The following is a 242,125-nucleotide window of genomic DNA, read 5'->3' on the forward strand; positions in this document are numbered from 1 at the left end:
GGGACCAGGAGCCAGCTCTGACAGTATGCATTAGAATCAATGTTAAATATTTGAACTAGCTGTAATAATAAATGCAAATTTCACATTTGTTTGTAATTGTGATTTAAGGATGTATTGAAGGTGGAAAAAAGCAGGGGGGAGTTTTGTGGTAGTCCTTTTTGGAAAAATCAGCATAGAAAGAGCTAAAGAAGCCTAAAAATGAATTTTTGTTCTGTCAACATAAAAATGCTTGTTTGCTGATTAGACTTTGGACCAAACATTTTCTGCAGGATTTTTGATCAAGGCCTTGGAAGTCAGGCGTTTTGGAAGTCAAACGGACTTCCGGAATGGATTCCGTTTGACTTCCAAGGTATATCTGTATGAGTAATAACTTTATTAGTGTTTATCTAACATGGGGGCAAAATGCAATAAAACAATTATTGAAAGTACTCAGATTATATGGTACAGAATGTGCATAGCATAGCAAAGTTTCTGTTTTGTTTCTGTCTTACCAATGGGTTTTATTATTTATTACCGTATTTATTTGGAAGGCCCCATGTGTGGCTGCTACTCAAAATCCATCTCTATATGGGACATCTGTGTGATAAGCAGCAATGTTTAATGTTTCTCCAGTGGTCTTTTGAAGTGCCATGCAGGCCTTGGGAGAGTTGAAAGTGGCATGTGAACATTGCACATGGTAAGACCTTGGCATGTGGAAGAGACATGCAAGAGTTGTTTCCCCATCGGGAGGAGTGGAGAGAGAGGAAGACGAGAATCACATGCCACCACTATCCTATTGGCATACCTAGTGCAACCTTCCTGAACCTGGTACTCTCTAGGTGTTTCAGATGACAGATGTCAGCTATCTAGGCTGTACTAGGTGGGACTGGTGGACATTACATTTCAAAACATTTGAGGAAGGCTCATCTAGTGAAAAATTGAAACGATGCAGCTCTGCTAACTCCCAGTGCAGCATTTTAATAGGGTTTTCACCACAGAGTCCCATAAGAGAATTTTTCTGGGTGACAATGGCTCTCAGTGTTTACCAGAAAGCCAGGCTGTTTCACTCTTCTTTTTCTGTTGCTTTTCTTGTAAATCTATTCTTGACCTGTGTATTTCCACAATGTCAAATTGGTAAATGAAAATTTGAACTGCTCTAGTTTTTTAGAGCAGTCGCATTAACATGGTGATTGTTGTTGTTGTTATCCATCTGCCTTGAGAGACAATGGAGTGACCTCCCTGGGGCACAAGCCTGGGCAGTATGTAAATGGAAGTCCTGGGCTGCCCAGACAACAAGACATCCCCCTCGGCCGTGCTAGTGTGGTCCAAAGTGAGGCAGAGCAATATGTTTGGCTGCAGGAGTTGTTGGAAAGAGGCGCCATCCAACTGTTTTAAGGACTCCACTCTGGATTTGTGTAGAGTTTATTCCTTAGCCTTTTCTTTTCCTGAAGAAATCCCACAAGGCAGTGGCGGGTTAGGATCAGAGTTTTCCTACTCCTAGGTGGGCTATCTTCCCATGTTGACAAGCCCCACCTGCTCCTCATTTCCCTCTATAGCGTATGTAGAAGCCACCTTCTTAACCAATGAACCCACTATTGGTCTCGTCCACTCAATCCGCCGGAGCCTGTCATTGCATGCAGGGGAAGTCCCTAACTCACTGAGGGTTTGAGACCCATTGGTTACCTTCACCTGGTTTAGCTGGTCAGTCAAATCCATTTCCTGGAATGCTGATAGCTTCTAGGAGCCACAGGTGCAGCGTGAGAACTAAAGGTGGACAGACTGTACTACCGCTCCCCTAATACTCCATGGATTCTCTTCAAATGTATGAGGGTCAAACAGTTTAAAATACGGTTTTGAAACCTAAGAATAACTTGATTGTATTGACACAACCTTTCTGCAGTTTTCCATGGCATAGTGACACAATGTGAGAGGCTGCTATAACAAAATAATATGAAGTGGTGGCAGGCTTACTCTTTGTAGACAGGGAAATACTGAGAACTCATACAAAAGCATGAGACAGCCATAAGACATGTCCCCCCCCCCCCGAAAATGACTCAGTCATTTTCATGAGTCTGAGGCTCCTCTTACGAATATATTATCAAGCTTTCCAATCTTTTGGAACATTTCCCACAAGAATTTACCTGCAAAGGAATCTTTGTGCAGTTGCCATTGCAGGGGATTGTGGCATGCACATGATTCATAAGTATCAACGTACTCCATAGAACAGGCATGTGCAAGATCCGTTTTGGGGCCTAATCTGGCCTGCCAGTCGGTTTAATCCAGCCCCTGTGGTAATTTATTTCCTAGGGTAAAATCCTAAAAAAACCTCAACAACTTCAATCCTAAAGAGAGCTCAACAACTTTGGTTGGCCCTTTAGTCAGCCCTCACGGCCCTTCACTTCATCAAATCTGGCCCTCTTTGAAAAAAGTTTGGACACCACTGCCATAGAACATCTTCAGCATTTCTCTGCTGATGCACTTTGCAAGGGAGGTTGCAGGCAATCTGTCTTTCTGAGAAGCTTCTCCTTTACAGATCCATTATAGAGTTAGTTATTGAGGAACACTTGGAAAACTTTTCAAGAACTCAATACCCCCCCAAAGCAGAGTTAGAAAGGCGCTTATTTTAGAGTATTGACTGGTTCAAGTGGCATTTTTATATATGAGATTTAAAATAATTTGTTTTCTACCTTAGAAACGTATGGTTCTGCTAGTGAACTTATTGAATTACTGGTTGCATTCACTCAGTCAGAACTAAAAATCTGAAAACATTCAGTTAAACACCAACTCTGCAATTCTGTGATTCTGTGACTTTTAGAAGTAGGTTAAAAGTAGGAAAATCACACTTAGTCTGCTCACTGCTAGTCATTTCATGTCTCTTGCTACACTCCAGTTTTGTCTGATCTGTCCAGAAAGAGAGGCTGTTTTTTGAATGGGCAGAAAAATATTCCCAGTTCACAGAAGACAGCATAAACTTTATAGACAGCTGTAGGTTTTTGCTTTTCTTTTATAGCCCTGTTACTGACCCAAATTCCAAACAATGGTCCAAAAATTTTGGATGGGCTGGCTCTCTTCCAAGAACTTTGTGATCCTTTTAAGATTTGGAGAGCGCACAAGCACCACTGTTCTGTAACTGGTTAAGCTTTCAGCAAAGGACAAGTGTACCAGTTTGGACTTTGTCACAGATTATGTGAGAGAGAGAAAATATGCAGCAGGTCCACTGAGTAGCGGTTTATTCATAAGCTGCATCAAGTTTTGGAAAAGAGTAGAAAGCAATCCAGTCTTGAGCAAGTGTCTTTTCATTGCAGAAAATTACTAAACCCATCAGGAATTCTTATATAGTATGTGAAGTAAATTTGTTTGCTTTGCTCATAGAAATGAACACCACTGACTTCATGCAAAGTTGTGTGTGAGAGAGTGTCAGAAGTCTTGATGAGCTGAGCCATACACAACATGTTGTTAGTGATAACTGGAATTCAGACTCATTAAAGTCAGTTTCCAAGGTTCTTTCACACTAATATCATTTCCAAAGTTTAATTACCTTTAACATGATATGTTGTTGTTGTTGTTGTTTAGTCGTTCAGTCGTGTCCGACTCTTCGTGACCCCCTGGACCAGAGCACGCCAGGCACTCCTGTCTTCCACTGCCACCCGCAGTTTGGTCAGATTCATGTTTGTAGCTTTGAGAACACTGTCTAACCATCTCGTCCTCTGTCGTCCCCTTCTCCTTGTGCCCTCCATCTTTCCCAACATCAGGGTCTTTTCCAGTGAGTCTTCTCTTCTCATGAGGTGGCCAAAGTATTGGGGCCTCAGCTTCACGATCTGTCCTTCCAGTGAGCACTCAGGGCTGATTTCCTTAAGAATGGATGCGTTTGATCTTCTTGCAGTCCATGGGACTCTCAAGAGTCTCCTCCAGCACCATAATTCAAAAGCGTCAATTCTTCGGCGATCAGCCTTCTTTATGGTCCAGCTCTCACTTCCATACATCACTACTGGGAAAACCATAGCTTTTACTATACGGACCTTTGTTGGCAAGGTGATGTCTCTACTTTTTAAAATGCTATCTAGGTTTGCCATTGCTTTCCTCCCAAGAAGCAGGCGTCTCTTAATTTCGTGGCTGCTGTCACCATCTGCAGTGATCATGGAGCCCAAGAAAGTAAAATCTCTCACTTCCTCCATTTCCTCCCCTTCTATTTGCCAGGAGGTGATGGGACCAGTGGCCATGATCTTCGTTTTTTTGATGTTGAGCTTCAGACCATATTTTGCGCTCTCCTCTTTCACCCTCAATAAAAGGTTTTTTAATTCCTCCTCACTTTCTGCCATCAAGGTTGTGTCATCTGCATATCTGAGGTTGTTGATATTTCTTCCAGCAATCTTAATTCCGGCTAGGGATTCATCCAGCCGAGCCTTTCCCATGATGAATTCTGCATATAAGTTAAATAAGCAGGGAGACAAAATACAGCCTTGTCGTACTCCTTTCCGAATTTTGAACCAATCAGTTGTTCCATATCCAGTTCTAACTGTAGCTTCTTGTCCCACATAGAGATTTCTCAGGAGACAGATGAGGTGATCAGGCACACCCATTTCTTTAAGAACTTGCCATAGTTTGCTGTGATCGACACAGTCAAAGGCTTTTGCATAGTCAATGAAGCAGAAGTAGATGTCTTTCTGGAACTCTCTAGCTTTCTCCATAATCCAGCGCATGTTTGCAATTTGGTCTCTGGTTCCCCTGCCTCTTCTAAATCCAGCTTGCACTTCTGGGAGTTCTCGGTCCACATACTGCTTGAGCCTTCCTTGAAGAATTTTAAGCATAACCTTGCTAGCGTGTGAAATGAGTGCAATTGTGTGGTAGTTGGAGCATTCTTTAGCACTGCCCTTCTTTGGGATTGGGATGTAGACTGACCTTCTCCAATCTTCTGGCCACTGCTGAGTTTTCCAAACTTGCTGGCATATTGAGTGTAGCACCTTAACAGCATCATCTTTTAAAATTTTAAATAGTTCAGCTGGAATACCATCACTTCCACTGGCCTTGTTATTTGCAATGCTTTCTAAGGCCCATTTGACTTCACTCTCCAGGATGTCTGGCTCAAGGTCAGCAACCACACTACCTGGGGTGTACGAGACATTCATATCTTTCTGGTATAATTCCTCTGTGTATTCTTGCCACCTCTTCTTGATGTCTTCTGCTTCTGTTAGGTCCTTACCACTTTTGTCCTTTATTATGGTAATCTTTGAACGAAATCTTCCTTTCATATCTCCAATTTTCTTGAACAGATCTCTGGTTCTTCCCATTCTGTTGTTTTTCTCTATTTCTTTGCATTGCTCATTTAAGAAGGCCTTCTTGTCTCTCCTTGCTATTTTTTGGAATTCTGCATTCAATTTCCTGTATCTTTCTCTATCTCCCTCGCATTTTGCTTGCCTTCTCTCGTCTGCTATTTGTAAGGCCTCATTGGACAGCCACTTTGCTTTCTTGCATTTCCTTTTCATTGGGATGGTTTTCGTTGCTGCCTCCTGTATAATGTTACGAGCCTCCATCCATAGTTCTTCAGGCACTCTGTCCAGCAATTCTAAATCCTTAAACCTGTTCCTCACTTCCACTGTGTATTCATAAGGGATTTGGTTTAGATTGTATCTTACCGGCCCAGTGGTTTTTCCTACTTTCTTCAGTTTAAGCTTGAATTTTGCTATAAGAAGCTGATGATCTGAGCCACAGTCAGCTCCAGGTCTTGTTTTTGCTGACTGTATAGAGCTTCTCCATCTTTGGCTGCAGAGAATATAATCAATCTGATTTCGATGCTGCCCATCTGGTGATGTCCATGTGTAGAGTCGTCCCTTGTGTTGTTGGAAAAGAGTGTTTGTGATGAACTGAGTCATCACATTTAACATGATATAGAACATGTTAACTATATATGAAAATGAAAAATGAGTCATTGGTTGTAATTTTAACAGAATTACTCTGCAGTAATTAGAATCACTGGTAAGGATGTTGCAGTCATAGGAATCAACATTGGCTCACAAGTTTGCATTCCCCCCCCCTCCGCCCCACCAGTGATCATGATTGCTGACGCTGCCTTATTTGATATTTACAGACTGTTATTCAAAAAGCGTGCAGAGAGGCTTCAACAGTTTTACCCCAACGTAAATTGAGGGCTTACTGTATGTCAAATATATTTGCATGATGGAGTGGTCAGATCGTAAGGGCCCCCTTCCCCCCCCCCTGTCCTGCTTTGCTCCCAGTTAAGTGACATAGTCCAGCTTTTCCCATTGGCCATGTGCTGAAATGGCTGGTGTCTCTGAAGAAGAACCCTCACAGGGAAACACAAATATCCAATAATCGAGACTGCCATTGGGTCCTGTGGTGGAAGGAGAGTCTTTCATGTGGATTTTGGAGTGCCTGTATTCAGTGCAACATGTGAAACCACTTTTCTTTTACTCTTCCTAAACTGACACTGAATGGAAGTCAGCTATGTTTTACAGAGTAGACCCATTGAAGTTAATCAGCATGGCTAAGTTAGGTCTATTAATTTTATTAAGTTTTAGTAGGTCTACTCTCAGTTAAATGAATGCCACTCAATGAATTTTTTAGGTTGCTCTGCAGAACTTTTCAAAGCCAGAAGTGTTTCTGCAGCATCCAAAGCCCAGTGCGCCATGTGCATTCCTCTTCTTCCAGTTGTGGATGGTAAGCTGTGGTTTCTTACATTGTGCTTCTGTGGTGTGGTTTCAAAGTGCAGTATGATAGGAGAGGGCCCCACCTCCCTCAAGTTCTGAGGCATGTGCAGAGGGCTTGGGAAGGGGGATGAGTGATTATTATGCTAAGCCATAATTTGTGAATCTCTGGTTAAATACCAATCCTGTGTGAAATACAGTACTTTCAAAGCAGTGAAATCTCAAATACCAGTAGTACTAATGTTCCCTCTTCCTCATCTTTTACTTTAGACGCAGATTCCTAGAGAGTGAAAGTTGATCCTCTGGTATTTCTGTTGATAACGTTTTATCTTTCATGACTTCTGCTATCCCCAGGTTCAGCACCTTTGCACTCTGCCTTGAAGTTTTCTCATCTACTTTTTCCTGGTTTCCTGGTTTCCTCCTGCTTAGGTCTACTCTGTTAATGAATAACACTTGCCATGTTAGATAAGGGGCAAAGTTTCAGAGAGCCAAATAATTGCACTAGGGCAGATCTCAAAATGCAGTCCAAGCCTTGTTAGGGCTGCTTTTGAGAGTAATGTACAATCTTAAAATGACTGTAGTTGAATGTGCATCTTGGTAGTGATATATATATACATACATATATACATATATACATATATATATATATATATATATATATATAAGCAATTGTTAAATTACATTTTTAGAAATATTTAGAACTGGAAGAAGAGGTTAGGAATCTGTAAGCAATAAAACTGGAGTAAAGTTTAAAGTCACACTGGTTTGCAGACTACACTACTGTATTAGCAATCTGAATAGTTTGTAAGATCCTGTCCTGAGTTGGAGGTGGTTAGGCTTGTCTATAAAAGGTGCTCACAGGTGGCTTTCTCCATGGTGATCTCAAGATTGAGGGCCCCTCACTTATTTTTGTTTGTACAATGAGTAGACTTTCAGTTTCTTTGTTCACATTGCTGAACTATTTAAAGGGCAGATCCTGTAACTATTTGTATACACAGCTCACTGAAGTCAAACTGAATAAAAGCAATATCTGGAAATCCACATAGAATTTCTAACTGCGATGATCAGACAACCGATGTTTTATGAGCTTGTTTTCATCTTGGTTGCTCTTTGTTGTTGGACACTGGCATGGGGAAGGGGCTGGAACTCTCCATACTTCCACCCCATTAAATTTGAGCCAATTTGCCATTTTTGTTGTTGTTTAGTCGCTTATTCGTGTCCGACTCTTTGTGACCCCATGGACCAGAGCACGCCAGGCAATTAAAAATTTGCCTTTTTAATTGACTTTAATCAGGGCCTGAAATAGGCAAAAAAGGAAGTAGGGTGGTCCCAAAACTGGAGAAAAGTGAAAGTGGGATGGTTAGGCCAGAGTCGGTTTTGGCTTCCTCTATGTTGAATTGCTTAGACAAATCTTATTTGGAGGTTATATTATATCTAGTCTTGATGAGCATTTGTCCTGATTTATTCATGGGGTGGTTAATATGACAATGAATATTTGCCTTGCATTTATCCTAATTTGCTTATGGGGTGTTTATACATCTTCCTGCTAATCATTTATTCATCCTACTTTTCAAAGCATTTCCCTGTTACTTTCCAAGCCACAAAAGTCCATTTTTTATAAAGTGGCTTTGTTGTGCTAGGATGATAAGAGCACTTTAATTCCTCCTGCAAAATAGTGACAGCGTGGAGGCACCCTTTGACTACTTGAAAAGAAGCAGTAAAAGATATCTGCAAGTGGAAAAACATCCCACCCCACTTCAAGCACTCACTTTAATTCATTTCTATTACTGCGTTTTTACTTTATATCTGTTTTGATAAAAAAATTAACTTTTATGCTTTGTTATAATCTATAGATTTAAACAAATACTATCTTCCTACCTGTCAGGTTAGAAACGCTTGCCTTTTATAATCCACATACAGCTTTATTGAGGTCCGTAGACCCAAAATGCACAGTAAAGGTAAAGGACTCCTGACAGTTAAGTCCAGTCATGAATGACTCTGGAGTTGCGGCCGTCATCTCGCTTTACTGGCCAAAGGAGCCAACATTTGTCTGCAGACAGTTTTTCCAGGTCATGTGGCCAGCATGACTAAGCCGTTTCTGGCGAAATCAGAGCAGCACACGGAAATGCCGTTTACCCTCCTGCTGGAGCAGTACCTATTTATCTACTTGTACTGGTGTGCTTTTGAACTGCTAGGTTAGCAGGAGCAGGGACCGAGCAATGAGAGCTCACCCTGTCATGGGGATTCGAATTGCCGACCTTCCGATTGGCAAGCCCAAGGCTCAGTGGTTTACAGCACAGTACAACAATAGTAAATATCATCAGTTATTAAGGTGTAAGATCAGCCTTACTAGCCAACAGAGGAGCTTTAGCCTGTAAATATTGATTTCTGATTCTCACTGCCTCCGAGAGGAATTTTGCTGCAGCCAATGTAATAGTATTAAACTTATCCTCAAGGAGAACCGTGACATAAAATAAGTCATCAGTTTTAGGTTGTTTCATTAGTATTGGATTGATTAGATGCTTTCTAACCTGTTTATACAGATTACAATGCAATAAAACATCTTGGGCGAATGGGCACAGCCTGTCTTGGTATGTGACACCAGCGAATCTTCTCAGCACTTCAGAATGGAAAACATTTAATCTGGCTTTAGGAAACAGACAACAGTAGTTAGATACGGTCAAATTCTTAAGGTAGGGAGATAACAAAAAACCTTGTAGCTATTAGATTCCTGACACAGATGGGCCACATTTCACATGTGAGCGGTATCGTAAATCACTACAGGCAATACCCCATAACCTCTGTTTCACAGTTTTGAGGGCAGAATCATACCCCAGGTGGGTAAGAAAAGATGGTGAAAGGCCTGTCGAAGAGGCCTTAAGTACCATGCTTTTTGACCAGGAGCTGATGTACTCCATTTATCAAATGAAGGAGTAAACATACAGATAAACCCATGAAAACATCAAATTTGTGCTCTGTTTCTCTGTGTTGCACTTTGCCTGTAGCGAGTCTGTACGTCCTGTTCTCTTTCACCCTGTAAGAATGAACAGAATCTCTTTCTGACGGTTTACGGAAGTTGGGACTCCCCCCTCCCTCCTCCTCCTCCTCCAAATCCCGTACTTTGTTTGCAGTTACAGCTGGACTAACAATGCAACATTTGAATTAAGAGATCTGTCAAGTACTGGCACCATAGACAGTTCCTGTATTTTGGCTCCTGAATGTCAATGTAATCCTGTGTGTCACTGTATCAGTGGACTCCAAGGACTAGGCTCTCAGCCGACTGTGGAAAAGGAAATAATGTCAAAAGAAGGGAAGTTTGCCAAGGCCTAGATAAAGATGTGCTATTTTTAACAACCCTCAAATTTGTGGGCTAGATATAAAATATTAAAATTTAAATAGACCAGTACATTTATATTGGAAGAAAGTTTTTTGCTCTACCAGGAAAGTGTTCAGAACCATAAATCAGCATGGGAAATACTGGCACATGTAGAAGCAGCAACCTAACTATTAAGATTAGGAAAAAGGCACTCTTGCTATAAACGCCAACCTGCCTTTTAAGAAGCAGTTCTGGATCTTGGAGGTACTCTTAAGCTCCGAACGGTACTACAGCCACTCCTTAACAGCATTACCATCCTGTTTAATTTCAGTTTTATCCATTTTAAAATATGACTCCCACTGCTGCATTTTGAAGCACATATCCCAACCATCTAGATTCCACAAGTTTTATGTATGTATGTATGTATGTATGTATAGAACAGCTCTTAAGATTTTTAAAATAAATGGCAGGGGAGTGTCATAAAATAATAGTAATTTGTATATTGCAAATTCAGTAAAAATATATTAGGGTGTAATTGTGGAAGCTGCATCATGGGAATATTATTTCGAAAGTAAACAAGTAATCAATTTGTGGGGTATAAATAGTAAAACTATCATTATGGAATGGGACATCCCTATTTTCATCTGAGAAATGTTGGAGAGGGTATGGATTTGTTTGTGTTTATTGTTTGTGTTTTGTGTATTTTGTGTTTAAAATGAATATAACTGTTAAAAAAAAATCTCACTAGAATTGCCAAACTGTGTTACCTATAACTATGAAAGTTACATCCAGGTGTGGCTCACGTAGAGCTTGTAGTGATCATTGCCAGACATTGGCATACAGACGAAGAAATAGAGCAACTCAGTGGTTATAAATGTAAAGAGTTTTGTTGAGGTAAATTTAGGTAAATGCACAAATACACAATGTGCAACACTTTGCTTGACAACAGCAGTATATGTTGAAAAGGGTTTTAGTAGACAACCAATGCAGCCCATTTCAGCAGTGTAATGTGGCAGCTAAACAAACTTCTCAGTTGTGTCAACAGAAGTATCCAGATCATGAGAAGTAATGATAATCATAATAATATAATTGATTTATTAATCACCTTCAAAACAACAGTCTCAAGTCAATGCATTCTGAAGATAGTTAAATGCACAAAACAGCAATTGCTGTTATAGTTTTGTTTTGCTTTTGTTTTTATTACATTAATTTTACATTAATAATATTTTCTGCTGTCACAAGGCCCCTGGTGACTAAATCGATTTTCTCAAGAATGTTTACTCTCCTCCGTTGGGAGGCCTCTATAAGAGGGAAAGATTGAGAAGACACGTTTATGATTGTTGAAGGTTAAGTTCCATTGAGTCTGTGCTGTTTTGTCGTGAGCCTTTTTAGTTAGGTTAGAATGAACAAGATTTCCTTGAGACGTCTTGATAAGGGTTGGTTGCTTGGGAACCGAGATTTCCTTTCGTTTTCCCGCAACCCCGCTGGAGGGCGACGTATGTTCTGCTGTGGCTTGGGGCTTGTCCTCGGGATGCTTTATTGAAGAACCTGAGTTTGTGGTTTTCTTTTGTGGTGTAGAAACCGAGTTCTTTATCGTGGGATTCTCTTGGAAATTCATTTTTTTAGTCCGACAGAGCGGCTTTCCCTTTCGGCTTCCCAGTTTGATATTTTTAGGCTTTTTCTTTTTTTGCATTGAGTTTTTTCTCAGTGCAAAATGAGGGGACCCTCCCTCCTCCTGGGCTGGTTGGATTCTGTTTGGGTTTTTTGTAATCAAGGCCCAGTTGGGTTTCATTTCCATTGGTCATATTGTTAGTTGTTATGTGAAGGAAGGAGGCTTCTTGTCTCTTAATTAATTCAGTTAGGGTGGTAAGCAGGCACAAACTTTCCGAAAGGAAATTTTTAATTGGCTCCAGTTCTTTACTTAACTGTATAGAATAGTTTTTGAGCAGCTCATCCCTGACAGGTAAAAAATGTCGTTGTCCGGGTTCTGTAACCTTGGACTGTTTAGTTGTTTGTCTGTCTCAGCCAACAACTGAGGGGGAGCACCTTAATTTCTCTCCTGATAGTGAGGGTTTATCCTGGTTTCTGTGTTTTTCAGGAATAGTTCCTGTTCCAGATATATTTCAGGACCCTCTTTGGCTTTTGTGGCTTGTTTTAATTCAGTTGCTAGATCTATCCCTTCCCTTCTGTTGTTAGTTTTTGCCTCCCTCCCAGTCCAGGTGTGGTCAATAGACCACTCATGAGAATGGAGGTTTCCTGGATTGTTTGCTTCGTTTTCCTTAGGCTGAAAGTAGGATGAAATTTTGACCTGCTTTTTCTTTGGGGGAGTTATAGTGGATTGTGTGGGGGAAATTCCCAGTTCTTTGTAGCACTGTCTTGTGAGTACCATGCTCGGACTCAGAAATAATTGAAGCTGCTTTTTCTGGCCCACGATTTTGAGGGCTTTGCTTGGGAGGAGTTCTTGTTGTTTTAAATAGCTTCAAAAGGAGGGGGAGATTAGATTATCAGCCCAGCAGCTCCCGAAGTCCTTTTCTAACAGGAGCTGGCGCTTATTTTCAAGGGTTGAGCCTTTTTTATTGGAGTAATTTGATAAATAGAGCTCCTACTCACTCAGCAGAGATTCAGTGGAGACTTGACCCGGTGCCATCTTCTGGCAAAGACCCATTTATCCCTCTCCCTCTGTGAAAGCCTGTTGGAACAAAATTGTTAATTGTTTCCAAAAAGTGCAGATAGTGGCCACCTGCCATGCTTTGACAGGAATGCTGTTCCACAACCCATTGCATGTCCCACCAACCCCAGCCACCATGACCAATGATCAGGGATGATGGGGTAGATTCTTAAATATATCTCGAAGACTGCTGCAGTAGATAGGACCCAAGTCCAAATTATGAGAAAGGGGATTTTGACTGAACATTAGGAAGAACACCACACATAGGAATATTGGAAGATGCCTTAAACCAAGTGAGACCATTGGCCCATCAAGCCCAGGATTGTCTACACCATGTGTAGGCAAACTAAGGCCCAGGGGCAACATCTGGCCAATCGCCTTCTAAATCTGGCCTGCGGACAGTCCGGGAATCAGCGTGTTTTTACATGAGTAGAATGTGTACATTTATTTAAAATGCATCTGGGTTATTTGTGGGGCATAGGAATTCATTCATTATTTGTTTTCAAAATATAGTCCGGCCCCCCACAAGGTCTGAGGGACAGTGGACCGGCCCCCTGCTGAAATAGTTTGCTGACCCCTGGTCTACACTGACCGGCAGCAGCTCTCCAGTATTCAGGCAGGAGCCTCTGCTGGCCCTGCCTGGACATGCCGGTATGCTTTCAAACTGCTGTGTTAGCAGGAGCTGGGACTAAACAACGGGAGCTCACCCTGTCATGCGGATTCGAACCACCGACCATCTGCTTGCAAGGCCACCTATCAGGAATGTTGTAATGGTAGGGTTTTTCATGCATTGATGGGTTGGATTAAATGATATTTTGAGATCTATTATTCTTATTCCAGATCTATTATTCTTATTCATCATGGCATGACCATCCACATGTAGCTTTTTAAACTGGCAGAAAAAGTGAGGGTTGAGTCTGTCACTATAGTCTGTGTCTTGGCTCTGTGACTTCGATATGTGGATGATGGCTGTGACTGACGCAATAATTGAAGCGGAAACACCCCGTACATGTTCTGAAGCCCCAAGCGTTAGTGGCTAAGTACTGAGTCTTGGCCCAGAAAATGAGATAATATGTGTGTTCTGTTGTTGTACCTTGTTGGAACAAATGTTCCTTTGGCCCTTTCATGCAGCACATAATTAAACTATGGGACTCTCCCACAGGAGGCGGTGATGGCCACCAACGTAGGTGGCTTCAAAAGAGAGTTAGACAAATTCTTGGAGGAAATTCATGGAGCCATGGTGGCTATGCTCTGTCTCCACAGTTGGGGCAGTAAGGCTTCTGAAAGCCAAGTGCTGGGAGTCACAGGAGGGAAAAGGGCTCTTGTGCTTGAACCCGGATTGCAGGTTTCCCACAATCATCTGGTTGGCCATTGTGAGATTAGGGTGCTGGAATAGATGGGCTATTGGCCCAATCTATTATTTATCATCATTATTATTATTTATTAAATATATATATATTGCCCTTCATCTGAAGATCACAGGGCGTTTTACAACATAATCCCCACTCAGCCATGAAGCTCCCTGGGCGACCTTGGCCCAGTCACCATCTCTTAGCCTAACCTAATTCACAGGGTTGTTGTGAGTACAAAATGGGGAGGAGGAGAACCATGTGCACCACTTTGAGATCCAGGGAAGATAAAGGTGGTATATAAATGTAACTCCTCAAATAACTTTGTGTCCCCATCATGCAGCAGTCTCTCTTAATGTTAGATCTGTAATCTTATAATCTTATACGGTAAAGGTAAAGGACCCCTGGACGGTTAAGTCCAGTCAAATTGGACTATGGGGTATGACGCTAATCTCGCTTCAGGCTGAGGGAGCTGACGTTTGTCATGTGGCCAGCATAGCTAAACCGCTTCTGGCACAACGGAACACTGTGACAGAAGCCAGAGCACAGAGCACAGAGAAATGCTGTTTAGCTTCCTGCTGCAGCAGTACCTATTTATCTACTCGTGCTGGTATGCTTTCAAACTGCTAGGTTGGCAGGAGCTGGGACAAAACAACGGGAGCTCACCCTATCATGCGGATTTGAACCACTGACCTTCTGATTGGCAAGTCCAAGAGGCTTGGTGGTTTAGACCACAGCACCACCTGTGGCCCCTAATCTTCTATGGAGGATTAGGGGGGGGGCTACTATTTGCTCAATGTGCACTTTTGACTGAGGTCAAGCAAACAAAGCCATTTATGCCATTGCAGTTAAAATAATAATCATAATAAGTTGGTTAAAATCACCATAAGCAACTTGTGGGATGTATGAAGAGGGGGAAATGCCAGCAGCACTGTCTTTAAAGTGCAGTCTACAGGAAATAATAGACCAAAAGGATAATATTAAAGGCTCTGGTAGGAAATAAATGGCACTGTGTTGTTGACGGGAAAAGATCTTGGCAAAACTGTTGTGACTGTTCCTGTGGCTTAGAAAGGAATTTCCTACTGACTGGACTAACCATTAAATATGTCTCTGTTTCTAGGAGGAGTTCGGTGAAGCTTTCCCAGAGAAAATGTCAACTTTGGCCATGGAAGCGCAGGGTCTTGACGAGAGAGGAAGTTTTTTTAAGGTAACTGAAAAGTTGTTACTTTGTTTTGAGTAGGGAGACATTTTTTTCTTTGACATGTAAGGTACTTATCTGTTAACTGCTAATTGCTTTCCAAACTCAGTATTTAGACAAAGCTACAGTAAGAAAACCTGGCTTTTGAACCATTTAAATTTGTATTTCTGCAGTTCTAGACTTTTGTAATCTTAACAGAATAGAATAAACAATGCTATGTGCTGTATTTGAATCTGACGCTGTGGCCATTTGATAAGAGATCCAGCTATGTGCTCATTTGTAAACATGCTGCTATTTTCAATTTAGCTAGAATCTAGATATTCCAGTGTCTGTTAAACAATTCTGTGATTTTTATATAGGCAAATGCACACTGGTCTCAGCAACTATTAGTTTAGAATGCAGGCATGTACACATGAAAGCTGAAGTTTAAAGCTCAAGGATGATTAATAGATTGCTGGAAAGCTTTCAGTTTCTGCTGAAAACTTCCTTGATTTCGGGCATTTGTCATTTTACTTTGAGACTGTATATGAACAGCCAGCAGTGGCATGATTTATCCTGAGGAAGATGACTTCAGCAGTTTACCACTTAAAATAATGAAACTGAAAACTTTTGCTTATGGTCCGGTCCTTCAAATGCACTTCAGCTATGGAATCGTTCTGTAGAAATTGAAGCCAGTTTCTGTGCTTGGCAAGTGGCGCTGAGCTGTCCAGACATTCAGGGGTGGGAGTGGGTGGAAGCAGACTGTAAAACAATGATGTTTCCAGGCTATATCTGGGCCTGCTTCCTGTCATTGTCCCACTCTCAACAGGGGCATAAAATGGGCAAGCTGTACTGTAGGGGTGCTCTGTTTCAGTAGAGATGTCATGGAGCAGAATATCAGGCCCATTAAAAATTTTAAGAGTATGTGGTAGCAGCCCCACCCCCACCCCACCCACCCAAGGGGAAAAAGTTATGTATATTGCAACAAATGCTCATTTGCAACAAATGCATTTAGTTGTAATGTTCATGAAATGAAGTACTAACAAGAATTCTTTCAAAGCGTCATTTCTGTCATGCAACAGCATGCTATCACTCTGCTTTGGAACACATTTTTTAAAGAAAAGCCTGACTAGCTTTTCAGATACCGTTTAACTGAATAACTTTCTAAAGAAATGCCTGCAGCAAATGATATTATAGTTAGCAGTCTTTTTTATTCTGTTATATTTTACTCCAAGAAGACCCATTTATCCTAAATAGAACCCAGTAAGGAAGACATGTCTGTACAATATAAATAATGTGATCCCATTGAAATCCCAAAATGAAATTTTGCAGGTAGCTCTTAGAAATATTAAATAACCACTACCATTTTTTTGAAAATTTTAATCATATTAATTCTTCTAATCACTTTTTTAAAAAATTCAGTTTTGTAACTTAAAATTTAAAGTAAGTCCATAAGACATACCATATTAAAACCCATGAAGTTCTGAAGAGATTGGTGTTTTTAGTTTTGATGTATCTCAATCCTGGGCTGAGCTTTTAAGGTTTTTGTATAGTCTGGTAAGGCCAAATTTGTAATATTTTAAACAAAATTCAAACCTTCATAACTCACAAATGGGGATGAGATAAAAAATTAAAAATTTAGATTTAAACTTACCATAGTTTTGCTCATTTAACAAGCATTCAAAATATTAAGAAAATTGAATGACACAACGTAAAAAATTTGGATCACTTGATATGGAATGATTTTGCTGATCTCATTCTGTAACATCAGCCTAATTTTTGAACTTTGTTTGTTCTCACCCCCTTCTTTGTGTAACACCTTGCCCCATGCTTCTGTGACTTTTGGGTTGGTCCCAATAAAGGTATCACCCAGTTGTGGAGTCTGGCACTCTTTTTGCTGTCATTGCCTTATCAATTTACTCTGTTTCCCACAGAGGATTTGAAGCTTGAATCAGTTCTGGTGTTTTCAGCTTGGCTGCTCACCGTGAAAAGAAAAAGGGGGAAGCCATTATTATTTGGATAAATGGAAATACAGTCATACCTCGGGTTGAATGCACTTCAGGTTGAGCGCATTCAAGTTGCCCTCCGCGGCAACCCAGAAGTAATGGAGTGCATTACTTCTGGGTTTCGCCGCATGTGCAGACGCTCAAAATGACGTCACGCGCATGGGCAGAAGTGGCGAAAAGCAACACGTGCGTGCGCAGACGTGCCAACGCTAGTTACGTTTGCTTCTAGATGCGAACAGGGCCCCGGAACAAATCCCGTTCGCATCCAGAGGTACCACTGTACAGTATGCTTTGTAACCTCGTAGGAGAACAATATGTGGTTCCACTCTTAATGACTGTATTTGCAGTGGAATGTTTTGTATGAGCTACCACAGAGCAAACCTTTTCAGCAAACTTTTTGTCAGCAAACTTTTTCAGCAGGGGGCCGGTCCAATGTCCCTCAGACCTTGTGAGGGGCTGGACTATATTTTTGGGGGGGCAGGGGGGAATGAATGAATTCCTATGCCCCACAAATAACCCAGAGATGCATTTTAAATAAAAGCACACATTCTACTCATGTAAAAACACACTGATTCCTGGACTGTCCACAGGGCGGATTGAGAAGGAGATAGGGCCAGATCTGGCCCCTGGGCCTTAGTTTGCCTACCCATGGCTAGGACTTGCTGATCGGAAGGTCGGCGGTTCAAATCCCTGTGACGGGGTGAGCTCCCATTTCTCAGTCCCAGCTGCTGCCAACCTAGCAGTTCGAAAGCATGAAGTGCAAGTAGATAAATAGGTTCTGCTGCAGTGGGAAGGTAAACGGCGTTTCCGTGTGCTGCTCTGGTTTCGCCAGAAGTGGCTTAGTCATGTTGGCCACATGACCCGGAAAAAGTGTCTGTGGACAAACGCCTGCTCCCTCGGCCTTTAAAGCGAGATGAGCACCGCAACCCCAGAGTTGTTTGCAACTGAACTTAACTGTTAGGGGGTCCTTTACCTTTTTATTGAAAAGAGGTGTGTCAGATGCCTGCATAATGGACTTCTGGTTGGTGGTGAATGCACAAGCAGAGGAGATATAAGTAAAATACTAGAGTTATGTTTTATATAGCGTTCATTTCTGCACTGCTCAGAATGAAATACTGCTTGTATCATCCATGCTTAGAGCTTGTGGTGTGGATCCCTCTGGTGGACAGAACTGTGAAAGATACGCTCTTTAAAGAGCCCACGATTCCATCACACCCAAACAAAAGCCAGATTGTATGTGGCTGGCTGCTCAATTCTCAGTTGCTCCCATTGAAAGATACAGGCTTTGCCTCACACTCGGCAACCTGCAATGTGGAGTATAGTGGCAGCAACACTGTCCATCACCCCCAGACACTTGCAGGGGGCAAGTTATTCTATTCCAGCAGTATAAGTACACCCTGAGTACTTTTAGCTGAGTGATTACCATTCACTGCTGTGGTAAAAATAAAATAAATTACTGCACTGGGGGCAACTTCACAGTGGGAGTAAATTATCTTTGTATGGTGGGCTGCCTGGCTCCATTTACTGTGAATCTATGGGAACCGCTGTGCACCCCAGGGGTTTCTGTAACATAATATCTTTCACTTCCCACATGAACCTGTGTTCTGACTATGATAACAACAGACATTTTGAGGCCTGTATAGCTAAAGTGTTGCCTTTATCAATTGGTGATGCTAAATTGCAGCACAGTGTGCTTTTGTGTCCAGCAGGGGTCACATGAGCACTAGAAGCTCCAGCAAAACAACACTAGCCCAGGCCACAACTTCGCAGATGTGGTGAACAGGCATTGTCTTCAGGGTTGTGTAAGTTGTTCCTTGCTAGGTTAGACTGAAATCCACTTTCTAAGAGTCTCAGAAGACATTAGAAATTGACCCGGGGTTTGTGTCCTACCTTCCATAACACCCCAACCATCCTCATTCCTTCTATAATGGTTTGAAGTTTTAGACAGAAATCCCTCAGAAGTGAAATTGTGCCCTTGATCCCAGAAAGTGAGCACCATCCCATATTCACCAAATGTGCCATTGTGAACAAACCTGTTCAGCTTTCAAAGGAACCAGAGTTGCAGAAGTGGTGTAATAGATCAGAAGGATTGTTGTATTGTGAAAGTACTAATGGAGAGGATATTAAGGGTTTTCTCAACAAAATAACATATAATCCAGGCTTTATTACTGATACAATGTTAGTGTTCTGTGTAAATTACTACTATATTATTACTACTATATTTTGTCAAAATCTGCTGCTTCTGCTTCAGAATATCATTTAATTCCTGCATGTGCTTAAGACGTATCAACAGTTAAATGAATTGCCAGGATTTTTAGTGAAAGAGAATTATGTTTTTGTTTAATACATGGATCTCTTGTATTTTAACCAATGTAGCGCTGAGAATACAGTCATTGGAACATCATAGTGAGGAATTACGGTATTTTTTTCTAGGGGTGGACCAGCAGATTTCAAGTCTGTTAAATGTTGCAAATTACTTTGTATTTTTTATATAAAAAACCAGAGGATGCCACCCCTGCTGGTGTTACTTGCCAACCATTCACAGCTTGTCTATATATTTCCATCTTTGTTTTATTCAACCTTCTGCTATTGTTTGAAACCACAATTTTAAAACCTGCCTTCTCTTTTGTTCTCCTGCCCTGACCATGCAGACTCAGGATGGTCTCATGCAGCACTGCAAATTCTCCAATGAGGGCTACGTGATGACAGCCTGACATTTTTGTGTATATAGGGAGAAATACTAGAATAGACCTTTGTTTACAGTAGAGGTAGGGAACCTGTGGCCTTCTAGGTGTTGGTGGACTATAGTATTTGACCCTGCTAAGAGAAAGAGTGGAAGATAGGAATGCCTGGCATGCTCTGGTCCATGGGGTCACGAAGAGTCGGACACAACTAAACAACAACAAAGAGAAAGACAAACATGGATAGAAAAGTACCCTTTGGTTACCATCAACCAAGACCTCAAACTTTTAAAATAAAGGCTAATTCATTCCTTACTCGTTCTTAGGGCCTTGCTGCGTTGACAGGGGAGCAGGCCTGTGCTTTTAGCCTTGTCCCTGATATTGTTGTGCCTTTCTGCAACAGCTGTGTGTTGGGCACGGTTGTCCGCAGTGAAATTCCAATGTGCGCACGCCTGCTTGTGTTGTTGAGGCTCCTGCAGCTGGAACACCTGCACAATTCTGCAGTTGTGTCCTGATAGTTCATAGCTCCCACTTACACAGCAGCTCATGCATTGCAATTTCACTTCACACAGTTGCACACAGCATGTGGTTGTTACAGAAAAGGAGCACCAGTGTTGGTGGCACAGCTTAAAAGCTCTCCATCAACACAGTGAGGCCTACACGAAAGCAATTTATAAATGAGGCTTAGCTGGTCGTCCCCCCTTTGATTTTTTTTAAAATAATATTTATTAAATGTTTAATAGTTACAAAAAGAAAAAGGATGAAAAGAAAAGAAAAAAACAATAAAAAATTAACAAACAATACATCAAAAATAGAAAGAAAAAACAATACAGCAAAACAACAAGAAAAAAAAACTAAGACATTTAAAAACACATCCAAATTTCATTTCTTTATCTTTCATATGCTTGTTTCCTCGACTTCCTCACGCCTCCCTTTTTTGTACTCTAGTTCAAATTAGCTGGTTCAGCAAATCCTTTCCCTCTTTCTCAATTTTTGTTCTATAATTTATCTTAACACAGTTTAACTTTAAATTTTCCATTTTAGCCCATTAGCAATTAATTTTTATATAATTCTTAATAACACTTCTGCTAAAACCATATAACTTCATTCCAGTATTTCTCTAACATTCATTAATTTTGCAATATTTCTGTAAATATACTTTAAATTTTTTCCAATCTTCTTCCATCGACTCTTCTCCCTGGTCTCGGATTCTGCCAGTCATTTCCGCCATTTCCATGTAGTCCATCAGCTTCATCTGCCATTCTTCCCGGGTGGGTAGATCTTGTGTCTTCCAATGCTTTGCGATGAGTATTCTTGCTGCTGTTGTGGCGTACATAAACCCCCTTTGATTTTTGGTAATAGTTTTCCAAAAATGTTAACAATAAAACCTAGCCAGAAGTAAAAGAGCTACAGGCAGGCTTCATGGAATCGAACTTGAAAGACGATAAATTACAGATATCAGTGTAACAATTACTTGATATTTATAGGGTGGAGCAGCACTTCAGATACTTTCCATCTGTTCTTTCTGTACTTTCCATATATTTTCTAAAAACAGATAACAAGTGGCAAAGGAAGGGTCTGGCCTGGTTTGGTTCTTAGAAACTCTGTTCTATTTATTGATGCAACTCATTTCGCTAGATGTTCCTAGCAGGGACTGAACGGTGGAATCAGTTTGGCCTTTCCATTGTGAGGCAACCTCTGTTCTGGCAGGAAATCAGATACTGTTTTTTCCGGCAAAACAAATAACTTTGCTTCAGTAGTATTTCACATTAATTTGGTAGAATGTTGAAAGAGCTGTCTTTTCCCTTCATATGGAGGGTGTAGCAAACTCCCTTCCCATCTCACATAAGTGAATAATTAAGGGAGCCATCCTATACTCAGGAAGTTGGCACAAAGCAAGTGGCTTTAAGTGAAGCCACTGCAAAGTTACACAAGATCCAAACTCTATTCAGCAGTTGGGCTACTGGTAGCTAAGCCAGACAAAGCCTGGCAGAGGGAAAACAAGCCTTTAAAATAGTGTTTGATTTACATCACCCTTTTTTGCTAGCTTAACTTCATATGCTCAAGCTGAGCAGGCTAGGATCCAGCCTAAGCACGCCTACCCCCCCCCCCTCCTGCTGGTCCTCCCCCAGAATGCCCCCCTTTAAGGACTTAAACCAGCTTGGGCTCAGCTCAGCCAACTGGAGATGCATTGGTGTACCTCAAGCCGAGCTGAGGATTGCTACTTACACTGGCGTAAGCTGGCTGTGCTGGAAGCCTCCCAACTCAGCCGGAGATTCTCTGGATCCTGCCTTCTCATCCCAGCAGATCTTGCTGTAGGATTGCTCCCTATGTGCCCAGCTTAACATTTCTTATAAGGATGATTGAGGAAATGCTTTTTCGTAGCTTTTATGATATTTTGTTGGGGTTTTGTGTAAGTCTCTTAATGGATTATTTTTTGCTGGAGAGGCCTCATATAAATCTTTTAAATAAATGTTATCACCTGTTGTTAATGTATTTAGTTTTGTATTCCTGGGTTGTAATCTGAACCATTCTATAAGCCTCCACGAGTTAAATGATGTTTCCCCCTTATCCTGCTCTCTTTTCCTTCAGGAAAGGGAAGTCAAAATGGAAAGGAGCAAAACGGGTTGTAATCTTGAGTGACCCATTTTGCCTACTATTTTATTGCCACACCTCTTCCACTTGTTTGACGTCATACTGTTTTTGCCCTTTCTCTAGCTGATTGACACAATCGCTTCAGAAATCGGAGAACTGAAACAAGAAATGGTGCAAACAGATCTGGTGCTAGAAGATGGACCCACCAGTTTACAAAGGTTAGTAGCATTATATGGCAAGCATTTTGGTGTGGTTGTGCTGCTACAGAGGTCAAGAAGGTGATGTCTCCCACCATGCTCACTAGTTTTTAGTACTACAACTATGAAATACTACTTGGTACTTTGGCTAAGATTTAAAGCAGTTTTCCATTGACAGTGACTGGTGATCAAAACTTGTGTGTTCATTCTTTTTATATTCTCTTGTAGTAATTTAGTGGTTACTGGGACATAGTTGTCCAACTTAAAACTAATAGCATGTAGAGTCTTTAAGAACTGAATGTAGAAATGAATCTAGCTTTCAGGTTTAGTTACTGAGAGATTTCAGCCAAAATTACAAAAGAGCATGCACTTTTTATTTCATGAATATATTGAGGGCAGTGAAGGGGGCAGCTAATTAGGTTTAGACAGGAAATAATTGTTCTGTATGTAGAATTTATGCTTCTGTTTAAACCAGATCTGAGATATTATTTGTGTTTAAACTACTGTTACTTTCAGTAAGAACTGAGATTCTCATAATTTACAAACTACCGTATTTTTCGCCCCATAGGATGCACTTTTTCCCCTCCAAAAATGAAGGGGAAATGTGTGTGCGTCCTATGGGGCGAATGCAGGCTTTCGCTGAAGCCTGGAGAGCGAGAGGCATCGGTGTTCCCAAGGCTCACAAGGCTTGCGGGCAGCAGCCTGCCGCCCGAAGCACGGGGAGCCCTCCGGAGGACTCCCCGTGCTTCGGGCGAGTGTCGGCAAGCCTTGCGCGCCTGACGGGAGGTCCCACCGAGCGCGCGAGGCTTGGGGCGGCACCCTGCTGCCCAAAGCACGGGGAGCCCTCTGGAGGACTCCCCGTGCTTCGGGCGAGTGTCCGCAAGCCTTGCGCGCCCGACGGGAGGTCCCGCCGAGCGCACGAGGCTTGGGGCGGCACCCTGCCGCCCAAAGCACGGGGAGCCCTCTGGAGGACTCCCCGTGCTTCGGGCGAGTGTCCGCAAGCCTTGCGCGCCCGACGGGAGGTCCCACCGAGCGCGCGAGGCTTGGGGCGGCAGCTTGCCGCCCGAAGCACGGGGAGCCCTCTGGAGGACTCCCCGTGCTTCGGGCGAGTGTCCGCAAGCCTTGCGCGCCCGACGGGAGGTCCCGCCGAGCGCACGAGGCTTGGGGCGGCACCCTGCCGCCCAAAGCACGGGGAGCCCTCTGGAGGACTCCCCGTGCTTCGGGCGAGTGTCCGCAAGCCTTGCGCGCCCGACGGGAGGTCCCACCGAGCGCGCGAGGCTTGGGGCGGCAGCTTGCCGCCCGAAGCACGGGGAGCCCTCTGGAGGACTCCCCGTGCTTCCGGCAAGTGTCCGCAAGCCTTGCGCGCCTGACGGGAGGTCCCACCGAGCGCGCGAGGCTTGGGGCGGCAGCTTGCCGCCCGAAGCACGGGGAGCCCTCTGGAGGACTCCCCGTGCTTCGGGCGAGTGTCCGCAAGCCTTGCGCGCCCGACGGGAGGTCCCACCGAGCGCGCGAGGCTTGGGGCGGCAGCTTGCCGCCCGAAGCACGGGGAGCCCTCTGGAGGACTCCCCGTGCTTCCGGCAAGTGTCCGCAAGCCTTGCGCGCCTGACGGGAGGTCCCACCGAGCGCGCGAGGCTTGGGGCGGCAGCTTGCCGCCCGAAGCACGGGGAGCCCTCTGGAGGACTCCCCGTGCTTCGGGCGAGTGTCCGCAAGCCTTGCGCGCCCGACGGGAGGTCCCGCCGAGCGCACGAGGCTTGGGGCGGCACCCTGCCGCCCAAAGCACGGGGAGCCCTCTGGAGGACTCCCCGTGCTTCGGGCGAGTGTCCGCAAGCCTTGCGCGCCCGACGGGAGGTCCCACCGAGCGCGCGAGGCTTGGGGCGGCAGCTTGCCGCCCAAAGCACGGGGAGCCCTCTGGAGGACTCCCCGTGCTTCCGGCAAGTGTCCGCAAGCCTTGCGCGCCTGACGGGAGGTCCCACCGAGCGCGCGAGGCTTGGGGCGGCAGCTTGCCGCCCGAAGCACGGGGAGCCCTCTGGAGGACTCCCCGTGCTTCGGGCGAGTGTCTGCAAGCCTTGCGCGCCCGACGGGAGGTCCCGCCGAGCGCGCGAGGCTTGGGGCGGCACCCTGCCGCCCAAAGCACGGGGAGCCCTCTGGAGGACTCCCCGTGCTTCGGGCGAGTGTCCGCAAGCCTTGCGCGCCCGACGGGAGGACCCGCCGAGTGCGCGAGGCTTGGGGCGGCAGCCGCAGCTGGGGGGGGGAGGAATAATTTTTTTTTATTCATTTCCCCCCCAAAAAACGAGGTGCGTCCTATGGGCCGGTGCGCTCTATAGGACGAAAAATACGGTAGTTTGAAAAATTTCAGATGGGAATAGTGCCCTTTCTGTTTTTCTGCATAACTGCTGATGCTCTGATATATCTTTGAATGAAGTCCTGCTGCTGACCAGTAAACTGAAAGATCGTGGGTCAAGCTGAAGTTCATTTTGGATGAGAATGCCAGCCTGGCAGGTGCAATGGAAGCCTGGTTAGATGAGGGGTGGGAAATTAATCGCTTTCCAGCTTTGCCCGGCAGACTTCCCAACAGAGTAGCCAATTAGCCCTGGGGAAACAGCAGCAGAAGTTCAATCACCCATTCATAGAACTAAATACTGGCCAGGCCTGGTCCCTCCATGAGGCAGGTGGAGGCAGGCGCGCTAGCTTGGCCCTGTGACCATGGGTGCTGGGGCCATGCATGCTGCGGGGGCTGTGCGCGCGGCGTCAGCACATCGCGAGGTGTGTGCGTCAGCACACTCAGTAGCGTGCACGAGTGACATCAACATGCCCCGTGGCGTCACTCGTGCACGCCACCAGGCAGGCTGATTTCGCATGCACGCGCCCAGCTGCCCGCCACCGCAATTTGCCCGGCCCCTTCATGGAGAATGTTGTGGGCCCCAGGGAGCCGGTGCTAATGGGTGGAGGAATGCAAGGAGCACTTCCGCGAGAGCTCATGCGCCACCGCCAGAGAAGTGAGAGCTGCACAACTCCTGTGAGAGGGGCTTCAGCGGGGGTGGCACACAGCATGAGCACAGGGTGACACCTTCCCATTTCACCTCAGGCAGCAAAAGAGGATGGGCTGCCCTGTCTTTGGCAGCTGCTGAGTTTTGAGTGTGACACTCCAAGATGCTGGTGTGCCATCTACCTTGCTGCTCCATCATCTTCCTTCCAGGCTTGTTGAGGTGGTCTTAGGGCGATGTTAAACTTATTATCCTAGGCCAGTATTTTTCAACCCTTGACCAACTACATTCTTTCTCTGGCTCCCCTGTGGAAACCACTTACACTAGGGTTCTGTTGCAGTAAGTGAGGATTTCCCCATTCTGCTTCTGCCCCACCCCTTTTCGGTGCCATTTTTGGCACATGTGTAAGTGGGAGCACATTTGTCAACAGGAACCCAAGCAATGCACCTGCTCTTCAGGGCTGAGCCCCAGGGCTGAGCTGACACAGGGCTGCTCCTCAGGGCTGCCCTTCCCAGACTTAGTGTGCACATGATGAGAGGCATGGAGAGGGCAAAGCAAGGTTAAGATCAGAAGCAGAAATATTTTGTTATTGTGGAGAAGGAAAGCGTGAAACACACAGCACAGGAAACACATGCAGACATGGTCCTTTCCTGCAACACAGAAGACGCTCCTCACTTTGAGGGTGAATTTTTAAATCCCCTAGTTTTGGGGCTGAAACTGCCTTGGTCATCTTGTTTTCTGACATACACTGGGAATAGACAGCAGGATTGTGTCATTTTTGTTCTGTTGGACCTCTCAGTGGCTTTTAATACCATCAGCCATGATATCCTTCTGAACCACCCAGATGGGTTGGACCTAAGTAATCTTACCTGGAGAGCAGGTTTCTGCAGGTGGTGCTGGGGAGTTCCACTTTGCTGTTGTTCATACTTTCAGCATCCATATAAAACCACTAGGAGATGCTGTCTGTAATGCATTAATGTACAAAGAAAACCCAGCATTTTCCATTCTACTCCATGCAGGCAGTAGAAACCTGTGATCAGTGTATGGCGGCAGCGAAGGGCTGGCAGGTGGCCAATGAACTGAGACTTAATTCAAGGCAAGATAGAGGAGGTAGAGTTGAGCACTTGGAAAGCTGTTGTGAGCTGGGACATTGTTTCTTCTGAATGGTGTGGTGTGTACTTTGTACCTTGCCTTTGCATGTCAAGGTAGTGTCCATGGCCAACATTTGTGCTTTTTGACTGGTGCGCCAACTATGACTCATCTTAGAGAAAGCAGATCTGGTCATAGTATGTTTGCACCGCATACAGGTTGACCATTACCATGTGCTGTACTTGGGGCTGCCTGGGAAGGCAGTTTGGAAACCACAGCTGGTGAAAAATGCTACTGCCAGGGTAATGTCGGCTACTTGGAATAAATAAATCCTTTTCTTTTGGAGGTGGACTAGCTCCTTGTTTGTTTCCAGGCTCCGTTCAGACTGCTGGTTCTGACCTTTAACGTCCTGAACAGTGTTGATCCATGGTATCTAAATCATCACTTACCCCTGTATAAAACTAACAAATAGAAGGGGAAGAAATGGAGGCAGTGAGAGATTTTACTTTCTTGGGCTCCATGATCACTGCAGATGGTGACAGCAGCCACGAAATTAAAAGATGCCTGTTTCTTGGGAGAAAAGTGATGGCGAACCTAGACAGCATCTTAAAAAGCAGAGACATTGCCTTGCCAACAAAGGTCCATATAGTTAAAGCTATGGTTTTCCCAGTAGTGATGTATGAAAGTGAGAGCTGGACCATAAAGAAGGCTGATCGCCAAAGAATTGATGCTTTTGAGTTAAGGTGCTGGAGGAGACTCTTGAGAGTCCCATGGACTGTAAGAAGATCAAACCTCTCCATTCTTAAGGAAATCAGCCCTGAGTGCTCACTGGAAGGACAGATCGTGAAGCTGAGGCTCCAGTACTTTGGCCACCTTATGAGAAGAGAAGACTCCCTGGAAAAGACCCTGATGTTGGGAAAGATGGAGGGCACAAGGAGAAGGGGACGACAGAGGTCGAGATGGTTGGATAGTGTCTTTGAAGCTACAAACATGAGTCTGACCAAACTGCGGGAGGCAGTGGAAGACAGAAGTGCCTGGCATGCTCTGGTCCATGGGGTCACGAAGAGTCGGACATGACTAAACGACTAAACAACAACAATATAAAACTTTGTTTTCCAGTTGAGAACTTCATGGAGGCTGTATTTCTCATATCATCATTGTCAGAAGTTAGGTTGGGAAGGGCTTTGTGCAGCAGAGGTGGGACAACAGATGCCTGTGCCTATATCTGCCTTTGACTGGGCTTAACCATCCAGGGGTCCTTTACCTTCACCTTCACCTTCACCTTCACCTTCACCTTTACCTTACAGCCCTTTGGTACAGTTGGGAGCTCTTCCACTGTGCTGACCTGGTGTGCATTACTGAGACATGGATGGCAAAGATGGGTGGGTCACATCTTACCCAGGTCTGTCATACAGGGTGCTTGGTGCAGCACCAATCCAGGCTAGAGGACCAGGGAGGTGGGGCTGTCGTAGTTCACTGTGGTTTCTTCTTACTCAATGGGAAATGTGCTTTAGAGTGGGACTAGAGAACCTGTATCTGAAGTTAGGTCTTAGAGACAGATTAGGGCTGCTGTTGGTGTGCTGTCCACCCAGTGGCCCAACAGCCTCCCTCACTGAGCTGGTCACAGTGGTCCTGGAGGAATCCCAGACAAGAATTATGGGTGACCAACTTGGGATTTCATGGCCTCCATGGCACCCATGGGTCTGTCTCAGTTTGTCATAGGCCTGACATACAGAGCTGGCCTACCCTTGACTTTGTCTTTGCTCCAGGTAGGGAGAGGGGTGTTTTGAAAACAGGAAACTGTGATTGAATGTTAATTGACATGATTTAATTGATGGTATTGTGCTACAGCTAGTTCTGCTATAATTGTGACCTCATCTTTTACTAGAATGTCATTGTGACAAGTGCCTGCAAAGGTTGTTAAGTGCTGAGTAAATGTCCCTACTCAACGTTTTCCATCATATGGTGCACATTTGACAGCTAGTTTGCAAAGTACAGATACAAGTGTCCGCATTCCCCAATTTCATAATCATCCACCTCATTGTGTAAGTCGCTTCCACATGTCTGGGTCCTGCTGGTGACATATGTATTGAGCATGAGATTTGGCCACAGGTGGAAATATGGTAGCTTCTCATAGCAGCAGAAGGAACCATACCATGTCATTGTTCCTCCTGTGTTCTAGTGTGGCAGTGGACCCAACTGCACAGATGCAGCTCCCACACTGCAGTGGTAATGAGTAAATCAGTTTGGAGAGGAAGTACAGCTTTGCTGTCTCTTCTCTTGAAACCAAACAGGAAGAACAGGAATGGAAGAGAAGAGCCTTGGTACTGCCTCCTCTTCCCACTGACAAGTCTGTACGAGGAGTTATGAATCATCATTCTGCTCAGAAGGGTGGCGCTGTGTGAGTGGTGGATGAACTGATGATGCTCGGACACCGGCTTCTGCCCCTATAATATTTTTTTTATTACAAAATGCTCTTACTTTCGCTGGAATGTAAATGCCCTCCTTCAGCGAAGCATAGATCAGCTGTGTAATTGAGGTGTTTGTGTACCTGCTCCATGGTAAGTCACCTGCAATGAGTCTTACGGTTCCAAGTGCTCTGTTCTTGTGCTGGTGCAGTGCTATACAATTCTTCATTGTGAAGTCATTTAATGAGTCCATTGTGACTGGCAGAACTGGAAGATACATTAGAGAGAGAAATATCTTTAGCCTGGGATCTTGAGGAAGCTTGTCAACATGTCTCTTAAGTTCCCAGGCTTCTTGTCCCAGAGTCTAGTTTCTGCGTCGCTAGATCACTTCTATAATAGTCACTTCTGATGTGAGTTGCAGGATGCTTTTCCGACTCAGTAAAAGACAACTGCAATCATACATTCTAAAATAGGCGAGTGACGGAGGGAAGAAAGTTGGACCTTCATTGTAGTGCAGGTGTTAAAGTATGGAATGGATGCACAAGGTCTTGTGTTCCTCAAAAAAAAAGGTAAAATCCTGAAAGTTGTACTGGAAGCTGCATAGAGCATATAAATTTGCTGGACATTGTTTCATTTATATATATTATATATAATCAATGTCCAGCAAAATAACAGCTTATAATACAAATGTGTGGCTAACTTTTTGAAAATGAGGTAAATAGTTTATCATTTTATGGTGGAACAATAATTATATAATGTTTCAGAGTGCTCATAGTGCTTCATGTATATTAACTCAGAAATCTTTACAACAACCCTGTAAGGTAAACAAGTATAATTATCTCCATACCACAGAAGTGGGGGCTTGGGTAGAATAAGAGCAGGCTGAAGGCCACACGGAGGTGAGATATGAATTAGGGACCTCCTGTTCACAGATTGCGTTACATACCACTTGCTTGGTTGCCACTCATCTTATAGCATTAACTAGGGTTGCCATATTTCAAACCAGAACACCCCAAAAGTTTTTTTTAGGGAACCACCAAAATTCCCCCTGGATGTCAATTCTGCCTTTGATATCCCGGTAATGTCCATATGTATGGCAGCCCTATATTAACATAATTTATGGCATTTCCTAACCTCTACACCCTGTGTTCAAGAACAGGCAACAACACTCCCTAGTAAAGCTCACAAACAGCTAACTGCAATAAGAATTGTCTCTTCCCATATGAACTGACCCAGACCCTTCCATTATCATCTGAGGCCCTTCGTGTGCCTCCTCCATGAGAGATCCAGAGGATGGCAACTTTAGAATGGGTGGCTCCCCATTTGTGGAATGCTCTACCCAGGAAGACTTGTCTGGTGCCATTATTATACAGGTGAAACTCAAAAAATTAGAATATCGTGGAAAAGTTCATTTATTTCAGTAAATCAACTTAAAGGGTGAAACAAATATATGAAATACTCATGACATGCAAAGCGAGATGTCAAGCCTTTATTTGTTATAATTGTGATGATTATGGCGTACAGTTGATGAAAACCCCAAATCTCAGAAAATTTAGAATATTAAATGAAATCAGCAAAACAAGGATTGCAAATAGAGCAATACTGGACCTCTGAGAAGTAGAAGCATGCATATATACTCAGTATTTGGTTTGGGCCCCTTTTGCATCAACTACTGCCTCAATGCAGCGTGGCATGGATGCTATCAGCCTGTGGCACTGCTGAGGTGTTATGGAAGACCAGGATGCTTCAATAGCAGCCTTCAGCTCTTCTGCATTGCTCAGTCTCATGTCTCTCATCTTTCTCTTGGCAATGCCCCATAGATTTGCTATGGGGTTCAGGTCAGGCGAGTTTGGTGGCCAATCAAGCACAGTAATCCAAAGGGCATTGAACCAGGTTTTGGTACTTTTGGCAGTGTGGGCAGGTGCCAAGTCCTGCTGGAAAATGAAGTCAGCATCCCCATAAAGCTTGTCTGCGGAAGGAAGCATGAAGTGCTCCAAAATCTCCTGGTAGACGGCTGTGTTGGCCCTGGACTTAATGAAGCACAGTGGACCAACACCAGCTGATGACTTGGCTCCCCAAATCAACACAAACTGTGGAAACTTCACACTGCACTTCAAGCATCTGGCATTGTGTGCCTCCCCATTCTTCCTCCAGACTCTGGGTCCTTGGTTTCCAAATGAGATGCAAAAATTGATCTCATCAGAAAAGAGGACTTGGGACCACTGAGCAACAGTCCAGTTCTTTTTTTCTTTAGCCCAGGTAAGACGCTTCTGACGTTGTTTCTTGTTCAGGAGCTGCTTGACAAGAGGAATACAACATTTGAAGCCCATCTCCAGGATCCGTCTGTGTGTGGTGGCTCTTGATGCACTAACTCCAGCCTCAGTCCAGTCCTTGTGAAAGTCCCCAAGATGTTTGAATGGTCTTTTCCTGACAATCCTCTCCAGGCTGCGGTCATCCTTGCTGCTTGTGCACCTTTTTCTTCCACATTTTCCCTTCCGCAGAACTTTCCATTAATGTGCTTTGATACAGCACTTTGGGAACATCCAACTTCTTCTGCAATTACCTTTTGAGGCTTTCCCTCCTTATGGAGGGTCTCAGTGATGGCTTTCTGCACAACTGTCAGGACAGCAGCCTTCTCCATGATTGTGCTTCCTACTGAACCAGACAGAGAGACCATTTAAAGGCTCAGGAACCCATTGCAGGTGTTATGGATTGAATAGCTACTGCACCTTTTCACAATATTGTAATTTTCTGAGATTGTTAATTTGGGGTTTCATCAGCTATACGCCATAATCATCACAATTATAACAAATAAAGGCTTGACATATCTCGCTTTGCATGTCATGAGTCTATCTCATATATTAGTTTCACCTTTTAAGTTGAATTACTGAAATAAATGAACTTTTCCATGATATTCTAATTTTTCAAGTTTCACCTGTGTATCTTTAGGCACTGGGGGAAAACATTACTCTTCTCCCAGGCCTTTGGCTAATTAAACATTCTGTGCCATTTTATAATGTGGGGGGGGGGGCAGTTACTGTTTTGGTTTGTTACTATAGTATGTATTGTGTGTTTCTATATTGTAAACTGCTGTGTGATCCCTGGATGAAGGGCCTAAATGCATTATTTGCTTTTTAGCATAATATTTGCTGAAGGTATTGATGTCTTCTTGAGGGATCTAAACTTAGGCTTTAATTTCCCCCACCCCTTATGTTGTTTACAGTCTAGAGAAAGACATGGATGACATGTGTCCGGATCAGAAAGATTCAAAAAACATCATACGAGATTCTGGATATGACAGCCTCCCCAATAAGCTCAGCATACTGGATAAACTTCTTCATACACACCCTATCTGGTTACAGCTTGGCTTGAACGATGCTGAGGCAGTGGAGGTTCTGCAGTCCCAGCCTCCTGGAGTAAGAAATGGCTTTCATTTGACCTAAATACAAAATAAATGCTTATTTGCTGCACCCTTTCTTCACAGTTGTCCAGAATGGGCAACTCATGTGGTTGTAGTATTCAGACACATTGTGAGTCTGCCTTATACCATGGCATACTGTTGGTTGAACTAGCCCAAATTATTTCGCCTACCACCCCCTTTTCAGAAAAATAATAACTCAGCACCCCCTCACCCCAAAATCCACCTTCTTTAAGCGAATAAGTGATGCCTGGGAAAGGGTTCCCCCCAGCCTTGGAAAACCCCTCGCTTCCAGCATGACTGCTGGATCCAGGGGAGGCGTCACTGTCCCGCAACAGACCTAGCAGTAAGCATCCTTACAGAACAGATGAAACATGTATGAATGGTTTTTCAACACTTTCTTGTCTTTTCTTCTTTATGCTTCCACCACCCCCTTATTTTTATTCAACTCCCACCCAATTGCACATGAGGTTGCTACCACCCCCCTGGATTGTTCAAGCGCACCCCAGGCAGCAGTATCGCCCACCTTGGCAAACACTGATCTAGGCCACTACTGGCAACTCTGACTGGCAACAGCTCTTGCCAGCAGGGTTTCTTCCCTGTCCTTTGCCAAAGACCATTTTTGTTGGGGATCAAGTCTGATCCTTCAGTCAGGAGTGTTCAAGCTCTTCAATTGAGCTGAGGACCTTACCTGAAAGAGGTAAAAGAGGTCATTTCTGGTTCTCAGCATGGGGTAGGTTGTGTTTGAACTTTCAACCCCAGCTGAGGGTAATTATTATAGCCATTCTGCTGTGCCATGGCTGCATGAGTTACCTCACTGTCCATTTTGGGGGGGGGGTGAGCATCATTCACAGAGTGGACAATCAGACACTGAATAGGTTACCTTATGAAATGTTAGACTCTATTCTGTGCCTAGGTATTGTAAGTTATTGGCCCCTCTGCTGGAACTGCTAAAGGAGGCCAGCCCAAATAGAAGTCTAGAATGATATTTCTTCAAAATGTATTTTATTTTTATAGACCTTCCTTGTAAGGAAATCCACAAGAATGCAGAAGAAAGTCTTATCTCTACGTGTACCAAATGATTTTGGATTGTGTCTCAAAGAGTTTGCAATAAAAGAGAGCACATATAGTAAGTATTTAAAAACTTGTCTCTTCTTCCCTTGGCTGTGCTGTGATGAGTAGAAAAATTCCTGAGGTTAATTGACTGTGATTTCCCATGAACATTAGCTGAGTCAGTGACAAAGTGACAAAGATAATGAGGCTTCATCGCCTTAAATTAAGGTGCTTGTTTATAGTCCAGGTTGTCAGATACCTGTCTTGGGTTCACCTGTTTAAATTTTAGCATCTGCATGTTTGCTATACCCTTTTGCTATGCACGCTTGCGCTCATATAATTAGAATCTTTTAAAGCATTTTAGAAGTTGTTTGGTGTGAGGGGGGAGAGAATAGTTCCCTTTCTATAAGGATTCATGCCTGCCCCTTACGAACTTTAAAATAATTAATCAAAGTGTTCAGAAAGGGTGGTGTCACCGTTATCTTGGAGCACTGCTCAGTTTTGAAATTGTTCCTTTGGGAGAACTGTGATGTTCTAGAACAGGTCGAAAACCACTATCCTGTCCTGTTGTATGTGAACAGTCTTGCCACAATGAATGGCAAAACCTAAAGGACTAATTGTCTGAACATTTGTCTGTTGTAAGCTGAACAAGATCTTCGGCAACTAGATGCACACCTCTCTTACACAAGCTGGCCAGAGCAATGGCAGTAGGAAAGCGCACATTTGGGTGCATTTCTCTTTGAAAATAATGGGTGGCATTTGGACGCACATTCAGATGTGCTCCCAGATTACACCTATAGATGGCGAAAGCATGAGTTTCCAAGGCACTGCAAAGTTTCTGTAGATGTGCAAAGTTTTGTGGGTATCTGCTAAAACCACAGGGGCAGGCAGTGCAGAAATGGAAAGTCAGCATATATAAAGGGACTGGTTTTATGCCTAATTATAATGGTTGCAGTGGTGGATGTACAGCTAATGGGAGTCATTGGCTATGAGCTGTGCTTGTGCATTTAAGATTTGTTAAGAGGAACATTTTCAATTTATATATAAATATATTGCCTTTCATTTATCTTTTCAATATGTTAAAAATTATTTGACATCTAAAAAACTATTAGACAATAATAGCCTGATTTATATGAAAAAAATCTTGATGCATGGTTGTGATGCTGAATGGTTTGTGGAATTTGTGAATTAAAGGGCAAGTTATTTCAGCAAAGTAAATAGTCTTTACTAAGATATGACGCAGCTGCAAAATGTGGCAGCGGCTGTTGGCGTGTTGTGCAATGCAGGTTTTGTGACTCATTTAACTGTTTAGACAAATGCTGAGAACTTTAAAAACAAAACAGCAACTAGTCCTTTTGCTACAGAATTTTGACTGAGGTATTTCAGATGGTCAGCTGCATGTGTAGCTTTTGTTACAAATGTAGTCTGTGTGCTGTAGATTCAGTACTATGCAGAAAGTAAGTTCAACAACATTTCCCAGAACATGTATTGAGTTTGTTTTCTTCTGCTTTGCAGCCTTTTCATTGGAAGGCTCTGGAATAAGTTTTGCTGATTTGTTCAGGCTGATAGCTTTCTACTGTATTAGCAGGTAAGGATGAATTTTCTTAGACTAGCCTTACAATGAGATTGTTGTTGCCCTTTAATACTTTTCTCAAAAATAAATAAATACAAGTTTGAAGAATCCTTGGAGAGCCTACCCAGCAGCTGTGAGAAAGGGAGGGGAAAACATCTGGCTCTTGTTGGCTGGTGTCCAACTGCCATTCTGCTTTCTCTCTTCCCCAAACAGACCCCATCGTTGGTGATTCCACCTCGTCATTTTTGAAGTGAATGTATTGAATGGTGAATTTACCTCTGTGCTTCCGTCCACTATCCCTTTTGCAGGGGTGGCCAATCCTGTTTTGCCCCCTCTGCGCCCCACACACCTCACTTTTGTCGCACGCCAGAATGCTCCCCACTCTCAGCATGCCTGCTCACCCAGGGGTGAGGAAGAAGAGCGGCAATGCTGCGTGCCAGAACACCGCCCCCCCCCCGCGCGCCTTGCTGAACTCAGTGAGAGAGGGCAGCGTTCTGCAAGGCAGGGGTAGTGGTGAGACTGATAAGACACCAGCTCTTGCACTTCCACCGCCTGAGGCGGGTGCTTCACTCTGCCTCATTGGTGGGCTGCCCCTCACTTTCATGTCATTTCTATTAGATTTTAAACAATCTAATAAATAGAAAGGTCCTATTTATTTTATTCTTTGGCACTTTATATATAATTATTGACTTTACAAGGACTTTATTGTGCACACACCCAAACCCCACTTAATTTTTTCAGTGTCTTCTTGAGTAGACAGTTGAGAAAATTCTGAAGATAAGGAGCATCTAAACCGTCCTCCTCCCCAGTGATGGGGTGTAAATGAATTGGTTTCACATTCTTGCCTCCCCTTATCACTAGTGACAAAATCCTACTGCAAAAAATCTCATTGAAGATCACCGTCTTCATCGTGAAGCAGTGTGGACTGCCCTAGCACAATTATTATAGGGCCTCAGATTTGGGCAGGGGCTCACCTTGGATCGACAGAAGCTGTTCAGTCAAAGTTCCTAAGGCAATTTTTTTTCTGTCCCATCCTGTGTTCCAAATGATTCTTTGCTCCTGGAGGCTAATCTTCCCTCTGTTGAATTACAGATTTGGCATAGGACATTTAATTATTGGCTTTGGCTTAATTTAACCCCCACCAGTCTTCCATCCCTAGTATTGCAAGACCGTCATGAGAGCACTTGGACTAAAATCATCATCCAAAAGCTTTATTCCTCTGATTTATCACCACAACAGTTATTAACATTGGGCTTCTGCAAGGCAAAGGATTTAATAAGCCAATGCCTATATGACACTGAAGGACAGAATAATCTGCCACCATAAGGAAATTTTGTCCGTGGTGTGATTATTTCCCACCTAGTCTTCTGGACACATTGGCACCCTACTTGCAAAATTCAACAGTTCCAAAGTACAGACGTGCTTTCACTTGTTCAAGATTGAACATGCTTTATTCAGCTGTTCTTGAGGATCGATTTCAAAAAAATTGTTGAGCTTTTTGGGGGGAGAATTCTCTTCTTTACCCACTCACCCCAATGCCGCAGCAAAAAAATAAACGGCCGCCTTACGCTCTCAATCTCTGCCGTGCAGCACTGAGCTTCATGCCAAAGAACGACACCACAACGCTGCAAAAGTGTCGAAATGCACAAAGGAGGTGCCAGAACTCATTTCCGGTGAGTTCCGGCGGAAAAAAAAAAGGCTTGAGTGTCAGACGTTTTAACCAAAAAAAGAGGTGCTGATACTCACCATGAAGTTGTTACAGTAAGTGCCAAACTTCTTAACAACAACAACAACAACAGCGGTGCCGGTACTGAGTATCCTTGAGTACCCCCTGGGGGAAAGCACTGGATGGCAGTCTACTAAAGGAAATCTACTTATCTGGGATCACTGCATGTATAATAAAGAGAGACCCCAAAGTATAAAGCTAGCTAACACTACAATTTTTTATCTCCAAATCAGGGATGTCTTGCCATTCACCTTGAAGTTGCCTCATGCTATTGCAACAGCAGCAACAGAGGCAGATCTTGAACAGGTGGCTCAGCTAGGACTGAGTAAGTATGTCTGTTGATTTAAGTGAATTTTGCTCCACCAAGCAGAGAGTGTTCAAAAGCAAAAGTAGATTCTTTTCAGCAGTCTTCTGTAGCATTTCATCAACATGAAGACAACCAGTTACTGCATAGGTTTGCAAGCTGGGACAGCTTTAAAGGGACATTGGCAGTGCTCTTGGTTGGAAGTCTGGTGACTATTCCTCAAGAGGTTGGATTTTGTCCAAGATCCTCCAGATGCTAACCTATATCCTTTGACCACTATGCTGCTCTTTCCTAGCAATAAGTGGACCTCAAGCCAGCATGCAGTGAGTAATAAATTTCTCTTCCCCTGGCTGATATTCTGAGCTCTAGCATGCCACTATTTGGTTTGTTTTGTTTCTCATGTGGTGCCTGTCCTTCCTCCAGGGGAGGCTGTCCCTGTCTGTCTCACCTTCCGTCTCCCCATGACTCAAAATTATCATGGAAGGCTCCCTCAAGAAATAGCTCTAGTCTGCACAGGAGCCAGCTCCACAGACTTATTTTTATGTTTCATTCCTGTTGAGTTACTAAACAAACACTGCAAATGGGGAAGGAAATCCCCTTTGGAAAGCAGACTTTTAAAAAGAGGGTGATATGAGAGAGAGAAAAGTAAGGCAAGAGGAATTGGGGAAATTAGGGAGGATATGATTATGAATGATTTATTTAATTTTATTAAGCGATTTCTATGCTGCACTATACCAGAAATGGTCACAGGATGGTTAACAAAAAATAGTTAATATATAAAAAAATACATAATAAATAAACAAAATGTTAAAATAGTTCTAATATGTAGCACAATTAAAAACATAATAAAAATGAAAGGCCGGGGGAAGCATTGGGTTTTTACCCAACAATGAAAAGTTGGGGTGAGACACACCTCAGTGTGGAGGTCATTCTACAGAAACAAAGTGATTATGTTTAAATTTATATGATGTGGAAAATATTTAAGCGTAAAGAAATACATTCCATTGATGATTTATAGAGGAGACTTAGTCATGATCATTGGCTGATTAAGGGAACATTACTTCTCTCTGTTTTTAGGTGAAAAGTGGAATTTGTTGTTTGCTGGAAAGCTGAGATTAAATCCCTGCCTTCCACTAACAAGAATTTGGCTATAAAAACATGTAGACCAGATCACCCATAAATGGGAGTAAACACAATTCCAAATGTACAGACAGGGTGCCGTCTAGGTAATTACATGATATGCCATAGTATTAGTGACACACACAAGTTATAGACGTACTTACTCATGTAGAATGAGGGATGACAAGAGTTTTATAAAATAATCCATGGTTTGGATAAAAAATGAGAGAATTTTTCGCCATCCCTCATAATATTAAAGTTGGTGGCACTGATGTTCCGAAGTCTGACAGAAATGGAGTTCTCTGTGCAATATATACAGTATGATCGAATTTTTGTGGTGATGGCTAAGGAGTTTAGATAAATTCATGGAAAGTAGAACTGTCACCTGCTATTAGCCACTGGATCTAAATAGAATAATTCTGTGTTTCTGGATGGCATTTGCAGGAGAGCAAGTTACTGCTTTCATGCCTTGCTTGTGGGTTTCCCCAAAGGCATATAGTTGACCACTATGAGGAAAGGGATAAACGGAACTAGATGTGATATTTATCCTATTCCACAGGATTATGCTTAATGTGTTTAGCCCTCTGAAAATTGGAGCCATTTTTGAATGCCATAAACTGAAATATGGGATTCCTTTTGAAACTGCCAGCTCAGCATCCCTTCTGACTGGCAGCCTGGATCATTATATTTCCCAGCTACCTGATGCTGGAGCCTTAACTTGGCCCTTCTGCCACAGAGCGATTGCCCCTTCCCAAAGAGAGATTATAATTTTCCAAAGAGGTTCATAACTCTGATGCAAATATTGTATAGCTCCCAGGATTTTAGTTGGACCAGTACTTGAGTAAGATACAACACCTAGGAATGTGTTCTGTTTATGTAACTAAGACATGTGGTTTCATTCAGCATATGTACACTTTTAGTGCCTTTTTCATATATCTTGGCTCACTCACATGTGTACCTTCGCAATGCAATTTGAGGATGTGATTGGTCCAGGCTGAGGAACTGATAAGAAAAGAGCCTTCATTCCGTTTCTTTCCAGTTATGTGTGGAGCCTTTTCAAGAGAGTCTTCCATATAAAGGGTCAAAATCCCTCTGGGGCAACTTTGATGGAAAAGTTGTATGACTTGACTTGTAACAATAAATTTCTTCTGAGATTAGTGGCCAGATTGAGGTGGGACTGCAGAATTTATGGTTTGGCTCTCTTGCGGGTTCCCCTCCCCCCACAAAAATGGGTAAAATCAGCCCTGTAGCAAGATCTGTATAGAACTGCAACATGGCGGGGGGGGGGGTTAACCCTTCCCTTGCTGTGCTATTTTTGCAATTTGAATGTGCACCAAAGCACACCCCAAGATGTTGTTCGCCCTGTGAGATACTAACATATCACAGGTGCCAAGCAAGTTTCTGTATGTTCTCCCCCCTGAGGCAGACATATTTAGGAAGAAAGAAATAATTCAGATTATAAAATGGCATTGAGCTTCCTTCACCAAGGCCAGACCTCTTGTCTGATGGGGGGTGGGCTGTTGTGGCTGCTTTTACTTTTGATGGGGGAAATCTGTGGGAGAGCTAATTGCAGATCCTTTAACATCCCACCTTATTTGCTCTTTATGGACAGACAGATCAAAGGAAAGTTTGGGAATTTAACCCACAGCATAATTTAAAGCCACAATCTCAATTCATATTAAGGAAGCAAATCAGTTGGTGTAAACTGACAAACCATAGGCACAGCTGTTTTTTGCTTCTTGAGGCCCCTGCATCTAGAAATGAAAGCAGACATGCAGCTCTAAGCCAGGGGCTGCCTGCTCATTTGGAGTGCTTTGGAGTGATGTCTGAATTAATTCACCAACAGAGGAGAAGGTCTGTGTAGAAGGCTGCTTCTTAGTAGTGCTGCCATCATTGCTATAAGCGAAGATAACCTGCCATGTTATATTCAAGCACTTAGGGGTGTTTCTTCAGAAGCCCCCCTCCCCCATATACTTTAAGAAACTTAGTTTTTGGAAACATAGGCAGGTCTGTCATGAGGCGAAGTCAGGTAGTGAACTTTGGCAGCAGCTTTGGGCCAAAGAGGCAAACTGACCAAGGAACTCGCAGAAAGTTATTTTGCAGAGACTCTGCTCAAGTGAACTGAGGCTGGTACAGGAGAGCTGCCAGGCCATCTGTGCTGCGTGTGCACATGTGTGTTGCAGAGGGGAAGAAGGAGGAGGTGCCATTTGGATTTCCCACCTCAGGGCCCAAAATGTCTTGGGTCTGCCCTTTACAGAAAGTCAAAGAACTATTTGCCTGAGCACAAATGTTGTTGAGCAGAGTGTTCTGATCACTTGCTATATAATATTGGCATTCTTACACTAACCAAATAATTACTTTCAGATTTTTGGAGTTCTCCAGCCAACAACAGACTGCAAAATCCTTCCCTCGCCCAGAAGCCTCTGCCTTCAGACAGCATATATAAAGGCTCCCAGCAGCTCTGCCTCATAAATGGAGTTCATTCTATAAGAACCAGAACGCCTTCGGAGCTGGAATGCAGCCAGACCAACGGAGCCTTGTGTTTTATTAATCCTCTCTTCTTGAAAGTGCATAGCCAGGATGTCAGTGGAAATTTGAAAAGACAGTGCCCCAGACCTCAAGATGTGCACTGCCCAGAGAGGTCTCGCTCCCCTCCACCTCGGCCACCCCCACCTTCTATTCATAGCCTTGTTGCAAGCCCTCAGCTGTCCAGGAATATAAACCAGGCAAGTCTGCCGGAAACTGCCGACCACAACAAAAACTGGAACTTGGATTTGCTGCAGAAGACGCCTGCTCCCGTCCCACCTCCTCGCCTGAAGAAGAAGGCGCTCTCTTTAGAAGCAGAGAGCAGTGCAAAAAGCTCGGCTGCAATTAGACCGAGCCATAACTCAGTGCATGGCTCAGAAGCTGCTCACATTCCAGGTGGAGCCCCGCCTCAGCAGAACTTTGCAGAGAGCAAAAAGAGCTTAGCTGCACACTCTGAGTCACAAGTACAGTGGAATGGAGGCAGCAGGCAGAGACTAAGCGACATGAGCCTCTCCACATCCTCCTCTGACTCGCTGGACTTTGATCGGAGCATGCCGCTCTTTCCTTACGATGGGGATACTAACAGCAGCCTGGAAGAGTACGAGGGGGAAAGCGACCAGGAGAGCATGGCACCACCCTTGAAGCCTAAAAAAAAGAGGACTAGCTCCTTTGTGCTTCCCAAAATTGTTAAATCCCAGCTGCGGAAAGTGAGCGGAGTTTTCAGCTCCTTCATGACCCCAGAGAAGAGGATGATCAAGAAAATAGCAGAGATGTCTCGAGATAAGCGCACCTATTTTGGGTGCCTGGTTCAGGATTACGTAAGCTTCCTGCAGGAGAACAAGGAGTGCCATGTTTCCAGCACAGACATGCTTCAGACTATTCGGCAGTTTATGACCCAAGTCAAGAGCTACTTGTCTCAGAGCTCTGAACTGGATCCTCCAATTGAGTCCCTGATTCCAGAAGACCAAATAGGTAAGCAAGTGTCTGGTCTGTTTGCCTCTCCTCAACTGTCAAAAGTGAAAACATGCTGTCCTTGTAGCTGCAGTTTCCATACTTATTGAAAAGGTCCAGGTCTTCTGTTAATGGTCAGAGTTCCAGTTGCTTCTCCTAGTTAAAATCCCGTATACTTCAAAACAAAACAAAGCCTACAGGAGGAAAGTTTGCATGAAACCAGTGCTTTTTTTCTGGGGGTACTCAAGTGAACCAGTTAGAGGGCCTTCTCAGTAGTGGTGCCCTCTCTGTGGAATGCCTTGCCTTCAGGTGTCAAGGATATAAAGAACTACACAACTTTTAGAAGACATCTGAAGGCAGCTCTTTATCGGGAAGTTTTTAATGTTTGGTGTTTAATTATGTTTTTCTATAAGCTGTAAGTCACCCAGAGTGGCTGAGGAAACACAGCCAGATGGGTGGGGTATAAATAATAAAATTATTGTTGTTATTATTATTATGCAGTACCGGCACCCCCCCCCAAAGAAAAGCACTGGTTAAAAATGTGACACTTACTGTCACAACTTCATGGCAAGTCCCAGCACCTTTTCTTCTAGTTCTACTTCTACTTCATGAAATACGTGATTTATTCCATACAACACCATCAAGAGGTAGCCTAAGTAAAAGTCAGGACTCTGCCCCAAGAGACTTGCAATCTAGACTTGGCGAGGGGACAGAGGGGAAAATAGAGCATTGCATTTGCATATGCTTTTTTCCAGAAATACAATATACTCGAAGCTGACGTTTGATCTTAAAGGATTAAGACCGCAGTCCTGTGCACACTTACCTGGAAGCAAGCCCCACTGAACACAGTAGGATTTATCTCCAAGTGAACACAGAATTGTGTTGCACAGTTGCAACCCTATGGGTGTGTAAACATGTGTGAGATGAGGTTGCATGGCTTACTAGCAGTCACTTAAAATCAAGCATCTTCTAAACACAGATATTTAATATCTTTCCGCTTTCCATGTAGCATCTTATGTTCTTGCTTTTGTGTTGCAGGACAGCAACACATTATTATTATTATTTATTTATTACACATTATTATTATTTATTTATTTAAAACATTTCTTCACCACCACCATTTACTTATACACTGCCCATCCAACTGCTTTTCTATTTAATTTTTTTCAGCAGTGCACAGAAATCAACAAGTCAGTAAAAGCAGCAGAACAATAAATAATTAAGATCTTCTAGAAAGACTTAAAGCAGAGGGAAATTTAAGCAATACCATAAAATTTCAAAGCGTAAGCTATTTATTCACCAAAGTATTTAATGGTTTTAATTTTGTCTACTGAATGGTAAAAGGGTTTGGGCCTCTTTTACTTGGGGGGGAATGGCATTCTACAGATTGGGTGCCATCACTGGAAAAAAGGCTCTCCCCTCACTTTCTTCTTGTCAAGGGCACCTGGAGCTCTGTTCCAGAACTTAAACGGGACAATTTCTTATGCAAGTCTAAGATTCATACGGAAGAGAGAAGGTTTCCTCAGATCCTGTTTGCTCTGTGTTGCATATATAAGCATTTTAGAAAGACAGAGGGGATGTATTATGAAAATGCAGCCCATCTTTATGTGCCTTCGGTGTTATAGGTATTTAAACAACCAAAGCAAGAACACTGAAAGCTATTTTCCTGATGTACCTCCCTCAGGCAAAATACTTTCCATGTGAGCTCATTTCATCGAATTGCTTTCCTCCCCATTGACTTGGTGTTCTCATATGCTGTTGGGTATCCAGCGTAGGAATTTGTATTCAGTGCTAGCTGATAACCATTCCCAAAGAAAGTAGTTAAGTGTTTTTGTACTGAAACTTTGGCATGCCCTGAATCGAGTAGCTATTTCCATAAGTATGACTCATTGTAGATCCAGTGTAAAGGGGATATGTTGCCAATGAAACAACATCCTGTGATTATTTTTTCTCCCGAAACTCAAGATAGTCTAGTGGCTTTATATGATACTATGCTGTATATCAAATATTTTGAAGTGCTCTAAAACTTTTAACCTTGCTTTTTAGCAGCATGCTCTTTTTACAATTCACAAAGAAATATCAGTTTTTTCTTGTGTTTGTTTGGACTTTTGCTGCTTCCCGCAAGGGTGTGGTTAGTTTAAATGTTGGTTTTGGTGGATTGTTAAAAATGACAACTTTTTCATATGCTAATGACTATGTATGTGGAGGATCATTGTGCTTTAGCTTGGGTGAGTTTAGTTGAGCAATCTCTCATTATGCAGAGCGGCAAGTTTTGGAGCAGTTTTGCTGCCTTCACCAGTCTTCAGATTTGCAAGTAACCACAACAGAGCAGATGCATCAGATCTTGCTGATTTAAGCACAGAGCTTATGTGGCGGATGGATTGAGTCATTCCAAACAGACAATAGAACAAACACCAGGCTAATACATTTTAGGCCTCAATTTATTTCACCATTTCAATCTTACCTTGGGCAAAAGTCAAAGCTAGAAAAACAGTTGCATTCGTTTATTTACAGGTTAAACTGTGGTATTTCATTTTCTTAGTTGTTCCAACTTTGCTTCTGGTGTTGTGATGCCTTCAGTACTAAGCTTGCTTCAAATAACCTCAAGATACCTGTTCCCTAGTAATGTAGGAAAAGATTTTAGGGTGAGACAAAATCGAAAGGTTTTAACTAGATGTCTGTTGTTTAATGTTTGGACAAAGAATGAAGAGCCTAATAGTAATAATACTTTAATACTTAACATAGCTTGTTTTTTTTAGTGTACCATCTACTTCACATAAACTTTAGTTTCGCATCCAGTCCCAGTAATGGCCAACCAGGTGACCCTGTGAAGCCCACAAACTGGACTCGAAAGCAGCCAGCCACTCTTGCCATTTACTATCTAAAGCAGTTGGGAACTTGGGAACCTCATGCAACATCATAGCCCTTGATAGGCCCATCACTTTGTCTGATGTCAAGCCACATTAACCAGATGCCATTATGGAGCAGCAAATTCCTTTAAAATTACTTATGAAGAATGCAAACAAGTCTTTACCGAGCAATAAATTTCTTTGGGACCCCTCTTCCCAAATTCCTATGTTATATTGTAGGAAGGGCACTCTTGAACAGGGGTGGCGAACCTATGGTCCTTGGGATGTTGCTGAACTCCAACTCAGGCTAGTGAGTGTGGCTAATAGTCGGGTCCTCCATGCTTGAAAAGGTCTTGTTGAACATGTTGCTCTTACCCTCATATCTTCAGATCTAGAATTGCAGGGTTCATAGCCAACTTGAGATGTCTAAGCCCCTATACTGCACCAGTCATTATTTTTCAGACAATATCTGGAGAGCCAGAAGTTTTTGCATAATTCCACTGTGCACATCCATCCAGGTGTGGTTATGGATCGAATGTCAATTTCATTTTATTCCTGCAACTTTTAATTATCATTACTTTCCTGTTTTTAACAATGTTTTATGGTTTTTTGTTCTAGTTTTGTACACCGCTCAGGTATTTTTTGAATGTAGAGCAGTTTATACATTTGGAAATAATTAAATAAAACAAAACAGGATAATAATTCCTGGCTTCTTCAAATGCTAACAAACTAGTGTATTTGAAATTTGGTGCCCAGCAGAGTACCAGCTAAAATGGCAGAGTAGAAAAGTAGGTCAGCTTAAATTAAATGAATGTTTCAAGCAGAAATGGAGTTTCATATTGAATTATTTTACTGCAAATTGTTTTAGTAATACAGCTGTTTAAGATATAACCATTACTTTTTTAAAATGATGTTTTAACTGTCTAAAAACACTTCAGTCAGTTGCCAGCCCTTTCTTCACGTATATACAGTCATCAAGAATCACTCCAGGAGACACAAATATTACCTCAGAGCTGGCTTTGAGATGAGCCAGATGGTTTGATTTCCAAACAAAGACCCAAAAAAAATGTGTTTCAGCCTTTTATATTATTTTCAACAGCGCCATGTCTAGAGATGTAGCTTTTGCCTCTTTCTAATGGTACAAATCCGTCAGGGAAATGAATAGACACCTTGGGTTGTCTGCAGCACCGCTACAGATTTCTAAGCCTGCAACAGAGCTTCACCTTCATCTCCCCTGCAGGCTCTGCCTGCACCCTCAAATTCTGCTCCAGAGATTTGGGGGACCCTCGGGGCAGATAGCGGGGTGGGGAGGTGAGGAAGGAGAAACCTTGCTTTGCAAGTGGGATGCTGCCCATGCAGTTATGGATACAACCCCTTTTTTATTAAACAAAGGTTGTATATCGCTTAATCAGGAAAATTTATAAGCTGATTAAATAGAACAGTATAAAATATTCGTAAGGAAATACCAGTGAAATCAAACTTTAAAAGCAAATAGAGATGTGAAATATGTATGGAATATAGCTAAACTGAACTATTTTGAAATTAATATACATAACTACATACCTGAGTATTATTATTCTTATTATTTGAGTTTATATACCGCCCTATACACGGAGGTCTTACTTAAACATAAAAAGTTTTCCTATTTCTCCCCATCACCACACCATAGTCTTTTATGAAATGTTCACCTCGGTTGCTTCAAAAATAAGTAACTCAACAGTGGATTGCGGTTAACTGACCTTCAGGGCAAGATGTTACTGCCTGGCATAGAGAGCTGCTAGCAGAGTACATTGATGTAGAGCCCGTCTGATAAAATCTTTACTCTGCTTTCAGGCTGTTTGCACATTATTTATTTTTCTTCATTTACCATGAGGGACTTGGGAAGGACCATAGTTCAGAGAGAAAGCACATATCATGCATAGAAATGGCTCTGGGCTCATTTTCCAAGGTAGGGCTGAGAGGGACCTCTGCCTGAAACCCTGTAGAGCCCCTGCAGTTGGGCTGGGCGATATCTGGCTTTCAACATTGTGATATATCACCAGCTGAATATCATGATATACAGTACTGATAAATCACGATGTCTGAAATAAGGAGGAAGTAAGGGACGCGGGTGGCGCTGTGGGTAAAAGCCTCAGTGCCTAGGGCTTGCCGATCGAAAGGTCGGCGGTTCGAATCCCCGCGGCGGGGTGCGCTCCCGTTGTTCGGTCCCAGCGCCTGCCAACCTAGCAGTTCGAAAGCACTCCCGGGTGCAAGTAGATAATCATAGAATCATAGAATCATAGAATCATAGAGTTGGAAGAGACCACAAGGGTCATCGAGTCCAACCCCCTGCCAAGCAGGAAACACCATCAGAGCACTCCTGACATATGGTTGTCAAGCCTCTGCTTAAAGACCTCCAAAGAAGGAGACTCCACCACACTCCTTGGCAGCAAATTCCACTGTCGAACAGCTCTTACTGTCAGGAAGTTCTTCCTAATGTTTAGGTGGAATCTTCTTTCTTGTAGTTTGTATCCATTGCTCCGTGTCCGCTTCTCTGGAGCAGCAGAAAACAACCTTTCTCCCTCCTCTATGTGACATCCTTTTATATATTTGAACATGGCTATCATATCACCCCTTAACCTCCTCTTCTCCAGGCTAAACATGCCCAGCTCCCTTAGCCGATCCTCATAAGGCATTGTTTCCAGGCCTTTGACCATTTTGGTTGCCCTCCTCTGTACACGTTCTAGTTTGTCAGTGTCCTTCTTGAACTGTGGTGCCCAGAACTGGACACAGTACTCCAGGTGAGGTCTGACCAGAGCAGAATACAGTGGCACTATAACTTCCCTTGATCTAGATGCTATACTCCTATTGATGCAGCCCAGAATTGCATTGGCTTTTTTAGCTGCCGCGTCACACTGTTGGCTCATGTTAAGTTTGTGGTCAACCAAGACTCCTAGATCCTTTTCACATGTAAATAGGAACCGCTTACTAGTGGGAAGGTAAACGGCGTTTCCGTGTGCAGCTCTGGCTCGCCAGAGCAGCGATGTCACGCTGGCCACGTGACCCGGAAGTGTCTTCGGACAGCGCTGGCCCCCGGCCTCTTTGAGTGAGATGGGCGCACAACCCTAGAGTCTGTCAAGACTGGCCCGTACGGGCAGGGGTACCTTTACCTTTACCTTTAAGGTGAGGAGGAAGAAGCAACCAAGATACAGCTCCCAGTCCTACAGCTGAGCAAGCCTCCATGCCGGAGTGGTGGGGTGTGTGCTTCCTTAAACTTCAGCATCAGTTAGCTTCACAAAACCCTGCTTTCTTTGACTACTTCCAGGCACACGCATGCACACGAGAGAGAGAAGGGAGGAAAGAGCGCCTGCTCATTCAACCCAGGAAGACGCAGAAACTCCAGCTGACTTCCTGGTGTTTTCCAGTATCATTATTTTTGCATAGTGCGCGCGCACGCACAAACACACGACTCACAAGATATTGCCAGCTCATTTATTTTGAGAGGGTTATCACGATGTGGTCTTGAAACCAGTTTTGGACAATATATCAATATATCACCCAGACATGCCTTGCAGCTGTTCTCCCAGTTCCTTCATCTAAATTAGGCTAACATTATTGCTGAAATGTTTAGAAACTGCAGAAGCACAAAATCCTCCAGCTTCTGAACCATTCACATGTTATCAGATCTCAATGTCTTCCCAAAGTGCACAATACACAGAGCCTCCAAGATTTCCTTGGGGCATTTTAAGGCTGCCTGACCTCATTTCCGTCTCAGTGGACCACAAGCCTCAGTCAGCTTAAATGAAGGCTACGCTTTTCCCTGACTTAATAGTTTGTTTTATGTGCAGGGATTTTAGTTTTTATTATTATTACTACTTTTCACAAGAAGGAGCAGTCAGATCATATCAGCTCCATCCACTGTCTGAAGCAATGCAACCAAGTACACATTTATCATCTCGGTGTGAATTAGCTGATGTGCGCACATACATATGTACACAACTAAAGCCTTGCATGCTTGAAGTTGAGGAGAGGGAGATGTCTTGTAGAATAAGTTGCTTTCCCAACTATTTTCACCCACTTCAGAGTTTGCGTGTGCTACTCTGCAGACCCCTTCAGATACCTGAAACTGTGTACTGGGATTTCTTGCAAGCGATCTTCATCCTGCTCACCTACTCCCTCCATTCTGCCCAAACTCTTGCCTCCATGCTGCCTGTGGCAGGCATACACTGCTGCTTCCCATCATACTTGCTCAATGAACCAATAGGTGCACTATGCATGTACCCAAGCAGTCGTGGGGATGCAATGCTTTCACTTCCTTTTGGTAACAGCACACCCTGCTCTATGGGGCCTGGTGACTTGGCAGCAATGCTAGTGGGTCCTCAGTGCTGCACAGAGCATGCATCACATTGCATGACAGATAAAAGAGCATGCCCCCTTTTGAAGAAAACAAAACTATCTGGTTGGCTTTCTAGCAAATAGCAGCTTTGTATGACGCGGATGGCGCTGTGGGTTAAACCACAGAGCCTAGGACTTGCCAATCAGAAGGTTGGCGGTTCGAATCCCCGCGACGGGGTGAGCTCCCGTTGCTCAGTCCCTGCTCCTGCCAACCTAGCAGTTCGAAAGCACCTCAAAGTGCAAGTAGATAAATAGGTACCTCTCCAGCGGGAAGGTAAACGGTGTTTCCATGTGCTGCTCTGGTTCGCCAGAAGCGGCTTAGTCATGCTGGTCACATGACCCGGAAGCTGTCTGTGGACAAACGCCAGCTCCCTTGGCCAATAAAGCGAGATGAGCGCTGCAACCCCAGAGTCGGCCACGACTGAACCTAATGGTCAGGGGTCCCTTTACCTTTATGTTGCAGCAGCGGTGTCCTTTTGAATTTTTGCACACCAGACAGTCCCTCATGTGGTATTATTGTCAGGTGAGTCTGGCCATAATAGCTTTTAGGAACCAACCTTCAATGGCTGTTGTTTACAGACTCTTGGATAGCTGCTTACCAGAGTGAGTAACAGCGTTCCCCAGTTAGGAAATTAATGGTGATTTCCACCATTGCTGGCATCTTCTTCTCCCACCCCAACAGGCGTCCTATGGCTGTTTCCATGCTGGGAGCTGACAGTATAACCAAGTGTGGAGTTGAAATAAAAGATAAAAGGCTAGGAGTAGCTTCGTCAGGTTTTCGGGGCAGGTGGGGGCAGAACCTGTTTTCTGCATCTTTCTGGATATGTCTGCTTTAGGTATTGTGAAGATCAACTGCCCAAAGTTACTTTTCATCTATTTTCATTGCTGAGGTGAACTCAGCCTGGTCTATTTATATATTTTATAAATGTAGTGATATATTTCTGGCATGGCAGTCTATGAGAATTTGGAAGAGCTAAAAGCACTCTGTTCTCATTGTATATTTGTAGAAGAAAACTTGACCTTCCCTCTTAAATCAATTGCTCTTTGTCAGTGACAATCTATACATGCTCCCTTTTGTTAAAGTGTGGCTTATCCTAAGTTTCTTTATTAAAAAGGGTGTAACCTATCTTCATTTAGAGGCCTTCACGACACTAGCTGCTCCAGCCCCAACCCCGGCTTTGATTCCCACCCCTCAGTCTATAATATCCAGTGTTGTTAGGGGTCTGTTGCCTCCCCATCCTGAAACTGTTCCCTACAAAGGAGTTATGGCTTCTTCCTCACAGCCTACAGCATGCCCAATGAGGGCATGTAATTTGGCAGTTGACAATAATGTGTAAAAATGGCCAAAAATGAATGAAAACACCCATACTTTAGGCTTCCTTGGTCTTCTAAAATCATGGCTGCTGTTCCTAAAGAAGAACCATTAAGTAGAACTTAACTGGTTGGTTAAGAAGCACTTAGATAAGGTAATGGACTCTTGTCCAGTTAAGTCCAGGCCAAGGCGATTATGAGGTGCGGAGCTGATCTTGCTTTTCAGGTTGAGGGAGCTGGCGTTTGTCCACAGACAGCTTTCCGGGTCATGTGGCCAGCAGGACTAAACCACTTTAGGCGTAACGGGACACAGTGGCAAGTGCCAGAGCACACAGAAACACCATTTACTTTCCCACCACAGCAGTACCTATTTATCTGTTTGTATTGGTATGCTTTCAAACTGCTAGGTCAGCAGAAACTGGGACAGAGCAACAGGAGCTTACCCCGTTGTGTGGATTTGAACTGCCAACCTTCTGATTGGCAAACCCAAGAAGCTCAGTGATTTAGACCAATGGTTCCCAATTAGCTAATTACTGAGGACCTCTTGTTTTTCAAAGCCAAACCATGAACCCTCTAGTTTTGGAAATTTTGATAACTCTATGATAGTTATCTGTGCAAAGCAAGTTTTTGAAGAAAATGTGGGGTGGCCCCTTAAAAGCAAAGGATTTTGGATATACTAAAAATAGAGCATAAAATTTGTGATATTGCCACATATTGCCTATCCCCAGGCAGTAGGAAAAACTTGTCTCCATTGCTCCACTAAAACTGAAATGTTTTTTGTTCATTTTTTTTTATTGATTAAATTTGTAAGTTGCAATCCAAAGTGACTTATAACCAAACAAACAAAAAGATCCCACTTACACACATTAAAACCAAGGCAGTGTAGAAGGGGAGAAATACATTAAAACATCCTATCCAATAGGGGGGAAAACCAAGCAAGGTATAGTGCATTTGAATAAGGTTCCAGGTGGGAAAATCCACTGTGGCAGATGTTGACAATTGAGTGTCAAGAGTGTGTGTAGAATGCTTTAGTATTTTGTTTTTGATTTTGTAAAGCACTGTGATTACGAAGACCCTGCATGGGCCATGCCGGACGAATCTCATTTCTTTTTTTGATAGAGTTACAAACTTGGTGGATCAGTGGACGTAGTGTATTTTTAAAAATAGTTTTTTTGATTTCCAATATGTAACGAAAAGAGAGAGAAAAAATAATAAAAACAAAATCCCAAAATAAAATATGAATCCTACAACAAATAATTAAATGGTTGTTCTGTGAGCACCAGATGAATCTCTTTTCATTTTTCTTTTTGATAGAGTTGCAAGCTTGATGAATCAGATAAATGCTATGGATGAAGTGCATCCAGATTTCAGTAAGGTTTTTGACATAGTCCCCTATGATATTCTTGTGGAGAAGTTGGTAGAATGGACAAGGTAACCGTTAGGTGGATTTGTAGCCATTTGCCTGATAGAATCCAAAGTGTGCTCACTAATAGATCCTCATCTTCTTGGACAAAAGTGACAAGTTAGGTGCCACAGGGTTCTGTCCTGGGCCTGTTATTGTTCAATGTCTATAAATGGTTTGGATGAAGGAATCAAGGGGTGCTCAGCAAATTTGCAAATGATACAAAACTGGGAGGGGTAGCCAAGGCCACTTGGCATTGACCTTAACATATTCGAGAACTGGGGCCAATCTAACAACATGAATTTGACTTAGGCAGGAAGAACCAGATGCACAAATATAAGATGGGGGACACCTGGCTTGCCAGTAGAACATGTGTAAATGATCTAGGGGTCCTAGTAGACCACAAACTTCGTAAGAGTCAAGAATGTGATGCAGCTGCAAAAGAAGCTAATGCTCTTCTAGGCTGCATCAACATCTGGTCTCTTGTCCTGCTCTATTGTGCATTGGCCACATCACACCTGGAGTCCTGTGTCCAGTTCTGGGTGACATAGTTTAAGAAGGATAATGACAAGCTAGAATGTGTGCAGATGAGGGTGGCCAAGATGATCCAGGGTCTGGAAACCAAGCCTTATAAGGAATGGTTGAGGTATCTGGGTATGTTTAGCCTGGTTAAGAGCAGACTGAGAGGAGATGGGATAGCCATCTTCAAATATCTAAAGGGCTGTCACATGGAAGATGAAGCAAACTTGTTTTCTGCTGCTGTGGACCTGAATCAATGGATTCTGACTAAACACCAGGAAGAACTTTCTGACCGTAAGAGCTTAGGAAACGGTGGGTTCTCCTTCCTTGGAGGTTTTTAAGCAGAGGTTGGATGGTCATCTGTCAGGGATGTTTTAGCTGATATTCCTGCATTGCAGAAGGTTGGACTAGATGACCCTCAGAATCCCTCCCAGCTCTGTGAGTCTATAATGCAGGAGCCCCTTCAATGGTAGCAGATCATCCAAGTATTTTTTGTTTTAATAAAATAATGTCTTGCTTGAAAAGATTGCAAAAGACTGTTTCAGTACAGGATGCAGATGGACATTCCTGAAGTCACAAGGAAACTGCTCACCCCATCAAAGCACTTCCTCTTTCCACTTTCAAATGGCTAAGACAGCTTTAATTAAGTCAGTCAACATAATTACGAATTATCTATGACAACTATTCTCATCTGCCTCGTTAGTTTCTATCATAACACTTAAGAGAGGTATGTGATGATTAAAAATACTTTGAGATTGTAAACCTAAACATACTACTTGAGACTTCCCAGTAAACATAATGTTAGGAGTTTGTGGGTGCTGGAAACTTCTAAATTCCTGGAACCAGTAAATGTTAGAATTTACTAGAATTAAGTATTGGGCTGTTAAGTATTGGACTAGTTCTAAACTAGTCCTGGGATATACAGTGGTACCTCGGGTTAAGTACTTAATTCGTTCTGGAGGTCCGTTCTTAACCTGAAACTGTTCTTAACCTGAAGCACCACTTTAGCTAATGGGGCCTCCTGCTGCTGCCACTGTGCTGCCGCAGCACGATTTCTGTTCTCATCCTGAAGCAAAGTTCTTAACCCGAGGTACTATTTCTGGGTTAGCGGAGTCTGTAACTTGAAGTGCATGTAACCTGAAGCGTCTGTAACCCAAGGTACCACTGTAAGTCTTAAGAGCTAATTAAGCGAGGCTAGCTTCCTCTTGAGGTGTTAGGCCCTGGGTGGTGGGCCATTAAAAAACCCCCAAAGGATTAAAGGGGCTTCGTTGTGAGACAACAAGTGGCTAGGGGCACCTCCCATAGTAGATAAAGCCTGAGTGGAGAGTTTGAGAGTGATGTCATGGAGAAGAAAGGCAGCAAGCTGAAAAGGCCTCTAGTCACATGCAGAGGAAGTTTGTCACAGCTCAGAAGGAAACAGGAAGTTTTCTCCTGGGTGATACAAAGCATTCCCTAGCATGTCCACTCTAGGAATGTTGTACTTGACTGCTATGTGTTTCACATCCCACTCAAAAGGGGGGGGGGGGCTCGTGCTGCATTGCTGGCGGCCTTTCCCCTTCCTCGCTCTCTCCCTTCCTGGCCTTGGGGGAGAGGATGGGGGACTATGCACAGGGCGGGCGCCGCTTTGCCATGCTCCTGGCTGCATACCTTAAGGTCGTGAATATAAGCCACACTTTTAACTTTTCATGGTTGGAAATTGGGGGAAAGGTGAGGCTTATATTCAGGCCAATACGGTAGATTTGCCAACAAAATCAGGTCTGTGGACAGATGTTTCTGTGTACTATTAGTTTTGGGGCGATTTTTCTCATACATGTGTTGAATTTTATGGCAAAGTAGCCACTATTTCTTACTTGTCTGACATTAACATCTTGCTGCTCAGAAGTAATCAAGCATGATAAAAGAAGAGAAAAGAAGGAAGGAGTAAGGTCTAATAAGCCCACAGCTTTGCCAAAGATTATAATGGGACTGTTAAAAAAAATAAATCTCTTTCCAGTTCCCAGAACCATCAGTCCATACATTTACTTATTGCTTGTCCACACTTCCGCATGTCCCGAAGTGCCCCATGCTTAGAAAGCACGGCTCTGAGCAGTTTCCTGCTTGTCCTGTCTTTCTAGGCACAGGTCCAAGTGGTTTTGCATTTCCCCTGGAAAACGTTCTCTTTACCTCTAAGTCTGCCAGTTGTTCCAATTCAGCAGTAAACCACAGGTTTCCCCGGGGGAAGGTGGCAGGGCAAATGGACTTGTGGATGAGCACTTAGTTAAAAATATTTATATGCTACCCAGTAACAAATGGGCATTGAGCTAAATAAAAAGGGTGGCACAATGGGACTTCCCTCACCACACCCTGTGTGTGCCCCCATCACCCCCAAATCTGCTCCAGAGGGCTGGGGGAGACTCTCAGAACAGATTTAGGAACTTCATGGGGGAAAGAAAGGGGGGGGGGGGGACATTCAGTTGTGCAATGATGAAACCTGCTAAGCATCACCCGCTGAGTGCTGTGTTGTATACAGCCTGGGATAAGCAGTTGTCCCATCCATTTTGCTGCTGTTTGCATTGCACGGATTGCACCAGGAGGCAGTTTCCCCCTTGTTGACAAAGAGACAGGAAAGTTGAGCCCTGGTTTGGGAGAAGGTGTCAGGAATTTTGAAAGAATGTGGCCTAGAAGAAGCCAAGCTATGCACAGCTGATAAAGGGCTGCCTTTGGTTATCTCTTAGGTGTGCAAACATTACTTCAAGGTTACAAATATTGACCCTGTATTGTGTATCGTGGGCTCATAAGCTGGGAAACAGTGTTGCATTTAGTTCCCAGATTTTAGCTGCAAAGCAGCTTGTATGTGGGGGTGGAAGGAGGATGAATTTTTAGAGCTAAAAGCTGGCTACAACAATTCCTTCTGCAATTTTTTAAAGTGCAACTCTGTCACCCCTAATGCTTTTTACAGTGGTTGTTAGTGACTTCATAAGCCCATGTGTCATGTGTAAGTGCTTCCTGCTGCAGAATCACTTCCTCCATCCACACCAATGTGCTTCTTTAATCCCAAAGAGGTGTGTGTCATTTTATTAAGGAACTGATTCATAACAAATCCCTTCAGGCCTATGAGAGCTGTGCATCACTGCTCATGTGCCATCCTTCAATTTTCAGATGGGGTAGTTTGTTTGAATTCTCAAGGAAAGTATGTATATCTTCATACTGATCCATACAGTGGTACCTCGGGTTAAGTACTTAATACGTTCCGGAGGTCCATTCTTAACCTGAAACTGTTCTTAACCTGAAGCACTACTTTAGCTAATGGGGCCTCCCGCTGCTGCGCAATTTCTGTTCTCATCCTGAAGCAAAGTTCTTAACCCGAGGTACTATTTCTGGGTTAGCGGAGTCTGTAACCTGAAGCGTCTGTAACCTGAAGCGTATGTAACCCGAGGTACCACTGTATTTTACAAAAGTGCATTTACCTCCTGTTTATTCCTCCATGTTTTGTTTTTATTTGTATGGTTAGAAGTTGCACTTTGGGTTTTTGAAAATGGATGTTATTCTGCCTCTGCAGTGGTTTGCATGGTCATTCCATTATATTGTCAGTTAATTAATGTTTATGACCATCTTTTCGTGGATACATACACAGCCTATTACTGGGGATGGAGAGGGGACTAGGCACCTGCCATCAAATATATCTGTACTCAGCCCTGCACTTACTTTCCTTGATGTGATGATAGAGGACTGCTCACGAGTCAGCTGGCTCAATGGAGATGTCAGTCTCCAACTTGGTGCCCAGAAATCTCCATGTAGTCACAACTGGATTTGCACCAGTAGCAAAATGCACCTGGCACCCGCAGAATTTCTAACACTGGTGAGGAGATGGGCTGTTCACTGTTTTCTGTAGAGTTAAGGGATTGCTGTTGAGTGTGGCATTGAGGCTGAATGTTCTTGGCTTTGGCCAAATCATTGGTCTCCTTCTGCTTCTGTGCCTGAGCTGCACAACAAATGACAGTAAGAACATGATCTCATAATGTTTCTATTTTACTGTATACATGGCCATTTAGTAAAATGATAGCAATAGCAGTGGAAAGAAATGGTACGTACGGGTGTTTAAGCATGACATCATACAACTTTTTTAAAAAGAAAAAGATGATGAAAGCACAGGCCGGCAAACCCTGACAAAGGTGCTGAGAACAAACACTTGACAAGGGGGCAGCTGTACTTGCAAGACTTGTTGGCATCCATCTGTTCGAGAGACAGTGGAGTGTGCCTCCAGCCATGAAGTCAAACGGCTGCATTAGTAGCACCGAAGTGACCTCTCTGGGGCGCAAGCCTGGGCAGTGTGAACGGAAGTCCTGGGCTGCCCAGATGACGCAAAGATCGAGAAGGCTGTGTGGAGCCCCAACCCACGACGACTTCGGCTCCACCAGGACTGGGATCGACCCGTCTGGTGACTAGTGCCAGGAAAGCAGGCTGGGGCCTGTCAGGGAGCCGCACAAAAGGTATCGCCCGGGAGAAGATGGGTCCTCCCCTGCCGGCAGAGGGGTGCCGCTGGTCCAAAAAGTTATTTTCTAAATTTAAAAAAATATTTTAATACATTTATTTTATTTTATTTTTTAAACGCTCAAGAATTAAAATGGCAGCACCCATAAAGGAGCCCTGAACCAACAAAGGCCACTTCCTGGGACTGCAGCTTCCATCCTAACTTCCTCCTCTTTTTATATTTTTTATTTCTCATTTTTTAAATTAAATAGAGGGGAAATGACGGGGGTTTTTTCTCCCTCCTGCCCTCGCATTATTGTCGTCACATTTCCCCCCTCTCAAAACACTTTTTATATATACTTTTTATTTTTATACACACGCACACACACACACAACTTTCAGATACCACCACCTCAACCTTTCTTTCTTTCTTTCTTTCTTTCTTTCTTTCTTTCTTTCTTTCTTTCTCATGAAATCCCTACTCTTTTTATCCCCCATCCCCTTCCTTTTCTCTTCTCTCTCCTTCCTGCCCAAATAATAATAATAATAATAATAATAATAATAATCACACAGCTTCATACATATATCTCACCATCCACTTTCAATAGTAACTCCCACTTTTGTGCTCTGTGGTCTAAACCACAGAGGCTAGGGCTTGCCAATCAGAAGGTGGCGGTTCAAATCCCCGCAACGGGGTGAGCTCCCGTTGCTCAGTCCCTGCTTCTGCTAACCTAGCAGTTCGAAAGCACTTCAAAATGCAAGTAGATAAATACCTTCCGGCAGGAAGGTAAATGGCGTTTCCGTGCGCTGCTCTGGTTCGCCAGAAGCGGCTTAGTCCTGCTGGCCACATGACCTGGAAGCTGTACACCGGCTCCCTCGGCCAATAAAGCGAGATGAGCGCCGCAACCCCAGAGTTGGTCACGACTGGACCTAGTGATCAGGGGTCCCTTTACCTTACCTCATACTATAACTATTACTATATCATTACTATTACTATTTTTTCCTTTATTTTCCCTTTTTATTTTACTCTACTGTTCCTTTTCTTTTTTTCTTTTCCCCTTTTTCTATTTGTTTTTTCAATACTACCCTGCCAGCCTTTAATTTTTAACTTTTTACTATGAAATCCTAACCCCACTTCCCACCCTTAACTGGACCCCACTCCCTCATTTGTGTGTAGGGGTGTGTCCACAAACAACCCCCCCAACACACACCCTCCCTCTGGCCCCACTCCATTGGTCTCTTGCATCTCTGCTTGTTAATCCCTTTATGTCAACTGTTTGTCTGTTCTGCTTGTCTTTCTGCCTGTCTGCTTGTCTGCTTTCCGGCTTCGCCAACATCACTGAGGTGAGTACGGTGACCCTAGAGAAGTCCTTAAAATATAGCCCTGACATGACAAAAATAGCCGCCTAATCCAGACATTCTATAAAAGCCACCAGTCAACAATGCTGGTTCAACTCAGCAACTCAATACCCAGGAACCACCACCTCCAAAACTCCTAACCACAACACACCACTCCAAAAAGATACCACCACATCTCAAAACAAGGTCACCAGGGAGATTGAGATGGCACCAACCAGGGAGATGATGAACAGCACTGAGACCACAACATAGCCCCAGGATGACAACAACCCAACAACAAAATGAGGCCTGAGGGAAATGGAACTGAGACTAGCAGAACTATTGAAGAACACAGTGACTCCCCTGAAGAAAATAATCAGCAACCTGAGCTCCAGAGTGGAAACCCTCACTAACACCATCTCCAGTCTAGAAAGTAAGAACCAAATGCACAGAATGCCACAGAAACTAGTGCTCATATGCCCAGGAAATGCTGGAGAGGACGCACCTCCACAGGCACATACCTCCACATGTGGTGAGAATGTCCCAAAATCCAACTCTTCTGGTCATACAAGAAATATTCAAAATAACTAAGCAAGTATTAGAAGTCACCCCAGAACTGGCCCTACTGAACATTTTCCAAGATAATAATGCCCACTCACATTATAAAGAGCTCATAACCAACCTACTCTCAGCAGCCAGAAGCAGACACTGGAGAGACCTGTCAGGGGTAAGCTTGGACCAATGGTACCAAATAGTATGGGAAACAGCCTTAGTAGAAAAACTAACCAATAAACTGAAACTGATATGGGGACAAATAGAAGAAGATGCCTTCACCATGGTATGTTTCCCTTTATCACATACATAGCCCAACAAGACAACAACAAAAATCTGCCAACAGCATACAAATCAATCTGGCTAACCAAAAACCCACCCTCTCACACACTCACATGCATAAACAAATCTCACTAAAGCCAACCAAATACAGCCAACCACACCCTAGGCCACCCCCAACCTCTCTCACCACCAAGGAAATACAACAAGCGAATAGAAAGAGGACCCACACAAGTGACGCTGACACAACACCCCACACATACAGTAGAAGAATAGAAGCATTGCCACCTGCACCCTCCCCACCCACCATTCCCCCTCCCCTTCCGTTCTTCTCTTTTCTTCCCATCCTAATACTGCATGCAGCACTAATGTCTCACAACAAATGAAACAATGTCTGTATTTTTGTAAACAAAGAAATCTTTAGTAATAATATATATTTTTTAAAAAGAAAGTGGAGAAGGTGGATAGAAAGAAGTTACTCTCTGGCTCTCACAGTAGTCGAACCTGGGACCATTCAGTGGAGCTGAACATGGGATTCATGACTGACAAAACTAAGCCCTGAACTGCATCATGCAGCACATAGTTACACTATGGAATTTGCTCCCATGAGATGTAGGGATAGCTGGAAATGTGGATGGCCTTAAAAGAGGATTGGACAAGTTCACGGAGAGTAAGGCTATCAGTGGCTAATAGCTGCAATGGCTGAGCCCTGTCTCCGTTGCTGGAAGCAGTGTGTCTCTGAAGGCTGGTTGCTGGGGAGCGGGCACTTTCACTTAGCTCCTGTTGTGCGGTTTCCAGACGCAACTGGATAGCTATTATGGGAAAAGGATGCTAGACTTGATGGACCTTTGGGCTGATCCAGCAGGGCACTTTGTACATTCATACAAATAGGGACTGTATTTTGCACTGTTGACTTTATTTTATAGTTTTTCTTTTTAAAAAAATTGCATGAATAAAGATGATGTCTGAATTGTGGACTGTCTTTCTTCCTGTCAAGAATGCATCTAGAACTAGTTTTGACATTAAAAATGAACCTGGCAATTTAACGAAATGATTATTCTGGCCCCAGTAAATGGTTTCCATTCTTTCTCTCCCTCAAGAGAGCAAAAATCATGGCCAGTTCTTGGCCAGCTAATGAACCAAGTTTGCCTGTCTCTTTGCAGATGTGGTGTTGGAGAAGGCCATGCATAAGTGCATCCTGAAGCCCCTCAAGGGTCATGTGGAGGCGATGCTAAAAGAGTTCCATACAGCGGACGGCTCCTGGAAACAGCTGAAAGAGAACCTTCAACTGGTCCGACAACGGAATCCTCAGGAGCTTGGGGTGTTTGTCCCAACACCAGACTTTGTAGATGTTGAAAAGATTAAAGTCAAGTTCATGACCATGCAGAAGATGTATTCTCCTGAAAAGAAAGTCATGCTGCTGCTACGAGTCTGCAAACTAATTTACACTGTGATGGAAAACAATTCAGGTAAATGCTGGCTCTTGAGCAAAGATTTCTTTGCTGTTCAGGAAGCTTCTGGAGGAAGAGCCAATGTTTTATCTCACAACAGTTTCAAATCTCCCTTTTTCTTTATCTCACAGGTTTTGTAATTTGTAATCTGATAGTCTGCAGTTTGGTTCTATTTGTTTTCATACCTGCTCTATTTCTAGCATGTTGCAGTGACTCTTTGGTGTAACAGGTATCTGGAATGAAGGCAGTGTCTGTTAAGAAGAGACTAAACTAAAAGGGGATTGATGGCCCAGATATTGGAGCATGCTGGGAAAAACAACAGGGAATCTAGCTCACCATAGATGGGCATTTCTGAATACAGTAATTTGTGAAAGCAGTAAAACAATTTAGCATTGGTTCTGCATTTAAATTGTGTATTCAAACACTATGGATGCATTGCTGTAGTGTGAGAAATGGCCTGTGACACTGGTGCCAGCTCATGCCTTTTTCTTAAAGTCTGATACAAAAAGGGCACAATTTAAATGGGCAAATACATGTGTGGTCCTGTCAATTATCAATGGTGCGCGCACACATGCAAATATCGCTTGCTAGAATTCCTGCACGCTCCGCATGCTTCCTGAAATTGGCCTGGAGGTTTCAGGAGAACAGCGCATGAGGTGGGTGGGATCTGGCAAGCTGGAGTGATGGTCCAGATAGAGGTGCTAGAAAAGTGTGAAATTGAATTCCACCCATTTTTGCATTGTGAAAAACATGGTGTTACATCACACTTGTTTTAGAAGCTTAGTCTGAATAATTTGAAAATGGTCTGAGCCTTGAAAAAATCTATGCCCAAAGACTAGTGCAGGCTTTTCCCATTCTAGGGTGCTGCAAGGTATACAAGGTGTGGCTAATCCTTTTAGGTGGAACAGAAGTGTTGGTGCAAGTAGGAGCACAGTCCCAGCCACCCAGGGGTAGGTAGCATAGAATTGTACTCACCTGGAGCAAGCTAGCTCCTCACATAAGTTTTCAGTAAACCATGAAGCTGGTCAAGAGCCCCACAAGAACATCTCACTGCTGAGCTAACATGGACATTGCTTAAACCAGACACTGCTTAATCCAGACATTGCTTAAACCAGAAGGCAGTTGCTTAGCACAAATCCCAAGCTTTAACTGAGTTGTACGCGGGTGGCGCTGTGGGTTAAACCACAGAGCCTAGGACTTGCTGATTCAGAAGGTCGGCAGTTCGAATCCCCGCGACGGGGTGAGCTCCCGTTGTTTGGTCCCAGCTCCTGCCCACCTAGCAGTTTGAAAGCACGTCAAAGTGCAAGCAGATAAATACATACTGCTCCGGCGGGAAGGTTAACGGCGTTTCCATGCGCTGCTCTGGTTCGCCAGAAGTGGCTTAGTCATGCTGGCCACATGACCCGGAAGCTGTACGCCGGCTCCCTCGGCCAGTAAAGCGAGATGAGCGGGCAACCCCAGAGTCGTTCGCGACTGGACCTTATGGTCAGGGGTATCTTTACCTTTACCTTACAGTACCTTACAGTACCTCAGCGTTACAAGTATTTAACTTTGCTGCAGCCGGTTACCATCCTTTAATCTGCTTATCCAGTCCAGTGATGGCATATAAAGTATATGAATATGTGTGCCTGTCCTAGAATCACGTTCTCTTTAATTTTACACCAATGGTAAAAGGTTAAGGTAAAGGATCCCTGGACAGTTAAGTCCAGTCAAAGGCGACTATGGGCTTTGGCACTCATCTCACTTTCAGGCCGAGGGAGCTGCCGTTTGTCCACGGACAGCTTTCCAGGGCAACAGAACACCATGATGGAAGCCAGAGCACACGGAAACGCCATTTACCAGTGGATCCTGTGATAATAGCATATATGTTTGAGTAAAATTCGCTTGTCATGAATCTAAAATGTTTCAGCTGAATGGAACCAGCAGTGCAGAAGACTGCCTTTAAACATGGAAAGAGGCAGACAAAACTGGCAGAGGGTTGTGATTAATGCCTATATTTTCTTTCCCCACTCTTCCTCACCCTTCGTCAAGGGAGGATGTATGGAGCTGATGACTTTTTGCCAGTGCTGACCTACGTTGTGGCTCAGTGTGACATGCTGGAGTTAGATGCTGAAATTGAGTACATGATGGAGCTGCTGGACCCCTCCTTGCTACACGGAGAAGGTAAATGCCCTTGAAGCTCTGAGATGACTCTTTTTCCAGGAATTTGTTTATTTGCAGCCTGCCTGAAGAAGCAGCCTTTAAAAGAATCCTGAAAGCCTCTAACTTGTTGCCACAGCTTATCAAGTAATGCCTACAAACAAAACATAAAGATAACCCCAACCAATGAAGATAAAAAGCCTTGTGTTCCTACCCGCATAGAGAGAGGGTATTTTTAATTAAAAATAGTAAGATGCTTTTCTTTGTGATTCTGGAAGGAGGAAACTGTCGTTTGGCCTAGCAACTTGGGCGGTAGTGATTTACAGTAAACTCTTAACCGTGTCTTCGCAGAATTCAATGGGAGATACTCCCAGGTCAGTGAGGTTAGGGTTGCAGCCTTAGTTCAGTTTGGAATGATAGATCAGACCATACATCTGGTGGCAGGGTCTGAAATGATATGTGACAATTTCTCTCTTCAATTCTCTCTTTCTCCAGTATGGAAAACTTTCTTTTAACTTACTGAGAATTTTGAATTATGGTAGCTTATAAAGTAGCTTTCCTAAACCTCAGGAATAACTTGTATTTCAGAGCAGGCTTCCTTCAGAGGCCAGGATATTACCACAAGTCTTCTTTCAGATCCATATTAGCATTTAGTAGCATTATCATGGTCACCCCGCCTCCTGCATGACAGTTCATTGAAAAAGAAAAACATTTCCTTGTTCAGTTGGTAGAGCATGAGATTCAGCAATCTTTACCAAAGCCCTGTATAGCAAGCAGATAGGTAAAGGACCCCTGGACAGTTAAGTCCAGTCAAAGGTGACTTTGAGGTATGGCACTCATCTTGCTTCAGGCTGAGGGAGCCAGCGTTTTTCCACAGACAGCTTTCTGGGTCATGTGGCCAGCATGACTAAACTGCTTCTGGTGCAGTGGGACACCGTGACAGAAACCAGAGCGCATGGAAATGCCATTTACCTTCCTGCCACAGCGGTACCTATTTATCTACTTGTGCTGGTGTGCTTTCAAACTGCTAGGTTGGCAGGAGCTGGGACAGAGCAACAGGAGCTCACCCCGTTACAGGGATTCAAACCACCGACCTTCTGATCGGCAAGCCCAAGAGGCCCAGAGGTTTAGACCACAGCACCAAAGCCTTGTATAGCAAGCAGATATTCATCTTACCAAAAGGGGAAAGCACTGAGGATGTGAGAGAGTTGATAGCAGAGGCAGGATTTTAATTGAGGATTGTTTCATAGTGAAATCACTTTATTTGTTATTTGTGCAGGGGTTGCGTTCCTGGCCCACTCATGTGTTGGTGGAGTGCGTGTAAGCCCCCCCCCATTCCACCCCCTTTTCTGGCCACTTCTGGGTTGCAGCAATGCATGCGTCACAATCGTGTGTGCATTGAACAAATGTAAAATGGTCTTTGCCTGTACTCGAAACCCTTTGAGGAACACTTCATTATTATTTTTTAACACACAGGTTAGTCATTTTTGTCAAAAAGGCATGGAGTGGAGAAGCCACACGGAGGTAGCAGCAGCTCTCCAGTTCATACTCAGGCAACCAAAAATATACTTTTTCTGCCATGCAGAAAGAATGGGAGAAGAATATGTGAATCAGTTTTATTACTAGAAATTCCTCTTGACTTTTATTTAGGTTGCTTGAGAAGAAGGGGCTTGTTATTAAGGTGACATTTGCAAAAAACAAACCAATAATGACTTAGCTCTTAAAATATGGCCTGGAATACGTCTCCTGCTTGTGGCTCTGAATCTTTTCCTGCCTCTGCAGTTGTTTGGCTCCTTCTAAGCCTGGAGTAGTGAGGGATTCCAGAGGCCCCTCCCCTCCTGGGCAGCTGAGAGCAAAAGAATGCTGAAGCCGTTGAATCTGGCAAGGAACTTCTGTTTCCAACAGCAAAACAAAAACAAGCAGGCCCAGCTTCTGGCCAAGCAGCTGGATGTTGATACTTCCTTGGCCTCCAAACTGCATCGGATTTCTCTGTGTTACTATTTGCAACAAATTGCATTTGTCTTTTCCAGAAATCCAGTGGTGGGCGGGGGCATGAACAGAATTCCATCTAATGGGGAGGAGCATTTGAGTACAGCCGGAATCAGAACTGCACAAACACCAGAGTCTGCTTTAAGTAATCTTCCTGATGTTTGTGCTGTGCTTGCCACAGTGTGTGGTGTCAAGAAACCAGGAGAACAAAGCAACTCAGAGGGTTGGATCCAGACTCTAGTGCTTTGGAACAAAGTTGGAAACCCACCGGCATGGCTGTGGTTTCAAAGGCACACCTCAGAAGGATGGCAGACCCCCAATTTGTAGTAGTAGCAGTAGTACAATATTTATTAAATTTGGATACCACTCTTCAAGAGGAGACTGAGAAGAGATAGGATAGCCATCTTCAAATATCTCAAGGGCTGCCACATGGAAGATGGAGCAAGCTTGTTTACTCCTGCTCCACAGGGTAGGACCCAAACCAATGGCTTCAGGTTACAAGAAAGGAGATTCCAACTAAACATCAGAAAAAACTTTCTGACGGTAAGAGCTGTTCTGACAGTGGAACAGACTCCCTTGGGAGGTGATGGACTCTCCTTCATTGGAGGTGTTTAAGCAGAGGTTGGATGTCCATCTGTCAGGGATGCTTTAGCTGAGATTCCTGCATTCTGCATTGCGGGGGGGGGGGGGTGTCCGTTCCAACTCTACTATTCTATGATCTGTAGATTTCAGGGTGGTTCACAGTATAAAAATACAAAATAAAAGCACAAAATACATAATAAAAACAAGAACATAGCTAACCTGTTGCTATCCAGATGCACACTTCCCCTCATTCTTGAGCATTGGCCCTGCGGGCAGGGGCTGATGGAAACTGGAGTCCAACATCTGGAGGTTGCACTTTCATTTAATGCAAGACAGCAGATCACTCTTGTCTGTCTTGGAAAATTACAGACATACTGAGTTTTACACTGATTATATATATATAAGTAATCAAGCTGTTGGTAATTATCTCTGGAACACTCTTCTCCTGATTCCTTCACAGGTGGCTACTACTTGACAAGTGCATATGGAGCACTTTCTTTGATAAAGAACTTTCAAGAAGAACAAGCGGCTCGGCTGCTGTGCTCGGAAGCCCGGAATACCCTCCGACAGTGGCATAAGCGTAGGACAACAAATAGAACGATTCCATCTGTGGATGATTTTCAGGTACAGTTAATGACTTTCCCATATGATGACTTTTCTACTGTGGGCAGAGTATAAGTGTGATGTGACAGACAGTGTGGTAGATGTAGATTGTCCTTGGTGATGTTAGTTCTGGTTCCCCCTCATTTGTGAAGCTCAGGGCAAAACTAGTTCTGACAGGGCTGCCATTCATGTCCCCATGCCATTCACTGGTAAAGCCAGGGATGGGGTGAAGTTAGAAGAAAATGTGCACGGAAGACTGGTGTCCTGTCCTGCCACACCAGTCCTGCCTTTGTTCACCTCCATCTTTTGTTCTCCTTTTTTTAAGCTTCAGTGTTGGAATTGAGCCAAGGAAGAAATAGACAACTGTGGGCAGTAAGATGTGCAGTAAGATATACGTTGCCACTCACCTGCATGATCCTCAGTCTTTGTTTATATGTCCAAGGGGCAGATATATAAAGAGAAACAGGTGTCTGTCACCATCTCATCTAATGTGGCCCTGACGTTGGGGGGAGGGATTCTTCTCCATGTTGCAGTGCCTGGAAGCGCTTTAATAACACTGAAGGTGAAGTGACTGCAGTTTCATATTCTTCTTGGGGAGATCCTGGAGTGATTATGGGCAGCTGCTTCTTCCTTAAGACCTCCTTACAGGATTCCTGTTTGGTCAGAGCACCTAAACAAGATGGAAGTACAAATACTGTTAAAATTGTACTTTGATCTTGCATGGTCTGAGAAAATTACTTTTCATATCTAACTTGCAATTTTGGTGTAGGCTTGTTAACTTGGTAGTGATAATGGAATTGCAAATCAAGCTTAACTTCAGTTTATGTATCATCGGTGCTTTTTTTCTAGAAAAATAGGTGCTGGTACTCAGCATGAAGTTGTTAAAGTAAGGCTGGATCTAGACACATCCAAGAAGCGATTCAGTTAAACGCACCGTAAACTTCATACAGGGAAATTCCATTGGTGAAAGACGGGGCTCCACTGGGCCATCTGGTGTCACAGTGTTATAACGCATTCTTTCTTTACGAATGTCGCGGAGTCCTAGGTGCCAGTACTGCATACCCTTGAGTACCCCCCGAAGAGGAAGAAAGCACTGTGTATCATGATAGTTCAGCACTGATACTTTTTGGAAAGCTAAAGCATGTTTCACTGTTTGAATTTTATGGTTAGCAAAAAACCTCCAAGATTTGGGTTGCCATACTTGCAACCATGTTATAGAATAAATGTGGAGGATGTTTCTTCCCCTTAGAAACAAAAGTATTTGTTGGTGCATCCTGAATGTACATTTTGCCCTATATTTGACCGACTCCCTCCAATGACTCATTTCATTTCATGTCAGAACAAGCTGTGCTCCAACATGCCCACTCTGCTCTTCTTTCTTCCCTTCCTTCCTCATTTCTATTTTCTCCCCTTCTCTCTCCCCTCCCTCCTTTTTTTCCTTCCTCAAATCTCCCCCTTTCATGTCTTCCCTTACATTCTAGACGATGTCTGTTTCCGCTTATGGCCAGCATGTGTGCGTATGCTTTTTGTGTCTTTTTTAAAAAAGCATTCCTAATTATTTTACTGGAAGAAAGAAATGTTAACAATGAAAAGCAATTATTCCCACCTCTGCCTTCTCTGTTGACTGTGCTTTACTTGTTTTATTCTGCTCTGGGTTTTGTTACATTTAAACTGGTTTTATTATCTCTTGCATTGTTTTATTTTGAGTTGATTGGAGGCCTTTCTTGGGCCAAAAAGTGGCATAGAAATGAATTTATGAAGAAGCAAATATACTGCTTCTGCAGTGGGCAAAATAAATAAAAAAGACCGGCATTCCCACTAAATGAAAATGCAAAAAAGGTGGGAATAACTAATAACAACTCACATGTTCACCAAAAGCTCCCACAGACCTTGCCTAGAATTAATGAAGCTTGAATTATTATTATTATCAAATTGGACTCAGGAAAAGAGACATGAATCATATTCCCAAATGAGCTTCCTGAAACCAGTTCCTTGCTTCAATATTAAAAAGCAAGTCCCAGACACATGTGCTCTGTAGAATTGCAAAGTATGCTTTCCATCTGCATTGCTGGCTGATGAAGTCTGATTTGTGTGAATGAAGCTCGGCCCACTTTCTCCGCTGAGCTCTGCTGCATCTTGGGTTAGCCTCTTAGTTTCTTAGCATGACCACCGTTCCCCAGAGAAGGCTCAGTGACGCTTTGCCACCCTCTGGCACATGCCCAGGTAGCAGCTGAGGGAACTCAGTCTGGCCACAGATGATAGCTTTGCAGTTCACTTAGCTTGCTGTCAGGACACAATAAAGTGAGCTCAAAAGTACAACCCTCATGGCATGCTAATAATGAATAAGCAGAGGAAGTGTTGGGGCTAGTAAGTAAGTCCTTTACTCACATGGGCAGGTTGAATAAAATCTCAGTCAAGGTCCTGTGAATGGACCCTGACACTACTTACTTTCAGCAGGGGTTGTCAGTTTCTGCCTTCAGGGAACATTTACTGCATCAGTTTGTCTGCCATGGCACCTTTGTTACAGAATATGCATTCCATTTGAACAGAGTACTGGTCAGGCCTATGAGGCCTCAATGTCTTATATGTGAATTGAGGGTGCTTGAGAACATTTTGCTTTGAGTAGACCTGTTGCAATTAATGGCTCTAATGTCAGGTTCATTAATTTCTGAGGATCTGCTCTGAGTAAAATTTAGTTGTATACCACCCTTAAAGTTTCCTGAAACACAGAGGACCTCTGATTAATAACAAGAGGAACAACTACGTATATTTCACATTGATTAGCCCAACAAACCAGGTGAAATCGTGTGGGGGTTTTTTTATTAGGTCTTGAATTTGAATATTTATTCTTCTCATGTATTTCCCCCGCTTCACAGAACTATTTGCGAGTTGCATTCCAGGAAGTAAACAGTGGCTGCACAGGGAAAACCTTGCTCGTGAGACCATATATTACCACAGAAGATGTGTGTCGGCTTTGTGCTGAGAAGTTTAAAGTGGACATTCCTGATGAGTATAGCCTGTTTCTTTTTATTGATGACACCTGGCAACAGCTGACAGAAGATACCTATCCCCAAAAAATCAAAGCTGAACTGCACAGCCGGCCACAGCCCCAGGTCTTTCATTTTGTTTATAAGCGCATCAACAGTGACAATTATGGCGCCATTTTTCAAAACGACAACAGCGACCACACATCATAAAGCTCATGTGTTTTATGGTTGGGTTTTAAGTTGCTGAAAGCACCCTTTGCTTGCTGACTTGAGCTCATTAGACACTGTCTGCAGGGCTCTAAACCAAATGTCTGATAAGAACATGAACAACAATCCCGGTCACTGACTAAATGTAATATATATACAGGGCCATTGTACAGCTGTAGAACAGAAGGGGGGCTGAACTTCATGGATCACTGATCTTCTCAAATATACTGCACATCACATCAGCACATCTGTATTGCATTTTACTCTCATCCTTAGTTCAAGCCCTAGTTTGCATTAACTTTACTGATGGCCAGATTATCTATAAGCTAGCTGGTGGGCTGTCCATTTCACCAGTGTACATATATATGCAAAACTGTCCGATGCAGGGCATCAATAAACTCTCTTATATGGATGGTAGCAGCCTTCTCTAAAATAGTTATTTTATTATTATTATTTTACTGAAGGCAGCTTGTTTATATATATATATATATCACAGAAATTTTAAAACAGTTGCAGGTAAACTGTCATGGTTGATCCTTAAAGTATTTTTTAAAACTATAAAATGTTCTATAATTCTGCATGTGATTTTTAACATTTAATATACAAAATAAATCTCTTGCTGGTTTTAGAGTATTACATTGAACACTCCTGTGAGATTTAGATGGTTTATTGCCTTTTCTTCCCTGATTTAAGTGTTTTTAAATCTATCAAACTCATTTTAAGGTTAATAAAATTCTGTAGGTAATTTGTATTTTTGACATTGGCTACCCAAAGCCTTTTACAAACCTGATGTATCACTTACTGAATTATTATTTATATACTGCAATCTTGAATGGACAGATAAAGTGGACAGAAGTATTTGAAAGAAGTGAATATAGAGACCAGGAAAGTGAGAAAACAGTGTGGCTGCTTTAGAAACGAGATGTTTTAGGGCATGTGTTTCAAATAACACAGTTTAGTTACTCCATTGTTGTACAGAAAGTTAGCCAAAGAAAGATAGCTGAGAGCTCCATCACTCCTCTTTGTGGAAGAGTGACTGGACATTGTTGAAGGTAGATGTGAGGGACAGTGACTCAAAATGGGGGGGGGGGGAGAGAGAGAGATTGTGAACCCTAGTCTGCTGGTTCAGGCTTCTTGCAGAACGTAAGTGAAGGAAGTTGGGGGGGGGGGGAGTTTCAAAGTTTGAAATATTGTACATATACAAATATTGATTTGTCATCTGTTATGTTAGAAACAGCAAGGAACTGAATTTACAGGTTAAACAGATTTATGCAGACTGAAACGAGCAACATCACATGCATTTTACTGTGGCTGAAAAAGTAAATGTTTTCCATAGGCATACAAATTGTAAGCTTCTTTCCATATTAGATAACTAAAACTGGGTTGTAATTTTGAATAAAAGTAATCGCTCCCTCCTAATCTTCTGTGCGACCCCAGAGGAAGCGGGAGATGAGAGATATTTCATGGGGTGGATTTTGCTGTCCCCTATACATCACGGCTGAACAATTAAATTATCCAATAGATACAAAAATAAATCTGGACAATGTTGTAATAGTTTAATGTTGTAACAGAAATATTAAGACCTGCACTGAGCACCAACCAATCCAAGTCATTGTGTAAGATGTGGTTGAAAATCTTGGATCAGAAGTCCCTTACTGATCTTATCAAAAGCCAAGAATCTTGTCCATCTAGGATGGCTTCCAAACCATGTGAATGCACTCCAGTGCTGAGTTATTAATTGCTGTACCTTAATGCCTTAATGCTCTGGAGTTACCAAAAGAGTATTGGTGTCTGGCTCTGCAAATGCATTTTGTATGTAAATGTATGCATGTTGATTTGCCACTTACCTGCCACCTTGACATGTGTCTATGTTGTATTTCATTTTGTAAATGATAAAACAGTAGTTTTGCACATAATACATTGTAATACTTTACTATAATGAACATGTTTGTGTATATGTGAATAGCCTGTATTTAAGTACTCATCCATTTCTTGCACTTGTAAGACACAGCCATTTTCTAGTCTCCTGAAACTATTCTTTAGTCCAGCTTATGTGAATCATAGAATCATAGAGTTGGAAGAGACCACAAGGGCCATCGAGTCCAACCCCCTGCCTGGTTTGCTGTACATTGGAGTCTTAGAGCTGGTTCACACACTCATATCTATCCCTTCATTTTTATCATTTACTAACTGCCAGTTGAATGTGTAAACTGACTGTACTGGAAAACATTGTATTTTTGAGGTGATATATGGCACTTTCTCCTGTTACAGATCTGGGATAACTTCTGCTGCAATAATGGCCATAGATCTGTGAACTAGCCCTGGGGATCAATTCACACATTATACTTTAAAAACATCTTGGGTGTATACCTATTTTAATGTGAACAGGTTGGGTGGAAATTGTTGCTATCATGTTTTGAGCTCTGGCTCTTGTTCCCCTGCGCCAATTGCTACTAGTAACCTTGTGCCAGCAACAGTCACTGTAGGGATCAGCAGAGCTCACACTGGCCAAAAGCACTCCGATATCTGGAGGATGAGGACATCTGGAACATCCTAAGGACATAGTGACAGCTCTGCCTTAGATTGAAAATGATTTGTGTCGTTTGATCTTCTTTCATTTTATGCATATATCAGTGGTGTGCGGTCAGTGGACCAGGGGGACTAGGATAGTCCCCTAAATTTCCCCCTGGCATCTCTTTCCTAAAGCCTGGGAAGCTTCTGCTCAGCTTAGGGAGGCAGGTGCGATGCTCCGATGGGTCCAAAAGCCCTCCCACCTCCTTCCCAAAGCCTGGGAAGCTTCTGCTGGCTTAAGGAGGAAGGCACAATGCTCACGCACGCAACATCAGGACATCACAATGTTGTGCCCGTTCCCAAGTACCCTTGCAAGCTGGCGCCTCTGGCCCTAACTGTTCCCCCTGTGAAAAAAAATCACCATACATCACTGGAATAAATGCTTAATTTTCCTGAAATTGGCACCATGGGAAGACTGAAACAAGTGCAGGAGACGACTCACAACTGGATATGAGAAAAAAGTTCATGTTTCTGAAATAGTGAGTTGTATCTGAGGAGTTGGATGGAGGAAACCACACACTCAGGATTCTTTTATGGTGGGTGCTTTTTTTCCTTCCAGAAACATTTTGGCATTGAATCATTTATTCCAGTATCTATAACAATCTCATGTGCTTTGCTATGCTCCTATACACACTTACAATTTGCTTCTTCTGTACTAAACAAAACTGAAATTTTCGCCACAATTCAGAACCAACACCTAATTATTTTCCATGTCATTTTACTTAAAAATAAATAAATCAGAAGATTAGGCATACCCTGCTGGTGGTTGCTGTGCTTAAAATATGAGAGCCAGTGTGGTGTAGTGGTTAAGAGCGGTAGTCTCGTAATCTGGGGAACCGGGTTCGATTCCCCGCTCCTCCACATGCAGCTGCTGGGTGACCTTGGGCCAGTCACACTTCTTTGAAGTCTCTCAGCCCCACTCACCTCACAGAGTGTTTGTTGTGGGGGAGGAAGGGAAAGGAGAATGTTAGCTGCTTTGAGACTCCTGAAGGGGAGTGAAAGGCGGGATATCAAATCCAAACTCTTCTTCTCTTCTTCTTCTTCATTGCCTCCAAATCAACTCCTATATTTTCTCTTCTTAATGGACAACACTGATGCAGTGGAGAAAAGTTATTTAAACATAAGCTTATAATCCTTGCAATTCCTTTGAATTAGTAAGACATAAGGGTGTTGTTCACAGGCACTGGGTGCCAGGGGCCCTGGGGGCTCCAGTCCCCACAACTCCCCATGAAAGGGCTGGGCACCCACACATTTTTGCACCGGGGCTGCTCACGCCGCAGGGGGTGCCAATGTCACGCGCCTGCAGCGTGCGTGGCCTCGGGCACCCGCAGTCCTGGGGCCAAACGGCTGGGCCTGGTGGTGGTGTTTTCGTGTTAGTATTATTTAAATTTCTTACCTGCCCTTCACGCTAAAGTCTGAGGGCAAGTTGCAACAATTTAAAATACAGTTAAAAAACGAGAATTAAAAATACAGTCACTAAAACCAGGGTGGGTCCTGAAAATAAATATCTTCATCGTCAAAGGCCAGGGTAAAGAGTAAGGCCTTATTGGTTAGGCTCTTAGAGGTTAGGGACGCAGGTGGTGCTGTGGGTTAAACCACAGAGCCTAGGGCTTGCCAATCAGAAGGTTGGAGGTTCGAATCCCCGCAACGGGGTGAGCTCCCGTTGCTCGGTCCCTGCTCCTGCCAACCTAGCAGTTTGAAAGCACGCCAAAGTGCAAGTAGATAAATAGGTACCGCTACGGCGGGAAGGTAAACGGTGTTTCCGTTTTAGCGGCTTAGTCATGCTGGCCACATGACCCGGATGCTGTACGCTGGCTCCCTTTGCCAGTAAAGCGAAATGAGCGCTGCAACCCCAGAGTCGGCCACGACTGGACCTAATGGTCAGGGGTCCCTTTACCTTTACCTTTTATGCTCTTAGAGAAGCTATTCAGTGCCCTGATAGGTACCTGTAACCAAGAAAACTGCACACACTTTGGAATTAGTTCCACTGATAACGGCGGGACTTCTTCTAAGGAAGCTTCCATACATGGCTCAGTCGGTAAAACATGAGACTCTTAATCCCAGGGTTGTAGGTTCAAGCTCCACACTGGGCAAAGATTCCTGCATTGCAGGGGGTTGGTCTAGATGATCCTCGTGGCCCCTTCCAACTCTACAATTCTGTGATTCTGTAGGAGGGCTGACATACGTCATTTTTGGAAAGAAAATGCAGAATTTTGGGGGTATCCTGGTTTTTCCTTTTTGAAATATGGCAACCCATCTTGATTTCTAGCCTCGGACTGGGACCGGAGATGCGAGCTGAGCCCGAGAGAAGCTCTGGAGGCAGCAGTCTTGGAGGGAGACTAAGGTTAAAGGCGGATCTACACAGATCCTCATGGATCCTCCACTTTTTAAAAAATAACTCCAACAAATCCAGTGTCAAATCACATCTGGAAAGCACGCCTACAGACTAGACTATTAAAAACGTGGATCCAACACTTAGCCGCACTGCAGCACCACAAAAACATGGATCCTCATGAATTCATATGATTTTTATATTGAAACAAAATAAAAACACCATAATACTCTACACTACGTATTTGTCTGTAGGCAGAACCCAAAAAATCATGCACCCAGTTTTGTGGTACCTCAATGGTGCATCACATTCAGATCAAATATCATGGCCATGGGCACAGCCTGCACCACAAAAATCACGGATCCACCGCTTCATGGCAACTCCATGGCCCAAAAACGTGGTTCTGAAGCACAGATCCTCGTGGATCCTCACGCTTTTTGCATTGGGCCACCCCAAACTCACCATCAAATCACACATCATAGCCAGGCTCACACCCTGCACCACAAAAATCATGAGTTGCACTACAAAAATGACAAAAATGCCCTTAGCATTAATCATATATGGTATTTCTCCAATAGCAAACTACCTAGAATTGAAAATAATATTTAGTACACTAACCTTTGTTTAACTCTTGATAAATGTCAGCTTGCTGAGTTATTTTGTACCATTGTGATTGTGATGTTATATTTGCCAGCAGGCAGACCCAGCAATACAGAGTTTTGCTGATTAGCAAGAGATTTGGGGAAGTTGATCTGATGGTGACTTTGGGCTGATCTAGTGCAAAAATCATGAGGATCCGTGTTTTTTAACCATGTTTTTGCGCCATTGAGGCCCCACGAAACAGTGGATGCGTGATTTTTTTGATGCTGCCTACAGACCAAGACATGGTCTACAGTATCATGGCAGTTTTATTTAATTTGAATGAAAAAAATCATATGAATTCATGAGGATCCGTTTAAAATCGGCTGGATCCGCCTTTTACCCGTTTCCGGAGAGGAAACCCAACCAGCTGTGGGGGTGTATTTTAATGTTGCTCATCCTGAAAGGAGGAGGGCCACAAATATGTTTTAATATATGCAGGGCAGCAAAAATCCAAAATGCCGCCCCCAATTTTCCCCCGACAGAGACTCTTGGTGGCCCACGGAAAAAAGAACATCGAAAAACATAAGAACGAAACAAGCATTTCAGAGCACGCCCGGCTGTCTTCGGGCGCCGCGCATCTGCGGGGGGCGGGCGGGAGGACGACGCTTCTGCCCTTTTTTTATCTCTCTGGACCATTCTGACGCAAGGGGGCGTGGCTTCCGCCACTGTTGGGCCTTCGCTTCTTTCTCGAATGGTCGCCTTGGCAACCGGTGGAACGGAAGTGGCGTCTTCGTTGCCCGGCGCCGGCGAGAAGTGGTTCCGGGTCTTCGGCTGCTGTCCGCCTTCCCCGCCTCGCCGGGCGAGAAGATGACTTCGCTGCGCGCCTTCACCTGCAACGACCTCTTCCGATTCAACAACATGTGAGGCGGAGGCCTCGGGTCCCGGGGCGGGAGGGCGGGCGGGGAGGGGGCGGCGCGCGTCTCCGCCCGGGAAGCGGCTCCGTCGGAGCGGAGCCCCTCGGTCTCTGGCCTGGAGGCACCTCCGTTGCCTCTCCTGGACCGTGAAGGCGCTCCTCTTCGGACCCGCCTGGCTCCCCCGGTCCTGCTAGCGATGGAGGGTCGGAAATTGCCGTCCAGCCAACACCTGAGCCGGCCCGGTTCGGAGCCTCTTTGGGCTGCCACCTCAGAAAAGGGAAAATTGAATTTTGCCTCGGATTGCCAAGTGCCCAGCAGCGAGTCTTGATCAGTTACCTGTACCTTTAAACATCAAATTGATGAGCAGAAATCAGATGAAGCTTGTTGCAGATAAAGAGAAGGATTATCACCTGCTCATTTCTGTAACCCAAACTGTTGTTAAAGGCACAGCTACAGGTGTTATTTTAAAATTTGGCAATTTAGTTGGCACAAGGAAATAGCTCTCCTCTATTGAATATTTCAGGATCTCTTGGAATTAAAGGGATGTTAGAACTTGCCTCTTGCTCTTCCTTGGTTATACTTTATTCCCTGACCAACCAAGTTGTATCCCCAGGGTAGATCAAAAATTAATAATTGTTCAAGAGGCAAATTGAGGTTTCAGAATTGGTGTGTGGGATGGAAGAGATTGAAAGGTTTGCCCCATACCCAGTTGTAACTGGCTCAAAGTTTCTCCCTAGTAATATTTTGGGTGTTTAATCAGTTCTTGTTTCCCACAGCAACTTGGATCCCCTCACAGAAACTGTATCCTTTTAAGCCTCAAGACCTCTGAATGCTAATGGCAGTACCTGTGAGCCTCTTCATACATTATACTACAGAAAACATACAGTTGTACCCCGCAAGACGAATGCCTTGCAAGACGAAAAACTCGCAAGACGAAAGAGTTTTTTGAGTTGCTTCGCAAGACGAATTTCCCTATGGGCTTGCTTCGCAAGACGAAAACGTCTTGCGCCTTTTTCTTAAAACCGTCAATGCATTCCTATGGGAAAACGTCAATGCACAGTGGTACTTTGCAAGACGAAAAATTCACAAGACGAAAAAACTCGCAGAATGAATTAATTTCGTCTTGCGAGGCACCACTGTATGTTTGTCCCTGAATATTTTTATCAGGGAGCTGCAGCTATTCCTGGCGTCTTGCAAGTGTACCTACATGGCAGAAATGTTTGTTATAGCTTTCATTCTTTATTCTTCTATGGGCAGTCCATAAAAATCCAATATATGGGGCAGCCTTGAGAAGCTTGTAATATGGAAGTTACTATGGATGCCAAACAGCAGTGTGTTGTATTTATTATGTAATTATTAAATTTCCATCTCACCCTCCCTAAGGGGCCCAGGGCAGCGAACACCAAAATAATAGAACAATCATATTTTTTAAAATAAACAAAACTTATTTAAAACACTTAAAAACACTTAAAACAGTCATATAACCCCACAGCAAATAATATCTGGATCAAGTATTTTTTGACCATCAAATGCCTGATTAAACAGGAATGCTCTTCAGTTTCTTCTGAAAGTTAATAATATCAACTTCCTACCCTCCGAAGTAATATTTTGAATGTATCACTTTGACTGTTCAAATTGTTTATACAATGTTTGAAATCCATACAATAATATGGTAAATGTATGTGATGTTATCCCTATAATACAAATGAGCTTATGGCAAAATTGAACGAGACTCTTTCTGATTCATAGCCCAGTGTTCTCCTCCAATATGATGTCCAAGCTAAAATCACTTCGTGTAAGAGGTTCTGTATTTCCTTTTTTCTATATAGTGTCTTAGATTTTAAAAATGTCATAGTAATCAATACTTATTTAGAACTGGTACATTTCAAGTGGTCAAACAATATGTATCTTAGTAACCCATCCAATAGCCTGCAAGGAAGATCAGTATAATTAGCCGCTTCTTTGCTGTGTGGATGCAGCGGGGCTGATAGATAGTGGTCTAGTCGAAGCTGAGGAGAGAGACAAACCAGAGAATTATCAGTTCTTACTCTTAATTGCTATTTTAGAAGTAAAATGGGTCATTCCATATCAAGCGATATCATGTATTTTGTTGCAATGTTCACAATATGTACTAACAAGAATTCTTTCAAAGCGTTAATTCTATCATGCAATAGCCAGCTATCACTTGGCTTTGGAACATATTTTTTAAAAGAAATGCCTGACCAGCTTTTCAGATACCTCTTAGTTGAATAACTAAATAAATAAATGCCTGAAGGAACTGATACTATAACTTGACGTCTTGTTTATTCTCTTATATCTTACTCCAAGAAACCCCACAGAACCCAATAAGGCAGACATGTATGTACAAAATTTTTAATGTGATCCCAATATGAAATTTTGCAGGTGGCTCTTAGAAATATTAAATAATCAATACAAATGTTTTGGAATTTTTTAAATCATTTTTTTTTAAATTTTACACTTTTTACATTTTATTTTATTGCTATGGCTGGTGGCTGATGCAAATAAACATTCTTCTGATTCTGATTTTACATTCTTTGTTTACCTGTGATATATTGTCAGAAATTGTATTGTTATTATTTATTTTGTACTCAGAAACAGACAGTAGTCTTAACAATTATTTGTTACTGTGCAAAACCAGAACTGTTTGGAAAACAGTTACTTCGGGGGTGAGCAACTTAGGGTCCCCCAGATATTACAGAACTACAACTTCCATAGTCCTTTACCCTTGACCATGCTGACTGTGACTGATGGGAGTTGGAGTTCAGCAATAGATGGAGTGCTACAAATTGTCACCCCCACCCCCCACTTGCTTACTGAGGTGATATTTTCTTAACATGCAATACTCCATAGTATGGAATTCCATTTTACTTGCAGTACTTGGCTCACTGGCCTGAGTATTTTATTGTTGCAGAAGCTCCTGGTGGAGAACTGATGGGCTACAGTAAGTAGGTTAATTTTCCTTGTTTCTGTGTGACCACTCTTTGACTAACCCTTTAATTATTTGGCAGTAGCACTGCAACATTTACTCAGTTTTTAAGGGCTTTTTATCAACCATGAATATGTCCTTGATAAATTGGGCAGAACATTTTGTTAATATTAGTTTTAGTATGAGCATATAAAAACCACATATGGAAAGTAACATCTTAGGGTAGGGGTTGCCAGCCCATCACCTGCAGGCATCCAGGTGCCTGTAAGGATGAACCATAGCCCCCAGATTCACAGTCTTCATTTTTTTTAAAGTAACTTTCTAGTATTTATCATCCCCAGTATGAGGCAAAAGGTGCACACGTTCTTTTTTTGTCCGTACCACCCTTACTGACATGTCTCCCACCTTGCACCTTCTCTCCCCCCAAAAAACTTGCAAAAGCCCCTCCCTATGTGAGAGAAATGGTGCTACACACTTGGGAGCAGAGGAAAAGATGTATGTGTGTGAGAGAGAAGAAGATTGTATGCATATGTGATCTGTGAGGGAGAGAGAGGTATGTATAAATCTGTTTATATGTGGTCAGAGAAAAAAATGGTCTTGGGCAGAGAGAGAGAGATGTGTGTGTGTGAAGTGTGTGTATGAGTGTGTGAGCAATGCATGTGTGTCTGATCAGTGAGTGTGTGCGTGAATGTGTGTGTGAGAGTGTGGTGGGGCCACCTTGGATATTTTCCCTGGTCCAAGGGGATGTGCTCTGTTATTAGCTAGCAACAGCATCATTGTGTGTATGGGGCAAAAGCCAATATTTTGTGATCTTCACAGGCAGGACCAGCAGGGTGTAGTGACTGAAGTTGTCCGTGTGTTGGAAGAAGCAGTGATGGTTCTCTCTCTAACTGATATGTCAGGCCTCCCATAGCAGCCATTTTGTGACTAGTACTGCCTCAAAGGGACGCGGGTGGCGCTGTGGGTAAAACCTCAGCGCCTAGAACTTGCCGATCGCATGGTCGGCGGATCGAATCCCTGTGGCGGGGTCCCAGCGCCTGCCAACCTAGCAGTTCGAAAGCACCTCTGGGTGCAAGTAGATAAACAGGGACCGCTTACCAGTGGGAAGGTAAACGGCGTTCCGTGTGCTGCGCTGGCTCGCCAGATGCAGCTTGTCAGGCTGGCCACGTGACCCGGAAGTGTCTTCGGACAGCGCTGGCTCCCGGTCTATAGAGTGAGATGGGCGCACAACCCTAGAGTCGGACACGACTGGTCCGTACAGGCAGGGGTACCTTTACCTTTACCTTTTACTGCCTCAAAATTTGAAATGTGCCCCCTGGTCCAAAAAGGTTGGCAGCTCCTGTCTTAAGGTATTTTCCCTTCTCTTACACATCCAAAATGAATGCTTCATCTGATGTGCATTCGGCTACAGCACATCCATATATGTATCTTCTAAACACAAAATGTGCTTCTTGTCTTAGTAATAGTTTTTACCATATGCAAATGTATCCCAATTTAATTGATACATAGTATGAGTATTACTCATAGTAATCAATTAGAATTTCTTTAATTGGGTTTCAGCCCTCCCATCAGATGTCAAGGAATAAGCAACTGACTTTTAAAAGATATCTGAAGGCATCCCTGTTTAGGGAAGTTGTTAATCTTTGATGCTTTATCGTGTTTTTAATATTCTGTTTGGAGCCACCCAGAGTGGCTGTGGCAACCCAGTCAGATGGGTGACATACAAATATTATTATTATTATTATTATTATTATTATTAGGAAGTGAATACACTTACAATTATAGCTTTTGTTCTCCTGCAGTTCTGCATCTACAGTGGTGCCCCGCAAGACGAATGCCTCGCAAGACGGAAAACCCGCAAGACGAAAGGGTTTTCCGTTTGCAGAGGCGCTTCGCAAGACGAATTTCCCTATGGGCTTGCTTCGCAAGACGAAAATTGACGAAAAATTTTGAGTGTTTTTTTCGCTCCAAACCCCCTTTTTCTGAAGCGCTAAGCTGCTAAAAGCATTTTAGCAGCAAAATCGCTAATCCCTTAAGCCTTAAAAAGCCGTTTTTAGCCCTTAAACTGTCAATAGCGCTAATAGCGCTAATCCGCCAATGGGCTTGCTTCACAAGACGAAAAAACCGCAAGACGAAAAGACTCACGGAACGGATTCTTTTCGTCTTGTGAGGCACCACTGTATTAGTATCTTTCTCCTTGGACTCCTAAGCCACAGACTTTACTTTGATGTTGTCTGTAGTCAAAGAGTTGCATACATTTTTAGTATTTCCTTGTAGTGAAAGGAAGGTGGCAAGAAGAGTCTGCTAGGGCAGTGTTCCCCAACCTTGGGTCTCCAGCTGTTTTTGGACTGCAATTCCCATCATCCCTGACCACTGGTCTTGTTAGCAAGGGATGATGGGAGTTGTAGTCCAAAAACAGCTGGAGACCCAAGGTTCGGGAACACTGCGCTAGGGTACTGACCTGAAAGACTGCTCTCTACCCACTAGAAACGCTGCTGAGGGTTTTAAAGCTCATTCACTTTAAAGCTGGTTTTAGGAGACATAAGAGTTAGAAACATTCTGTTTCTTTCTTGAAATTGGAGACTCTCTGACCTTTTTGTTCAGTATTTAATTTGGTATGTGTGAGACATTCTGGAATCGGTATAGTTCTGATGTTCAACTTCTAGTTTGAGTCCTTTTTAATTGCCTGCATCTGTAGTAAAGCATTTTTTCTGGTTTTATGTCAAACACCATAAATCCAATATCTCTAAGTTTCTGTGGGATGGCCATGGTCTGGTCCAAACAAACTAACCCATTTTATCCTCCTTTTCCTTGTAGTCATGGGGAAAGCTGAAGGTTCAGTCGCCAGGGAAGAGTGGCATGGCCACGTTACCGCTCTCTCCGTTGCACCTGAATTTCGGCGGCTGGGTTTGGCTGCTAAGTTGATGGAACTGCTTGAAGAAATATCAGAAAGGTGAGGGATGCCTACTAAGTGTAAGAACCTTAATTACCGCATGATAAACATATATTTTCCTCTCTTAGTGATGCATTGATCTGTTTGAATTCCTGTAGATTTATTGATGAGAACAGCTGAAGGAATCATAATTATATGGAGAATTATATTGGGGACTCTAAGAAAACAACTCGATGAGAGCTTTATAAAGTCAGGAGTGCTTCATAAGGAAGTTTTATTTTAGGAGTGTTGGGGTGCTGCTCAGCTGACTGGTTAGGTGAGCCAGTGTCAAATAAAAGGCTAATAAGGCTTTTATCTAAGTTAGGATATCCTTGTGCTATCCAGAAACTGGATTCCCAACTCCCTTCAGCCCTGACCATCGTCTTGCTGGCTGAGACTGATGGGAGTTGGGCATCCAGCAACATCTGGAGGGAACCACATTGACTACCCAAGTGGTGGAGGCTGCAATCCTGTGTACACTTACTTGGGCTAAGCCCCACGGAACACTGAGATTTCTTCCCACATAATTGGCTGCATGATATTTCCCTGGTGCTTCCGTTAGCAAGAAACATGTGCCAGTGAATAGAGTTGTGGTCGTGGGTAGATATATATTATTGAATTATTTCCTTCCCCAGCCGCCAATTATTTATTGAAATTCTTTTAAATAGAGTTAAATAGGCATTTGGGGAGTGAAGGGCCATGTTGACCCATAGGCCACATTAACCCTTTTGTGTAAAAGTGGTTGTGGCCAATTTTTACAAGGTGATTGGGAAGGGGGTGCTTGGAGGCGGGGGCAGGAAGTTTTTGGCATCACAGCAAGGGGCCAGTAAAAGAACAAAAAGCTTTTTTTAAAGCAAATGGATAAATGGGAGAGGAGCCACATTCAGCATTACACAATTACAAATGTTACATCTGCACAAGCGTAAAAGCTTGCTAGAAGAACAATCTCCCTTCTGCTCCCCCCACGTGCAGTTCTGGGAGGGTTTTCCTGTCCCTCCCTAAACCAACTTGGGAGAGCACAGGGGGAGGAAAGCCTTGGCGCAGGGCTTCCGATGCCAGTGTTTGCCCTTCAAATTCATCTGTTATATAGCAGTCACTATATCAGCACTGTTTCCCCTACTTTAAGCTATGTGTTGCATCAAACTGAATTTCCTGCTTCTCTCCTCCACCAGTAAGTCCTCCAAATCTGTTCTAAAGGTAAAGGTAAAGGGACCCCTGACCATTAGGTCCAGTCACGACCGACTCTGGGGTTGCGGCGCTCATCTCGCTTTACTGGCCAAGGGAGCTGGCATACAGCCTCCGGGTCATGTGGCCAGCATGACTAAGCCGCTTCTGGCGAACCAGGGCAGCACACGGAAATTCCGTTTACCTTCCCGTCGAAGTGGTACCTATTTATCTACTTGCACTTTGACGTGCTTTCAAACTGCTAGGTTGCAGGAGCAGGGACCGAGCAATGGGAGCTCACTCCGTCGCAGGGATTCGAACCGCCAACCTTCTGATTGGCAAGTCCTAGGCTCTGTGGTTTAACCCACAGCGCCACCCGCGTCCCAAATCTGCTCTGGGTTCCCCCAAATCCTCTGGATGAGATTTGCAGGGTGTGGGACTATGCAAGGAGAGGATGGGGATGTTCACAGAAGGTGTTCCACGTGTACAAAGATTTAGTTTGATATATTCCTAGGTTTTCAAGACTTCATTTTATTTCAGTATTTTAATTGCAGTTTAGTAGTGTCCCATCGTGGTAAACACTGGCTGCATTTGGAAGCAATTATAAGCTATGGTTTTTTATTACAGAAATGAGCCTGGTTGAAACTTGACTCCTGTTTCTTCCTCCAGAGTAGCTGTGTTAGAACCTTTCTGTTCCATTATCAAATAAGTAGAATTTCACATTACTCCTGAATACAGAACTCCTTCACTCATCTTAATTATGGTATATTGAAATAAGCTAGCTTCATAAAGCAAATTCAGACATAACTCTAAACTGATAAATCAGGACAGAAGAATGAAATAAGTACAAGGATGATGTTTTCCTAAGCTCATTTATTTAAAGGCAAACCATAGTTTATTACAGCCAAACAAAGTCATGGAATCAAACTTTAGTTTGTGCCAATTCCAAACCATTGTTTTAACATCCAGACAAATAGGCAAAGCGGGAGCTGCTTCTTGGTTTCATTTTCCATTTGCTCCAAAGTATTCTAACCTGGAGGCTGGAGCAGCAACCTGAATGGATTATCAAGACAAACATCATACCAAATCAGAAGTGCCCCTTATTCTGGTTTGCCAGTTCAGACAAACTAAATGTAAACATGGTTTGTCATGAGGCGTGGCCTATTTGTCAGCTTCCCTGTTTAGTGCAGAATCCCCCCCCCCCCCAATTATTCACTGCTTAATTCTTGTTTTTTTATGTAGATCCCTGTGTAGCCTCTTACAAACTACGCAGTTTTCTGTTAGTTATTTTGTCTTACTGTGTCATTTTCTTTTCTTAATGAAGAAAGGGCGGATTTTTTGTGGATCTCTTTGTAAGAGTATCAAATCAGGTTGCAGTGAACATGTACAAACAACTGGGCTACAGCGTGTACAGAACAGTGCTAGAATACTACTCTGCCAGCAACGGGGAGCCTGACGAAGATGCTTATGGTAAGTGTTGTGCAGAAAGAGACGCTTTGGACAGTCCTTGTGATGTAATAAACTCCCATGCCGTTAAAATGAAAATGTGAAACTCGTTGACATATTGCTTGGGATGAGCACAGCTTTTTGCCCAAAGTGCGTGGACCAGGAGATGGGACTGTGAGCTGTGAGGGGCAGGGTATATTCCAGGCATGCAGAAGCCCCCTCTCCGCCCTTCAAGGACTCATTCCAGCCAGGCAAAATCACTTGAAGCTGTGAGCCAGAGCTCTCGAGGGGCTGTGTCCTAGGCAGAGGAGTTGGAGCTTAGACAGAGAGACCTGAGGGCTGGAGGTTCCCCACTCTTGATCTCGAGTAGAAAGATAAGCCAGTGTTAGGGCACAACTGACCAAAAAGAAGTACTCAGTCTTCTCCCACTGAAATAGACGGCCGCTTGAAGTGTATTATGTTGTAAATATGTTATTAATCATTTTCCACAGATATGAGGAAAGCTCTGTCCAGAGATACAGAGAAGAAATCAATTATACCATTACCCCATCCTGTCAGACCAGAAGACATAGAATAAGCTTAAGCTGTGGATATTTAGTCAACATGTTGAAAATAACATCTTTGAAAGCATTTTGGACCATCTTTGGAAAATGGTGTTTAATTATGAATGTACTTGGAAACCCGAGAGCAACAACGAAAGTGTGTGCAGACACGAAGGAAAAACTTCATTTTTAGGCTACTGGGCTGAAGCCCCCAAACCCCACACAGTTTTGCAGCTGCACTATTGGTCACTTAGAGTTTAATGTTTTATACAAAAATCATTAATTCCTTGGCTGTACAGAACTATTTCTAAAAATCTAGTAGATTAAAAATTTTAGGAGCCTGGAGCTCATTGGTGTCACTCATTCATGCTTTGAGCATTGAGCCTTAAAGTATATATTGGGGGGAAATAAAATCAACGGATTTAAAATTAATTCCTCTTGTACTTTATTCACTTTGGTAAATACAGTCAACTCACATGTTACACTTATTTCACTTATGCAACCACAGCTTTTTGTGGGGTGGGGGAAAAGAAATAAGTGGAGAGCAAAGAAAACTCACTCTAAATTTATTTATTCCTCCCCCCAATGCACAGCTGCAATTGCGGGCTTACTTTGGGATGGCAGTACGATGGCTCTGGGAAGCAGCCTCCACCTTGCTGAGCGGGGGGGTGGGGAGTTCAGTTCTGTTTTTACGCATTTATACGTGGATGCTCACCCCACCCCCGAACCAAACCCTTACATAAGCCGAAAGTTACCTTTATTTAATCTGTTATTGATGGGCAGTTTGCCCTTTCCCTTTAAAGAATTTAAAATAATTATGAAAAGTTAAGTTTTGCTAGTATGAATGCTGTTTGAATTTTTCAGACTATTATTCTTGCCAGTGGCTGCTTCGCAAAGTAGTAAGGAGAGTGGTGCTAATATGTCACCTTACTCAGACAGGGTTCTTATTATCAGGGCCTCTGGTTTGTAGGTAGGCTGCTTCTCTAGCCATAGTTACTAGTAATAGTAACATGCAAGTAAAGTGGCTATAATCAGCACTCCTTAGCCTTGTTTTAATAGAATTTTGTGCTCAGGCAATCCCAGCCAAGAAAAACTGAACTCTGTGATGAGTAAGAAATAGCTTTGGCATAAGTTTTGTTGTTTTCTATTTTGATCCTCATTTTGGTACCCAGTACACACAATACACAGATGTAAGAATAAATCTGCCTTTACATAGAAGAGAACTAGATACAATGGGTGGCTAATTGAAATGAACAGTATCCCCAGAACTCAATTAAACAAGCACTATCAAACGTCTCCTAGAAGCCCATTTCTCACTTGGAAGCCATGCATACCTCAAAACAAGCTTCCAGAATGTTGTATTTCATAAGCCATTTGATAATAGGCTATAAAGATTTCACAGCCTGTAGGAGTGCTTAAATGGTCTATATCAGTGCTCATGGAATGGACCATGTATGCGCCAGATTGAAGAAACGTGAAATCAATAAACATAAGTTGCAGTAGCAATTAATGCTAGGCAATGTCAGGTTTTCAACACCATCTCATTAGCTAACCATCACGATATACCAGTATAGCATGATGTGTGAAATAAGGAGGGGTGGCTGGGCTGGGGAGGGAGGGAGGCTTTTTGTTGCATGATCTCCATGCTCTTTCTTAAAGCTCTTGGTGGTCCTTTCCAGCAGGATGCACAACCAAGGCACCTGGGCTGGGGAGTGGAAAGAGCGACCAGGAGAAAGAAGGAAGGATTGCACCACTTGGGCTGATGCTGCTCTTTGCTTCCCAGCAACACGTCCTTAATCACTGTACCTGGGCTGGCAATGCTAGCAGGAGGAGCGACTAGGAGAAGGAAGGGGCAGGCAGGCAGGCAGGGCTCTTTCTTAAAGCATCAACACCGTGGTTAAGGGGAGGCGCTGAGGCTGACTTCTCAAATTGCTCCCAATTATACCACCCCCTGAAATTCTGAATGCTGTTCACAATGTATTGCTGGGTCAAATACAGTGGTACCTTGGGTTACAGACGCTTCAGGTTACAGAGTCCACTAACCCAGAAATAGTACCTCGGGTTAAGAACTTTGCTTCAGGATGAGAACATAAATCATGCAACAGCAGTGGGAGGCACCATTAGCTAAATTGGTGCCTTAGGTTAAGAACAGTTTCAGGTTAATAACGGACCTCCGGAAGGAATTACGTTCTTAATCCAAGGTACCGCTGTATAATGAAACAGTTATCATGATGTGGTCTTCAAACAGGTTTTGAATGATGTATCATTATATCACACAGGCCTAGCAGTAATAGCTCATTTCTCAGGCCTGAAGCTCTCCGATCTATAATTTTGTAATTGGGGCAATGGAAATCTTTTATAAAAGAATAAATTTCCATCTGTGAATACTGCTTCAGGGCTTTACTTCTAATTTCGTTTTCTGGTGCTGCCCACCTCTTTTCCCCACACATGGACACATAACATGACTACTGCTAGATGAAGCGCTAATGGTTCTTTCTTGCATTTCAAACATTGCCAGTGATATTTTTTGGAAATATTTATTGTATTCATTGGCAAAAATTCTGTACAAAATCGAAGAGGGAAAGCAAATGTGGTGTTAGGGACTGCTTTCATCCACATCCTTGTCTGGGTCTCTCTCTGGATCATCATCTTGTTGCTGCTTCTTCCAGAGTTTGGCCATTGCAAGCAGTTTGAGGTTGGGCTGATTGGCAGCATCTTCTGGGAAGATGTAATCATAGTATTCTTCCCAGCCAGCATCAGACTAGGAGAAAAATTAACATAATTAAACACCCAAAACATTATGCCTGCTTGCTTCTTTATCAGACATAAATTTTCCTGCTCTCACTAGTGTTTCCATGCAATAGTTGATGTTTCATAGACAGTTTAAAATAGCAGCATAATAGCACTTCATGCTGCATATTAGGAAGCTGCGTCTTTGAATGCCCCCCTTTCCAGAAAAAGCTGCCCAAAGAAAACTAATGCCGGGGAGAAGCCTAGGCTCCACCTGCGATTTGTTTTAGAAAACTTTTATATTATTACTTGTGTGAATACTTAGGTTTTGGTTTGAGTGGTTTTTAATTTTTATTCCATACCACTTCAAAAGCACTGCTATGAAGCAGTACACAAATTAAGGCTGCTATATATGTGTACCTGATAGCAAGTCCTACTGAACAACAGAACTTATGAATAAAATTGCACGGTAAATCAATGAATTGTGTGTGCACATGCACACTTAAACACTCCATACAGCCCATACCAGTATAGCTCACACAAACCTTCATTTGATTCTGCTGGTGTATAAATTGCTTCTTGAAAAGCCACCACCAAGCATGCAAAGCCGGGTCTCCAGCTTGTGCTCTTACCCCATCTTCAGCTTGAAGTTTCCTCCTCTTCTTGACTTTCTCTGGCATGAGTTTGTCTACCCTCTCTTTGCTGGATTCGGTTCCAAATTCCTCTTCAAAGTTTCTCCAGGATTCCAGAAGCATAAGCCTCTCCTCTTTTTCCTCACAATTTCTCATTGTTTTATTAGCCTCTTCATATACTTGCCGACAGCGTGGTAAGCTGTCCTCTTTCCCTGCTGAGAGTTCAAACTGAGCAAAACTGATCCACACCTACAGCAAAACCAAGTAAGTCCATATTAGCGTATATGGCAAATTTTTACACAGGAAAACAAGCTGCCAAAGGGTTTAACACTAATCCATTGTTATATAATGCGTATCAAGTGCTCTGCTCTGGAGCTGTATATGTTGCATGCAGCGCTCATAGCAATAAATAAGAGAATATATTGTAGAAGTGAGAAAAGGTGCTTTGGATTTTTTATAGTTCTTATTAAAATGGAGCATTGAATTAAATTATTTTATTTTATTTCTAAGTGTACGACTTAGAAGACAGATTGCTCTCAAAAGCACACACAAAAATAATAATTTTTTAAAAACTGGGTAAGGAAAGGTGAGGGAGAGAAAGTACCATCTGAACAGAAGAATTGTCATACATTTTAAATGGAGGAACAAGACATATATGGGATCTGCTAAACAAAGACTGCATTGCCCAGTAGCTTCAGAGGTGATTGTGAGTGGTGTCTGGACAAAGGTATGAAGATGTGGATTATGGAGCAGGTCTCTAATTTAGTCAGTCCCTACACCAGAGGCATTAAAACTTAAAATGATGGATGGCTGAATTCCCTATCCACATTTCCCCTCACTAAACTATGCATGACAGATGTCATGGATATGACAGGTTGTAGCTCCACCTTGCGGCCAAAGACAGGAAAGGCAGACTGTTGGACCATCATTCCAACTGGAAAAAATGCAAGCTGTCCCTACACTGTTGGTAACATCTACAGTGGTACCTCGGTTTATGAACTGAATCCGTTCTGGAAGTCCGTTCTTAAACCGAAATGTTCTTAAACCGAGGCGTGCTTTCCCTAATGAGGCCTCCTGCCACCGGTGTGCTTCCGCCATTCGGATTCCATTCTTAGACCAAGGTAAAGTTTGCTAACCGGAACACTACTTCTAGTTTTGCAAGGTTCGTATACTGAATAGTTTGTAAACAGGGCTGTTCTTAAACTGAGGCACCACAGCATTTGCTTTTCAATACAGTGGTACCTCGGGTTACAGACGCTTCAGGTTACAGACTCTGCTAACCCAGAAATAGTACCTCCGATTAAGAACTTTGCTTCAGGATGAGAACAGAAATTGGGCGGCAGCGGCAGCACAGCAGCAGCGGGAGACCCCATTAGCTAAAGTGGTGCTTCAGGTTAAGAACAGTTTCAGGTTAAAAATAGACCTCCAGAACGAATTAAGTTCTTGACCCAAGGTACCACTGTATGTAGTAGTAAGTTGGCTTCTTTGCTCTATTGGTTCCAAAGCCCTGAAAGATGGATCAGTTTGGGTGTGATGTGGGCCATGCTGAATGCTGTTTAAGAGCTCAGTAAGTTCTCCTGGCCTATATTGCCCCAGGCCTTAAAATTCTGTAGCAATTTTAAAGGCAACCCCATCAAAATCATTCATTTTCTAAGCAAACCATAATTAAATTAACAATTCTATCAAGGTAGCCTAAATTACAAGCTTGCTGACTTCTCCAGTGGGCTCACTTAAGCTTCAAAAAAACTGCACACAGCCTTCTGTACCAATGAACTACAGTGGAATCTAGTTCTGCCTAACCAAGTACATACCTTGACATGCTGCGTTCTCTGAAGCAATCGCCGATAAAGATTTCTTGTGTTCTCATATTCCTCTTGTTCAATTTCAAAGTCTATGTAAGATTTCCAAAGAACCTAGTAGGAAAGCAGACAGGCCAGTTATTAAGGTACAGCAAAGTGAACATTCCCACATAAATAGGTTGTCTGGGCAATCAGCTGCAGCAGACCACTGCACTTTGTATTCAAAATCCAAATCTGTTTATTACTCCCATATTAGCCGAGTTATAATATATTCCCTCCAAAGAAAAATATGTTGCAGAGCACAGCAAACTCCAGCACCCCTCTTACCTCTGGCATGTCTAATCGTGGCTGGCCAATAGCCAACTCATATATAGCTCTGGCCCTATCAACATCACCAAGAATGGTTTCTAACTCTGCAAACTTGATCCATGACGTGCAGTTTTCAGGTGCAAACTCTAGAAATTTCTCATACAGTTTCCGGCAACGATCAAACTCGCGTAGCTGCAACTCCAGTTCAATGTAGCCTTTAAACAGTTTGTTCTTTGGACATTTACCTATGGATGTTCCCTGTAAAGAGTAGAGTCAGAAATTGCCCAAAGCCTGTTAGAGAAAGAGCACGAGATTCAAACATGCTTTTTTGAGGCACACCCAAAATTACAGTGAGCGGGCTTCTAAGGTCTGATTCTCACTCCCAGTTTTGACATGCCCTGACAACTACACCTATCATGGTTAGAATGTTGTATTTTGGGCCTGTTCAATAGACATTACAAAAGAAGGTCAGACCCACCAGTAATGTGTGCAGGAGGAAGAGAGACAAAACTCCTGGCAAGTGGTCCAATGGCTAATGGTGGCATAAAGACCCTTCCTTAAATGAAAGTCAATTGCCCTGTGGTGCCCATAGTGATGATCAGGTCCAGGGGGTTCCTTTTCCTTACCAGAACTTGGTTAAAGAAGCAAACTAGGGATGAAGCATTTCTATAGGCTAAATCAATTTGTCGGGAAGGAAGTGGCCTGACCCCCCCCCTTCCAATTCAGCTTAGAAACCCCGCTGGGTAGATCGGTCCATCCCTGGGGACAAATGCGAATGATCACCGGTAGAAGGTTATCTATGGCATTGGGAAATGCAGTGTTACACTTAGCCCTCACTTCAACAGCTAACAGCAACATACAAAAACTGCCCCTGATAAAATTTGGAAGGATCTTTAGCTGTACCGACTAACCATTTGAATTAGATACTTTCAGTAGCTGCATAGCCCCATAATTATAGAATTACAGAGCTGGAGTAATACTGTTGCTTTTATATGAAACAAGATAGCAAGTTTTGTCATCTGTAACTGTTGTTCAATATGCAAATACAAAACATTTTTCTTTAAAAAATGATGACAAATCATGGCAGATCAGCTGATCACCCTCATTATATCACAAAGGAATTAACTTGGAGAATCACGTTATTTTCCTTACCAATGCTCGCCTGGCAAACTGGAGATTCTTCTGTCTTATTTCAAATTGAGCATACAACAGCCATATTTTGGCAAATGTAAACTGAAAAGAGAAATAATATAGATTCTCTGAGAGCAATGCCTCCAATTCAACTAAAATAAAGTCTTCTTAAATATGCCAATGCAGAAAACGTGTCCCAAAGAATGGTTATTAACAAGCACAAAGCATTTTCCCTGATAAAGAGTTTTTTTGAAACACATGGAGAGCCGTATCTGTGTGCTGCTGCAGTGATGGCAGGGGGTAAATTCTGCAGAAAACTGTCCAGTGCTTTCTTTTCCATTGAATATTTTGTTTCAAATTTTGTTTCAAATTTTGTTTCAAAGTTCAAGAGTAACAATTAATGGATGCCAGTTGCAAATAAATATTAGAAAAGCTTGGCAGTTACATTGCCATATAATATCACTCTCTAGGGACTTCAGAAAATGTTCTAATTTGCATAGGCAATTTTCCAATTCAAGTTTTCCCAGGGAACTCACATCACTGTGTAGCTGTCTTTTTTGTCTCTGCCAAGCCTATGTTCACTTGCCTTCCTGCAAGTCCCATGGGGCAAAGTGTAACTTGTTTCTGAGGGGATGTGAACAGGTTTAGACTACGGGAGAAATCAACTGCAACCAGCTTTTATTGGTTCAGTGAACCATAGCCAAAACTTTGGCCAAAACAGGGCCAATATTTCTATACAGGGGGACTCTTGAACTCAGAACTGAGGTGAAAAATGACCCCCATTCACACATGTACACCCTTATGTACGAACCCCAGGCATACAACAGAATGGAGTACCTTTTTATGAGGAATGAGTTCAACACAAGCTTGATACACTTGTCTTGTCCGCTCTGGATCCTGAGAAAAAACACATTCTATGTCACATATTCAGAACAAATGCTTCTAAGCAATTATCTTCAGAATGCCCCTTAGGAAAATTGTCTATATTGATGCCTGTGTTAGTTATACTACTTAAACCTGTACTCCTACTCTAGAAACCTAGACCTGCTTACAGCTCTCCACCATCAGCTTTTCCCCCTCTTCACCTTCTCTTCCTGTCCCCAGTTCTCCTCATTCTCCCTTTTACTCTCTAGGGGGTTCAAAATATAGCTGCTATACTACTAATTGCAACTAGATATTGGGAACATGTCACACCAGTGGCTTGAAGTGTTTCAGTGTTTTCTGCTCCATTTCAGAGCACAATTCAGACTCCTTTGAAGCCCTATACAACCTGGGGCCCACTTTTCTCAGGGAGCATTTTCTTGTACACCAAACTGCCTATGCATTGAGACTGTTCAACAGGACCTCTGGAAGTAACCAGAGGGTGAAAGTGACGCTAGGTGCTCCTTTCTTTGCCCAGAGAGGCTCACATGGTGCCCATGCTGTGGGCACTGGGTGGAAGCCTTCTTACTTCCAAGGCTTTTAAATAAATGATGCTTATTTTTATCTGTTTTAGTTTTTAAATGCTGCTTTTAATCATTGTTCTACTGTTTACGTTGTTCTGATTGTTACTGTTTTTTAATTGATAGGGAGGGGGCAGAATTAATTGAAGGGCAGCAAATGGATTTTGCCCACTTGAATGAGTCATCATTTATACATATACACATATATACACTTACACACACACAAATTAATAATTTATTTAAAATAATTCCATAGGTAAACACAAGTCACATTTGGTTACTCAGAAAATCAAAGAAATTCAAGAGTTGTACCTTTGCCTCTAGCTCTTCATACAGAGCATAATTGATCCACAGATAGATATACCTCTTCCAGTGCCTCTTTTCTTGAATTGGAGGAACATTGGCAATGGCTCGTTCATAAACTTCACGTACAGCATCAGGATCCGCATCACTTTCCACAAGCCTCAGGTAATCAAACCAGGCATCATAATTATGTGGATTAGCCTTTAAGAGAGAATAGAGAACTTCAGAAATACAAGCTCTTAGTAGTATTCTGGAGATGGCAGTTCAGGGAACTGTCATAAAAGTTTGTGCTTCCATTTGCCCCCAGCAGCTGCTGCTGCACTCACTTTCACTTCTTCTTCATATTGGAATCTTCTCTTGCTCACTATAATATCCTCGATTCCTCGTCGGTCCCCAAACTTCTTCTCAAAAATGGTGTAATTTTTGAAGAGCTCTTGAGCTTCATGCTTTGGGATTCTGTCCAGGGCGTATTTATAGATTACTCTCACCCTTTCAAACTGGAAAAAGCAACAGCTTAGAAAGCACGGAGAAATATGCTCTACATGAATGCGTAGGACCACTCTCTGGCACAAGCTTTTCAGTTAAAGGATAGGCAGATGACCTTGGGAAAGAACCCTGACTGAGACCTTGAAGAATAAACAGTACAGGACTAGATGAACCAACAATCTGACTCCGTGCGCACTGACTCACAACTCAAATCCTCAGCCATTTCTCAGAGTAAAGTTCTACAAGGCAAGAGATACAACTATCAGCTTGAGCATATAACAAGGTTGTCAGTTTGCTCAAATATATATAAGCTAACATTTTTTATAAAACCAAGAAATTCTATGTTGCACTGTGGTCTAGTTGCTAGAAACTGACAACAACAGAAACAAATAGACCCAAGTCACAATACTTAAGCAATTTATTTGGAAGTAATGTTCTACTAAAATAATGTTATTTCCATATTAAAATTGTGTAGAACAGTTGAAGGAGCTGGTGATGTTTAGCCTGAGAAGAGAGATGAAAGTCATCTTCAAATATCTCAATGGCTGTCACATGAAAAAGGGAACTAGCTTGCTTTCTCCTGCTCTACAGGACAGAAGGTGAACCAATGGCTTCAAGTTACAAGAAAGGAGATTCTGACTAAACATCAGGAAAACTTTCTGACAGTAAGAGCTGTTCTGACAGTGGAACAGACTCTCTTGGGAGGTTGTGGACTCTCCTGCCTTGGAGGTTTTTAAACAGAAGTTGGATGGCCATCTGTCATGGATGCTTTAGCTGAGATTCCTGCATTGCAGGGGGTTGGACTAGATGACCCCTGGGTCCCCTCCAAGTCTACTGTTCTATAATTCTCATGCCCAATATGAAAAATTTTAACTTTTTTTCCCCATTCCCACTTCCTCCCCCAACCCGCATACTGCCTTGAGATACAGAGAAAGAAAATGAATGAAGATGTTTGGGTTTCACTTGCTCACTAAGGTATAAAATTCTTAAAGAATGTCCACAATTGATAGGTGGACTTTAGCACACACATGCAGACCTGATAAACAGGAACTCTGAAATCAAGACACCTTCACCTTTTCAGGCAACTGTCAGGCAACTAACAAACCCATACAGAGCAGGCTGGAGAACAAGCACAGATGGATGGGAATCTGGCAGTGGGAAACATTGACTGGGAAAGGAAGGTTTTGCAGTATCAGTCAAAAACATACTTTTGATTGCAAAATGTAAGCTATATTTTCTAATAAGCAAAATGTTACCTCTTTCTGGTTCTCTTCAAATTTGGCAAAAGCTACATACAGATGCTCATTCATATGTTCTTCTCCAAAGAATTCCACCGCTCTCTCAAATACTTTCCTTGCATGGGCAAAATAACTATGTTTTTCTTCAAAACGGGCATACTTGATCCAGTTCTTAACATCGGGATGCACAATGACAAGTGGAAGATGTTAAGGAATTCAAAGTATGAAGAATTTCATTTTAACTTCTAACTTTTAAGAATAAAATGCCACAAATATATTATGCAAGGATAACAAAAGTATGGCGAAGTTTTACATTTCATGGGGAAACAGAATGATTTAGGATACAGATCTAAGATTTTGGGAAACTGGTAAATGCAGCAAAACTCAAATAACTTGTTGTTTTTAAATCTCAATCAAGCTGGCAGCACTTTAGGGGCAGCTTTATCCTATATAACCTCCAATAAACCTTTGTGCATGTGGGTCCTGATGTGAAAGCAAATCCCTTCCTTCCAAGGTTGCATGCTTTTCGCATGTTTAAGCACGTCTCCTGTTATGTTACTCTCAACCCAACAACATTCAAGATAAAAACTGGTTTCTTCAAAGCCTAATTCATACCAGGCAGAATTAGTGAAAGCATTGCGGTCACTGAGCATAACTGAATGCACAACATGTAGTCTCATCCAACAGGGAGCCAAGGTGCACCGAAGTCTGCATAGGAACATGCTTTTGGAATGGCGTCTTTTGCTGCTAAGTTTCAGCAGCAGATGAAAAGGTGACACACGGGGCCTAATTGTCTCCGAAGTGATACACTTGTATCTGGCCTCTAAGGATTCAGATAGCAAGAGAATAATCACATGACTGAAGGCTCCTTCAAAGTAAAAACAACATTCCCCAACATAGGAAAGGAAGACAGCTAAGTTAGTACCCTTCTCCTTCAACTTCCAAATTCCTATAATTTCTACATTCCACAGATAACCAGGTTGGAAAGATGCTGTTTTCATTTGGCCTAAAGACAAAATGTGAACAAAGCAACAACAGAAAAGCAAAACCTTAGGCTGAAATAGAAGCAGCCTCAAAAGGATATATCTCTCATATATAGAGCGTGCTCTGTCCACCTCCTTGTACCTCAGCTCAAAGTTAATGTAAGAATGCCAGGATTGTTCTTCTGGCTGCCATTCCATCCAGCGCTCAAACACCTGGCGAGCTCCAGCAACATTTCCCAGCATCTCTTCCATGTACGTATATTTGTACCTTTCCAAATAAAAGCAACGTAAGAAGCTTAACCCAGCCTAATCACTCTCCACACATAAGTCTATGTTCTAGTTAATATCTTTTTAAAAAATCACATGTGGTTCCTGAATACAGAGTGCTTGCCCATTTGGTATCTAGCACACCCAAGTAAGGATCCCTATTCTGGATCCTGGTCATCGCCCAGGGCAAGCAAATACTTCACCAATAACTATGCAAGATGCAGTGACATCTCTTTTTCAGAAAACTACAATCTATAGAATACAATAAATACACTTTCCAATACAGTATTTATTTTTATCAAATACTTTTCAGATGATCAGAAATAGATGCTTTGTCACCATTTAGAGAGGAAGATATACTCTGGAATACTGATTTGTCTGCCACGCAGCAAACCGTACTTCGCTTACCAGAACTGGTTGACTCTTGGCAGAGTAGTAATAGCACGATCCCAGATGTTTCGGGCATGATTCACTTGGCGGTTCTTCATCTCCATCTCGGCATACTTCAGCCAAAGGGTGACATTGCGGTAGTCCACATCTAGAGCACGTTCGTAGATGGAACGAGCCCTGAGAGCAAAACATGGTTGGAATTAATACGTGTGTGATTCATATTATAGAGAGCTGGGCACTGGAAGTTATTCATACGGCTGGTGGTGCTTGAAATGCAACTCTTAACAAAGTACCTTTGTACTTCTTTGAGGCTTTCCTCCCATTGTGCGTACTTGATCCAGTTACTGATAACTGTCCGGTTTTTTCTTATATTATCTTCAAAGGTCTAGGGAGAAAAGTAGAGTGTGTAACTGCACTGTGTAACCAAAAGGAGATTGGTAAGGAATTTGACTGGTGTTGTTGTTGTTTTTTAATCATGGAGAAATATTCAGTCATGTGATTTAGGTCCAGCATACCTTAAGGACTGCCTGATTCCTTATAACCCTGCCTTGATCACTGAGGTCTTCAGGAGAGTTTGTGATAGTGGGGTCCCATGGCTCAGATGCACAACTATGTATTCAGTATTGTGGGCCCAACTCTGTAGAATTTCTTCCCCTTTGAGATCAGACAGGCCCACTCCCTGTCAAACTTTTGGCACCTTTATTTCAGCAGGCATTTAATTTTTTATGGCTTTACCGATTTTATCTTTTTAACTTTACTGTACACTGCTTAGAGACTAAGGTGTTGAATGATATATGTTGTTGAAAGAATAATGACAAATACTGAAATGCCACTATTAAAGGATAATTTTATCAATCGATCCACTGATAGCACTTCTCAGAAGAGGCTATCTTAGAGAACACTACTTTTCTTATATATCATCATGTTCCCCAAAAAGCCCAGCAAGTGACAACTGCTTATGAAGATGTGTTCTTAATAGCTAGTGAAAGTCTGGAGTAGCTCTTCCGCATGTATAGAACTCCTTCCTCTGGAGCATCCCTAGAATGAAGCCTTTTAGGAAGCAATGTATTGTATGGTTAGCATCAGGCAGCCAGACTTAAGCCACGGAGGGAAAGGGTGTTTTAAGGTTACAGTATGTTTCAACAAGTTATTACACATCAAGAGATTCTGGGATACAAGTTCAAATAAATAAAACCAAATATATAGCATTCGATAAGCATGATGTTTACTTGCCTTTCTTTTTCGAAGTTTATAATCATTTAGCTCCTCTTCATCTGTGATCTTCTGTTGAGGAGGTGGGGGAAGAAGCTCAAGCTCTCTTTCTTTAGCTTCTCTTAAAAGTTGCTCTGCTGTGATCTGTACCTCAGCTGGGGCTTTGTTTTTCACCTGGGGGACAAACAATTTCCTGTGATGACATATTTTAGCATTCTATGCATGGAGGTAGCAAATGTAATTCCACAAGTGTTCACTCTATCTATCTATCTATCTATCTATAAAATATTTTATGTAAAAGTACCAGAAACCTTCTGTAATTCAGGACAACACTGCAACAGATATTCTTAATATTTTATTTTATTCTTAAAAGTTACCTAGAGGGTTTCTTGTGAAACAGAAATATATGTGCAAAGTCATTTTTTAAAAAATCAATAAAGTTCGCTCATGCAGTGTATGTGATGCTATGATAGAAATGTTGGCCATGACAAAATGCAATCTTTCAGGTCAATTTGCCTTTCAAAAATAAAAAATTAAGTCATTCACCAGAAGAGGAATTAACCCTTTCTTTACACTCACACAATCTAAATGATTCTATTTTGTTTGAAGTTTTGGTTGTTCCATTATTATCAGAACACTTTTTGATTCCAAGATGTAATCTATTTATAGCATTTTTAGTTATTTGTAATTTGGGAATTACACAATGAGTTTTTACATTGTTTTTGCTGTCAGGAGCAATTTCTCATTAAAAAAAAGTATCCTAATAGATAACTGTACATTTTGCATGAATCATGATGATCATTAGGAAAGGTAGAATTAATCAGCATGCCCTCTACCAATGCCCTGCCATTAAGATGGTGGCTGACTGTATGCAGTTTGACACAATGTTGCCAGATAGGGCAGGTGTTGCCTCTGAATTCAACAATAAAAAATAATGTCAATCTATAGTTTCACTGTGGTCACAATAAAATCCTTTTTGGTCCACTTGTTTTGTGCTGCTCTAGACAGCAAATGGTTGGGTCATCCAAAATTTGCTTAATAAAAGGGAGGTGGCTATACTTTATTTCAACTTCCCTTTCAGGGAGGGTGGAAAGATACAAATGACTCCCATTCGTTTTAACAGTTGTGAAGGAAAAGAAATTTCAGCAAGTGCAGTTTTTCTTGCTTTCTGAACAACAATCTGTGCCTGCTAAAGTTTCTTCTTCTCTAAAAGAGTAAACAAAACTACTTTATAGCCCGCGTAAAGGTAAAGGTACCACTGCCCGTACGGGCCAGTCTTGCCAGACTCTAGGGTTGTGCGCTCATCTCACTCTATAGGCCGGGAGCCAGCGCTGTCCGCAGACACTTCCGGGTCACGTGGCCAGCGTGACAAGCTGCATCTGGCGAGCCAGCGCAGCACATGGAACACCGTTTACCTTCCCGCTGGTAAGCGGTCCCTGTTTATTTACTTGCACCCAAGGGTGCTTTCGAACTGCTAGGTTGGCAGGCGCTGGGACCGAACGACGGGAGCTTACCCCGCCGCGGGGATTCGAACCGCTGACCATGCGATCGGCAAGTCCTAGGCGCTGAGGTTTTACCCACAGCGCCACCCGCGTCCCAGCCCGCATCTACTCAGAACCAAATCCCACTATGCATAACCAAATGTGCATGGAATTTAAGTCTGGTCCTCAAAAGCAAGCCCCAGTCCAAATGTATTTTTGTGCTTTTATACTGTAAGCCATCCTGTGATGCTTGGATGAAGGGTGGCATATACATTCAATAAACAAAACAAAACAAAACCCCTCATTTAGGGTTTCAGTATGGTCAAACCTAGTAGTGTTGCTTTACTACTGAATAAGCATGCAACTCCATGGGAAAAGGTTGCATTTGTGTGGCTGAGCCAATAGGAGGTATCCCTCCTATTTTGCTGTCCCATTTTGAAAGTGCCAAAAATTAGGGTTGGGCATTTGTACCGCCCTCCAGAAGAGTGAAATTAGGGGGCACAAAATTCACTGGCAGCATCAGCAGCAGCAGTGTTCTGCTGGTGGTCATCATCTGGGTTTTGTTTTCCCCCATGATCCTCCCTCTGACCAGACTGATGTCATGATGCAGATCAGTTTCATGAGGGAATCTGGGGGTGGGGGTTACAGCTCCCAGGCTTAGTTCTTAATTATCACTGCCTTCTACTTGGGGGAACTTTGACCGCATCCTCTCCTCCTGATTCAATGCACTAGGTCTGTATGGTGGAAACGCTGCATGTCTACTCCGGTATTTCCTGTAGGGGAATACATGAACCTGGGGGTCCCAGGTTCATGAAATGCCCCATCTTCTTCTGCATCAGGTTGCACCTGCCTTCCTAAGCATCTTTATTATTACTACTACTACTGTACTATCATACAACTACAGAGCTGTAAGGTTCCCGGAGGGCCACCTAATTCAACCCCCTGCAATGCAGGAATCTCAAGCAAAGCATCCACGGGAGGCCCATTATAGATATAGTTAACTGTCTAGAAATTGGTGCCTTTTTTAGAGTTTTATTATTTCCCACTTCCCTCCTTGTTCCTCGTGCGTTGCATTTTTATTAATTTGCCTGTTTGTTTGTTCATGAGAATGTAAGCCTGCGGGTTGGGAATGTCTTGTTTCGATTTCATGTAAGCCCTTTGGGCTGGCGGGCGGGGTACAAATACTCTAAATAAATAAGTAACACATTTATTTGCACCCCGCCTTCCTCCTCCGGCCGACCAGAGCCCGAAGGAAGGCTCCTGCCTCCACCTTTTCGGTCCCTGCCGTCTCTCTCGGCTTTCAGCCGCCGCCGCCGCCTTCCCCCCTGCTTCCTCCCACCCATTCAGCTTTGCTCGGGAAGGAAAGGCCTCACGAGGCCCACGGAGGCCCAGGCCGCCTCCCGCGCCCCACCTTCGCCACTTTGGGGATCCGCTGCTTCCCGGCCGCCGTAGACGCCATCTTCCCCTCTTCTCCCGAGCGGGTCTCTGGCCCCGCCCCCTCCCCTTTGACCCCGTCAGCTTCCCAGCATGCCGCGCGCGGCGGGAGGCCGGGCCTCTGCGTCGCCATAGCAACGGCCAAGCGCGTCCGAGGCAGTTCGCGAGCGGAGCTCGAGTCCCGAAGAAAGCGGCGCGGACGGGCGGCAGCCCCCGCTGGGCAGGTGAGTCCCCGGCTGCCCCCCAGCAGAGGCCAGGTGACCCTCAGGGATCCCTTCCAACTCCACACGGCCCTGATCCTAAGCTGCTGCTGCTGCAGCACCGGGTCTGATCCCGCCATTTGGGAGCCCTGAGACCGGCAGCGCGAAAAGGTCTCCGGGCGGGGCTCCTGCATCCCGACCCAGCCGGTGGCGAGGGAGCCGGGCGTCACGCGCGGGAAATGTTAGGCGGAGGCCTGCAGGGGAGAGAAGCGTGACGGGTTGACCCCCGAGGCGAACCCCGAACTCGCTGCGGGGCGGGATTCGCACCAGGAACAAGGGAGGAAAGAAGAGCTGCGCCCGGAGAAGGGGGTCCCGTATTGCTTCAGCCTGCAGGTTGGAGATGCTCATGTCTTGTAATGATCTCCACCTAGTAAGCTAGCACATCACCGGGAAAGGTTTATGTGCTTTTTATTGCAATTATTTGTATGTTTTTAATAGATTTTATATATGTATAGTTTAAATTCTATCAATGATTAATTGTTTTTAATGATTTTCCCCCTACATTTTTAGTGGTTCTTTTTTTTTATCTGTGAACTACCTTGAGTCCTGTTTTGGGACAAAGGCAGGATATGTATGTATATATGTATAATTAATTAAGGTTTATAATTGTCCTGTCCTTGATGTGCCACTTACAATGTGTAGGGAACTTTTTGTGAGAGAGAGCATTTAATATGACTTCACTCTTGCAGATTGTAGTGACAGAATTGCACTTGTTAGTATAACCTTTCATGTTTTTGACTCCTTTTAACACTCAGTAACACTCCAAAAATTATCAGCTTCCTTCTCTATACCTGAATGTACTCGAGGCATGCCATTTCTATGCACACTTCACTTTGAAATAATCTCCATTCAACACATTTAGGCCTACTCTCCCATCAGTTTGCGCAGACAGCTACTTCAACTGCCATTCCTAGAGTTCTGTAGTGGTGTTAAGGACAGTAGCATAACCTTACAAAACTAGGGATTCTGGAGAAATTTGGTGGGATTCCTCTCCTGTCCTCTATTTCAGGTGAATTCACCTGATCCACACCACCTGGATAACAGACAGATCAGACAAATTCTTCATGGGAATCTACACACACACACACCCTGAAGTTCTGTGAGGTGCTCTGAGTGGAGTGCTCCCAAGACCATTTGTAGCTCTGTTTTCTACTCTTATCACAAGAACCTTGCTTTCTAGCTGCTCCAAGCAGCTATTACCAGGATTATAAAAAATGTAAATGGCAGACTACGTTGTGAAAATGTAAGTGGGGGATGGGGGGATCCAGAGGTTTGTGTAATTTTTTGTTATCACACATTTATGCAGAAATGGGATGGAAGGGAATGAGGGGCAAACCATGCAAAAGGGAAACTAACAGAATTAGACTGATCTGTCAATCTCTGTACAAAACGGTCACTCCCATTATTTAAGTGTGACAGCTGACAAATACAAGAAGACTCTGTGGTGGTGTTGTAGACCTGCTTTGCGAAAGCAGAGCAGTTATAAAAATTCTGTAACATTCATTCAGATAAAGCATAAATCACAAATTTCCCAATCCTAACCAAATAAACGTCAGTCTACAATTCTAAGTGAGCTTATTTCATTGTAAGTGTAGGTTTAATTCAAATACATCTGACCTACCTTTAGGGAAATGTGGCTAGTATCTGGCTGTTGAAATCATTTTTTGTTTAAATTGTATGAATTCATTTTTGTGATTCTCAGTGATATGTTTTACTGTCAGTCATTTATTTGAAGACTAGGAAATATTTTCTTTTCTTTTTTGCTGCAGAATGCACAATGTCTTCACTGTCTCCTGCAACAGCATCATCTACCCCACCATCTTCTGTCATATTCAGTGCTAGAAGAACAGAATCCCATGATATTCCTAATATTGTCCAACACATGAAATACAATACAGAAAGATTATTTGGCAGAATTAATGTCATCTATCTTTTGTAAGTAGCAACATTGCAAGCATTTATACTGCATCTAATTTCCTGTTAGTTCTTTCATTAACAAAAGTTAAATGTTTGTTTTACAGAGAAAAAGCCAATCTTGCAGTGACTTTAGTTAATCAGAAGAATGTAACTGTTGCTCATGCTGTATTTCTGGACTATCCCAATTGGGATGTTGTTGATCAAGCCAACTGGGAACAGTACTTAGAACAAAATTATGTTCAAAACAAGTGTACGGTAAGGAACATTTTTCCCTTCAAAATGTTAATGATAAAGGTTTTACATATTGTGTGTGGTCATTGTAGAGAATAGACAAGGCCCGCTTATACTGTGCACGCTTGAGCACAGTAATTTTAATTGTCCTGTTCAAGAAGGTAAATGTGGAAATGTACATGACACTAAGCCAAACCACTGCTGAGCATTAATGAGCAAGTGTGCTGCTCCACAGAGTGAAAATGCAGGCATTTCCCTCCTTTCCTGCTCCTGCTATTGCCACAGTACGTGGAGCTAAGCCATGATTTGGCTTAGCATTGTGTGTGAATCTCAGCTTGTGGTTTGTCTTGTTCCAAGCAAACCATAAGTACTAAAAAACCAAATAAACTACAAGCCCAGATTCACATATAATGCTATGTGTCACTTCTAATATCATAACAGCAGCAGAACAGGGGATGAGTAAGGCAGTCTGGTTTTTGATCTCTGTACCTGTACTGCTCATTTATGCTAAGCCATATTTTGGCTTAGTATTATGTGCAAACCAGGCTATTTTGCTTAAATTCATTGATTCAGTGCCTCTTTCCTGTGGAATACCTCCTTGAATATATTGGAGAATAGCCACACTCTTCATTGGAAAGATGTACTACAGTTTGAAGATAAGTGGAAATAAACGTTTTCTTGGTCATAAGCCAAAAGGGGTGGGATCTATAGAATCTAAGAAGAGGCTTATTTTACACTCCAATTCAAATCCTCTCTATCTATTCTACTGATCATGTCAAAACCATCCTCTGTGCATGCTGGGCTCTAAATGGTAAAAGAATTTGGAAGACTCCCTGAAGTAAATAGAAAAAGTAGAGACTATCGAATGTAACTTTTCTTCATGCATTTTCTATATCTCCTTTAGCAGCTAATTTTCCCAAAGTGTTGGTAGAGAGGAAGGTATAGGATAAGAAGAGAAAAACAACAAAAAGCCAAAATAGGCAGCACCTGTATAATCTCCACTCAGCTTTCTTTGTCTATTTGTGGGGAAGCCTTCTTAGTAGTGGTGCCCACCCTGTGGAACATCCTCCCATCAGATGTCAAGGAGATGAATATCTGTGAGCTCTTGGGCCCAATTCAAGGTATTGGTGCTGATGTACAAGCCCTGGAAAGCTTGGGGCCCAAGTACTTAAAGGGGGGACACCTATGCCAAACCAAGTTTTTGAGATCAGTGAGGGAAGCCCTGCCTTTTGATATGACCCATGGCATAGTGGTATGAGATAGGGCCTTATCAGTTGCAGTTCCTCATTTGGAACTCTCATTGGGGAAGGGGTTTGCCTCCCATGTTGACATTTTTAGGCATCGGTTCATCCCAGCTTTGGAGAATGGAATCCAATGGCTAACGGAAGGGTTAAACTTTTGCCTGAAGCTTCTCTCTTGAAAATGTTTGCCACTGCTTTGAATATAAAAAATAATACAGCCCTGGAAATAGTATATTAGTCCTGAAAGGTCTAGCTCCACCTTAACCATAGCTGTTAATCCAGTATCTCTTTAGAGTAGGAGCTGTCCTCAGTGCTGAATAGCAGCAGGGGTCAGCAACCTTTTTCAGCCGTGGGATATCTCTATCAGGAGTTCTGTGATTATTCTGGCAGTCCTGTGGAAATTGAATCTGTATTTAAGCTATTTATCTGTAAATTTAAGCTATTTATCTGCAAACCTATATTCACTTGCTTAAGAGTAAGTTCTTTGGAATCAATGGGCCTACTTCTGTGTAGACACTCATAGGATTGCACTGTTATCCCTGCTAATGAACATAATTGATACTATTGCGCTTTAAATAGATGTTTTTTAAATGACTTAATTCTGTAGCTATCGAATTATGTGACTATTTTGTTGCAGCATTTTGAACACATATTTTACAAGATCAGTGCCTAAGCTGCCATATTGCAATTTATTTATTTAATTGAATGGAAGTTGTGCTGAATTGTTTGTATCTTTTATTCACAGCCTTTAAATACACTATTTATGCATCTTTTTGTGGCAACAGATGGATATGCAGTTGACTGTTGCCATGAAATTATGACGTAAGTTGATTTATATAGCGAATAATAATTAAAGTGCTTAAATCCCATTTTAGCTGGTAGCATGTATGTACAAATATTCACTGGCAATGCTGTTTTCAGTCTCTATTTTTAAGTTTTACTGTCACAAGGAGAGTCTTGGTTAGGTAAACAGATAACTTCTACATTATCTATTTTAGTTCTCACAAGCATAACAACCTTCCTAGTGACAGACAAAAAGATCTGTGTGAATTAGCCACTGGTTCCAAGTATTTGCACAAACTTTGAGGTATTGATTCACATGCTGTGTGCGTGTGTCATAGAGACAGACAGAATTAACGTTGAATTTTGTATGTGGTACTTGATCATGTGATACTTGATTCATTTTGTCTTCTGCTCAGCTAGCCAGTATTTGTGCAGATTGAACAGAAATTACAAGAAAAATACAGTCTGAATTCTCCAAATAGAGAACAAAATCAGACTTCTTTATGAAAAATAACGTGTGTTGGGTTATCTTTGGAAACATTTATTAGAATGAAAATAAATAAATGTTTACTGTGCTTCATCATGTAGTACATCTTGCAGTTAATTCTTTTAATCCCATATCAAGAATACTGACTCAGTCTTTAATAGGATGAAGCAGATATCGTGACAGTAGTACCACTTTTTTCAGTAGGCTGTGGGGCAGTTTCCTATAGAATATTAAAAGTGTGTTTGGTAGAACTCATTGCTCCAGTTAGATAACCTTGGCCTGAAATCAGGATAAGGCTGAATTACGGTACATAATACCTCTTATGCTTCCTATAGCTCATACCTCAGTTTAATAAGAAACCTGCAGATTTCACCTGAATGATTAATCTTAATTTATTTGCTTCAGCCAGAGATCAGCTTGGTTTTCTGCAAGCTCTCATCTGGCCTTAAAATAAATTGTCTCTGGAATTTCTTCATCATTTGATGTGGTACAGCTTCTCCTTTTGTAAAAATGCCTTCCTGTTTTACTATATCTTATTGCCCATCTTATTTAACAGAGAAATTTCAAACACAATAACCAATATTTGAGTGCAAAATAAATGTTTTTCAAAGCTAAAACAGAAACTATTACTATATATAATTCTCTTTTTTATTCAGGACTGTTTTTAAAGCTATCCCAGAGCTACATTTCATACTTCTCTTTATACCATGTGAGGAGGATTTAGGTAAGACATGTTGAGCTCCTAAAACATTTAGGGAGCTGTTGGCATGGTTTCTCTTGAATAGCTGTGCTTCAAGCAGAGGTGTGGGGTTTTTTTGCCAGATCATCTAAGGCTTAAACTGCATATAATGTAGTTATTTTCCCAAACATGTTTCTCACCCCCAAGGAACAGCATCTGTGGGAGGGATGGTCAGCTGTGGGGAGGGGGCTACTTAATCTTTTCCCAACCACTTTATTCATTTAGTCAAAATAAAAATAAAACCACCCCCCGTTTTTTCCGAGTGGGGGAAAAAAATATGAGGATCAATTGATCTTTTAAAAATGAAATAAATTGATACATATCAACAAGTAACTTGCAGTTGGCTTTCAAACTGCATAAGTGTGCACAGCTATGCATTGTTTTTTATTTTTACAATTTTACTTCCCTAAAAGTCCTGTAATATGGGCTCCTCCAAAACACTCCTGGATGTAATGTGAAAGCTTGCCAGCAAACCCATGTTCCTGTGCCTTAGATGCATAGTTGTCAACTTTTCCCTTTTCTTGCAAGGAATCCTATTTGGAATAATGGAATTTCCCTTTTAAAAAGAGAAACATTGACAGCTATGCTTAGATGGCTCTCAGTATTGGTAAAGTAGGAAGCAAATAGTGTGTCCTACTATCCTAGTTCTTCAGCTTGAACTCCAGATCCTATATTTTACTTGGTACCAATATAAGCAATTATGTAAAACTACTTGTCAATAATTACTGAAGCCCATTGATTTCAGTGGGTCTCCTCTCAGTATGACTCAGTTGGATACCACCCAAAGTATCTCACATATTCTCAGTAATTCTTATAACAGCAGGAGGAAGACCAAGGCTGAGATATAATGGCTTGATGAAGGCTCCCTTTTGAAATGAGATATTAAGCAAGCATTTCCCAACTTGCACTCATGCTCTCGCCCCTATACAACACCAGCTTCCAATGCAGGATCGGGCTATATGTATATATATTGTTAGTTCTTGGCAGTGTTAACATACTGGAAAACTTAACAAGTCATTAACTACATCTTTGCAAAACCTAGTTCTAAATTACCAACCAGGTTCTAAGTCTTCAGTCCTGTGACTTCTTTCTGAGTGGGCATGTATAGGATTATACTATTTTATTATATTTTTAGTATTATTGTAAAAAGCCATTCTATACATCTAGACAGAACATGCACTCTAAAAAATACTTATTGATCTGTACTGGATAATACCTGCCAAAAGTTGAGAAAAACAATGAACTAGTAAAATATTTTATAATAAGAGCAATTGGAAAATATACCATGATTAAATGACAACAGTAGGTCTAGCATATACTAGATATGGAAACACTTGTGTACTGATTAAGACAAGAGTCAAAATTTATAGAATTTTTCTGTCCTCTCTGACATCAACATTTAATATAAAAGTATTAGCTTGGGTTTGAGCTCATATTTTGTTCAAAAGCTCTTGGTAGTTATTCATTTTATAATGAATTAATAAAAAAGTATAATGAGGAAAAATTGAGAAACTAACACAAATCATACAGCCTATCTTGGTTCATAACCCTTATTTCACTTTAAGTATGTGATGTCGCTCTTTATTAAAAATGTTCAACTAATAACAAGATTTGTACCAGTAACCAAAAACATTGTTTACTGAAACATGTTTACTAGTGGCTGAAGATATTTAGTGCAAATCATAAATCATTTTCAGAATATTTTATTGTCTTCAGGCATAGACTTAGCAACTGCTTTTTCACCAATGGAGAGCATAGCAGGTTCAACGTGGGATTCCGACTGTAATCTGTATGTGTCACACAGGCACCAGTATTGTCCCCAGCTGTATGTCCGCTGTGCCAGGTAACAGTTATGCATTATTATGTGATTTTTGTGATAGTTAACTTCCTACTCCCTTCTTCATTTGTAGCCTCACAAATTCTAAGTCAGTCATTTTCATATATACTTTTTGTTCCTTTTCAGGATTTAGTTGGGTCAGTAATTTATATGGTTATGAGTTGGCTAATTATTTGTTTTATTCATGAAGTATTTCCCTATGTTTAAATACGAAGTGGAATATTTTTTATATTGCAAAGAAATTCTGTATTACATAAGCAAAGAAACCAGTGATATTTCAGAGTTCTCGTTCTCCAGCAATTTCTAAATGCTGAAACTTCCTGTGGCCTAGTTCTCACTGGAGCAATCTTTTTGTGTCTGAACTCCAGCACTTTATTCTTCAGATGAGGGTGCAAATGACTGAATGCTCTGCCACTTTTTTAAAAAAACAAACCCCTTCTATATGCATAAAACTAAGTGTGAGGGAGAATCATTCTAGTATCTAGTGTTTTTGGCTGGTTGTTTTTGTATGGAGGAACTCCCACCTGCCATTTGAAGTATACTGGCCTGGTTCATCTGATATGGTAAGCCAACCTACAGCTTATAGGGAGCACCAAATACGCAGGCTGCTGGCTCCCCAAGAGGAGCTCACAGTTGCTTTGCTCCTCACTGGTTCTTTTTGTTCCCACACTGCACTGAACTAAGCCAAGGTTTGTCTTGTGAACCAGTCCGCTGTGTGTCTACCATCTTTTTGGCAACTCGACCTCTTTAACTTCAGCATGTGTTCTCATTCGTCCCATGCACATCATTAAAAAAAAAATTATGAAGAGATTTATATTAAATTCATTATAGGATTTGGAGCATTTCCAAGGGTTCAATTGTCTAGTAGATTTCTGAAATAGTTTATTGAACTGTATGTTATTTTCAAATACCAGCAAGCGATAAATGAGTTAGCAGTACAAAAATGGAACAAGCACAATAGTTAGTTCACCAGTAGAGGGCATCATAAGCCTTGTAACAAAGAACTTGTGCTATAGAAATCCCTTTGTAGGGAGGGGATTAATGAATGGCCAGAAGTACTTTCATATCAGAACATTAACACAGTGTCTAAAAGCACTCTATAGCTTTGGGTTTGTTTACCAAATTCAGCTTAATTACCGTATTTTTTTGCTCTATAAGACTCACTTTTTCCCTCCTAAAAAGTAAGGGGAAATGTGTGTGCGGCTTATGGAGCGAATGCAGGCTGTGCAGCTATCCCAGAAGCCAGAACAGCAAGAGAGATTGCTGCTTTCACTGCGCCGCGATCCCTCTTGCTGTTCTGGCTTCTGAGATTCAGAATTTTTTTTTTCTTGTTTTCTTCCTCCAAAAACTAGGTGCGTCTTGTGATCTGGTGCGTCTTATAGAGCGAAAAATACGGTAAATGCTAGTTAATGGCATGTCAGTTTGATGGGTGGATTTGGGGTGGGTGTATGGCTGTGGCAGGAGAGGGCTACTCTTCATTCCCTTCTATACTCTTTCCTTCCTTTCAGTTACCCCCCTTCTCCTTTTACTGTCACCTTTCCTTTCACCTTTCCTTTCTAGAGATGCTGGATGACGACAGTGCAAAAGAATCGCTAATCAGTCCCCACAAAGTTTGTCATCAATGACATAGAAAGCTGTCTATTTACACTGACTGGAAATGGCTCTCAAGAAGTTCACAGAGGTCTCTCCCAGTTGTACATGAATATGCCAGGGTTTGAACCTTGGACCTTCTGCTTGCAAACCAGGTGTCTCTCACATTGCTCAAAGAGACCCTGAAGGGAGGGAACTCCCACCTCTGGGCTGCAGTCAGTGCAAATAAGTATAACCTTAACTAACAAGGACCTCTTTCCAGCAATGGTGTGCTATAGCATTACACAGTAATCTGTGCCAGGATGGTATTGTGCCATCTTGATTGGAAAAGAAATCACCAACATTCCCATGCCTTCTCCTTTGTTATGTACTGTACTGGCCCAAATATAAGCTGCACCTTTAAAATTGGAGGGGGGGGGGAAAGAAAAAAACCCCCAAATATAAGTCGCTCCATTCTTCACTGCTCCTGGCTGCATACTTTGGGGGGGGGGGTCGCGCTACGTTGCTGGCGGCCTTTCCCCTTCCTCACTCTCTCCCTTCCCGGCCTTGGGGGAGAGGATGGGGGACTATGAACAGGGCGGACTCCGTTTTGCCATGCTCCTCGCTGCATACCTTAAGGTCGTGAATATAAGCCGCACTTTAGCTTTTCATGGTCGGAATTTGGGGGAAAGGTGAGGCTTATATTCAGGCCAATACGGTATTTTTAGTATATGTGCTGCCAAAGCGAGCACCCAATACGGTATTTTTAAAGCCCCTGCTTTTTATGATCAAATAACTTCTGTGGTGTTCTGTTCCAACCTATAAGCGGTTTGTTCCAAGTAACCAAGGCATTTTGCAGATGATTCCAAGAGCACTTTGATTGTATAGTTTTGTGTATACAGTACAAGGTGCTTATTTAATTTTATGCCGCTTTTAAAATAAATTTGGTTGTAAACAGAGCTTCTAGAATGTGCTACTGCATCAAAAATATATTCATCAATAGCTGTGTGTGTGTTGTAAAGCCAAGTTAGATTTACTTGTAAACAGCTTGTCCATGTAAAGAGATGTTCCTAGCTGCCAAGTCAAATGCATTTCACCAATCTGAGGCTGATCAAGTCTGTGAAGGGAAGACACCCTTTTCTTTTCTCGTTTGAATTCTCTTTACTAAAATCCTGTCTGCTATTACAAAAGTTAACACATCACATATTTAGACACTTAGATCTCCAGTCTTTCTTCATTTTCAGATCTCCAGGGTGACTCTGACTCTTTTACAGACCATATTTGCTATTCCCACAAATGAGCAAGTGAAGTCCAACCATTTTTATATATGATATTTTTCAATATTAAAAATGTTACTTAAGCGTTTAATCCCAGTAATAATCTGCTATGTAAGACAAAAAAGAGGATAAGAAATTGCTGTATCTAATTTCTAATTTGGAACATGTTCACCTTCTTGGAACTCTGTGTGTGTGTGTGTGTGAGAGAGAGAGAGAGAGAGAGAGAGAGAGAGAATGGTAAATAACTGATATTTTTTCATTACTTTTGAGAGAGAGACATTCTAAACGTGATCAGAGAAACTCTGTTTTATTGCAAGCATAGGCAAACTCAGCCCTCCAGCTGTTTTTATACTACAATTCCCATCATCCCTGACCACCGGTCCTGTTACCTAGGGATGATGGGAGTTGTAGTCCCAAAACATCTGGAGGGTCGAGTTTGCCTATGCCTGTTTTATTGTTTTGCATGCTGCAGTGCGGAAACACAAACTGAAATTTGTTGGTATGTGGTAAGCTTTGGTTCAAATGAAGGCATTCATTTGAATGACTTGAATTTGGGTGCAAGGGCCATTTCACAAGTGCACTGAAATATCAAATAACTGGAATATATTTCAGGGTCACCTACTCTAAATGCTCATCCTGATTTTAAGAAGATCCTCTATACATTGAACATCTTCCACATGATTTTTTGCAAACTTTGTCTTCTGCAAAGTAAAATGTAGATTGTTTCCAGACATTCTTAAACAAGTCATCTCATCTGTAGAGTGGAAGACCATGATGATCTCACCCCTATCTTTGCACGCCACAATGATACCCTGAGAAAAACCTATGGAGATTACTTCCTTGCTGAACTGATAGAAGCACAAGATGAAGAGAATCGTGCTGTAGTTTGTGAGGTGAGTCATAATCTTATTACAAAATAACTGCTGGTCTACTGCTTTTTACCTTTTTGATGGTTACTGTATGTGCCAATAGGAGGGTGGCTTGGATTAATTTCCAAATACCTGAGAACAACAGTTCATCTGGAGGTTGGGACACACTGCCATCACTTCATTTTTTGCATATGATCTGCAGTGTTTGGATGATCAGGGTTGCTTATAATACACCTCTGTTTCTGTGAAAGAAATAATCCAAGCAGTCTTTGATCTTAAATTTACACAGAAATTCACCTCTCCTGAGAAGAACAATAAAGCAGAGGCAATGGGTAGAACCCACCTTGCTAAATACATATATTCTATCTTTGGCATAGCTTTGATAGATAACTCCAGCCAGGATTTGTCATAAGTGTTATCTTTCATAATTTAGTATTGAAATTTTACTTATTTAGTCACATTTGTATCACATGTCAAGGAAATACAGCATCCAGAAAAATGGACGTGTGCTCAGCAGATAATAGCAGCAGAGAAGGCTGAAATATTTTTAGATACCATAAGTCTTTGGTATTACTTGGGGTTGTTAACTTCTGGTTTTAAAAATCCTGCCCCTCCCATGTGAGGCTGAGGAATGGCACAAACTGGCATGTCAAGGGCAGAGCATGGGAAAAAGCTAATTGGCACTTGGCAAATCATGGATAGAGCTTAGCAGAATCTGGTGTATCAAGGGTGGAGTTGGCAAAACCAGGATTCTACTGGCTTTTCACTTTTTAGTTTAGAATCATTTAATGCAGAAGACTCCCTGGAAAAGACCCTGATGTTGGGAAAGATGGAGGGCACAAGGAGAAGGGGACAACAGAGGACAAGATGGTTGGATAGTGTTCTCAAAGCTACTAACATGAGTTTAACCAAACTGCAGGAGGCAGTGGAAGACAGGAGTGCCTGGCGTGCTCTGGTCCAGGGGGTCATGAAGAGTCGGACATGACTAAACAATAACAAATTTCTTTATATTGAACTGAACTGATTCCTTTCTTCTGTGGACTATTTGGTTGTGGGCTTTCGTTTCTGTTTTAAATCATCTGCTACAGTTACATTATAGGATAGTAGTGCAGAAAATATGAGGTTTGATAAAACACAACTCCATTAAAAAAGTTACTTACTACTGAGTCTGCCTAACAACTGGAAAGAAACATTATCTCATCTCTCACTCAACAGCACTTTATAAATATCTAGACAGCCTAGTATAGTGGTTAGCGTGTTGAACTAGGGCCTAGGAAACTAGGGTTCAAATCCCCATTTGGCCATGAAGCTCACTGGGTAACCTTGAGCCAGCCACTGCTTCTCAGCCTAACCTACCTCACAGGGTTATTGTGGGGATTAAATGAGGAGCAGGAGACCCATCCCATGTACTCCTTGGAGGGAAAAAAGCTTGGATATAAACGCAACAATAAAAACACAGCACCTGGCATCCAGTTTGACTTGGAGTTTTCATTTTACGCTTTGCTAATGAATACCTGTGGGCGCAAAGTGGGAGCATTTTGATTGCAAACATTGCCTTTAGATAAAGAGTTGATCACTCCCTTCCCCAGTGTTTCTGTTGCAATCTGTTTTATAGTCCTCCTTCCCTGATTGCTGTCTTTACCTCCAATTTAGGTATAATAATACTGAATTCTGTTGCAAGTTTCTTGTGTATATCTCTGATTTGTCCTAACCTTTCACCTGCAATGTTAATAGCGGACTACACTGCAGAGTTGACATGAACCATGCAGAGCCACAAACTCCTTTTCAACTTGTTACACTAGGATAATAGCAAAGAACAATATTTGCATTTTCATTGGAAAATCTACACATACAAAACAAAAACATTCACAGAAAATAAGAGAACAGAACTGCCTTTGCTTCTGTCTTTTTTCCTGGTGGGAGGGGCAGTGGTACAAATAAATCATGGATTTTCTCATTGTTTCCTATGAGCTCAGGTCAGCTACAAAATAAGTGGCATCTTTGATGATGGAGGGAGGATGGACCCCCTTTTTTGTAGAGGTTCCCTAAAAATAATCCTGACAGGCTGCTACCTGTCAGGCTGAACCCTAGCCTGACAAACCCGAGGCCTGCCTTCTCCAACATGGTCTCCTCCAGATGTTTTGGACCACAACTTCCAAGCTGGCTGGGGCTGATGAGAGCTGTGGTCCAAATATCTAGAAGGCACCAGGTTGGGTAAGTCTGGTTGAGGCTGTCTGTTTGGAGAAGCGTTTGTAAGTCAGGGATAAGAAACCATCAGCCCCAGCCTGCATGGCCAGCGGTCAGGGATTCTAGGAGTGGTTGCCCAGCAACAGGTTCTCCATCCCTGTTCTAAGCCCTTCCTCTATTCCACTTCTAGACAAAATAAAAAGTTTTCCCAAACTCCAAAGGACACAGGCTTTAACAAATCCTTGTAAAACAGAGCACAAGGGCTAGCTTATAACTGTGCAGTCTAGCACATGAGGAAGATTTCAGTGAGTAATACTGAAGAAATGCCTTTTTAAAACCAGAGGTTAACTGTCAGTGTTTGTTTGGTGGGGAAGAGGAGGAAGAAGATAAGGCAGCAGATCACATTCATAGACTTTTAAATTTAAGCAAAACCACAGTCTGAGAACACTTAGTCCCTTACAGAGCATCTCTGGTCAGTTGTTTAATGTGCTTCCAAAGGAGACTAAAGCACTAGGGTGATGCTTCACATTTTTGTGGTAATCTGAGGCCAGTAGAAACCCATCCTTCCTTTGGCAGAGTATAAAGAAAGTTGAATGGAAGTAAAACAAAAAATATGGCTTCCATGTAAGAATCCAGATTCCCAGATACTTTAGATGCCACTGTTGGTCTAAATCAGAATATAGGGGTTTGTCATAGCATCAGAAGTAACTGGGAGGTTCTGTCTCCAAGCAACAGAATAATAAGTACTGTAATAGAATAATTATTCTAGGTTTGTTATAAGCCCTTGGATTTCATTGGTTTGCTAGTGCTCTCTGCCATGTTCTGACTTCATCCAATTAAACATTGGTTTCTTTACCTTAGTATTGCTAAGGTTAGGCAGAAGTGACTGCTTATGATTGAAAAGCAGTTGCCAGCCAGTTTCTTGTTTTAGTTTCGCAGTAGTAACTGTAAACTCTGCTATGGAGTTCATTAGAGGAAAAGTGTTTATTCTTTTGCATCATCTTAAGGATCTAGTACTTCCAGGGGGAAAGGGCTGGCTGTGGGACTTCCCTCTTGGTGAATGATCTTCAGGGCTTTGCCTGCTGCTCTTGAATCAATGCAGCAATTAATTATCAGTAAGTAAAGAATTAAGGAATTGGCAGAGTATAGCTGTGAAACTTTAGCTGAAAAAATGCTAGCAAAAATAAAACACTAGCCAGTGGTATGTCAATTTTAGTCATAAATTATGTATCTATCTATCTATCTATCTATCTGTTTTTAAGGGAGATGCATCACCATGTGATCAAGGGTTAAGAGTTCATGGGCCTATTTAATTTTGAGTGCAACGAAGGTTCATCAGTCTCAAGAGGTTGAAAAACAGTGGTGCAGAGTATTTTTAATAAACTCCTTAGTTTAAAAGACACCAGTGTAGCTTGCTTACAGCTTGATTTCAATTAATCATTTAGCAGAGTAAAACACTTGTTCAAAGCTTATCTTATAAATATTGCACCCTTGTCTGGCAATTATCAGTACAAACCCAAGAAAATCCTTCAGAGGTTCATCGCTGCTGCTGTAGCTTGGGAAAGCACTGCCGCGTGGGCCAAGACAGAAGTCAGTTTGCCCTCCAAAGAATGAAGCTGGCGGGTTCTTTCTGCACATATGGCAGATAGATTGTTTAATCAGCTTCAGCTGAGCCTTGGGCCTAAAATTACATTGGAGCCAAGCAACTGCAGGGCTCCAGCTTTGTTCAGCTAAGCAAACAAATGATCAAGGGGGAAGGGGAACTATATGTGTTTTTATTTTTATTGAAGTGTTGATGCCAGCTGTGTCAATTCAGTTCTTTAGAAAAATATTGGTTTAGGACCTAGACGAAAAGTTGAACCACTTGGAAAGCTATTTTTGTCTAATATTGTTGGTCAAACAATTGCATGATGCTAAAAGACAGGGTCATTTTCCTTGGTGTTATGACTTCTGTGTGTAACAAAGGGCCAAACAAGATGTAGCACTAAACATGAAGTCACTCTAGTTAAGCAGCAGCAGCAGCAGCAGCAGCAGCAGCAGCAGTAGTAAAGGCAGGCAGCCCTGCTTTTCATTGGAAACACAAAATGCAGAGGAGGAGTTTACTCTTTTTCTTCCCCGGTGCAGTGCCAACGGAAATTGTCCCATTGAAAATTAGTCCTGGGAGAGGAAGGTGAGGGATGGTTCCCCACACTTGCTCTAAAGTTTAATTATACAAATTTTTACTGGGAAAATCCTAAGTGTATTTATCAAGGAGACCTTCTGAATAAACCTGCTTAGGATTCATCCAAGTATCTATTTTTGCTTGTATTTTTTAATTTCCTACATTCTTATTAACCATGTTTTTGTTGTAATGGGATCTTTTTCAGTTTTGACAAATGACTATTCAGTAAGCTGTTATTAAATAGATTGCAATTTCTACCACTTTGAGGGGTCCATATAATACAATCAGGAGGTCTTTGGGCATTTCCTATCCTGGAGAGAGGTGTGGAAGAGCGATTCTTTACTCTCACATAGCAGGGTTAGCACAGTGGCAGTTACAAGCACATTAAAACGCGAAGCCCGCGACTGCAGGCAGCTCTGCGCTGCCTTCGGGAGCCTGGCGCGACTTCGTGCCCCCCCCCCCCGGGGCTGCGCAGAGTGCGCGAAGCCTGGGACTCAAGGCAGCTCTGTGCTGCCTTCAGGAGTCCAGCGCGACTTCACGCCGGGCTCCCGAGGGCTGCACAGAGCTTCCTGAAGCCTGGAGAGCGAGAGGGGTCGGTGCGCATCGACCCCTCTCGCTCTCCAGGCTTCAGCGAAAGCCTGCATTCGCCCCATAGGACGCACACACATTTCCCCTTCATTTTCGGAGGGGGGAAAGTGTGTCCTATAGGGCGAAAAATACGGTACTTAACCCGAGGTACCACTGTATTTCACATTGCATTTGGCATTGCATATTAACAAATACCGTATTTTTCGCTCTATAACACGCACCTGACCATAACACGCACATTGTTTTTAGAGGAGGAAAACAAGGGGGGGAAATTCTGAATGAAACAGTGGGTGTATCATTTTTGTGCCTCATGCTGTGGCCACAGACATGTGATCTGATGGTGAGTTTGGGGTAGCCCAATGCAAAAATCCTGAGAATCCCTGTGGATCTGTGCTTTGTAACCACGTTTTTGCACCATTGTGGCCCCAGGCAACAGTGGGTGCGTGATTTTTTTGGTGCAGGCTGTAGCCATGGACATGCTATGTGATCTGATGGTGAATTTGGGGTGGCCCAATGCAAAGATCCTGAGAATCCATGTGGATCCATGCTTTGTAACCACGTTTTTGCACCATTGCAGCCCCAGGCAACAGTGGGTGCGTGATTTTTTTGGTGCAGGCTGTAGCCGTGGACATGCTATGTGATCTGATGGTGAATTTGGGATGACTCAATGCAAAGATACTGAGGATCCATGTGGATCCATGCTTTGCAACCACGTTTTAAGTGGGGAGGGATGGAAAAACACAGAAGGGACAAGGAGCACGAGAGGAGTGTGGCTAAGAATGCAGGAGAGGAGTGTGGCTAAGAATGCAGGAGAGGGGTTTAGCGGGAGGGAGGAAAGGAAGGCAAAAGTTTTCCCCCCCACACACACCCAAGCCAGCCCCCCCCTCTCTCTCTCCCCCACCTGCATGTTTTCCAGCTGCCTGCGAGTCCCTAAAATGCTTCCCTGGACGCAGCAGCACCGGAGCACGGAGAGGAATTAGAAGGAAGGACGCGATCCTTTCCTTTCCCCTCTGCTTGCCTGGAGGGGAGGAGATTTGCTTGCTCTTTGTTCCGTTTGAGCAAACAGGAACCGAAACAGAAGTGGGTGGGCAATAAGACCCTGAGGCAGAATGCAGGAAAGCAACAGCTTCCTCTCTCACGGAGCTCCCTCCTCCGTGACGCGCGTAATTGGATTTTTGTCTGATTTTTGCCCCTGCGCTCGGGCCAGCCGGCTCCAGGGACCACACATTCGCTCAATAACACGCACAGACATTTCCACTTACGTTTTAGGAGAAAAAATCTACGTGTTATAGAGAGAAAAGTACGGTACACTTCTCTAATCAAATTCTACATTATAATACATTGCTCGGTTTGCTCTTAAAATTTCTCCAGAATAAATATATATTTCTTGTAAATATTTCTATTTAAGATATTCTCTGCCAGACATTCTTTAGCTGTGTTATATGAGAAAGCATTCTTTAGGGCACATTGAATTAGATTGGCCAATGGCTTCCCTCAGTCCTTTTTTTTCTAAAAAAAATGTTTAGGGGTACTCTCATTTTCCTACTCATATTGAAATACTGCCCCCAATGAGGCCAAACTTAGATCCACAAAATGCTTAGGGGGGTATCTGTACCCCTGCACCCCCCCAGAAAAAATCACTGGTATCCCTTCTTAGCTTTTGAAATACGTTTTTTAAAAAGATTGACATTTGTTCAATTATCATGTTTCAGGATGATGGCATAGCAGTGGGCTTCATGAGTGTATGCTCTGAAGTGAGTATACAGTTGCTTCATGACTGTTTTGACTTGGGTCCCTTCCACGGACTATGTAAACCACACCCAGATGACATTCTGAAGCCACCACGGAAGCCAAGTGACATAGGTAAAAATGCAACGCTTTGTACAGTTTAATTAACTGCATTGGTTTGAATATTGTTAAACGCTCAGGTGAGAGACAAGGGAAGTAGGTGGTATTTATATAAGGAACTCATTTTTATAGTAGATTTTTTCCTCTTTTTTTGTTCAGAGGAGAAAGGAAATAGGTGAAATTGCCCAGTCTGTCAGAAGGTTTGAGAAAGTGGTTTCTATACCTAGCCCCCAGGTGAGAGTCTGTTATTACAGAGAGAATCCTACCCCCCCCCCCCCCCGCTGCCTCCAGTGAGAAACAAGGGGAAGTACTTGGTATCAATGTTTTCTATGGGCATTAGAGGGTCACATGGGTTAATATCTGCACCAAAGTCCAAGGCAAGAAATATTCAAACTCAGTGAGTAAGCAGCTACTTCCTGTGCTCCTTCAGTCCATTAGGTGGACCTTTCTCTTTCTAATTCCAGCTTGCTCTAACTGTAGACCTTAGTTTTTCTTTGTATGTTCCAGTTGTCCTGTGGAGAAATCTTCACCTGAACTAGGGTTGCCATACATCTGGAATTTCCCAGACATCTCCCAAAAAGAGCTCAATAAGTTTTTGTCCAGAATTTACTTCTAGAAATATGGCGACCCTACTTGAACGCAATCCATTTTTCATGGTTAAAGTGGTGCAGGTTGGAGCACAGTCACGGTGTCATGCAATGAGGCAAATACACCCATTGTAAACTTTCTATTTTCTCAAGTTATTCTAGCATATTGAAGTGTGAACATTGTTAACTTATAACTGAAAGATAATGACATGCCTGAGCCTGGGGAAAATGCATTACCACCAGGGGCTTTAACTGAGCTCTTGCAAGTCAATGTACAGCTTCCAATACCTGCTTTTGTGGTTACGCTATTGTGTGCAGCTTTGAAATGTGGTTAAATTAACCCATGCAAAATTTTACACCAGCAGGGGATGCTACCATTATGTTTTGCACTTGGTTTGACAAATGCTGTTTCATAAGTTTGCTGTTACAAATAATTATGTTTTCATGCAGCTTTAATAAAAAAGGGTTTTGAGCTGATTAGCTTGAAAATGATTATATATTTTTTCTCTCTGAAAATGTAATAAAAAACCATTTTTGAGCCATCTTGATGTAAGTGGTATTTTTCACAATAATTATAGTAATTTGGTTGTTGCTGTATCTGGAATTAGAAATTAGTAGTTACAGCATTTCTAACAGAGAATGAATTATTCTGTTGTAGCTTTCACATTGAATTGAGTTTTTCAGCCAACCTGCTGATTTTCACCTCCAGTATTAATTCATCTCTTCCTATTATATTGTTTAAGGACTTTTTAAAAAATATAGTTAAAATGAAGGTTATGGTCCTCCAATATTTATTCTTGGCATATCTAAATCACAGTAATAATGCAGTAATTAAATTGATGCTGGTGAATTATAAGCATGTTTAAAGGAAGTTCTGAAGCCCTAATTAATTTGCATATAAAATGTAACCCTATTAGATTAAAAAATATTATTTGGCAGTTAAGTATGCTAATTACTTGTTCACCCAAAATAGTTAGAATATGTTGTGGTTAGAGCATCCTTAATTATGCCATGTAGGGTGAGCTTGTTTTTTTACTGTTAGTGTTTTTCATTATTTGTTCATGTTTCCTAAGGCTGCAGTTGAAACCACATTTACTTGAAAATAAGCCTCATTTAATTCAATAGGACTTGATTTTGAATTCTTGAAGCCTAAGTGTGTAGGATATGAGGTTTATGAAAATACCCTTTAATTCTCTACCTTGGGAAGGATTTACTCTGGCTTTCATATGTTGTGAATTTGCTGTCATATTGCTTTGCTTACTACCGTATTTTTCGCCCTATAGGACGCACTTTTTCCCCTCCAAAAATGAAGGGGAAATGTGTGTGCGTCCTATGGGGCGAATACAGGCTTTCGCTGAAGCCTGGAGAGCGATAGGGGTCGGTACGCACCGACCCCTCTCGCTCTCCAGGCTTCAGGAAGCTCTGCGCAACCCTTGGGAGCCCTGCGCTGGAAGCAGAGCGCCTGGCGCTTCGGGAAGACATCCGCAGCCTAGGGAGCCCTGCGGGAGTTCCCACAGGGCTCCCTAGGCCGTGGATAGCAGCCTGCTTCCCGGGGCGCAGGGCGCGCTGAAAGCAGAGCGCCCCGCGCTTCGGGAAGACATCGGGCAGCCCCACAAGCTCGGGGGACAGCGGGGAGGCGCAGCGCTGCCATCCCGCTGTTCCTCGACCTGGTTTGGAGGCTGGCGCTGGGGAGAAGCGCGCCTCTCCCCAGCGCCAGCCCCACAAGCTGGGGGACAGCGGGGAGGCGCGGCGCCACCATCCCGCTGTTCCCCGACCTGGTTTTGGGGGGGAAATAAAGGGAAAATTTTTCCCCTTTATTTCCCCCCAAAAAAACTAGGTGTGTCCTATGGGACGAAAAATACAGTAATTTCTCTGTGTCACTTAAATGATCTGTATTAGGTATTTTGTTTTAAGATTTTCACAGCTTTGAGGCATTGGCGGTTTAAAAGCAATATATAAATAAATGTGAATAATGTGTCATAACAGTATCTTAGTTGTGCAGGCAATTAACAGACTCTCAAGTCCTATTAGTCTTTCTGGAATGTACATGTATTAATCCCCAGATGTCCGTTTGGGAAACCAGTGAAGAAATTTATTGCAATATCAGTCAAGGCAGTCAAGGAGATGCAAAATAGTAAATACCTCGGGTTACATACGCTTCAGGTTACAGACACTTCAGGTTACAGACTCCGCTAACCCAGAAATAGTGCTTCAGGTTAAGAACTTTGCTTCAGGATGAGAACAGAAATCGCCTGGTGGCAGCGCGGCAGCAGCAGGAGGTCCCATTAGCTAAAGTGGTGCTTCAGGTTAAGAATAGTTTTAGGTTAAGAACGGACCTCCGGAATGAATTAAGTTCTTAACCCGAGGTACTACTGTACTCTTGAATGACCAAATCTTCACTGTTTCACTATATCCTTCACATTATGCCAAACTAAATGTGAAAGTACACTCAAATGCATGAAAAGGAGTGAGTTAGGCCCCATCCCCTTTTTAAAAAGAAATTCAGATTTGGGAAAGCAGAAAAGAGCCAAACATGTAACAGGAAAAGAAGAACCTCAGCCGTAAGTAGTTTTAAGGATGGATATAATAGAAGAATTGATTATACCATTTTGAATATACCAAGGGCAGCAGAGAAATAAAGAAAGCAAGATGGAACAAGGAGAATAGCAAATAGATTTGTATTTTGTTCAGTGCTTAAAGCAACAGGAACTTTTTAATGCAAAAGTGTTGCGTCACAAAAGTCTTTAGAAAATTGGTAACATTGCTCTAAAATCAGCTGTTTCAGCATCTAATGAGGGATACTAAAAATTTTATGGTACTGTTACCTTGCCTCCAACTAGGGAGGCAGTCCTCCTCCATATGTTGTTGGGCTTGCAACTCCCATCATCCTTAGCCATGGGCCATGCTGGCTGAGGCTGCTGGGAGTTGGAGTCCAGCAGCATCTGGAGGGCCACGGTTTCCCCCTTCCTGAGTCCAAAACTGAATAAATGTATAGCACAGAATATAAAAACTCAGAACACAAGCTTGCAAGAGAAATTACTTAGTGTTGCTTTCCATTTCATTATTGATCCTATTATTAATCTCTTAATTTTCTTCTTTTTATTCTGTCTTCACTTCTCACCTCCATCCAGCTGATGAAACCAGTGTGACAAGTCAAAAAGAAGAAACACCAGACATGGATAGTGAGGTAAATATCACAAAGAATTCATTAGACTGAAAACAAAACGATTGAACGGAAGGTGACTTTAGAAATCACATGACATGGTGTAAGTGATGTCTCACAGCGTTTGGAAATGAATGATGAAAAGGCACATTTTTAAAAAGTGTATTGTTAACAATATACAAACATATAAAATTCTCAGAAACTATTATTCATTCATTCATTCATTCATTCATTCATTCAGTTTATACACCACCCTATGCCTGGAGGTTTCAGGGCAGTTCACATGCAATTAACTGACAATATACACTAAGTACAATCAAAACACGGTCACTTTTGAGTCCATTTGCACTTCAGAAGAGTGAACTAGTTGCATGTTTATCTTCCTCACTGATATAGGTGGGACATAAATGTAAGTCTAGTTTGTGCCCACTTTTAGCTCTGTGATTCAGAAAGAGAAGCATATTTTCCATGATAATGTGCAGAGTAAGGCACCCAGCTGCCCGAGTCTCCCAAGATCCTTGGCCCCTTAAAAAGACTGAAGTAGACCAAAAAGCAGTGAAGGTAGCTTGAGAAACCTGGGGGAGATCAGGGAAAGTCTTTCTCTGTCAGGCAAACACAGGGTTGGAGCAGACTTGAAGAGGAATGGCGTGGAGCTAGGGATGGGGTTTGTTGAAAGTTGAAAGTCTTCAACAGATGTCCAAAAGACAGCAGAAATTGTTCCTGTCCTGTATATGTAATAGGACAGAGTTCTAAAGGTAGCATCACTACACTAAAGTCCAGGTTCCTGCAGTATGCGGAATGCACCCGCAGATAGGGTGGTACCTGCAAGATGCCCTCTCCTGCAAAGTACAGTGATCAGTTGGGTGTATAAGGGATGAGACAGTCTTTTAGGTGACCTGCTCACAAGCCATATAGGGCTTTATGCACCAGCCCCAGTAGCTAATTTGCAGCCAGTGCAATTCTTTTAGCTCTTGTGTAATATGGTGATATTCTTCCGCAGGGGGCCACTGCATTTTGCACTAGTTACAGCTTCCAGGGCAGTCTCAAGGGCAGCCCCACATAGAGAACATTGCAGCAATCCAGTCTGTAGGCCTCTCCTCAGCTAGTCCCAATAACAAGCTTGTGAGGTAGATTAAGCTGAGAGGCAGGGACTGGCCCAAGGTCACCCAGTGAGCGTCACGGCCAAGAGGAGATTTGAACCCCCGTCTCCCATGTCCAGGTATTCACACATAGGATAATACTTCAAGCATCTGATGAAGTGGACTCTATTGTTATGAAAGCTTGTTTCATAATAATAATTATCATAATGATAATTATGAAATAATATTTTTAAAAAATTATTATTATTTATACTCCGCCCTCCCCGGCCAGAGCCAGGCTCAGGGCAGCTAACACTAGTAAAATTATAATTATACAATTATAATAAAGCAAAATATAATAAAGCAAAACATAATAGGGGAAAAAAACAACAACAAAACAATTTAAAAACAGGTTAAAATGCAATTTAAAATGCAGCCTCATTTTAAAAGTAGCCCATGGATCAAAACTGTAAGGGGAGGGAAAACATAAGGGTCAGACTGAGTCCAAACCAAAGGCTAGGCGGAAAGATGTCAAGTCCCGCAGGGCCCTAGTCTCTTGCGACAGAGCATTCCACCAAGTCGGGGCCAGTACTGAAAAGGCCCTGGCTCTAGTTGAGACCAATCTAACCACCTTGTGACTTGGGACCTCCAAAGTGTTGTCATTTGTGGACCTTAAGGTCCTCTGTGGGGCATACCAGGAGAGGCAGACCCATAGGTATGGGGGTCCTAGGCTGCGTAGGGCTTTAAAGGTCAAAACCAGCACCTTAAACCTGACCCTGTACTCCACCGGGAGCCAGTGCAGTTGGTAAAGCACTGGTTGAATGTGATCCGGCGGCAAGGACCCTGTAAGGAGCCTCACTGCGGCATTCTGCACCTGCTGGAGTTTCTGGGTCATAATGAATAAATGAATGAATGAATGAATTTACTTTATTATGGTCACAGATCAGCATAAGCAAAGCATCTAAATAAATAGCATAACAGTATCTCTAAGCAGATAATTATTAAATTAATTGGGAACAAGAGCCAAACGTAGATTAAAACATATACATAGAATTCTTGATTAAGCATAGATAATGGATGAATAAAAACCGATAAGGAAAATTTAAAGGAGATCAGTTAAAAAAGACCAGCTGTATGGGGTGGGGCTTCCAAAGTTTCATAATGACTTTGTTAGTCTTTAAGGTGCCATAAGACTCTTCATTGTTTTTGCTGCAAGAGACTAACATGGCTGTCCCTCTGGAAATTATTTAAAACATTGATACTGATTATTTCACTATAGAGATGTACACATAGTGCTTAACAAAACATTTCGTATTCTTTTATTTGTATTTCTTCAGAGAGGTAGCAAAATTGGGAGCTTCGTTTCTCAAGCTTCACATGCTAGTGCAAATGCTAGTAAAAGAGAAAGCATTCTTCGTACAACGTCCGAGGTGAGGCCCATTGAAATTAATAGTTTACAGCCTTAGTTATTCATATCTTGATACTTTATTTTTAAAATGTTCTCTCTGCTACTAGACGTCAAAATTTAAGTCATTATCACTAGTTCAGAATATGGGAGACTTCAGTACTGGTGGTAGCTCAGACTAGAATGGTACAGAATGGCTGTGATGGTGCTTGGAATCTAGAGCTAAATGGCTGAAAATTCTGCATCTTAACTTCTCCCAGTTCTGCTTACCTTAGAAGTAACAAAACCAGCTTACTTAAATCACTCCCATTTTGATCACAAACTGATACAGAACAGTTGGTGATACAATACTTTAGTTTGTTCATTGTTGTGTTTCAGCAAAAGAAGGAAAATTTATATAACCCAAATTACAGCACTAGGAGAAATCAGTCATCTGTGGGCTGAGTGAAATAGGTCAGTCAGGAAAGGCAATGTTGATAATGAGCCAGTAAGAGTTTCTGTCTCCTCTCTCAGGATCCCACCACAGGTAAGTTTGATGTCCCACTCAGGCATTGCAGTTTGGAGTGTTCTCCAAGGGTTGGGTCTTATTGCGTAGCCTCTGGCAGTGGACCTTCTCTTAGCATCAGGTTAATACCAGGCAATATGATCCCTAAGGCTTCTCTGTTCTGGCACCAGGCCTCAAGCGCTTCAGACAGGCGTCACTATTCTTCACCCTCTCTACTTTTTCCCTCTCTTTTCTGAGTCAGCTTGTCTCTCTTGCCCCTTTTTTTGCAACCAGCTGTCTTCAGGGGAGTAGGAAGGGCGTGCTGTGGGGTGGATTGCCCCAGGTGTCATCCCTGAGGGGGTGTGACAAAATCCCCCCAGGTGCGATCGCCGCTGTGCCGAATCCCCCCCCCATGCAGTCGCCCCGCCCCCTGGGCAGATCGCCCCCACCCCAGGTGCCCAAGCGGCTTGCTCCGCCGCTGGCTGTCTTAAGTCTTCTGTCTCCTTCATCCCTCCACACCAATTCCCAGCATTCTCTTGTGTTTGGAGCAACATATTGCTTTGCATTTAGATTTTGTATCTAATACTACTACTACTAATAATAATAAATTTTATTTATACCCCGCCCTCCCCAGCCAAGACTGGGCTCAGGGTGGCTAACAACCAATAATAAAAATAAGTTGATTAAAATACAACTTAAAAAACAATATTAAAATTCAAATTAAAACATTAAGATGCAGCCTCTTCACAGGAGGAGAAAGGAAAAAAGAAAGAGGGGGAGGGAATCAAATTGATTCTAAGACAAAGGCCAGGCGGAACAACTCTGTCTTACAGTCCCTGCGGAAAGAAATCAGATTCCGCAGGGCCCTGGTCTCATGAGACAGAGCGTTCCATCAGGCCGGAGCCAGTGTTGAAAAGGCCCTGGCTCTGGTTGAGGCTAATCTAACTTCCTTAGGGCCCGGGACCTCTAGGGTGTTGCTATTTATGGACCTTAAGGTCCTCTGTGGGGCATACCGGGAGAGGCGGTCCCGTAGGTACGAAGGTCCTAGGCCGTGAAGGGCTTTAAAGGTCAAAATCTGACTCTACCGGGAGCTAGTGCAGCTGGAAAAGCACTGGGTGAATATGCTTCCATGGCAGGGACCCCGTGAGGAGCCTCGCTGCAGCATTCTGCACCCGCTGGAGTTTCTGGGACAGCTTCAAGGGCAGCCCCGAGTAGAGTGAATTACAGTAGTCAAGCCTGGAGGTTACCGTCACATGGATCACTGTGGCCAGGTCGGGGCGGGAAAGGTAAGGGACCAACTGCTTGATACAGCGAAGGTGGAAAAATGTCGCCTTGGCTGTTGCTGTAACCTGTGCCTCCATGGAAAGGGAGGCGCCAAGGATTACACCCAAACTCTTAACAGAAGGCAATGGCACTAATTGGGCCCCCGCAAGAGAAGGGAGTTGGTCCCTCATCCCCATGCCATCCCGACCCAGCCGGAGGACCTCTGTCTTTGAAGCATTTAGTTTCAATCGGCTCCCACAAAACCATCCAGCCACAGCTTTCAAACATCTGGTCAGTGTGTTCAGGGCCAAGTCGGTGTGGCCATCCATCAGCAGATAGAGCTGAGTGTTATCAGCATATTGGTGACAACCCAGCCCAAAGCTCTGGACAATCTGGGCAAGGGGGCGCATAAAGATGTTAAAAAGCATCGGGGAGAGAATTGCGTCCTGCTGCACTGCACACACCAAGGAGTGGCACAACGACATTTCCCTCCCTAGTGCCACCCTCTGTCCCCGACCAGAGATAAAAGAGCACAACCAGTTACGGGCTATGCCCTGTATCCCCACGTCTGCGAGGCGGTGGTCCAGAAGATCATGATCGACCATGTCAAAGGCTGCTGACAAATCTAAAAGGATCAGCAGTCCTGACCCGCCTCGATCCAGTTGTCTACGGAGATCATCTGCTAGGGCGACCAGAGCCGTCTCGGTCCCAAAATCAGGACTGAATCCGTTCTATTCGTTTGAAGAATACAGTACTTACACATTTTCACCTGTTGTAAGAAGTGTGATGAGAAACCCCAGCCTTCCTCTCAGTTCTTGCAGGGTGGACAAGAATTGTCATGGAAGTTGTGCAGCAATCCTCGCCCCTTCCTAGGTCCAATGTTGAGAAGAAGTCTAGGGTCTTGTCTGGCCTTGCACAGCTCAGTTACCTGTAGTACCTTTGGCCACACAGTAGCCAGATCACATGGGGCCTTTGCCTTATGTACACTTGTTTTTGCATTTCTGTCACACTCTACTTTGTACTCTTCGAATTTCTGTATATTACATCTTTCTGCTATTGGGAAAGCTGTCTGTTCCCACTACTGGGGAGGCATGACTGCAAACACACTGTAAACACATGCATGCAAAGTGTTGGTGCTTGGTCTTGGCACTTCCAATATTCTCAGTCTTTGTTCTTCTACTTCAGCCTTGTGGTCCAGCAGTTGTTTGACTACTTTCCTAATCCCCCTTTTATGTTGTTCCATGTCCCTTCAAAGGCTACTTCCTCTTTTTCAAGAAACTAGCCTTTTCTACACATCTTCTTTATGTAATTTTCTGTCCTCATCTTGCTTTTCAGTTTCTCCATTTCAGAAAGGTCCCCCCCCCCCTGTGCACCTTTTCGGTTGCTCCCATTCACAGACAAAAGGTTGGTCTCGCACATTCACAAAAGTACCAAGTGCACTATTTGGGTGAGCTTCAACTGTGCTCTCTCCGTACCAGCAGGCTTGATATGCGACTAGACTATCGTGTCTTTTTCATATCCGCTGATATTATGTTGGGTATTGTACATAATTTGAAATTTGTTTCATTGGGTTCAGCTGAATTCAGGGCCCATGTTTTATAGTATTTTGACTGAACTTGATTTGTTTCTGAAACTTGCCTTGAACATATGGGGAGATAATCAGATTAAACTCTGGAAAGTACTGGCTTGGTTTCAAATGTGGTGCCAGTTCATCGCTGCAACCGTGTTTGGCATCTTTTCTTATTTAGTGCTAGGATTTGTATTCATCGTAACTTAATTCTCCTTTCTATCGCCATTTAATTTTAAGTGATGATTTCCTGCCTATCTTTTCAATTTATGTAGCATTAATATAAATGATCTAACCAGATGTAATGGTTTCACATTTAATATTCAAACAGATATTGTACACTTCAAAGTTACTGCATAAATCTCTCCTTTAACACCATGCCATGCTTCTGAAGTGGTTAACATGACTCTTATTTGTGACCAAAGCAGATATTTTCCCCTTTTCTAGATCCAATTTTCAACTGATTTTCTTTGAGATGATTTTGCCAAGAATGCAGATAGATTGCTATTTTGTAATGATATTACTCCCTGTAAGTTATATTTAGGGCTCAGTCTTATACTGAAGATCTGTTTGCTGATAGGCTGTAGGGTTAGACAGAAGCCCTGGCCAACCAGCAGGATGCCTGATACACTGTTATCATGACAGGTACATTGGTGGAACACCTGTGATTGATAAGTGGAACCATCCTGTCATGTGGCATGTGAGGAGGAGGCAGCGGTGTAGCTAGCTGCTCGGGTGCCCGGTGCGGCACACACATCCTGCAGCCGGGGGCGAGGCGAGCTGCCCATGGGGGTGGGGTGCGCTGTGTGGAGCCTCTCCACCGCCTCCCCCTCAGCTGTGGGGCGGCTGAGGGAGAGGTGGTGGGGAGACACAAGCCCCACGCTGCCTTTTCAGGAGAGGTGCGTGGCTCGGGCACACTGCAGGCCCGGTGGTAAGTCGCAGCCCCCGCGGTGTGGTGCCCAGTGCCAGCCGCGTTTCTTTATGTTTCTTGACTGAACTAAAAAGTTCCATGAGCCCATTTTTTAATACAATATGGTTTTTTAAAAATCTCATAGTTTTGTCATTTTGTCACACACACCCCCCCCCAGTGATGACACACGGGACGGCCCGCTCCACCCCCTTCCTCCTGTCAGGATTCGTCCTACATGCATGTAGGACCTCAATAGAGACACATGCCGACTGGCATGTTCTCTCCCTCCTGATCGGTCGTTCGGGAGCTTCAAAAGCTTTCTCCAGCCCGAACATCACAGTGGCTGATACCAAGAGGCATCAGCATGCTTAAGGAACCGCAGAGTGTTAGCAGATTGAGTAACAGAATCAGCAACGCAGCATTTTGGCTAAACTACTTTATTTACATATAATACACCCAGAGCATTCTGACTCCGCTCCTTCCTCTTTCTCACCAGACAGCAAAGAGAAAGAACAAAGGACAATACAGTAGTCCCACATCACGGAACACAGTATTCCAAACATCCTGTCTCCATCACTTCCCACACTGTGGAATGAAAACATACACTGTCATGTGATAGAAAACAATCCCATGACTGCAAGCATGGAGCAATAATCCTAACACCTCCACCACTGGGAGGAGGTGCTCAGCCGCTGGCTGTTTTTCCTCTGAAATTACCTCTTTCAAACTGCCTTTCTCTTCACAGTGAGAAAAAACACAGGATTTTTTTCCTCTTGGGAAGGGAGGGGAAGCACATTGAATGGATGATTTTGAAAAGTAAAACGGATGTCATAGAGAGGACTAACTTACTCCACACTCGCCATTCCTCATCCTCATCCTAGCCTCAAGTAGCAATCAGAGAAAAGTTACACTGAAACTCTGAATAATGGGTTGTTCACATCAAATTTTCTGCATTTATCATGGCAGTAAGTGTTTAAACAAAACCAGTACAGTGGTACCTCAGGTTACAGACGCTTCAGGTTACAGACTCTGCTAACCCAGAAATATTGCTTCAGATTAAGAACTTTGCTTCAGGATGAGAACAGAAATTGTGCTCCAGTGGCGCAGCAGCAGTGGGAGGCCCCATTAGCTAAAGTGGTGCTTCAGGTTAAGAACAGTTTCAGGTTAAGAACGGACCTCCGGAACGAATTAAGTACTTAACCCGAGGTACCACTGTATTGTACTAGTGTATAAAACTACTTTTAGAGTTGCTCTTGGGGGGGGGGGCTATAAGCCATTTTATTTATAATGTTAAAGCTGCCATTATAAAAGTGAATTTAGAAATATCTTAATTGTTTTTTCATTGCTTCTCACTGTAGAGAGAGGGAGGACTTGCTAGAGTTTCATCAGAACGGCCAGAAACCAGCAGTTTAGAAATCAGCAGAAGCAAGGATTTGAAAACCTCCAAGACACCATCCATTCTGACTGTGGAGACAGAGCCTTTTCGTCCTACGTATAAAGGAGAAGTGAATGCTTTTTGTATACAGCTCTTTTGTATTGATGAGAAACATGAAACAAGGCAAGTACCGTAAATAATCTAGATATTTGATTTTAAATGGGAAAAAAATGAGCGTACAGTCATACCTCAGGTTGCAAAAGTGATCCGTGCGGGAGGCACATTCACAACCCGCAGCACCGGGTTACTTCCGGGTTCCAGCGCTTCTGCACATGCGCGAGCTTCGAAACCCAGAAGTAACCTGTTCCGGTACTTCCGGGTTCAGCGCAGACCGCAACCCGCAGCGTTCACAACCCGAGGTATGACTGTATATTTTATATTTTTGATTTCTTTAGTGTTTACTGACTTTTATTTATTTAAAATGTATAAGATTAAACTTCCCAATCAGTCAAACCAACCAACAAAAACCATGGTGTTTTAAATGGAATCCCAACCCGTAATCTGGCAGCTGCATTTTGAACCACTTGAAGTTTCCAGGTCATCTTCAAGGACAGCCCCTTAGGAATTGAGGTTGCCACCAGCCTGTCAGCACTTGAGTCGTCATTGAGGCAGAGGGAGCCGTTCTCTTCCTTGCCTGCCCCTACCCATGATCAAGTTCAAAGCACTAATAGCTATGAGGCGGTTCCTTCAGCTGTCTCTTCAAGTGTTCTGTCCCCTCCCAATGCCTATGCCTCTCCCTCAGCATCTCCATTTATCTCTGCATGATGAGAGATGCCTTAATTTCTTTCCCACGGAAGCTTCCTGCAGATGCTCATAGAGGTGGTCTGTTTGGTCACTATGAGAACAGAATGCAGGGCTAGGTGGGCCTTTGGTCTGATCTAGCAGTGCTCTTATGTTTTCAGAATTGGGATCATGGCCAGCAGCACAGTCTCACTCCAACTTGAATAAGGCTTATCATCATCTTGATGTATTGTTTTGTGTAGTTAAAGCTGCACTCAAAAAACCTCTTTAAGGTTGGAGAATGCTTTCTAGAGTAGGTAGGAATATTATAAAATAAATACTGCACAGTGGAAAAGTCAAGATTTTTGTAAAATTATTTGTTTTTATTTGCAGGTCATTAGATTTCATGAATTTTGTTTTCAACCTTTTCCCAGTAAGTATGTACATTTTTAAAGCCTTTGCTTTGCAATTAATGAATGAAAGCAGTTTACCAGACATTGTATTTGCTTGTATTGAGCCAACTTCCTTTTAGGGGAGCAGAGAAATGGCAGGATGATTTTAAGGACTATTGCAAGGATTTGCTAGTGCACATGTCAGAGGGATTGCAGTGCAAATCAGCAGAGAATAAATGAAATCGATCCTAGGATAACGGGTTTCAGACAGAGCCAAGGGGGTTAAAATGACATTTCCTCCTTCTCTTCCTACCCAGCTTAGCTTCCAGGCTTCCAGCTACTAAACTTCAAGGGATTTTTTTCTGGTCTCCAGCCCTTAAACCCTAACACCCATTTCCATTTCCTAAAAATTCTTTTGTGACTGCTATCTCCTAGGAGACCAGAGAATGTCTCTTATTACCTAAAGTATGCCTGTGCAGAGTCTGATACAGAGGCATTTTTGTGCATGCAAGAATTCCAAGCTTCTGTGGGGGGCTGCTATATTTATTTTTAAATATATATTCCACTTTTTTCCCCCACCCAATGCAACCAACAAAAATCCATAAATGCAATCAATTTTCATTTACAATATCACAGCTCTTGTGCTTGTAGAATAAAAATGGAAAATATACAAGTGGAGCAGGGTAACAATTTAATAGTTGAGGGTGAATAGTTTCAAGGTTTTGTGGCTCCTTTCAGCTACTTGCCCTTCCATATTTTAAAGCACAATACAAGGAGCATGTGGCTCTGGCTCCATCCAGCTGGACAGCACGTCCTCAATGCCCTCTTATACTCCTGTCTCCAGAGTCCTGCCAAAATCAAACACTGCAAAATAAGCCAATGGCCAGTCAGTTCCCCTGGGGAGGTGAGACTTACTACACTTGAGGTTCAGTTGGATTTTGGTGCTTACAGAGACAATAGCAGGACTTGAGGAGCTTCCCAAGGTCATGCAGGTGCTTTAGATTCCTGTCAGATTTCCTCTATAAGCCTCAGGCTCTCACAGGGCTGTTGGAAACCTTTAGACTCCCAACTCTCATCAGCCCCAGCCAGCATGGCCAATGGTCAGGGATGATGAGAATTGTAGTCCAGCAATATTTAGAGCAGGAATGGGGAATCTTTTCAGCTCGGCAGGCCAAATCCTTATTTCCCCCATCACTGGCAGACCACTGAAACACAGATGGGGTTGCTCACCTACATCACCAAGACATCAGGTAACAATTTTTTTCTTCCCCCATGTTTTTCCAGTTTCCCCAGGCCATGCTGCAAAGGAGAATCCAAGCAAGGGGGTTCGTTGATACTGCCTCCAAGCTCTGCTTTCAGCACAGATTGACTAGACTCCAGAGTTCCCAGTTGGAAATTCCTGAGTGTAGCCAAACCCACTGGGGCTTGAAGTCATTGCCAATCAGCCTCACAGGCCAGAGGTTCCCACCCCACTCATCTAGAGAGCCACCGGTTCACCACCACTTTTTAAAATCATCTTTTCTCATTTCCTAATAAAATAAATGGAAGTCATATTATCAATTTTTTAAAACAAAACCAGATTCAACATTGTGTAACGGAAATAAAGAATGTAACTTGGATGCTTCCTGCTTCCACATTTTGAATATACCATAGAATTCCAGACACAAGATTAGTGGCAATACAATATGCCTGAATGGCTTGGTGCCCAAATAGTTAGATAAAATACAGAAACACTAACAGCCGAAAACCTCTGTGGCTAGTTACATATTCAGTTACAGATTCTGTGTTCAAGAACAGGTCATAATTGTGGAAAGTAAAAATGAAAAGTATGTAGAAAGCATCTCTATTTACTGTGGACTGAAATATTTTTTTTCAAATTCAGCCTTTTCCAAACGGACAGTTTTTTACTATTTCATAAATTGCCTGGTAATTACTAAGGACTATATGTATCACAAAATATTATATTTGTATAAATACACTTAATCTCTGTGGAAAACATGTTCTCATCAGGCTAATGTAATAATAAATAATAATATGTTTTTATTTATACCCTGCCCTTCCCGGTTCAGGAAAACCAGGCTCAAGGTGGCTAACAACACATTTAAAACACTTAATTGATGCTACAAAAAAAAAAGCATAAAATACGGTATAAAGCGTAAATAACAATAAAATCAATTTAGGGGGGAAATCCATCCAATAAACATTAGATGATCACCAGGGCTACCTGGCTAAATCAGTCCCACTTGGGCCAGCGAGGAGACCAGGGGAGAACCAGCTGTGGGATCCCAGGGCGGGCAATCTTCACAAAAAGGGGAGGGGGAAGGAAGGAAGGGGAATAAAAGATCAGGCCAGGTTCAAATTGAAAGCCAGGCAGAATAGCTCTGTCTTACAGGCCCTGCAGAAGGAAGTTAAATCCTGCAGGGCCCTGGTTTCATTGGACAGAGCATTCCACCAGGTGAGAGCCATCACTGAGAAGGCCCTGGCTCTGGTAGAGGATAATGTAGTATGATGTTCTCCCGAGCAAGCCCCATTGAAATGAATAGGAATTGTGCAAGAGCACAGCCAAGAGCATCATGCATCTTAGTGGGGTTTGCCCGGGAGAATTTCACAGTGAATTGAGCTCTGTAGAGAATAAGGGATTAAGCAGATATTTCATTCCATTTCACTTTTAATTTGTATACTGCCTTTCTATATTACTATACACAAGATGGTTATGGAACTGTGACTGCTTTCCCGCAGTTACTATTACACTTCTTGTGATTTTATGAAAATTAGGTGAATATATAAATCACATTGAGTCCTTTTTTCATGCATTATGGCTTGGATCCAGAGAACTGCTTGTGCAGCAGGATTCCTCCTGCTACCCCTCCCCACGGCAGTTTCCTGCAGCACATCCCATCCCATTCTGGAGGGTCCTTCAAGAGCCTGAGCAAAAAGGAGGAGTTGCAACCCTGCTTCTTTTGATCCCATTCTATATGTTGCATATAATATTGTCTTTCCCTATGTGCATTTCCTTAAACAGCTTACATTTTTTTTCAGTTTTTGTGGCCTATTGTAGTCTATTATTTCTTTCAGGACAAAGACTTCTGCATTATCTCGGTTCCACATATGGTGCCTGAATTTTATCTGATCCAGAATTTTGTCCGGGTTATACCCTTTAGCAGCTGTACACTGGATCAAGAGCTCTATGTGTTTCACCGTTCAGGATTACTCAAGTTAGTGGCACATTTTGCTACTACAGAAGATTTTGTGGTATTGCTTGTATATGAGTTGTTGTCACACCATTTTAATTTTACTCCATCAGTTTATTTCTTTTTATAGTCTTTGCTAATCAGTTGCTTTGTTTGTGGGAAACAAATTATCTATAAAAAGTTCTATTGCTAGGGTCTGTATAATTTAAAGGGGTTTCTTAAAGGATTTTAATATTTATTCTGTGGCAAAAGAGTTGGGTACTTTAAGCAAGATAAGCATTTACTGGTAAATGAAAAGACAAAAGTGAAAGCATTATAGGCAAGAGTTGGATTGAATATAAAGAACTAGCCCACCTAGTTCTTGTATAAAGATACCCAAGTTAAATAGTAGAGTTTCTGGATAAGATGTGAATGTGAGCTGAAAACTAACCAGTAATGGAAAAATTCTGAGTAACATAAAAGCCAGTGTCAAGCCCTTAATAATTCCTTCCTGATGAGGAAGTAAAACAAAGATCAATGTGATGTTTTTGTACAGTGAGGTTTTAAAAGACATATGAATAAAAAGTGAGTTGCTGAAAATGGATGAAAAGCAAAGCCCACTGAAGGAAGTCTAGAGAGACAGAGAGAGGACTTGTGAAAGTGCAAAGTCAGAGAGATAAAGGGAATGGCTCTAAACGAAATACTGATTAGCAAAGCTTTTGACAAGGAAAAGTCCTCACACAGAATTTAGAGGAAGGCAAATTCAACTCTAGGCCTGCTACTTAACAAGAAGGGATGAAAAATAATACATAACAGGGTGTAGGCTGAAATGCTTAATGGATAAAGGTAAAGGTACCCCCTGCCCTTACGGGCCAGTCTTGACAGACTCTAGGGTTGTGCGCTCATCTCACTCTAGAGGCCGGGAGCCAGTGCTGTCCGCAGACACTTCCGGGTCACATGGCCAGCGTGACAAGCTGCATCTGGCGAGCCAGCGCAGCACACAGAACGCCGTTTACCTTCCCGCTGGTAAGCGGTCCCTATTTATCTACTTGCACCCAAGGGTGCTTTCGAACTGCTAGGTTGGCAGGCGCTGGGACCGAGCAGCGGGCGCGCACCCCGCCGCAGGGGATTCGAACCACCGACCATACGATCGGCAAGTCCTAGGCACTGAGGTTTTACCCACAGCGCCACCCGCGTCCCCGCTTAATGGATACTTCTCTTCAATTTTGACAGCAAATAATAATAATAATGTCAAATGAATTGGGCTTCTAGAATGAGTTGATTCCTTACTGAGGGCAAAATAAACATAAAGAAGCTAAATATATCTTTTCTCTTAGTCTTTGATTCTCATAATGGGTCAGCTTTTTATGTAGATACCAATTTTTCAGGTATTGTTCTACCCATTTTCAGCTGCTTATTACTAACTGCATGTACAGAAACTCGCTGTATTTTGTGAATATATACTGGGGAGGTAGAAATAGTCAGTTTTTGACATCCAGAAAAATAGGAGGAAAGTATCAAAAGATGTCATAAAATGTATCCTGTACTATATTAAATGGGGACGCGGGTGGTGCTCTGGGTAAAAGCCTCAGCGCCTAGGGCTTGCCGATCGAAAGCTCGGCGGTTCGAATGCCCGCGGCGGGGTGCGCTCCCGTTGCTCGGTCCCAGCGCCTGCCCACCTAGCAGTTCGAAAGCACCTCTGGGTGCAAGTAGATAAATAGGGACCGCTTACTAGCGGGAAGGTAAACGGCGTTTCCATGTGCTGCGCTGGCTCGCCAGAGCAGCAATGTCACACTGGCCACGTGACCCGGAAGTGTCTCCGGACAGCGCTGGCCCCCGGCCTCTTAAGTGAGATGGGTGCACAACCCTAGAGTCTGTCAAGACTGGCCCGTACGGGCAGGGGTACCTTTACCTTTACTATATTAATAATAGAAAAATTCTGATTTATAAAAAATTCCCATGTTTCAAACTTACTGCTCTTTCCAACTCAGCAGCGTTTCTCACATACAACCTCTACTCTGTGGAAAGTTTGCAAAAGGAAAATAGCATTGAAAAATAGTAGCAACCTCAAAATATGCTCAATAACTTTCCCACAGTAGTTCTTTTATGGTGCTTGTCAGGGGTTCAGGAGCAGAGGCACAGGAAAGGGAGGAAATGGAGAGCGAGGAGGAGGAGTCCGAAGGAAATGTCAGCGATGACAGCGGTCCGAGGTCTCTGAGTCTTTCCAGCGAATCGGAAGATTCACAGAAAGGGGCTCCCATGGTCAGGGCAAGGGGGGTGCCTAGGGGGACACCCCAGGAAGAAGGGACCAGAGGGGACTCAGAGAGCAGCAGTTGGAAATCCGGACCAGCGTCCACACCAGAGTGCAGTAGGGGGGAGGAGTCCCAGGCATCGGGATCAGGCGGCGCGCTGCCAGCGGGAGGACATGAGGCAGGATTGGCCACGCCTCCATCGGGGAGCGAGGAAACGGTCGAGAGGAAGGTTGAAGGCTGGGCGCGCGCGCCAAGTTCAAATGTACAGGAGGGCGGCACAGTTGACAGCCCGGATAGGGAGCCAGGTCCCAAAGCCCGCCGAAAAGAGCGGGAGGAGTCAGGGGGGTCTACGTCTGCGTCGGAAGAATCCAGGAAGGAAGGAACCCCGGGGGGTAGCAGGACCCAGAGGAGAAAGGAGAGACGGAAGAGGTGGAGTAAGGCTAGAGTCTTAAACTGGTGTACAGGGGGCGGAGATTCAGATGGAGCTTCGCCGGTCTAAACCCTAGACGTAGAGCTGGGGCGCTCCGGCTTGAAAATGGAAACTGTACTTCAATAAAGACTTTTGTACATTACTACCGGCTAGCGTTGGTCCTCTGTGAGCTGGGACCTGGAGCCAGCTCTGACAGTGCTGTTTTGATGTTTTTGTGGACTAGTAGAGTTCTTGCCTCTTTAGGCAAGGAAACAACCGCAGACGTAATGATGCATGTACTACTGGTTTTTTACTTATTATTTTGCCAAACATTCTATCTGTGTTAACCTCTGATGGCTCAGTCATTTGATGGGCAAGGATCAACAAGTGGTAAAATGAATGTGTGCCAACTCAGTCTAGATGACGCCCTGTTGTATAAATAATAATGGAGTCTACAGAATGTGCTCTGCTGCTTGTCAATGAAAGGTTAGTGGTTTATCCAGACATAAGCAGGTACCTAGGAGCATACCTACTACAAATCTTTGAGCACTAGATTTTAGGGAAATATGATTTGTAATGAGTACAGTTGATCAAAATATGCAATTTTATTTAGCTACTTTTCGCTGTTCTTGAATGGAGCAGCCAAGCATCCATTAGCTCAGCCAGTGGTATGCTCTCTTTGGGTGAGATGGCCACGTGGTACTTGTAAGAGTGGGTGAATATTTAACAAAGTTATTGGACCTTGTGCTGATCTGGAAGGTTTTTGAATTAGAGGCTCCATCTTTGAACACTGATATCTAATATGCGCGTATGTTTCATGAGAGAAACATAACGGTTACATTTAAAATGGAAAGTATTAATCCAGAATTGGTTCATAATGCTTGGCATGTTCACAAATACCCAGTACTTTTCAGAGCAAGTGGAGAGATGCTGATACATTCATACACCAAAATTCAGCTCCCAGAATGCTTTGAGAGAAGCCATGCCAGTTACTGATCTCAAATTGATTTATGTTTGTTTATATGTACACTGTGAGGTGTAAGAATATTGAATCTAACTTCAGCTTTTTGTCTAGTAGAGAAGCAACTCAAACCAGCATTAAAGGGTTTTCATAGAATCATAGAGTTGGAAGAGACCACAAGGGCCATCGAGTCCAACCCCCCAAGTTTTAAGTGACTTGATGTCACTGCAGTGTGATAATGCAGTATCAAAACCAAAATTTTCCTGGTCATAGTCACATTTGGGTATTTAAGCCTGGAATCTGAGACAATTTGTAGATGCCATTGTTTGCTGCATATACAGGATTTGGGTTTATTTCTCTAACAGGTCCTTTATTGTAAGACCAGCAAGAACCAGTGATGTCGCCGGTGTTGAATTACTCATCCAAACTTTGAAATTGAACAAAAGTATATTGGATGACCTAAATGGGTACATATTGGCACGAAGAGATCCAGTAAGTTGTTACACTGCATTATATTGCTTCTGTTTGAACTTTATTGTGAGAGTGTTCAAATAGGAATCTACTCATTTGTGTATGCTAAACTGGCAGTCTTCAAAATTGCTGCTATACTAAACCAGTGTACAGAAGACACCTTTCTGGTGCAAAAAGTAAAATGCCCTTTGGGCCTTTTATATTATTATACTCCATGTCAGAGTGTACTGTGTGGGAGGGGAGCTGAGATGAGATGGGTGTTTAAATAAAGAACATTAATTAAAGTATTAGAGTAGAAGAATGTACACCAAATCTTTTGCTTTGTTTTTCAGGATGGAACACCAATTCAAGCATTTGTAGCAGAAGTTTTGCATCAAATTGTTGGAATATCAGTTATTAGAAATGAAACGGTATATATTCTTATATACAGATTTTTTCCTTTTTGATGGGAGGATTTAGAACACTAAATTAATGTTAAATGTTCTCAAAGTCAGGAATGTTTTTATTCAGATAAACATTTTGAACATTCGCTTCCTTCCACAGCTAATGTGTGATGTGTGAATAATGTTTGAACAATCCTTAGTTAAAGGAGAAAAGAAAAACAGGATTGCTGGAGGAGAAAATTTTGTATATCCCAGCAATATACAGTTTTTCTCATCCGCAATCTTGTTCTTCTTTAAAACAAAACGAGGCACTAAATTCAGAATAATATTTACCATACAAATGCAATTTGTATGTTTTTGTCCCTTTTTTTCTTGAAAAACAGAGATTCAAGATGATTTATTCTGTCTTTAAACAGAAGAAATAGTTTTAAAATGAATTATTATTTGCTCCCTTTTGCTATTTTACAAAGATAAGGAAGTTTTATAAAGGCAGGCAGGCTCCATCTAAGAAACTGAGTGACCTTGCCAGCAATTCCTTGTTAAATTTCTCATTTTAATATGGTAGAAAACCATATGACTTTAACTCTGGATGATATGGAATGCAATATCTTTAAAGGTATATTAATTGCTTCCAACAGTTAGGGGTTTCCTGTAATTTGGTAATGAGGATCAATCCACAGTTTCTAGTAAGCCAATAACTGGTCTTTTTAAATACAGTTGTAAATAAAAGCAATACTATGTTGTTTTTTAAATAAAAAACCCCACCTCTACCAATATGCTTAATTTTTAATAGTTGTCCATATGGTCTTGGTTTTAGGTCACAAAACAGCCAGACATTTTAAATATAGTGTGCAAATAAATGCAATACTGTTTTTAAAAGCTACTGTTTCATTTTTAAAAGCTACCTATATGGTCTCATTTTACAGTACAATCAACTGGGAAATGATCTGCACAAATCCCACTGACATGGAACTTGTGCAGGAGAGTTTCCTGGTGTATAGTTACTTCCTTGGTGGTAGCGATCTCTCTTTCTTGAAAGAAAAACGAATACAAATATTTGCATTATAGCTGTTCCAAAACAGAAGCACAGCTCTTTCCTTAATCAGTATATTGAATTCATGTTTTCCAGGATATAGAATATATTCGCTCACACTACAACATTGAAGACTTTATTTATTTCAGTCATCACCAGCAGGAAGAGCATGGTCACCTTTACCATTTTGCACTGAATCCAATCTTTCATCACTATGCAAAACATTTTATGAAGGAGATGCTTCGACTAGCCTACAAATCTTGTCTCTATTACCCTATTTATCCTCAGCCTGAAGATGGCAAGGTAAACTATAATCATTTAGTCAAGAAGTAGATTGATTTTATATATGTAAATGTTGCTGATTGGTTTTTAATTTTATTTACTCTTTCCCTTGGGTGTATGTAGAATTTGCCAACAAAAATGTACACCTACGTGTAACAATTGGAAACCATTTCTAACTTACATAGTTAGAAATACCGTAAATACAACCAATAGAGATTCCCAGGGCTCACACAGAAGGATATATTATGATAATTAATTACTAATTACTAATTATTGATATTATATATTATATGTATTGTGTATAGTCGCATCTGTTTGTCTTTTAAAATCCACAGAAGTGTGCTTTCTATGTAGAATCCTAGAGTTAGAAGAGAGTCAGTTGGTTGTCTCAACTTATTTCCATCAGCAAGAGCTACATTGTGAACTTTCTTGAAAACCTCCAGGAAAGAAAATTCTTCATGCAGTTCCTTTTTAAATAGTTAATTCTAGGGCCTAACCTTACTTTTATCCAATGAGCTTCTGGGTCACATTCCTTTTAGTGTGCATAGGACAAGCTTTTTCTTTAGGATACTTCATTTCAAAATGGCTCAATAGTAAAGCCTAAAAAAGAATAAATAGCTTTTTCTACATCGTTTTCATTATTGATATTTACTTGCTTAAAATAATGGTATCGACGGGGTTACGATGAGGTTACCTGAGGAATTCAGCTTGCTTTAGCCAGAGCTGTAGTCACATTGATAGCCATTTTAGAGAAATTCCCTATAAAATAAGGGTGCAAACCTGCCACCTACACATCATGCTTTATTTTTAAACCTTTACATCCAAGTTTCCATACTTGGACATAAATTTGAGGGATAAAAATATAAGGATCTCAGATTTCAGTATGTTCTGCACACACTATACCTTTTAACACACATTCTTTCCCTCAAAGAATTCTGGGTACTGTAGTTTACCCTTCACAGAGTTACAATTCCCAACAACCCTTAACAGACTATAGTGCCCAGAATTCTTTGGAGGGGGGGAAGTGCTTTAAAGGAATAGTGTGGATGCAGCCTTACTCCCTCATCTCATACTGAATGCTCAGCTCTTCACAGAGGACTCTCAAAGGACTTCCTTCAAATACATGACCCCGCACCCTCTCTCATTTTGATATTCATTAGCAATAGGAACCAAAAGGTCATAAGCTTTGGTAGGTCAGCCTCAAATGTTTGAAGATGGACTGATTTTGAACAAGGGCTCAAGAAAATGTCCTTTGTACAAAAAAAGACAGTGTAAACTCTGAAGGAATGGGCCTTGATCCAAAGAAATACCTCTGCACATGCTCCCCATGCTCCATTGCCTCTTTTAAGCTCTGGAAAATGACTCCCCTAGTCCCTGGAAGCACCTTTTCAAGGGATGCCAGGAGAAGGGAGAGCAGGACAAGTCTCAGGGCATACATGGAATGTTGCACATGGCTCTTTGGATCACAGTACCAAGTGCTCTTGCTGTTCGTAGCCCTTTTTAAGATCTCAATTTCAGATGAGCAAGTTACGTTTTATGACCTGAAATATTACCGCTACCCTTATTCAGGCATTCAAGCCCTCACACAATTAGAAATACACGAGGCATGAGTAGGATCATGCTTGCAGGCCCCGTCCCCTCTCTTGCATCCCTGTTGCCTGGCTCTGCCACCATCCACATAGCAGAGAAAAAGAACTGAACTGGGCAGCCTGTTGATTTGGAACCCTGGTCACATGGGGGAAGCTTATGCATGTAAAGAAGACTCCTTGCTTCAGAACCTTGTCTGATGTGTGTGTGTGCAGCCCGAGAAGTTGGCCCTCCTTTCCCCTTCCATAATTCTAATTGCTTATGGGATTGAATGAATGCCTGAATATAACTACCCTATATGCAGCTGAAATGGGGGGGGGGGGGGGGAATTATGCAGGAAAGAAGCATTAGAAATACTTGGTTCTCTTCTACACTGAAGAAAATTAAGTTTTTTTATGGGATGTCATTTCTGTTTAAACAGCAGGTTCCGGACTTTTTTTTTAATGTGACAGACTTTTGGAAACTTTTTTGTTTTTTGCATTTCCTGTTGCTCCCCAACTGTTGTTTAAATGCAGATTATAACTAAACTTGCAGTAAGGTAAATGTATTTTTAATCATTTTCTGTATTTATGGAAGGATGGAGATTTTTTCCTTCATGTTTATGCTATTTCATTAACGTTTGTATTTGAATGAAAATGACTTTTTACTTCATGTGCATTTTCTATGTGCATGTTTAACTCCTCCTTTGCCAAACAACCAGAGGTGAACAGTAAGCATGTAACGTCCTTAATGAGCATGGATGAAGATGATTCATGATTGCACTGAAGGAATATATTCCTGTGGGGAAACTACTTGTGCTACAAAATCCCATAAACCAAACCACTTGTTTATCTGTCGTTCCCACTGAGATAGTAATATAATTACTCTCATAATTATCTTCATTAGTGTCAGGAATTAGCTGCAATCCATTCCTCTGCTCTGAGAGTGTTTATTTATTTTTTGGTGATATTTCTCCTGGATTTAATCAAGAGGATAAAGGATTCTTAAATTCACAAAGCACCGCTACAGACATCTGTGATGCACTTTTATGACATTATCTGCGCTAAAATATAGCTTGTTGTCCTTCAGTTCCAGAATCCCTGTGCCCATTCCCTGACATCTGCCCTTCATTACATGGTTCCCGTGCGACCAAGACGACAGATTGTCTATCCTCTGAAAAAACTTGGCATAAATGCTCCAGCAAAAGAGGTCTCAAAGGATCAGGTGGGTAACAGAAGCAGCAGTAAGCAAAAGGCATAGCTCCAACTAAATGTAGGATTTGGCAGATGGGATGACATTACTGTCTTAATGTTGGTGTGCTGCTTCTTAATTATCTTGAACCTGATGTTCATGCCCTTACTTTGTCGTGCTCTGCTATCTTTTTTTAGCATGTATTTCAAACAGAGAATTGCAGCTAGCAGCCTTTAAATTATTCAGAATGTTGATAATAATAATTTAAGTATTTAAAATGGTCAGATTCACAGAATGGATATTCTATCAGACTATTTTATTCTGCAGTTTGATCCTTCCCAGAAAAACAAAGTCATGGGCTTGTAATTCCTTCTATAGCTTCCCCCTCGTCAAAAAGGCCATTTGCACTAGTGAAAAAAGCAGTATCTGACTGTGGTCATAAAAAGAGCTCTGCTGAACCATAGCAGCAAAGTTTCATCTAGCCCAGCTTTGTTTCCTTTCGGTGGCCAAAAACAGATGCCTCTTGGAGCCCACAGCCTCTCTCGCTGTCAGCTCCCAGCAACTCAATGCTTTACCACCTCTGAGTTTGCTGTATCACCATTTATTTATTTATTTATTTAGCTATGTATCTGCAGTCAGCACTTTAAATAAAAATATACCAATGCTGATTTTGAAAGAAGAGAAAATTCATGTTGAAAATTATGGCAAATAGCTGGCCTATCCTCCATGAATTTGTCTAATCCCTTTTTAATCATGTCCCCAGCCCCAGCAAGGGAGACGTGGTGTGTGCATTGAGGATGGTGTTGGATGCAGTAGGTGTGCCATCTGTTGCTGCGCATGTAGATCATTAAATCAGAGTCTCTTCATGTGGCTGTTGGACATGGGGGATTTTGCGCCCCCACAGTTGCCCCTTGCACATCTAAGCGTGGAAACCTATTCCTGCACACAGATTCACCTTTCTCTGGTTGGGGGACATAAAATGGACCCACATTTACAACTGCATTCAGCAATATTCTTTACATTTTTCTCAGTGTATTTTTTAGTTTCTTAGCTGTTTATTTATATTTCATAAAATCATGTACACTGCTTGATTGTAAAAAAACAAATGCACACAAAGCAGTTTACAGAAATAGTGTACTGATGCTAATTGGACATGCAGAATTTTTTAAAACAAGGAAAATGGATTGTGTATCTGTTCATTCCCATGTTTAAGTAACAAAGGAAGAAATATGCCAAGATACCTCTTTGTTGGTGCTAAGTCATCTACTTGCATATCACCTAGAAAAAGATATATAAAGGTTTTTGTATTGGTTTTATGATGAATGTTACTTTTCTGACACAAAGAACTTAAAGCACAGTTCAATTTTTCCATTTCATGTTTGCTTAATAGATTTTTGGCTTCACAAATCTCAAGTAGCTAAAATGTTTCAAACTGTGCCTCAACCGTATAGATTGTGGTTTTGAATTCCCCCTATATTTCTAGGAACTTTTTCTCTACTTCTTTACTTTCTGCTAGTATTCTATGATGAAATCTCCTCTGTACTTCTATTTTCTAATTCAATTCCTTCCTTTCTGTCCCAATCTTTTAGTAATCCTCAGAACCATTACATTTTACATTTTTCTAGCACAATTTCACCCTGCTTTTCTTGTGCTTGCTGTCTCATTTATGAAGAATCCTTTAGTTGAAAACAACTTTTATATACACACATCTCTTTCATTGTCTATAGAACTATATATCTATATTAATATCTAGTTTTCTCTCTATATATTTATTGTTAAAATAATTCCTGGTTTGCATTTTCTCAAGACCCTCTTTTCTGATTAGTTCATGCTCTTCAAAATAGGAATCTGTTGTTTGTTTATCTTGGTATTGGACTAAAACCTAATTAAATACTAACATATTTATGCCTTGATTCCATCCTCCACACATATATATTGTTCTATTGGCTGTTCTGATCCCTTCCACATTCCCTTCTCATGTGCCTTTTCTGCTTCTTCCCAACATGCCTTCCTTTAATTCCTGGAATTTTCATCTTAGAATTTCTCAGTGACCTTTCCCCACCAAATTCCCCTACCAGCCATCTCATTGCTGTCCAGATCTTCTGTCCTAGCTGCATCCCATACGCCCTCTCCTATCTCTGTTCACTTGTCTCCTGTGTACTGTCTTATATCTTGGTTGTTCCCGTCACCAGCTTGTCCTCAGTTGCCATAAGGAAAAAGTGTTTCTATGTGATTTCACCAATGCGTCTTGGAACATAACCCCTGTGTAAATGGGGGGGGGGTTGCCTGTATGGGGGGGGAAATGTCCTAAATTAGTCCTTTGTTCTACCATGTGCAATTCTCTGCCTGTGAAAAGTGACACTATAGGAAAGTTGCAGGAGCACTAAAGCTATATAAAGAAGCAAATAATAAACTCATCTCTTTCTGGCCTCTCACAGCCTCTAACATTTAAGGTGTATTGGACCCCAGACGTCTCAGGGCACATGAGGCCAATACCTTGCTGAAACAAAGGATGCCTGGGTCTGGTCATTGCATTGATGGGAGACTGCCTGGGAACCAAGGGCAGTCCTATCAGCATATGGGTTTCTACTTGCACAATGGGAGGAACCCCTAGACCAGATTTAGGAAATGTGCAAGGGGAGGAGAGGAGGAAATACTCAGTTGCACAAGCAGAAAACCTTGCGCTGACGGAATGTTCACATAGGGCTACTCTGGATTCAAACATACATGTATGTCCCTTTAGGCTCCATGATGGAAGAAAGCCTTGTGCATGCTACACTAAGTTGCTGTTGTTTGAGATTGATAATTATTGTGTGAAAAAAATACTTTCTTTGGATTGTATCCAACTAAGTTACACTCGGGACGTGGGTGGCGCTGTGGGCTAAAGCCTCAGTGCCTAGGGCTTGCCGATCGAAAGGTCGGCGGTTCGAATCCCCGCGGCGGGGTGCGCTCCCGCTGTTCGGTCCCAGTGCCTGCCAACCTAGCAGTTCGAAAGCACCCCTGGGTGCAAGTAGATAAATAGGGACCGCTTACTAGTGGGAAGGTAAACAGCGTTTTCGTGTGCAGCTCTGGCTCGCCAGAGCAGCGATGTCATGCTGGCCACGTGACCCGGAAGTGTCTTCGGACAGCGCTGGCCCTTGGCCTCTTTGAGTGAGATGGGCGCACAACCCTAGAGTCTGTCAAGACTGGCCCGTACGGGCAGGGGTACCTTTACCTTTTTAAGTTACACTCAGAATAGACCCTTTGTTTGTTTGTTTGTTTGTTTAATTAATTATGTATTCATTTATTAAATTTGTATTCCACCCTATACCTGTAGATCTCAGGGCAGATCACATTATACAAAAAAAGAAAATGCATAACAACAACAAAAACAAAGTGAACCCAATAACCCCCCTTTCCACAATACATTTTAAAAGGGCACTGGATGTCAGTCAGCCAAAGACCTGGTTGAAGAGGAACTTTTTGTGTGTATAAGGTGTGAAGGCGCCAGCCAAGCCTCCCTGGGGAGAGCATTCCACTGCAGAAAAGGCCAACCCTCACGTTGGCACCCTCTGGACCTTTCTTGAGAAGGGCCTCAGAAGATGATCTCAGGGTCCAGGGTAGGTTCATATGGAGAGAGACTAGAATTAATGAACCTAAATTATTCATGAAAATTATTTTCAGTGGTTCTACTCTGAGTAGGACTAACATTGGATACAACCCTTTGGTAATAAGTCTGCTTTTAAATCATCTATCTGCTGTGCTTACTGTTTAGGATTGCCACCAATATTTCTGTATGTGTGTTGCTCAATTTTCTTTGGATTTTTTCTTCCTGACAAAGCTAACTTGATTTATATATTGTACAAGTGATTTTGTTTTGTCAATAACTTTACAAAATCTGTTATATTGGCATGCTAGTCTGCTACTATTAACATTTCCATTTTACTCCAGAAAAGAAAATAATAAATATTTAGAGCAATGTATTTTCGCATTCCAGTCAGCTAGGTATTCAATTAGTAATGGTTTCTTCATTTGTCAGGACACTGCCAAGGATGCCAAGGAAGGGGAAATTGATCATGTGGTTTAGAAGAGAATAAAGGTCACAACAAATTCCATAGATATAGGGATACCAATGGGCTCTTCAATAAGCCATAGAGGTGTTTCACAGGGAGAACAGATTCTTCAGTGAGAGTATCCCTTTTGGATCAAGGGGGAAATGTGGTTTAAACAGAATATCTTTTGACAGTATTATGATTATCCCATGTGAATAATTAGCTTGAGATTAGCTAATTTTTAATAATTGTATTTTAAACATTTATTTTCAACTTACTTTCTCACCATCTGGAAGCAGTCTGCTGTCCATCTGTCTTTTTAAATTATGAATATGACCCTGAAATAGGTGCTATAATTAACAGTAATAACTGTTCCATGATGCAGAATAAAAATGTAATATGTTTATTTAATTACTTCTTGATTCTGACCATCCATTGTTCATGTTTTATTGTATCTTTATTGCACTCTGTTAAGTTTTATTATGTACTTCAAGATTGTTGTTTCTCCTGCTGCTGCGAACGCAAAAAGGCTGCAGAATCTCTTGTTATTGTTGAAAGATTTCTCAGCTTGGTAATGGTTTATGAAATACAGGTTTGCATTTCCTAATCCAAAGACAGGTAGAATATTGATCACAGTCCACTGATCAACTGCAGCCTGAATAATGGCGTACTGGTGACCATTATGTGATGAAAGCTGCTGTTGCAGCTTATGCATTTTCAGTTTGGCAATCCAGACCTCACAGGACTCCATATTAGCAGCTCTGCTGCCCATGCAAAGCCTGAGGCTCCCACTATGAACCTGTTTGCCTGTTGCTGCTTATCCTGTTGGCTGTACAATTGATCTTTTCAGGAGTCTGTATAGTTCCCCCAAATGAAGATTGTTTGGAGCTCAAACTTAACTGCTTAACTCTTCCCAGGAATTGGCTACAGTTTGAGTCCAGGGGTCTGTCAGCCAATTCTGTGGGGCACCAGAATATTTGGCTGTGGAAGTGGGATGTAGACCCAGATTCACAGGCCAGGCTAGTCTGCACTCCATTTTGGAGGTGGTATTAGTAGAGTCCTGAGATAAGAAAAAGTTGCTCCCCGTCGCTGAGAAAGATAAGCACAAGCCTAAAGCCCTGCAGTTCTTTCAGAACTAATCAGAACCACTTTCTGCTCCTGTGTGAAGGTTTCAAGGCATGTTAGAACTGAAAGAGCACTCATCTGGGCATGCAAGACCTCAGTCACAAAAGTCTCCATATTCATCTTTAAGTTCACAAAAGGAACTCCTCAGCCTGACACCAAACTTGCACTGGTGCATGGGTCTGTTGGGGGCAGATTACTGCACTTTGCCCACATGTGGAAGAGCAGGTGGACAAGTGGGTTTTGGACACAACGTGGGCTGGATATTCTCTAGAGTTCACTTGTTTGCCAATGCATAGCAACCCCACAAACCAAAAGTCTTTTCAGAAGGCAACTCAACGTTTGTTATGCATCAGAGCCATAGAGTCAGTAGTGCCAAAATTGGCAACAAGGGCAGTTAGTTTTCAAGAAAATGAAGTGGAAATTGGGTCGTTTTCAGATCAGCTGAAAATAATATAGAAATCCAAAGGAGCTGAATGGGACTTACTCCCTGATGCCTGTGCTTTTGAATCTAGCCTTTTAGTAAAGCATCAGTCTATGATATTGTAGATGAGATCATGTAAAACTAAGTATGGTTCAACAGTACAGCTTTAATTTAGCAAGGTAGAGAGTGATTTTCCAAGAAGTAACTGTTGCTCAAGATTCTGTTGTACGTGAGTAACAAATTGCTAATGATTTGTGTAAAACATGCATGGATGAAAACCCATTATTTATTCTACCATCACTTGTTCCATGTAGTTGATGATTTTATAGCACTAGCAGTCATGCAAACACATTTGTTTTGAGCTGATGGGTGATCATAAATTTTCTCACTGTAAATGTCAGCAGGTTTGTGTATTGCTGCCATTACATCTTGTCTGGAAGCCTGAGCATTATGCAATTATGAGGAGGCAGCAGATGGCATCATTAACAAGAATGCTCTGAATGTTTACCTCTTATGTGCATGTGTGAAATTAAAAGTAAGGTGACCTATCTTCACTTTGAAAGCATGATGTCAGTAGTATACAGGTGTTAATGTTGTTTCCCATAAACTGGAATATTCATTCTGGCCTGCAAAGCTGGTTCTTTCTTCATTAACCTTTAGCACAAATCTTACGGGTTGATATCCTGCTGAGTGTGATGAGAGCTGTTTGGAAAGGCGAGATAAATATTATTCTTCAAATACTAATACTCAGCAATGCCCCAAAGCGAGATGCACATTTCTGTTTATATCCAATTGTTGCTATTCAGTTGTGCTGTAATTATTAATTTAAGTATAAAATCTGGATGCTTAATTATATGGCACACCAAGACAGAATTTCAAAACTTATTCTATAGCAGTTCTGAAAGTAGGGAAACATATTTTTGTGTATTTCTGTTGTCTTATGTGCATTCACAGAAAAGACAGTACGCTCATCCACGCTGTGTTGTTTAATATGAATAGTAAGTTTCCTGTACTTCCATGATGTTCTCCTCCAGATCACTGTCATCCCACACTTCCTTCTCCCTCAGTCCAGATTTTCTCATACTAGGAATACTCTGAAAAGGAGAAAGTACAGTATGAGAAAATCTGGATTGAGGGAGGGGAAAGTGTGAGAGGGCAGTGATTTGGAGAACATAATATAGACAACAGAGAAATAATGAAGGTACAGGAAGCTTACCATCCACATAAAACATGAGCCCACTATCAGTGGGGTTCTGTGATTTAATCCTGCTTTGAAAGTATGGAAGTGTAGCTGTGTTAGAGAAATTATAGGCCCTGGGGTATTGTAGGCAAGATATTGTGATAGAACCAGAGGCTGGTCTTGACAAGCCAGGCAGCCTGCTGAGTTTTGGCACATTAAATCTCAGCAAGTGTTTTCTGGGACCCAGCTGCGAGTGTTTTGCAGAGGTGCAGCAGGAACTTTCCTGGGTTAGACTCAGAACAGAAGCTCTTTCAAAATTAAATGCATATCAAATGGAAATGTCTGACATTTGAAGTCGCAATATTAAGGGCTCAAAGCATCAAAGTGTTAGATTGAATTTAAGTATGTAACAACATTAGCTATACTGAAGTAGATTCGAACATGCCTTTTGAGGAGCAAAATAGTGTTTTGTTTTAATTTTTTTTATAACAATAAACATTGAATATTGTATTGGAATGTGTGTGATTGTGCAAACTGAATTAAAATTTGTGACCCTGCATGCAAAATCACATTTTACCAGTTTTCTGCATGAAAGTAGCAGGCGCCTATCAAAAATAATATTTCATGCAGAGTTTTTGAAGTAAAGGGGGAAAGTTCTTAAAACATGTTTTTAAAACACAGCAGTGTTCTTAAAGCATTGCATGTAATAAGTGCAGTTCTGGGCCTGGGGGCGTCACCGCTGTCTCAGTGAGGAGGTGCACAGGTGTCTGGATGCCTCTTGAGGATCAGCATGGACTTGAACTTGGAGGAGCAACACAGAGTGTTGAGGCTCATCTCTTTTTCAAAAATATAAAACAAAATCACCCTTGGCCACTTTGTAAGTTGAAGGTAAGAGACAGGCAGCCCATGCCCAGCAGACACTCAGTAGAGAAAGGACCTTTCCCCATTTCTAATCTTAAAAAAAACTCCACATTTTGTATAGGTTGTCAGATGCTCCGAAAGTAGTGCACAGATAACCTCAATAAGTTTTCAAGAAGGGTTGGGGAAAGGGAAGGGTCCCTTCCTCACAGCCTGAAGGGGATGAATGAGTCTCTTTTTCTTTCTGATGAGTGAAAGAAGGGGGCCTTGTATTCCTACTGCTTACCAGTATGGGGTGTTTGGGGTGTTAGGGGAGGGATAGTACCTCTAGTGGGAGACACCTTGTACTCCTTCTGGGACAGTTTGTCTACTTTTGGTCCCCAGCCTGCACTCCGCTCTCACCTGTGGTTCCTAGAAGCTGTTAGCATGTGAAAGCAGCCTCACCCAGGAAACAGCTTCAACTGGCTGGCTAAACCAGGGGAGGGTAGCCAATGGGTCTCAGATCCTCTGTGAGTTAGGGCCACTCCCTGCATGTGAAGACAGGCTCTGGCAGATTGAGCGGACAAGGCCAAGAGTGGGTCTAGAAGGCTGTTTCTGCACATGCTGTAGAGGGAAGTGAGGGGCAGATGGGGCTTATCAACCTGGGAAGCTAGCCCATCTAGGAGAAGGAGAACTCTGATCCTAAACCTTCCCTGCCTTGCAGGATATCGTCAGGTGATGAAAAAGCTAAATCCGGAGTGGAGTCCCTAAGGCAGTTGGATGGTGTCATGTACGCCTCCTTCTGGCAACTCCTGCAGCCAAGCTGGTGCCAAACATACTGCTCTGCTTTCCTTTGGAGCACATCAGTGAGGCCAAGAGAAGGGTCTTGTCATCTGGGCAGCCCAGGACTTTCATATACACTGCCCGGTCTTGCACCCCAGGGAGGTCTCTTCAGTGTTGTTAACACAGCAGCTTGACTTCACCCCCAGAGGTGCAGTCGATTGTCTTTAAGGACAGGTGGATGTCGTCAAGAAGTGGTGATGCCTCCTTTGCTGCCATTGGCTTAGCTGCTCTTACATCAAAGTGTGACTGAGCAGGCAAGTGCTTCTTCAAGGTAGTAGCAGCTTCAGAAGGCAGGGTATAAATAAAAAGAAAGAGTATTGAGGTGTGGAGGGTACAGCAGACCAAGAGAACAGGAATGGAGATATTGAGGAGATCAAGGGTCCAAGGAAAGAAATGGCAGAGGAAACAGACATGAGATGAGTCTCCTCCTATAGAGAAAGGCAGGGCAAAATTCTCAGATGAGTAAGAGTAATAAAAATGCTAGGAGACTGACAGAAGTGGGGTAGATTAGAGTAGCCCAGAGGAATTAGAATGAACAAGAAAATGGAAAGTGGGAGATGAAGAAGGAAACTGTAGATGGGCAGTTATCAATGGAGGGTTGAAAAAAGTGAAAAGAAGTGTTCTATGTAGGATAGGCAATTTCTGTTTTTGTCTGAGGTATAGCAATACAATTCTGCTTCCCAGTATGACAATCCAGAGGGAGTGTAAAGTGACTCAATCGTGGTTTCCATGGTTACTGCATAGCTTGATAACTGACCTCCTGCTGCCATCTTGAAGCCAACTGGCCTGAAACAACACAGACTTGAAAAGGGTTCCTGCTATATTCCATCACCTAGCAGACTTCATCTTCTGTTCATTTATTGGATGTGTGTATGCATCAGTACTGTCTTGGCGAAGCCATGTTCCATATAGTAGGATGCTCAGAGACAACACACTCAGAGTGACTACATTAGTAGTGTATTCAGTGATCCATTCTTGTACATCAGACTAACTTGCAGCCAGCAATTGTGTCAACGATCCAGTGTATCACAGAGTCTGAACAAGGGGAATACAACAGTTTTTGTTGATTTATTCTTTCTTGCACCTCTAATTTGTTCTTCTTTTAAAAGAGAATGAAATAGAAGATACCTTAACAGCATTTTTCAGGCAGATTCACTGTTGTAGAAGCTCAGAATGGGTGTTATAGAACTGGAATTAGCAGGTGGTTGGTTATTTGTATGGCAAGCTGTTCTACATTAAATGCCTTACCAAAACTTTTTTTTTTTAAAGGTATTTAAGCCACAAATAAATATTTATAGTTTGATAGCAATGTATGTACACCAATCATGGATTTGGCTTCATATATGTATGGCCAGAGGAACACAAATAATATATTGATTTAAATCTTGCTCGTTGTGCTAGAGAAAGGAAGTAGTTAATACTGGAGACACTAGCTGTACTGACATGAGATTTGCAGTATGCCCATGAGTTTGTGAAATAGTGTGCCTCTTCCCCAAAGTCCTGTGTACGCATTTTAAGTGGAGGTAAATTGTTACTTAAAATAGATGGAGTTGACTTGCCTCATGCACAAAAGTGATCCTTGAATTTCACACCAGAAATGCCCCCCTTGCCAGCAACTGCCAGAGAAGTAACAGGAGAGCACTCTGCCCTCCCAGGTGGAAAGAATGTGACAGGCGGCCACAGCAGGAATGGCTGAGCTCAACACAAGGCCTAGTGCTTGTATTCACAGATAATAAGTCTTGCTCTGTTGCATATTAGTTAATGATTACTTGTTCAGGGCTCACAGAATTGGGGTAGCCTTCAAAGGAAGGAAAATGGAAAAAATACATCTTCTTTATCTTTCCCCTTCTCTTGAATCCTTCTACCATTGTGCCATATAGTATAAAAATTACTTAAAATACATACAAAATATTCAATAGTGCTTTATTGACATGTGACATGGGCATCTAGTTGGCTACTGTAAGAACAGAATCCAAAAGGGCAAGGATTACTCACCTCCGTCACTGGTGTTGTGCAATGCCAGGTCTATAGGCAACAAAACCGCCACCCTGCGAGATTTCTTCACCTCGCAGGGGGTCGACCTGGCTTGTGTGACGGAGACCTGGGTGCGCGAAGGGGATACTGTTACCTTACGAGAGATGGCGCCCCCGGGTTTCTCCGTCCTCCACCAGTCGCGGACTGTGGGCGGGGGGGGGGGGAGGGTGGCATTATTAATCCGGGAAGATTGTTCTTTCAGGGCTCTACCATTGCCATCAATCCCTGGCATTGAATGTGTTGGCCTAGTGTGGGGCTCTGAGGTGAGCTTGGCTGTCTGGCTGGTGTACCGGCCACCTGTCAGGCCTGCTGGAGGCGGTGGCCGGCTGGGCCTTGGAGTTCCCTAACCTATTGGTATTGGGGGACTTCAACATCCATGCTGATGCCACTCCCTCCCCACAGGCTCTGGACCTGGTGTCTTCCATGGCGACACTAGGGCTCTCCCAGTTTGTTTCGGGCCCCACATATCAAGCAGGCCACACGCTGGATTTGATCTTTGGCGTTGGTATAGATGTGATCATGTTTCCTTCGATGAAGTGCCCTGGTCTGATCACTACGCTCTGAAAGCCAAGATTGACGTTCCACCCCCACCCTGCTTAGGTGGCGAGCCGATTTGGGCTCATCCGCAGAGGCTGATGGACCCTGATAGATTCCGTCAAGCCTTGCGGGACCTTTCTCCCCCTGGCGACTCATTGACTGAGCTTGTTGAGGGCTGGAATACCCAGCTCCTGGCAGCCATCAATGAGATTGCACATAAGCGCCCTCTGCGACCCCGCAGAAACCAGGCTCCCTGGTTTACCGAGGAGCTCCGGAAAATGAAGCGGGACCTCAGACGGCTAGAGCGAGTATGGCGGGGTGCCCGTGACGGAGCTTCAAGAACATCTTATAGGGTTTTTATGAAAACCTACGAGATGGCAGTGAAGGCCGCTAAGAAGTCCTACTTCTTGGCCTCCATTGCATCCGCTAGCTCTTGCCCGGCACAATTATTTAGTATAATTCGGTCTTCAACGTCCCTCGAAGGACAGCCAAATTTAAATAACAATTTGACACACAGCTGTGAGGCATTTGCGAGCTTTTTTGCGGAGAAGGTCTTGTTGCTCCGCCATGACCTCCCTGCCAATTTGGATACAATAAAGGAACTGGAGGCCCCTCAACTGTCCTCGGGTCCAGTATTGGACCACTTTGACCGGATATCCCCAGCCGATGTGGACAGACTCCTCCGAGCTGGAAAGCCCACCACTTGTCCTCTCGACCCATGCCCGTCCTGGCTGATTAGAGCGTGTCCAGACGAGGTGCGGGCCCCCCTAGGGGATATCATCAATTTGTCCCTTGGCACCGGGACATTCCCAGGGGAACTGAAGGAGGCAGTGGTGCTCCCGCTTTTAAAGAAAACATCATTAGATCCCTTAGATCTATCCAATTACCGCCTGGTTTCGAATCTTCCATTCCTGGGTAAGGTGATTGAGAGAGCAGTTGCTGAACAGCTTGGTAGGTTTCTGGATGAAACATCGGCTCTGGATCCATTCCAGTCCAGCTTCCGCGCTGGTCATGGGACCGAGATGGCTCTGGTCGCCCTAACAGATGATCTCCGCAGGCAGCTGGATCGAAGCGGGTCGGGGCTGCTGATTCTTCTAGACCTGTCAGCAGCCTTCGACATGGTCGATCACAAACTCCTGGAACGAACGCCTTGCTGATGTGGGGATCCAGGGCACAGTCCTTCAATGACTGCGCTCGTTTCTCTCTGGTCGGGGACAGAGGGTGGCGCTTGGGGGGGAATTGTCATCCCGCCACTCCTTGGTGTGTGGAGTGCCCCAGGGTGCGATACTCTCCCCGATGCTTTTTAACATCTTTATGCGCCCCCTTGCCCAGCTTGTCTGGAGTTTTGGGCTGGGTTGCCATCAGTATGCTGATGACACCCAACTCTATCTGTTGATGGATGGCCATCCTGACTCGGCCCCAGACACACTGATCAGATGCTTGGAAGCTGTGGCTGGATGGTTACATGGGAGCCGGTTGAAGTTAAATCCTTCGAAGACAGAGGTCCTCTGGCTGGGACAGGACGATATGGGATTGGGGGGGCAACTCCCATCTCTTGCGGGGGTGCAATTAGTGCCAGCACCGTCCGTTAAGAGTTTGGGTGTAATCTTCGATACCTCCCTCTCCATGGAGGCGCAGATTGCAGCTATAACAAAGGCGGCATTTTTTCATCTCCGCCAAGCTAAGCAGTTGGCCCCTTATCTCTCTCGCCCTGACCTAGCCACTGTGATCCACGCAACGGTCACCTCCAGACTGGATTATTGTAACTCGCTCTACATGGGGCTGCCCTTGAGACTGACCCAGAAACTCCAACAGGTGCAGAATGCCGCAGCGAGACTCCTTCCGGGGTCTTCGCTGCGAGATCACATTCATCCAGTGCTATACCAGCTGCACTGGCTCCCGGTGGAGTACAGGATCAGGTTTAAGGTGCTGGTTTTAACCTTCAAAGCCCTCTACAGTCTAGGACCCTCGTACCTATGGGACTGCCTCTCCTGGTATGCCCCACAGAGGAACCTACAGTCTGCAAATAAAAACATCCTGAAGGTCCCAGGCCTCAGAGAGGTTAGGCTGGCCTCAACTAGAGCCAGGGCTTTTTCGGCTGCAGCTCCAACCTGGTGGAACGCTCTGTCACAAGAGACAAGGGCCCTGGGGGACTTGACATCTTTCCGCAGGGCCTGCAAAACAGAGCTGTTCCACCAGGCCTTTGGTCAGGGCACAGCCTGACTCCCTCCTTTGGCAATCTTTACAAAACTTTAGTTTATGGTTGCCATCAATTTTGATTTTAATTAATTTTTATAATGTTTTTATAATGTTGCACTATTTTAGTGTTGTTAGCCTCCCTGAGCCCGGCTTCGGCTGGGGAGGGTGGGATATAAATAAAATTTATTATTATTATTATTATTATTATTATTATTATTATTATTATTATTAATTCTGTGCATCCTTATGTAGGAGTAAATCCCATTGAATGGAATAGGCATTAGATTGCTATGCAAGCTGCAGTAGTACATGCCATTTGTGAAGAATAAAGCAGACTTGCAGTCATTTTTCTTCGGATGGCCTGAAGCAGATTAAGGAAGTAAACCCCCATACCAACCATTTATTAATATACTTTTAACCCACTTTTCAAACAATTTGTATCCCAAAGTGACTCAGATCAATTAAAAAGAGAGAAGGGGGTAAGCGCTGCCATAAGACTTACTGTCATGGCCCTCCAGTTTCTCAGCACCACCAAGACTCCTAGATCCTTTTCACATGTACTGCTCTCAAGCCAGGTGTCACCCATCTTGTATTTGTGCCTCTCATTTTTTTTGCCCAAGTGCAATACTTTACATTTCTCCCTGTTAAAGTTCATCTTGTTTGTTTTGGCCCAGTTCTCTAATCTGTCAAGGTCGTTTTGAAGTGTGATCCTGTCCTCTGGGGTGTTAGCCACCCCTCCCAGTTTGGTGTCATCTGCAAATTTGATCAGGATGCCCTTGAGTCCATCATCACTCAGTCTCTTCAGAGTCAAGAGACTGTAGCCCCTCAAGCCTTTGCCCCTCTCTTTCTCTCCCCAGAAAACCACTCTCCTTCCTCTGTTCCTACCTCTGAGCTCCATGAGCTCATCTTTAAGAGCAACAGCTGCTCCAGGCCCTGCCATTCTCTAGGCTCGGCCTGCTGAGTGGCAGCAGCTCTGGCTCCTGTAGAGGGTGGATTGGTGTCTCTTTAACGAGCAGCCGTTGTAACGGGCAGATATTCAGTGCATGTCTACACAACCGATCACTAATGTTAACTATCAACGCACACACAAATTTCTGAGAATTGTTTTTCATATGAGTGCTAAGAATTTTGTTAGAGATCTCTTCCCATTCAACAACCATTCAGATATCCCAAGTAAGAAGGAAGAATTAAACTAGTATGTCTGCAGTGCTGCTGTACCTGAAATACATCTTTTGAAATTACTAGGTATGTAATCATCAAAGAATGTTGTAGAACATATAAAGGAATATTTTTAGGGACACCACTTGACTGATACTAGTCGCTGACATTGGCCACTGGATGTCATGATTGCACTGCAAAAGTATTATCAGAGGAAAAACATATATCTGGAGTTTAAAAAAAAAATTCTTAAAAAGAACACACGTTTAAATTGTTAACACTTTTATCTTCAGGAATATGTTTCCTTTATTTGGATTCTGTACTGGAATTTTGTGGTTTTTCAGGCCAGCAAAGTGAGTCAGCAGCTAAATCTGTTCACAACATCCAATTTTTAACTCTGCTTAAAACTTTAGAGAAGCTCCAAGCACTAGCATTATTGTGAGCAACAGCAGTAGCACACCTAGAATCACAAAATCATAGAATTGTAGAGTTGGAAGGGGTCATCCAGTCTAACCCCCTGCAATGCAGGAATCTCAATTAGATCATACAAGACAGATCATAAGGACAGACCTCTCCAAGGAAGGAGAGTCCATTGCAGATGTAGCTGTCAAACAGCTCTTCCTGTCAGAAAGTTCTTCCTGATGTTTAGTCTGAATCTCATTTCTTGTAACTTGAATCCATTGGTTTGGGTCCTGGCTTCCAGAGGAGCAGAAAACAAGCTTGCTCCTTCATCCATGTGACAGCCCTTTAGATATTTGAAGATGGCTATCATATCTCCTCTCAGACCCCTCTTTTCCAGGCTAAACATATCCAGTTTGCTCAACTGTTCCTAAGGCTTGGTTTCCAGACCCTTGATCATCTTGGTTGCCCTCCCCTGCACACATTCCAGCTTGTCATTATCCTTCTTAAATTGTGCCCAGAACCGGACACAGTGTTCCAGGTATGGTTTGAAACTGCTGGAAAGATTACAGCTTTTACTTCCCTTGATGTGGACACTCGACTTTTGTTGATGAAGCCTAGAATAGCTTTAACTTATTTTACTGCTGCATCACATTCGTGGTCTACTAAGACCCCTAAATCCTTTATTAGTGTACTACTGGCAAGCCAGGTGTCCCCCATCCTATATTTGTATATCTGGTTCTTCCTGCCTAAGTGTAGAACCTTACATTTGTCCCTATTGAAATTCATTTTGTTAGTTTGGGCTTAGTTCTCCAAAGCTATTTTAATATGGTATTTATATTGGCTTGCTACAATGGTCAGCTGTCTTTCACAACAATGGCTCATCATTTTCAATAAATTTTCTGTTCTTTTCTCATAGGAATGAAATTAACTATATCACAAATTGTTTAATCATGATCTGTGGTGGCAGCTCCATAGAAGTACAATGTATGCCATTCCTTCAAATTTTGGAATATCTATGTATGGTTGATAGGGATGCGGGTGGCGCTGTGGGTAAAACCTCAGCGCCTAGGACTTGCCGATCATATGGTTGGCGGTTCGAATCCCCCCGGTGGGGTGCGCTCCCGTTGTTCGGTCCCAGCACCTGCCAACCTAGCAGTTCGAAAGCACTCCCGGGTGCAAGTAGATAAGTAGGGACCGCTTACCAGCGGGAAGGTAAACGGCGTTCTGTGTGCTGCGCTGGTGCTGGCTCGCCAGAGCAGCTTCGTCACGCTGGCCACATGACCCGGAAGTGTCTGCGGACAGCGCTGGCTCCCGGCCTCTTAAGTGAGATGGGCGCACAACCCTAGAGTCTGGCAAGACTGGCCCGTAAGGGCAGGGGTACCTTTACTTTTACCTTTATGTATGGTTGAGACTGTTTCCTTAGTAATGCTGTTAGAAATCATTTAAAGAGTTCTCATCATTTTGTCATCACTTCTTTTTGTTAACTCCTCTTGCAGGTAAAGTATGCATTGAACCACTTTAATCGGAAGTTGTCCTTGGAGCCTAAAGTGTCGGTGAATGCTAGAATTGTAGTAGTTGGGGCATCAAATGTGGGAATCTCCTTCCTAGAAACATTGACTTTTTGGTAAGTATTTAATGTGTGTAGCTTCTTATAATTAGGGAAATCCTGTATGCTTTAATATTTCTCTGTTTTTTTTCTACATTTGAGTTTTTTCAGCTTTTCTAACTTACTTATGCTACTGTGACCCAAAGCTCTGTGTGCACATTGAGTCTTTTCCCCTTCCACCTTCACTCCCATGTTGGGGATGTCTCAGGCTGCCTCTAATGTGTATACAACAAATAAGATTGCTGTAGGTACCTAGGTGTTTCCTGCAGCAAGCACTTACAGGGTATGCAACATACCCCTTACAGCAAAACATTAGAAATGGGAATATTCACTTAGAATCATAGAATCATAGAATCATACAGTTGGAAGAGACCACAAGGGTCATCGAGTCCAACCCCCTGCCAAGCAGGAAACACCATCAGAGCACTCCTGACATATGGTTGTCAAGCCTCTGCTTAAAGACCTCCAAAGAAGGAGATTCCACCACACTCCTTGGCAGCAAATTCCACTGTCGAACAGCTCTTACTGTCAGGAAGTTCTTCCTAATGTTTAGACTTAATCCCACTCATTGCTTGCAGGGGGCTTCCTTCCTTCTTCCTTTGCAGAATTTATGCCCTGGGAATGCAGAGGTGAGGAGAAGAGTAAGTTGCCAGCTAGAGAATGAGGGATGTATGATGACTGTAACAGTTTCCTCCCAGCCAGAATACCAACATGGAACAGATCTGCTTAGTGCATAGTGGCATTCTCAAATTAACCTTCCTACCTTTTCCCTCTACTTTCCTTCCCTTTCATGCATAGTCTTTTAAACTGGTTGCTTGAGGAAAGGTCCTGGGTCTTATTTTGACTTGCACAAAGCAAATACTGTAGGTGATTTAGAAATAAATGTGCATGTCTGTTTACGTGCAGAGGGGAGGCTCAGCCAAGCTGGGTATTGTAGACATGTCTGTGTGGTTATTTTAAGAAGCACATACATCTTCCCCTCCAGATGGGTGGGGTATTAATAATAATAATAATTTTAAAAAATGTTTGTGATGGGAAAGCAGTGTAACAGCAGTGTACCCATGGCAAGCAAGTTTGCCTCATAAAGTGTGGACAGTTATGCATGGGGGTTCAGATGGCCCTATCTGTAAAGTGAGTCTCTTGTTCTAAGGGTAACTCACAATGTGCTTATTTTAAAGTATTTTAGCCAACATTTCTATTTTTTGCACTCAAGGTGGTCTACAGCATAAGAGTTTAAGGCTGAACCCTATGTATGCTTGCTTGAACTCAGTATAATTTACTTTTGATTAAACACAAATAACATTGCAAAACAAATAATTAAAACAATACTTGAAACCATTGTTGTTCGTGCTCTCATAACTTCCAAATGAGATTACAGTGGTACCTCGGGTTAAGTACTTAATTTGTTCCAGAGGTCCGGACCTCAGGTTAAGAACCTGAAACTGTTCTTAACCTGAAGCACCACTTTAGCTAATGGGGCCTCCCGCTGCCGCCACGCTGCCAGAGCACGATTTCTGTTCTCATCCTGAAGCAAAGTTCTTAACCAAAGTTCTTAACCCAAGGTAATATTTCTGGGTAAGCGGAGTCTGTAACCTGAAGCGTATGTAACCTGAAGCGTATGTAACCTGAAGCTTATGTAACCCGAGGTACCACTGTACTGCAATGAGTCTGCCTTTGATGACTTCTCAGCCACTTGAGTTTGTCCAAAAACGTTTTGTTAGATTGTTGATGAAGATGGGTCATACAGAATACATCTCACCAGTTCTTAATTAAACTACTGCCGATCATTTCCAAGCACAATTCAGACTTCTGTTGCTTAGCTTTGAAACCTACAGAGTTTGGGAACTAGGGTATTTGAAGGAATGCCTACAGCTACTGAAAATAAAACTGTAGGAGTCTTCAGCAAAAGTATCTCTGTGTTTTTCCTTTTTGTATACATAATTTTAGGTGAGCTTTTCATTCAGACCATTTCCCATAGTTTTGCCTGCAAACATGCCAAATATGCACTCTTTAAGTCCTTCCAGAACCGAGCCACCATTATTTCTACTACCACTAGCATATATCCTACAACAAACATACAACAAATAAGCATATGTTCCTCAACAAATGCATTTAATAATATTTAATAATGCTAATTGTGGAGTTTTCATGGTGGCTTCACCTATTACTTTATTTATTTTTTTGAAATATGGTGTCTCCGAATTTTGTAAATAAAATCAAACCTCTAAAAATAAACAAATAAAAAATACCACAGCAGCAAAGAAGTATCATGCCATTTAAACAGGCCTGGAAAAATGAAATCAATTTCCCTTCTTTAGTCCTTTTGTGGGACAAAGGCAGTAATTGCAGACCTACTCACAGTGACACACACCAGAGCAAGACCTGAGCCAAACTGGACAAGACAATGTTCTGGGATTTTAAAACTGGCCACAATTTTATTGATTCCAGATATAGGTTGAATTTGGCTTAGGCATTGGGTATATATCCCTCACAGACCCGCTGGTGGGGGGCTATCACATGATAGCCTCAAGCCCAGGATTAATGGGTCACCTGCAAGCTGGAGGTCAACACGTATGACCCTCCCAAGCCACTAAAGGAAGCTCTATGGCACATCTACCACATGCCTTGGCTTTTGGACAGAGGCTTCCTAGTAGATCCCTCTCACAGTGTAGCATGGTATCGCACAGTTCTGAGGTGAGAGTGATGCACCACTGCAACACACACACGTTGTTAGAGTAGGAGGATTCCACCTTATCCGCCAAAGTTGTGACTGCTGCTGCGGGGAAGGCAAACATGCCAAATGCCAATCTGTTTGGAGGAAAATTTCTTCCTGGTTCTGAAAAGGACAACCATTACTGAACCACAGCAAGTCCATGAATGCAGTGCCCTAGAAGGAAAAGGTTAGTGCACACACAAACCCACAGCATCATTGATTATGTGGCAGGTAGGGAGGGTTGTTCTTCGGCCAACTGCAGTCTCTGGGATTGGGTGCAGCCAGCTTTTATCAGGTCCCAAGCCCTGCTCACCTGACCTGGCCAGATTGGCCAGAATTCAAATGAACAGGTGGCGGGAAAGCCTGCCAATCTCCAGCAGCTGGCCTAGGAATTCCCCAAGGGCTGACCACCTAGCCCTGGCATTGCTCCCTAGGAGTAGGACTTTGGCACAACAGGCCACAACAACCACCCAGTGTGTGATGAGGGAAGTTGCACCTACCCTATCTTCCACCTTACCTCTCTATGCCTTGTGGCTCCAGAGGTTTTTCTCTCAGCCCAGCTCACTTCCAACTTAGCTATGAGAAAAAGTGGGAAAATAAAGAAAAATGAGAAAATGGAAAGCTATTGCGGTCTAGTGGTTAGTGTGTCTGACTGGCACCTGGGAGACCAAGGTTCAAATCATCACTCAGCCATGAAGCTCCCCGATTGTGGGAATTAAATGAGGAAAGGGAGACCCATGTAGGCCTCCTTGAACTCCAGGGAGAAAAAGGTGGGATATAAAGGCAGTAAATAAAATAAAGATAAAAGTGCTAACACTAGAGCAACTGAACATAAGGAGGTTTGTTTCCCTTTAAAAATTAGTCAACCTGCCTTAGATGTAAACAAACTTAGAATAGAATCATAGAATTGCAGAGTTGGAAGGGGGCTGAAGGATCATCTTGTCCACCCAGAAACCTCCAAGGAAGGAGAATCCATGACCTCCCTAGGGAGTCCCTTCCACTGTCGAACAGCTCTTACTGTCAGAAAGTTTTTCCTGATGTTTATTTAGAATCACCTTCTTTGTAACTTGAATCCACTGGTTTGAGTCCTACCCTCTAGAGCAGGAGAAAACAAGATTTGTTCCATCTTCCACATGACAGCCCTTGAGATATTTGAAGATGGCTATCCTATCTCCTCTGAGTCTCCTCTTTCTCAGGCTAGACATACCCAACTCCTTCAACCGTTCCTCATAAGATTGTTTTCCAGACCTTTTATTATCTTGGTCTCCCTTCTCCGTAGCAAATGTACCCTCCAGATGTTGATGTGCTCCAACTCTCAGTATCCCTGAACAATGACCACCCCCTTGGCTACCCCTGCTCTATGCCGTACAATTTAGGCCTTTTAATCTCCACCTTCCCCTTTCCCACACCTTGGTTCATTTAAACCAGGGTAGATAACTTTTTGTTGTCCTTATGTTGGATTCCAACTGACATCAGTGCCAGCCAGCATGACCCAGTGATGAAGGATGCTGGGACCTGTGGTACAATGTAGTACAATGGCTACCACAGGGTAGCCAACCCTATTTTAAATAATATGCATTCCCTCCTGTATTATAATTCCGCTATCCATTTCCATCTCCTTTGATACACAATATTCTTTATGACCAATCCCAGAGTAGGAATTCCTTGTGAGATTGTAGCACCAATTGGCTTGAGAGCAGTACATGTGAAAAGGATCTAGGAGTCTTGGTTGACCACAAACTTGACATGAGCCAACAGTGTGACGCGGCAGCTAAAAAAGCCAATGCAATTCTGGGCTGCATCAATAGGAGTATAGCATCTAGATCAAGGGAAGTTATAGTGCCACTGTATTCTGCTCTGGTCAGACCTCACCTGGAGTACTGTGTCCAGTTCTGGGCACCACAGTTCAAGAAGGACACTGACAAACTTGGAACGTGTCCAGAGGAGGGCAACCAAAATGGTCAAAGGCCTGAAACAATGCCTTATGAGGAACGGCTAAGGGAGCTGGGCATGTTTAGCCTGGAGAAGAGGAGGTTAAGGGGGGATATGATAGCCATGTCCAAATATATAAAAGGATGTCACATAGAGGAGGGAGAAAGGTTGTTTTCTGCTGCTCCAGAGAAGCGGACACGGAGCAATGGATCCAAACTACAAGAAAGAAAATTCCACCTAAACATTAGGAAGAACTTCCTGACAGTAAGAGCTGTTTGACAGTGGAATTTGCTGCCAAGGAGTGTGGTGGAGTCTCCTTCTTTGGAGGTCTTTAAGCAGAGGCTTGACAACCATAGGTCAGGAGTGCTCTGATGGTGTTTCCTGCTTGGCAGGCGGTTGGACTCGATGGCCCAACTCTATGATTCTATGATTCTATGACCACATGTACACTATTAAGCTGTGGAATCAGGGTGAAAAGCTTACGCTTTGTGGGTTTTTGTTTTTGTTTTAATCTATTCCCTTTCTTTCCTAGCTCGCTGTCCCCTTGATTGTTCGCCTTTTTGAAAGGTTATTTTAAAGACTGCAGCCTGCTGCCAGAGATAGGGTTTTGTGTGTGTGTAGATTTTTGCTAAAGGTCAGTGTAAAGCTACTAAAAATACCAACCAGTATTAAAATACCAAATCAGAGCTGTCCAATTATGAATAAAATCAGTACAAATGCAGTTTCTCAAAATATATCAAGGAAGGAGAAGCTAAGCCGTGTATATCCTCTGTATATTTGTTGTTGAAGCTGTACAACACCATTCAGTAAGGTCAAGAGATTGATTTTTTAAAAAAAAAATAAATTTATTTTTTTAAATAGTTTTTCAGTTTAAAGTTTTACAGTCAATTACCAACAACCAACATAATCTTCCTGATTTCTGATTCTGGTTATTTTTGCCATTTTGGCATAATCCATCAACTTAATCTGCCATTTTTCTCTGGTAGGGAAGATTGAATTATTTTTGGATTATTATATAGTTCCCTTTTTCTTTTAATTTTTTACCTATATTTAACTATATTACGAGCCTTATTGTATATATTGTATATTACGTATAAGGTGTGTTTGCGTGAAAGCACAAACACTCACAGTGTGTCTGGGGGCCGGAGTGCACATGGAAGCCCCACTCCTAATGCCCTCATAGGCATGCTGCTCCCCTTCCTTCTCCAGTCATCTCCATGTTGTGTGGGGTAGGTCTGCAAAGGCTTCTGTTCACAGAAGTAGACCACCTCACATGATCAGGGACCCTAATTTATCAGCATCCCGGATCACATGAAGGGTTCTGTTTGTGTTCAAGTGAAAGCAAGTAGAAGGCCACTGCATGATTTATACAAGGTCATGCCCACAGTTATGCTGGTCACCTTTAATCCACTAGCAGGAGCAGCACAAAAGGCACAACTCTTTTGCAAAACAACAACAATGAGCTAGTGAATATCTCTTTTTCGTGGCATGTCCTGTTTTGGTTCTAACATGAGTTTGGGAGCTACTATGTGAAAGACCTTTAAAACCAATCAAGCATAGAAATCTAGCTTCCCTACATCCTAGTCCAGCAAATTCCCTAGGATGACTATTTTGACTCAGTATTATTATTAATTACCTTCCCTTCACCCTAAGGTCCCAGGGCAGGTAACAACATTAAAACATGAAAACACAATATTGAAAACTGTTTAAAAGAACTTAGAATCACAAAAACTGTTGGTTTTAATCTTGTATTTTTCGGTAAAAGATAAAATACTAGATATAATACAAAGGAGAATTCCCTGGATGCCTAGATCCAGGTTTGGGGGCAAGTGCCCTTTGGTGAGAGAGCTACAGCAGAAACTTAAAGTCACAAAATATGCAGTACACAAAGCATGGAAATATACCCTGTTAGGCCTTAAAAATATCCCCTTATAAGTTGCTTCCAAAATTCCCCATTTTCCTAAGCCTTGAAAGAGACCACATGTTTAGTAAGTTAAAAATGGCTTACTTACAAACTCTTTAAAGATCAGATTCATACAGCAGCAAGGAAAGACAAACAGTTTAACTTGGGTTCCAACACCATACACGTTTCTTAATTATTTGTATAGAAACACAAAGTTGGTTTGCATAAGACACACAGTCTAAGCTTGGAACATCCAGCTTGGATCTCCTTACTGGTAGAGTTTTCCCCTATCATCAGTTCCTTGCTTATTGGCTATAAAATTGAAAACACTAGTGCCTTGTTGCATAACCTGCGTCTCCGCTCCTCCACCTGCAGCTGCTGGGTGACCTTGGGCCAGTCACACTTCTTTGAAGTCTCTCAGCCCCACTCACCTCACAGAGTGTTTGTTGGGGGGGGAGGAAGGGAAAGGAGAATGTTAGCCGCTTGGAGACTCCTTAAAGAGAGTGAAAGGCGGGATATCAAATCCAAATTCTTCTTCTTCTTCTTCTTCTTCTTCATCATGCAGTAGTTTGCACAGACTAAAATAGGGACAATCTGTAGCAGTTCTCATGCGTTTGCAGGCTCTTGTGTAAGAGAAATAATATATTTGTATTTAATTTCATGCCTTTCCTATGCAGCATTCTAGTGCAAAGCATAAAATACTGTAGTCTTTCTGTGACGAAAAATATATTATTATATAAAGCAAAACATCCTAAAAGCAAGCAAGCAAAAGTAAGCAGTCAAAGCAGGAGCAGAATATACACTAAAATCAAGATTCTAAATTGGGTTGCTTAACTAAAATCATTTTTACCCCTACCCCACAAGCAGGTGGTATCTCACTAGGTGTAATTCCACGTCCTGGATGTCGTAACCAATAAGGCTCTCTCTTGGGTGTCCACTAGCCACATGGAAAGAGAGCCTCTGAAACGGAACAAAGTTTTCAGATACAATCACATTGCAGGGTGGGAATCTGATATATTCTGGATATTTTAAGATGCACTAATAAAATATGCCTTGTTATAACCACATCCTGAGCAGTCACTTTTATAAATCCACACAATGCTGCAGTTTTATAATTCATTCCTGAATTTATGTACACTCCTAGGACCTGGATATTAAGTCCACTCAGCCTTTCTTGATTTTCTTGCAGGAGAGACACATGCTAAAAATAGAATCAATTTTAAACCTAATCTTTAAAAAGGAAGCCATTTCCTCTTCATTATTCTTACTGCCTAATTATTTCGCATAAGCAGTTAGCACAGGAGCAGACAAATATAATTCATTTTCAGGCATGCTAGTTACTGTGATTGGGGTTTTGAAAAGATTTAAAATATAAATGTTTTTTAAAATGCTGGAAAGATATACCCCCCCTTTTTTTTTTACTTTTGCTAAGGGTGCTAACATTAGTCACTGCTGTTTTTGTAGCAGAAAACTGCAAGCTAGAGCAGCATCTCAGCTTATTACCTGAGCATGGAAATAGGCTAAGGAGCATTCCTTTAAAATGTGTATATCCCACTGAGATAGAAAATACCTCCTGCATTTCTCACTGGTGCTTCTTTATTTTCAGTAGAGTGGGCATAAAGAGGTTTTAGTAGCAAGGTGTTGCCTTAATGGGTCTTATAGACATTGTTTTCATTTTCCTCTCATGCTTCTCCAGTTATGGAAGTGGGGCTATGAGGGGCCTTATACATCACAAGCCATGTTCCATTACTGATACAGCTTCTGCATTTCTGAAGGACCAGGGATCACAATTTCAAGGGTACACTGTCAGCTGTGAATGCCACATTAATATTTTAATTGCCAGCTTTCCCAATAACCATGGAACTGACGATAGGGGAAAAGTTGTATCTCTCAAAATAAATATCTATGTTGCAGGGGGAAATGGTCACTTAAATGTGCACGCACCATTCACAGTGGATAGCACTTCCCTTGCTAATATATAGATACATTTCGTAAAAGCACTGATTTTCTGTTTAGAATGAATTCTTATTTCCTTTTCCTTCCTTTGGGGCTGTTTAGCTGTCTAAACATAGCTTAGAAATTGCATGCTTCCAAAACCTAACTTGTGACAGAATAGCTACAAGTCCTGTTATCTTGTAGCCCAATATTACACAATATCCTGCACAGCTGTCTTGTTTGGCAATAGGTAGCATAATGCTTGCTGTTTAATTAGGCTTTTTATCTTACATTTGTCTGAGAATGTCAGGAGTCTTCCATGTCGCCTGCTGCTAATTAGTTGACTAATTAAATAGTTAGTGCTTACTTGCTGATCACAGGGCTAACATGTAATGAATGTTTTAGTAATTGTTATTGTTTTATGCTATCTGCCTTTTGCCACATGAATTGGCTGAAATATGTGCCCCCTTTCCCCACTGTTTTCCCCTTCGTACTGAGGGTAAATTATGCCAAAGCAAAACAATACAATGGTTTGTCATGTGCTCAGTCTTACTGGAGTGGCTTCATTCAGATATTGTCTCTTTTCATGGGACAGAGATAAATAGGGCATGTTCTATCTTGCCTTGTTGTGAAATCACATTTACAGTGGATGGTGTCCATGACAAATGTGCCACAAACCCAGTAGAGAAAGTGCCTTAAATTTGCAACGATCAATTTAACATACAGTACATCCAAACATATTTTTTGGGAATTATCTTTAAATATATTCTTTTGCTAGCATTAATTGAATACTTCTAACCTGGGTTTTATTTTCGCTGTGCACAGATCTCCACCATGTCTTTCCCTTCATTTCAGTAGAGGGAGCAGTTCCTCATATCCACCCCTCAGCAGGTATAGAGCAGCCCCACCACTGAAGTAGATGAGGAGACAATTTGCTCAGCATGTGAAGAATCAAAGCACACACAGACATTTGAGTTGGAGACAATATTCAGATCTGTGTGTTTGTGTGAATGGCAGTGTGCAGAGGCTTCCAAACATGAGACAAGACCTAGATGTTCACAGATTCAAAGTGCTCATGATACCAGTATTCAGGCCCAAATAATTGTACATGTGTAAAAATGCTCCATATACCATGCCAATTAGGCCACTTTGCACCAGACTGTGGTATGGCAACGGGGGACAAAAACAGCATTGAGATTTACATATATTATCTGACATTCCCCACTCATTTATCTTTCTATCCTGCTTTTCTTCTGCGGACCTCACAGCAACATACATAGGATGGCTCTGCAGCCACTGACCAGGACCAGATTTACTCAGTTTCAGCAAGATTATCTGCATTATCTGCCTTCAAACCATGCGCTAGAATATTTGCCTTCTAATGGTTAAGATTTACAAGTTAGTGTAATGCTCACAGTGTGTCTGACATTTACTGAAAAACATTTTTTGAATATTGCTGGGAAAATGTGTGTTTTGGTTCATTAAAAAAAAGGGGAACTACCCCATCCATTGGAATCATTAAAAGTACTGATGATCTGACTGATTTGCCATTAATGAAAAACATAGAAAATAGCAATCATTTACAGTTTCTTGTATTTCCAATAAATTGGCAACATAATCCTTTTTATTTTAAAGCCAAGGATGTTGAGTCCTTCTTTTCTAGCTGCCCTCTAAAACCAGGCAATGAAACCCAATACCTTTTACTTATTTCCCTAGATACTCTAATCCCTACTGCTTTACAAGTATCTTTGAGCTGTTCTTCCCATTTTGTAGCCACAGCAACATGAATCTCTGCTGGAATTATTTGCTTCAATGATGCAGGTGCACTTGTTTAATGCTTCATTGGGTTGAGCTCTTAACTTGAAGCTTTGTTTTTTAACCAAAGGGTGCCCAGTGCTTGTACAACACATGGCATTCAGCATTCTGAACCTACATTAAAATTAGAAGCAATTCTCCTTAGAGATATTTCATAATTTCCCTCATTTTTTCCAGTGACCAGAAATTTGTCTTTGTTTTATTTGCTTTCAGATGGATAGCAAGGAATATAAACCTAGGATATATGAATCACTATTGTATCTGTAATCAAAATTATTGCATAGATGTAATGCAATAATTCCCAATTGTGTGCTGTGAAGAACTGTTACTGTGCAACAAGCAAAAAAACCCCCAATTGTTGGCACGCACACAGCGGGGCTTATTTCTGAGCAAATATGCACAATGTTGTATTGTAAGAGTTTTTGTGATTCAAAATGTTCACCAAAAGAGGAGGCTGTCCCCTAGATCTACATGTTTCACTGCCCTGACCTTGCTTCTTCCAATCAGCCTCTTCTTGAGGCAGTTAATTCTGCCCATTTTTAGATTGTGTGTGATTGAATGATTTCAATCATAGGAGCCAACTTCTAGGGGCTGTGGGGGCTTCAGCTCCCACAATAAAATATTTGAGGGGGCTGGGCCCCCACAAAGCGGATGGGCATTCCCATTCAAATCATGTGTGTGCACTTCATCATGTGATTGATTATGCAGGGTGGGGCTTACCTGGGCCTCCACAATATTTTATTCATGTTGGCACCCCTGATTTCAATCCTTGTGTTTCCAATGTTTTTGGAAGTGGACCGTCTGACTGGGTTGCCCCAGCCACTCTGGGCAGCTCCCAGCAAAAAATAGTAAAAGCATTCACAGAGTGGGTGCAACTACTGAGAAGGCCCTCTGCCTGGTTCCCTGTAACCTCACTTCTCGCAATGAGGGAACTGCCAGAAGGCCCTTGGAGCTGGATCTCAGTGTCCGGGCTGAACGATGGGGGTGGAGACGCTCCTTCAGGTATACAGGCCCGAAGCCATTTAGGGCTTTAAAGCTCAGCACCAACACTTTGAATTGTGCTCAGAAACATACTGGGAGCCAGTGCAATTCTTTTAGGATCAGTGTAACAAGGAACTCTGGCTAGTTTAACAGATAAAGGGGGTGCTTTAAATATCTTCTCCATGGTTATGCCAGAGGAGTAGAGGGAAGTGGAAAATACATAATCCAAGTCCTTTTCACCTAATGATAAACTATAATTTAACCATAGTTTAGCATTGTATCCAAATCAGCCCTGCGAAATATGGGAAGAGAGTAGCTGGTAGAGATTTGGTTGTCTTAATACTCTTCAGTGAAGGTCTCACCCTATCCATAAACTGCATTTCAACAATAGGACCAAGAATACACTGAGCAGTTGGTTCTGCAAATATTTGGAAATTATGGTAACCATGTGTGGTTGTTTTTAAGCATCAAAATAGTTTGTGAAAGCCAACTAGATTACTAATGACCACACTGGCAAAGCATATACCTTTAGCTTTTGCATGATTGCATAAGAAATGCTGAAGAAGAACTCGTAAGTTGGTGAGGAAGTCAATTGCTTACAAGTATGAAACATGAGCGTAAGCTAAGTCTCAGCAGTGTTGCCTCAACAAATCTGATTTGGTCTTTCTCCCCTCATTTAGTCCACATCTGAAATTTAACAACCTAACCTTGATTTCAACTCATGGACTTCCTGGGAAAGCAGAGTCAAATTGTCTACATAACCGGTTTTTATCTAACAGGTTTGTTTAAATCATTTTCAGTAATGTTGGACAGACTGAAATGTAAGCATGATTTTCAAATTGTGAAATATATATCTGTTACGTGGCTGGTTTGTGTAATGAATGACAGGGACAGTTGTCATGTTTGGCTTTCCTACTTTCCTGTGATCCCTGTCATCTGCCCCTACCAGATCACTCCCCAATTTACCTTTTTTTAAATGTTGGGGATGCCTTTTACAATGTTGTTAGTGTAAAAGTCTGAATGAGCTTCTATTCTTCAGGTTTCAGCCCATAACCCCAACGTTCCTAGAATTTAAAACTCACAGACTGGAGGGGAGAAGGATGCATCTTTCTAGCTTAGGAACACATGCATGTAACTGTTTACACTTGAACATTAAGACATCAAGTGTAGCTCACCATTTCACCTGCTGCAACTGGTAACCTTAATTTTGAACTGTTGATAGCCTATTATATCAGAACTTGTGGGAAGATTGGAAATTTATAACCAAAAGGAATAATACCTTCTGCTTTTACATCAATACAGGACAAGTCTTGCTGAGTAAATGACTCCATAAAGTAGTCTTCAGCAATGAGTAAGGGGACAGCTGGTGATCCAGATTTCTGACCTCTGTTCTAGAGGGTTCTACAAAAACCAGCAATTCAAGTATTGCCTTCTTTGTGAAAATTCATGATCATGATGGTAGATTGTAATATTTCAGTAACATCTCTATAAACTTTAAAAATAAATGTGGAAGAAGAAATAATTACTGTTCTTAGAATCAGCTTTCAAACTTGGGGCAGGATCTCCTCACCCAGGCAACTGGGCAGACTGCAGCTTGTGACTCTTCCCAGTGGCAGACGAGCCGGGTGAACGGGGGGTGGAGATGATGGAAATCCCATCTTGAAGCCTTAGGTGTAAGCCTAGCTGTCTGGGTGAAAAATGCTCCACAGTTACCAAAACATCTGGTGCTACATGACCTTGGTTGAGGATATAATGGGAAATACTCTGTTTCAAAAGTTTTTAACATGGGGGCATTCCCACCAAACATGAATACATTAACCAGGTTTTCCACAACCCTTCCAACATAAAGGGGAAAGAGAGGGATTAATTTTTGCCTGTCTAACTGCATCCAGTGTCAGCAGAGAATGACCTTGAGTGAGACCTCCTGTAAGAGAGCAGAGATTTTTTTGGGGGGGGGGATTGGTCCAGTTACCCTCCCATTTGTGATATTCAATTGGGTGGCCTATTTCTGATTCCCACACCATGTGGAGGCCTCTGGCATCTCTCACAGGTCAGCAATGGCTCACAAAGTGTCAGTGAAGTTAACTCTTTATCCAAAGAAACAAAACAGCTCAGGCCTAGTGAGCACAGCAACCCTTCCCAGTAGGTCTTGCCCCAATGAAACAGTTGATCCCGCCACCTGCCCTGACACATGACCATTATTTCTGTGAATAACTTTGCATCTCCATTCACGAGAGCTATCAGCCTATATGATTTGGCTTTCATAGGATCGCCCTGGTTTCAGAAGTAGTATCAGTTTTGAAAAACACCATGTTTGTGGTGCTTCCACCTCCTCTAGGATTGAATTGACTTGTCGGACATAGACACCATAATGGCCATTCAAAGAGGGACACTACATTGGTGAGAAGAAGCTTTGTAAAAAAGCATTTCACAGTGAGCTTGCCCCATGGCTGACTAAATTGTACATTCTTTTTAAAGGTCTAAAGATTTAGTTAAACATGCTTTAGTCACTCCATTGGTAAGAGGTCCAGGGTCAAAGTTCCCCTTCTTCTACCCCAGTGTGGTTGGGCTGATATCCTAGAATATTTAATTGTTTTATATATATATATAAATTTTAGTTTTCGGTTTTTCAAAGATTTACAAACATACAAATTACAAAAACACAAATCACATATATTTCTAATACACACATATTTGTCTTCCCTCCTCCTCCCCTTTTGTGGTTTCTTTTTAGCTTTAATTTTTACACTACATTATCTACATTACTCCATCTTTAAGTTATTCTTTAGTTTCTCTTAAAAATATGTTTAGCTGCTTGTTTTACATTTACCCTGCTAATGAACTTATTTTCATATATGAATTTTCCAATTATTCCACAATTTCCCCCCAATCTTTAATATTTTCTTCTTCTTCTTGGTTTCTTATTACACCTCTTACAATGGTGGCTTTGTTGTATTTTAGGTTTCTAACATTCCATAGCGCTCTGCAAATTGAATCTTTGAGCCCATAGTGTTCAAAGAGAATTACCACATCTCTTGGAACTTCATCAGTTCTGCTTCTGCCTCTTTGAACCCAGTGGGATCTTTCCATGTCCTTGGTGGCAGTGATGTGGCGCTGGTGCGGGGCTGTCATACAAGGAACTTCTGGGCACACCACAGCCCTCTCTCTTTCTTGGCCAGCCCAGCGGCGAAGCTCCTCGCCAGCCATGGGGCAAAGGAGGCGTAGCCGCCCCGGAGGCCCTGCCTGGCACAGCTTCCCTCTCTGGGCTCTCTTCTGGAGAAGGGTGCCTGTTGTGTGGGCACAACCAGTGCCCCCCACCCTCTGCAATGGGCACAACGGCCCTCTCTCTCTCTGGAGCCGCTGTGCCAGGCTTGTTTCCCTTTCTCTTAGGTCAAATCCCCAATGGAGAATGAATCACGAGCGACAGTGGATTTTTCTTTTTGGAAAACAGGTTGCAAACAAACTTTATTATAAAGATGTAAACAAGGAGTTTTGGTTCTTCTTCTTCCACAGACATGTAACAAACAGTGCTGTTGCTTTTTATTAAAACATATACAGTACTGTTTCAAGTTATAGGCTGTATGCTGTTCAGGCTTAAGGTTACTTCCTTTTACACATCTCCCATAGATCAGACTTCAGGAATGTAGGATTTTAACTGGACTGTTTCCCTACAGACCCCCAAATCCTCCTTGGTCTCAGAAACACCATTACCCTTTCCTGTCGGAGTATTCCCTCTGAGGACCCATTTTCCTGCAAAGCACCGTGTGGGACTGTGTCTTGTCTATTTTAACCAGGTTCTGAGAGCATCTCCTGGGAGTTCTCGCTCTCCTCACCGCCTGACAGAATCCCCCTCACAGACCCAGGAATCTCTCCCTCCACTCCGCCTCCCTTGGCACTCGGGCCAGTTAACTGTTTGCTGGCAGGGGGAGAAACACTCAGGGACTCAACATGCTCAGTAAACAAACTTTTCCATCACACCCTCCCCCACGCTATGCCCCTGATATGTTTAGTATGTCGGCCCCTTCCTGGTTCTCCTATAGGCCTCCTAAGCGGGGGGGGGGGTGTCCTTCTTTCACTGTCTGATTGTTCCTCCAGTTTAATAACTACTCATTATCATAGAATCATAGAATCATAGAGTTGGAAGAGACCACAAGGGCCATCGAGTCCAACCCCCTGCCAAGCAGGAAACACCATCAGAGCACTCCTGACATATGGTTGTCAAGCCTCTGCTTAAAGACCTCCAAAGAAGGAGACTCCACCACACTCCTTGGCAGCACATTCCACTGTCGAACAGCTCTTACTGTCAGGAAGTTCTTCCTAATGTTTAGGTGGAATCTTCTTTCTTGTAGTTTGGATCCATTGCTCTGTGTCCGCTTCTCTGGAGCAGCAGAAAACAACCTTTCTCCCTCCTCTATGTGACATCCTTTTATATATTTGAACATGGCTATCATATCACCCCTTAACCTCCTCTTCTCCAGGCTAAACATGCCCAGCTCCCTTAGCCGTTCCTCATAAGGCATCGTTTCCAGGCCTTTGACCATTTTGGTTGCCCTCCTCTGGACACGTTCCAGTTTGTCAGTGTCCTTCTTGAACTGTGGTGCCCAGAACTGGACACAGTACTCCAGGTGAGGTCTGACCATGAAACTGGTCGTTTCATCAGTGTGAGCATTTCTGCTTGCCAGACAAAACAGTCTCCTCTTTCCTACCCCTGCATATTGTACTGGGCTCTCCTGTCACTCCCCAAGCTGATACAGGGGTTGGGGAGGGAGCCCCATTGTGCTAGTGAAATTCATTGCACTTGTTTCCGCTGCCTGACTAGTTGAATCCAGCCCATAATGTCCCTACCTCAAGGAATTTACAGTTTAACATAGTTGCAATGTAAATTAGCATCTCCACACTTTATTGTTGAATTGTCCTACTGCTGATCATAGTTGAAGCAAAGTATGATTCAAACTTCATATGTATTTTAATATCCTGTTGTTACATTTACAGTATTTTATAACGTGATCTAATAGAATGGGTTATTGTTTTACTTGTTTGTTTCAAGTTCTTTATACTGAATAATTTCTCATTGTGGACTTCAGTAAACTTCTGTAAGATAGAGCACTTGATGCACTCTGAGACTTTAACCAGCTCGCCAAGTATACAATTCATGCTTGCAGTCAACTAATAAAAAAATCACATGTTCTTTTTTCACAGCCATTGTTTTAATGAGAATGACTACGCACTGATGTCACTTAGTTCATGGATTAATGTTGTGGTTGGAAAAATGACTGGCATAGACAGAGCTGCAAAACATGTACTGGTTTCCAATGGGAGAAAAGTGCCTTATGACCATCTCATTCTCTGTGCTGGCCAGCAGTATCAGGTGAAGGTGGAAACTGAATGAATGAAAAATCACAAATGTAGAGAAATCAAAGAGCACAGAGAAAGTAACTTCTTTGCAACAATGGAAAATTTGCAATTCTTTAATGCACCAAACTTAATACAGAATTTTGCTTAAAAACAAGTAAAAAATAAATTTCAGAAGTTGGGGATGCAATCCCATGCACTTCCACTTAAGTGAAAGCCCCACTAAACTCAGTGAGACTTAAATCTCAACAAATATGCATTGGATCGGACTACATAAGTCCACTAGTGGAGATCACGAAGGGCACAATCCTGTTCTCTTTCACAGGCCCTGCTGAAATGAATCAGAACTATAAAACAGCTCTTCTTGGTATCAGTAAGGATATTTGCTCTGAGTAGAAGAAGAGTTTGGATTTGATATCCCGCCTTTCACTCCCTTTAAGGAGTCTCAAAGCGGCTAACATTCTCCTTTCCCTTCCTCCCCCACAACAAACACTCTGTGAGGTGAGCGGGGCTGAGAGACTTCAAAGAAGTGTGACTGGCCCAAGGTCACCCAGCAGCTGCATGTGGAGACCACACTGGTAATGGGTGACTTTAATTACCCTCACATGCTCCATTCACTACAAAGTAGTGGGAGACTCCACTTTCTACATTACTCCATGGAGAGAATTACCCACTTATTCCTATTCTCTGGTTCCTGTTCCTTAACCAATTTCTGATCCATAGCAGGACCTCTCCTCTTATTCAATGACTGCTATGCTTCTCAGAAGTCTTTGGTGTAGTACTTTGTCAAAAGCTTCTTTAAAATCTAAGTACTGTACATAGTGTCAACTAGATCGTCTCTATAATGTTTGTTAACATTCTCAAAGAATTAAAAAATATTAGGGAAACCAAAATTGCCCCTGGAGAAGTCATGCTGGTTCTCCTTCAGCAAGACTTGCTCTTCTGTATGCTTGGTAAGTCTATCAATCTTTGAGTTCTTTAAGAACTCTTGAGTGGATGGCATCTAGACTCAGTGCAATGCCAGTTTTTAATTTGTCAGTAAGACCTAGAACTTCCATCTATTGCCATCAATATTTGCCTCAGTTCCTCAGAATCCCTGTGAAAGTTAGTTGAGGCTCATGGATCTGAACTATTTTACTTAACAAAATTTACATACCATTTAGGATAGGGGAGTGAGACAGGGATGCATTTTGGCCCCTACTTTGTTCAGTTTGTTTTTGAATGACTTAGAGGCAAGCTTAATGGACCCTGATGGCCATCTTCCAAAAATAGGGACGAGAAAGACCCCTCTCTTGTTGTATGCGGTTGACGCGGCCATCCTCTCCCGAACCAGACCTGGCCTGAACTACCAACTAAGGAAATTCTCAGACTACTGCTCTGGTAATGGGTTATCCATCAATTATGAAAAATCAAAAGTCCTGGTGGAGAAGAGATTCTCCCCGAGTAAATGAGTACTGGATGGTCACAAACTAGAGCAGACCAAATTCTTCCGGTATCTAGGTCTTCTATCCCATCATTCCAAGTCCTGGAAACATCATTGGCAGACTGCCTATCAAAAGGCGGAGGTAAGCAAACTGGCTATACATCGATTCTTTTATACAAGCGGAGGCCATTATGTTTCATCAGCCATTAAGGTATTTAATGCAAAATCTGTCTCTCAACTCCTCTATGCCTCAAACATCTGTTTCAATGGCTCATTCTCCAAGTTCAATGGCTACCAGGCAAAGTTTTTCCGGTCCCTCCTACAAGTTCCAAATTGTGTTCCAAATGCAGTACTATTTTTAAAAACAGGTGAATGTCCTCTATCAACTAAAGCATGGTGGGCTGCCCTGAGATACTGGCTCAAGATCTCAGTCTTTGGCCTAGGGAAGGGGTTACTTCCATACCTAAACAACAAGGAGTTTACCAGCTCATGGATGAAAATTATGGTTAGAAAAGCCACTTTGATTGGTATTCCACCTTCTCTCCTGTACCATCTGGACAATGATACTGCCCTTGAATCTCTGAGGCAAAGGCTCCGGGACATATCACATAGTGATCTCCAATCTCAATCACATGTTGTCTGTGGCCCATTAGCAGTAGGTATTCACTATGGGTTCAAGTTTCAGATACCTGCATATCTTAGAAATTTGTCTGTACCAACATATCGGCATCTTTTCACCAAAGCCAGATTAAATATATTCCCATCAGAAGTGTTAAACGGCAAACTGAGAAGTATCCCTTATCAAAATAGGATCTGTGTATGCTCTCAGGACGTTGACTGCATGAGGCATATTTTATTGCATTGCGGACAATATGATCAAGCTAGGGAACTATTGATTAAACCACTATTGGCAAATCGGCCGGGTCAATCTGAAGCCTACTATATCAAATATCTTCTGGACGACAAGTCCAATGATATCACAGTGGCCATGGCAAAGTTTCTTTCAGTAGTCATACAAATCAAAGATCAACATACCCATAATTAAACAAATAATGCTTCAGTCTCCCTTCCCTGGGGGGTTGTCTGTATGAATCTGTATTTTATTCTGAATCCATCTTATGGGTCGTTGGACTGCAATAAAGATATTTTATACACACACACACATATATATATACACACCATTCATGGATCACTGCCTTGCTGTGGCGAAGGGGCTTGAAGAACTCAGAGAAGCTATGAGCTATGCCGTGCAGGGCCACCGAAGATGGACAGGTCATAGTGGAGAGTTTTGACCAAACGTGATCCACCTGGAGGAGGAACCGGCAAGCCACTCCAGTATCCCTGCCAAGAAAACTCCATGTACAAAGACAACAGGCATATAAAAGTTATGATGCTGGAAGATGAGCCCCTCAGGTCGGAAGGCGTCCAACATGCTCCTGAGGAAGAGTGGAGGACAAGTACAAGTAGATTCAGAGCTGATGAAGCGGCTGAGCCAAAGCCGAAAGGACGCTCAGTTGCGGATATGCCTGGAAGCGAAAGTCCAATGCTGTAAAGAAAAATATTGCACAGGAACCTGGAATATAAGAACCATTAACCTTGGTAAGTTGGATGTGGTCAAAAATGAGATGGCAAGAATAAATATTGACATCCTGGGCATCAGTGAACTAAAATGGACAGGAATGGGCGAATTCAGTTCGGATGACCATCATATCTACAACTGTGGGCAAGAATCCCGTAAAAGGAATGGAGTGGCCCTCATAGTCAACAAAAGAGTGGCGAAAGCTGTACTGGGATGCAATCTCAAAAATGATGGAATGATCTCAATACAAATCCAAGGCAGACCTTTTAACATCACAGTAATCCAGGTTTATGCACCAACTACTAGTGCTGAAGAAACTGAAATTGACCAATTCTATGAAGACTTACAACACCTTATAGAAATGATGCCAAAGAAGGATGTTCTTCTCATTATAGGGGATTGGAATGCTAAAGTAGGGAGTCAAGAGATAAAAGGAACAACTGGCAAATTTGGCCTTGGAGTTCAAAACGAAGCAGGGCAAAGGCTAATAGAGTTCTGCCAAGAGAGCAATGCAAAGAAATAGAGGAAAACAATAGAATGAGAAAAACCAGAGATCTGTTCAAGAAAATTGGAGATATGAAAGGAACATTTCGTACAAAGATTACCATAATAAAGGACAAAAGTGGTAAGGACCTAACAGAAGCAGAAGACATCAAGAAGAGGTGGCAAGAATACACAGAGGAATTATACCAGAAAGATATCGTACACCCCAGGTAGTGTGGTTGCTGACCTTGAGCCAGACATCCTGGAGAGTGAAGTCAAATGGGCCTTAGAAAGCACTGCTAATAACAAGGCCAGTGGAAGTGATGATATTCCAGCTGAACTATTTAAAATTTTAAAAGATGATGCTGTTAAGGTGCTACACTCAATATGCCAGCAAGTGCGGAAAACTCAGCAGTGGCCAGAGGATTGGAGAAGATCAGTCTACATCCCAATCCCAAAGAAGGGCAGTGCCAAAGAATGCTCCAACTACCGCACAATTGCACTCATTTCACACGCTAGCAAGGTTATGCTTAAAATTCTACAAGGAAGGCTCAAGCAGTATGTGGACCGAGAACTCCCAGAAGTGTAGGCTGGATTTTGAAGGGGCAGAGGAACCAGAGACCAAATTGCAAACATGCACTGGATTATGGAGAAAGCTAGAGAGTTCCAGAAAGACATCTACTTCTGCTTCATTGACTATGCAAAAAGCCTTTGACTGTGTCGACCACAGCAAACTATGGCAAGTTCTTAAAGAAATGGGAGTGCCTGATCACCTCATCTGTCTCCTGAGAAATCTCTATGTGGGACAAGAAGCTACAGTTAGAACTGGATATGGAACAACCGATTGGTTCAAAATTGGGAGAGGAGTATGACAAGGCTGTATATTGTCTCCCTGCTTATTTAACTTATATGCAGAATTCATCATGCGAAAGGCTGGGCTGGATGAATCCCAAGCCGGAATTAAGATTGCCGGAAGAAACATCAACAACCTCAGATATGCAGATGACACAACCTTGATGGCAGAAAGTGAGGAGGAATTAAAGAACCTTTTAATGAGGGTGAAAGAGGAGAGTGCAAAATATGGTTTGAAGCTCAACATCAAAAAAACCAAAGATCATGGCCACTGGTCCCATCACCTCCTGGCAAATAGAAGGGGAGGAAATGGAGGCAGTGAGTTCTTGGGTTCCATGATCACTGCAGATGGTGACAGCAGTCACAAAATTAAAAGACGCCTGCTTCTTGGGAGAAAAGCAATGACAAACCTAGACAGCATCCTAAAAAGCAGAGACATCACCTTGCCAACAAAGACCCGTATACTTAAAGCTCTGGTTTTCCCAGTAGTGATGTATGGAAGTGAGAGCTGGACCATAAAGAAGGCTGATCGCCGAAGAATGGATGCTTTTGAATTATGGTGCTGGAGGAGACACTTGAGAGTCCCATGGACTGCAAGAAGATCAAACCTCTCCATTCTGAAGGAAATCAGCCCTGAGTGCTCACTGGAAGGACAGGTCGTGAAGCTGAGGCTCCAATACTTTGGCCACCTCATGAGAAGAGAAGAGTCCCTGGAAAAGGCCCGGATGTTGAGAAAGATGGAGGGCACAAGGAGAAGGGAACGACAGACGACGAGATGGTTGGATAGTGTTCTCAAAGCTAGTAACGTGAGCTTGACCAAACTGCGGGAGGCAGTGGAAGGCAGAAGTGCCTGGCGTGCTCTGGTCCATGGGGTCATGAAGAGTCGGACACGACTAAACAACAATAACAAATACACACACACACCATTTAATTGTAAAAAAACAACAACCCTCAAAGTGGTTTGTTGTCACGGTGATAGATCTCCAATTATGGGAGCTTGTCCACACACAGAGTAGCACTTGTGCTATACAAATGCTATAGATGGGACTAATAAACAGAGGACTTAATCCAGACAAGAATCAGATTTAGATGTAGTGAAGTTGTACATGCTCTGAAAGACCAGGTTTGGAGCAGGGGAGATAGATCCCTCCTAGATCCCTCTGTTAGGTAAACTTCTACAGGTGAGCGCCCAAGTGGTACAAATGGTTCAAGGTGCATTTTACTAAATTTCAGCTGGTTCTCTAACTGCAGTTTTTCCAAAATAAACCTGATCTTGACTGACCTCCATCTGTCTAGGTTATATTACTGCAATGCACTATATGGGGTGTCCATGAAAGGTGTTTGGGAACTTCAGTTATTGTTATAATAATTTATTATTTATACCCTGCCATCTGGCTGGGTTTCCCCAGCTACTCTGGGCGGCTCCCAACAGAATATTAAAAACATGATAAAACATCAAACATTAAAAACCTCCCTAAGTAGTGCTGCCTACAGATGTGTTCTAAAAGTCAGATAGTTGTTTATTTCTTTGATATCTGATGGGAGGGCATTCCACAGTTAGTGCAGAATACAGCTGCTGCTAGCTTACTGTCTGGTTCCCATAAATTTTGCTTTATCTTACCATATCTTAAAGTGGTAGCCATTGCAGTTCTTTATTTTCCCACACAATTTGAAGTGTTGTTTTTGACTGTTAAAAACCTAATTTACCTGGAAATGGAATGTCTTAAGGACTACCTGCTTCCTTGTGGTACTGCACATATCTGAAAATGGCGGCCCTTATTCCCACAGTGGTGGCATCCAGACCGTATTTTCAATGTTTCAGAGCAAATTAGAAATACAAGTAGCTTCCCCACACTTTTGGTGACTTTGTTGTGTGCACCCACTGCTGGAGTCATTACTTTTTCCTAGCTAATGTATTGTGATAGAAAAGTACACTACAATTTTTAAAATAAATCCATGAGGAAACTGATGTAATCAAACAATAATACTGCAATTTTTATTCATCTATTAATACAGGCCCCATGTCCTACTGGTGCAGATATCAAAAAATTGTTCACCAACAGGGAGGTCTCAACAAACTATAGACAAAGATATACAGGAGTAGTTCCTTCCAACCTTTTTGCTATTTCTGATGATGAAGATGCCTTAATAGCAATGAAGTATTTAAAAGACAAAGTTGTTAATACCTCAGGTAAGGAGGATAGGGACTGTTGATGCATTTTTTGGCTGAGTGTATCTCCATTTTCAGCATATAATTATAGCCTAATTAATCCTTGCAAAATGCTTCATCTGCCATTATTTGTTTTAGGCATTAATTTGCAACTTCATGTCAGTTTGGGAGGCCGTCATACTTTTTTGCTTGAAACAATCTATAATTTGTTTGGAAATATCTATAATTATTTCATGAAATAAGCAGAGTCTGGCTTTAATCATTAATTAACAAATTAGATAATTTCATTGGTAAATGTGTTTTGCAGTTATTTACAACATTTTTAAATTAAAATATGCTGGAAAGAATATGAGATCTGAAACACAGCAGATTCATTGGACTTTGAGCTTTCTGCGTGTTCTGTGCCAACGCTGTGTGCCACTGTACCATGCACATTATGTTAATATAGACACATATTTGCCCCTTCATTAAGATGCAGAGATGTACTTTAGGAGACTCTTTTCACATTTAAACCTGTTTCTGCCAACTCCTATCCCAATCCACAGAGAATTCCATCATTCTACATATGCAGTGGGGTGTCATGCAGTTTTCTACATTCAAGTTGTGAGCAAACAGATCTCCTCAGTTGTTGTAGTAGAATGGGGTATTAAATTACAACCATTTTAAATTTATTATTAAAAACAGTTACAGCTAATTACAGTCACATGAATAGGGTGGGTCCTGAAAACGCATATCTCGGGTACCAAAGGCCAGGGTAAAAAAGTACATCTTCAGCATTCACTGAAAACTCTGCAGTTAAGTTGTCATGTGTTCCTCTGTGGGGAGGGAATTTCACAACTCAGGGGCTGCTATAGATAATGCATTTCCCCCCAAACCTCTGAGAGTGGTGGAACTATCAAGAGGTTGATCTTAACCCCTGCTGATCTTAACACCCAAAATGGTCTGGCGGGAAGGAGGGTGATCTCTCAGATTATTTGGAGTCTAAGTCATTTAGGGCTGTAAATAAACACTAGCATGAGCACATTGAAGTGGACCTGGAAATGAACTGGCAAACAATGCAGGTGTTTTGGGTTATATAAGTTCTAAAGATAACCCCAGCCAGTAATCTGACCTGTTGAAGTTTCCGAGTCATCTTCAAGGGTATCTTCACATAGAGCACATCATTGTAATAATGATGTCCTTGTTCCTTGCACAGGCGTAGCAGAAATAACTTTCTATATAATATAGAAAGGCCCTTCTCTTCAGACTTGATGTATGAGGACTCTCTGCCCCAGTGGTGAAGAAAATATTATCTGTACCTCAGGAGTGGGTAGAAAATATACTCTCCATCTTTGGTCACCTGCATTGCTGCTGCATCTTGGGACAGGAAGGGGAAAGAAAGTGTTGAGGCCGTGGTGGAAACACACAGACTCCCCCCTGTCACAGTATGCAGCCAGCCGTGACTCAGGAACTGGAGGTCAGGTGACCAGGCTCCCCTCTCACCTTCTGCTAATATCTTTTCTGCTTAGGAGCATTTAATTTTGCTTTTACTTACTATGTTTCAAGACTGAGCCCAAACACTGGAAATATGCCAGGACTGAAGCCTGGTGACCGCTGGCAGAAATTAAACTCTGCTGAGAATACCCCAAGAGACTGGAGATGCTATAGTTCTCACTGCATATCTGACTTCCTCCAGTATAAGAACGCTTTCCATTGGGATGCTTGTGATAGTCTAATCAGAAACTTCTATGTACAAATTTATTGAATACACTATGCAGCAAAGACCTCTCAACCAACAGAGAGAGAGAGAGAGAGAGAGAGAGAGAGAGTACAGGGGTATAGTTACAAGAGATAGGGGCTCTGGCTACTAGATGACCATTCTAGGATTTTTAGGAAGCCATTAGCTTGCATCAGGCGTCCTATTGGCGAGACCCAGTTTTCTGAGTGCAGTGTTCAGACCCCTGGGCTCTCACTTGTGGGGTGCCTCGGGGCTCTGTCCTCTCCCCCATGCTCTTCAACATCTATTTGAAGCCGCTAGGAGAGGGGATTTGGGCTGTGTGTTTACCAGTATGCAAATGTTACCCAGCTCTATTTTTCATTTAAATCAGAACCAGTGAAGGCAACGAATGTCCTGTGTGAGTGGCTGGAGGATGGATGGATGGCGGCTAACAGATTGAGGTGGAATCCTGACAAGACAGAAGTACTCTTCTTGGGGGCCAGGGGGTGGGCGAGTGTGGGGGGCCTCCCTGGTCCTGAGTGGGGTAACTGTGCCCTGAAAGACCAGGTGCACAGCCTGGACTCACAGCTGTACATGGAGGTGCAGGTCAATTCTGTGTCCAGGGTAGCTGTCTATCTGGTATGCCAGCTGAGACCCTACTTGCCTGCACCCTGTCTCAGCAGAGTGGTACATGCTCTGGTTATCTCCCGCTTTTATAACTTCAATGCGCTCTATGTTGGGCTACCTTTGAAGGTGACTCGGAATCTACAACTAATCCAGGATGCGGCAACTAGACTGGTGACTGGAGGTGGCTGTCAGGACCATATAACACCGGTCCTGAAATACCTACATTGGCTCCCAGTAGTTTTCCGAGCATAATTCAAAGTGTTGGTGCTGACCTTTAAAGCCCTAAATGGCCTCAGGCCAGTATACCTGAAGGAGCGTCTCCACCCCCATCATTCAACCTGGACACTGAGGTCCTCCTCCGAGGGTCTTCTAGCAGTTCCCTCACCTCGAGGAGTTACAGGGAACCAGGCAGAGGGCCTTCTCAGCAGTGGAACCCTCCCTGTGGAATGCCCTCCCATCAGATGTCAAGGAGATAAAGAGCCACACAACTTTTAGAAGACATCTGAAGGCAGCCTTGTATTGGGAAGTTTTTAATGTTTGACTTTTTATTATGTTTTTATATGTGCTGGAAGCCACCCAAAGTGGCTTGGGAAACCCAGGCAGATGGGTGGGGTACAAATAAAATAATCATCATTGTCATCATTTACTACTAATAGTACAGTGGTTACAGAGGCTTCAGGTTACAGACGCTTCAGGTTACAGACTCCGCTAACCCAGAAATAGTACCTCGGGTTAAGAACTTTGCTTCAGGATGAGAACAGAAATCACATGGTGGCGGCACCATGAGGTCCATGAGGATTAAAATGAGGAATTTTCTCCTTTCCAGAACTTTGGTTTCTTATTTCCATTTTTCTTGAGCATCAGGAACAGCCACACATAGAGAAAGATACTTGGTGGTGCGGGTGTTAATTCCTTTGGGGAAGAGCAATCAGAGAAGAATCCCTTCCTTCCCTCTACGCTTGCCCCCCCCCCAAACATTCAAATATTTTCTCTGTTTGACTTGCTTGCACATTTGTTCATAACTGAGAGACACTTTGCTTATGCTATTTTGCACACAGGACTATGTGGTCCTTTTGTTGGAGACAGACATGGGGATGTGCCTGCTTTGGTTCAGCTAATTGGATTTGATGACCTTTGAGTCCCAGCTCTGTGGGTGGAATTCAGTGTTGTGCTTTTCCTGTCATTCCATCTGCACAAGCATTCCTGCTTGCCAGGAGGAATGACACCCCCCCCCCACTTTCCCCATGCACAGTTCTGGGGGTTTTCCTGACCCCCCAGAGCCAATGTGAGGCACACATAGGGAGGAGAAGGAGGAAAGCCCTGTGGTGCAAGCAGAAGTCCTTGTGCAGAACCTCTGCTGACAAGGCTGTTTAGGACAATCCTGCCCTATGATGCTTTATGCATGAATCTGTTTAAGATACAGTAGCTCGCCTTTTTCTGACATGTCAAGCTACTTAGATTTGTAGCAGGTTGGCAATATAGTGTGTTATGGTGCAAATGCTGGCTCTTTATGCTCTTAATGTGTTATTCACTACTGCAGAACATTAAATTGTTAATGTTGATCTTGTCATAGTTACACATGCCCTGGTTACATCCAGATTTGACATCTGCAACTGCCCTATGTGGGGCTTTCCCTTCAAAAGGGTATGTAAGCTTCACTTGGTGTACAATGCAGCAGTGTGGCTGATTTATGGGGGCTAGGGTGTTTGGGTTTGGTTCCGGCTCAATTCAATGTGCAGGTTCTTGTCTTCAGAGCACTGAACAACTTGGAACTCTCTCCTCTTACATGAACCTGTACACATACTGCAGCTGACAGGTGAAGCAAGGGCAGCCCTACCATGAGCCACACTGAGCCACATGGAGATGGATGGAGCATCATGTACTCAATCTGCTGTCCATGGGGTCACTTGCCACCATTGCTTCCATGGCAATGTCTTGTTGGCTGGCTGGCCACCCAACTGCTGTTGCTCCTCCTATGGCTGCTTGGATGCCAGCCAACCCACCACCCAACCTGCTGTCTGCCTCTGCATGCTGCTATGTTGCTATGTTGCTAGCAACCAACCAGTCAGCAAGGCTTCTGCTGAACTCTGTTGACCTCTTGCCCTATCCTTGGCTCTTCCCCAGAGCAAGGCATTCTGGGTGTCGTGGCCCTAGCAAACACCTGCAGCACCTGCTGCCAGCTGGGAATTAAGTTTGAAGTTATTTTATGTTTTAAAATAATTTCCCATCATCATTACAAAGCAATAGTGGTGAAGGTGTTTTCAAGGCCACCTCACAGACAGATGCAGCACTGTGACCGTTGGGCTACCACAATGAAAGAAGTAAGCTGCTGGGAGGATGTCTTGCATCTCTGTGCTGAGGTCTAAGAATTTACTGGGCTCTGAGTCTGAAGAGAGACTCCCCAAATACCTCTTGGAGGTGGAAGGTCTCCCTCAGAGGAAGCAGAGACCATACTCTTGAGTGCCTCTGTGGTTCACAACTAGAACCCTGCCTCTTTAAATTCCTGAAACTTCACTTGTGTTGGGCTTTGGCAATCCCCAATCCTTTGGGGGTGTAAGTGTTCAAATAAGTTTTGAACCTCATCAGAACAACATCTGACTTCGCTGGCAATGAGCTCTCCTAGAGGGCCTGCAGAAGCTAATACTGACCCAGATCATTCTACCTGGAAACTTGCCATCCATTTTCATTGCTGAAAATCGGCTGTTGAATTTCACCCTCCTTTCTTAGCACCTTATGGCTTCTTTGGAATAAAACAACATAGACATATGCAATTGTTTTCTTCACCCTGTTCTGAATGGTGAGAAATCCAGTACAATCTTTGCTGGCTCTGATTCTTCTGAAAATGAGAAAACTGCAGGCTTATTTATTTATTTATCTTATTTGTACACAGCTTAATGTAAATAGAATTTCTAAGCTGTTTACAAAGAATATAAAATGTTCATTAAAATTTACACTGTTTTGGAGAGTTATATGTATGAAGTAAATATTTTTTAAAATGCAACTCCAAAGCTACACCACTCATTTCTTTTTATGAAGGACTGGATTGTGGTCAAATTCCAAAACTATTTCTTTGTTACTTACCCTAATTCAGCAGTGTTAACATAGCAGAATATCTTCAATACTACTGTCAGGGGTTCAGGAGCAGAGGCACAGGAGAGGGAGGAAATAGAGAGCGAGGGGGAGGAGTCCGAAGGAAATGTCAGCGATGACAGCGGTCCGAGGTCTCTGAGTCTTTCCAGTGAATCGGAAGATTCACAGAAAGGGGCTCCCATGGTCAGGGCAAGGGGGGTGCCTAGGGGGACACCCCAGGAAGAAGGGGCCAGAGGGGATTCAGAGAGCAGCAGCTGGAAATCCGGACCAGCGTCCACACCAGAGGGCAGTAAGGGGGAGGAGTCCCAGGCATCGGGATCAGGCGGCGGACTACCAGCGGGAGGACATGAGCCAGGAGTGGCCACGCCTCCATCGGAGAGCGAGGAAACGGTCGAGAGGAAGGTTGAAGGCTGCGCGCGCGCGCCAAGTTCAAATGTACAGGAGGGCGCAGCAGTTGGCAGCCCGGATAGGGAGCCAGGTCCTAAAGCCCGCCGAAGAGAGCGGGAGGAGTCAGGGGGGTCAACGTCTGCGTCGGAAGAATCCAGGAAGGAAGGGACCCCGGGGGGTAGCAGGACCCAGAGGAGAAAGGAGAGACGGAAGAGGTGGAGTAAAGCTAGAGTCTTAAACTGGTGTACAGGAGGCGGAGATTCAGATGGAGCTTCGCCGGTCTAAATCCTAGACGTAGAGCTGGGGCGCTCCGGTTTGAAAATGGAAACTGTACTTCAATAAAGACTTTTGTACATTACTACCGGCTAGCGTTGGTCCTCTGTGAGCTGGGACCTAGAGCCAGCTCTGACAACTACTTTTGATTTTATAGTAGGATTTGAAATGAATATTGCTTTGTAACATCTCTACAGTACTGCCAACAGTGAATAAAATAGTCCCAGACAATTCTCATGCAGAACAGAACAGAAGCAGTGATCTGTGGGCCTGACAAGATGTCTCGGGAAGTGTGCTGTCTCCCCGGGGCTAAGATCCAAGATGTAACTGAACGACTGCAAGGAATCATAAAACCCACTGACAAATACCCCTTCCTCTTGGTTCATGTGGGAACCAATGACACTGCAAGCAATAGCCTCCAGAAGATCAAAAGAGACTACGAGGCTCTGGGCAGGAAATTGAAGCAATTAAATGCACAAATTGTCATCTCATCTGTCCTCCCAGTTGAACGACGTGGCCCAGGGAGAGAGGGAAAAATAGTGGAAGTGAACAGCTGGCTCCGCAAATGGTGTAAACAGGAACGGTTTGGATTCTTAGATCACGGACTGCAGTTTCTTGAAGATGGACTTCTGGCAAGCAATGGGCTGCACCTCACAACGGTTGGGAGGAATGTTTTTGCCAAAAATCTCAGAAACCTCATCAGGAGGGCTTTAAACTGACTAATGTGGGGGTGGGAGACAGAGCTCCTGAAGGTAGGAGTCTTATCAATTGATGAAGATGATCATCCAAATGTCATAGACCAAATGGAGCAAAGAGCACACAGACCTAGTGGTGGGAGGAAAAAATCCTTAAATAAGAGACACGGGGGAATGATTAATGGACTTCAATGTCTGTACACTAATGCACAAAGCATGGGAAATAAACAAGATGAGCCTGAGCTCTTGGTACAGCAAACTAAATATGACATAATAGGCATCACTGAAACCTGGTGGGATAAGTCCCACGATTAGAATGTAATAATGGAGGGGTACAATCTATTTCAGAGAAACAGACCAGACAAGAAAGGAGGAGGAGTGGCGTTATATGTCAGGGATGTGTATACCTGTGAAGAGATCCAAGATTTAGAACCTCAAAGCCAAAGTGAGAGCATTTGGGTCAAAAGTAAGGGAGAGAAGAATAACAGTGACCTCATTGTGGGAGTTTACTATAGATCCCCAAGCCAAACAGAGGACATAGATGATGCCTTCCTGGAACAGATGGCCAAGCATGCAAAAGGAAGGGAGATAGTAGTAATGGGGGACTTCAATTACCCGGATATTTGTTGGATGTCAAACTCAGCCAAGAGCATAAGGTCAAACAGATTCCTCACTGGCCTTGCAGACAATGTCATTGTCCAGAAAGTGGGAGAAGCAACAAGAGGAACAGCCATTTTAGATCTGGTCCTAACCAATGTTGATGACCTGGTTAGTGGGGTAGAAGTGGAAGGATCATCAGGCGCGAGTGATCAGTGGAAAGGAGCAGCCAAGCATACTAGGACTCAATTTCTTGACTTTAAGAAAGCCGACTTCATAAAACTTAGGGAAGTGCTGGGTGAGATCCCATGGACAGTAATACTAAAAGGAAAAGGAGTTCATGATGGCTGGGAGTTTGTTAAGAGGGAGATAGTAAAAGCACAACTTCAGGCAATACCAATGAGATGGAAACATGGAAGGTACCTAAAGAAGCCAGGGTGGCTATCTAAAGAACTTTTAACTGAGTTAAGATTAAAAAAGGATGTGTACAAAAAAAGAAAAAGGGGGGAAACCACCAAAGAGGAATTCAAACAAATAGCCAGCACGTGCAGACACAAAGTCAGAAAAGCTAAAGCACAGAATGAAGTCAGGCTTGCTAGAGAGGTTAAAAGCAACAAAAAAGGCTTTTATGGGTATGTTCGTAGCAAAAGGAAGAACAAAGAAACAGTGGGGTCACTCAGAGGAGAAGATGGTGAAATGCAAACAGGGGACACAGAAAGGGCTGAACTCCTCAATGCCTTCTTTGCCTCAGTCTTCTTTGATAAAGAAAACAATGCCCGACCTGAAGAATTTGGAGCAAATGATTCAGCAGAGGAAACACAGCCCAGAATAACTAAGGAGATAGTACAAGAATACTTGGCTAGTCTAGATGTATTCAAGTCTCCAGGGCCAGATGAACTGCATCCAAGAGTATTAAAAGAACTGGCAGATGTGATCTCAGAACCATTGGCAGTCATCTTTGAGAATTCCTGGAGAACAGGCGAAGTCCCGGCAGACTGGAGGAGGGCAAATGTTGTCCCTATTTTCAAAAAGGGGAAAAGAGAGGACCCAAATAATTACCGCCCAGTCAGTCTGACATCAATACCAGGGAAGATTCTGGAGCAGATCATTAAGCAAACAGTCTGTGAGCACCTAGAAAGGAATGCTGTGATCACCAATAGTCAGCATGGATTTCTGAGAAATAAGTTATGTCAGACTAACCTGATCTCGTTTTTTGACAGAATTACAAGCCTGGTAGATGAAGGGAACGCAGTGGATGTAGCCTACCTTGATTTCAGCAAGGCATTCGACAAGGTGCCCCATGATATTCTTGTAAAGAAGCTGGTAAAATGCGGTCTTGACTATGCTACCACTCAGTGGATTTGTAACTGGCTGACTGACCGGACCCAAAGGGTGCTCATCAATGGTTCCTCTTCATCCTGGAGAAGAGTGACTAGTGGGGTGCCACAGGGTTCTGTCTTGGGCCCGGTCTTATTCAACATCTTTATCAACGACTTGGATGATGGACTCAAGGGCATCCTGATCAAATTTGCAGATGACACCAAACTGGGAGGGGTGGCTAACACCCCAGAGGACAGGATCACACTTCAAAACGACCTTGACAGATTAGAGAACTGGGCCAAAACAAACAAGATGAATTTTAACAGGGAGAAATGTAAAGTATTGCACTTGGGCAAAAAAAATGAGAGGCACAAATACAAGATGGGTGACACCTGGCTTGAGAGCAGTACATGTGAAAAGGATCTAGGAGTCTTGGTTGACCACAAACTTGACATGAGCCAACAGTGTGACGCGGCAGCTAAAAAAGCCAATGCAATTCTGGGCTGCATCAATAGGAGTATAGCATCTAGATCAAGGGAAGTTATAGTGCCACTGTATTCTGCTCTGGTCAGACCTCACCTGGAGTACTGTGTCCAGTTCTGGGCACCACAGTTCAAGAAGGACACTGACAAACTAGAACGTGTCCAGAGGAGGGCAACCAAAATGGTCAAAGGCCTGGAAACGATGCCTTATGAGGAACGGCTAAGGGAGCTGGGCATGTTTAGCCTGGAGAAGAGGAGGTTAAGGGGTGATATGATAGCCATGTTCAAATATATAAAAGGATGTCACATAGAGGAGGGAGAAAGGTTGTTTTCTGCTGCTCCAGAGAAGCGGACACGGAGCAATGGATCCAAACTACAAGAAAGAAGATTCCACCTAAACATTAGAAAGAACTTCCTGACAGTAAGAGCTGTTTGACAGTGGAATTTGCTGCCAAGGAGAGTGGTGGAGTCTCCTTCTTTGGAGGTCTTTAAGCAGAGGCTTGACAACCATATGTCAGGAGTGCTCTGGTGGTGTTTCCTGCTTGGCAGGGGGTTGGACTCGATGGCCCTTGTGGTCTCTTCCAACTCTATGATTCTATGATTATGATTCTAATTTCTAAATCAGCTAAACCAGGGGTGGCTGGTGCCCATCAAGAATGGTGAAGCAGAAGGCAAGGAGGCCAACAGCAGATGGAGCCAAAGACAACGATAGCCTGAGCCAACTAGTTCTGGTTTTGTCCCCGTCTCCCTGCCAAGTTCTGCAAGGGCAACACAGAGACTAAGGACGAGGAAGATGATAACCAGGGCCACCCCCCTGAGTCGGTTATAAGTAAAGAGGCAGGCAGGTGTGGGTTGGTTGAAGACAAACTTAAGTTGATGGGGCAGTACCCCATTTGCTCTTATGGACCAGCCTCCACAGAAGTAAACCAGGCCATTGACTAAGCTTTCTTTAATCAGGAGTTAGCCCTAATTTGTACACCATGTGAGCATAATGGAAACTTATGAACACGGCAATCCCTTTCTTTCAATGGGCAAAAGAGAATTACATGCCTAACTTTTTGTTTTAAATTAAGTGGGATTAAGGACCACTTTACAAATTGTGAGGCAGCAAACCCAAGTTTACCACTAACAACTGCAGCTAACCAGGGCTCCTGAATAAGTTCCCTGTTCATTTCTCCTGTGCATCTAACTCATTCACACTTTATTTAGGACCTACACCCCAAAATGCAGTATAATGCTAGAAAGCTTAACTTTGCTTGGAATGAGCCCTATACATATTTATTAGACAGGCCTTCAGTTTCTTTGAGTTTTCCTACAGCAAGTCCCCAACTCCTTAAGTGAATGTTCCCTACCCATTGTGGATTTCATTATATTTGACCAAGGAAAAGAAACACGAGGAAATGGCAGATATGTAAGAAACACACATTTTTTCCCCTGGTTGATGAGAGAGAATCCTCTGAGTTCTGATAGCTATGTTACTACTTCTTCTCTCCCCTCCCCCAATTCCCCATATCCTTTTTGCAGGACTTTTAATTTTTATTTGAAAGTACTGTAACCAAACAAAAGATGAGAAATGTCTGGGTAAAGGAGCTTGCTAAAGGTTACCCCCCCCCCAAAAAAAAGGTTCTCAGACTAAAGGGTTTCAAAATCTGGGGGCATAATTAATGTCCAATTCTGTGTTAAGTGCTTGCTACTTTGTCGGATGTATTCTGTAGAGTCTTCACTAAATTATCCTAGCAACTGTTGCTAGGTAACATTGTTTACTTCATAGCATCAGAGCAACAAGAGGGTCACAGATCAGTTCAGTATTATTATCATCTGAGTTACACTAATAAGGTTTTTATTATATGTCTTAAATTATTTTTTTCTCTTTTCTGCCCTCCCAGGGAATGTTATTGTCTATGGGAATACAATTGACACTTACACTGCTATAGCAGCTCTCCTATCATTAGGAATTAATGGCAGCCTCATACATCTTGTGCATCCTCCATTGTGCTCAAATGTTACTTCTCTTAATAACAACGCAATAGAAAATGCTGTCCAGAGAGCCCTGTCCAGAGCTGGTGTGACTGTGTATCATGACAGTCTGCTGGCTCAGTGGAATGATGGCACCCACCCGGACCCAATTGAGTTTGCATCTTTCACTACTAATACAAAGCCATTCCGATTGCAGTGTTCTGTAAGTATATATGTCTTTGTTATGTAACATCCTTCCATTAAGCAGAGCCACTGAACTATTGAATTAAAAGGATGCAACAATCCACAGGGACATCCTCTTGTACAATGAAATGAAAAAGAGCTGTGCAGGGGCATTTCCTTGTGGTGGCTGAATTTTTAAAACACAAATCAACTTTTAAAATAAATTTTCATAACTTGTTTTTATTTTAATGTTCATTTAAAAATGTCTAATAAATGCATGTAAACATTGCTGTTTTCTGAGAACTGAGCCCATGTCAGAATGATAATTAAAGGTATTGCTTTGCCAAATTGTCATGAAGTTTAGGTTTTGATGCAAAAGTTGCTGGTAGAGAGGTGGGAAGATCCACCCAAAAACTAACCCTCTCCTGTTCCCTCTGCCTATTTTTTCACATCTAAAGCAGTCAGTGTTTCTCCAAATTGCTGTTCCTTCAGCAGTCGCTGCCCTTGAAAGAGTCAGAAGCTAATCAGGAATCATGTAGTAAATACTGATACCACGTGCAGCTATAGGATTATGTCATGCTAGATGAAGCCCTTTTCATCGCCCTCACTCTGAAGGTGAAGGTGTGCATGGAAGGAGAAAAAGCTTCCACATTCTGTTTGTGGTTTCAACGTCCTCCAAGCCTAGCCCTGTGCAATTATATTTGACCAGCTGAGAAAAAGAAGGTGGATCTAGATGCACATTCAAAATCAACACCCTGTTAAATATTAATACAATGTAGGTGAATGATATCATCACTTGGATGCCCATCTGGATACAGATGTTCTCCATCTGCATTTCATTATTTTCAGTGGACATATATTCAGATGATTATCAAAATGCACACATTATGGTCAAGTACATTTGACAGGTGAGAAATGACTTAACTGGGGAATTAAATTAATGTATTCTCCCCCCATTAAAATAATATAATTGGTGTTTTGATTAATTATTTGGTTTAAATGTTGATTAGAGTCAACTGATGAATTAAATTAATACTTGGGGAGTGCTTAGGAAATTGTAACTATATGCTATGTTTTTGGTTTTGCTTATGTTTGTTTATGCTAATAATGAAAGGAAGAAATAGATAAATTAATGGATTACTGTGTTTTGTACATAAGTCAGAAATTTATGGAGCAGTAAGATTACATCTTTCTCAGTTAAGATGTCACCAAAAAGATACCCAAAGGGGAAAGAGTCCCAGGAAGAACAGCATGGGTTTCCTAATTTACAAAGCATTTCAGACAATAAACAGAGCAATTTAATTTAAGAAAATTACAGCACAAGGCTATCTGCCTTCCCTATTCCAATTTGCTATGGCAATCGAACCATTCACCATTGCAACAATGGAAGATTCACAAATATGAGGGATCAAGCTTAAAATGGGTCAGATTAGGATCTTCCTATATACAACTGATGCCACATTGTCTTTAGAAAGCCCTAGGGAATCTTTAAATCATGGGTTCCAAATAATTGACAAGTATGGAGCTGTATCAGCATACACAACCAGAAAGTGGAAATTGTTTCACTTGGGGTCCCTTTGCTCAACATTATACGTTGGAAATTAGTAACCAACTGGTTATACACATATGTATAAAATTAGGTAACAATATCAAAAAGAGAGGGAACTATTGTTCAAAAAAATAAAAGTGGATTTTTGTAAATAGGAAAAACTGAATTTGTCATGAATGCCTCAGATAAATGCTATCAAGACTGCGATCATACAATGAGTACACAGGAACTAAAAGTTTGGCAGAAAATTCTTGATAAATGTATATAGCAGGATATGTCTCACAAGAATAACCAATAATACTAGCTGAATTTGATTAAAAATATGCCTTGTACAAGATAGGGTAAAGATTCATATCAGTTGGACAACTTAATGCCCCATTTGAAACATTAAGGTGAATGTCTAAAAATGAGAGGGGAAATTTATTAAAACAAAGTTAAATTCCACATTCATTATTGAAAAAATGGGTCAAGTACAAATGGGAAATTTTGTACTTTTATCTATATTAAGTCATCATATCTGAGTCAATCAGCTGTTGGATTTTGTTAACTAGGAAAAACATGTGTTATAAAATTTGGGTATCTAGTAAATAATGGACTGATGTTAATAAGACATGTAATTAGTCAAAAAAACAAGAGAACAGATTTTCCCATGGTTCCAATATCTGCTGTCTAAATTTGTAGGTTCAACCTGTGTGGTAAGGTATGGCTCCTTGGGGGGAAATTACATCAGATAATATGGCAAAAAGTATTTCGACCAAAAATTATAATTAATGGATTTAGGAAAAGGGACTCAGTAGTCAGAACAAGGTGGAAAAGAGATCTGGGGTTTAGTATTTCCGTGCAGAAATTGGTCAAGATTTGGAGCTCTGTGAGAGAATCCTCACTCAGCTTATCAGTAAGAAAAGCTCAATATAAACAGCTTTTATGCTGGTACTTAATTTGAGCTAGGTTCAATAAAATCTACTCATAAATCATTTTAAATGCTGGAAGTGCTCAGCCAAAACTATGCAATTATTACATATGTGGTGGGAATGTCGAGTCACCTATGATTTTTGGAGGAAAATTATATATATAATAATAGCAGTGACAAAATTTACTTTGAGACTGCCCCTTGTGCTGATTGAATTAGATTAAGAGAATATCACTGGAAATTTGATATCTCTATTCAAGAGAATCAACATGGCGGAAATATGTCAGACCATGTATGTCTTTAGATTATGGAGCATTTTGGCCAGATCCACCTCTACTGATAAATAAATGAATAAATCTATTCCAAGTTGTATCAAAAGATTCAGTGTTTGTTATTTTCAATTGCCCTAAACAGAACAAGTCTGTTTTTTCTGCTGGGCTATGCTATGCTCCACACCCTTTCATACCATGACAATGTCCAAGGAGACTTCCATTTTTTAGCAGCCTCAAGCCTACCTGCTATTATCAAGCAAATAATCAGATCCTTGGACAACAGAGCTTCATTTAAGCTAATAAGTGCTAATTGGATCCATCAATATTTCTCACCCCATAATTTCTGAGATCTCCTTAAAGACACATAACTAAAATGCATGAAGCAGTAGTCACTCCCAATGCATATGAAAATATGTGCCTAAGTTGTTGCACCTTCTCTAACATATGTGTGGACTTGATAACTTGATGTCCCTCAATGGGGCACAATAACCCCAGTGGATTGCCTTTATGGCAGGGATGGGGAACCTCCAGCCCAAGGGTCACATTTGGTCTGGCATAAGTCCCAATTTGGCCCACAAGCCATTTTCTCCAAACCATAACTACCTGTCCTACACCTGACATCATATGTGACATCAGGTGTGAGGCAGGTAGAGGTGCAACTGCATCAGCCATGTGACAGAGTTCCCCATGGAAATTGCACAGCTGACCCCTGCAGATTGCAGACTCAAAGTCACGGCCCCTTAGCTGAAAGTGGGTGCCTTCAAGCATGATGATTAGTGTAGCTGCATCTGAAGGACACCATGTTGGCGCTGCCTGTTTTACAGGAGGACTAATTACCGCCTTATTTTTAGGCATTCTTTAACTTTACTGAAAAAAGAGTGGATTATGAGACCTTCAAGGCAATTAATGATGCATGTCTTGTTTACGACGGGAGGCTTGTGATTGATACCAACTTCCATACTAATGATATCGCCATCAGAGCTGCAGGTTCTTTAACCAAGTTCTCCAATATATACTATGCCAATGAATGGACACACAGCAATTTCAGCTCAAAAGAGGTTGGCTTCCAGCTTGCTGCAACCATGCTAAATCTTTTTGATCCAACTCTGGAGCCAGTTTTTGAACCCCCAGAAGATTTGGATAGACTCATCCCTATATACAAGGGGTGCAAAGTTCAAGGTGGGCCAAGAACATTCCTTTTCATTGTCTAGCATTTCTATAATATTTTCATCTTGTGCAGCATGAAATGTGAAGTGGAGGAAATTAACATTTGTATAAGGCAGGGGTAGTCAACCTTTTCATACCTACCACCCACTAATGCATCTTTCTTGGTGGTAAAAATTTCTTACCGCCCACCAGTGCTTGATGGAAGGAGGATTCAGCTTGTGCCGTAGAACCCCAAAAAGTCCACCTAGAATCCTGAAACACCCACTAGTGGGCGGTAGGAACCAGGCTGACAACCCCTGGTATAGGGTGTATAAAGTATCAGTTTAGAAAAATATTGTTCCTATATCTTAATATCAGGAGGATTTTTTCCCCCAGGCAGAATTTTTTCTCATGAACATTGGCATAGATGTCAAGTGCAAATTCATATATAGATATAGTTCCATGCCACCACTATCACTGAGCTGTGTAAGATTCCAGGGGTTCTAGGTGCTTCCACATGGTTCAGATGAACCTATGAAACAACAGCAAGGTACTACCTGTTCTTGCTCCAATCACCATGGCATTGTTTTAGAAATAACAAAAAAAATGTAACAAAGAGTTTTAAACTTGGAATTATCATATTTTATGATTAACAAATTAGCTGTCATATATGCTGGCAGCCATTATAGAGATCTTCACAACACCTCTCATTGCTTCTGACAGGTGGTGTTCTACCTGGAAAATATAATTATGTGCATATTTTTAAACCTGGAATTCCTTCTCGCTTGGATGTACAAGAATCACAACCTAATTATGTAAGTTCTAAAAATATGTGAGTCGTGTAAAGCAGGCCTATGTGATCTGGTACTGCTGCAGCTTTCAGTTTTCTAGGAAATCTGTGGCTGTATTGTAAGCCACACAAAGCGATGCAATGATAGCGAAAACTTTACCACCTGAACTTCTCTGTGTGTTTAGGGTAAGGTGACAACCTTACTCAGTGCCCTCCAGTGTTGTGGGTGACCTGGTGTATGTCCTCTTCAGTAAAAACACAGGACACTAAGGGTGATATTCAGTGACAGTCCTACTCAGAGTAGATTCACTGAGGTTGCCAGATATGGGTCTGCTCTGAGTAGGACTTAGCTGAATACCACCCTTAACATTTAACTACAGCTAATTTTGCATCGAATAGCAAGACAGACGGTGTTATTGTGTATAATCCACAACTTCCTAGATATCCAAGAGTATTGATGATAAAAACCCCTCTTTATACTCCAAGAGTATACTCCAAGAGTATTGATGATAAAAATCCCTCTTTATAGAATCATAGAGTTGGAAGAGACCACAAGGGCCATCGAGTCCAACCCCCTGCCAAGCAGGAAACACCATCAGAGCACTCCTGACATATGGTTGTCAAGCCTCTGCTTAAAGACCTCCAAAAAAGGAGACTCCACCACACTCCTTGGCAGCAAATTCTACTGTCGAACAGCTCTTACTGTCAGGAAGTTCTTCCTAATGTTTAGGTGGAATCTTCTTTCTTGTAGTTTGGATCCATTGCTCCGTGTCCGCTTCTCTGGAGCAGCAGAAAACAACCTTTCTCCCTCCTCTATGTGACATCCTTTTATATATTTGAACATGGCTATCCTATCACCCCTTAACCTCCTCTTCTCCAGGCTAAACATGCCCAGCTCCCTTAGCCGTTCCTCATAAGGCATCGTTTCCAGGCCTTTGACCATTTTGGTTGCCCTCCTCTAGACATGTTCCAGTTTGTCAGTGTCCTTCTTGAACTGTGGTGCCCAGAATTGGACACAGTACTTTAGCAATATGCTGTCCAACTTTGTTTTCCTCTGTCTGCTGTCACAACTGTTTTCTTAATTTATCACAGGGGATGGCAATCACAACAGGAGATGCGATAAAGGGAAACTACTTCAGAATACATGTCAACCAGTACAGTATGATAGAAACAATTACCTGCTTTTCAAAGGATCCTGTTCCTGTCTCCAACTACATCTGTTTATTTGCACAGCACGAGCGTCTTCTTAATAATCTTTGTTCTCGCTGGAGGGAAGGACTGATCACTGATCTCTACAGGTGAGTTAATTTTAGTATATAAAGTCTGTCTTAATTCAGTTATTATTGGGGCACTTTTGGCAAAGCTCCTCCTCCTGGTTGTAGGCAGGAGCAGAAATAAGAACCCCTGTCTGGTTAGATGAACACAAGGTCCATGGAGAGCACTGCACAGATAAATCCCAGCTCCCCTGGTACTGCTGGACTAATTGATTTATCATTCATTTATTTAACAGTTACACCTCACTTTTCCTTCCAGGAACTTAATGTTTCAATGTGAGCCAATGGATGCTGAATGAGTGTACAAGTGTCGCAGCAGTTTTAGCAATCTGGTTTGCATTGGGGTGGGTGTGTTTTTTTAATATTTACAGTGCTATTCCAATGAAACTTGAGCTGACTTCACCATGGTTTATGTTATGTACTCACCCTGGGCCAGCAGGGGGATACTGTAGATAGATTTCACTCAGGTCCACATATGCAAATAAGGAATTGAAAGTGACTTTCAGTGACTGGATAGTTACAGAAAGTGGTTACTGTTGCGTTCTAGTGGAGCTCTATATAAACAGGCTGGCTGAACCCTTCAGTTCAGGCCTGTGAATAAACAAGAGCTGTTTGAAGAATCGCTGTGTCATCTGATATGTTCACCCACAACTTAACAGTTTACCATGGGAATGTGGCATACACATAAAATGATGAAGCTGCTGGTGATAAAGGCATTGTCCTCTTCCCTGCCCCTGTTCTCCACTAATCCTCACAACAAGCCTGTGAAGTATGTTACACTGAGAGTTGGTGCCTGTCCCAAAGCCACTCAGTGAGCTTCATGGCTGAGTGAGGAACTGAACCCAGGCCTCCTTATAGTAAGAATCTAGTTCATTTCTTTGATGATTTGTAGTATAGAGCAAACACTATTAATATCTTAACCGATCTGCATTCAATGCTGGTGATGGAAATTCCCAAGATCAGTGTGCTTTGAGACCATGGGTGGTGTTCAATTAAGTTTTACTCAGAGTACACCTCTTAAAATCAATGAATACATCTAATTTACATCCATTAATATCAGGAAGCCTACTCTGAGTAAAACCTAGTTGACTACTACCTCATGCTACTTTTTCTAGAGGTGCCAGAACTCACCATGAACGCCTCCCTCATGCTCTTATAATGGCAATGGTGCCCACCTGAGAGGTGCTGGAACTGAGTTCTGGCAAGTTCCAGATGAAAAAAATGCCCTGCAACTAATACTCATGCAAGTAAAGGTAAAGGACCCCTGGACAGTTAAGTCCAGTCCAAGGGGACTCTGGGGTGTGGTGTTCATCTTGCCTCAGGCCAAGGGAGCCGGCGCTTGTCCACAGACAGCTTTCTGGGTCATGTGGCCAGCAGGACTAAACAGCTATTGATGCATGGAGCACACAGAAATGCTGTTTACCTTTCTGCCACAGTGGTACCTGTTTATGCAAGTATTCTGTGCTGGCTTGCCTGTTACCTGCAAGACAGCAGAGATGGTTGTAGCAAGCAACATAAGCCTCTTGAAATTTTTACATAATCCTGGTAGTATCATTAATGTCACAATAGCGCAAGGAAATTTATCAAAATATCCAATTTACATAGTGTCAGGGAACTGCCATCGGCAGGACAGGAGGTGCCAAGGCTCTCTGAGGTAGAGAGAGACTTGACACCTGAAGAGGGAACCAGTAGGGGGCGAACAGGAACGTCAAGGGAAGGAGAGTCGGAGGAATGGCTCAGAGATGCTTCCAGTGAAAACAGTGGGGAGGTCTCAGGACCTCCTATAGGAACACCCGTTCCTCGGCGGAAACTGTCACGCCGAGAGTCCAGAAGACGTGTTTCCGTTAAGGAGCTTTTATGTTGGAAACGTTTCCGAAAGCAGCCACTTTCGGATTCTGCTAGCGACTGACGCAGCCATGCTGGAGGGGCTCCGTCACAGGCAGAGGTTTGAGAAGCTGTTCAAACTCTGAGGGATTGCAATTTACACACAAGCAGCTCTTCATCCCATCACAGCAATCCGAAAGTCACCGACAGCTAGCTTGTGCCAGGGAGAGGCATCATGAGCGAACCAGCAGGAACCGGAGGGGCAGCTGGAGGAGGTCCAAGCCTGGAGGAAAGGTATAGGACGTTGGAAATCCAGCTTGCCTTGCAGACGGCGAGGCTGGAAGAAAGGAGGGCTCAGGATGCAGAGAGGGGGAGGGAGAAAGCCACCCCACTCAACAGAAAGATGCCAGGATTGGTGCAGAAATTTGGGGGGGACCCCAGGAACTACCATGCCTTTAGGACAGAGATGCAATATGCTCTCAATCTGCAGTTCGATGACTTCCCTGATGAGGAATCGCGAGTGGCTTTTGTAATTAGCCATCTCGAATCAGGGGCGAAGGACTGGGTTAGACCCTTGATGGCAGCAAATAATGAGATCCTAAAGGACGCGATGAAGTTTTTTCGTGCCATGGACCTGATGTTTTCCAGTGACATTGAGCAGGGAGGGGTGCGAAGGCAGTTAATGGCTTGCAAGCAGGGAAACAGGACTGTCCGTGAGTACTGGACTGAGTTCACTATGTTGATTCATCGATTGGGGTGGGACTTGTCTTCTGAGCCCATTCAAATGCTTTTCGAAGAAGGTCTGTCTTCGTCCTTGAAAGATGAACTTTCCCGGAACCCCAGAGCAGAGTCTATGGACCAGCTGACTAAAGCCGCGCTAGCCATAGGGGCGCGCCAGGAAGCGAGGGCTTTGGAGAAGCGGGAGGGGAAAGGAGAACGTTGGAGGGAGCTCCGCATTCCAGACATTCCAGAGCAGCCTTTCCCGCCGGCAGAGCCGATGGAAGTGGGAACAGCGCGTGCGCGCACAGTTTCAAACATCGGTGAAGGGTGGAAGAAAGAGGGAAAGGGCGGGAAGAAATGCTATCTCTGCCAACAGCCAGGACACTTTGCCAGAGTCTGTCCACGGAGAAAGGAATGGCAAGGCATGGCAGGAGCTGTTGGGGGAGAGGAGGAGGAAAGCACAGAGCAAGTAAAAGCCAACGCCTGGCTGCCGTCGGGGCACAGCAGCCAGGCTCAAAAGCAGTGAGAGTGCCCGCGCCAGAACCTCCCAGACCTGCTCTAGTGATAGAGGTGTTGCTAGAGCTGCCAAACGGACACCCCCTACAGATCAAGGCCCTGCTGGATTCAGGCAGCTCCTGTAATTTCATGAGTAAGGAGTTCGCAGCTGAGCACCAGATACAAACCCTCCCCTTAAGTAAACCCCTGCAGGTAACCACGATTGACGGCAGAGAGCTGTTGGGAGGAGAAGTGAACCAACAGACAGTTCCCATGATAATGAGGGTGGCAAGACACACCGAGAGGATAGCGTTTAATGTGGCCACATTGGGAGGAGCTCCCATAATTTTGGGGATGAGCTGGCTGGCACTACACGATCCTCTAGTGGGCTGGCACCAGAGGGTGGTCTCCTTTGGGTCGGCGCATTGCCTGGAACACTGCAAGCAGGGGAAGGATCCAGGGGGAGCCAAGCTCACCTTAGCTGGGATGGAGGTAATGAAGCAAGGGGAGGTGCCTCCGCAATATGCAGATCTGAGCAACGTATTTAGCGAAAGAGAAGCGGACAAACTGCCGCCGCATAGACCCTTTGACTGTCAAATCAACCTACTCCCGGGGGCTCAACTCCCAGTGGGCAAGCTGTACGCCATGTCAGACAGGGAGATGCAGGAGCTGAGGGAGTTCATTGACAAAAACCTGAAGAGGGGTTTCATCAGAGAGTCCCGAGCGGTGGGGGGCAGCCCAGTGTTTTTTGTGGACAAAAAAAACACAGATAAGCCGAGACTTGTAGTGGATTTCAGGGCCCTAAACGCCGTGTCGGAACCCCTGGCCTTTCCTATGCCCCGAATTGATGACATTCTGACCAGGGTGAGGAAGGGGAAGATTTTTACAAAACTGGACCTGCGGGGGGCGTATAATCTGATACGAATAAGGAAGGGGGATGAATGGAAGACCACCATGTTCACCCCTTTGGGAGCATTTGAATACCTCGTAATGCCCTTCGGTCTCCAAGCCGGCTCCGCATGTTTTCAAAGTTTTATCAACCACGTCCTGGGGCCGTTGCTCTACAAGAATTGTGTGGCCTTTTTGGATGACGTGTTGGTGTATTCGGAAAATGAAGAGCAGCATGTGAGGGACGTGAGAGAAGTGTTGGGCCGGCTGCAAGCCAATCAGCTGTGGGTGAAACTGGAGAAGTGCCAGTTTCATGCCAAGGAGGTGGAATTCCTGGGGTACCGCCTGTCAGACCAAGGATTGGCCATGGATCCAGGCAAAGTCCAGGCGGTGCTGGAATGGAAGACACCGAAAACCAAGAAGGATGTGCAAAGATTCCTGGGGTTTGGGAACTTTTATCGGAAGTTCATCAAGAATTTTGCACACTTGACGGCACCCATCACCGACTGCCTCAGTAGCAAGAAGAAATTTGTTTGGACGGCGGAGGCGGAGAGAGCTTTTGAAGAACTGAAAAGGGCTTTCGCTTCGGAAGAACAACTTCTGCATGTGGACCTACAGAAGCCCATGAGGGTGGAGACAGACGCGTCAGACAGAGCGGTGGGGGCTGTGCTTCTTCAGCCGGGAAGAAATACGTCAGAGTGGAGACCGTGTGCCTTTTTCTCGAGGAAGCTGAATAAGTCCGAGCGGAACTACACGGTGTATGACAGGGAACTACTTGCCATTCACGAAGCGTTCCGGAGGTGGAGACATTTATTGATTGGGGCACAACACAAGGTGCAAGTGTGCACCGACCACAAGAATTTGGAGTATTGGAGAACAGCTCGAGTACTCAACCAACGACAAGTGAGATGGGCACAGGAATTTTCCAAATTCCACTTCGAGATTTGTTATGTACCAGGCCCAGAGAACGTCAGGGCGGACGCTCTCTCACGCAAACCAGAGTACTTGGAAGGGGAGGGGGCAAGCGAAGAAAGACATGTCATTCCTGAGGACCGCTGGGTGTGTGGGGCGGCGCTGGTGGGGAGACGAGAGCTGGTAGAAGAAACGGAAACTGACGAATATGCCCAAAATAAGCTCAGAGGCCTCAGGGGAGAGGGTGAGAGCCCGGAGGGTTTTGAAGAAAGAAATGGGGCATTGTATTACAAAGGGGCACTGTATATACCAGAAGGTGAATTGAGAGGGAGGGTACTCAAGCAGTTGCATGATAGTCCCACGGCGGGACATTTTGGACAACACAAGACCATGTGGATGGTCACCAGGGAGTTTTGGTGGCCCAAGGTGAGGGAAGATGTAAAGGAGTATGTAAGAGGGTGTGACCAATGCCAGAGGGCCAAGGGGGAAAGAAGGGCGCCGGCAGGGTTATTGGAACCACTACCCACGCCAGAACGGCCTTGGGAGGCTGTATCAATAGATTTTATGACGGATCTGCCCAAATCCAAAGGGAAGACGGCCATCATGGTAGTAGTGGACCTGTTAACTAAGATGTGCCACTTTGTAGCATGTTCACATGCAGTCACAGCGGAAGAAACAGCGAAGTTGTTTGTAGAACACATCTTCCGGCTGCATGGCGCCCCCTTGAGGGTTGTCTCGGACCGCGGGAAACAATTTACTTCCAGGTTCTGGAGGAAGCTCATGAGCTTGCTGCACGTGGAAGTCAATTTTTCGACGGCCCGGCATCCTGAAACCAACGGGCAGGCGGAAAGAGCAAATGGCATCCTCCAACAATATCTGAGGTGTTATGTCAATGACAGAGGGAATGATTGGGTCGAAAAGCTGGCGCTGGCAGAATTTGCCTACAACAATGCGGAGCATGTGTCCACAGGGATGAGCCCCTTTTTGGCCAATTACGGGTGTCACCCCAGGGCATTCCCGGGGGAGGGAGGCGAGAGATGGAGCGTCCCAGCGGCCGAACATTTTGTAGAAGAGATGGAAGCGATCCATCGTCAGCTTCAGCTCAACTTAGAAAGGGCCAAGGCTCAATATAAGAAGCAGGCAGACAAGAACAGGAGGGAAGGTGAAACCATAAGGGTGGGGGATCAGGTGTGGTTGTCCACCCAAGGGTTGCCGTTCAAAGGGGGTTGTAAGAAATTAAGACCCAAGAGATTGGGACCCTTTGAGGTCATTCGGCAGGTCAACCCAGTGGCTTTCAAACTCCGGTTACCCAACCACATGAAATTGCATCCAGTGTTCCACAGGTCATTACTGTCACCGTACAAGGGGGGAGGTGAAGGGGAGCACATCAGGGGACCGGTCTTGGAAGAGAGGGAAAGCAGTAACCATGTAGCGGAAATCCTCGATTCCAGGTGGAAGGGCAATCAGGTGGAGTATTTAGTGGCGTGGGAAGGGGAACCGGAGTCAGAAAACACCTGGGTGACTGCAGAGGAGGTCAATGACGAGGTTTTAACAGAAACGTTCCACCAAAGATTCCCGCGGAAACCACAGCCGGTAGCAAGGTTTAGAAGGGAGTATTTCGGCACCACAGACGAGGAAGAGGAACTGGAAGGATTCGCGGAGTCGGAGTTGGAAGAAGGAACGGACTCAGATGACGAGGAGTACCGAGAGACTAGGAACCACAACAAGTGGAGAAAGGTGTTCGAAACTTCAGACGATGAGGAAGGTTCTTTCCGGGGTTTTACCTCCTCCCAACCCGTAGGGGAGGAGACGGGAGGGGGTGAAGGGGGCCCTGGAGGGGAGGTGGATGTCAGGGAACTGCCATCGGCAGGACAGGAGGTGCAAAGGCTCTCTGAGGTTGAGAGAGACGCAGCAGCTGAAGAGGGAACCAGTAGGGGGAGAGCAGGAACGTCAAGGGAAGGAGAGTCGGAGGAATGGCTCAGAGACGCTTCCAGCGAAAACAGCGGGGAGGTCTCAGGACCTCCTATAGGGACACCCATTCCTCGCCGGAAGCTGTCACGCCGAGAGTCCAGAAGACGTGTTTCCGTTAAGGAGCTTTTATGTTGGAAACGTTTCCGAAAGCAGCCACTTTCGGATTCTGCTAGCGACTGACGCAGCCATGCTGGAGGGGCTCCGTCACAGGCAGAGGTTTGAGAAGCTGTTCAAACTCTGAGGGATTGCAATTTACACACAAGCAGCTCTTCATCCCATCACACATAGGTATGTATTCAACAGGAAGGTCACGGCATCTTTCTTGCTTTTTGGAAATAGGTTTGTGGATTATCTAATTGTATAGTTTCCTTGGGCAGGAAATACAAAAATATTATATTGGCTTATTTATTTATTTTTGGCTTGTTTTGTTTAATTTTTATTGTAGCTTTCCCCATGGTTGGAGGAGATAACAAGTTTAGGAAAAAGATACAATAAAGTTAGTACTATATACCACCCCTTCTGAACTTCCGACTCCTTCTGAAAAGGGTTTTTTTTTTTAATTCCAGGAAGCATTTTAATTGAAATTTTATTTTATAGTTTTAGCTGATTTTTCTTTTTATATTGTGTCTTTAGAAGCTGCTTAGAAACTATTGTAGTTAAGTAGTATATAAATTGTTTTAATAAAGAAATAAAATTTGTCAGTAGTACTGTTAAGTTTCATATGCATACTTTTTGTCTCTTTTTTTTTGTAAGGCAGAAGACTACTTATTTTCATCCTTTTGTAGCAGGATTATATTTTTCCTCTACACAAAATCCATTGCCAGGAATGAACTCAGTAAAACAGCTGTCACCTGGGAGTTAATTTGCCTGTCTATGACATGCAAATTATCTTTTAAATTAGAGGCCATATCTAACCATGAATTTTCTCACTGCCTTGCACTCATCCGGTTGAAGGCTTCATCCCTGTAGAGCTAGATTTCATGATAGCAAAATTGTTTCAAAATTAATTAAATTTCTGAATTAACAGTGACAACTAGGCCACAACAGACATGCATCCTATGAGTTCTAACAGTGTGACTTATCCTGTATTGCATATAGAAGTTAGACTGTTGTACCTCAGTTGAGTTCACGATGTTAGCTACACTTTTATGGAGCTTTTCCTTTACATTTGATAGTTACCCCTGCACTGGAAATGTAAATTGATTTCAGTTTTGTAAAATTGCTTCAGCAATTTGGAAAGTAGGCATGGTAATGCACTTTTGAATATCAATGCAGATGATTATCGTTCCTTGAAGTATAGTGAGATTTAGAATGAAATCATACTCACAAATGAATCCCTGTCCTATTTGTTATCAATGCAGCACAGGTACAAGTTCCAGTACCCACGGCCCAGTTGTCTCTCGGGAGACACACAAACACAATCCCCTTTGTCTAGTTGCAGGTACCAAAGGCATGATTTGAATCAGATGCAGACCACTTGGTAATCTCTCAGCCAATGGAAGCTTGCTCTGCGTGGCTAATTGGTTGCATTTTAATGCACTTTGCCCATTGCCCATTGCATGTAACATGAGCTTCCTAGTGTTGCGCCCACCTGGACTATTGATCACTGGCATGTTAAGATTAACACATGAATGAGTCATACATGGAAATATTACATGTGTAACAGCTTTTCCTGTGGCCCATATCCAATATAAGTGAGACCTAGAGGAGTTTGGCAATACTCTCATGTTTCCAAATGCTATCTACTCATACACTTGTATGGTATTTGATTGTTATGGGTAGAATCAAAGTACATATAATAATACTTGCATTGGACTATGAAGAGGATGTTAAAGGTAAAGGTACCCCTGCCCGTACGGGCCAGTCTTGCCAGACTCTAGGGTTGTGCGCTCATCTCACTCTAGAGGCCGGGAGCCAGCGCTGTCCGCAGACACTTCCGGGACACGTGGCCAGCGTGACAAGCTGCATCTGGCGAGCCAGCGCAGCACACGGAATGCCGTTTACCTTCCCGCTAGTAAGCGGTCCCTATTTATCTACTTGCACCCGGAGGTGCTTTCGAACTGCTAGGTTGGCAGGCGCTGGGACCGAATGATGGGAGCACACCCCGCCGCGGGGATTCGAACCGCCGACCATACGATCGGCAAGTCCTAGGCGCTGAGGTTTTACCCACAGCGCCACCTGCGTCCCCCCCCCGCGTCAATGTTGTTAAGAAATTTCGTGATAGAATTTTCTTCCCCTACCTCCATTTTTAATGAATTTTACAAGAGAAAATAGATACAGAAAGGATAAAAACAAGAAGAGATTAACAAATTGAGTCAAGTAAAATTTAACACAAACATTAATAGAAAATGTAATCCACCTCTCCCATAATATACCTGTAATATATTTCCAATCAAAATATATTCAAGACGTTATTAAATCACCACTAACACTTCTGGCTGTAAATATTCTTCAGATTTAACCCTGTTCCAACAAAAAAGGAGATCAAGTGACAGAAAAACCATCTGTTGAGCGTATTTTCCAGTCTCACAGATGCCTAAAACATGTTCACTTATTCATCAAGGCAGTCTGCCACATTTTCCTCAGCCATTTGCTGAAACCTAGAAGCAGGTTGAATAACTCTTCCAATATTTTTCCAATTATACTCTAGTTGTTAATAATAAATTTCAACCCAAGCATAATAGTAACTTTTTACAATGCCTCTTAGTTAGTTGTGAGTAATAGACTCTTAAATTATACAATTATAGTGTTATAGGGGAAAAATATTACAAAGATATCCCTAAAGCAAGCAGGGTGTGGGACACACAGTTTGTGGCTTTCCTTTTATTTTTACAGTGCTGATAAAATATATGCATTAAAAAAGTCTACAGAGAGAATCCTCATTGAAATTAAGGGATTATATTAAACCTGGGATGGATGCTGAATATGAAGATTAGATGTAAAACAGACGTTCTAAACATCAGGCTTGTTGTTTACTCAAACCAGAACATGATGTGCAGTTCTGTGGAATCTGGTAGTTCCAAAGCATTATCGGGACATGTTTGTATTGAAAAGGATTCCACCTTAACGCTTCACTTCACCCTGAAGGCTTCCTTAAGGTTGCCATCAATTTTCCTTTCTGTCAAAAAGAGAGGCTGTGAGCATGGCTGAATATGCCTAATGCCACTCAGTACACTTTGCACCCTAATTAGAGGTAAATAGGTGTGCATTTTTTGAAGAGACAGAATAAAGGCAAAGTAATACATGAAAGCCCTAACAGCTTTCCTATTCTGCTAGAATTAAATCCTAACCTTGAATCATACTATTCATACGTGTATAAAAGATAAATATAAATGGCCAATGAATATTTGGAAGCATTAGATATTTATTTTCTGTATTACATCACTAGGTTTTTAATGAATAACTGTGCTCCTAATGAGCAGCTAGACTACCAAGAAATCCAGGGATTAGAATTTGAAAAGCTTCCTTGTACTAAAAATTTATGATTAAACTTGATTAGGTAAACCTTTGAGCAGTTGTTAATGTATATTCCATATTCCTGTCCTTTTTGAATGTCAATTGCAAACTGTTAAATAATATTTAGTGTTTATTTAGCCCTTTAATCTGCATAAAATGCTTTTACATGCATTGACATCAGAGTTATTATCCCTGTATTGTAGACAGGAGACTGAGGGTGAGAAACACAGGTTATATTTAGCTAGAGGGTTTACCGGATTCAGGATTCACATAGTCCCTCTCTCAGTGCCATCCCAAGCATGAATGACAGGACTCCTTCTGTAGGGTGCTTCAGATTTGGAATATATGTCAGGCCCCCTCCTTAAGCCATTTTTGTTAGAAACTGAAGACATTTTTAATTTAGCAGGCTGTAGAAATTTATTTTAGATCTTTCTGTTGCCTGATTTTGCTGCGATTTTCCTGATTCTTATCATTTGTTTTTACTTAATTGCTTCTGCATATAAGACATGCAAACCCACACAGTCTCAAGCAAATAAGCAAGAGGTTGCTGGGGGTTTTTTTAGGCCGTAATTAATATTGAGGTGGTCAAACAAAATGACCAGGCTTTAAAAATCTAATTTAGGTCCTTCAAATGTCCCAAAATCAACTGTCCTCCTCCTCCTCCTCCTCCTCCTCCTCTTCTTCTTCTTCTTCTTCAGCATCTACTTTCTTTTGCAGCAGTTGGATGGCAGCTCCTTAGCCAGCAGCACTTCACTTTGTGCAAAAAGGTTGTCACAATCTCAACAGCCTTAGAAAAGGGATTTAGCTGCCTTCTCCAGTTAACTGTCCCACCCCAAAGGGCACTAGATAGGCTAGCCCATGGGGAGGCAAACTAAGGCCCGGGGGCCAGATCCTGCCCAATCGCCTTCTAAATCCAGCCTGCGGATGGTCCAGGAATCAGCGTGTTTTTACATGAGTAGAACGAGTAGAATGTGTGCTTTTATTTAAAATGTATCTCTGGGTTATTTGTGGGGCATTGGAATTCGTTCATCCCCCCCCCCCATATAGTCCGGCCCCCCACAAGGTCTGAGGGACAGTGGACAGACCCCCTGCTGAAAAAGTTTGCTGACCCCTGACCTCTTCCTTCAGTAGGAAACAGCTTACACACATTCTAAGCAAGAAATAAAATATTTGGTCCCTTCCCTTTTCCTCAGGCAGCAGCATTCTTAGACTTGTGAATTCTTGAAGGCTTACAGATTTACACCTTGGTTCAGAGTAAATGTTGGGTGCCAGGGAGAATGTGATCCCTGGCATTTTTTTTCATTGGTACTGGTCATATGTGAACCGGCTTTAAAAGAAGCAATCTCCCCCTTCTTGAATATTCATGAACATTAACTCATGAATATTAATAGCTGTTAACTCTGTAATTAGTACCAACGATATAGAAAATGAGAAACGCTCATTGTACCAGAATTAATCGATCTTTTTTATTAATAACATTTTTTCTATCCTCAAAGCAAGTGCTTGCTAAACCATCGTTCAGTAATTGGGAGAATTCCTGAAGGCTGACCCCCTCCGCCCTCTCCCTCTTTCTACATGTGCTCACACGCCTTCTTCCCTTTCTGTCCCATAATTTGGGATTAGTGTTTCTTGCTGTGGCATCTGAATCAGACAAGCTGTGTTGGTCAGCTGCCCTACTTTGCCTACAAACCAAAAGCTAAAAACTACTTCAAAGCTCACTTTCACTTGCTGGTTTGAAGGCGAGGTATAATTTGTAATAACCATAGTTTGCCCATTTATTACATCATACCACCCTACAGTAATCTCAAACTATGGAAGGGAGGTGGAAAGGGAGTGCACAAGTCTGAAGCATAAGGAAAAGGTAGTGCTGTACACAAACCAGCAAGCATGATCCCAGTTACTAAAGTATGTCTTAGAAAAAATGTCCTTTGGTGTGCAGAAAAAACAAGGAAGCATTTTGGATAGAATGAGAGGACTGACATCTATCTGGCAGGGAATTCACAGGGAGAAGAAGGCTGCAGTGGTCGAGCTGAGAGATGACCAGAGTATAAAGCAAAATTTTGGCCAAATACAATCTGGTCATTTTTGCAAAGTTGTGCAGGGGCAGTACTTTTTTTCTAGAAAAATAGGTGCCGGTACTCACCATGAAGTTGTTACAGTAAGTGCCACACTTTTTAACAACAAAAAAGAGGCACTGTGTTAAGTTGTGGGTGAACATATCAGACGACGCAGCGATTCTTCAAACAGCTCTTGTTTATTCACAGGCCAGGACAGAACTGAACTGAAGGGTTCAGCCAGCCTGCTTATATAGAGCACCAGTACAATGTAACTGTAACAATTTTCTAAAACTATCCAATCACTGAACATCACTTTCGATCCCTTATTTGCATAACTACAGTATCCCCCCGCTGGCCCAGGGTGAGAACTTCAGTACATAACACACTGGTACTGCATACTCTTTGAGTACCCCTGAAAAAAAGCACTGCATTAGGGGGAAATGAAATGTTTTAGCAATGTAGAAAGCAAATGAAAAGGAGCGTTAAAGCCAAGGCAATTGTTATAAAAAACAAAGTCAAATAAGTTATCATTAATAATAATACTTTTGTTACACAACCTCAAATCAAATCCAAGATCTTCAGGTAGTTACTGTCCTCTGGCATCCAGTAAATGTGGATGGGTCCAGGAGTAAATCTGTTTCATGGCTTCTGAATATAAAAGGAAGAGGAATACTAGCTCAACGAAATAGTCTGAAAATTGTATGTCTTTTATCCATGATTAAAATCCCATATTTTCCTGGAACCACTGTTGAATTGAGAGAGGCCTCATAGGTTTCTATTTTTCACCAGTTTGAAACTCTATCCCAATTTATTTCTGTTACTATTTCTTTATTGCATTTATATTTTCCTGCAATGAGCTCAAGGTGGCATAAACGTTTCCTCTCCTTCCTCATTTAATTTATACAACAACCCCGTGAGGTAGACTAGGCTGAGAGGCAGCGAGTGGCCCCAGGTCAGCTAGTGAGTTCCATGGCCCAGGACGGAATTGAACCCTGGTCCCCTGGTCCCACATTCTAATCACTGCGCCACACGGGCTCCAGCATTACACTACACCAACATATCGAGTCTCTCCTAGCCTACGCACTGGAAACCAGGGGTTGCATTTACTTTGGGTAAACTCATTGAGATTAATGAACCTAAATTAAAAGGGTAAAGGGACCCTGACCATTAGGTCCAGTCGCGGATGACTCTGGGATTGCGGCGGGTCACCTCTGAGTAGGAAATAATGGATCAAACCCTCGGCCTGGTCTCCAGCTGAAGCTAATCCACAACTGTATACAGAATTGTCTACACAGAAAGATGGGGCAGAAGCCTGCAAGACAAAGCCTCACTCCCACATCCCAGCATATGTACTATGTGCCCTTAAACTACACCTTGTTGAACTGTGTGATCTGATCCACACAACAGCTCTGCTCTTTTTCCTCGCCACTCCAGCTATGCTGGTTGCTAACAATTTATCTGAATTGTTTGCCTTGAACTAAAGCAAGGTGTCCAAGTTCTGTAAATTAGGGTTACTTTCAAAAAGTGAAAACCAGGACACCCTGAAAGTCGTTGACGAAGCGGAAACTTTGAAATTCTGGTAATGTGTGGCAGCCCTATGCAAGTGAAAGGGTAAAGGGACACCTGACCATTAGGTCCAGTCGTGGCCGACTCTGGGGCTGCGGCACTCATCTCGCTTTATTGGCCAAGGGAACCGGCGTACAGCTTCCGGGTCATGTGGCCAGCATGACTAAGCCACTTCTGGCGAACCAGAGCAGCGCACGGAAATGCCGTTTACCTTCCCGCCGGAGCGGTACCTATTTATCTACTTGCACTTTGACGTGTTTTCGAACTGCTAGGTGGGCAGGAGCAGGGACCGAGCAACGGGAGCTCACCCCGTCGAGGGGATTCGAACGGGCGACCTTCTGATCAGCAAGTCCTAGGCTCTGTGGTTTAACCCACAGCGCCATCCGCGTCCCTTGTATGCAAGTGTAGAGGCTGTGTAAATTGACCTTTGGAAATAACGTTTACTTGTTACTAACTTAGTTGTCATTACTTTATATTACAGCACCTAGTAGTTACTAAAATAGATATGCTTATATTTTATATGCTTATACTTAAAAAAAAAATCATATTTATCCCCTGCCCCTTAAGAGCTGGGTGGCTTACATAAATATTTATTTGCCCAGAAAATAGGTTTTCATAGCTCTTATGTTGTTTATTGCAGGGAATATAAACACTGAGGATTTCCTTGTATGATAAATTCAATTTAGCTTCAGTGCACTAGTGCAAGGAACATATTGCAACACTGTTGTGTCCTGTTTTTCTGGCCTTTATTAATCCAGAAACCTTAATGATGAACAACACTTTGTGTCATTGTCTACACAAATGTAATTTGTTTATGCAGGAGTTCAGTTAATCCTGCCATCTGCTTTTCTCAAATGAGGACAGATAATAGAGACACAGTTCCTCACAGGTCTTCAGGCTTTTAAATTCTGATAAAATCAGGATTCTTCACTGGCTCTTGCCACAGCTCTGAATTAAGCCACTTTAAATGTAATTACTGAAGCTGGCTGTACATCAGGAACATCCATTAAAAGAATTGATTGACCATGTTGTTATGGGAGGCATTTTATGAACAAACTATCCTGATGGGTCCAGAACTGTAATTTATAAAAGCAAAAAAGCAGGTAAATACTTTATTAGAGGCTAATGAAAGGCTTACTCGCTAACTAAATTTCTTCTTTTTTAACTAGCTACTTGAAGGAACCTTGGGCTTTGACCATCTATCATGATCGCTTTATCGATCTGAAGAAGGAACTGCGCCAGATTCTAGTATCTGTCCAGGTAAAGAAAATGGCTACCAAATGCATTTTATCATGTGATCATTTTAAGATTTGGCTTTCATCTTCCCATTTGCTTTATTTTCCTCTTTATTACTTGTGAAAATCTAATGACCCACCACATTAATTTTGGACTCTGAGAAGAATACTGCACATTATTTACACCTGCTTTTAGAACAACTGTTATTGCTGGTACTTCTGCTTGGACCCATGACTCTGTTACATTCTCTACTATTTAATATCTGCCTGAATTTATCTAGGACTAACAACATAAAAGCAGAAGAAGAGCCCTGCTGGATCGGATCCAAGATCCATCCAGTCAGATATCTCTTTCCAGAGTAGCCACCCACATACTTCTTCCAGGAAGCCATCAATGAGGGCATGAAAGCAACAGGAGGGGAATGGAGTGCAAAGGAATTAAGTTTTAAACTCTTTCCCCCATATCATTTTCCCAATGAAAGTCCCACTACCAGACCCAAATGCCTATTTCCCTCATTACTTTACCACATAGGCCCAGAATGTGCCTTCATGTTTTTGCCACTAAAAGATAACTGTTTCAGAGTGACTGTTTTCATTGGAGAAATGGCATTTGCACAAACTTTCTCCACGCTGCATTTTCAATCCAGATCATGCACATGGCTGCTATCTGAAATAAATTTGGCCATCAAAGGGTGCCAAGTAGGGGGGTGGGAGGCCAGGACCTCCAAAAAAAATTCAGTGAGGTGGCTGGGCCCCCACAAAGTTCTCTGGCGGTGTGCCCCCTCAATTGCAGGAACAAGGGAGTGTGCATGATATCTTGGGACAGTGAAATTGTGCATTCTATGAAGAATTGTTTTCTTTTTTTCTGGATCCACTATCAATCAACTTCATTGTTGGACCCTAAGTTCACTTCTTTCAATCTACTTTATTCATACCAGGCATGGTTTTATAGGCTTCTGTCATGTCTCTCCTTCACTGCATTTCTTCTAAATTAGAAAGCCCAGAATGCAATTGTGCACCAACCCCATGACCTTTTGACGGTCCTTTTCTGCCCCGTATCCTGGTCCATTTCAGTATCCTTTGGGGCAACCATAACAGTACACAAGTTAGATGTGTGAACTGGTTCCATTGAAAAACCTTTGTCCCGGGTGATGCAAGATTATATGAAGCTATTTTTGTGGTGTTTGATCTATAGTGGCTAATTCATATATGCAATCCTCCGTTGTGGCTGAAAACACCAAGTAGTCAGCATACCTGAGTGAACCAGCCCTAAGGAAAGCAGAATATAAAGGAGGCGTGAGAGAGTTAACAAATTTTGCAGAAGTGGTGAGACTGCAGTAGTACAGGAAAGCTGAAGTGGATCTGGGTTTTAAGGGAGCAATGAATGGCTTGGTTACACATGATAGATGGGAAGATGAGGCTTTTCCAGGTATGAAGAGGAGCATAGCAGGGTGCATGATGGAGGAATAGGAAATGTTTCCAGTCATCTCAGTTTTGATATGTATGATGGCCTGCCCTCATCATTGAGCTGAATCAGACAGAATTTGCTCATAACAGAATTCATGCGGGCACATCATGAGAAGTTGCTGGATATAGATAGGACTTTTGTGAACACATTTTTATGCAGCTTGTTTCAACATTTTTCAAGGCTTCTTATGAGGCTATCATGTGAGAAGTCAACGGCCTTATTAAAGTTTGTATGCATAGCAAGTGTGCCCTCTATATTTAACACAACTTTATTTGCTTTTACTTGTGATACCCTTAACTGCAAAGCTAGCATGTTGGAGAGTCACCTGGGTCAAAACCTCCCTGAAATGCTAGCTGTGAATGTGCAGGAAGATTTTGAGGTAGATGAATACTAAACTATTTGATTCCTCACCTGCAGTCTGAAGTGCTGTAATCTGGGAAGGGCTTGTACAATGTTTGATTGATTCTCAGTGCTGGTTTGAAAAACACCATTCTGAATTCACTCTAACCATCGGTGATCTTGCAACTCCCTTATTAAGCATAAATAGTACATAAGGCCCAATAAGTAGAAGCTACATTATCTGTAGGACAACATGAATTTCAATGACCATACTCATTTTATATTAATTGTGTTTGATCCTCCAAATAATGTTACTTGAAGTCCATTCTGTTTAAACCAATAATGGTATGGTTCTTCTATTTATTTCTCTATATCTTATCCTTCAAATCCTTATAGAGCCATGAGTTTATTCTGCACAAATGTCCACATTCATACTCACATAAATATAGTAGATGTTGACATGTTTAGACCTTATTTGCTGTTAATTTAATGATATTTAAATGTTTTAACTTTTTTTATTGATAATGTCAATATTTCTTGGAAACTGCTTACAGGTTTTACTACAAGCAAGCAGAATAGGAATCAAGTAGTATATGAATTTTGTTAAATAAATAAACATTTCCCTCCTCATTGCATCTGAATTATACACCCCCCCCAAAAAAAACCACCTTTTAGAGGTGCAGCATTTGCAATATGCCTATTTTAACAAGAAATACCCAGCTTTTCACTGAATCACGTGGGGCCCAAGGAGTGATAGAAAACCCAAGGCATTCAGGCAAAACCCCCCCCCCATTGCTCAGCATGATCAAAGCTGCCCCACCCACCTTGCAGGGATACGTGTATTCAGGGCTACCAATTGAAATGAATATTGGGGGGAAGCCCCGCCCTGCATAATCGGATCACATGACATGGCACGCTCATTCGACTGGAAATGCTCATCAACTTGGGAGGGGCGCCCCCCTCAAATATTTTATTTGGGGGAGCAAAGGGACCTTGGCCCCTAAGAGTTGGCTGCTATGCATGTGTCTATTCATGGATAATCCTGAGCTTACTTCTTTTGTCCAGTTTGGAAGTTTGCTTTTTTGCAAAACCTTTTATGTTTGTAGCCGATCCTTTAGCCAATTCACCTGCTTAGTGACAGTACATTTTATCCAATTTAATTAGGATATCATTTCATAGGTAATAGCCTAGTTCAAGGATGTCCAACAGGTCAATCGTGATCTACTTGTAGATCCCCGGGAGGTTTTGGTAGATCGCGATCAATTGCTGTGTCCCTTTCCTTAGCGTTGGTAAAATAGAATCCAGTCCCACCCTCCATTGTTGCACGATCTGCAGAACGGAAGACGGAGTTTATTCAGTGAGGCTGTTTGTTTTCCCCAGCGATCGGTTGATGACCCCCTTTCTCCCTAAAAATGGCCAACAGCTTAACCTTGAACTCCCCAAAAACAGGACTTTCTTTTTCCCTAAAAAAAGCTGTTTGTTCTCACTCAGGACACCATATGACCCAAGTCCACCCCTGCCATATTCCATTTTACGGCCTTACGTTTTCTTCTTGTAACATTTGTTCTGCAAATGTAAGAGTGAAGTGCGTAGCTTTAAACTTTTGCTCATCGAACTCAGATATGATTTTTTTACTTTCCTCACCCTAATTTCCTTCTAGACTCCTTTCAACTCAGACCTGTTCAACATCTGCTTTACTAAGGGAGTCTTTAAGTATTTTTCCATAGCCAAATAGTCTTTTATTTCCTTTCTGTTCTTGGTATTCAGTGGTCTCGCTTGATCTCCTTGTCATCTTCTTAAAACCCCTTTACCATTTGTCTTTATGTTCTGTGCAAGATTTAATGCCACCTAACATTTAGCATTCCTGACTTTGCTAGTTTGCATGCTTCCCCATGTTAAGTGATGAGCAACTGTGATAAGAGCTTTATGGTTAGATTCAGTAACTTACTGTGAGAAACAATTCAGCACCTCACAAAATCAGGTGTAAAGGACCGTATCCAAACTGAACGATGGTGCTGGTTCTCCCATAATACTGGAGCTTGGGACCCAGACCCAGCATCGGCTCAGTCATGCACAGAATCTGCAAACAAGCTTCCTCTGCCCCATCCATCCCTCCACTATTCAGAAGGTTTACATCTTTAGCATGATCCTAAGGCTGACCAGAACGATCCCAGGTGGGCTGTTTGCAGTTTTGTGCCCCAATTTTAGGACAGGCAGTGGGATTTTAAGAGATTTGAATGGCAAATGAAGCAGAACCAGCCAGCCACCAAACATAAGATGACACTTTGTGTCTGTGCAGTTGCTGAAGCCCCTTTGAATCAAACTACCCCACAAAGTGGTTTATCACTCACATGGGAGTCAGTGTGCTGATGATGTGAATCAAATGTACCTGACCACACAGATATACATTTTTTTCCTGAGCTGTGATTAGGTGAACAGTGTTCAAGGGACCCATTTTGAAGAAAGAACTCCAAGCCTATTTTCAGGCATTTGTGCACTATCCCTGCCATGTGTGGATGCTGTTAATGTGGGATACAGGTTGGAGGAGGAAACAAATGTGCAGTTGGGGTGAGGGTGGTTCAGTAGTAGGGTTTTGTTTTTGGTTTTTTTGGTGCTTTACGAAGTAACATCAATAGTTCCCAGTCCCAAAAGAATTAAAAATCTGTATTTTGTTAGAGTGGCAGGGAGAAAGGAGAAAGGTGTTTGTGGATATTGGTTTCCCATTCACCTTATGAACTGATTTAAGTTTTGCATATCACAACACCTTTAGAATAAGATTGGTTATGGTCTTCCACTGGTACCAGACCTCCTTAAACAGTCACCTTCCTTCTGCCTACCCTCTCCGTCATGGAAGTGAATAGGGCATGTACTGCTAGAGCACTTTGGGAATCAGCCAGCCAGCCTGCCTGCTAGCTTTCCAGGGAATGCTGTGAGCAGCTGCCTCTCTGTATTAGCTCCCAGGGCCTTGGGGATAAGAGAAGGTGAAAGGGAGGCTTAACAGATAGCCTCTGGCTAAAGACACAAAGCAATAAATCCCAGTTTGACTTTGCCTTAGATTTGAATCCTCTTTCTGGTGCAGCTTTCTGCCCATTGCATGTACACAATTTATTTATTTGGGGCTTCTTCTGAAATCCTTTGTGCATTAGTTTTACTAATATGGCAGAAGAAGGTGACACCACTGCAAGCACTTTAATCAAGTTCATGATTACCTTCACACTTTTTCTTTTGTCATTTATTGCTCACAGGAAGAAGGTGTTCCTTCACTTCAAGAACTTGTTCGCCAAGTTGTGGACGGTGAACTTGCATTAATTGAGAGACCAAAGACTTATCTCAAACGGTTCTATAAGCAAAGTGTCCACAAGGAACTGCTGGAGAAAAGCATTCTCAATTATCTAGACTATAACAATTATCACCTGCCAATGTTTGCCTGGCCAGGGATAGTTTAGGTGTGGCTGGATAAGTATGGCCTTTGGTGCTTTAAATTATATGAGGGTCTTAACAAAAATTTGGGGGATGGGTGGGTTGCATGTCATTTTGTTCAAACTCTTCATGACTGTCCTGTGCGCAAAATGAAATCTGTCTTATTTAAAAAGCCCACCAGGTGGAGCATAATCCTGATTTTGTTGTTTTGCAAGACTGAATTAAAAATCAAATAAATAAGTCATTCAGTTACGTGATTATAGAGCACAATTCTTACATATTACAAGTCAAGTAACCATTAAATAGATATTTGTAAAAGTCCTCTTTATCTGACGTGAAAACCTTCAACACCAACAACAGTTTCTCTTCATTATTATTAAAGTAACTCCATTTCATAGCACTGACTCAGCTCGAGAGTTTTGCTGCCTTTAAACCCTGTAGTCGTTTGGGCTCCTCTATGCTGGAGTCTCCTTCCCAAGCAGAACCTGACAGATGGCTGGTAAGATTTGCATATTGCATTTTAGCTTTTTAATTGTTCATTCCAAATGCGAACTTTGTATCTTTCTGTTTTCCTGGACAGAAGGTACATTGTAGTGGGAGGGAGGTCAATTCTCTAATGTGCTGGCTAGTGACCCAGCAGCTGCGGGGTTAACTTCCTTTCCAAAGGCATCTCAGCAACCCCCGTTGACCAATTGCAGCTTGGCCTGCTAGAATTGTTTGCTACTGGTCCAGCCAATAAGAAAGAAAAATCAGCCAAGGTGGGAAAGTAAAGTAAATAAAGCAAGTTGTTGAATGAAATCTGGAGAATTTCCATCTGTGCCTAGTGGTGAAAAGGAGCAGGTAGTCAGATCAGCACTGGCATATGATGTGATAAAGGGACATCATGATGGAGTAAAGGCTTTTTAAAAGGTATCTTTTGTAATATATTATTATTTTGTATCTGTTTCATTAAAGAGGTGTGGCCAAAGATAGGAAGGATTATGCTTAATAGGAGTTGTCAAAGGAGGAGAACAGGTTGGGGCTTTAAGGCAAAGCGTGTCAGTACCACTTGCAAAGACCTTTCAACTATTTTCACTGAGCTCTGTTCTGCCAAGGAGGGTCTACAAAATCAGGAAACTAACAGTGCAATCCTATGCATGTCTACCCAGACAGAGGCTGCATTGGGTTCAGGTGGGCTTATTCCTAAGTAAAAGGCTATAGGATTGTAGTCTTGTCTAGGCTTTTGCCACCTCATTCCTCTTGGTTCTCATGCATGGTACTTTTTACTGTGCCAGAAGACTAACCAAAGTGAAGGAGAAAATACTACCAGCAGTATGGCTTTGAGTTTCACAAAAAGCTTTTTTGAAGGCAATATTCAGAGCAAAAAATACCAATAAAGGAGGTTACATTTGGACCTCATTAGTCAAGTTGCCTGGTTCTCCCTAAGAACAGGCTAGGACAGCGGTCCAGCCTTCCTTGGGTGAACACTCAAATGTGTCATGTACTTAAAATCAAGCTTTTTAAAAAACTTACATAAATTAATTCTTCTGAATTTGCATCTAAATCTGTATTCAATAAAATTGTGTCCATGATTCTGTCTGCATGGGATCACTAACACTACAAACCTATATTGATGGTTGTTGAATGTATGTAGGTTACATAATGAATGGTGGCCTAGTGCTGCTAGCATGGCTCCAAACGCATTCAAGTTGGGCTCAAGCAACATTACTCTAGGGTGTTCTGTGTTTTCCACAAAGGTACCTTCATGGCCTGGAATAATGACAATGCAAAGTTATAAATACAGATTTTTGGCCCAATGTAGTTTACAAGAAAAGTAAATACTGCAAAACCAGTTTAAGCATAACAAAATTAAAACACAGCATTAACAAACCAAGAACAGCCAATTCAATCTCATTTTTTTTAAAACACACACACACATTAAAATTCAAGCAGAATTAAAATGCTTTTCACTGCCAGCTTAAAGTCCTGACCCTAAGCAGTTTGGGGCTTTATAGGTAAGCACCAGCAACTCGAGTTGTAAACAAATAGGAAAACATACACCAATCTGCAGAACTAGCACATTTACAAATGCTATATAATGTTCATTGTGCAACTGTAAGGAACGGATCTTTCACTGTGGCAGCATCTAAACTCTGGAACTCCCTGCCCATTGACATTAGGCATTTGCCTTTGTCGTATTGTTTCAGATGCCTGCTTAAAAATGTCTTTGTTTAAGCAAGCCTACCCAGATAGGTCAAACTTACATGTATGTTGATATGTAACTTCATTTTATAATGGATATTCTTAACTGCTGGTTTTATTTAGACTTTTGGATCTTTAGTTAAACTTTTTTTTAACTTCCAGTTTTTACTGTTAATTTTTGTGGGAATGTTAAGGAAGGTAGGAGAGGATATATTGTTTTGATATTATCCCTCCTCATTCACGCTAGTGAGTGAACAGCAGAGCACATTTCATTTGCAACTTATTGGAAGCAAGTTGATGATTCGTTAGAATCCTTTAATTAAGCAATCCAGTCTGGCTTGTTCCTGGTAAGTTTCCCCTTTATTTCCCTCTTAAAATAATAACAGCACAACACAGTTTTCTTTAAAAGTAAGAACAAAGTTTTACTCACATTCATTTCACAGCAGTAATCTGAAGGCAGGCTTTATTTTGTGGTTACAGTGAAAAGAAGTCTGAGCTACACCTCAGACTTTCTGCTTGTGGGCTCCATCCTGTGGGAAGCTATGCTGAGCCATGGAGAGCGAGAGTCCAAGAGTAAGAGTAAAAGAGTAAGAGTCCAAGAGAGAGATGGTTGTGTGGCCAGCCCTTTTATCTGGTCAGCTGGGGTCACACACAGGGGGAAGAAGCTCCAGAGAGCCACATTCCCCTGTGTGTCCATTCCAGGCAACAGAAAAATGTTGTACTTGATTGTTCTAGTAATAATACATCCCACAATTTTAACAGACGTTTTACGTAAACTACTTAAAGGATTTTACCATTTAGCAAGATACAAATTCTGATAATGAAGCAACCTAGCTGTCACATTTTGCAGGAGCTGAAGTTTCCAAATACTCTTCAGAAGGGAAGCTCCGTATAGGGTGTGCTACAGAAAACTAGCTTGGAAATGACCAAGGTGTGCACAGTGGCCAGATCTACTTTTTCTAGGAAGCTCAGCTTCCTGTACCAGCGAGGCCAAAGCAGTTCTGGCCACAGCAGTGTGGGAATGTTCAGGGAGGCAGGAGAGGATATATTGTTTATTAATATCCTTCCTAACTTGTGCTAGCAAGTTCTATAACTTAGGAGAGTTTTACATTCCCCTTTTAAACGCACAATGGGTAGCTGGTTGCAGGCTTGTTTAAGCCTCTAAATAGTAAAGGTAAAGGGACCCCTGACCGTTAGGTCCAGTTGTGGACGACTCTGGGGTTGCAGCACTCATCTCGCTTTATTGGCCAAGGGAGCCGGCGTACAACTTCCAGGTCATGTTTCCAGCATGACTGAGCTGCTTCTGGCAAAACCACTGCAGCGCACGAAAATGCCGTTTACCTTCCCGCCGGAGTGGTACCTATTTATCTACTTGCACTTTGACGTGCTTTCAAACTGCTAGGTGGGCAGGAGCAGGGACCGAGCAACAGGAGCTCACCCAGTCGTGGGGATTTGAACCACTGACCTTCTGATTGATAAGCCCAAGGCTCTGTGGTTTAGCCCACAACGCCACCCTGGTAAGTTCCCTTATATCCCTCTTAAAAGAATAAGCACGCCACAATCTTGTTTAAAGAGTATAAAAGTAGTTTACTCACATTCTGTTCACAGCTGGATCCCAGAAGGCAGACTTAGTTACAAAAAGTACATATGGATCTACCCCAATGGGGGGATAATCCCAGTAACTGCAGACTAGCAATCACTGCAGCTCACATGACGAAAGGAAGATGGAGAAGGGAGGAGGGCTGTGTGCTTTGTGTTTTTGTTACCTGCACAGGTAAGGTCATGCCCACCTCTGGTCACATGCAAGAGGAAATATGTCCCAGTCCAGGAGGAAACAGGAAGTTCTGACTGGCTGGACCAAACATCCCCTTGCATGTCCATGTCTAGCAAAACAAGGAATGTTGTATTTGACTGCTACTTATGTATCACAGCACATCACAAGCAGCCATCTGCTTAGCATAGTCTAGAGTCTCAGGCTAAGGTAGAAGAGATGCCTGGGCAATACAGAAACTCTGCGTACAAAGCCTGTGCTCTGCTGTGGTCCTGCCCCATGAACTGGTATTACAGGGGCAGAGAGAATCTCTTGCAACTGCCCCTTAAGTGACAATGTAACCAGGGAGGGCAGATTTGGCTGTATTGGGTGGGAGTAGGGCTGGGACTTGTGGGTTTCGTTAAGGCAGTGATTCTAAAACTTTTCTCTGGGCCACACTTTCAGAATAAACTCTTGCTCTTGCCACACCAAATTGTTTATTGGTAAGAAATACATTGGAAACAGAAAGAAAGTGCTTGATTTATAACACAGAACACATCTACTTTATAATACGATCGTGGGACATCCAGAAAGTATAAAACAATGCAGTTACATAAGAACATGAATCATTCCCAAACTACAAGTTGTGAACAAGTCTTCTCCATCTTCTTGCCACACTTGCCATCCTACCGCACCAGTGTGGAGCCTAGACCAGTGGCATAGCGTGGGTTGTCAGCACCCGGGGCAAGGCAAGCAATTTGCGCCCCCTAACCTGTGGATTTGCGCCCCCTAACCCTAACCCCCAGATGTTGCGCCCGGTGCGGCTGGCCCCCCTGCACCCCCCACGCTACGCCGCTGGCCTAGACCCAGTGGAGGATCAGGCTGTGATAATCAGCGCCTCAACAGCCATCTCGCCTTGCTTCCCTGCTGCCTCCGGCGGCCTTCTCTCCACTACCAGCAGTGCAAGGGATCCCAAGGAGCGCCCGCGCCAGCGTGCAGCAAACGCCCTACAATCTCTCGCTGGGCTTGCAGCAGCCTCTCTCCCCGCCGGGCAGCTGCCTCTGCAAGGCCGAAGCGAAGCTCTCCTTGCAACCCGCGCGGGGCTCCGCTCCAGCTCGCCGGCTCCGGCGACGCCACCTAGATGGGGGGGGGACGCTGCTGGGGGGGTTATGTTTGTTTGTTTGCTTGTTTGGCCAAGGCTGCAGGCTCTGGACCCCCTTTTCGCTTTCCTTCCTGCTGCTGTCTTCCCCGGAGAAGGAGGGCTCCGAAGCGGAGGCCCCGGCCTGACAATCTTCCGACGTGCGGGAGAGAGAGGGCGGCTCAGTCGTGTGTGAGAAGCGCCGCTTGTTGTTCTGGCTGAGCGCGGCGATGATCGCGCTGGGCGAGAGCGCTTCGCCCCGGAGGGAGGCGGCGGCGGCGGGCGGCAGCTGTATGCTAATGGGCGCGGAGCAACGGCCTCGCTCATTAAAGGGGGCGGCGGGCGAGGCGGCGCCCCCGGCGCGGCGCAAGGCCGAGGGAAGGGACAAAGGGCCCCGAGCAGGGCGAGGAGGCGCGCGGGGAGACGGGGCTGCTTCCCCCTGCCGTCGCCCCGGAACAGCCCCATCTTGACCAGGCTTCCTCGGAAGGAAGCGCGGATCGTCCAGGCCACGATTTCCTGAGGTTTCTTCCAAGATCTCTTGCGCGGGAAGAGTTTGGGGGTCGGGATGACACCCAAAAGCAGGTGGCCCAATCCAACAGGAAACTCTCCTGCAGCAACCCATGTTCTCAAACGTCCAGCTGTTGTTGGACTTTAACTCCCATCATCCCTATCTAGCAGGACCAGTGGTCAGGGATGATGGGAATTGTAGTCCAACAGCTGGAGCTCCAAGATGGAAGGCGGCCATCCTTCTGGATGGAACACCAGCCTGGTGCACTTTCATCCTCTCCCCTTGACATTGTGCATGGTGCTGCAGACAGGGAGCTTCCCTATGGCATACCTGGTTTTGGAAATGAATGGTATAATGCTAGAAACCTCACAGCCATTAGGGTGAAATAGGAGTGCCTTATTTTAAAGGAGAATATAGTGCTGGGCATAAGGAAGACCCAGCAGAATGGAGCTAACCAACAGATATAAACTATAGGAAGGGCAGAGAGGAGCTGAGGGGGTTGTTCCCTACAGGAAAGAAGGCATAAAGCAGGGGCAGGCAACCTAAGACCCGTGGGCCGGATGCAGCCCAATCGCCTTCTCAATCCGGCCCACGGATGGTCCAGAATTCAGCCTGTTTTTACATGAGTAGAATGTGTCCTTTTTGAAAAAAAATGCATCTCTGGGTTATTTGCGGGGCATAGGAATTCGTTCATAATTTTTTCCCAAAATATAGTCCAGCCCACCACAAGGTCTGAGGGACAGTGGACCAGCCCATGGCTGAAAAAGGTTGCTGACCCCTGACATAAGGTCAGAGATAGGGCATTAAAAAAAATGCAGACCCTGCCACAAAATTGCTGTAGGTGGCAGGAAATTATTACTAAGTACTTAGGGTGAGCATTTCTCAAGAAGCTGAACAACTGCCGCAGAACAATTGGACAACCCTGGTCCTAATCCTAAATGCCACCTGGGTTCTGGTGTGAGTTGCTAAGTGCTGTTGAACCAACAGCAAACAGTGGCCACAAGGTTATCCAATTAAACTGATATGCATGTAGACAATCATGAATAAGGTCCAGTATAGTTATGTTTTAACTTTAAAAGAGGAAACAAAAGGGGAATTGACCAAAAATAAAAGGGAAGTTGAAAGGCAAAATTGAGTCAAATTCTCAGAAATGCTTTTATTCAAAAGAACAATATTAGTGGATCAGCTAGACAGTATGGCACAAATCAGGAAAGATACCACTAAGTCCAAGAGGACACTGGTGTGATTAATAAGGAAAGTAAATGAAGGTTTTAGAGACACGGAGCTTTCCTGCAAAAATTGGAAGCTTTGCCCCTGTTAAAAGAACAGAAAATAACACACAATTTGACAAAAGAAAAGCAAGCAGCCCACAGTAAGGGTTGCACAACATCTTTTGAAGGAGCACATTACTAAAAATGCAAAGATAAACAACAAGTTTTGAAATACTGTATATTGGAAGCTGGAAACCAGCTTGGGAAGCTGGGTGACAAAGGAGTCAAATGTGTGCTGAAGGAGGAAAAGGAAATTGCAGAGAAGCTGAATGAATTCTTTGCCTCTGCCAGTGTCTCCACAGTGGAAGTTGTAGGGCAGATCCCTGTGCCTGAGCTAAATTTCACAGAAAGGAAGTCTGAGGCACCGAGGCAAATGTTGGTGACAATAGACAAAGCTCTAGGCATTACTGACAAATTAAAAAAGAACAAATCACTGGCTTGAGATGGGTTCCACACATGTGAAATTGCTAATCATCTAACAAAAATGTTATAACTTGTCCCTAAGATCAGCTTCTGTACCTGAAGATTGCAAAGTGGCCAGTGAAACATAACATTTTTAAAAGGTATCTAGGAAGGAGAAATTACAAATCAGTAAGTTCTAGATGAATTGTTGGAAAGTCTTATTAAAGATCAAATTATTGAGCATATAGAAGAGCATGTTCTCCTGAAAAAGAATAAGCATACTTTCTGCAAATGTAGTTTGAGTTTCGCTAACATTTTATAGTTTGTTGATAGTGTAAAGGAGCGTGTCAACAAAGATGTTCCAGCCGACATTTGCTTGGACTTACAAAAAGCCTTGAAATCCTGACCAGAAACTAGAAACCGCTGAACAAATTAGACATGGGATAAGAGACAAAGCCTCTTTGGGCTTGGTATATGGTTAAAGAACAGGAAGTAGAACTCAAATTAATTGATAGCTCACTTTAGGGAAGTATTGGGACTAGAACTTTTAAACTTTTTCATATTTGATGTGGATTTAGGGGTGCATACAGGTGTAGCCAAGTTTAGTTATGACACCCAAATGTTCAGGCTAGTAAAAGCTGGGGAAATGGACATTAAAATGTCAACTGTAGATTAAGTGTAAAGTGATGCATATTGAGGCAAAAAAAATGCTGAACCCCAATGGGGTCTGAGCTGGTGATTGTCCAGGAATGGGACTGACCCAAAAAAGGTGAATTCTGTACTAGGGATATAAGGGACATAAAAGGGATTGGGGGTGGGAGTGGAGGGTGGATGCCAGTATCATGTTGTTATACAAATCAGTGATGCAGCTGCGCTTGGATTACTGTGCAAAGTCTTCATCATTTCTACACAGTTCAGAGGGAATATTGTACAGCTGAAGAAAGTTCAGAAAAGGCCCACCAAAACGCTCAAGGGGACAGAGCAACTTCCGTGTGACAAAAAGTTGTGCCATTTGGTGGCTTATTAGCTTAGGAAAAGTGTAAGTGGCCAGGAGGGGGAGATATGAAAAAGGTGCATCATATCATGCATCATATATGTGTGATCCAGGGAAAGAAGGTGGAAACTTTTTCTTTCTCCTAATTCTGAAGCCAGGGGTCATGGAGACACCAGTATATTATCGCAGCTACCAGGCTATATATTTCCTCCAGAAGACTAGTTGCTGGGCAGCAACAGTGGGCAAGCAGTTCATGCCCCTCTTGGGCAACTGGTTGGGGAGCGGGAGGCTGGAGGGAAGCAGCCTTGAGGGAGGGCGCCAAGTCCACACATGAACCCGCGCGCAAAGACCATTGTGCATTTTTGTGCTTTTATATTGTCAGCCGCCCTGGTGAAGGGCGGTATAGAAATTTCATGAATAACTGAAGCGATTGCGTGTCAGTTCCTAGTTTCTAAACTGCACAACTGCCGGCCCTCCGCCGTGTGTCGGGGGGGGGGGGCCCGAAAGCGAAGCGCCTCTTTGGGCCTCCTCCCTGGCGCCTCCCCCCCCCCCCCGCCTCGCTCTTGTTGCCGCTTTCATGTCCCCTCCATTCTTTTGTGGGTAATTATTTAAACGGGAGATCCATGGCAGCTTTATGCTAATGCGGCAGGACAAAGCCGGGCGGGCGGGCGGCCTGCGAGGCGGAGGGGGGGAGGCCGCTCGCGTGTCTCTCGCGTGTCCCTCAGGCAGACACAACAACCGCTAATTCCTGCGAACACAAAGGCCTCCCTCCCGAGGACCTGCTCGGCCCGGGTCAAACACGGCGAGGGCCAGGCGCCCATTGTCTCCGCGGAAGAGGCGACAAGAGCCGCCAGGAGGCCGCGGAGGGAGGAGGCCCGGCGAGGCGGCAGCCGCGGAGCGACAGGCCGCAGGCTCCTCGGGGCCCTGGACCTCAGGCGCCCCACAGGCCGCCGCCGCCTCGGGCGAGGACGCGCGTCTCTCCCCTCATCCCCACGATCACCCAAGGAGGCTTTCTGCGCGCGCTCTACACGGGTCGAGCGCAGACGCCGGGCCCCGTTCGGCCCCTCGCAGCCGCCTCGGGTGGCGAGTCGCAGGCCCCGCTCTGCATCTGGGCCCCGGCGCGGCGGGGATGCCGGGCCGCCCCTCCCCGGCCGGAACGGGGAGCCCGCGGCGAAGAAAAAGTTCCCGCCTTCCTTTCCTGAGAGGAGAAGTCGCCATTCAGCCTCGTCCTCACGTCAGGCCGCTGCCCCGCTTGCCAGTGGCACTGGTTCACACGTGGCGGGCTTGAAGGCGGCGAGGGGTAACCCTGATCCGCGATGGGAATTCCAGAGTCTCAGGTGGCTCTGCGAGTTTCTCTCCCTCCTGCTCTTTTCCACTAGTTGTGCGAATGCGAGAGTTTGCTCCGGAAGCGCGTTTCATGCGGGTCAGCGCGACGGGTGGCTTCCTTTGGCCCAGGTGGAAAGTGGAGCTCGCCTTCCTGCAGGTCGGGAAAAGGTGTCGAATCGAATAAGTGTGCCAGGCAGCTCCAGGTTCACACTCCGATCATGAGGATGGTATTAAATTTAGGCACAACGCCCTTCAGGCTCGGGCCTGGGAAATGCAAAAAGAAAATAAGAGGAAGGGAAGGGAAAGGCTCGGGTGTGAAGGGCGGCTTGAGGGTCATAGCAGGAGAAGCCCCAGGGAATCTGTTTTTGCTGGAACCTCAGATGCTGCTGGATCTTTGATCTGATCTGTTATATTTCTATGCCATTTTTCATTTAAAGGAATCCCAAAGCAGCTTACAAACGATAAATAAAAACAACATGATAGAACATAATGGAATATCACAAATGCAGCAAATCCTCAGTGAAACAATTACAGTACAATCTATAAAACGCTGCTAACAAAACAACAACTAAAAAATCAGCTAAACATCACAATTAAAGCAGTAGTCATAGTACGTGATTAGCACATCAATACAGTATTTATAACCTAAAAGACAACATTAGCAAAATAGCAAAAAATAAAATAAGCACTGTAAAGTTCATACACACTCTCCCCACCTGTGACTCATAAACATTCACTCTCTTCAACACATCCACATAATGTCTGTGGCAGCACCTCCCTTCTGAAGGTTCCTAGGGCTGGAAGTGGGGCAGCAGAGGTGAAAACAACCACCCTAGAGGTGGAAACCCCCCCCCCCTAGGTCTGGTCCCTTCTGCCTCTGCGCAATGTTTCCTGCATGGTCCTGGAAGAGGCATCCCATCTCCATTGCCCTCCTGAGGCACTTTGAACTTGCCCTGGAGCCATTTTTTATTGCCAGGGAGGCAGGCAGGAGGAGGGAGGGCATTTGTCAGCATCCCTGCCAGCCAGGTTCTTACAGTTCTTGGACATCTTTTCAAGGCTCCCCCTCCATTGTGGGAATGTTAAGGAAGGTAGGAGAGGATACATTGTTTTGATATTATTTCTCCTCACTCACGCTAGTGAGCAGAGCACACTCCCTTTGCAACTTATTGGAAGCAAGTTGATGATTCATTAGAATCCTTTAATTAAGCTATCCAGTGTTTCCCCATTATTTCCCTCTTAAAATAATAATAACACAACACAGTCTTCTTTAAAAGTAAGAACAAAGTTTTACTCACATTCAGTTCACAGCAGTACTCTGAAGGCAGGCTTTATCTTGTGGTTACAGTGAAAAGAAGTCTGAGCTAGACCTCAGACTTTCTGCTTGTGGGCTCCATCCTGTGGGAAGCTATGCTGAGCCATGGAGAGCGAGAGTCCAAGAGTGAGAGCAGTGCTTTTTTTCCGGAGGGATGCAGGGGTACACATACCCCTAAACATTTTGTGAATCTGTACTTTGGTCCATTTACTGTATTTTTCCCAATTTGAACTATAAAATGGCGATTTTCTTGAGTCAAAATGAGAGTACCCCTAAACATTTTTTGAGGGGGGGAAGCACTGAGAGTAAGAGTCCAAGAGAGAGATGGTTGTGTGGCCAGTCCTTTTATCTGGTCATCTTGGGTCACACCCATCTACCTGGTCATGCACAGGGCGAAGAAGCTCCAGAGCAGGTATGACAGGAAGTCCTTCCTGTTGAGCCACATTCCCCTATGTGTCCATTCTAGGCAACAGGAAAGTGTTGTACTTGACTGCTCCCACAAAGCCCTTCTCAGGCAATACAACATACATTTATATAAATAAAATTTATTCAAGCACCCAGAGTCCCAACTTGACATGAAGGTTCTGGAAACTCTCCATTGGTAGGGGCTTCGTCATGATGTCTGCAATCAATCTCCTTGATAGTTCCACAAGTCCCTCTTGAATGGCCTCAGATCCATAGTGGTATCTCACCCCAATGTGCTTTGTCCTTGTGTGAAATTTCTCACTCTGGAAGAGCTTTAGGTAACTCTGGTTGTCCTCCATCAGACTAACAGGCCCCTTTCTCGCCAACCTAAAGTCCTTGGTTAGTTTATCGAGCCAGGCCATCTATCTGCATGCTTTTGGGGCTGCAATGTATTAAGACTCTGTGGAATATATTAAGAGTCTGTGGAAGCTGTACAATTCTGTATATAACTGCCCTATGAAATAGGACCATTTCCAAACATAAATACATATCCACCTGTGGATTTATAATCAGTCATACATGCAGCCCAATCTGCATCAGGATTACTAACAGCTGGTAATCTTAATTTACAGTTTATCGTACGCCATAAGTACCAAACCACCCTTTTCACACCCACCCAGTCATATTCAGTGGGAGCATTTAACTTTCTACTTAGAATTCCCACAGCACTGGCTAAGTCAGGTATACATGTATTAGTAACAAGATACAAAAGCTTTCCAATCTGTACTCAATGTTGTCTGGCAACTGCTTTGAATCATCTTGATTCCTTAAAAAGTCGGTAGTCATGGGTGTGGCAACTGGGTACACTTCTTGCATCTGCATGCTTTGGATCAGTTCAGAAATCTTTTGCTTTTGGCTAAGAAGAAATAAACCGCCTTCTCTTTCCACTTGAATTCCAAGTTAGTACTGGATCTTTCCCAGTTCCTTGACTTCTACATCTTTGCTTAAATGCTTCACAACCTGTGTGTAGTCTCTGTCATTTACTATGGCAATGGTCAAATCATCAGCGACGGCAAGAATATAAGAAAATTGTCCATTGTTAGGCTTGGTGTACAAGCATTTGTCTGTGTGCTTTTGCTTGTGCCCAAGTTGTGTTAGCATTTTATGTAGCTTCTGATTCCAGGCTCTAGCAGCCTGTTTTAAGTCCATAAAGTCCTTTTTGCAGCTTGCACACTAAATGTGCCACATGTGGTTTAACAAAACCTTTAGGCTGCTTTATGTATATTTCCTCAAAAAATTCTCCATGCAAGAAAGCAGTCTTTCTGTGCCTCATGACCATTTGTTTAGAGGCTACTATGTTTAAAAGTATTCTTACGCTGCTATATCTGATGGTTGGAGCGAATTATGGAGTCCTTTGGGTGCCAAAAATGTCTTGGGCCAGTCCTGGGTGGTCCCTTGGGTCCTCACCCCCCTCTTTCTTAGCTGAAGGACAGGGCAGCTCTCGCTTGGGCCCTGCTCAAATGGGCTGGTAGAGGGAAATGCGAGGTTGATGGCAAGGAAGAAGGACCTGCCTCAAGCAGCAGCAACTGTGCCCAGTCCCAGGTGCAGCCAGGCCTGGCTTCCGGCTTTGAGCTTCCTAGGCCTCATATCCAACGAGAAACCACACCTTTCTCAATGGGAGGCTGAGCTGTTGCGCATGCAGCTGGGCACCTGGAAAAACCCGCAGGGACAGTGGGACCTCCACTAGGCTGTCCGGGCTACAGCCAGCTCTCTGAGCCTGTAACCTGTGTGGAGAGGTGGAGAGGTAGCCCCCCTTCCCCACAGGAGCCTCTCCCGAGCAGGTGCCCTCCTTGTGGCCTTGGACTCTTTTCATTGTCTTATTTGTACCCTACCCTTTTCTCTAAAAAGAGACTCGAGGAAAGAATAGGAACAGCTAAAAACATAAAAGGGTGGAGAGGGAAAATAATCGTGTTTTTAAAACAATTAAACGTTTATAGAATTAAAATGATAAATCCCATAATCCCCGAGCACTGGCCTTTTTGCCTGGGGCTGATGGGAGCTGGAGTCCCAAAAACCTGGAAGGCGCGGGACTGGGGAAAGCTGCCCTGGGAAGGATATGGCGAATCAGCGCAGAACGCGCAGAAGCGAAGCTCGGGCAGCCTAATATGCTTGACAATATGAACAGTGCTGCGTTAAGAAAAACGCCTCCTAGTTCTGTGCCTTCTGCTTGTCTGGGATCCCAGCGCCTCTGCGCACTTCGGCCCGGAACACTGGAAAGGCCGGAGCTGAGCGCCGATGTCTGGCTGAGCAATTGGGTCGAATACTGCCGGCAGGCTTTCCTGCCTCTTTCTTCAGCTGTCAAAGCCGGAGTCTAGCTTTTTATTGATAAAAAGTAGTGGCTGACCATCGGAGGAAGGGCTTGGATATTCCCTCGTGGCCACAGACTTTATCTCCTCGCGGCACAAGAATCCCATTTGCTCCCGTCCCGCACGAAAGGCACACTTTGCAGTACTCAGGAGCTGTGTAAATACAAGTTTTTAATTCTTTAAAAGTATTTGGTCCTAATAACCCGGAGCTGATTTAAAGTAGACCTTGTCAACGTCAGACCCCTCAAAGCAGCATGTATATGGAGGGAAGCAGCTCCTTGCGCAAATCCTTCCATATTCTCAGAGGCGCCCCCTCCTCCTCCTCTGTCGAACCCCGGCCCTGGAGCGAGGCTAGCCTTGGTCTGCTTTTAAAACTTTCCCTCGTTGTGGCATAGTTCCTGTTGGTTTTTTAAAAACGTGAACACTCAAATCATACTCCACGACCCGCCCCCCTTTATTCAGAAGCTGTCGCCTAGGCTTTAAGAGGGTCACGAAGCGCAGCCTCCAACTTCCCGGCTCTTAGGCTGCCACGACCCAGCGCCGAAGTTTGAGGACTTTAATATCCTCTGGATTTAGATGGGGCGTGCTGAAAGCTTTCCCCTTGGAGCTGACCAGTTTGTAATTTGGGTTGGATCCACTCTTTGCTATTCTCGAGGTTACAGGATTAGCCTTAAGGGATGGAAGAGAGATGCTCTCTGCATCCTAAATATCTTTTGGGCAGGTTAGGGGAGCAGCACCTTCCTCGCCCTGCGCAAACGGAGTCATTGGACTTCGGCCCACTGTTTCCCACCGCGGCAATTAACAAGTGCATTGATTCCGAAGCGCCTCTGCTCCTTCTGTTTGATCAGGAAAAGCGGGGCAAGCAGGAGGCAAGGGGGCTTCTGCAGAGCAGGAACCGCTCCAGGTGCCCCCGCCACGCGCCCCTAACCCCCACCCGCCTGCTTTAGCTAGTTGCAAATTGAGGCCGCCGCTGCTTGCACCTGCTCTGCAAGAGGGTGCTCGGGAGCGTGCTTTCTTCCTTCCCCTGTTGTTGCGAAAATGCGCTTCGAGTCCTTGTACCAGTTTCAAGTGTTAATGCATTTTTACTGTATGCGACTGAAAAGCAACGAGCCCCGCCATCCCCCCAATTTCAGCTGGCCACGTGGAGCGGGTTGGAGGGGAGAATCAGCAGCACGACCACTACACAAAAAGAAAAGGGTCTTTTGAATCCAAGCGCCTCAATAGCTTTCAATAGATTCCCTTTGGTAAATACATGGCACTCGCTGTTTGAACCTGCTGCCTCCAAAGATGAATTTCTTGTGTTTTATGTGGGGTGGCGTTTTCTTCTACATTTAGAAAGATGAGGGGCTTAAAAAACAACAGCACCCTAATGCTTTAGCCCTCTTATCTGCAGTCTACACTATTTAAAAGGATCATGTTTTTATGTTATTTTTAAATATAGCTGAAAATGGTAGAAGAGGCCACGGACATAGAATTATAAGTGGGGCAAGAACAGCGTTGTGCGGTGGGCATTCCAGAGGGCTCATTAATCCGAATTAGGTTGCTGATCCGTCATATTCAAATTAGCGGGAAGAATATGCAGGGGGAAGGCCATGGAAGGGAACATGTTGGGAGAATATATATGGACTCCACATCGGAATCACGATTCACTGTCCTCAGCACCTGAATTTATTGGGGACTCCGAATTCAGCGACCTTTGATTCCTGCTGACGCAACAAACGGAGACCTGAAAGATCCGCTTTCCCATCTTTCATTCCTTTTAATCAGCTACTAAAACCATAGGCACAAATCCAGGGAGAACAAGTTGTGGGTAAACTCCGCGGAAATGAACGGAGTTCACAAACTGTTCCGGTCATCTTAACTGGGTTTGCGCAAAAGAAGCTGGAGTGTGTTCTGTTCCTGCGGGTTCGATTTTTATTAAAAGGAGCTCGGAAAGACTGAAATTCGCTAACAGCTGAGAGGTTTCAAAGCCCCCCCGCCCCCCCATCTTGCTGTTACCACTGCTACAGGATAAACCAGGAGGCATAGACCAGTGTTTCGTTTTCTGTGGAATGGGGGAAAAGCCCCGTCTCTTTGCCTGTCGGCGGCTGTCAAACCAAAGCACATTGGTGTTCTTGCTAACTTCAGCACCAGGGAGAAAAACAGCTCTGGGCTCGGGATGCTGCGAGCTGCGAACACACCGGCAGCCAGGCAGGAGGGCCAGGGGGACTCCCCCTCGATCTTTCCTCTGTTTTAAGGAGCTATTGAGAGAAAGCTGGAGAAAGTTGAGTCCTCGGTCCCTGCTGCTTCCTTGGCCTGTTGATCGGGATTGGCGGAGCCCCAGTTCCACCCCCCAACCCCCCAGGCAGGATCAGCTATGACTTTGCTGCTGCGTCAACGGAAGGAAGCATCTCGATAGCTTCTGCAGGCGTTGTCTTGTCTGGAGAGGGAGGGCACAGCTCCCCTCTCCCCTTCTCCCCCCCTCCATGGTGGGCCCCCCAGCAACACGTGCCTCTTGCTCTTCCAGATTGGCCGCGGTTCCCTTTCAATAGCAAGAGGTTAATTTCCTTGACAAAGGTGACAGGGAGGCAGGGGCGGGGGGAGAGGAGAGGCACAGGGAGACAGGCAGACTCTTTTCTTTCGCCCCTTTTGGCTACTTGATTAGACCCCTTGATTTAGCATCAGATGTCAAACAGCAAAGTGCACGGGCTGGATTAAAATGTATGAGCCTCCTCCGGCCCCATCCTCTCCCTGTCTTTCGCTCGCTCCCTGCCAGAGCCACCGAGGGCGCCTTCATCAACTTTAAAGAAAGTGTGTCAGGACCGCCCATCCACCAGGAGCCTACTTAAACCAAATTAGCTGGGTTTTGAACCAGCTGATGCCCGAAACCCAAACGCGCTGGGCATGATCCAGGAGGAGCGGGAGGAGTTGGATTCTTCTGCATGAGCTCCTTTGACGCGAAGCCCCTTGTACACTGAAGCGAGGTTTGCGGAGGAGACCTTCTTGCCGGGTTAGGCCTGTAGTGTGGAAGAGCGCGAGTTTCGCCAAGAGAATGAAATTTGTTGCAGGAAGCTCACTTGTGCCAGGCGGGAAAACCTCTGATCGAAGAAGAACAAAAAAGCGCACTGCGGCCACTTCAGGCTGCTGCTGCTGCTTAGGCGGAAATATGGATCGCTTTGCGCGTCTGAGTGCGCATTGCAATACTGGCCAGCGAGTGTCACCTCGTAGCTCCTGGTGTGGAAAGAAATCTGTTAAGCACGGGACCTCCCTTGCAGGATCCTTTACCATAAACATCTTGAGGAACTGGGAACGGGTAGAAAAAAAATACCCCCCATCACATCCTTTTATTAAATAAAGGCTTTTTTGCGCTTGCCTACCCTAAAATTCTGATGTGTATTCACCCCTTGCAGCCTAATCCTATGCATAGTTACTAGCAGTGTTTTTCCCCCTTTTAAACATGTTTAGGGGTACTCTCATTTTGACTCCAGAAAATCACCATTTTATAGTGCAGATCGGGACCAAAATATAAAGATTCACAAAATGTTTAGGGGTATGCGTCCCCCTCAGAAAAAAAGCCCTGGTTACTAAGAAGTTAGCCCCACGGTGTTCAGGAAGCGCGTTCCAGATCCGAGCCTCCGACGTGGAAAGGCGCGTGCCAAACAGGCCTGCACCCCTCGGGCGCGAGGGACTCCCTGTTGCGCGCGGGCGAGCTCGGTGGGGCCGGGTCCCCCGCCCTGAGCTCTTTGGGCGACTGCAAGGCGCCCGCCCATCTCCCAGTTGCCCTCGCACCTTGCCCGTGGGCGGGGGGAGCAGGGCCGAGAGAGGCGGCAGGAGCGAGCGCTGACCTGCTTTCTGCCGCGGACAAAGGAAGAGCCCGGCAGCCGAAGCAAGAAGGCGCGCGCGCCTGCGCACCTTGGCCCCTCTCCCGGGGCTGCTTCTGCTCGGCGCCTTCGCCTCGCCCCCCCCCCCTCGGCGCATCTTTCCTCGGGGTTCTCCTTGTCCGAAGCCCCCGAAACAATCAGCCCCCCCCTCAATTTTCGCCGCTCCCTCTCCTGCATTTTAAACACTCCCCTTGACATATTTCGGCTCCATTCTTCTCCTTTGTTGCTCTCTCGCTCCCGGAGCGGCGCTTCCTTCTCTCCCCCCCCCCCCCCCGCCTCGGGCGCCTCGCTCCCCCGAGGGGGCGGCATTGTCATGCTGATGGCTCTCTCGCTCCGGCGCCCCCCCCCCCGCCCGGAGACACAAAGGCCCGGCACGTGCGCCTTCCCATAGAGGAGCAGCAGACCGTGGCGGAGGCGGGGCTGGGCGTGTGCCGGGGGGGGAGGGGAGGGGGCGCCAGAAAGGGAAAGGAGCGGGCGGGGGGGGGGAGGCGAGAAAGAAAGGGAAGCGCCCCGCCGGCCCGCAGGTACATCTGCCGCTGCCCTCCACCTCCGCCAGCGCCCGCCCGCCCGCCCAGCGAGCAGCCGCGGGAAGCGCTGATTGGCTCCGGGCGGAGCAGGAGGCACGAACAATGCTGTGCTCCCCCCTTAAAAGCGGGCGGCCGGGCTGGGCGACTGGGGGGGCAGCGCGGCCAGGAGGAGGCGGCGGCGGCGGAGGAGCCGCGCTGGTGGGGGCAGCGAGCGAGCGAGCGAGCGAGGAAGGAAGGCGGGAAGGAGGCGCGGGCGAGGCGCCGGCCGAGCTGCGGAGGGAGCGCGGGCGACGAGCGGGAGGAGACCCGGATTGGGGCGCCGGCGCCGCGGCTCCCGGGCTGAGGCAGGCAGGCGCCTTGGCACCTCCCGGAGCCGCCCGAGGATGCCCCGCGGCTTCCTGGTGAAGAGGAGCCGCAGACCCACGCCCATCTCCTACCGGACCCGCTGCTGCTGCCCGGCGTCGGCGGCCGCCGAGGGAGGCGACCCGGCGCAGCTCCCGGTGCCCCCGCCGATCCCCGCTCCGCTCTCGGCCTCGCAGCCCGCCGAGCCGCCGCTTCTGCCGGCGCCCGCGGCGGCGCCGCACTTCGGGACGCCCGACGGCCCCCCGGCCCCGCAGCCCCTGCGCAGCCCCGCGCGGGCCGTCAGCGAGGAGCGCAGCCTGCACCTGGGCTCGCCGCTCTCGGCCGAGTCCTTTCCGGCGCCCGAGCCTCTGCTCCTGGGCCCGGGCGCCGAGCTCAAGCTCTGGGCGGTCGCGGCCATCGCCGCCGCCCCGCCGCCGCCTTCCCCGGCTCCGGCGGTGGCCCCGCAGCGCAGCCATGGGCCGAGCCCCAGCGCGTCCAAGCGGCCTCAGGGCCGGAAGGCCAAGGCGGCGCGCAAGCTGCACTTCGAGGATGAGGTGACGACGTCGCCGGTGCTGGGGCTGCGCATCAAGGAGGGCCCCCCCGAGCCCGCCTCGACGGCTCCGCAGCAGCAGCAGCAGCAGCACCAGGCGGGCGCCGGCGGAGGATCGCGGGCGGGCGGCGCGCAGCCGCTGGGCGAGTTCATCTGCCAGCTGTGCAAGGAGCGCTACCCCGACCCGCTGGCCCTGGCGCAGCACAAGTGCTCGCGCATCGTGCGCGTCGAGTACCGCTGCCCGGAGTGCGACAAGCTCTTCAGCTGCCCGGCCAACCTGGCCTCGCACCGCCGCTGGCACAAGCCGCGGCCTCCCAGCGCCGCCAAGCCCAAGGCTGCGGCCGACGAGCCACCCGCCAAGGGAGGAGGCGGCAGCGGCAGCGAGAGGGACACGCCGAGCCCCGGCAGCGGAGGAGAGCCCGACGGCGGCGGCGGCGAGGAGTTCGCGTGCCCGCGCTGTGCCAAGCGCTTCCGCCGCCAGAGCGCCCTGCGCAAGCACCTGCCGCTGCACCACGAGCCGCTGGACGGGCCGCCCTCGGCGCGGGAGCCCCCGGACGCCCCCGAGGAGGCGGGCGCCCGCCCCAGTCCGCTGAGCTTGCCCGGGGAGTGCCACCCGTGCCCCGTGTGCGGCGAGCCCTTCGCCGGCAAGAGCGCCCAGGAGCGCCACCTGCGCCTGCTCCACGCCGCCCAGGCCTTTCCCTGCAAGTACTGCCCGGCCACCTTCTACAGCTCGCCGGGCCTGACCCGCCACATCAACAAGTGCCACCCGTCGGAGAACCGCCAGGTCATCTTGCTGCAGGTGCCCGTGCGCCCGGCCTGCTAGAGGGAGCCCCGCCGTGCCTTCCCCCGCAGCCCCGTCGCGCTTGCGGGGCAACCGCGGGACTTCGACGCCAGCCACGGGGGCAGCGCGCCCCGTCTCGCAGAACCGCCGGCCTTTTTGCCCCGGAGCATCTCGGCGATGGCGCTTCGGGCTTCTCTCTGCCGCTCCCCTGGAGCGCTGGCTCCGGAGCAGCTCCCCCCTCTACGCCCCCACTGCACTCGCGGGGGCTGCTCCGGGGCCAGAGTTTCAGGGTTGGCTTAAACTTAAGATTCCCCTTTTCTCTCCCCCCCACCCGAAGTCAATCTTGAGAAATGATGGATGCCTTTACACTTCACAGGCTGTGAACCGAACCTTTCCCCCACTTGATTAGCTTTATTATGGCTTGTGAACCGCTGGGATCTGGCTTTACCTTTTCGCTGTGTGTTTTCTTCTCTTTTTTTAAATTTTCGATGTGAACAAAATCAATCTGCTTAAAGATATAACTTTGGTTAGTATAGCCACAAATGCCTTGACTTTAATCGTTGTTTGTCTCCAAAAAAATGTTGTAGAAGCTGCCTTAATACAATGACATGCCAATCTTTTTATGTTTGTTCCTTTTCGAAGTAGATCTCTATGTTGACGCTTATCTGTATATGTTGATTTATGCGTAATTGTTATTTATTCGTTATTTATTATTAATTATGGTGTTTATTTCTGACGTGCTTTGCCTCTCTCCCGCCACCTCCTCCAGTTCGCCCCCTCCTGCCATTTCACTGTGCATTTTTAAGTCTTTTTTAAAGGGATCTGTTGAAAAGGGTTTAATTTTTATACCTAGAATAAACATACAGCTGTAACCCTTCTCTTCTTGCTTCGAGGGCTCGCGGATAGCTCAGCTTCCTTTTAGATGCAATCTCTTTTCTACACAATTATTTTCTTAACTGTTAGCTATTTATAGAACGCTTCAATAGAACTGTTTTAACTGTCTAACTATTTACTATTCAAATAAAAGTATTTTCAAATTCAGATACACTTTATTCATTTCTGTTTTCATTTTACATTCATTTTGTAGCGTAACCCTATCTACATTTCCTAGGAAGTAAGTCCCATGAGGTTTAAGGAGGCTTCTTTCTAACCGCATATGCATAGGATTGCAGCCTTATTTCCTATTAAAAATTTCTGGTTTTCGATTCCTGGTTTGTCTGTTTTTAAAATAGCAAAAGCCAATCAAAGTTAATAATCCTTAAACTGGTGGGTCTGAATTGACTCCGTAATTATTTATTGTTCAGAGATTACCTTTTGATAAAGCGTCCAGATTTTAAAAAGCTTAATAGGTAGGTTACAAGGTTCACAGAGCCTCAGCACTGACGCATCTCTTCGTTGCCACGGCTCAACCTTGGAGTCCTGCATTCAGGCAGGGAATGGAGGCGCCCCCACCCCAAGGGCTGGGGGGGGGGGCATCTTTCAGATCAGAGTGCGGGCGTTTTCAGGCAAAGGAGAAATGAAGGACCGGTAATGGCAGCCTGCGAGTTGGATTAGTTTTGCAAGCATCCTTCGGAGTTTCGAGCTCGCGATGCTGGGGCGGGAAGCCCGCTGTGCTGCGGCTCATCCGAGCAGCCCAGAAAGGCTTCTCCAAGGATGCTTTCGAGTGTTTAAAGTTGCGAAAGTCCGCCCAATGCCTCCTTCCTCCTGCCCTTTGCCGCTCGCGGGGCGCCCCAGTCCCTTCCGCGGGGAGAAGCGCAGGGAGGTCCCTCTCCGCAGGCGCTTCGCCGCCGGAGCTCCAGGGTCAGCCTTGGGCGGGGAGGAAAGGGGCGATGCCCAGCGGTGCTTGTTCGCCACGGCGCCTCGCTTATTTCGCGCGCAAGAGGAAGGAAAGCCGCGAACCTCCTCCCCGCTGCAGCCCGGCTTGACTTCGCTCCTTTCGCCGAACTTTCGCCCCTCTCGCGCAGCGCCCCTCCCACCCCGGGCTATGGGGGGCTCCGCTGGGGCGGGGGGGGAGCAGGGGGAGCCCAGCCGAGCCCTTTGACCCGGGCGGGCGAAATGCTTTCGCTTCTGGCTGCCCCACGGGCGAGGGAGACGCTCCTTCAGAAGGCCTGCTCCAGATACATGAAGCTGAGGGAGAGGGGCGCCTGGCAAAGGTCACCAGAGCGTGCTTCAAAATCGAACCCCCCCCCCGCCTCCTCAAAATGGCCACCGCCTCCCTCCGAGGGGAGCAGCAGGCCTACGGGGAGGCGACGGCGCCTGGCCCTTCAGCCCGGCTGCAGGGGCGCCTCAGCAGCGCGGAATGGCGGGAAGCCGAGAGGCCTCTTCGCTCAGGCCTTGGGAGGCGGAGTAGGCCCAGGCCAAGGGAGCAGCAGCAGCAGCGCTGGCCCAATATATTTTGTCACCTGAGGAGAACCACAAAATGGCGCCGCGCTCCCTGGTGAGGAAAGATTACATCAGGAACAAGGGAGGGATCGAGGATTCTGTGATTCTACATTGGGATCTGCCGC

General features: G+C 43.6%; 5 protein-coding genes and 1 long non-coding RNA gene across 20 annotated transcripts in view; 5 read left to right on the plus strand and 1 right to left on the minus strand.

Annotated features, from left to right (window-relative positions):
* The window catches only part of RIN2 (Ras and Rab interactor 2), a 73,809-nt gene extending 3,058 nt beyond the window's left edge, over nt 1–70,751 (plus strand). For 4 of the 9 annotated variants that reach the window (XM_083448620.1, XM_083448622.1, XM_083448621.1 and 1 more), the window contains exons 2-12: nt 15,095–15,181; nt 22,557–22,651; nt 32,335–32,527; nt 33,547–33,658; nt 35,098–35,170; nt 37,115–37,206; nt 40,669–41,802; nt 60,018–60,323; nt 62,337–62,468; nt 65,476–65,639; nt 68,495–70,751. In XM_083448620.1, the coding sequence (XP_083304746.1) occupies nt 15,125–15,181; nt 22,557–22,651; nt 32,335–32,527; nt 33,547–33,658; nt 35,098–35,170; nt 37,115–37,206; nt 40,669–41,802; nt 60,018–60,323; nt 62,337–62,468; nt 65,476–65,639; nt 68,495–68,815 (2,679 nt within the window). In that variant the 5' untranslated portion in view covers nt 15,095–15,124 and the 3' untranslated portion in view covers nt 68,816–70,751. Of the gene's footprint in view, nt 1–6,566; nt 6,655–15,094; nt 15,182–22,556; nt 22,652–29,002; nt 29,105–29,242; nt 29,265–29,409; nt 29,681–32,334; nt 32,528–33,546; nt 33,659–35,097; nt 35,171–37,114; nt 37,207–40,668; nt 41,803–60,017; nt 60,324–62,336; nt 62,469–65,475; nt 65,640–68,494 lie in introns of those variants that run through there. The other 5 variants (XM_083448618.1, XM_083448623.1, XM_083448626.1 and 2 more) reach the window with 5 other exon arrangements.
* Nucleotides 70,752–75,060: 4,309 nt separating this feature from the next.
* Nucleotides 75,061–84,674, plus strand: NAA20 (N-alpha-acetyltransferase 20, NatB catalytic subunit). Its single transcript, XM_083448846.1, has 6 exons — nt 75,061–75,217; nt 75,988–76,012; nt 78,083–78,173; nt 80,976–81,111; nt 83,579–83,724; nt 84,192–84,674. Exons 1-6 carry the CDS (start codon nt 75,165–75,167, stop codon nt 84,275–84,277), a joined length of 537 nt encoding a protein of 178 aa, XP_083304972.1. The 5' UTR covers nt 75,061–75,164; the 3' UTR covers nt 84,278–84,674.
* A 606-nt stretch (nt 84,675–85,280) lies between these two features.
* On the minus strand, nt 85,281–100,652 carry CRNKL1 (crooked neck pre-mRNA splicing factor 1). Its single transcript, XM_083448654.1, has 14 exons — nt 100,057–100,652; nt 97,186–97,338; nt 96,246–96,337; nt 95,971–96,129; nt 95,397–95,563; nt 94,331–94,509; nt 92,915–93,085; nt 92,598–92,789; nt 91,681–91,740; nt 90,865–90,945; nt 89,731–89,970; nt 89,416–89,517; nt 87,605–87,853; nt 85,281–87,003 (listed from the first exon to the last, which is right to left on the minus strand). The coding sequence occupies exons 1-14, from the start codon at nt 100,471–100,473 to the stop codon at nt 86,839–86,841; spliced, it is 2,427 nt and encodes an 808-aa protein (XP_083304780.1). The 5' UTR covers nt 100,474–100,652; the 3' UTR covers nt 85,281–86,838.
* CFAP61 (cilia and flagella associated protein 61) lies at nt 100,168–220,157 on the plus strand. Of its 7 annotated transcripts, none has more exons than XM_083448551.1 (27): nt 100,168–100,285; nt 102,109–102,274; nt 102,361–102,511; nt 104,474–104,550; nt 105,655–105,722; nt 107,454–107,580; nt 111,181–111,313; nt 117,938–118,088; nt 121,792–121,847; nt 124,240–124,332; nt 129,890–130,089; nt 131,080–131,119; nt 134,154–134,293; nt 138,236–138,362; nt 138,674–138,751; nt 139,854–140,060; nt 142,695–142,829; nt 159,060–159,187; nt 171,129–171,227; nt 175,648–175,816; nt 182,154–182,328; nt 193,361–193,653; nt 197,196–197,523; nt 198,214–198,305; nt 199,373–199,578; nt 214,613–214,703; nt 219,731–220,157. In XM_083448551.1, exons 2-27 carry the CDS (start codon nt 102,117–102,119, stop codon nt 219,929–219,931), a joined length of 3,723 nt encoding a protein of 1,240 aa, XP_083304677.1. In that variant the 5' UTR covers nt 100,168–100,285; nt 102,109–102,116; the 3' UTR covers nt 219,932–220,157. The 7 variants fall into 7 exon arrangements, 6 of the variants coding, with proteins under 6 accessions (XP_083304677.1, XP_083304676.1, XP_083304680.1 ...); XM_083448550.1 differs by having other exon boundaries at nt 100,200–100,303; XM_083448552.1 differs by lacking the exon at nt 100,168–100,285 and adding an exon at nt 101,560–101,582.
* Nucleotides 174,461–175,644, plus strand: LOC310681286. The gene is made up of 2 exons (XR_014513205.1): nt 174,461–174,533; nt 175,140–175,644. It is a non-coding gene; the product is annotated as an uncharacterized lncRNA (long non-coding RNA).
* An 18,028-nt stretch (nt 220,158–238,185) lies between the features above and the next one.
* Nucleotides 238,186–240,659, plus strand: INSM1 (INSM transcriptional repressor 1). Its single transcript, XM_083448467.1, has one exon. The coding sequence runs from the start codon at nt 238,329–238,331 to the stop codon at nt 239,658–239,660; it is 1,332 nt and encodes a 443-aa protein (XP_083304593.1). The 5' UTR covers nt 238,186–238,328; the 3' UTR covers nt 239,661–240,659.
* The last annotated feature ends 1,466 nt before the right edge of the window (nt 240,660–242,125 follow it).

This window comes from Podarcis tiliguerta (assembly GCF_965153285.1).
Source record: "Podarcis tiliguerta genome assembly, chromosome: 7".
Lineage (NCBI taxonomy): Eukaryota > Metazoa > Chordata > Lepidosauria > Squamata > Lacertidae > Podarcis > Podarcis tiliguerta.

Coding starts and splice junctions, on each gene's coding strand:
- NAA20 (XM_083448846.1), top strand. CDS start 75,165: ATGACTTCGCTGCGCGCCTTCACCTGCAACGACCTCTTCCGATTCAAC. Junction 75,218..75,987: donor CTCTTCCGATTCAACAACAT/GTGAGGCGGAGG, acceptor TGTTTCCCACAG/CAACTTGGATCCCCTCACAG. Junction 83,725..84,191: donor GCCTGACGAAGATGCTTATG/GTAAGTGTTGTG, acceptor CATTTTCCACAG/ATATGAGGAAAGCTCTGTCC.
- CRNKL1 (XM_083448654.1), bottom strand. CDS start 100,473: ATGCAGGAGCCCCGCCCGGAGACCTTTTCGCGCTGCCGGTCTCAGGGC. Junction 89,971..90,864: donor AGTTTGCCAGGCGAGCATTG/GTAAGGAAAATA, acceptor TACTCTTTACAG/GGAACATCCATAGGTAAATG. Junction 89,518..89,730: donor CACGATTAGACATGCCAGAG/GTAAGAGGGGTG, acceptor CTTTCCTACTAG/GTTCTTTGGAAATCTTACAT.
- CFAP61 (XM_083448551.1), top strand. CDS start 102,117: ATGTCTTCACTGTCTCCTGCAACAGCATCATCTACCCCACCATCTTCT. Junction 138,752..139,853: donor CAGTTATTAGAAATGAAACG/GTATATATTCTT, acceptor CATGTTTTCCAG/GATATAGAATATATTCGCTC. Junction 214,704..219,730: donor AGATTCTAGTATCTGTCCAG/GTAAAGAAAATG, acceptor TATTGCTCACAG/GAAGAAGGTGTTCCTTCACT.
- INSM1 (XM_083448467.1), top strand. CDS start 238,329: ATGCCCCGCGGCTTCCTGGTGAAGAGGAGCCGCAGACCCACGCCCATC.